Source organism: Euleptes europaea, chromosome 16 (genome assembly GCF_029931775.1).
Source record: "Euleptes europaea isolate rEulEur1 chromosome 16, rEulEur1.hap1, whole genome shotgun sequence".
In the NCBI taxonomy this organism is placed as follows: Eukaryota; Metazoa; Chordata; class Lepidosauria; order Squamata; family Sphaerodactylidae; genus Euleptes; species Euleptes europaea.
Genome location: NC_079327.1, coordinates 28,719,964 through 28,989,494, shown reverse-complemented (window position 1 = coordinate 28,989,494; position 269,531 = coordinate 28,719,964). Strand labels below are relative to the sequence as shown.

The window sequence follows — 269,531 nt, the reverse complement described above, 5'->3', positions numbered from 1 at the left end:
GACATAACTTATTTCTTCTCTTCTTTGTTGTCTTGAATACCAGCATGGAATGCTAAAGGTGGTAGTTAAGCAGAAGAACCACTTTGTGTATTAACCAAGAGACCCAAGCCATTGCGAACCCAGAATAAGGATGAATACTCACAAGCCCAAAAGCACTTTTCAGCCCTTTATAATGCTGGTGTCTGCAGGAGGAAAATAGGATGACAGATCCTCCAGATACACATGTACTAGGTTTCTGAATTTATTGACAACTATGCAGGGAAGGGTAATTTACTATCACAATTCAACCTTCCCGAAATTTGCGAAGCATATGTGATTTCGTTTTAAAAGAAATGTGGCATGATTTATAAAAGGAACAGTACTTAGGAAAAGTACAGTATATAAAATTTATTGTATTCTTAAATATATATTTATTTGAAGATGTGTATACCACTTTCCCAATAATAATCTATCAAAACAGTATACATCAATAAAGAGGCAGGCCACATGCTTAGGGTTGCCAGGTCCCTCTTCACCACCGGTGGGAGGTTTTTGGGGTGGATCCTGAGGAGGGTGGGGTTTGGAGAGGGGAGGGACTTCAATGCCATAGAGTCCAATTGCCAAAGCAGCCATTTTCTCCAGGTGAACTGATCTCTATCGGCTGGATCTCCAGCCACCACCTGGAGATTGGCAACCCTACACATGCTTGAGCTTACAATCTAAAAAGAGCAGAAACACAAGAGAAGGGAAGTAATGGGAAATGCCAGAGTGGTTCTTTCCCCTCCATTTTCAGAGTAACTGCCATTTGGAAGAGGGAGGTAGGAAGCCGTCTCCTTTACCTGCCTCTTCTCTGGATAATGGCTGGAGCCAGATTGTTCTGCCTTTTGCTGTGATGTTCTTCCTGGAAAAGAGAAGGTGAAACCTCCCAGTGGCCAAAGCATTGTGAAACTACTATACTTGAGCAAATAAAACCCAGGGACCCTTCAATAACAAAATATCACAATCCACATAGCCTGGGATGTTTTCGTTTTTTTTTTTTTAAAGTCAGACAGCGTTCAAAAGGACATTCCTATTTCAGTGAAGCTTAAACAACACTATGAATGAAGTTGGATACTTTTCGATTAAGCAGAGTGGCTTTTGACATGGTAAAATATTCTGGTACAGCAAACATAATACAAATATGATTTTTCTGAGGGTGTTTTTTTTTTTTTAACTAACATTTGATTTTTACAGGGCAAAGAAACTATTTTGTGTCAATTCCAGGAAAATCATGTCTGAGCAGCTCAATGGCCAGACTATTAACTTGGAATTATTTTTTGCATGGTTTTGTGACCCCAGCTAACAGCAAATCCCCATCTTTTCTTACTCTCGTTCCCATTAAACACAGGATAATCCTTGGCAAAAATGGTTTACAGTCAAAGTTTTTGTAGGAGCCAAGGAACCAATGGTTTTGAACAGAAAGGTATTTGAACAGAAAAATACTTTCATTCGCTTTCTGTATTCATTTTCTTTTCACACCTCAATTGATGGGCTTTTGGATGGTTTCAGTTCATGGACTCTTTGCAGGGCTGCCTAAAGTCAAGCAATGTCAGTTTTTAGAACATTTTTCTTATTTTATTAAGCCGCCATTTTTCTTCGCATTGAACAACTTCCTCTCCCCCTTTCAAATTCCCATTTATTGAGTTCATTAGCACTGGAATCCATTCATTCAGACGCTGCTGGCAGTTCATCTAATCAATGACATCCCCTGCGCTGCAGGATGAATTGACTGAAAAGACTAGACAGGAATTCTGAGGGTAGTTAGCTAGACAGCCAAACCACCAGTGCTAGAATCTGGCTCTTGCTCAAGTACAAACATCCCTTGGAGATATTGCAGGTTTGGTTCTAGACCAGGGCTTCTTACAATTTTTCCACTTGCGACCCCTTTTCGCCTGAAAAATATTTGTGCGACCCTGCGTATATAGGTATATAAAATAGGTATACAAATCAAGCATTTACTGAAAAAAGGTTCAGAAACCTTTTACTGTTGCCAAATTTTTCGCGACCCCCACATTCAGTGACACAACCCACAGTTTAAGAAGCTTTGTTCTAGACCACCACAATAAAGCAAATATCGCAATAAAGCGAGTCACTTGGATTTTTTTTGTTTCACTTTGCATATCAAAGTTATGTTTATGCTATAGTGTAGCCTATTAAGTGTGCAATAGCATTATGTCTTTAAAAAGGTACTGTAATAATAATGACAAAGTTTGAAATATTGTGTTGCGTACAGGCAGGTCTGAGTCTCTGCTTTCCACACAGCAATGTATCGGTGCTGAAGGAAGCAGAGCCTGACACATATTTTACTCTTGCCGGGAGGGGCCAGCAGCTCCTTAATAAGGACAGAAACAGTATACTCACCATACAGGAACAAGGTCACAGACAGACACAAGCTCCTCGCCCTTAAAGTCTTGGCTGCAGTCCATGGCTTTCTTCCAAGTTCAACACCACGGCAAACCGGACTCCAAATGAAGCTTCTCAAGATAAGAGACAGGCGGCATGCAATAACATTTGCTCCCATGAGGCACTTAACGGTCAGTCTTGTTTATATTGCCTTCGTGACTCTCCAGGTGTTTCAGCTCAACTGTTGGCTTCAGACTCTGATTCCTCCTGCACCACTTACGTCTTTTGTCCAAAAGCCGGGCCAACTTTCTCTTTTGCTGCAATACCATTCTACCTTTTACTCTTCTTCTGTCCACTGGTGGAGGAGACCCTGAAGGTGAAAGGCTTTCTCTTCCCTGTTCCTGTGCTCTTGTTTCAGGCGGCCGGTCTTCTGGTTCAGAGGCCCAGTCTTGCTGTTCCGGTGTTATCTCTTCAGAGGGAGTGAGGGCTTGTTCTGCCGCCTCCTCTTCTTCTGAAGAGTAACTCTCAGGCTGACTCACGACATATTGTGAGAAATACCAAAATTTGACACAAAGACACAAAATGAGCTGTTGGGAAAATAGTGCCTATAGACTTGCTCGAAAATGAAATATCTGCAAGGTGCAATAAAGCAAAGCGCAATAAAAGATGGTATGCCTGTAAAGATGAAGGCCCAACCCCACAGTCTATCACGGGCTGCCCATTCCTGACCTTTTGGCGGTCAGGGACGATGTGGCAGAGGTGCTGCCACGGCACCTCCAAAGCTGTTTCCTGGCTTTATTTTTTAAATGGGTGATTTTGCCCCATTGAGAACAGCCAGGCTGCGCCTGCAAAAAAGCAGGCCCAGCAATGCCATTCTCCCCACCAGCGTTCCAGGCCAAAAGTGGACAGTTAGCTGCCTACTGGCAGCTCCGTCCCCTGGCATGCCCTGGCATGCCCCCTGGCCACCCTGGGCCATCCTGGGATGCCGGCAGAAAACCCACCAGTGTGGCAGCGCCGGGAGACCAGCGGCCGAGCCTCCCCGCCGGCGTTGGGGCTACTCTGCAGGGCGTAAGTGGCTCGGGCACTGGCGCAGGTGGCTCCAACGTCGGCATAGCCCCTTTTGGGCCTCCAAAGGACTTTCATCCTTGGAGGTCAGGAATGGGCTGTAAGCCATGTCAGTCTATGGAAACCATCAGTCTTCTTCAGTGGATGGCGTGTAATCAAGCCTGGGAAGATAATACAGCCATTTCCACCTCATCTCTATAGTCTTCATTGTCTCACCACAACAGACAAAAGATACTTAACACTTCGTAAATTATTTGTCTGGGTGACCAGAGACATTTTGCAGTTTTGATTAATATTTGAAAACAGTGTCATGTCACTTGTAATGTATGAGCCTCATGTGCTAGAAACCTGTAAGATGTGTTGTAAATTCAATCTATCACCATAGTAAAAGGATATAAACCTCACCTTTCAAATAAGAACACAGAAAAGAATATAGTACTCTTCAATGATTTAGATTCCAAATATGGTTCCCCGCTTTCTTTTACATAATAGCCTGGGTGAATTTGCTCCCCAGAATTGTCCAGTGTACACTTTGATGTTGAATATCATCCGATATTACATCCATATTTGACATCAGCTGATATTTTATTTGAATACTTTCTATTTGACAGTTGATGTTTAGCAATATTTGATAGCTGACAAGTAGTGGTATTTCGTATGTAATAGCTGACAGTTTATAAACTTTCATGTTGACTGCATCTCTTGCTTGCTTTGATTGTGGTGAGCAACAAGAGTAAAACACCAAAACGTTCAGTTTGGAGGCAATGTTTTGCATTCTAAATGTGAACTGAAATTTCATTTTTGAATTTTGAAGTGCATAATTGTTTTGTTTCCTGAATATCAAAAAAACTGGGATAAATCTATTGGATTATGAATAGTTTCATATGCTGTTCTAACCATTGGTTCTAAGTCCTGCTGTCTGTGAGCTTATACAGAGGTGGAAGAGGAGGAAAATAGTAATTTCCTTGTAAACTGTGCAATGCAACATTAGTTATTGTGTACAGTCTAAAACTCTGAAAAATATGGGGCTCAATCCACTTGAAGTGTGAACAAAGAACAAGAACTTTAGATTTTATATTTTTATATATGTATTTTATATTTTATTTATGTATTTGGAATATTTTAATTTCACCCTTCCTCCAATAAGCTCAGCAGGGCATACATTGTTCTGTGGTCCTCCATTTTGTTCTCACAATGAGGTATGTGAGGTCTGGGGCCAGCCTGATGATATAGGTGACCTAGGCAGTCCATTAGGGTGCCAGATTTTGCGGGGTGCCCTACTGACCTCCTCCTGTCATCCGGGCTCACCAGATGCCCTCACCTGTGTACCCTGTGGAACAGATAGTGGCACGAAGGAGGAAGAGGGTGCTGCTGCTGTACCTGCCCCTTCGATTCCTTGTCTCAATCTCTTCCTCAGTCCCCCCTTAATACATAAACAATTGTGTACAATCGTAATTATCCATAAAACATTATACTTATATTTATACCACATATATTACATATACTTACAATATTCATTCGCTTTTATAAGCTCATTACTTCCATATTTCTCTCCCCTCTAGGGTTGCCAACCTCCAGGCAGTAACAAAAATAAGGCACTTAGATAGATAGTTTATCAGATTATCTAAACACTTATATTAAACACACAATCAAATCCTATATATAACATATACAATAGTGAAGGTGAAATAATTCAAACAAACATACAAACTCTACAACCCATACTCAACATACACATACAAATAATACATTCATAAACTGCATAAACATGCTGGAAATATCCGGCTAGTAACACCAGCCCCGAAATAACACGCAGGTGCAAAGTTCAATGGAACAAGTCCCAGGTCCGCAACGCGGGTCCCTTCCCAAAAAGGATGGACGCAGATTCTAGATATTCTCCTGCGTTTCGATAATCTTCTTCAGCTGTCCATTATAAGATGCAATGGTACAAAAAATTGTCTCGTATATGAATCAAATTTGTTCAGACCTCCGAGGGTTCCAACTGTTCCTTTCCACAGGAATATAGTGGCATTGGAGTCCCTCCCCTCCCCAAACCCTGCCCTCCTCCTCCGCCCCAAAAACCTCCCGCCGGTGGCAAAGAGGGACCTGACAACCCTAAGCTGTGTGTGTCCCTCGAACCGGGAAAAATACAAGGGACACTGGCAGCAGTGCTCCTGCCCGCTGAGACTGCACAGGCAAGAGAAACCTTCTGCAGCCAGGCAGGTTGGTGTCTCTGTGTCTGTCCCTCCCTCCCTGGGACTGCAGCAGTGGCTCTTGGGGGAGGAGGGGAGGTAAGCAGAGGCCAATTTGCTATTGCAGTTACTAGATAAATGATCTCCCCTAAAGAGATGAAACATCTTAAATGCCACCCCACCCCAGGCAGCAGTTGCGCTCTCTCTTTCTCTCTTCTTTGTGTGTGACCATGCAGGCTCTCTCCCTGCACTTGCTTGCTTTCCTTTTTATGCGCACGTGCAGGCAACACCGCTGGCTGTTGGGAGGGGGAGTTTGTACTCTGTGCCTCTGTCCCCATCCAGTTATCCCTCTGCTCAATGCAAGTTACGTGTGCTCTGGAGCACAAGTACTTTGTTCTTCTCCCATTTCTGGACACGGTCCATCAATCCTCACCATAAAATGTATCTGTCGCATTGTGGGTATTCTGCCCTTTTCAGTTTAAGATGATATATTATTTGTCCCTCCATAGAGTTTAATCAGATCTTCGCTCTTACATAATGGGCTGCAATTCTCCCCATGTAGACGCAACCTATAAAATCTGGGGACATATAACTTAATAATCTTTGATATAATTTCACAATGGTACTCTTTTCAATTAAGTTCGAGCAGCTGCAAAACATGTGGAATAACTAGATTTATCTACATTACTGAAATGATGAAATAACGTGGAGACCTAATATATTTTATTGACCTCCTTTGGAATACTCGAGTAATAGATCCTGTGCCATAACTACATGCTAGTAATTGAATTCTAGCATATCCCTGAAAAGGCTGAATGGGGGAAAAAATATCTGTTCCCCAGTGCCTTTTCTTTTAATAAAACTTAAATCTCCCCCCTCCATTTCTCATTTTAGATAAGGCAAAAATGTTATAAATTATTTCATAGGACATTGGGATTTTATTGTAAAGCCTGGCTGAACCTGAAGTCAGTGAACAATGCACAAAATGTTCAGTAACATTTCTGCATGCTGGAAAATTAGGTTAGAAAATCAGTTGCATAGACACCGAAAGATGTTGCCTTTTAGAAATTTGAGATTCACAGAGCCCGGTCCCAATACAGTCATAAGCCAGTTTCTAAAAATGCATATAAAACCCAAGAGGTTCCCTTCTTACCCCCAACCCCCAGTACACAGCCCAATGGAACAGCAACAACACAATCCAGTGTATATTGTTGAAGACACTTTATAAAAGCGAATCTGCACATAAGGAAAACTCATCTGGGGCATCATCCTTTGCATGCTTATTCAAAAGTAAATCTCACAATTGCCTATGGTAACTGTGGACTTTTGGATGTTTTCTTATATATGCTCCCTGCATGTAAAAAATGTAGCCCCTTCTCCCTGTTATGCTACTTCATTACATGCAGAGAGAAGATTTAAAAAACAACAAAAGAGGAGAATTCTAATTTGCAACTCTCCTATATACTACGAAAAGGTCTAAGTGAGGCTATACCATCTGGGTTTTTTTGCTGGGGTAGGTTGGTCCTAAAGTCTCAAGCTTTCCCCAAAGTTCCCTGGAAAGTTAGTATCTGAGCAGCTCAGCAGTATAAGTGACAGGCATATCTCTTAGGCTACTACATTAAGCTATTGTAGGGACAAATGTGAGAAGAATTGTGATTGCAAAAAAAAAGTTATAGAAACTGTTAATATAAATTTTTCTTATTGTTCTGATTATTAGATTTTTATCTCTGGAACCCAGTGCAGCATAAATAGTGCCTTAGGTACAATGATATTCTCATACATTGCATAGTATACAGGTAGATTCCAGGGTCCCCACCCTGTACCCTGCGAAACAGTCAGATGTGACTCACTGGTTCTGCTGAGTTTCTGTGCAGGCAGTGCCTAATTTGGATCATGACTCCAACTGCACCATTTTTCTGGCAGGAAACTATCAGTGTGTGTTTGTGTGTGTGTGCTATTTTCCCTGCTGGAGAAACCCACAAGTTAGGGTGGCCAACCTCCAGGTAATAGCTGGAGATCTCCTGCTATTACAACTGATCTCCAGCCGACAGAGGTCAGATCGCCTGGAGAAAATGGCCGCTTTGGCAATTGGACTCTATGGCATTGAAGTCCCTCCCCAAACCCAACCCTCCTCAGGCTCTGCCCCAAAAAACAGTGGCAAAGAGGCACCTGGCAACCCTAGGCATTTTGGGACTAAAGGACCTGTTCCTTTTATATGAGTCAGCCTGCTAGTGAAGATCATCTGCAGAGTGTGCCCCTTCCTCAGAGATGAGATGGGTGGCCACAAGCAAGAGGTCTTTTCTACCTCATTTATGGAACTCCTTCCCCTTAGCTGCTGGCCTGATGCCTAGCCTTGGCTGCTTTATAAGCCAAATAAATCCCTTTGAGTGACTGGTTTACATTGCTTTGTTGGTTGCGGTTGGTTATGCCCCTCCCCTCCCCAAACCCTCCGCCCCAAAAGCCTCCCACCAGTGGCCAAGAGGGACCTGGCAACCCTACCGCAAGTGTACATGTGGGTTTCCTCAGTGGCCAAAATAATGCACCCTAGGACCATTGCAGGTTGGCAAAACGGTGCGGAGGGAAGGCTGAAGCTCCTTCTCCATGCACACTATAGTTTAATTCCCTTTATTAATGTTGGCTTAACCTGGCCTTCTAAACTGAGACATGAACAATGAACAGCTGGTAAAAATTACTCTCCACAGTTGTGAACTGAGTTCTTTGCAGAAAGGGCGGGCTCGGCTCTTTTTGCTGTGCCAAGCAGTGACACAGGAAGACGTGTGCCACCCTCACGCCACTGCTGTCCAGCTCTGCCCATTGTGGAGTCAGGTGGTAGCAGCATGAATATTGCAGCGTGTGTCTATGCTCATTAGAGCCAGGCATCAGGGGCATGATTGGGGGACGAAGCATGCACCTCCAACTGTACCACTCCAAGGCAGACATCAGATGGACTTTATAGCCTGTCCCCAACCCATATGGAAGGCAGTAGCTCGTGCAAGCCATACTTGGTTGTTTATATTTGGTAATTAGCAGCGCGTTCCAGGCTGAAGTGCCCCACATATTTTTTTTGAGTTCTTCACGCTGAACCATCATTCCAGAAGTCATTCCAGAAGCCAGCACATACCTGCTTTGCATTTCTTAAGAGCCCCTTTAACGCGACCTTTTTTATTTGCTCCATCTCCGCCTTGAAGCATCCACTCAAGGGAGCATGAAGAATCACAGCCATGGGTTAGATATGCAAAAGATGATTGCTAATGGCTATGCAAACGAAGAAATGAAGGAGCAGGCGAGTGAGGGAGTGGAATTTGTTTGACTTTCTCCTCTTGCATCGGGACTGTGAATAGGCATTTTAAAGGTTGGATTTTAAAAAGGAGCTTTGAGCGAGCATCAAAACCGACCCTGCATAAATGGCCATTGTCTCCTTCCAGGTGGCGCCCCCTGCTGTTTTGGCACACAAAGTGACTGTTTTTTGGGTCACTTGGTGATGAACCAGGCCTACAGCCATGTGCCCTTTAAATGCGCATCCCTGAGTCTGGGGTAAAGGATAATTAAAGCCTGTGTTTACACAAATACAAACTTATAATATCCCAGGTGAAATAATGGGGGAAGACAGGGGGAGACAGGTTTTTAATCTTTCTTGAACGTATAAAATAAAGGATACAAAAGTGAGGAAAAAATAGACAGCTCAAAAGGCAATGCAATATACCTGATTTGGAAAACACACTATGCTAGAAAGAACTAGATAAATGCAAAATCACAATCATTGGGGGAAATAAGCAGTCAGTTGGCAAAAAAACACAATTCCTAGTGCAAATGATTTCTTTAAAGCGAGGTGCATCTTCCCACAGCAAGTCCCTGAGTTTGAACCCTCTGGTGTGTTGTTATAAGCATGCAGGGAAGGAGGAATGGTAGGCCAAGAGAAGGAACAGGGTACAGGATTGAGGTTCCCTCTGAGCAGGGCTCAGAAACAGAAGGAAGCTGGAGAGGACAGGGCAGATTAGAGAAGTAAGGCAGAAAGTTGCTTCCGTTGCCTCATCCTGCAGTATGAGCAGCAAGGGAAAGGTCCAGGTGGAAAAGCCCTATCCGGAAGCAAAAGTGGCAGAGGAGCAATACTTGGGGTAGGACTGAACCTTATACCACGAAACTTTGTTTCATATGTGGAAGAGGTACAGGTAGAGTTGCCAGGTCCCTCTTTGCCACTGGCGGGAGATTTTGGGGGCGGAGCCTGAGGAGGGTGGGTTTGGGGAGGGGAGGGACTTCACTGCCATAGAGTCCAATGGCCAAAGCAGCCATTTTCTCCAGGTGAATTGATCTCTGTTGGCTGGAGATCAGTTGGAATAGCAGGAGATCTTCTGCTATTACCTGGAGGTTGGCAACCCTAGGTAGAGGAATAGTCTGCGCTGGATTCTTCTTGCTGTTGGGGAATTGCGGATCCAATCCTGCTACTGGAGATTATTTGGATCCATCCTGCTTTTGGAGGAATTATTAGGATCTGTGCTGCTATGGGGATATTAGGATTTTTTCTTGTAGAAGATGCAGATAGGAAAAGAGATCTAAGTAGTATGATTGTAAGGCTGGCATACCTAATGCAGGGTATCAGTGGTCCAGGAGGTGAGTTAATATTCCTGACTGTACGTTTGTAGAGGAGATTCTTCTGAGATGTTTGGTTATTGTCCTGCAATCTGTGGTTGTTAATCAGAGGGTCATAGAAAGGAGTCCTGATTAAGGTGGGTCACATTCCCCGGGGGATCCAGGCTGCTTTCCTCATATGCTGGCCTCTTAATTGCATGTATCTTAACCTTAACTCTGTGCCTTCATATCAGACATGGGAGTCTCTGCTGCAGCTCAGATATCAGAAGGTCTGAGAAACCAGGAGGGTCTCAAAAGTGAGTTTCCCAACAAGGGTGATCCTGGGGGTATCGAGACCTTGTGTGCATATGAGGCCTTGCAGGCCACCCACGGACATAGCAGGAGACTCCACTCCCTTTGGGGATTCCACAGGCTTGCAGCAAATAACTAAAGAAAGAGATCTCACCCCAAATGGCCTGAGGAGGACTGAGCGTACAGGATGTAATTATTGTGTACAGTTGAGTGTCATTTCAAGGGGGAAATGCTGAAGGAGGAATTTGCTTACTTAAGCTCCTGAGAGCTTAAAAAATCCTGGAGAGAGATTTTGAAGGACGATTTCCAAATTGTTTCCCCCTCTTATGCTTCTTTGATGGACCCCAGTTTGTCATGCACTTGGGGAACTGAAAGTTTTATCTCACAACCCGAGCCACCCCATGGCCATATTAGGAAAGGCCTGAGACGAAGCAGAGCCAGAGAGAAGCCATTTGTAGTAGCCTGGATGGAAAGAGATATATAATTTTGCTGCTTCATGATGAAACACGTTGGCAGGGGCTCTAGGGCACAGAGACCCAAGAGTTCAGAGTTTAAGTTACCGTGAATAAAACACCAGGCTAGAGTAAACAGAACAAAAATGTGAAGTTGCTACCAAAGAAAAGGAATGGGGAGGGGGGAATAAGAGTCCACTGGACAATGAGATATACGTTTTAACTTGCATACTTATAATACACCTTACCCTTTAATAAAAACCTTAAGCAGATGAATGAGAAAAGAAGCTAGAAGGATTCTACATCAGGCATTTTAATTACTTAACTATTTAGGTTATTTTCCTGACAGCAGCAGCAGAAGCAGAAGAAGAAGAGTTGGTTTTTATATGCTGGCTTTCTCCACCACTTAAGGAAGAATCAAACCTTCCCTTCCCCTCCCCACAACAGACACCCTGTGAGGTAGGTGGGGCTGAGAGAGCTCTAAGAGAGCTGTGACTAGCCCAAGGTCACCCAGCTGGCTTCATGTGTAGGAGTGAGGAAACCAATCCGGTTATCCAGATTATTGTCTGCTGCTCATGTGGAGTGGGGGATTCAAACTCGGTTCTCCAGATTAGAGTCCATCGCTCCAAATCACCACTCTTAACCACTACACTACGCTGGCTTTCCACAAGCCAGATAGATAGATCTTTGAGAGGGTAGATCTGGTTAATAATCAATTAAGCTGTGAAGTTCCAGAAAGGGAGGAAATGTCAATATCCTACCAAGTAAGAAGAAATTTTGCCAGTTTATCCAATGAAAAGTTCCATATGGGAAAGCATCTTTAAAAAAATAATAGGGATAAAAATCCTCTTTGTGAGAAAAGATTTTGCTCATGTCCATATAGGAGGTCCAATGCTGAATAGGAATTGGGAAGGGAAAGCCAGAGAATCTGACAAGAGTGTCCAAAGCAGATATGATACAGCTGTCAAACTGCCAAAGCATGAGCAAATACTCAGAAAACCTCCTTCCTGACCATATGAAATCTTTCTTTTCTACCGTATTTTTTAATGTTACACTTTTGTGTAACCATGAAGCTATGCTATACTATACAAATATTTGTCGTGTCTGTACACACTTGTGCATGTATACATTATTGTTTTAGTAGTCAGAAATCCGTAAAGGGGTATCTTTTGGGGGAAACTGAATGTAAGGAAGAGATGACTGTCACAGAAGATTTAGTTCTAAAATGTATTCTATCAGGTGATAGGCCCCATCAGCACTACTGAGCCAGATGCAGAAGTGGTCTTGGAATAGTTACAGTTTAGGATGACCTGACCAGGGGAAACCCAGAAAGGGCATGTATGTTTTCTCATAATTTTTGGATGACCATATGACAATTTTGCCAAAATATAATTGGAATGACCCTGTCAGCGAATTGGTCAAAATCCAAGATGTGCTGTAGAAGAAGAAGAGTTGTTTTTTATGTGCTGACTTTCTCTACCACTTCCTCTACAAAGGAAGAATCAAACTGGCTTCATGTGTAGGAGTGGGGAAACAAATCCAGTTCACCAGATTAGCGTCCGCCGCTCATGTGGAGGAGTGGGGATTCAAACCCGGTTCTCCGGATCAGAGCCCACCACTCTAAACCACTGCTCTTAACCACTACACCACGCTGGCTCCCCAATTGGTTTAGAAGCATCAGAAACCTGATTGGTTTATAAGAATCAGCAGCTAAGCTGTAAAAATATAAAAATGAGGGGTCTCCAGCAGTGAATCACTGGCCATTTTTGCATGGTAATTAGCAGCGCGTTCCAGGGTGAATTGCCCCGCATATTTTTTTTAATTTTTCACACTGAACCGTCATTCTGGAAGTGACTGAGAAGCCGGCGCGTACCTGCTTCGCTTTACTAAAGAGCCCATTTAGTGCGACCTTTGGTGTTTGCCGCGAAGAATCCCCCTGAAGGAACCATGCAAAATAACAGCGGCGGGTTAGCTATGCACATGCTAATGGCTATGCAAACAGGAACAAAGGAGCAGGCGAGTGGGGGGTGGAATTTCTCCTTTTGCGTCGGGACCGTGAATAGGCATTTTTAAAAAGAGCTTTGAGCGAGCATCAAAACTGACCATGCAAAAATGGCCCCTCAGAGAGGATACAAGCCTCTATCCCTCATTCTCTCTTTCAGTTACGCAATGGGAGTACCAAGTACAGTACCTTGCTGAAGGAAAAAGGGCCTTTCTCCTTGACCATTTTCATGTGCGCTTTGCTGCCCTCTTCTGGTGGACTAGTGAGATTACTGTTTCTTTCCTGCAATTACTGTTTTATGCCAGGTTACTGTTTTAATCTAGGTTAGATTAAATTAAATTGTATTCTCCGGGAATGTATTCTCTGGGAATTTCTCTGTGCTGGGGTGCATTCTGTAAAAATTCTCATATAATTAACGGGAAGTAACATTCTTGTTAAATCTTGTGTGTGTGAAGTGCTGTCAAGTCACTTCTGGCTCGTGGCGACCCTGTGAATTGATGTCCTCCAAAACGTTCTGTCATTAACAGCCTTGCTCAGGTCTTAAAAACTGAAGGCCGTGGCTTCCTTTATAGAGTCAATCCATCTCCTGCTGCCTTCGACTTTTCCTTGCATTATTGTCTTTTCCAGTAAGACTTGTCTTCTCATAATGTGACAAAAGTACGATAGCCTTAGTTTAGTCAATTTAGCTTCTAGGGACTGTCCAGGCTTGATCTAGAACCCATTTATTTTGTCTTTTTGGCAGTCCACGGTATCTGTAAAACTCTCCTCCAACACCACATTTCAAAGGAATCTACTTTCTTCCTGTCAGTCTTATGTACCAATTAAATCCCATAAAATTATATAACCAGGTATCCAAGTTCCTTTTCCCTGGAAGTGCTAATCTGTGTATAAGATTTAAAAGATCCTTCTTGCAACACAGGTTTAGTCTGGAAATCATGCAGATTAACATATTCCTGACATATAGTGGGATCATAGGTGTAAACTTTTTTGGGGGGGCTGAGGAGCTCAAGCCCCCTCCTGGGCAACCAGTGCCAAACTCACATGAAGGACTCAATTAAAATGGCAGCTGAAGTTCAGTCCTTAACCCTGCCTGCCTCCACCCACTTTCAATTAAGCAACAAGGCAGACTGGAAGGCCTCTGTTGGGACCAACATACTTGCTTGGCTCCAATTTACATTTGGGGGGAAAGTGAGTGTCTAGTTTATTTTACTTTTCAGTTATGTTATCATTACCTTTTGTCTTCTTCAAGTCTGTGATTTTCTACATTTGATGAAGGGAATGCTGAACCAGTTCCTTTTTAAACTAATTAATGCCCCCGGCAAGCCTGTCAAGCAATCTTTTAAAAATGTCTACACTGTAAAGTGTTGGTCAAGTAGGTGTGTATTGACAATTGTTCACCACCTAGGCAACTACAGCTAACATGAACTGGTTTCAAGCATATAATAGTATTATTGCACTGTGGCTTACTTTGCATGGTGGTTGGCTAAAAAGCTATACAACACTTTGCCAAATTTTAAATGCTCTTATAAAAAGTTAGAAGCTGCAGGGATTACACTCTGCCTGCACAACCCAGGCAAGCCTGTCCCAGCAGATATTCACACATATTTGCCCAGGACCTAAATATAACATCTAATGTGTACAGTGGCTCGCACGTAGAGACAAAGAGACCTATTATAATAACCAGTGTAAAGAAATAGAAGAGAACAACAAAAAAGGAAGAACAAGAGATCTGTTCCACAAGATCCAAGAAATCAAAGGGAAATTTAAAGCCCGGTTAGGCATGATGAATTATCAGCATGGAAATACATTAACTGAACAGGACAAAATAAAGAAAAGGTGGGAACAATGCACTGAAGAACTATACAGAAGAGATGAAAGTATAACAGATTCTTTCCAAGAAGAAACTTTTGAAGAAGAACCTACAGTTTTAGAAAGTGAAGTGAAAGCTGCACTGAGAGCAATCAGTGACAGTCATGCTAGGAAAAGCTGAGGGCAGCAGGAAAAGAGGAAGACCCAACAAGAGATGGATTGACTCAATAAAGGAAGCCAAAGCCCTCAATTTGCAAGATCTGAGCAAGACTGTCAAAGATAGGACATTTTGGAGGACTTTCATTCATAGAGTCGCCATAAGTCGGAAGTGACTTGACGGCACTTAACACATACACAAACAATGTGTACAGGACAGAATATTCAGTCTGTGTCCAAGATTTTTTAAAATATATATATTTTAGGTAGGTTTGTGTTTGTATTATTTCAAACCTTGGCCCCGTTTAGGATCAGGTTAGAAATCTCTGTCCTCTGATACTATGATTAACATGGCTACCCCTCTCCTATCAGAATCCTGATATTTTTCTTTGAATTGTTTTTAGTCCACCATTCCATTCAATTTGCCATGGATAGATTTGTAATTAGACAGAGGAAAGTCCTTTCTGATACTGAAATTCCTCTTGTACATAAAATCCTTGTTGGCATAACTGTGGGTTTTCTTTGGGGTCATGGCTATGGGCATTGTTCTGAATTGCTTCAAAATGTGCTTGTACTCACTTACAGGATGAGTTTGGAGTGAGAAGAAGAAGATTGCTACTACTCTGAAGTCTGTACATTGCTCAGAAATTGAGTGCACAGCAACTGTTTCGTATTCTTCCCTGGCTTAGAGACTTCAACCATGCATTTATCAAATGAAGGCATCTGTGATGCCATAATTTAGTAAATTTCACTACTAAGTCACCCTTATGAATAAGGCAGAAACAAGACAACTGTAAATGAATGTCCAGGAAAACTTAAAAAATGTTCCCCTGCAGACTTTTCTGTGTTGCCTTTCTTAGTGTCAAATTTGTGACCTTTAGTTTGTCCTATGCACATGATATGTATATTTGCAGATCTTAAAGTGACTATCCTAAAAGTGAATTTCAAAAACGACATGATAGCTGAAATAGCACTATAACCACTGGCCAACTCCTACCTTTTCCTAGGTTTGGCCAAGCCCAGGTGGGTTGTTAGGAGGGTGTCCAGATGCCTGGGTGCCCCTAAATTTCCGGGAAGCCCCTCCCTAATCCACCATGGCCCTGCCTCCATAGATAGTGGCAATGGAGACCCCTTCCTGTGATGTCACTGGCTTCTCCCTATGATGCCATAGCAAAGGCTCTGGCCCAACCCCCCCCCCCAGGGAAATTGGAAAGTCTACGCCCAATGTTTTTATCTAGAGATGGTTGCTGAGCTGGTGCTAGAGTTGGTATCCCAATCACATTGCTAATATTATAATTGAAAGATTCCCCACCACCACCGCTGTGTCCAGACATTTACTGAGCTAAAATGTAGGACATGGAATCCCAAGTGTAATTTCTGTTCCATTTTGTAAAAAGTCAGGCTTCGCAGCATTAGCATGTGGTTTCTAAACCCTACAGCTCCTAGGCATGTGTTTACTGACTATTCCCAGCCTGAATCTAGGCTGGTGATTTGGATTCCCCCAAGTACGGTACCTATCCGTTTTATTTACGAAAATACAAGAGAAGAGGTGAACGCCGTTTATTCCACTCAGTTGTTATACACAGGATGTGAAGGTGCAAGACAGATTGGGGGGGGGGAGGCTGCCTTGTGCTCTAAATTAATTCCCTATTAACTGACCTCATTCTCACTGGGGGTGAGACAGCTGTGGGGTGTAGTGAATAGCAGGTCAAGAATAGGACTGGAGAGACCTGGGCTCAAATTGCCTTCAGCTCTGAAGCTCACTGGATGATCCTTAAGCCAGCCATTCTCTCTCAGCCAAACATTCCTTTACAGGGCTGTTGTGAGGATACGTTCCTTGGAGGAATGGGCAGGGGGAAAGTGTGACTGGCAAATAGTTATATCCCATTTTTTCCCCTTCTGTGCAATTAATTCTACAGCTTTTTAAACGCTTTTCTCTGTTACCTTGTCCCATGGCAAGACAACTAATGAAGTTGTGGTTTTGTGTTTATGAAGTGCCAACATTGCTTGATCAGGCATTGGACTGATATAACTTCTCTGTTTTGAATGGACCCTCCGTCATTCAGCACAGCAGGTACACTTAGTGCACACGTGAAGCTGCCTTATACTGAATTAAACCATCAAAGTCTGTACTGCAGGGGTATCGAACTCATTTGTTACGAGGGCTGGATATGACATAAATGTCACTTTGTCAGGCTGGCCATGTGTATCATAAAAGTTAATGCCAGGTACTGGAGATACAAACCTTATAGAAGAAACAGGCAAAGACAGTTAATGATATTATTATTTTTTACTTTTTAAAAACTTAAAATACAGACATGCTTAACACAATAACACTCTTACAGTATTTTCTTTTATTTATCGATCTTTGATCATTGATACCTCGGGTCTGGGGGTGGGGAAGCTCGCCAGACCAGATCGGGAGTGGAGGGGTGGCTGCCTCGGCTGGCTCACAGGCTGCATGACAGCTCTCAAGGGGCCAAATCCAGCCCCCAGGCTTTATGTTTGACACCCCTTCTGTCAGCGTGGTGTAGTGGTTAAGAGCGGTGGTTTGGAGCAGTGATCTGGAGAACCGGATTTGATTCCCCACTCCTCCACATGAGCGGCGGACGCTAATCTGGTGAACTGGGTTGGTTTCCCCACTCCTACACATGAAGCCAGCTGGGTGACCTTGGTCCAGCCACGCTCTCTCAGCCCCACCTCCCTCACAGGGTGTCTGTTGTGGGGAGGGGAAGGGAAGTTGCTTGTAAGCCGGTTTGAGTTTTCCTTAATTGGCATATAAAGTTGGCATATAAAAACCAACTCTTCTTCTTACTCAGACTAGTAGTGGCTCGCAGGGTCTCAGACAGACCCTTTCATATCACCTACTCCCCGGCCCTTTTAACTGGAGATGTCAGGAACTGAACCTGGGACCTTCTGCATGCCAGGCAGATGTTCTACCACTGAGCCATGGGGTCTAATACTGCCTATGTAGGTGTGCTTGGTTTCACGCTAGCTACTCAACCTTTGCATTTACAACAGAACAGATTTTTTTTTAAAAAAATGTCTCCGGTGTTCTTTCACCCAAAAGGAAGCTGACCCTGTAAAAGGTTATCCTGAAATGTTTCATGGCTTTGGGAAGTAGATGATATGAAATGCTGTTCTCAGCTGGAGGGAAATTTAGAAGAACAACCCCAGTGACCTCCTGTCATGTGGTTAATGCTGCTAAATTCCAAGCTGCGGGGAATTCTAACTGTAACCCAGCACAAACAACGAACAGGATGAGCTACGCTCCGAAACAGCAGATAAGTACGGCACAGCAGGAGCCCCAGTTTGTAGCTTCCTTTATAATAAAGTTTCACTTTGTCCCTAGCACAAGAACAAATCCACACTGTTTGCTTAAACAGTGACCACCCTGCTGAGATTAAAGGTTGCCTTTCGGTTCTGAACTCTGCTGGTTTTTCTGATGATGCATTACTTACATCTCTTGCATTACTTACATCTAAACCATAACCAGCACAAAACATTTTGTAACCAAGGTGCTTATTGGCAATAATTGTAGTATACAATTATAACTTTCAAATAACAATCTGAAAGCACCTACAGCTTACATGCCTAGACAGGAGACGGCCTGGGCACCCTACGCCAGTAGGATGATGGATGAAATATTTGTAGAATGGGGTGGTGGTGTTTGGAAGGACCTTTACTGTGTCCAGAACAAACATAACCTTTTTCTCCTCCAGAACTGAGCTCTGCCGAAAACAATTGGTTCTGCAGGTTTGCAGTACAAGTATAGTTGCCAACTTCCAGGTGTCGGCTGGAGATCTCCTTAAATTACAACTGATTTCCAGACTACAAATATAGGGTTGCCAGGTCCCTCTTCACCACCGGTGGGAGGTTTTGGGGGCGCCACTGCCCCCTTGGTTCCACAAACTCAACTCCTGTGCCCCTTCCCTATCCTGTAAAAAGCATTATTCAAAAGAGGGTGTTGCATGACTCACTAAAGAAGATAATAACAATAAAATTTCAGAACAGTAACCATTAATTGCACATCTATTCAAAATAAAATTAAAACTTTTTAGTTGAAATTTATTCAACAAAACTGATGAACTTGATCCAGTGGTACCAGCTCTTCAAAGTCTGGAAAAAAATTCTGATAGTTTCCACCAAATTTGCCAGCATGGTGCCATAGCTTGATCAATTGTAAATTAGTGAGCAACACAGTTGAAGGGAGGAGCCCCGTGGTGCAGAGTGGTAAGCTGCAGTACTGCAGTCCAAGCTCTGCTCCTGACCTGTGTTCGATCCCGATGGAAGTCGGTTTCAGGTCGCTGGCTCAAGGTTGACTCAGCCTTCCATCCTTCCGAGGTCGGTAAAATGAGTCCCCAGCTTGCTGGGGGTAAAGGGAAGATGACTGGGGAAGGCACTAGCAAACCACCCCATAAACAAAGTCTGCCTAGTAAACGTCGGGATGTGACGTCACCCCATGGAATGACCCAGTGCTTGCACAGGGGACCTTTACCTTTACCGTTGAAGGGGCCCACTTCTAGTGCCCCCTTCTGCCCCCTTGCCTCTTAGTGATCCCCTAGGTAATCCCACTGCTCCCTAGGGGGTGGTACTGCCCACTTTGGGAACCACTGCTCTAACCACTACACAACACTTCTTTCTAGGCCATACCATATCAGATGACAGGAGGAAGCTAACATGACTGAACGTTCCCCCGTACAAAAAAAAGTCTTCCACATGGAAATTTGGGGAGAAGATTCTTAGCTTAACCATCTCTCTGGCATCTAGTTTTCTATGTGCAAGGATTTTTTTTCTTATACAAGAACATTCTCATAAGCATCCCACCTACAGTCTGAAGTGGTACAGCCCCACCAAAGTCTTACTAACTCATCTGCTGTTTTTGTCTCTAAATTAAAAAAAATACATTGGGTGAAACTTGAAACAGCAAGCATCTATTAGTTTTCTTCCATCAGGGACTGAGTTTTGCATTTTTTGCCTGTTGGAAACAAATTGCATTGCTATAAAAAGATCTGTGCTTCTTTTTTTTTAATACGTACATTAATGAGACTGGGGTTAGCTGCTCAGTATTCAGCTAATGGCTCATATGAATGCTCGCCTTGCCTCTGGCTCTAAGATAACTAGTAAATACCTTCCAATGGGGGCACTGATAAATGTTTCATGCTCACACAGTACAGGGAATCTAACACAACAATCACAAGTAAATAAGTTCACAATTCCCCGGAGTGCATAACGCAATGGTATACTTCCAGCAGTTTCTTCATTCTATGTTTTACCTTTCAGGTCTCCGCTCCCAATGAAAATTAAAGTCAGCTGAAAACATCTATACTTTATACTCTGTCTTCTGAGAGCTGAACACCAGGCGTTCCCCGAGGAGTGTTCAATGCCTTTGCAGCGCCTGTCTTAACCCGGTGTGACAGAATCTTAATTTGGTGACGTCCAAAATCTCTTTTAAGTTTTTTTTTATATGCTACGAATGAGTTGTATGTTATATCCATTAGCTGTGAATCAAAGCTAGACAGGACTGCATGGAGCATTGTTCATGTTGAGGCTGACCTGTACTTTTCTCTGAATCAGGGACGACTTCACAAGCAACAGAAGTACCCTCATATTAATCACAGTAGTGCGGTACCAATTGTTTGTGAGGTTCCATTTTTGCTGTGTGGTTACTATTTGGGAGATGTGGAAAGAATGTTTAAAACATCTCCCTGATGCTTATTCTTTTTCCCCACCCCTGTGCCCTTTATAGATATTATTCCTCTTAACTGTTGGGAAGATGGAACGCATTGCCGCTGGCCAGGAAATTAGGCCAACACTCCCTGCTTTGTCATGTTATGGGGGCAAGTTCACTCCCCACCAGTGCCGCATGGCAAGATTTTCACCTCAGTACGGTTCTAGTCACAAGCAAAGATGCCTGAACGTTCCTCTCACAACATGTTAGCCAGCTGTGAAAAAAGAGCTGATTTTTCCCCCCATTTAAACAGTTTGGCTGTTTGGAAACCGTTCAGGGCTGTTCATCTGGTTGCAGCCCAAGGAGCAGATGCCGTTTTGCCGCAAAATGATAAAAACAAATAAACACAAAAGACACAGAGATGGGTAGGAAAAGGCCACAGCTGGATTGATTACAACAAAAAAGGAGTGTTTGGCGCAGGATGGGGTTGGATCCAGGCATCGAGTGACCACCCTGTCATTCGATGGAATAATCCCCAACCCGAGCGTTGGGGAAGCAACCAGAGTGCCGAACCAGTGGTCCACTGGGACATGAATCTCTGAGTGGTTCCTTCGCCACCTGGAAGTGGAGCTACACAGCAGCTGGGCATCCCTGGTAGGCTCCATTCCAAGACCCCTAATGGGGGGGGGTCCCCAAAAGAGGGAAGGAAGGTACACGGACTCATCTTCCTCCAAATTGGATCCGGCCAATGCCAAAACTGCCTAAGCTGTGACAAAAGAAAAGGAACAAAACCATTCAACAGAGGGAGGGCTCGTGGGTCCACCATGCCACCAAACAAGGCCAGTTTGCTGGGCTGTGGGGCCTTAAATAGGCTGGGGAGGCGGGGCGCTGTTGGAGCATTCATGTCATCTGCCCTTAGCTGCCCGGTGCAGAGGCAGGTTGCCCCCCCCCCAGCCTGCTATAGGCTACATCAGGGGGGAAGGGGCAGGCAGTAAACAGCTGCCCGGCTGGGCAGTTGGCAGGGCGGCAACAGCTTGGAGTCCTGCGCCGGCTACAGCTCCATTCCAGGAGCAAAATGGCCACCCCAGGATGCAATGGACAGCGCAGGTAAGCCCCTTGCCATTTGTTTACCATTTGTATATGCAAACAGTTCACTACTGTGCAGTCAGCAGTGTTTCATGCATCATGTGTATTCTAAGCCTTGTGAGAATCCTGCTTTCTCCCTCTTCCACAGACTTGTTGTCACCATGGGCCACTCAGCTGCCAATCATATAAACTAAGGGTCTGCAACATGGTGCCAATGGATGCCATGGTGCCCGCCAACACCTTTTCTGGAGTGGGTGGGGTCAGGTAGGGCTTTTGCCCAGCAAGGCTTCTGATTGACACTTGGAGATTTGATTGGCTGCGCAGATTTTTACATTTATTTTGCTTTGGCGGCAGCTGCCACCACAGCACCAGGATCCACGCTGTGTTACAGAAGTTAAGGTGTGGCAATAATTTTGTGGCTGGCTTCAGAGCCATTTTCTGGCAGCCATATTTTTGCTGTGCCCACCATGCCGTGTCAGAATTCCAAATGTGTCTGCAGCCTCAAAAGGTTTGGGGAGACCCCTGGTATAAACATCCAGCAAATCACTCATTCAGCCAGCCATTACAAACACTGCATTTTAAATGAAATGTTATCATTTGAAGTTTGTGTCATCAATGTTATTTTGTATGGCCTTATGGGAGAAGTAGTTCCCCCTTCTTTCATTTAGTTACCTGACTCAGCCACCCATGTGGCTGGATAGAATCATCTCGCGTATTGCACAGACACAAAAGGACTTGCAAGGCCAGAAAATTAAACTCCACCACTACAGATACTGTGCAGCTGCAAAGTTGTTTGACAGCCTGTCAAGGCAGGTGGCAGACGAGTGGATGTTCAACTCACCGGTGATTGTCAGACACAGTATGTTTACCTATAGAACATATTCTTGACAAACACTGAGAGCCAGCGTGGTGTAGTGGTTAAGAGCAGTGGTTTGGAGTGGTGGACTCTGATCTGGAGAACTGGGTTTGATTCCCCACACTCCTCCACATGATCAGTGGAGGCTAATCTGGTCAACTGGATTTGTTTCCACACTCCTCCACATGAAGCCAGCTGGGTGACCTTGGGCAAGTCACAGTCTCTCAGCCCCACCTGCCTTACAGGGTGTCCGTTGTGGGGAGAGGAAGGGAAGGGGATTGTAAGCCGGTTTGAGTCTCCCTTAAGTGGTAGAGAAAGTCAGCATATAAAAAACCAACTCTTCTACTTTTTCTTCTCAAAAGTTTGTTGCATCCGTAGCTATGCATGGCTAGTTATGCAGGACAAGTTGGGTCACAACATGGCTGCACATCCCATTGGACATAACACAGTGTGGATGGAGGGTACTCATCCTACATCAACAGTGCAATGAGATAGATGTCCATCCGTATTCTGCAAAAATAACTCAATTACACATGACTGGATTGGGATAATGGTAAAAGGAGATATATTCCCTTCTACTGCCAAGATACACTCCTTGCATACATTTCAGAAAGGAGTGAAAAAATAGAACAAAATGGGGGCATTTTGCAGGTGGTGTTGTTTAATTGCATAGTCCTACAGAGAATGCTTAACAATTCTACAGAGTATTTCCTTAATTATAGTAGAGACTTGGATAACCACAGCTCTGTGTGAACATCTTATCCCTTAGAAGCTCCTTGATCCATTGATCTTGAGCAGCATATATCTAGTGTGAGGGAATATAAGGACTGAAACAAATCTTGCCACTGACAATGTAGCCTTGGGATCCCTATCGCTTAGTAGAAAAGGCATTATGTCAGACACAGAGGCATTAGATTTGTATGTTAAAAGGGGGGAGATATAATGTGATTGAAGTTCCTCATAAAACCGGCATTCCAAAAGGGCATGAGCTCGTGAATCGATAGAGCCAGAACAGCAAGGACAGGTCTTGCCTGGATATGGTATATTCAAAATTCTGCCCTGCATAACCATAGAGGGGTTAACATTCAATCTAGCTAAACAGAAGGCTCTAGAAAGACGAGGAGTTGTCAAAATAATATGTATAGGGACAATGTGTTATGTAAATTCTAATTCTACAACACCCCAGTCATGCCATGGCAAGCTTTTGTATTTTAATTATCACCTATTTAAAAAAAACTGTATATGTATTACCTTCCTGTTAAAATCAAAGAGACTTGTAATTGTAACTCCTTAAAGATGAACAGCTATATTGTGCCATAAACCTTTGAGGATTTATTTATTGTGGCTTAAACTTTGGTAGGCAGAACCGACTTCATCGGATGTATTAAGCGAGTCCTCATTTGGCAGCTAGATACACACTGACAGCAAAAAATAGTACAAGCATTGGGGCTCAAAAGGCAATGAAATTCAAGAGGTAACTTTTTTATGCAAGACTCAATTGTATATAAGCTGAGAACAATAAGGTTTCACAGCAGCAGTAATATAGATGCGACAGAACAACTTTCTAAGGCATACTAAGTTAATTTAACACCTATAGTGTGGTGGGAAACTATTGTGTTTATTGAGGTCTAATGAGATAGTATTAAGCTTCCTGATAAATTCTAATTAACCAGTTTCATGCTGGAATCCCCAAGTACTATTGCTGAAGAATGATTTTCATTTTTACGTGTTCATTAAAACGTTTCCCCCTCCTTTCCCAGTGCAGCTAATAAACCAACGTGCCTCACTCATATATAATATATTCAATAAAAATCAATTAAAAATGTATAACCACAAGGAAACAAATGAAAGATGTCTTGTTTCTCCCACCCCCCTCTGTTACCTGACCTATCATCCACAAAATGCAAGCAACTCAATAGCCTTAACAAGAGGTCCCCAGAAATGGAACAGACTTGCAAGCCTTCCAGTGATAACCCCTGGAAGTAAAGTCAATCCAGCAACGGAAAAAACCTGTGACAAAGGAGAGTCTATAGATCTACAAGAGGGCACTGTGTGCAGGAAATAGAGGAATGCACCTGGGACTTGGGTTGCTACAAAGAGAGGCGCTCCCTTTAGGCATGTAGTCCTCAGGTGGTGAAGGGTTGCCAGATTCAATAATGACTAGGACCCCTTTTCCTGCTTCTGTTTTAATTGTGGATGTATTGAATTGTGTATGCTGGCCAATGGCTGTAAATAAAAGTATTATTATAATGACTAGGGTTGCCAACTTCCAGGTACTAGCTGGAGATTTCCTGCTATTACAACTGATCTCCAGCTGATCGAGATCAGTTCATCTGGAGAAAATGGCTGCTTTGGCAATTGGACTCTATGGCATTGAAGTGCCTCCCCTCCCAAAACCCCGCCCTCCTCAGGCTCTGCCCCCGAAACCTCCAGCCGGTGGTGAAGAGGGACCTGGCAACCCTGATAATGACTTTCAGATCATCAGTGGAGGCACGTTCTAGTCACTTCAGATCTTGTCCAAATGGTTTCTGAATGTTGTCATTTTTTTTTTATCTTGGATTGGTGTCCACTCGTTCTTTTGTGTTGAGACAGACCTATTTGTCTTTTGTAAGCAACAGAGAGGCAGATAATTGCATCCATAACATCAAGTGCTATTCTGGAATTTCTTACAGCTCAGGGGAACAAGAAACAAATGTTTTTGTATACAAGCACACAATTATTAGTGACATACTACTAAATAGCTGTGTTACAAATAAAGTATTTCATACTGAGAAGCATAACTAAACCGTATAATCTTATGCATCTGAAGCATTTGAAAATATCCCTGTTTAAATATGTGCTACGAAAATAATTCTGCCCAATTATTATGGGAGAAGGAAGTTTATTTGGAATTAAAACAGGAGCAAGGAGATATTTAATGCTCTTAATATATATACAATTCTAACACTTCTGCTATAGCTTTTCATTAAAACAGGGCCTGGTTATTACCACGACTAATTGAATTACACTCAGTGATAAATGTCTTATTGTACAAGAAATGAAAGAGAGAAATAATCAAGATAAAGGATGTTTCATAACCTAAATATTACCTATACTTCCCGTAAATTGTTTGTTTCTGCCATTGGTTTTTACTTAAATAACTTTTCAGAGGAATATTAACCCTATTAATTAAGGAAATGGAAATTATGACCTCTTTTTTCTCTACAGAAAAGAAATCTATTTTACTTGATGAAGGACAACGTTCTTTTTTCTTTAATCATTTATTGCGGTCAAAAGACCAGTTCAGCACAGACTTTAAAACTCTCCAACATTCAGTTTTCCCCCACATAAAATGTACAAATCCAGTATTATTTGAAATTCACACACTGCATAACTGAAGGACAACGTTGTTCTGCCATAGGAAGTTTGTAAGGTCCACGTTGAGCCTTTGTGTGTCTAGCTGTCACCAAACAAGGGTTCCTACAGCCATTATAGACCAAATTGCAAATATGAGGTCTTTATAGGAGTCGGGAGGCAGCTTCACCCTTCACTCCACAGCCGCTTATCTCCCCCACATACTTTATATTAGTATTTTCAGATCACTCTGCCAGGCACCTAAGACATGATGAAGGACAAAGCAGGCATAAAATCAATTAAACACACACACATACATGCCGATTCATCTTCCTTTCACATAACTCCCATCTCAATAACATTGACATTCTTTACTAGGTTGGTTGTAACATTCTTGAAACTAGTCCTTTAGGGAGCCCTGAAGATTTCTTGAAAATTGTGCTCCAGCAAAGAGGAAGCGTGTATAAAACCGAATTTTTCACTTGCCAGCTACCCAAACGAAGTGCCATATGTATGAGAAGGACTTTGCTTTGTAGCGTGTCAGTGTTATTTCTTTATAGAGTATTTGCTCATAGAATTACAGGATCTCTGCTATGGATGTAACTGCACCATTTCATCAACTTGATAATATTTATTACAGATTGTTTTTTGATTTAGTCTCTTGTCCTACTCATGCACATGAGGAAATGAACTCTAAAACCCAGAATTGGTTTCGTTTAAAAGATTTATATCTAAGCAATCTGCTTTTCCTCAGGCTGTGCTTAAGATTTTCCAATTTTCTAACTTTTGCAAATTAATTGTAACCCAGTGGGAAACTGTACCTCAAAAAGCTTTCTGAGTAGTACAGTGTCTGAAATCTTCTGGACCTTGGAAAACTGCTGACATAGGCTAAAGAAAATTGGATTTGTGATGTCAGCACACCCTTATTATCAGGCACTTGGAACATAAAAGGCCTTTTGAGCTATACCTTTTCCAATCTTAACAGTCCACTCTGCATAGGGTTGCCAGGTTTTTGGGGCAGAGCCTGTGGAGGACGGGGTTTGTGGGGGGGAGGACTTCAATGCCATAGAATCCAATTGCCAAAGCGGCCATTTTTTCCAGGTGAACTGATCGCTATCAGCTGGAGATCAGTTGTAACAGCAGGAGATCTCCAGCCACTAGGGCTGTAAAAAAAAAAAAATTCGGTACAGTTCGGATTCGGCCGAATTTGGCCCTTGTGGGTTCGGTACGTGCCGAAGTCCGAACTCCCCCACTCCGGATCCGTTCAATTCGGCGGGAATTCAAAGTTCGGGAAAAAAATTCGGCCGAATAAAGCCATTAAAAACACAACCGTGCCTTTCCGCGGCTCTGGGGGGGGCATTTTTGGGCTTAGAGGTCCCAAACTTTCAGCAGAGCTTCAAAGGACGTATATTGAAAGACTCCCCAAGTTTTGTAAAGATTGGGTCACGGGGGGCTGAGATATGGGCCCTGAAAGGGGTCCCCCCCACCCTTAATGTGTATCTCTCCGCAGAGCTTGCCGCCCACGCACAAAGCTCCCGGCCTGACAAACAGCTGATGAGAGCAAGGGCGGGGCAGGTGCTAAGAACTTTGCAAAGCAACACAACTGAAAAGCAACACCTTTGCAAACATGCAAAGGGCGGGGCAGGTGTGAAGAATTTTGCAAAACAATACAACTGCAAAGCAACACAAGCACGCAATGCAACACCTTTGCAACAGTGCAAAGCAACACCTGACACCTGGGAGTTTGCATACCATGGAAAGGGACAGAGGCAGCTAGCTATGCATAATGAGCAGGAGGGGGTGGAATTTCTCCTTTTGCATTGGACTTGGGACCAGGCAGATGCATTCTTTAAGTCACCATTTGAAAACCAGTTTTGAGCAAGCATCAAAATAACCTAACTGATCTTATGAATGAGGAAAAACCTTAGGGATTCTCTGAAGCTATGCTGAAAGTTTGGGGGCTGTATCCCCAAAAAAGCGCCCCCTGCAGCCACGGAAATGGAAAGGGGGGAGGGAAAAGGGGTGGAGCCCATATCTCGAGACCCCCTGACCCAATGTTTACAAAACGTGGGGGGTATCTTAAGAAGGCTCATCTGAAGCTCCACTGAAAGTTTGGGGTCTGTACCCCCAAAAATGCACCCCCTGCAGCCATGGAAAGAAAAAAAGGGGGGAGCTAAGGACGGGACCATGTATCGTCAAATCTTGGGTGAGCACCTCCTTCCCTCAGCCAGGGCATTGAAAATGGGTCGAGGATGGGTATTCCAGCATGACAATGACCCAAAACACACGGCCAAGGCAACAAAGGAGTGGCTTAAGAAGAAGCACATTAAGGTTCTGGAGTGGCCTAGCCAGTCTCCAGACCTTAATCTTATCGAAAATCTGTGGAGGGAGCTGAAGGTTCGAGTAGCTACACATCAGCCTCGAAATCTTACTGACTGGGAGAGGATCTGCAAAGAGGAGTGGGACAAAATACCTCCTGAGATGTGTGCAAACCTGGTGGCCACCTACAAGAAACGTCTGGCCTCTGTAATTGCCAACAAGGGTTTTGCCACCAAGTACTAAGTCATCTTTTGCAAAGGGATCAAATACTTATTTCACTCATTATAATGCGCATCAATCTCTGACTTTTGTCTTCTGGGTTTCTGGGGTTTTTCCTGTTGTTATTCTGCCCCTTCAGCTACAACAGACCTACCATTAAAATTATGGACTGGTCATTTCTTCGTCAGAGGGCAAACAGGCAAATTCAGCAGGGGATCAAATACTTTTTTCCCTCACTGTAGCTCAATCATTTCTGAATCTGGTTCATGTTAATAGATATGAGAGCATTTAATACATTGAACTGCTGTTTTTCTTGGCATAGTGACACATGTTAGACAAGTATAGGATTTAAGAGTGAAGCTAAAACAAACATCTGTAACAAGAATAAAATCAATATGGACTTCGTCTTACTAAACATATATTCTGATGCAAATTATTATTTATTCAGACAACACATTAACTCAGGAATTTTACTATTTCACTAGTTTAAGTTGGCCTGACAGTCCCTGTCAGCTATGCCTTCTTGGCAGGTGCGTTGAGGAAGGGCAAAGTCATTTACTTTCTAAGTGTGCCAGAAAAAAGAGGTCACAAAGGCCCCTTCTGCAAGCAAGCTGATGCAGTTTTTTTTAAAAAGAAAAAGAATGATTTCTGTTGTGCAGTTTGATTGAGCTGTTTCCATCTCTAGTCTAAATATGGACCCACTGTGTTGTCTAAGCTGTTGGTTGGTTTTCGCATATTTTTACAAAAAGAAATCATGAGTTTATACAGCGATTCAGTCTTTGCAAATAAGTGATCATTTCCTTAAAAAAAAAATCAAAAAAAAAATCAAAAAGGAAACAAGCATTTGTTTAGGCTTTCTGGAGGGGAAACTGAGAAAGGATATTTATGGATGGGAGGTTTTGCCTTGATTTTGCTGCTCTCTCTATGTGTGTGTAAAGTGCCTTCAAGTTGCAGCCGACTTATGGTGACCCCTTTTGGGGTTTTCATGGCAAGAGACTAACAGAGGTGGTTTGCCAGTGCCTTCCTCTGCACAGCAACCCTTGGTGGTCTCCCATCCAAATACTCACCAGGGCTGACCCTGCTTAGCTTCTGAGATCTGATGAGATCAGGCTAGCCTGGGCCATCCAGGTCAGGGCTTGCTGCTCTCTAGGTGTACATTTTCCCCATCCAAATTCTCAAAACTCTGCATGGGGACTTATTGTTGAGTTTTGAGAATTGAGACGGGGAAAATGTGCCCCTAAAAAGGGACACATCCAAGGCCAAATCTCCCACGCATAAATGGGCAAAGTTATCTCTCCTGCAAGCCCTGTTAATCTGGGCGTTTTATTTCCACCTGATCATCGCAGGTTGGAGGAATATGTAGCGCCACAGCCTGCTTAACTCGCCAATTGCTTCACTATCCGCTTGCTGAAGGGGGAGGGGGGGATAGAAACAGCCTTCCCACGGCAAGTTAACCAGATGCTGGTTCCTGTAGGCTACCTGGGCTGCGTGACCGTGGTCTCGGTATTTTCTTCCCTAGGAGTAACGCTGAAAGCCTTGGACCATCTTTTTAACCAGACGCTGTTTAGGAAAAGCGTCACTAGGGGGAAGCATCCTGCAAGGAATACGTTTTGCTATTTTTTTTTGTTTTTTTGTTCTTGTCCGATTCGCGCAAACTTCTGCAAACTTCCCCATCTTCTCGGGTTGCTCCGGGGGTACGCATTTCCGTCGCACAGACGCTGGGGAGGAGAAAGCAACCTCTCTCCTCCCCCCCCCCTTCCATATTACGGCCGGGGACAGGTTCCGCAGTGTCGCAGCCGCATTAAAACCGGCGCTTTACCGCTGACCCCCCCCCCACTCCCCTCCTTTCGGATCTGGCTTCTGCCGCGGAGGGGCTGCGGCAGGAGGGAGCGGCGGAGGCGCGCTCGGAGGAGCCAGAGGCGCTTCCCGCAGCGCCGCGAGGTCGGAGCCGCGCCGGGGGGCCGGACCGGGGAAGGACCCCAGCCCTCTCCCGAGGAGGAGGAGGAGGAGGAGGAGGAGAGGGCGGGGGCTGGGCGGCCACCGCTAAGCGGGCGGAGGGCCGTCCGTGGGGAGCCCTTGGGCGGCGGGGTCCCGCAGGAGGCTGGACGGGGCGCCCCGACCCGGGCTGATTTCGCCGGGCTGGGCGCAAAGGGCGCGCCTGCTTCCTCGCCCCTCCTCCGCCGGCTCTCTCGCTGCGCCCACCCCCTCCCCTCTCTCGTTTGGGGGAGAAGGGGCGTCGAGCGGGGCTGCTTTGGGCTCTCCGCCGACCAGCCAGGCATCGTGGTCGTCCGCGTTGCAATCGGAGCCGGCGCCGCCGGGGGACTCCCTCCGCCGTCTACCGGGGCCGTGGGGAGGGAGGGAGAGAGGGAGGGAGCGCCCCCTCCCCTCGCCTCCCCACGCCGGGTCTCCCAGTCCCCGCCCTCCGGCTCGGGCTGACGGCCCCCCGCCCCCCGTGGGCGGGCTCGGTTCGCCGCCGGCTGCCATGTGCCGCCGCCGCCGCCGCGGCCCCCCTCGCCGCTCCCCCCCATGCTGCTAGGGGCGTCGTGGCTGTGCTCCTCCAAGGCCGCCGCCGCCGCCGCCGAGAAGCGCGCCGCCGAGGAGAGGCGGCGGCGGCCGGCGGCGGCGGCGGCGGCGGCTGCTGGAGGGGGCGGCGGCGGCGGCGGCGGCGAGGGACCCCCGGCCGCCCCCTCCTCGCCCTCCCCCCCCTCCGCCGCGTCCGGCATGGACGAGTCGTCGCTGCTGGACCTGCTGGAGTGCTCGGTGTGCCTGGAGCGGCTGGACACGACGGCCAAGGCGCTGCCCTGCCAGCACACCTTCTGCCGCCGCTGCCTGGAGCGCATCGTCAGCTCCCGCCGCGAGCTGCGCTGCCCCGAGTGCCGCGTCCTGGTGGGCTGCGCCGTCGACCAGCTGCCCCACAACATCCTCCTCGTCCGCCTGCTCGACGGCATCCGGCAGCGGCCCCGCGCCCCGACGGCGGCAGGGGGGGCGGGCCACGGGGGCCACGGGGGCCACGGCGGGGGCGCCCCTGCCCCAGCAGCAGCAGCAGGAGGAGGAGGGACCCAGGCCCATGCCCATGCCGCCGCCGCCCCCCCGGGCTGCCACCCCGCCGCCTCTCCCAGCGCCGCCGCGGCAGCCGCCTCGGCCGCTGCCAGCCTCCGGGAGCTCGCCGCCGCCAGCCGCAGCGCCCCGCTCAAGGTAAGCGGCCCGGCTATCATCACCCCACACACACCCCGCAAAGGCCCTGGCTCCGCCCCGACCGGCGGGCTGCCTACACACACACACACCTGTCACAACAACGACACACGCCCCTTCAGCGATTACGCCTCTTTCATAGGTACCCTTTGTGGTTTTCTGACTTTTGGGTGCAGGATGCCCGCACACACCCACCCACACACCTGAACCTGTCACAATAACACAGGCGCCCCTTCGGCTGAGCCTCGTTCAGAGGTACCCTTTATTGTTTTCTGACTTTTCTGTGCAGGATGCAGGCTGTGTCATGATGCGCGCACACACCGACACACACACACCAACACCTGTCACAACAGCGACACAGGCGCCCCTTCGGCTATGCCTCGTTCATAGGTACCCTTGATTGTTTTGTGACTTTTGTGTGCAGCATGCAGGCTGTGTCATGATGCGCACACACCGAGACCTGTCACAACAACAACACACTCCCCTTCAGCTATGCCTCTTTCATAGGTACCCTTTGTTGTTTTCTGACTTTTGGGTGCAAGATGCACGCACACACAAACACACACAGAAACCTGTCACAACAACACAGGCACCCCTTCAGCTATGCCCCTTTCATAGGTACCCTTTATTGTTTTCTGACTTTGGCTATTTATGCACGGGAGTTTTTGCCTTGGGTTTGCCGCGCTCTAGATGCGCATTTTCCCCATCTGAATTCTCAAAACTCTGCATGGGGGGCTTATTGTTGAGTTTTGAGAATTGGGATGGGGGGAAAATGTGCATCTAGAGAGCAGATGTGTCACTGGCAACCAAGATCAGACCTTGATGGTCTGATTCAGTATACATGTGTTCATGTATGTGTAATCCATGCCATTGTATTCCCTATTACTATGTATAGGTGTGAGAGCTGGACAATGAAGAAAGCTGATAGGAAAAAAGTAGATTCCTTTGAAATGTGGGGTTGGAGGAGAGTGTTACAGATACCCTGGACCGCCAAAAAAACAAATCAGTGGGTTTTAGATCAAAGTAAGCCTGAACTGAGCCTAGAAGCTAAAATGACTAAATTGAGGCTGTCATACTTTGGACATATTATGAGAAGACAAGAGTCACTGGAAAAGACCATCATGCTAGGAAAAGTTGAGGTCAGCAGGAAAAGAGGAAGACCCAACAAGAGATGGATGGACTCTATAATGGAAGCCACGGCCCTCAATTTGCAGGATCTGAGCAGGGCTGTCCAAAATAGGACATTTTGGAGGACATTGATTCATAGGGTTGCCATGAGTCGGAAATGACTTGACGGCACTTAACACACACAGAGAGAGCGGCAGATCCAAGGCAAAAACCTCCCATGCATAAAGGGCCTTCCTGTGCAGGATGCAGGCTGTGTCCTGATTTTTTTGTCTATTTTAAAAAATTGTGGTGTGCAGTGCTACCAACTTGCTGGCTAGAATAGTACTGTTTGTCTTAGTTGATTGACAACTTCGTTTGATTTCCTGTTGCTTTTTGAAATTCTGGTGGGGGAAAAAGTACTGTGTGTCAGTACAGGTGCATAATGCACTTCCAGCTTACAGGGGATGAAGAGTTATTTTGTGGATCTTAGGGACATGACGTTGTCTTTTTAAAAAAAAAGTTCTTTTGGGTTTATGCTGCTGGATGGAAGGGAAGCATTGGGAAACAAAAGAAAAATCCTATACAAGATTACTTTAAGTCTTGCTGTATAGAAAAGGAAGTGTTCTGTGCAACGTGAAAGCTTGCATACTTTTTTTGTGAGGGTTGACTGGACCTGAGAAAAGTGTTGCTTGACTTATTCTGTTAGTTTGGCATAGGAGTGGGAATTTCAGCAGACTGAGTTGATTGTGACACCGTACTTCATGGCCAAGACCGGCCAAAATCCCTTCTACACAATTAAATGATACATGAGCCTGTCTTGTTGCTGCTTGCTCTACAGATTGCTGTAGCGGTGTACATGACCAACAAACTACAGATGCTTTGTTCATATAAGCTAACTCTTTACCTCTTCAGATAATGTATGCCATGCATTCTGATACTTCTGCTGGAGCTGTGGCAAAAGGTATTACAATCAGGGTTTGCTTCACAGCAGTAGTTTGATTGCATTGTATTTTCTCTTTGCTCTAGCAAGTATGTCATTCAGTGTAGGCGATCTGAGGGGTTTCAATTGTCACATTTACCACCAACTGACCCTTTCAATGATAATAGGTGATCAAGATTTATATAAGTAATTTATGCGTTTGTTTTTTTAAAAAAAAAGTTTTAAAAATATGGCTTGGCTTCCAATGTGAAAATTTCAGAGGAAGCCAATACTCCTTTGCAGAACGTCAAGTTATTCTGTCCAAAATTGTTCTCTCAGAAAGGGAAATTGGCTGCTGGTGGCTTCATGTCACTCTTTGGCTCCTCCTGATAAAACTCAGGATGCCAGAAGTGCTGAATGGTGGCATTGTGTTTAGTTGTTAGACTAAAACAATAATGCCAACTGGTCCACCACTTGCTGATCTCTGCATCGACCTGCTCAGCCCAATTTCTTCAGGCTCTAGTTGGATAGTGTGGAAAGACGCCATGTCTCTTGTATGGGGCTTCATGGTTGTGCAATAGTGGGTATGGATGCACAGAGAACTCCAAAGGATATAGCAGAAAATAAAGGGTGGCAGAGGGATGAGAGCAAATTATGTGAATTTCCGCTGTAGGAATATTTCAGCTTATTGGCTAATAGAGTAAATAATTTGCAGACACTAATTCTATAATGAATATGTAAATTATATCTTTTATCATTCTTTGGTGGTATCATAATACCATGAAGAACCATTTTATTCTTTAATTGAAGCTTAGGGAAAGCTGTGTGTAAAGCTTGACCGATATTATTGGCACTGAAATGCTCTAGCTGATGGAGCATCTTTCCCTGACTTTTAAAGTCACTTCTTTGCAGTCATGATTGATGGCTGCATTTTCCCTTCCTTGCTTGGGCTAATGAGTGAATGAGCACAAATGGTTCCCCGAAACTGTTTGTTTAGCCTTTTGAATGACCTCAGAGCTTTATCTTTTAAATCGATGTAGTGTTACTGATTCCTAGAAGGTTCATTACAGTGAAAGAAATCTGAACTAATCTGTTTTTTAAAAAATCAGCAGGAGAGAGTAACTCTTCTCATAGCTGCTGATACTGCTGGGTTATCATGCTTACCTGAAAACAAAAGGAGCTGCTCTGCCTGAATTGCACAGTATGAGATAACAAGGCAACTTGGTCATTGTGGAGAGCTATATACCGAATTGTATCCCTTGTCTTTATCTTGGGCAGTAGATGTTGTTTAGGCTTATAATTGCCTTGTTGAGAGGCAGAGCTGAAAAATCTCATTATGTATTGGTAGACTTTTTTTGTTTTAGAAAAGATGTGATTTGTAATAGTGCTACTATAATACTTATGGTTTTGCCCCACTTTCCAGATTTTTTTTATTTTTTATTTTTTGCTATTCTATCAATACTTTTTGTATTTACAAGAAATTAACCTGGTAGAGTTTATTTTGTTTTATTTCTATCCCACCCTTTCCTGGCCAGGGCTGGGCTGAGGGTGGCTATGAACAATACAATGCTACATTCATTAAAACACCACCACAAATACGTACAAATATATAATGAATTAGTATCCATAACATGTTAATAATTAAAAATGGTGCCCTAATAGTGATTCCCTCACTTTAGTCTATCTTAAGTAAATTAGAGAGGAAAATACTCTTAACAGGGCGAGATTGGTCTCAGAGATAATGGGGAAACCTAAAAGACAGCCAAGAGGCATGGGGTCTAATTGTGCCCAGCAAAGGAGACCAGCAGATGTAAACAGTCACTGTCCTCAACTGTAGGCCTGGCGGAACATCTCTGTCTTGCAGGCCCTGTGGAACTGAGCTAGGACCCCCCACAAGGCCTGGGTCTCACTCGACAGAGAGTTTCAGCAGGCTGGGGCCAGAGTTGAAAAGGCCCTGGCTGTGGTCAAAGATATTTCTCGGGCTAGGGACCATCAGGAGATTTTTTCCCAGATGAGCGCAATACTCTTTGGGGGGGGGTATAGAGGGAGAGAGGTGGTCCTGCAGTTGTATTGTTGGCTTTACTCTCTTTATTTGCCATATTTTTGAATTCTTCCCAGTCTCAGCTATGTTCAGGAAGTGCAAGTGACAATGGGACATCAGTTACAGAAGGATTTTTATTGGGCCCCAAAACTATTTTTAAGGATGGTTACATTATGATTTTACTGTGTTAGGGTAGCAGGTTATATTAGATTATCCTCATGATGTCTTGAACCTCATGTATCTATGAAAAATAAGGGAATGCCTTCTCACTAAATGGACCAACTTTCTAAATTAGCACACTACACAGGGAAGATCTGTTAGCCATTTGCAGTATTGATGAAAGATACAAGCGAAGGTACAGGCCTTGTATGTTTCGCATTATAGTGCATGTGGGAGGGGGACATCTACTGCTGTTACCCGGTGCACGTATATTATAGGATGTAGTGATCAAGAGGACATTTTTGCCTGCAATACAATTAAGAAAATCCCCATTCCCAGGTGTACAAGTTATAAATACACTAATATGCTGCTGACATTTCATTCAATTTTTTAAAAATGCAAGTATTCACATTCAAATGTTTTTTTCTGTTTTATCCGTAGTCAAATCTTTATTTATGATAACTTTTGATACTTCTCTTATTCCCTCTCCTATAACCAGTATGTTTTAGTTTCAACATTGGTTAAATTCCTTGGAATGTTTAATGGATACATACAGCATTCATCTGCTGAAATACGGTAAAGGGAGCAATAGTAACCCTTGGTCATTTGCGTTTTGTTTTGTTATTTTCATCAGTGGAGGGTCACTGGAAAATGAAAATGGGATTTGAAGGAGATGGGTTGCATGGTAATCTATTAGGCCAGGGGTAGGCAAACCCCCCAGCTCAGAGTTGAAGGCGAATCCCGAAGATGCAGCAGGCCATGCTGCTGGAGTTTGGCCTACCTACTTCAAGCATGTCTGGCCAAGTATAACCCTCATTTCCCTCCTACCTCTAGATGCTCCCCGCTCTAGCCATATAATCCAGTGGATGATATATTTGAAAAGGAGGATGCAAAGTTAATTAACTCGTTTTGCATTCTCCCAACAAAGGAACAAAACAATATAATAATGAGGCTAGGGAACCTTTAGGATAGGGGTCCTCAAACTTTTTAAACAGGGGGCCAGTTCACTGTCCCTCAAACACTGTTGGGGGCTGACTGCCCCCCCTCAAACGGGAAGGCAGCCAGGCACCCAGGCAAAGAAAAGTTAACTTGCGGCAGGAGGACGTGCCGCCCCTCCCCCAGGTGCCTCTCCATGGCCGACACTCCCCCCTTCGCTGGGCTGAGAGACGCCCCCCCACAGCCGCGCGCCCTCCTTTCCCACCTCCTGGAGCGGGAGGCGGGCTGGGCTGGCCCAGACCACCTGAGGGGAAGGGGGAAGGACGCGGGAGGAGGCTGGCGGGAGACGGTCTCTCAGCCCTCCCCTCCCCGGAGGCACCGCCACCCAAGCCCCCCTCACGGGGGCCCCGGCTCTCGCTCGCCCGCTTGCCTCGCTCCTGCTCGGCTTGCAGGCAGACAGGGGTGTTCTTCTTCCAGCCCGGCATGGCTCCTTCAGGGCTGCGGTGGCTGCTGCGGCAAGAGGAGCAGCGGCGGCGAGGGGCACATTGCAGTCCGAGGCGGCGCCTCCTGTCCCCCGAGCCGCGCGTGCAGTTGGGGAAAGGAAGGCGGCGGTGGCTCTTCAGGGCAGCCGCGGCGGGGAAGGTGCAGAGGCGGCGGCGGCTCCCGGGTCGGCGTGGGTGTTGCCGCTCCGCTGCTGCCGCCGACGCTTTATACGGTGATCGGCCGCCTTAATTTGGGGAAGGGACGGGCGCGGCGGCGGCGGCTCCGGAGGGAGGAGGGGGCCGGGTTCAGGACCCTGATGGGCCGGATCTGGCCCGCGGGCCTTAGTTTGAGGACCCCTGCTTTAGGACAACCTTACACAGATTAAGTCAGCACAGGCCCATACACTCCCACCTAAATTAAGGGTACCTACCCTTTCAACTAAAACTGAGCATCAACCCAATTCCAAACACACGGTTGATATAACTCCTTACTTAGTAAAGAAGCCAACTCATTTCCCTCCTACCCTTTTCTTTGCTGGCACACCCAACATCTTCACAGGTAGAACAGTGCATTTTTGTTCTGGGACTTGGGCCAAAAAGGTTGCCAACCGATGGTGATAAATATTAAAGAATGTGATTTTTAATTGTTATTTTCTATTTATTGTCCCTTGTCGAATCAGCCCATTTACTGTTCTTTACAGAAAGTTCAGATACTGTTTTTTCTGAGGTGAAATAATTACTTGATGGTAAAAGGACAGTGTCTTGTAGAGGTGTTTGTTGTTCTTTTGTTGACTACCACATACCTTAGTGTACATTCCTGTGCTCATCCTAGTCTCACTATAAATTTACTTGCTTAAGCGTTGAGTACTGTCTTACAGTTTCAGTGCCCCCCTTATAATATGGGGCTAGCGATCTAGGTTTGTACAAGATTCTTGTGAAGATTGCTGAGCTTTTGTGTATCAAGTCTCTGAACTTTCTTAAATGAAAGCATTTTTTAAAATAAAACAAGTGAATTGTGAGTTTATATGCTGTTAGTTTATATGCTATTTAATTTGCTGTTGCTGCTCCCCAACAGTTTGGCTCATTCTGTTTACTTACTGTGGTCAGGGAGCAGCTATTTCATCAGGCAGCTCTAGCAGTTCTTTATGTAAATATTTCTGGTACTGTATCTATTTTTGTGCTGGTCTTGGACTGCAATAAATAATTCATTCACTCATTCATCAGGAAGTTCAACTGTTCACCAGCACTTTGAGCCTGTTCAGCAGGTTACTTTTCACATATTTCAGACAGTACGATGCCGTTGGCAGCCTTTCGGGCATGTGTGTTCTCGCACAACCCAATGGGATTTGTATTTTCCTCCACACAGGCCTGTCATCTTTGCATGCCACGCCGCAACAGTTTGTTTAACTAAAGAGTGAACAAACTAGCCACTCAGACAGTGATTTATAAATAAGTGGGAACCTGCAAGGACTTGCGGGAGGCATTTCCCCCTCTCCCACTATTTCCTCTTTCCCCTTCCTGAAAGCTCCCATAGTATCTCTCCTTTTCCTGATTTCTTCTGTCCTTCCAGGTGAGGTCTGGAGATCTCCTGAAATCACAACACCTCTCCCAACTACAGAGATCAGAATGATGGGGATTCAAACCTGGGTCTCTCAGACCCTATTCTGAAGCTCCAACTGCTGCACTACAATGGTTTTCATGGGGTGGCTGCTGTTGAACAGTAGCAAGCAACTGTGGGTGTGTAAAGTGCCGTCAAGTCGCAGCCGACTTATGGCGACCCCTGGCACTGGCAAACCACCCCGTCTGCCTAGTAAACGTCGGGTTGTGACGTCACCTCATGGGTCAGGAATGACCCGGTGCTTGCACAGGGGATCTTTACCATATATATATACATAAGAACATAAGAAAGGCCCTGCTGGATCAGACCAAGGCCGATCAAGTCCAACAGTCTGTTCACACAGTGGCCAACCAGGTGCCTCTAGGAAGCCACTAACAAGACGACTGCAGCAGCACCATCCTGCCTGTGTTCCACAGCACCAAAGATAATAGGCATGCTCCACTGAAGGAAAAGAACATGGCCTTTAGTGCTGTTAACCAAATCTTCAACAGCTTGCATTAAAGTTCAGAAGTAGGTTTACTAAGAACATAAGAAAGGCCCTGCTGGATCAGACCATGGCCCATCAAGTCCAGCAGTCTGTTCACACAGTGGCCAACCAGGGGCCTCTAGGAAGCCACAAACAAGACGACTGCAGCAGCACCATCCTGCCTGTGTTCCACAGCACCCAAAATAATAGGCATGCTCCTCTGATACTAGAGAGTATAGGTATGCAGCATGACTAGTATCCATTCTAACTAACAGCCATGAATATCCCTCTCCTCCATGATATCCCTCTCCTCCATGAAGTAGTTGTATGAAGATTGTTGAGAGCATTAGCTATATGTTGAGAGCATTAGCTATATGTTGAGAGCATTAGCTATATGAAGTATATGTGCAAGTATAGACAAATTGAGAGTCACCTGTGTAGTTTAACAACATGAACCAACAGTGACCCTGGGGAGATTGGTTTCCCCCTACTGTACAGGCACCAAAGAAGGGTACAAATAATTAAAACCGTTAAAAGTTAACAACCACAACTACTGTGCAGCCAAAAAGCTGTTCAGCATGATTCAGATGGCGATGAGTTCTAATATGTGATAATGGCTGTTGAAAACAGTATGTTCGCCGGCTGTATAGTCAGTCCGAAGCTCTCAGAAGCCCTAATATATTTTGGTCTGTTTCTTGCTTGTTTTTGTAGTTGTAGGATGTTTTTGCAGTTCCAGGAAGCTGTATAAATAGGAAGATTATCAAGCCTTTAGTGGGTCATCCTAAATGGCTGATGGGCTGCATTTCCCTTGGTGGGTCAGATGTCATGGAGGCCGGCCTTAAGAAGATGAGGTAGTGGCATTTTGAGGATGCTGATATTTAGGAATACGTTATAATACACGATAAACTGAACTTCTTAGGTTGGTGTCTCTGTTCTTGTGGGGCATCTTGGGAACAGCATTCATGCGTACCAACATGCAGTCTTACAGGACAACCTTTTCATTTTTCTGCTTCTCTGGACTTACCAGTTAATTCCTAGAGGAGCTGTGGTTATTGGCTGGCTGCCCAGCTGGTTACACTAGACAGATGTTTTGACTTGTAATGCAAGAGTGCCTCAAGTCTGCGAGTTAGGTGAAGTTTATAGGTAAATCCTGCGGGGATTACCGTACCTCGCACACCCATGTAATGAGTTGATCAAGGTTATCCACAGAAATTACAATACTTAATTACATGTGATGACTCTGTGTCCTTTATTATAGCAAGTGTTTATTTTAGCATTATTCCTGTATGTATAACTGAAGGGAATTGTGGAGTTGTGACCCCAAAAAGGCCTATAGCAGTGCTTTCTTAGTTTGAATGTGGTTTCCACTGGATATTCTGTGCTAGTGCTTGTTCAGTAACTTCTATTTCTTCTCTTATGTGACAATGATCTAATCTATGGTAAAATGTTAAGTTTCAGGCTTAAAAAGAGCTGAAAAAATTTAACGTTTGGAAGGGTCTCTGGCTGTTCTGCCTCCACATGTTTGCCATGGGTGCTGTTAAAAAGCATTCCCTAGGAGTACCATTCTCAGAACTGAATTCCCTTGTATGCACAGCCCAGTTCGGATTAAAGCCCCAACAAGTAGAGAGGAGGAGGCACCTGTAGTGCCTCCTCCTCCTCTCCCCCTGCTTCCCGCTTACTCCTGCTGCTTCTTACCATCACCCCACTGCCTTCCCCCATGCTCCAAACCTTCCTTCCCTGCCGTCTTCTCTCTTCATTGCCGCCGCACCATGCACATCACCACTGGCTGCTCCCTTCCACACTGCCTGTAGTGCCACCTCTGCTTCCTCTCTCCCACCTCAATGCTCACTTCTCCACCACAGACACAGGTAACACTGTTCTGTTTGTTGTGGATTTATCCTCCCTTTCCAATTTTTTAAAAAAATTTTTGTCCAGCTCCTCGGGGGGTATGGCTGGAGTCACCTCTAGCATTCTCTTTTAGTAGGATTGCCCTGGGAAGGGCCTCAGCAAAGAGCAAGGAGGTTTTTTTCCCCCTCAACTCACGGGTCCCTCTCCCACATTTACCAGTCGCCTTTCCTTCTATACCTCTGGTGAGCTCTGGCCCTTCTTCCCTGGCTCTTCCAGATTTCACCTTTTAAAGGGGCTCCTAGGGATGGGACACGTGCAGCCTCACCCAATCCTTCTATCCCAGGCCCCCCCCACTGGGCAGCCAGCTTGGGCTCCCAGTTCTCCTGCCCCTCTCCCCTCCCCGGTTGCCTTAAAGGGCGGCACTCCTGGCCCCTCTAGACAGTTCTGGGCATTAACTGCAAGAAGCTGGAATAGGAGCCCTTTATTTCCATGCTGTATTTTGTCAAGTGTATGGTCACAATTCTTTGAGAGAATTTTTTACTCGGAGGATAAGAACCCCCAAATAATGGCTCTAATTGACCTCCCCCCTTGGCCCAAAGTAACTAGCCAAGACTTCTGGCCCCTGCAAGCCTAAGGGAGCCACTCCCCCCGTTTCCTCTCTTCCCCCCAATTGAGCCTCTCCTGCTCTCTTGACCTGCAGGGGGCTGGGCACCAGCTGTGCTGGACCCTGCCACTCCTCCTCCATCTTTGCTACCTCCTGTTGCTACTCCTTGGGTGCTGGTGGCTGGCTGGCCCTCAGCCTCCTGTACTGGATGCCTGCTTTGCAAAATAAATGAGAAAAAATAAAATGATAGTGGCTAGATCACTGGTTAGGTATGGGGTAAGAGACAGTCTCTTTCAGTCATTATTGATGTAACTGTTGGAGTTTTGCTTCTGTAGTTAGTATGATTATAATATTATAAGTATGATGCCCCTACTTTCCATGTTAGTGAATGTTTGGAAAGCAGAGCTCCTCATCACGTGTACCCCCCTCATGCTACTCATATTGGTTCCCAGATTAGCACCCATCCAAGCATTTTACACTGACAGATCTACTTTGTACCTTTAGACAGTTCTCTGAACCGTTCTAAACTTTCTTCTAAAGTCCATGACATGTAATGATAGAAAGATGCATAGAGCACAAGGTTGCCAAAACTGAGTACATTTAAGTTGTGTTGATTTTAATGGGACAATTAAGCATTTACTTAACTTTCGCCTACTGAAATCAATGGAATGTAAAAGTACTTAATATTCGCTGCTTAACCCCTTTTTCCTCTAGCTGGACATTAACAGAAATCTATGGAGTTTGGGACAGGGTGAAAGAACGCATTCCCCACCTCCAGGTTTGCTGGGTCTTGGTGTCTGGAGTTGGAACCCGAGGGGGGCAGGGGCAGGAGGATGGGGCTGGGCCTCCTCAGGGATGAAGAAACAATAGCAAGCTGGCAACGCCACGGCTTCAAGCCCTGGCAAACCAGAAACGGCAGCCATGTCCCTGTGGCCTGGTGACAGTCTGATAGGGACAAACCAGGGAGGGGGCCAGAGCAAAGTTCTTGTGGTCTCATCTCCAACGATGCCAATGTGCAACACCTTTACTCCATGACCCACCAGCCATGGACTGTTGGACACTCTTCCCTTTGTGCCACTAGTGCCTGCCCACCTCGTCACACTTTATAATGTGCATCCTTTATAATGTGCATCCTTTACAATGTGTATCCTTAACTTTGTTATATCTCAGAGACAGGAAAAGTATGTGATAAGATTATTTATATAATTTATTTATAGTCTGCCTTTCTCACTGAGGCTCAAGGCAGATTACACAGTGTAAAGCAATGCAGTCAACAGTATGAGACAAACAATGTGATAGGAGTAGGAGTATAGAAATCTGAAACAAGGCAAAAAGTGTTAGGCATGTTGTGCTGCACAATGCATAAAATGGTATTACGTAAGCATAAACATTGCAGTGAGCAAACAGATAATATATTACACAGAGTAAATCAACGCAGGCAACAACAACAAAAAGAAAAATGTAGGAAACAGTGGCATGGCTGAGTTTATTGAGTGTTAATTTTGCTGTCAAAATAGTTATAGGGGATATGTTAAAATATAAATAAGGAATTGTGTTTTAATATTAGGACTCCACTTCTGCATCTGAAGGCAATGGAATCACGGAGATCAGCATCCCAGTTTTTTGGTGGCGTTTCCTTCAGATCCTCTGCCCCTTAACATAAAATAGGAATTAGAATGCCTTTGCTTTATTAATGTGATACAGATATTGCCCTAGGCTTTGGGTAGCTTCCCTTGATGAATCTGTGGTACTATTTTTCTCAATTCTCATTGCTGTTTATTTTGTTTGCAGTCTGTTTTTTTTTTTAATTTATGAAGTGAGGTTGGTTCACATCAACATAACCTTTGTAAGTGACAAGAGGAGGTCTAAAAAGAACCCATCACAGAAAATGCAAAGATGTGTTCATTAACCTATGCTGAGGATGTCAAGGATCTGTTCAGGCACGGAACACTCTTATCGCTGCAGTGATTTTCCTGCAGCAGGGGCTTTTTGGTCTGTATGCTGAACAAATGGCAAAATATCTAATTTAAGAAGGAAAATAAAGTTTTTAAAAAATCTCAGAAGGTGTTAATATTTGCTTTCGCCTACTTGTCATCTTTCTCTGGACTTAGGTTACCTCATCACCAGTGTTTGAGCCTAACTAAGGAATTATAATGTTTTCTTCTCAAATGTTTATTCTATAACCCAGAAAAACGCCATTTGGATTGCCAGGAATTGTTCCTCTGCCCACCACATGCTTTTCTGGGAATACAAGCTCACTATTGAGCTTCACTGATCTCTTTGGCTCCAGCCTCCAAGTAGCCCCAGAAAGGAGAATCATAAGGAGGATGCTCCTTCTTTGCGGTCCTTGGATAAGCCTGTCTTCTAATTTGCCTTTTCCTTTTCCTTTCTGTAGCTGGCCTTCTTGGAATGTCTGCCTTGCCTGAATCTTGCTTGAGCTGTTAGTCTAGTTTCTTGCCTTGATCCCATTAGTTTTCTTAATGATTCTGTCTACACCTACTTTTCATGGTCGCTGTTCAGTTTACCTGTGGGTTCTCAATCTGAACACCTTCCAGAGCTAAGATTTCGGGCACTGATTTCCCCCCCCCCCAAGAGGAGGGTATTTAGTATCTAGGGTGTGGAGTTGCACCTTCCTACTCAGTCCTTTATTATTTACTGTAGCACTGGCAGCGTTGGGACTATTTGCCTCCATTTAATTGTTATAGCTAAGAAAATCTTAATTTTAATATTTCTGTATTCTCTACAGTTTTCTTACTTCTCTGGTTTGTAGCCATTGTTTTTCTCTGCCTCAGATCCATGCATCGTGGAGCAGATGGTCTTTTAAAAATGTTTGCAGTATGGGGACAAACTCCCATCTACAGATGGCTAGGACTCCTATCTTTTCTGTTTCTGCTGACAAACATGAAATTAACTCCTGTGTTTATTAGCAAAGGTTCAACAAGATGAACTGTATCCTGCTTACCTTTTACCGGTCCTGACAACCATGATATACAGGGGTCTGCTGCCTAACCAAGGACAGGTTTACCCAGTTACCTAGGATCTTCCTTTGAGAATTTGGCAAAAGATATACCTGGATGTTGCTACTTTGAAACTAGTAATATTGATAGATACCCGTCTCAATAGCAATCACTGTAAACTGTGAAATGTACAACCTGAATATGTTGGATAACCTTAATTTGAATAGCAACTTGTAACTTGAATTTGTTTGACTTCTTTGAATTTTCTCTAAGCCTATGTTTAAGTTGGAACTTTACTTGGTGAATTGACAACCTGTATTTTGTTTGTCTAATTTAAAGAGATTGATTTTAGAAATCCACAATTGTATTTTATGGGGTTTTTTTTTTATAAGAGGTACTACTGTATGTTTCTACCTTCAGAAAGCACCCAGGTTTTTTGTTTCTGAGTAGCATTAACAAGGGGCAAATACTGACCTCTCCAACAGCTGGGTCACATTTGCAGTTACTCTGCATGAGCTACCACAGAAATGGTTTCCGACAGTAGTTGAAGCACATTCAACCAGCGGGGTACTACATTCATAGCCTTCGGGAGAGGCATACCTCTTCCAGAGCTATACGTAGTCACAGTATTCTTCTTTTGTGAGGCATTTTACATAGAGGCAAGGGACACAGCATTTGGCAAAGCAGTGTTTAATACACTGTTTTGTTGAATTCACCTGTTTCCAATCAGTCAGCATCCTGATCTTTTCCCCTCGGTGTGACTGCACAAAGACCACAATGAAGAAGAGCAGGTTACTTACCTGTAACTCATGTTCTTCAAGTGGTTAGTAATAACCAGTTAGAATATCAGATGAGTTGATATAAACTCAAATACATATCTTTCAAGAAAAATAATATGTTCAATTGAGAGTATGCATCAGTGAAAATAGATCAAAGTTGCAATCCTAAAGATATTTCCTGGGTTTAACCCGCTAGAATAACATGAGACTTACTTCTAAGTATACCTGTTTATACTTACTAAAGTACATTGGTATAAATTTGCTCATAGACACCAGTAATTCAGGAGATGCCGTTGTTAAATGGTCCCGTTATGTGTTTCATGTTTCCTGAAATTGTCATGTCTTGAAAATTTATTTTGAAATTACTTTGACCTATAGCTGGGAACATTTGTAGAGTTACTTAACAACTGAGGAGGTCTCTTATTGAACTTGGCAGGACTCAGCACAGATAAAGCAGCCATTTCGGCATTGGTGTTGTAGGAAAGAACAATACAGACTACAGCAAGTCCGGAAGCTCAATTTAAATTGGAACTGAGCTTGCACGGTCAGCTTATAAACTCACATTTGCTTGGTTTTTACATTATCTACCTACAGTTTTTTTTAAAAAAATAATAATTCTTGTTTCTTTTGCTCTTTTCTTGAAATGTACTGTGACTACAGGTCATAAAAGATTCTAGAAGTTAACAAAGAACAAGATTGTATGTAGGCCTTTAATTTTCAGGACAAGCATTTCTTAATTTTTGTTCAAAACAAAACAGAGGTGTACATAAAAACTTTGAAAGTTTATTTTTAAAAATTAGATCTGAAGATGTATTTAAAAAAATTAGATCTGCAGATGTATTATGGATTTTGATTTTTGCTCTGTCAAAAGTTCCTGTGGTGTAAAAATGTGGTCTCTTTGGGGGAAATATACCTGTTTTCTCAGTCTACCTTTTTAGTATGTTGTATGAGTACTAGAAATCATCCTGTTTCCATAAATATTTCCTAATGTTGCACATACGTGTTGTCATGAATTCATAAAAAATATTCCCCTAAATTTCTTCTTTAAGAAAGTTCAAATATATTGAAATAGTAAGCATAATGACACAGCGGTGTAAGTGTGGATTCATAGAATGTGCTACAAAGTAAAGGACATCAAGAGCCCAGTCCTGAAGAGGGGGGGATGGTGGGGTGATGCTGCCAGCCCAGCAAGCCAAAAAAAAAGGGGGGGGAATGCAATTAAGAAAAAAAGCTCGTGGAAACCCATAATGTCCCACATGGCTGCGCTACAATTATGCAGGCATAACACCAGAAGGGCTTAAGAAGGTGCCTTAAAGGCAGCTCCACCCCTGGGAACACCCTGGGAATGCCCCCGTGGACTCCGGCGTGGGGAGGCACATTGGGAAAACGGTGCCATGTAGCAGTGCTGGTGCTCAAATACCACACTGCTGCTGGCGTCTAGGGGGGCCAGTGTAAGTCACCCTATGCCGGCGTCCGTGCCAGTTTGCACGGCGCAAGTGGCATGGACGCTGGCGTAGGGGTCACGCCGGCTCCTATGCACCCCCCCACTTCAGAAATGGGCTGTGTCATGGTGGTAAGTGGACTTGAATAAGATATAACCCCACATTCAGGGCTCTGTACATGCTGCAGTTTCTGCAGGAGTGCAGACAACCCACTGAACATTGCATTGGGCATGGGATTTATCTTCCTGAGAATTTCATTTTTAAAATAAGAATAAGCTTCTGTGCATGGCTGTGAAAATGCATGTAGAATGAAAGAATGTAGGTAATGCCTGCAGCTAGAGGAGCTACTGAATAAGATTTCTGGCAGCCCAGGGCAGGGATTCAGACCCCTTGCAGACCTCTTTGCCCTACCTCATGTCTAGTAAAACAAGAAAAATTACGCAAAATCGATGTAGCTCAGGAATACTTATGTGGGGCTCGCATCACCTCCCACCTCCCAGACAATGTTTCAATCTGAATTGGAGGTTAAATCTCCAGAAGACCTCAGCCAGCAGTTTCATGTAGATGTTAAATAAAATAAAGGCAGAAAATATAACTCTTGAGGAGTACCTTAGCATGATTGCTGGCAGGTTGAGCTATAATCCCCGAGCACCACTTTCTAGAATCTACCGTCCAGATTGGAACAGGACCTGACTCTGAATGCTGACAGTTGTTCCAGTGAAAGGTATAGTGAAGGGTATAGTGAAGACTGTTGACAGATTCAGGAATCAACAGGTTAGTACTTCACCTGATATAGGTCACCAGTCAGAGCAACCATACAGGAACTGACTTTTGTCTGTATCATTGGCTCAAATCTGTGAACTCAATACCAGAATATTAATTCTCTGTAGTTGGTCCTCATGTGACTACTCACTAAAAATCTTCCGTAAGTATTTTGTGTTAACCTAGATCCTTGCACGTTCAGATTCTGTCTTCCTCCAAGGTTCTTGGAGCAGTATACTGGGGGATACTCATTCTGTCGTTTCAACAACCCCATGAGGTAAGTTAAATTGGAATATAAAGATAGATTAGCCACACACTGAGTTTCATAGCTAAATAAGGATATGAACCTCCGTCAAAGCCCAGTATTCTATTTTATATTACTTTGCAACTTTTATTCCCTGCCTGTTTTTTTCATACGGTAACTCTCCTTCAGGATAAGGTAGGTCTCTATTGCTGGTTCCATTCCATCATATCATTTTAGTCTTGGTTTAGGAAACATTTGATTACTGGATCCATCCCAGCTATAAACCACTTTAGTGATCATCCAGTTACCCTTTATGACTATATTAATTGAATTTTAAAATTAATTCTGCAATCTGTTCACACTTACGTGACAGAAAGTTGCAGTGAACTCAACAGTACTTGCTGTTAAGTGTACATGAGTATGGCTGGGTGGCATATCATATTTCTAAATTTGACTTTACCTAATGGCTTGGATCCACCAGTAATTTAGATTTTGAAATTTTATATCCCACTTTTCTCTCCAATCATGGACTCGAAGTGGCTTTTCACATTGTTCCCCTCTCATCCACTTAATCCTCACAACAGTTTTGTGAGATTAGGTTAGATTAGGCTAGGTTAGGTTAGTTTTAGAGATTGTGTGAAGCCCAAGGTCAACTGGCAGGCTTTCATAGTGAGCAAGGGATTCGAACCCAGCGGTCGCTGGCCTTGGTCCGATGTTGTAACCACTATACTGCCACAGATGAAAAAGATTTCTGTCCATGAAGCACAACCTCCTTGCCTCTTCCCTCCTGTTGCAGCCCAAATGCCCCCCAGTGCTGCATCTGGGGGATAGGGGACCCCAGAAACAACATGAGGGGGGAATCAGAGTTTCTGGTTTCTATCTGCAGAAATGTTTTGTTGGATCCAGACCAATGTGTTCTTTCGTTCTTGGATTCAAATTCTGCATTCACAACACTATGAATAGTATGGTTGCATGAGGACCATAGTTACTTATACAATTGATTTAAAATACGTTTTCACTATTATAAAAATCTTAAAAGAGTAATAAACCAAAACAATAAATGTCATAATTCCTCCCTTGTTCAGATGTTCAAAGCACAAAAGGGTTTGGAATAATTTTCATTAAAAAGTTTTCTAAATATTTTTTGACTTACGAATTCTCTGTATGAAGTTTCTTGCCAGGATGAAAAAGTATCTGGTAAGATGCTAGAGAGAACTGTCTTTGATGAAGCAGCTATAGTAAGAAAGGACAGAACAGCTTTCCACATGCCAAGTTCTGATCTGCTTAAGCACCACTTTCATGTTCTGGCTGTAGCAGTGAACTTCTTTTATACAGTTCTGCTGCCAAGCCGTGCACACAGATCAGAATTTGCATAGGCTCTTCTTACAGCTAATTTGTAGGGCCTTTTATCAGGAGGCAATTCTGGTCTATTTCTCATCAGTATATATAGAGCAGTGGTGTTGTACTATTAAACACGGCCGAAAAGAAAATACAGCGAAATCACTACACAGTTGTGGAATTTTTAGGCATGGATGATTTTACAGTAAAATACAACCAAGCGAGTGTGTGTAAGTGGCTTCTCATACATAGCTGTCTTTCCATACTTTAACCAAACAATTTCCAGTCCATGAATAAAATCAAGACTTTGCAGGGTTGTTTAGTCTGGAGTTTGGAGTAGCTAATGTGTTCCAGAAGGTTAACCACTGAAAACTCCCTTGTCTGGACAGCTTCCTCCTCCCCCCCCCCCCACCGCTTTTCCTTTTTCAGATGGGTTGCAACATATACAGATCCCTCCCAGGCAGGTAATACAAATCTTTGGTCCTCTTCCTCATAACATGAAAGAGACTAGTCTTAGACACTGTGAATGCCCAAGCATACATATTTCCTGTCTGTCGGGTTACCTAGAAGCGAATAAAAAAGAATGACTGTTTCACAGTTATGATTCATTTTCACGTCATCAAGATATTATATAGCTACTACTATTTGGAAAGCTCCCTTTGTTCCCCATAAAACGTTAATGTGCAGGGCACAAATATATATTGTTCACACCTTCAGAAAGGTATTAATTTTTAACTATGCATAGAAAATGCAAATATTCTCTTTGCAAATAAAAAGCAAAAATTACATTAGCACTTACATTGCAATCGTAAGCGGGGTCACACTTTTAAAAGTCCATTGAAGTCAGTGGAATTGTAATGGTGTAACGCTGGTTAGGATTGCGATGTTACAAATGCCAAATGCAAGAGAATAATTAACACCAGAGACTCTGAGGACTTAGATGAAAAAAAACAGCTCTGTGATTTTGAGTTAACTGTACTTGTGTGGTTACTTGGCATGTGTACTTTATTTATTTTATTTGGCTATTTATAGTCTGCCTTTCTCTGAGACTAAAGGCAGATGACATAGTGTATTATAGAAATATAGAGTTGGAAGGGACCTCCAGGGTCATCTAGTCCAACTAGGGTTGTAGGGTTGCCAGGTCCCTCTTTGCCACCGGCGGGAGGATTTGGGGGTGGAGCCTGAGGAGGGTGAGGTTTGGGGAGGGGAGGGACTTCAATGCCACAGAGTCCAACTGCCAAAGTGGCCGCCCTCTCCAGGTGAACTGATCTCTATTAGCTGGAGATCAGTTGTAATAGCAGATCTCCAGCTAGTACCTGGAGGCTTGATATTACAAAGCAGAAACCTATGCTGCAAAAGTGAACAGACTATAACCCAATGAGCAGCACGAGGGCTCAATCTTATCAGTCTTCCAGTACAATGTTTATTCAAAATTCAAGTACAAGTACATTTATTGCGGCATTGCACCAATAAAGATTAAGAACATAACAGCAATGTTACCACGGGTACATTGATATTATTTAAAAGTTATGTCATAATAATTTGAAAGAGTATATATAATTAAAATAATTTACAGTTAGGTAAAAAATAAACATTTTGACACATATTAAAAAAAGACACCCCCCCCCCCGCTCTCTTCTTCTTTTTCTGTAATTTCTATGGATTTTATTGTAAAAGACTTTGACAAAGTTTATAGATTGCTGCACAGAATTTGGCGACCTCACTAATTTGGTGGGGATTTTCCTCCGAGAGGAGCTTCCTAACCTGAAATTTATCAGAATATCCTGAAATTTTCTCAGACATGGATAGAGTCAGCTTAGAACGGGCAACCTTGTAGAATGGGCATCTAAGAAATATGTGATCCAGTGTTTCAGCTTCCCCAGAATTGCATGGACAAAATCTCTCTGAGCTTGGGATTCAAAAATCATAAACATACATTCTCAATTCCTAAAATACTTCCTAACACTAAACTAATCTAACTAATTCAGTAATCTATTAAACTATTCCTGTAGGCTATCTGGGCTGTGTGACCGTGGTCTGTCTGTGGTCTATCCTTCAGTGTTACTCCTCTGAAGATGCTTCCACAGCTGCTGGCGAAACGTCAGGAAAGAAAATACCAAGACCACGGTCACACAGCCTACAAGAACCGATGAACTCTGACCGTGAAAGCCTTCGACAATATATTCAACTATTGCTTACTTCCTAAATTTTCCATCTATAATCGCTGACGGTAGCACCCAGCCTCTCGCCAGGGTTAGGGTTCTTCTTTGCTTGTTTGACTCTATAAAACACAAGTATTCTGCCGGTGCTAGGGAGAGTCTATTTCTAACTGGAGCCCAATAGACGGGGGAACTCAAAAGCTCTGATTGTCTCTCTATATCAGAGATCCTTTGTCTAACTACACCTTTAAATGCAAAACACTACAGTTCAAGGGTTAAAAAACCATCCATATCCAGCCTTACGGGCTACATGTCCTCTGGTGACCCATGGTAAAATGTATCCATGTGCATCATTCTGCCAGAACTCTTTGTTCGGTGTAGGTGTGTTTGTTCAGATCCTCAGGTGCAACAAAGGTGAGCGCAGCTTGCTGTAAACTGACAAGGACTGGAAAGTTGAGGCTATTTCTGCAGGTGGCTTTTATATAGCTGGCATTGCTGAGCCTAATCCTGCACAGGCACATATGTTTTCAGCGACATTAAGCCCTTACCTACATGCTGGCAGAATGAATTTTAGAATTAAGTTGTATGCTTGTTTGTTTATTTAATTTGTTTTAAATATTTATATCCCACTTTCCAACAATGTCCAAAGTTATATAACTATAAAACATAGTTAAAAAGACATAAATACATCAGATTAAAACATTGTCAGTGCCAGAGATATTGCATTAGTTACTTTTGCTAAAGGCACATCAAAATAATTCTGCTTTGTGCCTTTTACGGAAGGAAGAGAGCATTGGAGCATTCTGTACCTTGTGTGGTGGGCTAGTCCAAAGTATTGCGAATCGAGAGTTGCATAAGAGGCCTATCAACGGTTGCCAGTGGCAGTCTTTCCATGTTCAGCTGCTGCATTTTTAAACAGCAGTCCTCCTCGAGTCCTTGCACTGTACTTTATTAGCCTCGTTTCTGGGCTTCTGAAGATTTGTCACTGTTGCTTATTTTGCAGCTGCTGATGCATTTTATTCAGTGAACATAACACAGCATAAAAGGGAATATTTATATTTTTAATAAAAGATTCATTTTCTGTTTTTTATGGCATTGCTTTTTGATCTCTTGTGATCTGCCCTCTATGGATCTCATGGATAATTAAATATCAGAACTTGTGGGACCCCGGTGTTATTTAGCTGGAATAGCTGTTTGCTGATGTTACATGTTTCCAAAGTTCCCAGGCTCAGTGGTATAATTTTTCAAACTAAAAATCATGTTCTGCAGTATGCCAATGCATTTTATTGATTTGTCATTAGATTTTCTCAGACTGCTGTGTACTGAACTCAGCACAGAGAGAGTTACATTTTGGAAAGCTTAGTCTGTTCTTCACAACATACTTCATGGTATTTTATTCCCCCACAAGGTGTATTTTTATGCTTTAATTTGCAACAATAAAATAGTTACAATAAATTCTTTTAGTCTTTGAAGTGCCAAAAGACTGTAGCTTTTACTGCAATAGCCTGACTTGACTAGAGATATAAAATTTCCTGAAATTTCAAAGCCACGAGGGAAAAGAACCCTAGAAATTGGGCGAGGGGTGAAATATATATAATTCTTGATGTGCCCTACACTTACTTTGCTGCTTGGAAAACAGAAAATATGTCATGTATAACCTAGCTATCATACATACTTTTTGGTATGTTTATGGAATGTAGAAGTACAACAGTATCAATCAAAGAATGCTTTTCTGGGAGGAAGAACCACTGAATTGACTTCAGTAAAATTTGGAGTAGATCTGCTTAGGATTGCTCCCTGAATGCTTTAGGATGCTATCCTAAAAACAGTTCCTGGGAGTAAGCCCCAATGAATAAAATGGGTCTTACTTCTGAGTAGACCAGCTTAGAATGTCTCCCATAGTTTTCTATGAGAAAAATTGTGAATATACTCAATAATGGAGAGAGTGAGACATGTTTTTGCCATCTGAGAATGGACTGTGACAATCCTATGAGTTTACACATACACACAGCGAGTATTCCAGACATAAGGAGATGTTTGTAAGTTATTTGTTGAAATGCTAATGAAGCAGTTGAAGCTGGCTTGTCATAGAAAGTACCATTCTCTTCCTGTTCATCCAACCTGTGTCTTCTTGGCTTAGAGGATTTTCAATAGAACTGTCATCTTAAAGTGCAAAAGGATTAATAGCTGAGGAAAAGTTCCTTACTCTCTCATTTATGGCAAAATTTCAAGAAAGTAGGATTAAATTGTGATTTCAACTGTGTAGGGACCCCCAGTTTAATAGACTTGCTAGCAGAATTGTGTATTCACTTACAGTGCATTCATAGCAGTCTGCCTCTAGATTGGAGAATTTGAGGATTATTTTAGCAGGGGTGCTTTTTTAATATTACGTTGGCTGTTGCCAAATTTCCCAGACAATTAAGATTAAAAAGTATTAATTTCTTTATGGATCTGTTAGTTACTTTTTCTTATTTTGATCTTAGTGTGATGTTGTTCGGGGCCGAATTGGCCATGTGAGCAATAAGTAAGTAAGTCTATTCATAGCTAATGAAGTAATAAATTCAGTGGCAGCCCCAAAATTTAGACTTCTTCCTTGATTGTCTGCAGAAAATTTAGTTACTGTGCTGCCATCTGTGAAAAATAACTTTTATTACTGCCTGTAGGTTGTCTTTTTATTACACAGACCATCTGGCCTACTAGTGATGTGCATCTTGAATCCCTGAAATGTTTTGGTTCATTGTTCGTTTCCTGTTTTGCCACATAAAACTGAAGTAAGACTCTAGTGAATCCTCCTAGAAATGTGTACCTGCAGATTGTGTCTTAATAGTTGGCAGTTCTGGGAATTGCCAAGAGCAAACAAGGGGTTGTACTTATCTTAACCTTGCAAGGTGCATATTTATGATCGAATTCAGTATCCTGTGTAGTAGAATTTTATTGATATCTAAAATGGAAGTGCAGTAGAAGCATTTTAAAGCACAAAATAAATACTGGGGGAGTTTTCTTAAAGAAGATAAAATATCCTAGAATCCTCATTGGAAACAGCTGCATTCGTCCAGTAGAAAGATCAGCTTGTTTAGTCAATACTGACTTTCTGGAGCCTGTATATGCAGTGAAATTGGTAGCAATTCTAGTTCTGTTCTCTTCTGCCCTAATATCACAAACCTCCTGAGTTAAAATTTATAAATCTCCAGTGTCTGATGTTCAGAATGAGAATCTTCTCTCTGCATTCTTTAAAGCTATGTTTCCTCTGTGCTGTATTTGGAATGCTGAAAAAGCTTTTTTAGAAGTAAAAAAAAAATCATTAAGGAAAAACGATACTTTAATTGCTAAGGTCAACTTGTATTACATTTATTTAAGGAGTCCCAAGGCAATATAAATATGTAATTATAAGTATAAGACAATAGTAACACCAATACCACAGTAAACAATACTAAATAGAAACAGTAAATAGAAACAAAAAAGCATTGAAGTCAAAACCAAAATGCCTGTTTCCACACAGTTACCTATTTTGAGGAACATCCACACGATGCTGTCCTCTGTGTGTCTTGTGTCTCCCCCGTCCCCCCGGTGATCTTTTACAAACCTGATTTTTTTTAATAGTTTGGAAAGATTATAGTCACAGTGCTGTTGGACACCATGTGGACATGAAGATGCACTTTTTGTAGGTCCTGGTCTCATTGGCATAATTTTACTTACCTCAGTCTTCACAGTCACCCCTGTCATCAGGGGGCTTTTTGGGGCTTTAAAAAAAAGAGTAAAAGATCACTTTAGCGCTTCCCAGCTTGTTCTTATCTTTCAGGGTTTTTTAAAAGGAAATTTGTATCCCTTTCCATTGTGGAGCTGTAAAGGAAAAGGTAGTAGTGGCTACACATTTTTCTTATAAATCCACAACAAAAAGGGTTAGAGGCTTTTAAAAAAAATGAAAGCTGGGAATGAGTACATTTTTGCAATAGGTCATTATAATGCTGTAGTGATCTAGTACCAATTTTTAAACCCAAGTCCTCCAGCAGCAAGAGGGGAAATGGCAGCCACAGAAAACTAAGGTAAGGAAAGCGCAGGAGAAACTTTCTGTGGATAATGTTATTATAGAATTTCTAACAATTTCTAGAGCTACCCTTGTCACTTCCAGGTAGCTCTAGGAATTGCCAAGAACGCTATGCTCAGAATTTCCTATAAGTAACCGAGGCCTTATTTTTCTACTTAATTTTTCTCACAGGTCGCTGACCCTCCATCCACAACCCTCCCAAAACATTTTAGTAATAATGAACTTTAGTATTCAACCTTTGTTGAAAGCTTTGCACCCAACAAAATATGGCTCAACATAGAATGTAACCAGGCCCATTTTGTACATCTTGAGTTACCCAGCAGTATTATTTGCTTGAATATAGTAGCTGTTATTTTGTTAATCTTCAGTCTTCAGTGTGGTATGGTTTCCCCACCTAAACCATCACGTGTTCTGGAGAGGCGTGCCCCTCTCCTTCAGTTCTTTTTTTTTTTTGCTGCCATCGCAAGCAGAAGATTTTTTTTTTTTGCTACACTGCTTTTTCCAGTTTGTTCCTTGGGAGTTCTTGCTGAGCATCGTACCTTTTGAGTCTTCCTCAATGCAGATTCGGCTGATCTTCTGCTCTGGGTCTGAGTAGCTTTGGCTGACCTACCCTTGTCCCCCCGCCCCCGTTGTTCTGGAAGATCGGTTTGGGTTGGGCGTGAATAGAGTTGTTGAAGATGCCATCAAAGGCACTGTTTAAAAATGCATAAAGAAACAATCAGTTGTAGTAATTGTTTGGGAATTCCCAACTGATTTAGTTTATTCCAATGCCTTGTGTGGGAGATGTTATCAAAGGCTGCTTTAAGATCCATAAAAGCAGTAAACAATTTCCCCTTAGAATATGATGTATATTTGTCAGCAAGAAAGGAGAGCACATATACATGATGTAACGTAGACGAATCTTTTTAAAGCCAATTTGTTCCGGATCTGGTATTGATAGGTTGTAGTTCCAGCTTCAGAGTTTCAATTGTAGATGGGCTGTGTACAGTTTTCCTGGTATTGGTCTATAGTTGGCCAGAGAGTGAGGCAAACGTTTCTTATATATCAGAACAACAAATGATTCTTGCAATTTTCCAGGAATTTTGCCAGTTGAGTCTATCACAGTAAATAAACGTTGAAAAATTGGAGCCACCACGCACAGTATGTTTTAAAAAGTTCTGAAGGCATCCAATAGGGGCTCGGAGACTCAACAGACCTCAGTCCTTTTGTTAAGGAAAAAAATTCTTCTAGTTCAACTGGCGACCATTTGGAAAACTTATCCAGAGGTAACATAAAGGATGAAAGTGTAGAGGGATCTTTTTTTCATTTAAAAGGGTAGTGAAGTAGTTTTCCCAGAGTTCCATGGAAATATGTGGAATTTTCTCATTACTAAGTAATTTGTTCTTGTATTTATCACTCTCCAAAAGTTTTTACTATCACAATATTGTGAAGCATGCAACAGTTTTTGCCAATTTAAAATGAAAAACGTTTTTTTTCCTTTTACAAACATATTGAGAGTATTGTTTTTTGTAAATTAAGTATTGCAGTAGGAATTCCTGAGCATTTTCTCTTTGTAACGTAGATAAATATGGTATTTTAGCATGCTTTAGCTTGCGGCAAACAGCAATAAAACAGGGAGGGCTACATTTAGATAGCTTGGATTTTGTGGTTGTACAGAAAGGAACCAAAAAAGATATGTTGTTCATAGGACTGAATCACCTTTTTAGGAGGACCCTTTATAATAATTTCTCTTTAATCTCCAAGAATTGGGGACTTCAAAACAGAGTCAATCTTCTGGGCCATAACCAAGGACCATTTCCTGACTCTGTGGGAGGTATTAGAGCTCAGATTAGTATTTCTCATAGAGTTATCCACAGAGGCTGAATTGACATTACCTAGTCTTAATTCTAAAAGCAATCGAGCATGATCACTATCATAAAGTTAACCAAGAGAAAATGTAGAAATCAGGTCTGTAATATTAGAGGATACTAAAATGTAATCAATAATATCGCATCCTCTGTCTGAAATATAAGTGAAATTTCCTTTGCTATCAAAATTTTGGTTCCTGTTAATAACTGTAAGACTAAACTGAACACCAAAATGTATTAAACATTGGCCACCAAAATTAACATGATCATCTTTAGCTTTACATTGGCCAAGTATTACATTGGTAATTGAGGGATTCCAGTGCCAAAAAGAAGATTTTATTAAACATTCAGTGGAGTTGCCTATATGAGCATTCATATCTCCACAGACAGAGTTGCACTTACCTGTAACTGTTGTTCATCAAGGTCTTCTGTACAGACACACATTCCCTCCCTCCTGCCCCACTGTGAGCTCTCTTACTGCTCCCTGGTTTGTTCTCTAGGAGTTTATGGTGGCGACCAGGAACTGAGGGAGAGAGGGGGCGTGCCTCTCCAGAACACGTGATGGTTTAGACGGGAAAACCATCTTGCTCTCTCTGGAGGGAGGGGTGCCCCTTCCATGGCTTAGAGCTAGAAATTCTCCAGTGGCAGGTCTGCACACAGTCCCAGTCCCAGTGTATGTCTGCACAGAAGACCTCGATGAACCAACAGTTACAGGTAATTGCAACTTTGTTCTCTGTCCCATCTCTGGTCCCTGGTTATATGGTTGAGTGAATGGCCAAAGTACACATTTTATACAAACGTGCAAGTGTAGCCCTGTGGGCATTTTGTTTTAAGAACTGGTTTGGGAGAATGTGATTATTGTTGGAGAAGTGGGAGAGTGTATGTGTGTGGGGGTCACTTACCTCTCTGTCCTGACATGCATTTAACAAACTGAGGGGGGGGGGGGAAAGTCCATTTCAGAAGTGATTTGGAGTAGAATTAATAGTAAAGGAACAGAAGGGATAAGTATTTCTCCCCCTCCCCCCATGATATTACTTTAATATAAAAATTAAGGACTATTGAACCATAGCTTAATTTTCTTAAATAATCAGAACTCTGCTGTGATTTTTTTTACTATTATTTATTTTTGTTTGTATCATGAATACATATATCCATTTGTCCTTATGGTGATATGACTATCAACTGACCTGCTGCTTTGTCGTTGACAGGAAGACATCAGGTAAGTCTTTCAGAGCTGGAAGTAAACATGGCTTCTGCTAACACCTTCCTATGTAGAATAGCACAAGCCCAAACAGGAGAGTAGCTACCCTGATCCCAACATGCGTACTCATACACAGCTGAGTTGAATGTGTTTTACTTCTCTTTAAGGGTGTTTAAGAGTGCATCTTTGGCCGGGTTATCAATGTTTCTGTCTCTCTTTGTGAATCTCTCTCATTTGGAGAATTAATTGAGTTCATAAATGACAGTTTCACTACCTTTTTTGTCAAGTAAAAAGTATTTCTGTACAGTGAAAGCAGCCTGGTTGGAGGAGATCAGAGAAAAATGACTGAGATTATTTGCTGGGATGTGAAAACTCCTTGAGGCTTTCACCATTAATACTGGCAATGCTCTCATTTTGGCAGTATGTTCATCCATGGTTTCTGTGCTGAGATAAGAAAGAAAATTCAAGTTTTCTATTTGGCACAATGACAAACACAGAAATTACAGGATGTTGAATGAAGCTTCCTGCTGAGCACAGTATGTTGTATCGTATTTCCAAAGATCTACTTGCAGTATGAATTGAATTGTGCTGTTGGGAGAAGGTATAAAATTAAACATTGGTCTATTTCAATTTTGTACTGTTCTGCTCCTTGGAGCATTAATTCTGCCTACACATTAAACATCTGCAGGAACTTCCATACATGATGGCTTAATGTATACTGCTTCTATTTAGACCCCTTAATTTATACCACTTATATTTTGTAGGTGGAGAAATGTCCCATTTCTAGAAGATAGAAAAGTATTATTTCAGTGAGATTTGGGATGACCGTTAGGGGGGCATGAAATGAGATGTCATAATTCTCGTGTCTCAGTTATGCTCCTTGGATCAGCTTCCTCAAATGGTTCAATCTGCTTCTACCCATGCATGGACATTTTCAGTCTCTGCTCCAACACTGTAGAATGACCTGCCCAAGGAGGTGGAACAGTACCAGCGTTATTGCTCTACAGAAAGCAATGCAAAATGTTCCTAGTTGTTTTTAATTTTAACTGAAAGCACAGTGGATTAATTTGTGCCGTTTCATTTCATGCTGTTTTGGTTAATGATATAGGCATAGCTTTAATAGCATTTTGGTTTTAATTGTTGCTGAATGCCTATTTGGCATATTATCATAAGCAACTTGGACCCTTTGGGGGGAACAGTGTGATAGAAATATTTTAAATAAATAACTAAAATATTTGTGAAAACGGTTATCGAGGGGGGGGGAATCTTAGGGGAAGCACTCTATGATTTGCTTGTGTTTTTTTTTAGGAGAGAACTCAGAGGGTTTTAGGACAGGGCTTGTTTCCTAGGCTAATGGTTATTAAAAAGGTAAAGGTCCCCTGTGCAAGCACCGGGTCATTCCTGACATCACATCCCGACGGTTCCAAGGCAGACTTTGTTTGCGGGGTGGTTTGCCAGTGCCTTCCCCAGTCATCTTCCCTTTACCCCCAGCAAGCTGGGTACTCATTTCACCGACCTCGGAAGGATGGAAGGCTGAGTCAACCTTGAGCCGGCTACCTGAAACCAACTTCCGTCGGTATCGAACTCGGGTCGTGAGCAGAGCTTTTGACTGCAGTACTGCAGCTTAACACTCTGTGCCATGGGTTATTCCCCAGTGTTTATTTCCAAACATGTTTCTAGGGTTCTCTAATTCAATACTGTAGCAATACAATTACTGGATGATTTCTGAAAAGCGAAATCCTAAGAACCAGCTTGAGAAAGCAGAACTTCTGGTCTTGAAGCCCTTATCACAGCTATGTGGGACGAGTTGTGGTTACGTGGTAGTACAGAATCACTCATGCTTTCATAATAGCTTCACGTTACCTCTTGAATTTTTATTTTATTTACTTAATTTATTCCCCACCCTTTCCCAACCAAGTTGGGCTCAGGGTGGCCCATGTTGAGTTACACATGTTGGCAGAATGCGGAGTTACAAATGTTGGGAGAATGGTATTTTTGTCCGGCTAAGATCTCCACATAAAAAACAAGCCTTTCCCTCACAAAGAAGGGTTGCCCTGAAAACCATGATCGATCAGTGATTTAGGGCTTGTCAGGTTGTGTGCTAATTTATAATGTTCCTGTATATATATTTTTTTAACAAAAATTGTGTACTGAAACAAATGTTAAAACTCTATTAAAACATGCTGTGGAGAGCACGGGAAAACTAAAAGTATGTTGAGAATATCCCAGGGTATCTGATGAAGGGAGCTTTGACTCTTGAAAGTGTGTGTGTGTGTGTGTGTGTGTGTGTGTGTGTGTGTGTGTGAGAGAGAGAGAGAGAGAGAGAGAGAGAGAGAGAGAAATGAGGGGGTCTAAACTATGCAAAATTCAGAAGCATTCTAGGTGGGAGGGTCAGAGGTGGATGTGCCTTCCACTGAAAAATGCTGTGGTTTTGACACATTTGTTTTAGGGGGAAATTTCCCTTTTTTTCCTTGTGAAATTCTAAAATTACTATTTTAAGTGTATGTGACATCAAAGAACTTGGAGGACATCACATTTTAAACATGTACTCAACTTTGAGAGGATTTTTAGATTCAGGATAAAAATGTCCCTAATTGATCTTTGTCTTTGCATTTATGGTGCTTATAATTGGTAGTCATTTTTGCTGTGTCCTGGAAGACAATGAGCATCACTGTGAAGTTTTGGAATCTGCATGTTTAAAAAAAGAGCCAGAAAGCTATTTGTAGGAAGGTTTGTTAAGCAATCAACAGCCTTTATAACATCATTCTGAATAGTCTTTTACAATATACCAATGCACAATTAAATTTAATTGTCATGCTTGAACATTACCAAGTAAAAGTCCTAATGAGTCTGGGAAGCATCTGTATAGGTTTTCCACTGTTGATGCATAAGAAGAAATTAGCACTATGTATGCATCTTCCTGTGACCCCCCAGAAAGACAGAAGTCCTGCTTCAGCAACAGAAATACCTTTCAGTGCTGCTGCTGAGCTCAGAAAGACTGTGTTTAATTGCAATTTAATGCCAACAATGAGATTTTTCTAAAATTGACCCTGGCATTGTACAGTCGAAAACTTTATATAGGGCCAGCGCTTGTTCCTTTCCCCCAAATGCAACGTCTTTACTTTATAAATTGTTTTCTTTGTTAATTGTTTTCAACTTCCTTAAGTAGTGAGAAATCTGTGGGCAGTTTATAAGGGTTTTACAGGGGCACATTTGGCCATAATGGATAATAGGACATCTGGTAAGCTGATGGCCTCGTCCCAACCTAAGTTGTACCAGCCCAGTGGCAGAAGGGTTGTGGCAGGCCAGTTCAAGCCCCACACAGAGTGAGGGAGGTGGTTCCCAGCATGTCCAAGCTTTGCATAGACTGAGGGAGGCAGCGCCTGTTCTGCCCAACCACACACAGGGACAGGAGAGGTGGTGCCTAGCCCACCCAAGCCCTGCACAGAGAGAGGCAAGTAGCACCAGGCCTGCCCAAGGTTTGCGAGGCCCAGGGGATACAGTGCCAGGACTGCCAAACCCTTCTCAGATGTGAGAGGAAGAGCCTGACTCATCGAAACTCCATGCAACCCAAGGAAGGTAGCTCTGCCTACTCTAGCTCTGCGTGGCTTAGGGGAGGAGACATTGGCTGATTGGATAGACAGGCTGCTTATCTCTTCCTTCCACCTTCCCTTGCCACCACTGGGGGATGGAGTCAGGGCAGGTGGACTGCCACCCCTTTTTTGTTTGGGGGGGGGTTGGGTCTGGGCTGGGGTGTGGAGCCCTTTTCCAGGGATGTTTTTCTCACCCAATTCACCCCAGGGTTTGGTTTCCTTTGAATTGTAATGATGTCTTTGTAGTATCTGTGTTGTTCAGAAAAATACAACCAGAAGCTGGCAGCAAAATCGCTAGTCCTGTATCAGATTTCAGAATAGACTCCCATATCTCTAGATTCTGTATAACTCCAGATTCAACCTTTAAAAAACTAGTTTCTTTGTCTCTTCCACTAACTGGAATGGCTTTATATTTTGAAGGAGGAGAATAGAGATTTCCAGGATACGTAGGTAAGCATCCCGAGTTATTAAAGAAACTGGATTTTTTTAGTCAATTCCTAGACCGGTGGTTCCCAAACTTTTTGAGTCACGGAGCACTTTTCAGGAGAGAAATTCATCATGGAGCACTAATATTCACCTAGCACCTATATACTAAACTGAATGACAGTAGTATTTTTCTTTCCAGTCTCTTCACGGAGCATTAGGAGACATTTGGCTGAGCACCAAGTGCTCCACGGAGCACAGTTTGGGAACTGCTGTCTTAGACTATCCAGAGATATGTCAGGTAAAACCATAGCATTATTCCTATGTATGCTAATCAAGATTGAAAAACTCACAGCAATAGCTACCAAATACAGTTATAAGGTACAGATCCTGGGGAAATACATTGAGAATGGACAAAAGAAAGTACTTTTTAACTCAGGCTGCTGGTCTTGAAGGACCACAGGTCTGATCCAGCAGGGCACCTCTTAACATTCTTATGAGAAAGCTCTTTTATTTTACTAGTGAATCAGACAGAACTTTTCACTAATGCGACCTCTTTTCTAGAACTGCAGTGACAAAAGAATTCTCACTTAATGAGATTTTCCCTTCTATGTCACACTTAAAGTTACATGATAGTTCTTTGGGCCTGGAATTTATAACACTACTTAAAAATGATTAGATTGATAGTCATCATGATCCACCAAATTCCCTTGTAGGATTTGTTTGTATGTGCCTAAAAGGATGATAAACAAGGTATACTTGCTGCTCCTTGTTCTTCTGCATAACATTCTTGGCTGCTAGCCTAATAGACCTGTGATGTGGAGGTATGGTTCATTCTGTATATAGCAACATTAACATGTATGCGTGAAGGTGTTTCAGTGTGTGATTCTAGGCACACAGGTTTGGAACAGTGTTCCCAAAGATGAAATTTTATGCAACCTACAGCGTGGTGTAGTGGTTAAGAGCGGTGGACTCTGATCTGGAGAACCGGGTTCGATTCCTCCACATGAGAGGTGGAGGCTAACCTGGTGAACTGGATTCGTTTCCCCACTCCTACACATGAAGCCAGCTGGGTGACCTTGGACAAGTCACTCTCTCTCAGCCCAACCTATCTCACAGGATGTCTGTTGTGGTGAAGGGAAGGCGATTGTAAGCCGGTTTGAGTCTCCCTTAAGTGGTAGAGAAAGTCAGCATATAAAAACCAACTCCTCTTCCTCTTCTATTTCAGACCTGGGTGTTTTCACTCAGGTCCGACTTCTCTAGAGGCATTCGGCTTCTCACTTAAAATGAATGAGTCCAGATTGGATGAAGATATGTTGGGGGTGAATTACAGAATTGTAAATGCCAGTATCAAGACTTTAAGGTCATTATAATCGAAATTAAGATAAATAACAGATAAAATAAAGGCTAGAGAATAATTGCTTACATATCTATTTAATTTATAGAAGCAAGTGTTTGTGTACACTGAAAGAATAGATGAAAATGTATTAGAACCACTCTATTGTATATTGGAGGAGGATCTCATAGCAGTTATGATGCATGAAGAGTGTGTGATGTATGTGAAGTTGTTTATGTTTTATTAAAAAAAATTTAAAAAAAAGAATGAATGAGTTCAAAGGAAGAAAATATTCTTTCTATGCCAGCAGAAGAAGCTACTGCTGTTAAAGTGAAATAATTACTTCAGCAGTCTCTAAATCTAAGTGCTTAATAAGTAACTTCCACCGGTTCACTGGTGTGACTTTCTTTAAAACATCAATGGCAAACCTCTTCCAGAGATTTCTGTAAGATTATTTGGGGCAGTTTTTATGTATAGAAGATATTATTGCAGATGCTTGGTTTTCCAGTTCTCAAAACTGTGAATATGTGTCTGCAGAGATAACAAGCCTCTTCTTCACGGCAAAAATATTATAACATAAACATACCAAGTTGAGGGGAAAGACCTTAATCCCATTGTTCCTTTGCAAATCTAAGTACACAGAATCAACCCCTTATCTCTTAAGTGCTAAGTTCCAAGAGGTTCCATGAATACAAGATTTTTTGGAATGGAATATGCTTGCTGAATCTTCATTGATTATTTTGACTATTTTAATACTTTCTCCTTAATCAATAAAACACAGCTCAAGGCATTTCAGCTTAATCCCCTTTTCACATAACATCTGAGTTCTTCTCTTTCACAGTGTTTTCCTGAGTTCTCTTCAGTATGTTTGCATTTATTTCCACCCTTACTATCTGAGGAGATCCATAATACAGTAAAAGTAAGCTCATATATAAAACTAAGTGGTTGCTATTCTGCTTAGCATAAATACTTGAATAAGAGCACGAATAAAATTGGGAATAAGCAGATTTGTCCCTCTGAAATGCAGAACAAATGACACGAATTTGTAACAAATGCAATCATCCTTTACCTGTCTGCAGTGTTTCTGTTAACATACCATAAGAACATAAGAGTGGCTATGCTGGATCAGACCAATGATTCATTTAGTCCAGCATCCTGTTTCCAGCAGTGGCCAATCATATGCCACAGGGAAGCCCATAAGTAGGGCTACAGACAACAACCCTCACCTGTTGACTTCTCCCCAGAATTTGACAATCAAACGCATTCTGCCTCTGAACACAGAGGTCCCATACAACCAATAATGGACCAATCTTCCAGAATCAGCTCAAACTCCTTATAAAACCACCTAAGCTAGAGGCCATCACCACCTCTTTCTGTAGTCAGTTCTACAATTCAGCTGTATTTTGTGTCAAGTAATTATTCCTTTTGTCTGTCCATCAAGATGTACAGGGTGACCCTGAGTGTTAGCTCTATGGGAAAGTCAAGGGGAAAAAATCTCTCAGCCCACTTTCTTCGTGTATAATATCATAGGCTTATATCATATGGTCTCTTAGTTGCTTTTTTCTACACTAAAAAGCTTCAGATGCTTTGACCCAGCCTAACAGGGCTGATGATCAAACCCCATCATCTTTAAGTTGCCCTATTGTATGGTGAGGGAGGGAAGGCAGCATGGTATAGCCCAGTCTTGTCAGATCTTGGAAACTAAGCAGGGTCAGTACTTGGAAGGGAGACCTCCAAGGAAGACTCTGCAGAGGAAGGCAATGGCAAACCACCTCTGCTTGTCACTTGGCTTGAAAGCCCCTTGCTGGGGTCGCCATGAGTCAACTGCGACTTGACCACACTTTACACACACATATGTTATGGTGAAATTGGAGTTCTACTTGCTTTACTGGATGGCCAGGGGCATACTGGTAGCCAACCAATAGAATCAAACACATGAAAGTGCCATATACAGAGACACTATTTTCTTTCACGGTCCTTATTTTGCCAGAAGTTCTCCAGGGCCTTCCGCATTACGTACTACCTTTTAAAATGAAGATTCTGGGGATTGAACCCGGGACCTTCTGCATGCAAAGCAGATGTTCTGCCACTGAGCCATGGCACCTTCTGATGCAGGACAGGTGAAGCCATGGTGGTCTGCAGCTCTGTAATGTTTTCAGGGTAAGGCAACATGCAGATCATGCAGATTGTGATCTGGCTACCCCGGTCTGCTGAGAGATTAGGCATGGGTATGGAATCCAACATGGGATAATGGGGCTGGAGAGATGTAGTGAAAGGGTCAGACAAAACAGCAGATCTCTTCTGCAGTGTTCTGTCAATGTATTGGGGACAAGAATTCTCAAGCAGTCTGTGTGTTTCTTGGGAATTTTCTGGTAAACCAGATTCATAACTAGGTCATCTACGAAGAATTTTGTTTCCTTATAGCTGTGCGCAGGAGGCAAAAGGTTTAGAAGGAGGCTTGAAGTAATTTGTGCGTAGAATAGCTTTACAGTCAGCCTCAGCAATTCTAAAGATTTCCCTGAACAGTAAGCTCAAAGGGGAAATGAATCGTAACTTGGCAAGGGTCACGTAAAGCATTTCACTGTACAACAACTGTTGTCTGAGAACATAGGAGAGGTCTTGAAAGTATTTTAACAAGGCAATAACACATATGTGTGGACTCTTGATGCCCACTGAAATATTGGGCCAGACCTAAAGTAACGATTGTCATGTGTACTTCAATATCTCTTACTCCATTTAAGAAGTGAATGAAGGGCTGCTTCCTAGAGGAATAATTCTGCTCCTTTCTTCCACAAAGAAAAATTAGATAGAAAATGTTTACACATGTACCAGCTTAGTAGAAGGATGTAAATAATTCTGAGTCACCTGAAACTTTCAAGGTGACTTCATGTGATCTCGCCACTTTTTTCTGTCAAGTTGCAGCTGACATATGGTGACCCACATAGGGTTTTCAAGGCAAGAGATGCTCAGAGGTGGTTTGCCATTGACGGCCAGCATAGCAGCCTTTACTTCTTTGGTGGTCTCCTACTTAGCTTCTGAGATCTGCTGAGATTGGGCTAACCTGGGTTGTTCAGGTAGGGGCATGTGCTCCTTTACCATACCCAAAGCGGTAGTTCCTCAGTTTGTCCCTTTTTACTTCTCCAAGGAATATGTACTCTGGCTCTTTGGAAGATAGAATGCACATATCTCCCAATATTGTCTGAAAGATGGTATGCTGCGGTATGGCAGAAAAGCCATAGTAAGGCCACCTGTATCCATTGTTTGCAGGTAGGATATGTAGCCGTAGTCCTGATTCAGTCCTAGACCAGAGACAGCAAGAATGGAAAATTCCAGAGCTTTTAATCATTTGGGCAGGCTCTTAGAAATGATACAATTAGAACTAGAGAAGCAGAATATTGCAAAATAAATTTAACTTGGAATATTGTACAAATTATGACAGGAGAAATCCAGTGCAAAGCAGAAATTGATTTAAGCTCCATGAAAGATATGTTGGACATGTATTTTCCCATTTATTCATATTTGAAGAGTGAATGTGTAGTGGATTAAGTAGACTTCTGCTGTGTTCTGAGATTGGATAGATGCGTGTAAGTGACTTTGAATTTAATTTAGCAAGGAAGTATAATTTACTGTAAAAAAGATAAATGACAGATAATGATCTGAATCCACCTCTTAAAAAATAATTCCCCACAATCCATCCAGAAAAACAAAAGCCAAGGATAAATCAATCTAGTCTTTTGAATAGTGTTTCATTTAACTTGAATTGCACTAATGGGCTTTATCTAAACATCTTCCATGAAAACACCACCTGTTCAATATGACCCTTATTTCCTGCCTTTCCAGTTGCTATCTTTTTATGGGATCAATATTACTTTTGAGTCCATTTTTTCAGGGACAATTTACTCCAGCTGTTATTAACAGTTCACTTGGCTCTTAGATTTTTGAATGCAGTTAGCTGAAACTTTAGGACACTTGCTCCATTTTTTTTCTGGACAAGTAATCTCTCCCCATGAGTAATTATATCAAAAGTGGATGATACAATTACTGGACTTCAGCTATACTGTGTTGTACAAGCTATTACTCTTCTAAAACGATGGAGGTTGGAGACCTGGGAAAAGGTATCCTTTCTGTGTCTGAATACTCTGTCATCAGGAACAAGGTTATATAAAAAAACAAAGTCCTAACTACTAGTGCTTATTTTTGGAATCAAGGAATATCCTTGTATTTGATTACCGAAATTTCCCCTCCCCCAGTTATATTGATATATTTTATATAGGCTATATGCCATCTCTCCAGGTACCTGCTCAAGGTGGTTTGCAATACCATCAAAACAACAGAAATTATCAATAATAAAAACAAGCCAGGGGCATAAAAACAGGGTTCCCCATGATGTTCTGATGGGTAAACTGTGAACTGGACCCTAGGATAGTTAGGTGGATAGGAAACTGATTGGAGAGCTGCACTCAAAGAGTAGTTGTTAATGGCATTTCATCTGAATGGAGAGAGGCATCCAATGAGGTGCCATAGGGCTTGGTTCTGGGCCCTGTACCTTTCTATATTTTTGTAAATGATCTGGACGAGGGTGTGGAAGGACTACTCATTAAATTTGCAGATGACACAAAACTGGGAAGAGCAGTGAACACACCAGAAGATAGTGATAGAATTCAACGAGATCTGAACACACTGGAAAAGTGGGCGGATGTGAACAAGATGCAATTCAACAAGGATAAGTGCTGACTTTTACGTCTGGGTAAGAAAAATGAGGGACACTCATACTGGATGGGTAGCAGTGTGAGTGAACAAGATCTTGAGGTACAGGTGGACCGTAAGTTAAATATGACCAGTCAGTGTGATGCAGCGACAAAAACAAAACAAAAAACTAATGCAGTCTTGGAGTGCATTAACAGAGGCATAACATCCAAATCACAAGATGTCATAGTTCCACTGCATTGGTCAGGCCACACTTGGAGTATTGTGTGCAGTTCTGGAGGCCTCACTTCAAAAAGGATGTGGACAGAAACAAACGAGTACAGAGGAGAGCGAAGAGGATGATCGGGGCCTGGAGATCAGACCCTATGAGGAAAGGCTGAGGGAGTTGGGAATGTTTAGTCTGGAGAAGAGGAGGTTGAGAGGGGTCATGATTGTTCTCTTTAAGTATTTGAAGGGCTGTCACTTAGAGGAGGGCAGGGAGCTGTTCCTGTTGGCAGCATAGGATAGGACTTGCAATAATGGATTTAAATTGCGGGCAGAAAGGTACCAGCTGGATATTAGGAAAACATTTTTTACAGTAAGAGTTGTTCAACAGTGGAATCAGTTACCTAGGGAAGTGCTGAGCTCCCCCTCACTGGCCGTCTTTAAGCAGAGGTTGGACAAACACTTGTTATGGATGCTCTAGACTGATCCTGCATTAAGCAGGGGTTGGACTAGATGGCCTGTATGGCCCCTTCCAACTCTATGATTCTATGAAAAACAGAATAAAACAATAATGGAGCAGCCATTACACATGGTAAGATGGCTGCTGGTGCATTCTGTGTGTGTGTTTTTTTTTTTTTAAAGGCCGGGAACAAAATTGCATAGGAATTCAAAAAGTTTCAAATGAAAAAATTTGATTTGTAGATGTCGAATTCCACCTACAAATTTGATATTAGATAATTTACTTCCACAATTTAAAAAAAATATATTTTCCAACTATGGTTGGAAAAATGCCTTGGAATTGTGTGTGTGTAAAGTGCCGTCAAGTTGCAGCCGACTTATGGCGACCCCTTTTAGGGTTTTCATGGCAAGAGACTAACAGAGGTGGTTTGCCAGTGCCTTCCTCTGGACAGCAACCCTGGTATTCCTTGGTGGTCTCCCATCCAAATACTAACCAGGGCTGACCCTGCTTAGCTTCTGAGATCTGAAGAGATCAGGCTAGCCTGGGCCATCCAGGTCAGGGCAGGGTTTCTACTTTAGGTAGATGAAAACTAGCTCTATTCAGGGCCACTATGCGCTCCAAAGACATTCTATAGGCACTTAAAACAAGTCGTGCGATCACAGAGGAAAAGTATATTCCACGCTCACATCAAAGTAGTGCAGAAACTGGCAATCATCATAAGAGTTCGACATCTTGAGGGACTGTGGCTCAGTGGTAGAGCATCTGCTTGGCTTTGGAATTACACTGTTATTATACCATGGTGCTTGCAGTAGTCTCCTGTCCAAAGGACTGATCAGGTCACATTCACTCATCTTCAGAATTGATGAAGCATCGATGAAGTCATTCATTGGGCTTCTGCATGTTTTCTGACAACTTCTCACAAACTCCTTCAGTCATTTTGCTGCTTAGAGCAAGAGAGGACCTTTCCATTGGTCTGCCTGTAATGACCCCCTGCCCTTCCCTTGGTACACAGTTCTTCTTTAGAAGAGGGAGGCAGTTACTGTGAGACATCATTATTATGTTGGATTAATGTTTTATGATGGCTTCCATTTATTGTAAGCCACAGTAGATATTTCTACAAATTTCCTAAATAAATGATGAACAAGATATAACTTTATTATGAAGGCCCTTTTGAGGAGGAAATCAAAAGTCTGTGAACTGTTTGCACAAATGTGTTATTTGCTCAGGATTCTGTCCCAAGTTACATTGCACCAACAACAGCTCAAAAACAAAACACTCTTACCAGGTGTGGAAAAGGGGTAGAGGGCATGGGACAGGGAGTCAGGTGTGCATTTGGACTGGATGAGGGTGAAAGAGGAGGTGAGCCAGGGATCTGGCAGTAATAAGATGAAAAGATGGGAGCATTGAAAGTGGGAAAAGAAGTGAGTATATTCAAGTGCTGGTTCCTTTTGGGCACAGAGGTGACATTTGGTGAGCAGTTCAAATTGCAAAGATCAAAATGGATGGACAACTAGTCCATGATATAATATGACAACTTAGCCAAGTCTGGAGGCGTACTCAAATATGAACATGGATCCTTTGGTTAGATAATGGAAATGCTAGTAGTCATAGAACGAAATCTGAGTCCAATGCACCTTGAAGACCACCAGAATTTTCCAGAGTATAAGCTTTTGTGAGTCAAAGCTCACTTCGTCAGATAATAATAGAATGAAGTTACCTGATCCCTTATATACAGGTCAGAAGGTAGGAGAGTGTTGCAAAGGAGGGCAGGTTGTTGTCAGGATGCAGAAGTACAATGCAAAATGAAATCAGCTGGTGCATATGTTGCTGAAGATCTTTGATTAATTATCTGAACGTTAGGTAGAAGGCGATGTTTTCCACACAAGGCTAATTAGGTGTGGTCCTCCTTCTGCTGTTTGCTATTTGTTTTTGTGGTGGCTACAGTCCTGTTTACTTAGATGCAAAACCATAGAGGGAAGCTGGTCCTGGCACCAAGATAAGAGTAAACCTTGAACACAATGGAAGCAGCTTCTCAATTGCAGAACCACAATGCAATCTCATTACTTTCCAACCATGCTGCCTGTGTTATTCAGCTTGTAATGTAATATTGTAGGGACTTGTCATAGTTCGTCCATTTCTTGTTAAAATGGCTTAGTATTAGAATGTACAGAATTGTGACTGCTATTAGAATCAGAATCAGATTTATTAATACGGTAAAGCCATTAAAATATTCATATCAATTACAAAGTAGGATTAAAAGATACAATATCTAAAAGTATGGGGACTGCTATTAAATAAAATGCTTTAATTTTAAAGTTACCTGTGTATTTTGGAAAATCTGACTCCAAACAGGTGTAATGAATGCCTATTAAAAACCTCTTGGCACCATTTTCTTTTTACTTGTCCTCTGAACCTTTTCCAGCCTTTTCATCATTATTTCTTTGACTCATATGAAACATTGCATCCATTCCAAACTACAGTATTTGAAAAGGTCTGTTGATTTCAGATGAAATTAACATATACGTAATGACCACAATGCACCAAAGACTAAAGTATCCATTGTAATTGTAGGGTTCAAGCAAAGCACACAATTCTGCGTTGGATTATGGCCAAAGTGTATAACATTACATTGTGTGTCTGCTGGCAAGTTGAGTATTATAGTTGAGAGACTAGTGATCTCAGATACAGTTACAGCTCTGAAAAGCGAGTAGCTTCTCTATTGTGAATTTTAATATTTTATGTGTGGAGTCATTTGTTGAAAATTAAACATGTTTTAACTTATTCCCAAAAGATAGCAGAGGGTGATAGTTTTCCAGTTCCTATCTTAATTTCTTTTCTACATCCTTGGAATCCTGTTCTGTGCGGAGGCCAAGATTTTTATGGGTTTTGGCAAGCAGTTCATACCTTGTTCCCATTGGACATATATATAAGTACATCTGAATATGGATTACATTTACATGAAATAAGCATGAAGTAAAGAAGAATCTCTGAAAAAGATATTGCTGGTGCCAAGATGTTCCTTGATATGGAAGGAAAGATGATATTGTTATTTCTCTCTCTCCTATAATGACAGGAATCATTAATTGATTTAAGTCAGCATATTTGACCTCATAATTTTTGAGACCTATTTACCTTGTGGTTTCTAACAGTTCATTTCTGAGGTATCATTAGCATGGAATTAGGAGATAGAATTGTTTGTGGCTTGTACAGGGTTATTCAATTACTTTAAACCACAAACAAGTTGTTGGATATAAAATAGACAACCAAGATTCGATTTAATAGAAAGATTAAATGAAATAATCCTTATATCTGAATTTTCTGTAGCCTGTCAGGCTGCTTTCCTTAGAAGTATTTAAAAGGTTTTGCACAGTTCAGCATCTGTGTAGTGTTGCTGCACCCAGTTAGATTATGCATTAAGATGTTAACTTTTTTGTTTTTGTTTTTGCTCTTCAGCTGCAAACCAAAGCATATGTATTTGGAAGTAAATCTTCAAATCAATGGAATTACTTTCAAGTAAACATGGTTAGCATCTGGCTGTTAGAATTACAGTGCCCACTATTAAATATTTCTACTCTAAGAACAGTGCTCAGATGGTATTTTCTCTGAGGTGAAAGATATTTAATCACAGCCTCTGTATAACTTCATTTCGATATAAACCTAGTTTTCACTGAGATTGCAAATCTCTACCTAGCAAGTATAGACTTCTTGATTTTGTGAGATCAGTTTATCTTGTTGTTTCATTCAGCACATTTTGGAATTAAATTGGAATTTTTTAAAAAGGGCCATTAGAGTCAGGGAAGAAATTCAGCCCCATCCACAAGGGTACCCTTCTGCTTTCATGCCATGCTACCAATAGGGAAAAGCTTACAAGTAAAGTCGAGGTGGAAACACAACTGGCCACATGGGGTAGCTTTTGCTACTTCCAACAAGGACACCCTGGGGCAGGGGTCCCCAATCTGACACAGGGTGGTGGGCACAACAACAAAATGGCTACCACAGGAGGTGGTGCTAACCACAAAATATCATGGATTGATCTTATCCATAACTCTAATAGTAACTCTTCAACATTTCAGGCATAAACTGTACTTAACAGCCTTTTAATCTACACACCAAGTCAGATCTCCAGTAGCCAATCAGAAGCCCGGCTTGACAAAAGCCCCACTGATCCCACCCACTTTCTCAAAGTATTTGGTGGGTGCCAGGAAAGGTGTCAACAGGCACCATGACGTCCCCTGGTGTCATGATAGGGTCCCCTGATCTGGAGGAAAGCAATCTATTCTCTCTTCTGAGAGATGCAGGGAATGGGTTTCTGAGGTTTCCCCACAGTAAACTTCAGGACAGTATTCCATGCTTCCAAATTACCCAAATGGTGGGAAGTTCCCAAGGGCAGTGCTTTTTGGACTGATTTCCCTCACAGAAGAGAGTAGGGTGCCAGCCTCCAGATGGGGCCTGCGAATCTCCCAGAATCACCACTGGTCTCCATACTACAGAGATCATTTCCCCTGGAGAAAATGATTGTGTTGGAGGGTGCTTTATATGGCACTATACCCCGCTGAGGTCTCTGCCCTCCCCAAGCGCCACCCCCAAACCTCCAGGAATTTTCCAACCAAGAGTTGGCAACTATAGAAGAGACCATTGGTACTTATAATATTTTTGAATTATTGCTGTATTTACAAATGTATAAGTAAAACACAGGTGGAGGCACTCATCTACAGGGCAGCAGATCTACTACTATGCACCAGATCCTCTTCAGTGGTTATGTCTATGTGAGCAGTGGGCACACAGTCCCCATGACGTACCTGATATTGCGGTTGGCATTTTGTGTGAATTGGGCAACGTGTGGATTTACCATGTGCATTCAGAATCCATACATATGAGGTGCACATGGAAAATCCACACGTTGCCCAATTTGCACAAAATGGTGATCACCTGCATCAGGTGGATCATGGGGACCATGTACTCCCAGTATGCGTGGTTGATGGGCTGGAAGTGCACGTGGAAGAGATCCGAGAGAGAGGGAAAGCTCGCATTTGCAAGATATTTCAGTCAAATCACAATTGTCTGTCTCTCTGTGTGGCCAGATTAATCCCCCCACAGTATACACAACTGTCCCTTCCTTCAGCTGTGAGAGGTAATCCCTTCCCCAAGCTTTGATAGGTATTTGAATAGAGCTGTTGAGGAACCTTGCCTTAAAACGCTATCTCTCATTGATGAAACATCCACAGTTGTTAAGGTATATTAACATTTTTGTCATACTTCCTCATTCCAGTCCCCTTAGCCGAAGCCATAATGCTTAGTATCACATTGCATTATTCCTTCAGAAGTTTTTAGAGTGTTGTGAATTACTTTCGTGAACACATCAAGGAGGCTTTCTGTACAACTCTCCCTTCAGTATTTAAGAAGCTCAGATCTGATATCACATTTCATGACAGAAAGCCATTATTGAATTTCCTCTTAATATGTTTCACTCACTAAACTTGCTTGAACGTTCTCAAAAATTATACTAGAAGACATGCTTCTTCTGTACATAGGGACCTTGCATATGTTTATTATCCATTATATCCTACTCTTTTCCCAAGGAGATCAAGGTGGCATATGTTGTTTTGCTCATGTGGAATGGGTTTTCTGAATGAAACCTCATGCAGGTATTCTGTGTACAATGCTGGTGTGAAGAAGACGATTGCTTCTGCAAGTGGAAGTCTACTTTTGCATTCAAACTAGGTTCTCTGGGCAATGGGCCATTTCAACGTTATTTGATTTTTGAAGGGCTTGAAATCTGAGCCTAAATTGATCTCTTAAGTCAAGGCCAAGTGAACTATAAGCACACTAGCAGAGTCTGGCAAGGAGGAGGAGGAGAAGAAGGAAGAGGAGGAGAATCAAACTGGCTTACAATCAGCTTCTCTTCCTCTCCCCACAACAGACACCTTGTGAGGTAGGTGAGGCTGAGAGAGCTCTAAGAGAACTATGACTAGCCCATGGTCACCCAGCTGGTTTCATGTGTAGGAGTAGGGAAACCAACCTGGTTCACCAGCTTAGAGTCTGCCTCTCATGTGAAGGAGTGGGGAATCAAATGTGGTTCTCCAGATTAGAGCCCACTGCTCTTAATCACTACACCGCTACACCGCTCTTAACCTCTAACTTGTTTTCAAGTAACCAAACCCCAAAACTATTGTCATATCAAAACAATAACATTTTCTGGCTTCTGTTTCTGAAGAAACCTGTCTTTAAAATAAATGTTCTAATACTTTTTCATATTTAATTTAGTGCTGCATACTACAGAGAACGTCTTGAGGCAGATGGAATCCAGGCAAGAAAAAAACTATTTGGACACCATATGGTTTTAACAGAAGGATCAAGGATGCTCCTTCGTTCTGAGTTTTAAACCAAATGGTGTTGAAGGCTTAGGCTAAATACACAAAGCTAATTATCTTATCTTTTCTTAATTTACATTATAATTCTTGTCACTTGAACTATCTGCAAATCTATAAAGAGCTGGAGAAAAAGCATGTTTCCATTGCCACTAGTTACGGCGCTTGTGTGATCAAAAGTAAATAATGTATGTGGCATGTTCTAAAAGTAATATCACAATCTCTCTCTCTCTCTCTCCACATATAGTGTACAACACCAATGTTGGCTCATTAGCCAGTGGCTGCATTCATGTGTGTGGTTTGTCATTATGGGAATAAGCCTTGGACTTTTGACTCTCACTCTTGTCTTCCTCTCATTGTGTGTAGTTCAGAAATTAAAGAGTTCCTCTTACCCAACAAAACCACTTACTCATTTTGCCTGACTAAACCACCAACTAGAGTATGCTGAGCTTGCTTGAGAGGCATGTGTATGTGGGAAGGAGGAAAGGAGAATGCACACGTTCAAAGTACATCCAAGGCCAATTCCTGTGACAGCATCCAGGGTTACATCTAAATGCAGCCTGTACTTTCAGCCACTGTGGTGACCCACATTAAAGTTTATTTTTCCTCTTTTCTTAAAATCTCTTCTGCATTTTACATTATTAGTCTGAGCCTATACAGTTTCATACTGTTCAGGGGATGGTGAAAATCTCAACCAGAAAAATGTCGCAGAAAATTATTTTATATGCCTGTCCTTAAGAGGTGTATCAGTGTACATGTACTGTCTGAACCATCTGTACATTCTTTCCCCTGATGGGGAGAAAACGTGCAAAATCAAAATATTTAAAAAGTATTCATGTTTTCTTTTAGCATACCATTTGATATTTTAATGCAAAATAAGGTTTGACATAAAGGTTATGCCTTGGGAGGGGGCAGTGGAGACAACATCACGTCCCCCAGCTTTTCAGCCCTCTCCCCAAGGTCAAGACCATTGTCCACCAGGCCCAGTAGGGTGACTGATGCACCTTATAAAAAGCTGCATGCCAGCCAGCTGATCAATGGCAGCTGGCCCTTTAAGACTCAGGCACCCACCGACAGCTGACCCTTTGACAGCTAGCTTTCTGACAATCAGCTGTTGGGAGGCTCTGCCCTGGGGGTGGGAAAGGAAGATAATGAGGCAGAAGTTCCTCAGGAGGCGCTATTGGTTGGGCCACAGCCCCATAAGGCTTCTGGGTAGAGGGAGGCCTTTGGGCATGCCCCAGGCCTGGCAAGGGCCTTCAAAAGGTCAAGGGAGGCCGGTCAAGGAGGACAGATCAGCTCTAGCTTCCAGCTCAGAAGGAAGTATAGCTAGGGAAGAGGCTTAGGGTGGTACCCAACCGCCATTCCTCTCTGTCTGAGGCTATAGGAAGTCGTGCTTGCCAAATTAAGCCCTGGTGCATGACAGCTGGGGCTGGGATTCCCACATGCCTATATTTATTTATTTTTTAAATATTAAAATCTGCTGTCAAGTCAGTCATACATAGTATTGAGCTTGGGGTTCTTAGAACAAACTTGTAATTTTGAAATTAATGATCTGATGCCTACTGCCAACCACTTAGCTAAAGTATGTAACCCAGTAGCTTCCTATTCAGAATTTGAATTTGAAGTCCAGCATTTTTAAAAATAGCTCAACAGAACTTCCCAAATATGTTTTCAGATATAGCCAATGCTACAGTTCTTATGTTGTAGAAAAACCATTTATTAATATTGTTAAACTGAAGAGAAAAACAATAATTTCCCCTTAAAACATAATGGGTGATCTTGTGGTATGTGCATGCACATTCTCTGATAGCAAGATACCTCTCTCAAACATTAGCGGTGCAATTGGGGGGGGGGGTGCACAGGGAACCAACTAGGCACTAAACTGTTGGATCTTTGAGCCATGCCATTGTACCTTCAAGATGTGCCCACAGAGCACCCCAGCAGTGTTGTGCCCCAGATGGGTGCCTGCAGGGCATCATCACAGAGCAGCGCCTGCGCAAGCCACCGCACTAGTAGGGAAAAGGGCAGATGCAAGGGTGTGGCGAGAGTTAGTTGGCGCCTTAAACTGACCTAGCCCAGGAATGCCTCCCCAAACCGGGGGACAATTACGCCATCAAAAACCATGGCATAGCCCATAAGTGGCCATATATTGGAAAAGGCTAAGCACGCTGCCCCCCACAGGTGCAGCCGTGTCCCAAAACTGTGACAGATCACAGGATGCTGCATGCAGCTGCAACCAGTCACCAACACCCAATCACAGCCCCCAGCACTGCTTAAACCCCAGCGAGGATGCCTCATAGTTCAGTTGGTAGAGTGCATGGCGTTGGCCAGGGCACCTGTCCCTCCCTAGGTGGTTTGGGATGTGTGGCAGCTGCCCCACTGCGCCCTGCAGATTAGCTGGCCAAGCAATTATGGGACCCGTTGTGCGCAGGTTTGGGGCCCTATGCAGCAGCGCATGGAGCAGTTGCAGCTGCAAAGCACTTCTACACAGGATCAGTAAGTGTTATTTGGATGGTTACAGCATGTGCATCGGGAGGGTCAGGGTAGAACTGCACGCCCTGCTGGAGCGCCACAGGCATGGCTGTGGCTGACACAGTGTCTGTGCTGTTTACTGTCAACTGTACATGTTTCTGTTTAGCATCTGTGCCGGACTTGATGGGCCTTGGTCTGTTTGCCCACCCCTTTTCTCCCCCACATGTGTGGATCAAACCCAGAGCCCTGACCATGCTACCCCAGTGCCTTTCCACTGAGCCATGCCTGTCTGCACAATGGCTTCTGCCTGTCCCTGGGTGGTTGGTGGTGATGTCAGGTCTGCAATGCAGTGCGTAGTGCTTTATAGTTAAATTGTGGAACTCCCTGCTCCAGGATGTGGTGATGGCTGCCAGCTTGGAGGGCTTTAAGAGGGGAGTGTAGGGAAAATCCCTCTCATGGAGGAGAGGGGTATTCATGGCTATTAGTTAGAATTGATATTAGTCATGCTGCATACCTATTCTCTCTAGTATCAGAGGAGCATGCCTATTATTTTGGTTGCGGTGGAACACAGGCCGGATGGTGCTGCTGCAGTTGTCTTGTTTGTGGGCTTCTTAGAGGCACCTGGTTGGCCACTGTGTGAACAGACTGCTGGACTTGATGGGCCTTGGCCTGATCCAGCAGGGCCTTTCTTGTGTTCTTATGGTATGCTTCCTTTCTGTTTGCCTTCTTGGCCCAGTGGTTAGGGTTCTGGTCTTGAGTGTGGGGGCTGTGGGTTCAAGTTTTTACTTTCTGTGCTTTCTGTTTTTACTTTTTCATGTGAAGAGAGTGTGAGATTTGGAGCAGGGATGGTTGAGTGTGGGCAGCACTATTGGTGCTCGTCCGACCCATGTTGAGTAAGGGGTGGGTGTTCTGTCTGCTGCAGGGGTGCCCTTCCCTTATAGGCTGCAGGGGTGTTCGGGACAGATGTCTCTGTTGGTGTTGCACTGTTGCTGGGTCTTTCCTCCTCCACTGTCTCTACATGGGGGTGGGGAGTGGCATCGAGGGGCAGTGGCCAGATCGGTGAGCGGTGATTGCCTGTATGTGCCACTCACAGGACACCATTGGCTGCCATTTTCTGAGTAGTGGGTCTTGCCAAGGTTGCTACGGACTCCAGCGTGCTTGCTATGTCGTCAGTGCCTAGTGGAGGGGTGCATAGTGTTATTTCCTCCTGTGGAACGTGCCTAAGGAATGGACCAGTGGCAATGCTTTTGTGTCGCCAGCCAGCCACCTCTGCCCTGGTGGCCCTCAGGATTGCTCTGCCCATCTGTTAATAAATTGCTGCTTATGTAGAAGCCTCAGAGTGTTCATTGTGGCTGTTGGTTCTGCAAACCACTACAGGTTGGTCTGTTCACGGGAGCATTTTGTTTGAGACCTCTCTTACCAAATGCTCTTGGCAAGAAGCCAGTAATTGCTGCTATACATTCACTGTTGTAACAGCAGCTGTTTTTTGTTTCCAGAGGAGCAGGAAAAACCATCTGACAACAGAAAGAGGGAGACAATCGCTCAGCAAGAATATGAGACTGCCTTGTGCTGCCAGACCATTGGTCCGTCTTGTCTGGTAATACTTGATTGAGTGAAACTGATCTTCAAGGTCCCTGAGCCTGGGGAGGACAGGCTATAAATTGAAATAACAACCTCAACAACAACAACAATAATAATGCAAAGGTCTCATCCCAGTGCTGTTTCTTGAGATCCATTTTTAAAAATTATTATTATTATTTCAAACTGGAGATGCCACGGATTGACTCTAGGACATTCCACATTTATCATTGAATCATAGAATCATAGAGTTGGAAGGGACCACCAGGGTCATCAAGTCCAACCCCCTGCACAATGCAGGAAATTCACAACTACCTCCCCCCTCCACACCCCTAGTGATCAGAAGATGGCCAAGATGCCCTCCCTCTCATCATCTGCCTAAGGTCACTGAATCAGCATTGCTGACAGATGGCCATCTAACCTCTTCTTAAAAACCTCCAGGGAAGTAGAGCTTACCACCTCCCGAGGAAGCCTGTTCCACTGAGGAACCGCTCTAACTGTTAGAAAATTCTTCCTAATGTCTAGACGGAAACTCTTTTGATTTAATTTCAACCCGTTGGTTCTGGTCCGACCTTCTTGGGCAACAAAAAACAACTCGGCAGCATCCTCAATGTGACAGCCCCTCAAATACTTGAACATGGTTATCATATCCCCTCTCAGTCTTCTCCTCTTCAGGCTAAACATACCCAACTCCTTCAACCTTTCCTCATAGGACTTGGTCTCCAGACCCCTCACCATCTTTGTTGCCCTCCTCTGGACACGTTCCAGCTTGTCTACATCTTTTTTAAATTGTGGTGCCCCAAACTGAACACAGTACTCTAGTTGAGGTCTAACCAGAGCAGAGTAAAGCGATACCATCACTTCGCGTGATCTGGACACTATACTTCTGTTGATGCAGCCCAAGACTGCATTTGCCTTTTTAGCTACCGCATCACACTGCTGACTCATGTTCAGTGTTTGGTCTACTAAGACCCCAAGATCCTTTTCACACACACTACTGCTCAGACAAGTCTCCCCCATCCTATAATACATTTGATTTTTCCTACCTAAATCCAGAACTTTACATTTGTCTTTGTTGAAGTGCATTTTATTAGTTCTAGCCCACTTCTCCAGCCTGTCAAGATCATCCTGCATCTTGGCTCTGTCTTCTACCGTATTTGCTACCCCTCCCAATTTAGTATCACCTGCAAATTTAATAAGCATCCCCTCTATTCCTTCATCCAAATCATTTATAAAGATGTTGAACAACACAGGGCCCAGCACAGATCCCTGAGGAACTCCACTAGTCACTTCTCTCCAAGTGGGTGAGGAACCATTAACTAGCACTCTTTGGGTATGATCTGTCAACCAGTTGCAGATCCACCTAACAATAATAGGATCTAAACCACATTTTTCCAATTTGCCAACTAGAATACTATGTGGAACCTTATCAAAAGCCTTACTGAAATCTAGATAAACTATGTCTACAGCATTCCCCTGATCCATTTAAAATGTATGCTTTTGTGTTAAACTGTGTCTTCTTGGGGAGGGGCCGTGGCTCAGTGGCAGAGCGCCTGCTTGGCATGCAGATAGTCCCAGGTTCAATCCCCAGTATTTCCAGTTAAAGGGACTAGGCAAGTAGGTGATGTGAAAACCCCCTGCTTGAGACCCTGGAGAGCCACTGTCAGTCTGAGTAGACAATACTGACTTTGATGGACCAAGGGTCTGATTCAATATAAGGCAGCTTCATGTGTTCATGTGTTCCTTTCTTCCTACAAGAAAAGCAGTAGTGTGAGTGGGAAGCAGCAATGATAGCTCTCTTCTTGTATGGAGCTGTCACTGGGAGAAACTGGGAAGAGGCTTCCAGTCCCTGAGTCCCTCTGTTTGCCTGAGAATTGAGAACTGTGTTTGGGAACGTCTATATGTATGTTGCCTTATTAAGAAGTGAATTTGTGATTCAGACCCAAAAGGTATAAAATGCCTAAGAGACATTTTTATAATTAAGGAATATGCCCTGTATACAAACCTTTCCTGGGTTGCAAGGCTGGCAGGAATCCCATTAGTGTTGTTCTTGAGCCAGATCCCTAGGCACCTCAAGTCTGGGTTTGAACTCTGTGCCTGAGGGCCATTTCTATCAATTATGCATGATTATGCAGGTCTTTTCTACAAGGACTTCACTGAGCTCATTAATATGAAAGTATAATAGCATACCTTTAGTGGTACTTTATTATTAAGATCTTGATTAATGTTTCCTTCTAAAGCACATTTCTGAGTTATCACTTTTCCTCTCTGTTTAAAGAAAAAAACACTGGCATTCATTGTTACTGTGAGAAATATGTTAGCTTATTTCTCTGTGACCACGTTTACTGTGGTTACGCCAGTTCTGACTAAGAAATTCCATTGCATGTGGCACAGAAAAGGTCAAACTCATTTGAGATATAAAAGTTGTGTTTAACTGGGCAATGCAGAAATGAGATTCATTACTTGTAATTAATCCTCAAGGTTCCTGAATGTCAGCTTACAGAGGCAGCAGTAGATGCGGTTCGTGGAAGGTAATTAATATTTGTTATTGCTCTCTTTTGGAAAGATTGCAGATGAAAAGACTATTCAGCGCCTGTTTATGACCAAGGCAATTTATTTTTGTGATGGTATTCCATATAAAAGCCTAGAAGGACATTTTCAGATAACGCTGCCAGTACTGTAGAAACAATTATCATCATTCTTACACTTGTTTTCTGATAATTAGTACACACTCTTTTAAATTGAATACAAATTTATAAATTGAATATATGCATCTTTATTCAGCTAAAAAAAATAAGAAATTCACTTTAGTATTCTGTTATTTTGAGAGTATTCAACATTATTTAGTCAGCCTATTTATGTTCTGATTTTCTTTTCTAAATGATAAGTAAGGTAAAGGTCCCCTGTGCCAGCACCGGGTCGTTCCTGACCCATGGGGTGACGTCACATCCCGACGTTTACTAGGCAGACTTTGTTTACGGGGTGGTTTGCCAGTGCCTTCCCCATTCATCTTTCCTTTACCCCCAACAAGCTGGGGACTCAGTTTACCGACCTCGGAAGGATGGAAGGCTGAGTCAACCTTGAGCCGGCTACCTGAAACCATCTTCCGTTGGGATCAAAGTTATAGATTTGGGATATTTCCTGGATTATTATCCTCATTAGATACATAATACTTGTTGTTGTTTTTTCTTCTGATGCTCAGATTAACTAGGAAATAGAGAGTTGTAGTATTGTTTCCCTTGCATAAATACGTTTTTGGATTTGTGATGCACAAAAGAGTTGCAAGTAGAGCTCCGTTTGCGGAAGGGAGCTTTCCCATCTCCTTCTCACGTGACCCCTGTGCTTTCCTCTAAAGATGCCCGTGTGAGTCTGGGGATCTTCAGAACGCCATGGGAAATGACTCAGGGACTTCAGCTGAAGAAATCTACCAAAGTACCTTCTGCTTGTGCAGAAGCCATCTGGATTATGCCCATTAAAAATGTGCCTGAAAATTTGAAACCTCAACAACATCATAGTCTGCTTTGATAGGGACGTTCATGGTATCCTTATGGATTCTTATGGACAGCATCCTAATGGATACCCTAAAAGGTTAACATTAGAAAACCACACTTCTAAATGATAATGGTACCATTCTGTTGTTTACTTCTTTTATTTGCTTTGTAGATTGATTTTTTAAAATTGTTAATTGTAGTTTATATTTACATTGAATAGTTTAAAAGGGTAGCAGCCAGGCAGCCCAATCCTAAGGGGGGGGGGATAGTTTTACAGCGTCCGGGAGTGGCGCAGCCGTGCCGTAGCCACTGAGGCTTCCCGGCCGCAAAACAAAAATTAAAATAAAGAAAAAGAAAACTTACCTGAAAACCCGCCATTGAACTCAATGAGGCTACGCCACCCCAAGGAATGGCGCAGACACGCAGCTGTGCAAAGGGGCGTTCCTAGGGCAGAAAAGGTTAGGAAGGTCAGCCCACAGAAACACCCCAGGTATGCCTCCTAGGATGCTGGCACAGGGACTTGCACTGCTGGACGGCACCCCGCACCATTGCATTGCATCCCAGCATCAGCGTGGATGCCACCCATGACATCGTAAGTGCCCTTATCCCATGTCAAATGGGCACTTATGCCGCCACAGGGTCACCCCATCTCCAAAGGAGCTTTGGGGCCCCCTCCTTTAGGATTGCAGCCCTAATAGCCCAGACTAGCCCAATCTTGTTAGAGCATGGAAGGTAAGCAGGGTCAGTACTTGGATGGGAGACCACCAAGGAAGACGGGAGAGGAAGGCAATGGCACACCAGTTCTGCTCATCTCATCCCTTGAAAACCTAATGAGGTAGATTTTCATGGGGTCACCATGAGTTAGTTGCAACTCGACGGCATATTTTACCTTAGTTTAAAAGAGCAAACTAAAAAAAGAAAAAAATGCAGTTTCTGGTTAAAACCCCGATAGTAGACTGGGTCAGAAACAAATCAGAACTGAACAAATAGGTCAGGTCCGCAGCTTTGTGGTGTGGAGTTTGAGATAGTCAATGTCAAAAAAAAGTCTGACATTTGTTGTTTTTACAGACCTCAGTTCAGGTTGCCTGAAGGCAGGAATTAAAGATTGACTCTGAGCTTTATAGCTAGTTGTGATAGATAAGCTTATGCCTCTTTATCTAAGGAGTGACAGCCAAGTGATCTCCCCCAATAGTTAAAAAAAATCTGTTCATAGAACAAAACCACTACATTCTTTTGACAAACGGTCTATGGTATATGGTTATATGAAGTTTCCTTCATTCCTGTTGCCTTTTCACCTGCCAGGTTTAAACCTGAAGCCTCCCTGACAGTCTGACTTGACTAATTCCCCATAAGAGAAAAGGAAAACTGTTTATGTGTTAAGAATTCATATCAGCCTCTCGTGTGCCATATTCAGTCATATGCTGAAGAAGGATTGTTCAGTTCCTCTGCTTTCTAGGCTGGGTCAGAATATATTTATATACATTTCATAAGGCTGGGGGGCTGGGGAACTGTCATAGCAACTTTAATTTCTTGTGGTGGTGGACAGTGTTGTCAAATCGCAGCCGACTTATGGCAACCCCATAGGGTTTTCAAGGCAAGAGACAATCAGGGTTTGCCGTTGCCTGCCTCCACATAGCAACCCTGGACTTCCTTGGTGGTCTCCCATCCAAGTACTAACCAGAGTCAACCCTGCTTAGCTTCCAAGATCTGGGCCTTAATTCCCCATAACCAGCTACAAAATCTTATCCCTCCACAATATTGCTTGTGCAAATAAGACAATTCCTATTAATCATATTTTATACTGTGTAAATAAATGGAAAACAGTTCCTTAAACATAAAGGAATTGCCCTCAGTGCTTGTCAACCTTGACCTTAAATGATTTTAAACTGTTAAACTATGATTATTTTGTAACTTGGGTCAGTTTGCCCTTTCAAATTCTTAAATTTTTCTTCTATTAGCGAACACAGGCTCAAATATGTACAGTTTTTGGGTGAAGAAAATCTGTGAACGTGAAGGAATTTGGGACGATCTATAACATCTTTACATCTACAGTTCTGTTTGTACCCCCAAACACACTTGCTGTATTGTGTTTGAGCTTATTATAAACAGTACTTCCAGAGAAGAATGAGGTCTGTGAGTCAGTAATACAGAGAATTGGGGAATACAGCATCAGCCTGTTTTGGCTGGGATTGTGCCTCCCTGAAGGAGCTTGGAGATGCTATTCAGTCCATAATTACAGAATGAAACACTCAAGCTACTCAAGCTCTTTCAGGGACGTGGTGTAACCCCATCCGAAACATTCTGTATCTGTATTCCCCAGTTGTCAGTATTATTGACTAACAGCCCTCACTCTTTTCTGGACTGAAGTTCATTTGATTGCCTTTCATCCAGTCCACTACTGACTATAGACACTTGTGCACAATGTCATCTGACTCAGCTGAAAAGGAGAAATAGAGTTGTTTGTTATTGGCATACTGATAATGTTTCACACCAAATCTTTGGATGGCCTTTCCAAGCATTTTTATATAGATATTAAAGATAATGGAACACCAGCACAGATGCTACTGAGCCAAGCAACTGTCCTTTGTTTTCACCTTCTGGTATTGTTTAACCTGATAGAAGCAAAACCATGGTTGATGAACTGTAGGTGGTGATTGGCTGGCAAACCAGAACTTTTTTAAAAAATAGTTGAAGCGGGTTGTAAATCGTGGTTTGTGCTAATTATGGCTTTGTGAAATAGCTGAATTGGAACCTTGTCTACAGCTATTGATCCACTCCAGAGGCCATCAACAGCCTATAAGGAAAGCCAAAATATGCAGGAAGGGTGTATATTATCAGTTTATCCTCGATGAGATTGTGTTATGATTTCTCATGCAAAGCCAGTTCCTCTGCTGTATATTTTTCTTAACAGATACAAGTCATTTTGAACCATCAAGTATAAGTATAAGGGCTGCAGTCCTTTGCATACTTGGAGGCCCCATTGTATGATTCAATGGAATATACTTAGAATTAAATGGGTATAACAATCTTTTAATAAGTATGCAGTGGAATGGGCTGCAAAATACTCAGAGGATTGTGTTGATGTTCCTAAATACCATCATCCTCTCTTTGAAGTAGAACAGAATCGTTTTCAGTCCATGTATCTAATGGAGTAGTTTTTCATCTTCAAACAATTAAAAATATATGCCTTCAGGAGATATTAATTTTATGGGGCTTTAAGAAAGAAAAGAGATTGAAAATGTCAAGGAATTATTTCTGTCTTTGAATATACCTAAATGGATGAATGACTAGCACAGCAGTTTTGTTTTTTTCTGGCTGCTGGAATTTCAAAGAAATTGAGGGGAAGAAAGGGCGACAATTAGAACAGAATGGTTTGACCTGTATTCCAAGCTTAACTTAAAATATGAGAAATGCTTCCTAAACTGCCCAAACCACCTGTGGATTACAGGTAGTGGTGACAGTTCAGCTGTCATTCATGGAAATGGAAGGAAGGCAGAAAGGTGGCTGTTTACTTTAAGCATCTTTAGAAGAGAGAGAGAGGATTTCCATGACAACACATAGCTCAGAATGAGCAAACCTAGCAGCCAGCTGTAATGAAAATCCCCCATTCCTGGAATTCTTGGCAAGCTTCTTGACTGGATTTTTCAGCTCAAATAGTAAAAAAATTCTGTTATATGTGAAGCAAAAAGTGCCATGGAAGGCATTACAGATTTAATGAGACTCATGGATCCAATGTGATCTGTACACAGTTGCAAGAGACTGACATTACAGCTAAATACAGATGTCACAGAGAGCTGATTTCCATGGTTTGGTATTTGGGAATACGCTATGGGCTCATCTTTGCCCTCCTCCCTTCATATGTGTAGATCCCCTCCAACTCTTGTTTATCTCAACCATACTTTTCAGTTACCTTTGAACTGGAGAGATTTCGGTTAGACCTCGCTACAGATGTTTTCAATATATGAGTTACAAGCCCAATTCAAACCACTGTTTCAGATCATGGTTTGGAATCAATGAGTTCCGATCACAGTTTGCCTGATTTGGACCTAGTGGCAGATTATGGTTATAGCAGACTGGAAAAGGAAAAGCGAATCTGAGAGAGGGAGGAATAAAGGAGAGGAAAGACCCATGTTTGTTTACCTCTAGCATCTGTATACCCTGGTTAGGAAATCAACTTTCCATGGTGTTGAACTTCTATGTTAGATTTTCAGAGCTTGCTGATAGTTTATGATGTGTTGTAACATACCAAGTCATTCAGGGGGCCAGCTAATTGCCCCTTGTCCTAGAAATCACTTTTCTACCACCTTATCGACAAATCTACCATCAGAATATTGGCAACAAGTTAAAGCATACTGATCTCATAACACGTAGATATGAACAGAATACAGTGGCTTTCAAAACCCGTTTTAACGTTCATGACTGTACATTTCTAGTTAAGGACAGAAAAAATTATAACTCTGTTTTCCCACTGACCTTGTGTATGAACATGGATCAAAAGGTTGTTCTACAAACAACGAACTTCCACATGAAGTATCTTTTGCAAGGCTATACCGTTTCAGATGAGGACTAAATGTTTGAACATTTTCTCACAAATATAATCCCTATATACTCAAAACTAACAAGCCAGAGAGAAGGCTAGATCAGAAGCTTCTCCTTAACACGCTAGTTTTATATGTGTGAGCTGTATTTTATGTGATTCCCCCCCCCATATGTCTGCAGTCTGAAAATGGCATATCCAAGCATGAGATAAAGAAGAGTTGGTTTTTATACCCCGCTTTTCTCTACCGAAAGGAGTCTCAAAGCGGCTTACAATCACCTCTCTTCCCCCCGCCCCAACCGGCACCTTGTGAGCTGGTGGGGCTGAGAGAGTTCTGAGAGAAGTGGGCCATAAGCAATAAAATGGATTTCAATAGGAAGAAGTGTAAAGTACTTCACCTAGGCCAGGTGTCTCAAAACTGCGGCTCCAGAGCCGCATGCGGCTCTTTGGCTAGTTGAGTGCGGCTCTCTGAACTTGGTTTGGAGCCCCTGCTCTTGCGCCCGTTTGCGCCGGCAGCCGGGCTGCGGAGCCGGCGCGCCTGAGAGAGAGAGAGAGCGGGCGAGCGGGTGCGCTGTCTCTTCCCTCCCCGCCATGGAGAATGGCCGGGTCCCCCTTTCCTTTGCCCTCAATGGTTGGGAGGCTAAAGCCTCCCCTCCCCTCTAGCCGTGCGATTGCTGGGCTGGTGGCTTGGCAGTTCCTGCCCCCCCGCCTATCAGCTGTTGGGCGGGGCAGGCTTCCTTTGGTAGACCTGGCCTCCGGCTGAGTCCCACTGGGAGGACATGTCTACCCACTGGCTTTCTTGGCGGTAGACCTGGACTCCGAGGATGGGGGAAAAGTCCCCCTTCAGAGGCCAGGTCTACCAGTTGGCTTCTATGGGCCTCCAGAGGCCAGGTCTACTGCCAAGAAAACCAATGGGTAGACCTGGCCTCCCAATGGGACTCAGCCGGAGGCCAGGTCTACCAATAGGCTTTTATGGCGGTAGACCAGGCCTCCAGACGAGGACTCCGGACGGGGAGGGGGAAATGGCAGGGACTTACAATTTAATTTTTATCAATAAATAAGATCACTATTAAGTATGATATCAAGTTTTATTCAGTGTACCTATAGTTTAATTAAGACTTAAAACTTTAATTACAGTTTATTAAGTTAATAAACAGTGTACCTACCTATATAGTTTAAGAAATTTGGCTCTCAAAAGAAATCTCAATCATCGTACTGTTGATATTTGGCTCTTTTGACTAATGAGTTTGCCGACCCTTGACCTAGGCAGAAACAACATAAGGCACAGGTACAGGATGGGAGATAGTTGGCTTGACAACAGTACATGTGAAAGAGATCTGGGAGTCTTAGTGGACCACAAACTGAACATGAGTCAACAGTGTGATATGGCGGCTAAGAAGGCCAGTGCAATTCTGGGCTGCATCAATAGGAGAATTGTGTCTAGATCAAGGGAAGTAATACTACCACTGTATTCTGCATTGGTCAGACCTCACTTGGAATACTGTGTCCAGTTTTGGGCTCCACAATTTAAGAAGGATGTTGACAAGTTGGAGCATGTCCAGAGGAGGGCGACCAGAATGATCAGAGGTCTGGAATCCATGCCTTATGCAGAGAGCTGTTTAAATATTTGAAGGGATGTCATGTTGATGAGGGGACTAGCTTGTTCTCTGTTGCTCCAGAGACTAGGACACGGAATAATGGATTTAAACTAATAGAAAAGCGATTCCACCTAAACATTAGGAAGAACTTTCTGAGGGTGAGGGCTGTTCGACGGTGGAGTGTGCTGCCTCAGAGGGTGATGGAGTCCCTGTCTTTGGAGGTCTTTAAGCAGAGGCTAGATGGCCATCTGTCGGGAGTGCTTTGATTGTGGGATCTGGCATGGCGGGGGGAGGGTTGGGGTCACTGGGGATGTAGGGGGAGGTAGTTGTTAATTTCCTGCATTGTGCAGGGGGTTGGACTAGATGACCCTGGTGGTACCTTCCAACTCTATGATTCTATGAGAACTGTGACTAGCCCATGGTCTCCCAGCAGGCTGCATGTGGAGGAGTGGGGAATCTAATCTGGTTCTTCAAATTAAAGTCAAACACGGTTCTCCAGATTAGAGTCCACCGCTCTTAATCACTACACCACTCTGGCTCTCATCATGATCAGCAGGCATGTGTAAGCTTTTTGGGCCAACTATTCATAATCCGTCACAATGTGTACCTGGGAAGGTACTGTGTAGGCAAATGGAAGGGGGAAGGCAAGGAGTGTATTTGGATAGGTGCACTGACAGCAAACAGAGTCCTGGTGGATATAGTGTGATTTGTGCCATATTTGTGGTAGGACAACAGACATGAGAACATTAGTATGGTTGTCTCCACTTTTAAAGGTAGTGGAGCTAACAACTCCTACCCTCCTGTTGTTAGAGGCACCACAGTTAATCTCCTAGTAAAATGCACTATTTGCCATGTTGCCGCTAGGATGATGTTTATTTTCATGGCCTATAAGGATATCTTGACCAGGAAGGAGAAGGAAAGGAATTGAGAAAACGTTATAATATGTTTTAGTCATTCAGTTGTCAGGTACTCTGTCAATTTTCACCTACTTCCCTTCTTTTTCTTCCATTTAGTATAAATTTGTCTAGCTTAGTAGAATTTCTTTGAAAGTTGCCCTCTTTCTTTGAAATGTAACTTCCATTAATAAGCTAGGTTGGAGACCTGACATTGTTAGATTTTTCTAGTGTTCAGATAAGAATAAGATCCTAGAGACCTGAGTACTACCTTTATAATATTATCTGAATACTCTTCAAACATGGGAACATTTGTCATGTAAATTATTTTGCAATGTCAAAAGGAAATCAGAATATAGTAGTTCCATGTTTTTAACCCAACCTCACAAAAGAGGTAGAAACAGGTATTGTCCAACAAGTCTACAGTGGACTCCAAAGTGAAGTGTGTTCTGCAGGGAATAACCACCAAGATGATAAAGAAAATGTACTTCTTCAGTGAGCAACAGGCAGAGGTTGGGTTAGTGCGTTTGCGCTTGTATATTTTGATGTTATAACTTTGATATGTTTGATCTTTATACTGTTATTATGTATTATGCTTAGGTTTTGTTAATATAGATTTGTAAGTTTCCATAGCCTGGTGTTGTTTTGTTTGATTTTGGCTACATTTTATGCAGTACAAGATTGTAGCAAATAACATTGTCTGAAACCTCAGAGCGCATTCATGAGCCTCCAGGGTGAAAGCCCTTAGGAGGCCAGGAAGGTGCTACGCTGGCATCCCGAACGCCGGTGGGAAGGCCTGGACGCTGGTTATGGGGCTCCTCCATGGCAGCGCCGGCCTGGGACACGACAGAGCCTTCTGCCTGCATCCGAACGCAGGCCTTGAACACCTTTGGTTTCTCTTTAGAAGATAAGGAAAGAATTTTAACTAATGTACTTTGTTCAACGTACGTCCGAACGCTGTCAAAGGCTGCGGCGGCGGCCCGGGAGGCTTCTTGGGGTGTTACGCTGTCCCGGGAGGCATTCCTGGGGCGTTCCGGCGCTGGGCTGGGGGCGGGGCCTCCAAAGCCCTTTCAGCCCAGGAATGCCCCTTTTTATTTTTGGCGATATAGGTGGCGTATCTCCCGTGGAACCCTATGAAAGCTGCATAGATTTTTTTTGCCGGGAGGAGGTTTTGGCAGGGCTGAAACCTCCTTTGGAGGCAGCGTAGCTGCATTGCCTCCTAAGCCTGGTGCAGGCATTCTTCTCAGGAATGCACTGTAAGTCTGTCATTTTAACATCTTCTTTCAGTGCCTTAACTCTTGTTTCAGTTTGGGACACATTTCCCTGAAGATGAGATTTTCGTACTTATATTAATTCTCATTTTTAAGACAATTATGTAATCTCCTTTTCTTGTATATAGGTTGGTGTCCTGAAATATCCTTAGTCTGAATTTGTTTCAGAGTAAGAAATGCTGTGATGTCTGTCAGCTATTTCCTATCAGTTTTTAAAGTGTATAGAACGTACAGTGTGGTTCTTGTTTGACAGATGGGTAAACCTGCCCCAGCTATAGAATATGTGATGACTTTTTTTTTGTTAAAGCAGCTCATTATTAACTAAAGAAAATATTAATTGATTGTAATTTTATGAAACACCTGTTATTTCTGATCTCATGACCATAACTATCTATGCCAATAAAGGTTGTATGTATGTATGTATGTAACGAAAGAAGATAAGACAAAAGTTACAAAGGCAATTCCATATTCACTTTATTTTATTTATTTTATTCAATTTGTACCTCATCCTTCCCCAACCCAAATCAGGCTCAGGGCAGTTTCCAACATTATACATCAGATAGAAGTTCAAACATAGGTTAAAACACAAAATTAAAATAACACACAGAATTAAAAGAAGGCCATCTAATTTCTTACCTAAATATTTCCTAAAGGTGAGGAGTAAAATAAGCCAGTAGCAGTTGTGGCAGAAGGCCAATGATCTAGTCTAGTTGGAAATCCTAAGGGAGTGGAGATGGGGGAATAGAAAACCAAGGGAGGCCAACTGCTCTATTAATAGTCGTTGCCTCAACCATATGCCTGGTGGAATATCTCTGTCTTACAGGCCCTATGGAACTCAGCTAGGTCCTGCAGGGCCTGGATCTAATTAGACAGAGAGCCACCAGGCTAGGGTCAGAGACGAGAAAGCCTGGCTCTGGTTGAGGACAACCAGTCCAGGGGGCAGGGAACACCAACAAGTTATTTCCTGAAGAGCACAAAGCTCTCTGAGGGATATATCGGGAGGGGTGGTCCCACAGATACAAAGGTCCCAAGGCTCTAAAGGTAAGCACCAAAACCTTAAACTTGATCCGGTGTTCAATGTGGACCCAGTGCATCTGGCCGAGCACAGGTTGAATATGTCCTCTCCAAGGGGCCCCCGTCAGGACCTGCACCACCGCATTCTGGACTAGTTGAAGAGTTTAGATGGCCATCTGTCAGCAATGCTGATCCTGTGACCTTAGGCAGATGATGAGAGGGAGGGTATCTTGGCCATCTTCTGGTCACTAGGGGTGTGGAGGGGGGAGGTAGTTGTGAATTTCTTGCATTGTGCAGGGGGTTGGACTTGATGGCCCTGGTGGTCCCTTCCAACTCTATGATTCTAAGCTTCTGGGGCAACATCAAGGGTAGCTCTGCGTACAGTAAGTTACAGTAGTCCAATCTAGATGTGACCGTTGCATGGATCACTGTGGCCAGGTCAGGATGGGACTGGTAGAGGATCAGCTGTCGGGCTTGACGGAGATGAAATAATGTTGTCTTAGCCGTATTTGCAACTTGGCCTCCAAAGAAAGGGAGGCATCCAAGATCATACCCAGACTGTTGATGGTAGGAGCTGGTACCAGCTGTGCCCAGTCAAGAGTGGGGAGCTGGATCCCCTGATGTGAGCCATCCCGTCCCAGCCACAGAGCCTCCGTCATCAATGGGCTCAACTCCAGGCGGCTCTGCTTCAACCATCCCACCACAGCCTCCAAGCACCTGGCCAGATATCCTGGGATGGCATCCAGCTGGCCAGCCATCCATCAACAGACATAGCAGGTTGTCATCTGCATATTGATGACAGCCCAGCCTGAAACTCCTGACTAGTTGGGTGAGGGAGCGCATATAGATGTTAAACAGCATTGGGGAGAGGGGTGCGGGACCCCACACACAAAGGGGGCCATGACGAGATCCTCTCACCCTGCACAACCCTCTGTTCCTGACCCTGGAGGAATGAGATCAGTTAGACTGTCCTGCATACTCTGATGTCGGCAAGGCGGTGGGTCAACAGATGGTAGATATGGTCTCTGCAGGAAGATGTTAGTTGTAGTCCTCGTAGGAGGGAGAGTGGAACGAGCAAGCAACAAGAAGCCCAAGGGACAAGGTGCCTGATGACTGAAAAGCGTGGTCAGTTTTCTGTCCAAATAAAACCAATAATCCAATAACTGTAAAGTAGGCAAAACACTGACTGCAACGAAACAGAACAATGTTGTTACATTGATAAAAACAACCCCTTCAAGGTACATTCATCATTTTCAGTTAATACTTCACCCAATCAGGAAAGGACTGTCCCCAAAGGAAGGTGAAGACCAGCATTGCACAGATGTTCTCTTCCATACTGTTTCTCCATCATTGTTAATTGAGGAAAGTGAAGGAAGGAATGTGGACTATAGAATTTCCTGTGTATAACTTATGAGACCCTGCAACCCAGTTTTTGAGAGGAGAAGAATGCATAAGCCCAAGGCCTTCTTCTAATCAACAGAATACCTGGGGACAAGTATTGTCTGGTTATTCCTGTCAGTGCCTAATTACAAAACGCATAGTGCATAAAAACCGATATACCATATTAATCATCAGAGATACTTCAAATTAATACAGTAGACCTTTGCCATTTGCAGAGATCTTTTTCCATAATCACGCAGACCAGAACAATTGGGTTGAAATTAAAAGAGTTTTCGGCTAAACATTAAAAAGAACTTTCTAACATTTAGAGCAGTTCCTTAGTGGAACAGGCTTCCTCGGGAGGTGGTGGGCTCTCCTTTTTGGAGGTTTTTAAGCAGAGGCTAGATAGCCATCTGACAGCAGTGCTGATTCTATGAACTTAGGCAGATCAGGAGAGGGAGGGCAGGAAGGGTTGCATCAGTGCTTGGCTCTTGTGGCCCTTTCTTACATGTCCAGGCCAATAGTCACTTTGGGGTCAAGAAGCAATGTTCCTCTAGGCCAGATTGCCCAGGGATCCTGGAGGTTTTTTGCCATCTTCTGGGCATGGAGCAGGGGTCACTGGGTGTGTGTGTGGGGGGGTAGTTGTGAATTTTCTGCATTGTGCAAGGGGTTGGACTAGGTGACCCTGGTGATTTTTCCTAGGACCCTGGAGGTCACCTCACATGATTGGACTGCAAATAAGAAAATCATAAGTCACAAATACATGAATGGCAAAGTTGTTACTACCAAAAGTGGGGAAAGGTGTATTTTCATTGTTTAGTCAGTTTATTATGATTTTTTCGGCAGATTTTCTATGATTGATGTTTGCTATGAAGTAAAAGATAATGGTTGTTGAGAAAGCGTTACGATTACTTATGTGGAAGTACATTATGACAATAAAGCACTGAGCTTAAACATTATCTACTTTTTAGTGTCCTGGTTCTAGATGTGTTTAGATGTAGCTGAAAGATGTTGTAGTGAACCTTGGGGTGGTATGAGAGAAAAATATGTCCTTAAGAATTTAGGCAGTCACTGTTGTTATATTTAAGACTGTGCCTGCAGTTATTTTTGTTCTTCTGCTTTGATGACCATTAAACCAAATGTTATGTGTGAAAATAAAAATTTAATTTGCCACAACTCCAGCTGTATAAAATAAAGTCTTTAGAGAAAAGCTCATTTATTCATTTTAATATTTGATGAGGGAATTGGCTTGAACAAAAGCAAATGGATTTGCCAGTTAAATCAAGTCTGATATCAGTTCTGCTAAGTAAACTAAAAGAACAGTGAAATAAATAGTCAATGTGCACCATTAATTTTTTTTAAAAAAATACCTCTTAATTCATATTTGAAAGGGACACATCTACACTGTAATACATAACGGGATTTTTATGGTGGTGATGAAACCTCTGGCCATTAACGTTCTACACCAACCTCATGTATTTACGTATTGAAAAAGGTCTCAGTCACTAGTAACTTTTGTCAAATAAGATTGTTCTGTAACTTTTCAGATTTTTCCTAGGGCAAAAATAAGAAGCGTTAACATTTCAAACTGTTCTTTCAATTTTGGCTTGGTTCAGACATAATGCCAAATCATTGTTTGGCACTATATGAATTGGCTTTAAACTTGCTCAGGCAGTCCCACCTCCCCCATCTTTTCCCCATCAATGCCACAAGCCAATTAATTACTTCGTCTATTTTGGGAAACTATACATGGTTGTGGCCCTGAAAATCAAGACTGCAAATTGTTAGCAATCCTGGGGCATGCATGGAAAGCAATGGAATAATAATAAGAAGAGTTGGTTTTTATATGCCAACTTTCCCTACCACTTAAGGAAGAATCAAACCAGCTCACAATCACCTTCCCTTCCCCTCCCCACAACAGACACTCTGTGAGGTAGGTGAGGCTTAGAGTGTGTGACTAGCCCAAGGTCACCCAGCTGACTTCATGTGTAGGAATGGGGAAACAAATCCAGTTCACCAGATTAGCGTCCACCACTCGTGTAGGAGTGGGAATCAAACCTGGTTCACCAGATTAGAGTCTACCACTCCAAACCACCGCTATTAACACCATGCTGGCTCTGAATAGTTTGTGTTTAATGAAAAACTGTGGTCTGCAACAAGCCAGGAGGTAATTCATTAGCTCATGTTTTATGGGGGAGGAGGGCTTGTGTGAGTGGGCCTGAAGACTGTCCATGGATTATTCATGTGGCTCCAAACTATGTTTTGGACCAAAACTTTGTGTTAGCCTATGAGTTTTACTGATACCATGGACTGCCAAGAAGAAAAATCAGTGGGTTCTAGATCAAATCAAGCCTGAACTGTCCCTAGAAGCTAAAATGACTAAACTGAGGCTGTTGTACTTTGGTCACATTATGAGAAGACAAGAGTCACTAGAAAAGACAGTAATGCTAGGAAAAGTCGAAGGCAGCAGGAAAAGAAGAAGACCCAACATGAGATGGTTTGACTCTATGAAGAAAGCCATATCCCTCAGTTTGGAAGACCTGAGCAAAACTGTTTAACGATAGGATGTTTTGGAGGATATTGATTCATTGGGTCACCATGAGTCGGAAGTGACTTAACGACACTTAACACACACAACATGATCATTTTGAACAAAGAACAATGTTCTGTAAGCCTATGTAATGAACTGAATTCGTTTGTTCACAGGGACCTTCTGCTGTGAGAGAATTGCCAAGTAGTACCTCTGTACCATTCATAGCAGATGGGAGGGAGCAGTTTTTTGGCCTAACCAAGCATTTGGACTCTGTGCCAAGATATAATTGTGCTGATTTGTGTGCAGAACCCAAAACCTGTGTTTGGTATGCAGACTGTAATGGCATGAAGGTTTTTTTTGTCGGAGTCAGGAAACTAGAAGGCATATTGCAAACAATACATTATTTAAGAAAAAAATAGTATAGGTTGTTGAGGATTTAAAATAATGCTTGAACCATCACGTCACTCCTTATATCCAAACTCCTGTGCATTCTTAGCCATCTGTCTTCTTATTTTACTCACAATTACCATTGTGAATGGGTGTTTTTACTCACATCTTTTAGCTAAAAATGAACAATTTAATATAAAAATTAATACAATTTAATATAAAATTTAACTTTCCTATTCTGTGTTTTAATTTTTTTTTTTTAAATGGGCCCACTCCCACCTCATACATAATAACCTCTTGGGGCTGTTAGTCCTAATTTCATGAAAACCAACATTAAAGAAACACTAGGTTCACAGTCGTAAGACCTCTTCAAATAACCAATAATCAATTTTTATTGGCAAAAAAAATTCTAAGTATAAGCATGAATTGAAAACAAAATTGAAAATCTCTGATCAACCACAAATCAGATTGTACTTACCCACTCTCTGTAATCTGCCTTGAGTGTGTCTGAGAAATGTGGCCTATAAATAACGTCAATAAAAATAAAAATGATCATGTCCTTTAAAAAAAATTAAAGGTGTTTATTTGGAGTGGGGAGACTTGGAAGACAAGGTTTGTTCTCTTGTTGTTATAGTATTGTTTAAAGATGAAATGAAAAAGATCCAAATAACTAGAATTAGTCTGGGGTACTTTTAAGTGTTTTTTTATTCACATCGTCCAAATTGACAGATCTTGGTGCAGATGGTTAGAATTAACGTGGTAGCCCTCTTTTGATTCTTAATAAGGATATTTTGACAGAAGGCTGAATTGAATGTTACAAGGGTGGCCATGATTGCATTAAATTTGCATTTTCTCTTGCACAATCTGCTAGACAGACCGAGCAATCCTGAGGGCTGCCGGCTGTGCTGTGGCTGGTAACTATGGTGGCGCTCGTCGGCTCCCTCAGGGGTTTCGTTAGTGATTGGCCAGCAGGAAAAAAAAGAAGAAAAAGAGCGTGTTGCTGGGTTTTTGGAGGCCGCAACAGCTTTAGCGTCCCTGCAACTGTGCCGTAGCATTCCATCCAGCTGTTGCAACGGCTGGACTGTGACAAACAGAGCAGGCAGAACCAATCAGGGCCAGCAGGAGTGATGGGGGGAGGCTAGCCCTTTGCATATCACAGCCAAGGGGTGGGAATGGGTGGGGCCAAGGATTGAGGCTCCGTGATTGTGGCATACCACCCCTTAAAGGGACTGGGCCCTACCATCAGTCCCTGGGGAGTTGGCAAGGGCCCCAGCAATCCCCCTCCCACAGCGACCCCAAGCAGGCCCTCGGCCAAAGCGATGCAAAGGCTGCCATCACCTTGAAAGGCCAAAACAAAATTACTCCTAGTTGTGCTGAAATAGTTCAATGCAAATTACAACAATAGGCTCAATATTAAGCAAACAGTATCAAGTGTATTCAAAGTGCAAAGCAACAATACGCAAACCAGGACTGTACACATCAACAATGGTGCTGAACAACAAAAGTGTTGTATATACAGTATTTACAACAAATAGTCACCTCCATGGGCTGCACAATGTGTGCCTTTTGTGGGCCTATGTTGGCGCCCAAGAGTGGCGGAGCAGTGCTCGGGGCCTGCGCCAGCATAATTGGCCGTTATGCCAATATATCTCAGAGATAACACCACTGTAAAGGACAGTCGGCTCCCTGAGCTCTTTCACCCCCCAGCCCAGGATTGTGCTGTTAAAGAAACAAAGTCATTCATCCCACTGCAGTATACAGTAAAACAAAAACAGCTCCAAAGCGAAGAAATCCAATAAATGGTCAGAAAATTTTGGTTATCACCATATTAAAAACAAACCTCTTAGTCCAAATTTGCATGGAGCAATAAGTCTTTCCCTCTTCCATTTTCTGAGCCTGATTGGCCATTTGGGACTGATGTCACACATTTATATGGAAATTGTGTTCCTGATTGTGACACGCAAAATTTATGCAGCCGGGGTTTATTGCATATGCAGGGATATAAATAAATGCACTCTGTGTGATAACATTAAAGCAGAGCAAAACATTTCTAGCCAAATGTTAATTAAAATATATGGCTTGTGACCAGATTACTTCCAGAATAAAAAATGTTGGTGATTATTATTGTTTATAATTTTCAACTGCAAAATAGGATGCTTCTAAATGCTTGTTTCTGAGATGACATCTCAAACAAAGGTTTGGTGACTGACTAGCCCAGCTGGTAACTGTGACCTATCCAAAATAGCTAATGTCTGACTATTAATCTTAATATAAACTCTTTTGAGCACACCCAGGCTCCAAATTTAGCTTAATTTAGGTTCCATGTTTCCTTGTGTACTCTCTTGGTCTGTCTCGAATTCCAGTTAATGTATTAGCCTTACATTTTCAGGATTTCAGCACTTAAACCACAAGCCATATCTTAACACATGATTCTACACAGCATTGAATCTTTTACAACCAACTATAACTTCTTATGGATATTGTAAAGGATTTTTTTTAAAAAAATAAGAATGCATAATCTCTTATTACTTTGTCACAATACAAGCCAGTGGTTGGCCTGTTTGCAGGTCTGTTACTCAGATGTTCGTCATAGTGTTCTTCAATAAATAAACTCTGTGGACTCTGAAGTCAGATGTTAATAGAGTTGCCAACCTCCAGGAAGGACCTGGAATTCTCCTGGAATTCTAAATAATGTCCAGAGCCAGTGTGATGTAGTGGCTAAGAGTGGCAGACTGTAATCTGGAGAACCAGGTTTGTTTCCCCACTCTTCCACATGAAACCTGCTGGGTGACCTTGGGCTAGTCACAGTTCTCTCAGAACTCTCAGCCCCACCTACCTCACAAGGTGCCTGTTGTGGGGGAGGGGGAAGGCAAGGCAATTATAAGTCACTTTGAGACTCATGGTAGAGAAAAAGTGGGGTATAAAACCAGTTCTTCAGACTACAGAAATCATGGAGAAAATGGCAGTTTTGGAGGATAGATTTTATGGCATCCCATCCTTGCTGAGCTCCCTCCCCAAACTCTACCCTCCCCAGGCTCCACCCCAAAATCTCCAGGAATTTCCTGACGCAGAGTAGACAACTCTAGGTGTTAAAGCAGTGGTTCCCAAAGTGGGCAGTACCACTCCCGGGGGGGGGTGGAATTACCTAGGGGGGCACTAAGAGGCAAGGGAGCAGCAGGGGGCTCTAGAAGTAGGCCCCTTCAACTGTGTTGTTGGATAGGATAGGGGGCGCTGTGGTTGAGTTTGTGGAACCAAGGGGGCAGTGCCCCAAAAAGTTTGGGAACCACTGTGTTAAAGGAACAGAAGCCTATGACGGTCAGGCTCAGCTTCTGGGATCATGGGCCTTAAAAGCTGGTGTCAGTGATGCATGGAGATAACAGGGTCAATTCACATAACCTGAAAGACAAACCTTTAATGGGTGAAATTTTGGGGAGGGGGAACTCTGTGGTGCTTAAAGATGTTCATGCTTGCTTGCTTGGTTGTACAAATTGTGTTTTCACTCATTCAGTATGTATTAGGTAGCGGTTCCTTGTCATTTGCCTGAGAGGTTACAATACTAATCATTATTGCTGCTCTCAGGAATTTGGGGGTAAATTTTCTCTTGCTTCCAGTATTTTTTAATTAGTACAGTGTTTTAATTCCTGTCAGAAGTTGATAAGTTAATTTAAAATTACTGTATATAGCGAAATGATTAAAAGGTCAGTTAGAATATTTTGGATTTACTCCATTACAGTATAAGTGAGGAGGAAAGCTTTTTACTTAGCAGAAGGGAATCCTTAGATCCAACCCTCTGCCTTTCAGCCCCAGATAAAATTGCTTCTGTATGCCAAGTTATTGAAGTATCTTCCTTCAAATGCATTAAGAAATGGGGTATCGAATTGGATTGACAGCGAAAACATGGTGCATGCAACAGATTGCATTTTGACAGTTTCTTGAACAAAGCTAACCAACCCTTTTAATAGCTGAGTCTCTAAGGAAACTTGGCAAATTGTGGATTGCCATTCAAAATTATTTTTAGTTCTGATGTAAACCATTATTTCTTTAAACCACTTTATATTCTTCATTATTTTACAAATCAGGCGTAGGAGTATAAATATATTGAGGACTATTATGTCTGTTTCTAGACGCAGTAAATAGCTAACAGTGAATGTAGAAGCCCATATAATCAGTCCACACAATATGATGAAAAAGAAATGGCATAAATAGAAACAAAATCTCTGTGGTCGCTTATCTGAAAAAAATAATAGTTTTCATATCACTAGGTAAATGAAAGAACAATATTAAAAATGAAAAATGTAATATGTTTAATCGGAAAAAGTTAAACGCTTTAATGAACAAATTAAATTAATTAACATTAATGAAAAAAGTTTTAATTACCATTAATTAGCATTAATTCAAGTTCATTAAAGTAAAAACTCCATGGAACCTTACTGGGTAAACTTAGACCAATCACGTGTTCTCAATCTAACCTACCTCACAGGGTTGTTATGAGGATAAAGTGGAGGAGAAGAAAACAATGTAAGCCATTTTGAGACCCTGTTGGAGAGAAGGGTGGAGTATAAATGTAGTAAATAAATAAATGAATAAAATATACCAGTAAGGTGAACATTTGCACTTATGTTTATGATGTATGCATCATCTTATAATCATCATTGCTGTTGACCTTCAAATCTATATTTGTGTCTACATTTATAAGTCATTAATTGCTTCCTACAAACTGCAAAAGAGAAGCGCATCCATGGATATTTGTATGAACATTACCAAAATTTATGTATTTGTGTAGACATTTTTGCCTTGTTTTTCTCCCCAAGCAGCTTTCAAAAATACCAACATTCAATTTAAATGACAAACAGAAAAAAAATAGTAAGTACCAAGGCATTCAAATGGGTGTCCTGGTGCTTCCATTTGTTTGTGTGCATGCATAACCATGCTCACTAAGGGAACGTTTAGTTGTCCATGTCAGTACAGAGATTAGCTAAATTTAAGTTATTTCTGATAGAAAGTTACAGAATAGTTGTATACGCAACACATTCTGTACCCAAAATCAAAATAATTAGTGCTGTATATCAAAGTTTACCAAAGTCACAGCACTTATGGCTGTAACACAATGACAATAATCAAGCAGTATCAGTGTTTATATACATATGTTTAACAGAATGTGTGCACACATTCTATTAAATGTATGTACATAAACACTGATACTGTTTGATTATTGAATATCAATATTATTGAATATGTGACACATTTGGCATATGCATATAAAGGCGCACACCAGGGGTCCCAAAACTTTTTGAGCCTGCAGACACTTTTGGAATTCTGACGCAGGGTTCTGGCCTATTTAAATGTTGGGTTCCTGCTATGGTGGTTCTGGTCTGATGAACGTATTTAGACTGTCCCCTGCGATGAAACACTTTTAAAGTCAAGCACAGAGCAAAACAAAATGCCTCCTCCATTCTCAAAAAACGGTAGGAATTTATAAGGCCTGTACCTGTTTGCATGAGATGTGGCTAGATCTTTATCCCATCTGCAGTGCAGCAAAAGTAAGGCATTGGTGAAAGGGAACGAGCTTTTAAATATTAATTTACAAAAAAGGAGGAACTAATATTTTTGTTTAATCATATCCCCCCAATACTAGATCTGTTAACATCTTACAGCGAATTCATGTATGACCTGCCTATTACGTATATCTGCTTGTAAGAAACAGCCAACACACGTTCACTTTACAAATGAAACCTGGATAAAAGTGTGGTTTCAGTCACTTGTTCAGCTGTATATGGGTTAAAATGAGAATTACTTAATTCTGTGTAGAGAGAAAAAACAAGTCTACACTGTACATGGTTCGTATATGCATTCACTGCAACCTGGGCTATTGTGAACGTTGAAAGAGAGGTCAGTTTTGTTTTTAAATGTAGGAGATGGCAACAGAGTCCTCATCTTCCCCTCAGCTTGGCCATTGTATTCTGCTACTCTTTCTCTGTTGCCCAATTGCACAGTTATGATTGCTAGAGGACTCAGACTTCCCGGTGAGTATTATTTTCATGATATTGAGGTGCTGACCAGTTTATAGGACCAAACAGAGCATCCAGCAGAAGCGTTATCGTTCAGACAAGCAGTTGGCTGTTCAGCTGTACATTCTTTAACATCCTCAATATTTTCTCTGGACAACATCATTGATCTTCTTGTGAATGCCTTTTCTTCCCAAGCTCTAACCTCAATCCTGGACCCCTTTATGTGTTCCTTTTTCCATAATACAAGTGGCATAGGAGAATGCAGAGCCGCATTGTGTCCTGCTTTCAGATCCATTGAAATAGATCAGCTAGGGCAGCCTGTGTATTTCTTGCATAACAGGCAGAGATTACACATTCACTTCATTTTTTGGACTGGCCTAGATAGGGCTTAACTTGCTGTATTCAAGGAAATTAGAGGATTTCCCCCCCAGTCTCCTATAAAACGAATTTCTTAATTAGTCGGTCTTGGCGTGCTGATGCTTGAACATATGCAAATCAGCTGGGACTCAAGAGAAGTTTCTGGTGGAAACATTTTTCAGATAATTTTTCATCAAGTATTCCTTTGTGTATTGACTGAGATATGATATACTAACGAAGAAAAATGCTAAGAAAGTGAAGTTTTACCATTTCCACTTTAGCTTCAAGGTTCATCTGCGTGGCTTCTATGCAGTCCCACATTGGGGACTGCGCAGGCGCAGGCCAGCCACGGATAAGATTTGTCAGCTTCTAGCAAAATCGAAAGTGAGAGTGTTCCCCCTCCCCTCGGGGCATGTAGCCTTCCCCCCTAACAGTCACATGACCCAGGGGGAGGGAGCACTCTCCCCTCCAGTTCTCTTTCTGCCGCCACGGAGAGAGAACGTGTCTTTAGCTTCTCTTCATTATGGAGTCTATGAAGGCTCCTCTCTTCAAGAAATAATTAAGTCCGATTGTCACAGAAAAATTGCCTTCCTCATGTAAGAGCTGTTGAAGGGCATTGAAGACTCGGACTGATCACTTTTACATGGAGTCCTCGGGGTGGTTACCTCCACCTTGAGGAAAGTTTCCTGTTCGGAATCTCGGCAAGACATCTGAGGTACGTCTGGGTGAGACAAATCCTCCCTTCGGACCTCTAAGCGGTGAAAACCCTCATTAAACCAGTGCCCCCATCACTTGGAAACCGGAGCCGCCTCGGCGCCGACCCGCGCCGGCACACCTCTGTACCGATCGGCATCTAACTCACCTTGGCAGCTCCCATCGTCGTCAATGTCTCTTGGCACAGAGCGACGACATCTACAGAGCTTGAGGATACGTCTCATGATTCCCTGGTTAACCCCTCTGCCAGTTCAGAGCAGGTCCCAGGATGCCCTGGTTAGCCCCTCTGCTCCTGTTCAGAGTGGGTCCCAGGATGAGCAACAGCTCCGCACTCAATTCCTTTTGCAGCCGCATAATGGTGTTGCTATTCTGACTCCGGACAAGCGGCGCCTACGGCCTCTCGGAGCCCACAGCCTCTCGGCGCCCACGGCCTCTCAGAGCCTACGACCTCTTGGCGCCCACGGTCTCTCGGCGACCCTCTAGGCGCTCACGGCCTCTTGGAGCCTATGGCCTCTCGGCGACCCTCTCAGTGCCTCGGCGACCCTCTCGGCACCTCGGCGTCCATGGCCTCTTGGCGCCTACGCTCTCAGAGCCTACGTTCTCGGCGTCGACATTCTCACCAATCCAGTTCATCACTTATCGACCTTTTACTCTGGGTCCAGGCGGCGTAGAGGGACTCATCGTAGCAGCTCGTCCTCTACACGATCTCGCAATCGTCAGTCGGCCGCCTTGCTGCTTCTGACATAGGCACAGCGATGACTCTCGGCGCCGAGAGCCTTCTCGGAACCGTACATTGCTGAGGCAAAGACTCCCCCTGGAGACTCTTCTAACCAAGGTCTCCTTCTACATTAAAGGATATGGTCCATTCCGAGTCCGACAGATGTCTTGGAGGTGAATTTTAGACGAAAAGGCAACGGAGGCAGCGTAAGCTCTTGTGGAGTGCGCCTTGATCAAGTCTGGGCAATCCACGTGTGCTCTCTCATAAGACAGTCTAATGGCTGAGGTAATCCACCTGGACAGGGTCTGCTGGGAGGCTCAGTGACCCTTACGGTGGTCGCTACAGCAATAACATATTAATGTTTTCCCTGAAAACAAGGTTCTTTGTAATAAGAAGGGAGGGCCTTCTGTACATTTAAAAGTATAGAGCCCTCTCTGCATCGGAAGAATTGGTCAGCAATATCACGGGTAAGACGATACCTTGTGTAGAAAGAAAGCTCAGGTTTCAACACCACTTAATCAGCATGAAACTTAGTAAACGGTGAGGAACGACAAAGAGCCGTTAAATCTGTGACACGACTGGCCGAGGTGATTGTGACCAGATAGGCAGTCTCATAGGATAGCAAAGAGAGGCCCCGTTGGCCAAAGGCTCAAACGGTGTTTCATGAGTTGGGACATGAAGGGAAAGCTCCACTGAGGAACAGGTGGAGATACTCGGGGATAGAGGTTAATATGTCCCCGTAAAAAAACTTCTGTGAGTCTGAGTGAGTCTGTGAGTGTGAAAAAAACACAGAAAAGAGAGTCCAACTCAGCGTGAAGGGCCAAACAGTAGTCGAGGGATTGAACAGTCCAGCATCGTTAAACGTACGAGTGGCAGGACCTTGGATATTTAACATATGAGCAATATATCCTGCTGGGCAGAAGTGAAAATGGAGGTGGAAGGTATCTTGGTACCTGTATAGGCAGGATGGTTGAGACTGGCTGCCAAAGTATCTTGGCTATAAGCTGGCACAGTGGGGCGATGCCCAAGGACTTAGCGGTTATCCTTCTTGAGACAATCAAGAAAGGCATTGTTTAATCGCTACTAAAACCAATCACTGTAGGGATACCTTTACATATTTTGAGCAAAATTAATATGTTCATTTTATCACTCCCCTGTAGCTGTATTTTATCTTATATGTTTTAGTTCCATTCAGAGACGTCTATTTAATGTAATTTATTTTAGTAAGACTTTTCCCTGACCCTTGTATATGTTGCTAAGGCAATAATTGTGGCCTTGCATCCCCATGTATTGATATTAGATGCTTGGAATTTGCTGCAGTAGAATGAATGATGCCATTGTGAACCTTTCTGTATTCCATATAACAGTCTGATGATAGATATTTTAAGCATGTACATTTGTGTAATATGATACCTATGGTATAAAATTGACCAGACCTTCCCAGAAGACATTTTAGTTGGCACACACATAGGATTGTCAGGTTGCTTGGAGTGGGGATCGCACTCACGATTACATCACACTAGCATTTTGTGGGGTCGAGTGTTAAAGCATCCCATCGCAATGCAGTACTTCCGCGCGGAATCATCGCCCCAGCTCGCCCCAAAAAACCTCCTGCTGGAGGAGAGGGGGGAGCTGGCAACCCTATGCACACAAATGTAGAATGCTTCTGTACTGTTTACTAGTAAATAGACTACAGAATAACGTCAGAAAGTGTTGATATATTTTGTGAGTAACAATAGCCTCAGAATCAGAGAAGAGCTGTTTTAAGGGGAAGTCCTTGCAAATTCTAACTATCATAACATAGAAACTTCATGACAAAAATCAGTTAAGTGTGTATTCTAACAGATGCTTTTTTCTTGGCACTGATAAATCCAGACAGTGATAAATTCTAAAGCAATGTGTCCTTTTTAAATATCTGTTGTTTTCTCTTTTAATTAAAAAATGCAGTCATTTAAAAAGATACATAATAATAGAGTTCATAGAAAAATTCCCAAAAGACAAACGTCTCAATACATGAAAATTAAATAAGACTGTGAAGCCGTTGTTATCCTATCTCCGAGTCTTAAATCACTTAAAAAAATTAAAATAAAATAAAATAAATAACATCCAAGTTACATCTGCCATTTGGACTAAGAGACTACTCTGTGGCAACGAATTTTCATTGCAGCCGTACAAACGTTTGCTACCTGAGAGGTGATTGAGGAATTATCTCCTTGTAGGAGCTTTTCTATCTTTTCTCTTTCCCTGTCGGGTCCCATTCTCAGTATGAGGGGCTCAATAAACTTAGAATGGGGTATAGTGTAAAAGTTACAGTTCAGGAGAACATGTTCAGTGGTTTCTAAATCCCCGGATTTGCAGTGGCATAGTCTCTCTGCCCTGGGTATCTTCTTGAATTTCCCCTCTAACATAGCAGAGGGTAAGGCTGCACACCTAGCCAAGGTAAAAGCCCTCGTATATTTATTTATCTCAAAGTAATGGAGATAGGCTGCTGGTGCAAGGATAAATTTGGAGTGGGGGGAGCCATAAATAGGGGCACTCTTGCTAGATCTACTTGTCGCTCGATATCTTTAACCCTTTGGTTTGTAGCTGACTTAGCTTGATCCCACCCTAACTGAAGTAGTGCTGGGGGGGGGGGTAAAACCCAGGTTATTTAGTTTGTCTTCAACGGCTATTATCCTCTTTTAATCAGTATGATTAGTTTTGAGCTGGGTCCCCAATTTTTTTAAGCCTATGGGCAGCTTTGGAATTTGGACAGGGGGAGGTGAGTGCCATTCCACAGGAGGTGGATCAAACCCAAAATGGCTGCCACAGAAAGTAGAGCCAAACTCAACAGGTCTCTCCTTACTTTGCAAAAGAATTGCAGAAAGAGAATAAAAAGAAGTGAAGAAAAACCTGAGTGAAGGAAGGAGAAAGAGAAGGGATAATAAAAAGAGGGAAATCCTGAAGGAGGGGTGGAACCACAAGCCTGGATGCTTACGAGTCCTCCTGATCCACCAGTGACTGCTGCCGTTATTGCAGCTATGGAACCTGTTTAATTTGAAGGCAGCCAATAGCAACCCCTGCCTTACAAAGGCTATGCCCACTTTCAGAAAATCTTGGTGGTGCTGGGGGAGGTACTGGCAGGTGCCATCTTGGGAAAGCCTGGCTTTTAAAATTATTACTTGCAACTGAGCCTCGCCCTGATCTGGATGGCCCAGGCTAGCCTGATCTCATCAGATCTCAGAAGCTAAGCAGGGTCAGGCCTGCTTAGTAATTGGATGGGACGCTACCGAAGAATGCCAGGGTTGCTATGCAGAGGAAAGCAATGGCAAACCTCCTCTGTTAGTCTGTTCCCTTGAAAACCCTACGGGGTTGAAATTGGCTGCGACTTGACAGCACTTCACACACACATAGTACTTTCAGATGAGAGTGCTGGTTGGCCTACTACTGTTCTTGGGAATGGTTTCCATACTTTATACTGCTGAACTTTACTTAGAAATGTCAGGCTGTCAGTGCAATCCTAAACAGTTATACTGAATGGACTTTAAAGGGTGTAATTCTGCTAAGGATTGCAGTCAGTATGTCCTGAGGTTTTTTGTCTTTTAACCCTACCATTTACATTTTTTTCTAGCCAACGTGTGCATGTGTGCATGTGGCACCTGAGGATATACTTTGTACATTTAATGAAGTGGGTTTTTGTCAATGAAAGCTTATGCTGCAATAGATTTTTAAGGTGTCACAAGACTTCTGTTTGGTTTTGCTACAGCAGACTAATACAGCTACTACTCTGGAGTTAACCTCTGGAATTTTAAAATGTCGGCAAATACGTAATAGAATACTATGGTTATTATTTCACAAGAGTAAAAAAAAAGTTGAACATACAGGATGTTATATTCACTGAGGAGTTTTTGTCTTCTACTGAGCATATGCCTATTAATCTGTCAGTTGGTCTAGGAATGTTATTTAGATATTTTCACATGACACATTACCCAGGTGTGTTATGTGTATGTAAAACCCGTATTTGCAAAAAATGTAGAATCTGTTTTAGAATGCACTCCTTTCTGTCCTGACTTAATAATACAGGCATTTTAGTGCCAGAAAATATTATATTAATATAATTATATTAATTTTAATATTAATTATAATAATATTAATATTTCTTAACTCCTTGATATGAAGAAAATTAATATTGGAAAAACTGCCAGAATAATAGAATGCCATAACATTGTTATTCTACTCAGTTAATTGAATTGAATATAATCTCGCTCATGCTACTGTGAAAGCAATAATAATTCTTTGTCCTTTCCTCTAATAAGTACATTTGCACTGTGATCTGAGTCTCAAAGGGAACAGCATGTGGTTATAAAATACAACAGTTTTGCTGTACCGAGAGATAGGAGTCAGGAGGCTAGATTCAGAGGGTAGCCATGTTGGTCTGCGGTAGAAGAGCTAGATTCAAATTGAGTACCACCTGAGAAACCAACAAGATGTTTGGAGCGTAAGTTTACAAGAATCAAATCTCCTGTTAGGTTCTGCTGGGGTCAGGTCTGAGTCCAGGACTGTTTCACCCTTCAACTCCAGGGTTGCATTTAATCAATCAATCAGACTTTATTTGTAGTCATAGACCATCAAATATCCCAAAAAACTGTAATAGGGTTGCAGTTAGTTGGGCAAGTGCCCCAGGATAGAGCCTCAGAATAGAGCAAGAGGAGGGGTTTCTCTTCACCCAGTTTCCCCACTCTGCTCTTCCATTTACCTAGTCCCACCTGCCTTGGGATGGGTCTGGGTCTTCCTCCCTGGAAGAGGAACTTCTTATAGGTTTCTTAGGCAGCTTTTGGTTGGTCACAGTAGCTAACAGGATGCTGGACTTTTGGGCTGATTCAGCAGGGCTCTGTTTATAGTTCAATTGTCTTAAACTCATGAATTCTTGCTTATGGACCGAGCTGTAAATACTACGCATTCAAAATTATTCCTTTTTTTTTGGTTCACAAGAACTATCATGCTGATGAGATACAATACAGGACTGCTATCGAAGCGCCCCGTGGCGCAGAGTGGTAAGCTGCAGTACTGCAGTCCAAGCTCTGCTCACGACCTGAGTTCGATCCCAATGGAAGTTGGTTTCAGGTAGCCAGTTCAAGGTTGACTCAGCCTTCCATCCTTCTGAGGTCGGTAAAATAAGTACCCAGCTTGCTGGGGGTAAAAGGAAGATGACTGGGGAAGGCACTGGCAAAGCACCCTGCAAAACAAAGTCTGCCTAGGAAATGTTGGGATGTGACATCACCCCATGGGTCAGGAATGACCCTATGCTTGCACAGGGGACCTTTACCTTTTACCTTATGGAAGATTAATGGAATTATTCAATCAATTATATAAACACTGGTAATAATCCACAGAGCCCCTTTCTTTGGTACTGTGTGTGTGTGTATATATATCCCGTCAGATGCACCAAATTGCAAACTGCAGTTTTGAGTTTAAAAAACAGATTGTGAACACATAACACTGCTTTGGATAACAGCCATTATTTTTTATTAACAGTAATAAAAATAGATCAGTGAGCAAGGTTTCTATAACAGCCCCCTGGGTTGTTTGTGATTTGAGCTGTGATGTAGCTTTTTAACTCTTCTGAACAACTGAAAAGTGATCATAATTAAACTCTGCAGATGGACCCTCTGCGTTGGTGTGAACGAACATTGATCAGTAATTCAGGACAGGAGGTAAAACGTGGATGTTCTAGATATTGTGGAGCAGTTTTTGAAAAGAATGTATGACAGAGCCTGGCTGGATGCCAAATTCCTCTCGCAGCTCATCTTTTTTAGAAATGTGCAGTGGTCTCTATAATGAGCACAAATGATGGTGGATGGCTGGTTTAATTCTCAGCAATTGCACAGTGATTGTAATAAGTTCCTCATTCATTACTGAATCAGGGGAATAACAGCCACTGAATTACTTCTACCGTTTGCAACATTTTCAGATTTCCCAGTCACTGCTGAAGAGATTGCATACATCTTTTAAGTTGAGGAAATTCAGATGTTTCAAGATGAGTGCCTTGAGGCAGCAGAAGGAGGATCAGATTATTTTTTCCCCTACCATGGAAATTATGCAAAATATGCATGACATCAGTAACTGCTTTATTTATGAGGGGCTTCCAAACATTACATATTCATGTCTTCAGTAGACTATCAGGGTATATTGCAATCAGTGTACATGCTGTATGCTATTTTACAAGACATTAGAGGTGAAATAGTTTAGAGTGAAATCTGAGGCCATTTATGCTTTGGAGGATTTGCCACTCTGCAGATGTAGTTTTCTGATCCAAATCTTCAAAACCCTATGCATGGGGGCTTATTGCCCTGAAGAAATTCCAGGAGTAGCAGAAGTAAATGTTATCAGTGAAGAAATCACCACAAAAATGCAGACCATCAGAGTCCCATCTCCCCTGCAATTGCTACTCGATTAATTGGCTGCCAAGGGGCGCCGATGGCCAGCCGGTTCCAAGCTACAGCGGTGGTTACCCAGCACCCTTCCTTGGCTCCTGGGCACCAGATTTAAGCAATTACCAAGATCAGAATATGGATGCCCCTGCAAGTCAGGTGAAGTTGAATCTAGATTGTTACCGAGGACACATACCAAATAATTGTTACTTTTGTTTATGTGGTATATCTATGGATGTGATCTTAGATATTGTTTTGGAAATCCCTCATAAGTACTTTTGAAGTTTATTGTACTTTGCCTTGAACATTTTCTTTGGCAGAAAGTTGACTAATAAATGTTACTTTAAAAATAAAACAGATGTACAAGAACTCCTTGGTATGTTATCGACACCCACTCATAAATCCTGACAATAGAGAACCAGCATGCAAAAATCTACACTAAAACCATTAAAGCCTGGAATACATCTGGTGCAAAGAGTGACATACTAACACACCTTGATTGATGGATAGTATATAGAATGTGGCCCCTACCAGGGGAAGGGGAGTATTAAAGGCACCCTCCATGGTGTCACAAGCGCACTTCCAGGCAAACAAGTCCATGAAAAGATCCTAAGTTGGTAAAGGTTCCTGCAGTTTCCTTCACTCAGGCTCTACATTAGCCTTCCTGGGCTCCCTTGCTAGTGCTGTACTCTTACCTCCTTTCTCTACTACTCTCATTCCCACCTTCTCTCATTTTCTTCCTGGTCTGGAGAGCCAGCGTGGTGTAGTTGTTAAGAGCGGTGGTTTGGAGTGGCGGACTCTGATCTGGAGAACCGTGTTTGATTCCCCACTCCACATGAGTGGTGGACGCTAATGTGGTGAACTGGATTTGTTTCCCCACTCCTACACATGAAGCCAGCTGGGTGACCTTGGACTAGTCACACTCTCTCAGTCCCACCTACCTCACAGGGTGTCTGTTGTGGGGAAGGGAAGGTGATTGTAAGCCAGTTTGATTCTGCCTTAAGTGGTAGAGAAAGTCGGCATATAAAAACCAACTCCTCCTCCTCCTCCTCCTCCTCCTCCTCCTCCTCTTCTTCTTCTTCTTCTTCTTCTTCTTCTTCTTCTTCTTCTTCTTCTCCCCCTCATTGTCTCCTCCCACTTAGCTTTTATACCTGGTACTGCTCTGCTTTTATAGCCTGGTACAGAGCCCCGTGGCGCAGAGTGGTAAGCTGCAGTACTGCAGTCCAAGCTCTGCTCATGACCTGAGTTCGATCCCGACGGAAGTTGGTTTCAGGTAGCTGGCTCAAGGTTGACTCAGCCTTCCATCCTTCCGAGTTACCCAGCTTGCTGGGGGTAAAGGGAAGACGACTGGGGAAGGCACTGGCAAACCACCCCATAAACAAAGTCTGCCTGGTAAACGTCGGGATGTGATGTCACCCCGTGAGTCAGGAATGACCCGGTGCTTGCACAGGGGGACCTTTACTGCTCTGGGGTGCAGCTCTGTTCTTCCCAGGCTGCTTTCTCAAGACCCATTAAGGTCCTCTCGTGTCCCCATATTGACCCCCTCCAGTATGGGCCTGAAGCCCGAGCAGAGGCACCTCCCATGGAGTCAACCACATCCTTCTTCTCGGGTACTGCCACTGGCGTCAGCTGCCTTTCAGCCATACCTGCTGACCAGCAGGCTACTGGCAAGGTTGTAGCTGAAGGCTTCCCCTGACTTCTCTGGCATTTGCGGGGGGCTCCAGGTAAGGCTGGTCGTTTGGGGCTGCCCCCATGGGGCTGCCACATAGAGTTGAATTGCAATGAAAGCTGCTAAATTAAAGCATGTTAAATTAGTACTTATTTTGTAGATGTTACTATTTTCTATTACTTTTTGAACCGATATGTTAATTGAATATTTTAAAATTCAATATTACATATAATGTATGGTTTTTCCTTGCAGGAAAAACATTTATTCTATCAAGAATGAAAAAGCTTTCTTAGACCCAGTCTGTGTCAGTTACACATCACGAGTTTCATGTCCAATTGATGACATGATTCTCAGACCAGGATTAAAGAGATATTTTCCCTAGACAACAGTAGTTCACTGCAGTTCCATTTTCCATGCCCCATTTATTCTTGCCTGAAACATAAGCCTCCATTCTGTACAAGTCCTTGCCTGAATCTATACTTGAGAAGCCCAGTGGTATACATATACATAAATATTTATGATCATGAAAATATTTTATGTTCTATCACTTTGGTAGGCATTAGATGAATATGGCCTTGGAGCAAAATTCATAGCTCAGATTAAAGTGATTTAGTCAAGTCCTCGAGTCCATCTAATGATCGATGTGGATGTCTTGCAATCCTTCATGCTAAACAGAGGAAAAGACAAGGATGTCTCTTTGCTTTCTGGTCTTCTTTTAAAAATTGTTACTTAAAGGAGTGTAGTCCCGAGGTATTTAGGATCTAGTTAGGAGGGGGGGAAACACATGGTCTTCCTATATGCTGAAGGTTTGTTGATGCTGCTAGTAAATACTGAATGTCAGGTCTGACAGTAATACTGACAATTCTAGCAGATAATGCATAATAAAAGCAAACATACCAAATCAGAAATTGGTTTTCAATCTATAATTTACATTGTGTGTGTGTAAAGTGCAGTCAAGTCGCAGCCAACTTATGGCGACCCCTTATGGGGTTTTCAAGGCAAGAGACTAACAGAGGTGGTTTGCCAGTGCCTTCCTCTGTATAACAACCCTGGACTTCCTTGGTGGTCTCCCATCCAAATACTAACCAGGGCTGACCCTGCTTAGCTTCTGAGATCTGACAAGATCAGGCTAGCCTGGGCCATCCAGGTACAACTCTTTAAAAAGATACAGATTGTTTTGCATGACTCAGGAAATAAAGATGAATCCAAATTTCATGCCAATCCAGTACATTTGGATAAAAGCAGAAGGATGCAGATTACCGCCATTGCTCGTTCCTTGTTCACGTAAAATGATTTAGTGGGTTAAAGTGGGCTCTGAAACATGAGGCTCACAGAAGCCTTAGATAGGGTTCCTCTTAGATGCTTTCTCTCTGGCTTTGGACAGAGGTCCTTTGGATTGGTCTCCCTGATGGATGTTGACAGGTTTGTGGGAATTGTGAAGGTCATTTACTACAAGTTAGATCCGTGCTGAACTTGCTTGATCAAATCATGTTTGAGGAAGTTGAGTTTGCCAGTTGCTCAGATTATTAACAGTTCTCTGAAAGAGGGCTACTTTTAAAGGAAACAATTATTAGACCATTGTTGCAAAACCCCTCTATGGTAGTTAATAGGGTTGCCAGGTCCCTCTTCACCACCGGCGGGAGGTTTATGGGGTGGAGCCTGAGGAGGGTGGGGTTTGGGGAGCGGAGGGACTTCAATGCCATAGAGTCCAATTGCCAAAGCAGCCTTTTTTCCAGGGGAACTGATCTCTATTGGCTAGAGATCAGTTGTAATAGCAGGAGATCTCCTGCTGCCACCTGGAGGTTGGCAACCCTACTAGTTAATGATCCAGCGAGATATAGGCCAGACTGTAAACTGCTTTTTATGGGTACGGTGATAGAACAGTTTATGCCACAGCATCTCCAGGTTTTCTTTCTTCCCCTCCCTTTTTTTTTGGGTCAGACAGCCAAACTAAACATATTTAATTATTTTCATCTCTCCTCATAAGCCAATCCTCAAATCATTTAATTATTTGGGAAAGTCTTTACAAAATAAGCCAAATCCACCTCTTTAACTAGCTCTGGCGGTTGTATTTTTCCATCCCTCAAAGTTCCTGTCATGTTTATCGTGTAGTTCATTCTGTGATATATTTATACTTGGGAGATTCAAAAATCTTAAAGGCTTTTGGCCACCACCACCAAAAACATTTCTCCCTGTCAAATGTTCATAGGCATATTTTTAAAGATAATGGATTTAGCCACATGGTCCTAAAAAGAGCTCCCCAGCTGATTTTTTTTCTTTATGCAGTCTTCCTTTGTAACCAGGCTGGCGATGGGAATGCTGTGCTCAGCTTTGCATTTGCCATGACTAGGAATTGCCTCTTTTCGTAGGAGGCTCTGTCCTCCCCACTTCCAAGTTTTGTCCTATGGGGTTCCCTGAATATGTAAGGATGGGGAAAGCATCTCTAGGTTTTCTGTGATGACAGATCTGTTGTTGCCACTCTTTTAGACCGGTTTTCAGTATTTACAGTAATCTAGCCTCAAGGTTACAGTAGCGTTGACCAGCATAACTAGATGAGCCGTATCCCGAAGGATAGCATGATCTGCGGTATCTAATGCTGCCTACAAATCTAGCAACATGAATAGTGTAGCATTGCCTGCCTTGGTCTATATAAGCAGGTTGCTTAACAGAGCAACTGGGGTTGTCTCTGTTCCAAAATCAGGCCTGGAGCCAGAATGAAAAGGGTCAAGAACATGCCTTTGCTCAGAAACTTCAGTTGGTGCAGAATGCAGATTCCAGGGGCTGACGGGAGCTATCAGATTCAGCCATATTACTGAGATCTTGAAACATCAACATTGGCTGCTGTTTTGTTTCTGACTTCAGTTCGAAGTGCTGGTTTTAATCTTTCAAACTCTTAATGGCCCGGGACCTACATATTTGCTGGACTGTTTTTCCTCATTACAACAGTGGCTGTTTACAGTCCTAGTGTTGAAGGAAGTTGGATTGGTTTCAGTTCATGCTTGGGCTTTCTCAGCGGCTGTCCCAATCCACTTGAATGGGCTGCCTAGAGAAGTATGGTATAGGTCATCTCTGGCAATCTGTAGAAGGCTGGGTTATTTAAAATACATGTATTTATGTCATTTATTTATGTCCTTCCTTTCTCCCCATATGGGGACCTAAAGCGGCTCACATCATTATCCTCTCCTCCATTTGTCCTCACAACAACCTTGTGAGGTTGGTTAGGCTGAGAATGTGATTGGCCCAAGGTCACCCAATGAGCTTCCATGGCAAGAGTGGGGATTCGACCCTGGATCTTCCATGTACTGGACTGACACTCTTAACAAGTACACCATACTGGCTCTCATTTATACCCTGCCGTTCTCTCTAAAGTAATTGGTTACAAAAAACTCACCCGTACTGTAAGGTGAAGTTAGCAAAAACAACCAGTAGCCAGGCTCAATATTTGTTACAAAAATGCAAATGCAATCTATTAACCACAAAAAGTACAATACAAAAAATGACAACAAATGGTGTATCACAATGCAATAACCACACAAGCAACAATAAACAACAATATATATAAACATACAAGACAGAGAAACAGTACTCTATATTAGTTAGTAGAACTCAGCATACAACACATGGTTGTGAGTGGAATAGACCATAAAAAGTCCTTTAACAGTGGATATCTGTCAAATCTCACTATTGCCGTTTTCTTGGTGTGGACGGTCACTCCGCATATGAAGACTTGTCAGACAGAAATGAGCAACAAAGGAACGCTCTTGGAGTAATATGGCTTGCATCACTCCCCTCTTATCCATTTTATCCTCACAACAACCCTGTGGAGTAGGCTACGTTGAGAGTATGTAACTGGCCCAAGGTAACCCAACAGGATTCCATGGCAGAGTGGGGATTCATATGTGGGTCTCTCATGTCCTAGTCTGACACTCTGACATCTCCACCACACTGGCTCTGCCGTGGAAATTGTCCTGATCTTGTCCTAAGAGTTTTAGTCCATTGTTGCTGGTTTTAATGTTAATGGTATTATTGGTGTGCCCAGAAACTGCTTTGAGTGTATAGCAGAAATGTGATATATAAATATTTTAAATAAATACAGCATTTTAAGCATTTTTAATTCCGACACTGCTGATAAACGTTAGGTGGTTGGGAAGAAGAAGAAGACAGACCGTTGTGTGTGTGTGTGGGGGGGGGGTCAGAAACAGCTGTAAGACATACAGAACCACACAGGAAAAACACAGCTGCAAAGACTGATGTTCTTGGCGAGTTTTGAAAATACCTTTATCAAGGGGAATTATATATATATGAAGCCTTCATAAACCAGTTCATATAGCTGCATCTTACAGTAATCTTAGGCATTCAGAGAAAGATGTATGATATTTTTGCATCATGTGGAAGAATGAAACATCCACTTTCTTCAGTAGTACCAAACCGGGACGGGCTGATATTACTGTTTGAATAGTACAAACTGTAATATTTTATTGGTGCTGGGACCACTGTGCCTACTTGTGTGTCCTCTTGGCAATAGAGTATAACATTTCATCAGATGCTTGTCCACTTTTATTTGGAAAATTATCAAAGGTATTTGGAAAGGTATCCATTAAATACATTATGTCTGGATTAACTCCAAGAAGTTGCAAACGTCTCAGGTTTGTAGCTAAAGGTCTGTATAGCTCAAATGACACATTTAGTTAAACTGATGCCTCTCTGTATTAAGAACTATGGGAACAGTGGAACAGCAGATGTCAGGTGACATTATATTGGCGGATTTATTATGTGTAGTTATTTGAAGACAATTGTACAAAGTCCAGTAATAAATAGCTTGCTTAATATAAGCAGGTTTTCACAAATACATACTTGATTCTCAGAATGATTTTGCTGCTCACAGAATTAATGAAGAACCCCCAATTTCCTCATGGGAATTGAACTGGAGCCCCCAGTTTCCTAATTGGAACAGAAAAGGTTATCTTAGAAATAAAAGCTTGGTATACTAGAAGAGTTGGTTTTTCTATGCCGACTTTCTCTACCACTTAAGGAAGAATCAAACCGGCTTACAGTCACCTTCCCTTCCCCTCCCCACAACAGACACCCTGTGAGGTAGGTGGGGCTGAGAGAACTCACAGAGAGCTCTGACTAGCCCAAGTTAATCTAGCTGACTTCATGTTTAGGAGTGGGGAAACCAACCTGGTTCACCAGATTAGTGTTCATCGCTCATGTGGAAGAGTGGGGATTCAAACCCCGGTTCTCCAGGTTAGAGTCCACCGCTCTAAATCACCACTCTTAATCACTACACCATGTTTGGTCTTTCTAAAATAAAACAGGAGTTAAGTGTTGCTATAAAGGCTTAACAAAATTTATTCCAGCACAAGCTTTCCTGAGTCAGAAGTGTATTGGGGTCCTCAAATATCAGAGTATTCTGGTATCCAGTGGGATCCAGAAATCTCCATGGGCAGACCGTTTTTATTTGCCCCCCTCCCCGCACAACAGGTCTTCCTCCCTACCACAACAACAGCACCTGGGCTTTTGTCTTGTGCCAGAGGTGTGCACCTATGACAAAAGCTTTGTTTTAAAGATCTTTACCTGGTGAAAGACAAAGGAGTTAAGCTTGAATGACCTCAGCTCTAAAGAAAACTGTTTAAAATCCTATTTTTAAACTTTTTGTTGCATTTATTTTTATTGCCATTTTATTTATTATATTATAGTTAAGAGACTTCTTGTCCAGACATGAACAGCCATTCTTAAATTAACAGATGTCAGAAAGATCTATTGAGTAATCTTATCTATCTACCTGATAATGGAAGTTTTCCATTCCCAATATATTATCTAACCTTAATAGAATCAGCGGCACATGAATAAAAATGACAGATGTATACCTTTTAACATAAAAATATAGAATTACTATTAAAATTTTGATTACAGATTTTAACTTTGCAGAAATAAAGCTTTAAATGAAAAAAGAGTGATAAATGTTATCAGTGGTGAATTGAAATGGCACAGATAATAACCCATGTAGCAAGAAATGGCACATTAAAAAATCACCTTTGGAAATGTGTACATCAGCAGATATTGCATGGCTTACCTTCATCTTGCAAGGAACTTCAACTCATTGATTTTTGTGTTGCTTCGCTGAAGTCTCTTTTCGGCATGCTTGCCGAAGTTTTACCCAGAGCCCATCAATTATAAATGTGCATGAAGCCCTTGAACTTGATTTGTATGGGTATTGCTGTGAATATACAAAAGAGTAAGATATTAATGGGAGCTGGTTGAAGAAGGCCTATAACAGCTAAGACCTTCTTGGACACTGTGTTGATTTATGCTGCGGTGTTTTGGAGCAGGATCTTATAATGGAACTTCATAGATGCATTTGATTGAATGACCACAACCTTTGAACTGTTTATGTGCAGATTCAAAGTAATTAGAGTTTACCCAAAGTTGCATTGAATGTTCAGAGGTAGTGAGTGGAAAAAGTTCATGTGAACAATGCCAAATCCCACTAAATTTATCATAGAACACGTGAAATTATTTTATGGAGCTGACCAATCCTTAGACGCAAAGTATCAATATATGTGTGCCAGCACAGAAGACCGCTCAGTGAACAACAATTACAGGTAAGCGCAACTACGTTCTTATTTAAGGTATGTGTATTTAATATTGTTTGGTGTTTTACAGATGTCCTTCCAGAATTTTCAGCTTCATGAGTTTGACTTCACTTGGAGTAGTTTTATCATTGCATACTGCATTTCCATAAGGACCTGAAGGCAGAATTTTGTTTTAATAAAGGCAATGCAGTAAAATAGCTATGTGAATTACGTGACAGTGATGTATTTATTAAAGGAGTTGCTATGGTAATAAAAGCAAGACCTTAGCCCATTCTGGTTTTACTTATGTGAGTAGTCCTGGACAGCTTGTATTGGTAAGGTCAGGTCTGGTTCCAGCATCAGAGTGTATTATGTGAATAACGTGTAGTATGTTCTCTGTTTCCTTTACGATTGCTGCAGCAATATTTTTAGTCTCCATGTGGGTTCCCCCTCCCCCTTAGTGTATTGTACTGATTGCACCATTTCTGAAATTAATAAAACAATTTCTGGCTTTAAACATAAAGCGCAATCCAGTAACCAGCTGCTGCTCCCAGTACGCATTGTTTCAAGTCCTTTGCAACAGGTGGTTTCAGAATGCAGTCAGATTCCTCTTATCACATAATTGCAGCTAGATTAAAGCAGGGCGCATAAGTAATTCATCACTGTACCATGAAAGAATCTGAGCATAGAGGAGGGACTTACGCACAGCCTCTCACAATCAATAGCACTATCCATTCTGGTCACGGGAAACATGTCTTGTCTGATATGGTCTGGCAAGAGCTACTCAGCAAGGAAGCAAGCAGCAATGTTTCTCCTTTTTTTTTCACAGCTTGCTGCTAAAGTGCAATTGACCCCGTAGGAGAGAGCAAAAATAAAACATTAATGGACTGTGCTTGGCCTTAATCATTTATGCATCTGAAAAAGTCAAAACGATTTCTCTCTCCTTTTAAAAAATAATACACAGAGGCATTCGTCATACAAGTTTTTCCCCCCTTCCCCTTAGTCAGGTAAAATGCCTTAGTATAAAAACATATACACTGTGTGTATAGCATGGTGCATATATATTTTTTGTGGGGGTGGGGAGGATGACAGTTTGCCCTTAGCCTTTAGAGTTACACTTGAACATTGGCTGGGGAAAGATTGGGCTCCTGCTTCAGTGTATTTTTTTAAAAGCATGAGCTGCCGTAGCTCAGTGGTAGAGCATCTGCTTGGCATGCAAGAAGATCCCATGTTCAATCCCCGGCATCTCCAGTGAAAGGAACTAGGCAAGTAGGTGATGTGAAAGACCCCTGCCTGAGACCCCGGAGAGCCGCTGCTTGTCTGAGTAGACAATACTGACTTTGATGGACCAAGGGTCTGATTCAGTATAAGGCAGGTTCATGTGTTCAAAACAAACACTCCCGTCTTACCTGGCGTACTCTGGTATTATTCCTGGACACGAAAAATATCACAAGAAGCATCCCACAGACAGAGACCTATGGGAGCAGTCCTAAGTGAGTCTACTCAGAAGTAAGTCCCATGTTATTCAAAGGGGTTTACTCCCAGGAAAGTGTCATTAGGATTGCAGCTTGTGTCAGGAATATTTCAGGGTAATAACAGCTGATCTGGATGACTGTCACAGCTGTCTAAAGTGGGCGTTATTTCATATATGGTCACACTAGTTACAATGTGCCACTCATTTCAGTGTGCCATCAGAATAATTCTGTTAAATCTTTTCACATGGTTCAGTGGAATGTTTACTAGAATATTGTATCATTAAGAACATTAAAAGGAATCTGAGCCCAAGAATTGCAGTTGGCGTCAGTACTGTAAGACTGTAGGGGAAGATTTGTCTGTCCCCCTCTACTGTTATTGTCTGCCAACCTCTGAAGACAGTTTTGTTAGTTGTTTCCCTTTCTTCCTGTTTGTATTTTTAATCATTTTAGATATGTCTACGTTTTTTTTTTTTAAGTATGGTTTTACGTGTTTTCAACTTTGGGCCACCTTGAGAGTCTAAATTGGGTGGAAAGGTGGCGACACAGGGTGTCTGTTGTGGGGAGGGGAAGAGAAGATGATTGTAAGCCGGTTTGATTCTTCCTTAAGTCGGCATATAACAACCAACTTTTCTTTTTCTTAGCCAGGTGGGGCCTTTTCTGGACAGAAAAGATCTGGCCACTGTGGTACATGTCCTGGTTATGTCCAGATTAGATTATTGCATGTAGATTACTACATGAGGCTGCCCTTGAACAGTGTTCAGAAACTTTAGTTAGTACAGAACACTGCAGTCAAGTTGTTGGCTGGAGTGGGTCATAGGGACCATATCTCTCCAGTCATTGCCCACCTACACTGGCTTCCAGTTTGTTTCCAGGCACAATTCAAGGTGCTGGTCTTGACTGTCAAAACCCTATATAGTTTGGGACCAAAATGTCTGAAGGACTGCCTAATCCCTTATGAACTTGCCTGACCATTATGGTCATCTTTGGAGATACTACTTCAAGTGCGAGTGGCAGCCCAGGAGATGGTCTTCTCAGTCATGGCACCAAAGCTTTGGAACTCTCTCCCCAATGAGATTCAGAAATCCCCTAGTATAGCCATATTCTTCTAGTGGGTGAAGACTTTTGTTTTGTTTGGCATTCCCTAAATGATCCCTCTTTCCTAACAAAGTTTTTTATGCTTTATATGTATTTAACTGTTTAGTATGCATTTTAACTCTGTTTTTAACTCTTCTTAAAGTGGCTTTAAAGATGTATGATTTTTATGTTTTTATTATGATGGTTTTATAATGTATGTTTTTATTATAATGGTTTTATAATGTAATTTTATCATGTATCTTTTAATTTGTTAGCCACCTTGGCATCCTTTGTCAGGATAGAAAGACGAGATATAAATTTTGTAGATAAATAAAATAAATACATGCATTGTTTCTCGCTTGCGAATCACATGCCTCTGCCCCTACTTACGGTGTCATCCTAAGCAATGCACTTAACTGGACTTAGGGTTGCCAGCTCTGGGTTGGGAAATATCTGGAGATTTTGGGGGCGGAGCCTGAGGGCAGGGTTTGGGGAGGGGAGGGACTTCAATGCTGTAGAGTCCAATTGCCAAAGCAGCCATTTTCTCCAGGTGAACTGATCCCTATTGGAAGGAGATCAGTTATAAGAGCAGAAGATCTCCAGTACCTAGAGTTTGGCTACCCTAACTGGACTCAATCCACTTAGGATGTCACTGAGCTGTACAGCTCCATACCACAATGTAGTAAGCTAGCTAGTTTATGCTGCTTATTTACAAATGTTTCACATTATCTGTGATTTACACTGTTTGTGTCTCAGGAGAAATCAGAGAAGGTCTTCTAGAATTTTAGAGGCCTAAATAGTTTTTTTTTGTTTATTTATAAGGCAGAGTTGTTTTTCCAACCCTGATGTTGGTTTGAATCCAAAAAAGCCAAGCCAAGCTAATATTTCTTCAGTGAAAAAGAAAAGAAAAACACTACAGTATTTATGTTCCAAAATAAAATGTACAGAGCCAACATTTATGTAAACCTACACATTTTCATGTGTAGTAAATTTGGCCTAGTGTAACTCCATGGACTTGGAACAATATTGTGTGGTTGTTAATCATGACAATCTTATGGTGGGGAATTAGGGAGACTGAGGTAGAATGGAGCCCACACCTGCTTACACAGAAGATTTTGGCTGTATAAATAAGCACGCCAGCTGGTTCCTAATCAGCTGTGATCACCTCACTTGTAATGTAGATTGTTCATGAGCTTCAAAATAAAATTTTGGACTAGCCGAGTTTCATTTTATGCTTTACTATGGAAACACGCATGAGAGATGGGCAACACTGGTGTTGTGCAAATGCTCCTTTATTAAGATAAGGGGGAGGAGGATACCTTTACTCGAGTGACATACGAGTGAGCATCAGGGCATGTATAAGCAGATTTGTTTATAATATGATGTTAATGTAAGCTATCTATGTCACCGCTGTAGTTGCTAATCCACAAAAAGTATGTATTGTGCTGTGTGTGTGTAAAGTGCCGTCAAGTCGCAGCCGACTTATGGTGACCCCTTTTTGGGGGTTTTCATGGCAAGAGACTAACAGAGGTGGTTTGCCAGTGCCTTCCTCTGCACAGCAACCCTGGTATTCCTTGGTGGTCTCCCATCCAAATATTAACCAGGGCTGACCCTGCTTAGCTTCTGAGATCTGCTGAGATTAGGCTAGCCTGGGCCATCCAGGTCAGGGCTGTATTGTACTAGGCTTCCAGAATTAATTTCACGTTATTTTCATGGGTCTGGAACATTGCGTTAAAGGTTCTCTTGAAATATGGATACATCCATAAATGTACAAATGTATATATTGTTAACATTTAATCATCATTTACTTTCCTCAAAGAATCTAGAAAATTGTAGGTTGGTGATAATATTGGGAATTCTTTATTAGAGGTTCCCCTTCAAAATACCATCCCCAGGATCCTCATAACAGTTTGTCTGCAGAGTAAAAGAAGTATATTTATGTTGACTCAGGTTGTGACTGAGGTTGGTTCCACATGGCGGTGGCAAAGATAGCAAGGGAGAGTTGCACACAGCCCATTCCTGAGCCTTCGGCGACCGGGGATGGGGTGGCCAAGGCACTGCTGTGGCGCCTCCAAATCCTTTCCCCAGCCGTTCCCCGGCCACCGAAAGGCTTTAAAAAGCCTTTTGAAGGTTTTTAATTTTTTAAAATGGGGCATTTTGCATACCTGGGGCGAAAGGGATCAGAAAGCTGCCTACTGGCAGCTCCACCCCCTGGCACGTCTTAGGAATGTCCCCGGGACACTGGGGTAGGGCTTTGTACCAGTGGGACGCCAGCGGAAGGCCCAGCTCGTATCCCTGGGTGGCACTGCTGTGGCAGTGATGGGAGAACGGCGTCCAGGTTCCCCTACTAGCATCCGTGCCACCCTGGATGGCATATGTGGCACCGGCACTGGCGCAGGGGGCACAAATTCTGGCACAGCCCCTTACTGGGCTCTTAAGGACGTTCGTCCTTTCGGGTCAGGAATGGGCTGACAGTGTAGTCCAATTTTGTCAGATCTAGGAAGCTAAGCAGGGTCCGTACTTGGATGGGAGACCACCAAGGAAGACTCTGTGGAGGAAGGCAAAGGCAAAAGCCGCCCTGAGCCCGGCTTTTGCTGGGGAGGGCGGGGTATAAGCTTAATAAAATAAATAAAAATAAATAAAACATCTCTGCTCCTCACTTGCCTTGAACGCCCATTACTGGGGTCAACGTAAGTTAGTAGCAGCTTGACGGCATTTAAGTAGGTATGTGGCAGCAAACCATGTGGGAGCAAGTGTGAACAATATCCACACACCCTATTCCTTTGCCACTTGCTGCTGCCCCTTCTCCTCCATCACAGCTGTGCAAAAGCACAGTGGCAACAGAGATTATGCCCCCCCCCCAAAGCTTGGCAACCCACCCTTTCCCCTCTCTTTCTTAATTGAGCCATGGTATAAAGCTATTGCACACCTCAGCTTGGGAAATAAGAAGCCCTTCAGAGTGGGAGGAAATGTAGAACTTAGCTCTGCCATTTCAATGCCATAGTTTAGCTTCTCGCCCTCCCTTCTTTGGCTGTGAGTGGAGTGACCCCATGGGTGCTCCTGCTATAGTCGTTCCACAGTTTTCCCCTTTGAACCAGCTCAAAGGATGAGGTTTTCCTTTGATCTGACTTAAAGGGGAAAGTACTGGGAGATCAAGGACATCATGTGGTTGCTCCCATTTAAATTGGATGCTTCCTTCTACGTGGGGGAAAATTTGCTGTGTGAAGGCAGCCAAAGGCCATATATCATTATTATAGTGTTATTATTAGGTGTTAATGCTGCCCAAGTGCAGGGAGGGGGGATTAGGAATCATGGCAGTGGGAAGAAGAATATTAGAGAAATCTTTTCTGATCCAACTCTGTTCCTCTAGGATAAGCCCTGGGGAACCTGAACAGATGAGTTTCCCCATCGCCTTCTGTTTGTTTTTCCTTTGATTATCTTTCATGTGAAGTCAGCATTCTGAGAACTCTGAGCATCCTCAGTCCTTGAGAGGCTTTGGATGGAGCAGGGATTCATTTTTAATGTAATGTAATGTATTTTTCTGAATCAGGTGCCCACCAAATATACAGAAAACCTTGACTCCAGGTGTGCCCTGTTCACTTTTTCATAATAGGAATTTGACCGTGATGTTTCTGATTCTGATGTTTCCATTTGAGGGAACAAGCTAGGAATCAGCCGTGAACACATGAAGCAGTCTTACACTGAACGAGACCATTGGTCTACCAATGTCAGTATTGTCTACTCAGACTGGCAGTGGCCAGGGTTTCAGACAGACATGTTTCACATCACCTAGTAACTGATCTTTTTAACTGGAAATGCTGGGGGCTGAACCTCGGAGGCAACTTCTGCATGCAAAGAAGATGCTGTACCTGAGCCACAGCCCCTCCAAGAAGGGATAAAGGGAATAAACAACTTGGAAATTTTCTAACACACACACCCATATTTCCCCATCCAGGGAATTATACCTTCTTAGGAACTTGAATAAGCCCATCTCTGTGCTCCCCCTACCCGCAATAGTTGACTCTCAACAGCATCTGCTTCCTGGAACATGCTCTGTTCTTATCGGAACTTTGTCTTGGGGATGGGTCTTTTTGGTTGATCTACAAGTCTCATTTTTCTTCAAGCCCGGGGATACTTCCAAGCATCTGGAAATCCCTATTTGGGCAGAAAACCTTCATGGTTTGAAACTGGGAATAAAAAGGCGAAATACTATGAATATATTTATTGTGATCCATAATTTGAACATATTTTTAGTCTGTTTGAAAGTATATTTTGTATTGTACCGTTTCATTGGCTAGGGTATATAGGTCTAACTTATGTTTTTAAATTCTTAAAATTGTGGCTAATTTCTCACCATTAATCGGAGATACATCAGTGATATCGTTTCAGGAGTTCAAGCATGTCTTCTTTAAGACAGAGTTCTAAGAATGCATTTGCATTTTTCTATATTATGTCTTAGGGAAAATAGGATTTAAATAAATAAGCAGTAGTTGGTTGTTCATCGGAACAGGGGGATGATTATTGGTTGGCGGCAGAGAATATACCAGGTTTGCCACCTTGGGCATTGCACCGCAGGGTAGGGTCCAATCAGTCAAACCATAGCAGGGGCCCCAGAGCAGTGTGGAATACGGAAGGGGAGGCTAACAGGCCTACACTACCTCCTGCTTTTGGGGATGACGAAGACCTTCCAGATATACACCTGCCTAGAAGGATTAGGGAGGCAATATTAGATGGTTTCTATGTTAACCTTTTCACCTTAATTAAACCCGAGGTAGAAGAAGGTAGGCGACCAAAATCAGGGTCTAGGGAAAAACGTAAAGATAAAGATAAATCAGGTCAGGGAGAGAGAACCTTTGACAGGTAGATGATGGGGTACACAATTTTTATGGGGGTGGTGTCATCGGCCTACCCCGCAAGGGGTTGGCACTTGGCAAACCACTTGGCAAATGTTTTGCGGGCTCTGGCTCTGGCTGGTGACACTGCTGCCATTGAGTACGATGAAGCATTTAGAAAAAGGGCATCTAACCCTAACGCCATTGGGCGTGAGACATTGGCACTTGGGGGAATGGTTTTTAGACATTGGAACATATCATTCTGTCAACCTGCCATTTTTATAGAAGATGGGGTCCACCTTTCAGAATGGGGAATGGGCTTATGGCTACACAGTATAAGGTACAGCCTGGGATAGTGGCTACAGCTGGAGATTGGCAACTCTGTGTATAGCCTGTGGATTTATAACCTTCACTGAGATCAAGCTCTTTCCTCCCAGGCAATATCTGTTGCTAAAAATTTCAAAGCAGTTATAGTGCCATCTTAAATTTAGCACCTTCTAAGCCTACAGAGTTCAATAGACTTAGAAGGGTGTATTTCTCCTTAGGAAGGTGCTGTTAATCACCTTGAGGTAAAAAGCTTAAATAACACATTTTACACTGAGCCCAGAGAGGACTTGGTTGGCTGTTTGCTACTATTTTGTTGTATGTCTCTGTTTTAGGGGAAAAAAAGTATTTTAAGTGTTACTATTTTTTTTCCCTGGGATATTTTGTTTTAGGTTGTGTTTCATTGGTGTGTTTCCATAAAGATTATCCAAGATTGAATAGGTTTGAGAAGATCTCTTAATTGTTGAGAATACATTTTAGATGACAAGCACATGGTAATCTCGCCTCTCTCTCTCGCTCTATCTCTGTCTTAGTGTGTGTTTCAAATAATAAAGGGATACTACATTCCTCTGAGGGAAAGGCTAAATGAGAGCTTGAAATACTGCCAGAAGAAAGGTTAGGCTTCCCTAATAGTAGGACTCATTTGTATGCACATAATTGCCAAAATCCAGAGTGAGCTCATTCACTTTGATTCACTTTTCTGTTCTCGTGTATCTGACTGGCAACATGGCAAAAGAGCAGAATGTCACAGCTGATTAGAAAGAACAAATATTCCAGGCAGCAGTCTAAATTATCTTTTAGTAGGGGCAACGCTTGCTCTGGCTTCTCTCCAGGGCTGTGAAGATGATTCAGTGGGCTCTAATTGAAACAAATATGTGGGAAAGGGAAATACGCTTTCTGGATTAATGGTGCACAGAGTTATATCCTTAACCTGGTTTCCTTTGGGCTTTCATTTTAAGTACATACACACAGCAGATGATGATTCCGCAAAGCCATTTCCCTCATTCTCTCATGAATTAAAAGACACAAGCAGCCACAGAGGTATTCGGCAGAAGAGGATGATTAAGATAACGTTTATCTAAGATAGTTCATTGCCTATATTGCGTTTTAAAGTAGTCATTACAAGGTAATTTCTTAACATGTATATTATATTCGTCGGGTGGAGAGAGCTTCAGCAGAAGCCTTCACATGCATCTCTGTGGAGGCCTCTCATACTTGTGAGTTGTTCATGTTTAAAGCTAGATGCCAATGCGGTTTCCACATATAAAATAGTGTTACTGCAGGAATACAGTTGCCAGCTCTGGGTTGGGAAATACTTGGAGATTTGGGGGGTGGAGCATGGGGAGGGCAGGGTTTAGGGAGGGAGGGACCTCAGCCGGATATAATGCCCTAGAAACCATCCTCCAAAGCAGCCATTTTCCTCCGAGGAACTGATCTTGGTCACCTGGAGGTCAATTGTTATAGCAGGATATTGCCACGTGTCACCTGGAGTTTGGCAACCCTATGCAGAAATGATCTCAGTAACTTAGGCAAAAGGGAATCTTAAACTATGCTTAAGCAAAAGGGAGTCAGAAACTATACTTAAGCAAATAAGAAATGGAAAATAATGAATATGGATTCAATCAATAAGTAATCTCACTACATTTCATGAAATTTTTCTCTATAATATTTTATAGGGGCAACCCAGCTGATAGTCGAATAAACTCCTAGGGCCACACTACACATAGCTGCAGGTATCTGAATGTTTTTAACTGATAGCAACCAGCTGAGTTTCAGAACTGGGTGGGATGGAAGGGGAAGGAGTATTGTTTAACCTGACTGTTTTTCAGCTCAAAATTATCCCTGTAGCAGCTCTTTGTCCCTCGAGGGAAAAGTTATAGGCAACCTGTAATATTTATGGATCCACAGATAGAACAACAGAATGAGGAATGACTTAAAATAACTAATATATAACAACAACTAAAACAATTTATACACCAGTCTCTAAGCCTCGTTGTAGAATAAATTAAGATGACGTGATCCACAAATTGATTGAGAAAGGGCTAGTTAAAAATGCATAAGAAATAAAATTATCTGTTCATTAGCACTGAAAAAGTATAAGGAAATGTCTCTACATCAGGGTTGCCTGCACCTCGTCACCATCTCCTGTTTCCCATCACCACTTGGGGCAGCAGAGAAAAATCTGTAAAAATGGCCATTGGGCCAACAATATGATGACACTTTTAGGGATGCCCAGAAGGGATTTTAGTCCTCTTTTGGAATTACTGGGAAATCTGTGGTTTTACCACAGAGTTTCTGGGGACTCCTAGCAAGGTGTAGTGTCCCTTCCAAATTTTCCCTGGAAGTAAAATCATGCTGCCAGCAATGGCCACCCACCATGTCTCCCCTTCAGTCCCACTGGTTGCCAGGCTGTGCCTGACAACCTACATTGTACATTTTATCACTATTCCACCATCTTTTGCACCCTTCCATGGGGTGAAATCTAGGAGTGTGCAAAAAAATTAAAAAAAATAAACTTTGGATTTGAGTCTAATGGACCTGGTTTTTTTCCAGTAAACCTGGATATTCCTGAACCTCCATATCGGGAATATCCAGATTCCTGAAAAAAAATGGATCTATTAGACACAAATCTGAATTTTACCGCCCTCCCCATTTCCCTTTTCCCTCACTTACCTTCACTCCATGGCTGCAGCAGTAGCGGGCGCAGAGCTGCCTCTGAACCCCATATGCAGCAGCAGGGGAGTTCTGCGCCAGCCATATAGCAGGTAGGTAAAGGGAGAGGGGAGGGGGAATCGTCTTTTTAAAGAAATGGCAGTGGAGCTGAAGTGGCCCAAATCGTGCCGAAAAATTCGGCATGATTCAGGGATCCAATTTTCAGCTGCCATTTTTTGGGGAGGAAAAAAACTGGTGTGTTTTTTTTCGGTTCGGCTTTTCCAAACGCACAGCTCTAGTGAAATCAGCTGGAGGCAATTTTGAACAGAAACAGACCCAGAAGGGAGAAGATTATTCTGCCCCCTACTGTTCCTTCGTGGAAACTTTTCTCTCTCAAAGTTTTCTTTCAGTTCAAAACGAATACATTGCCATTGGAGAAAAGATATAAGGGACTGGATGAAGCATGCTGTTTGGCCCTATTAAAGTTTATTAAACAAAAAATCAACAGGGTTTCCTCAATGCAAGAAGAAGCTTATAGGACAAAATTCCACAGTCTGTAACGAGGTTGTTTGAGGACGGCATCTGTGCTCATTATTTGTCTTTTAGTATTTGCTAAACTTGAGGATTCGTTTCTGATTCCCTTTTGCCCAAATAATTAATAAGAGCATTAATTGAGGGAAGCAAACTTGTAATTATGGTTAGAATTTGACTTTGGATGTGAGTATTTCTTGTAACTTCACAAAGTTACATTCTTTCTAAGGTTCTAAGATGCATTCTTTCTTGACAGGTTCTAAGAGCCTGTCAGTCATTGTACCAGCAAATAAATATTTATTATTAATATTTTAATATGAATTGTGGTGGGAAAGCTTGGGAGCCCTCCATGTAATCCATAAGCCCACCCCTGAAGATAAAAGAGGTCAAATCTCACCCTCTGTGCCTTCTAAAATAGGACGTTAAAGGGGCTAACACGAAAAATAAGGGGTGTTACAAGGGAGGCAGAATTCAAGCACTGATATAAATAATACAAAAAAGGATGAGTGCCATGCTTGCTTCGGCAGCACAGTTTGCAACCCGTAATGTTCCACTTGTGTTGCAGGCTGATCCAGACTATTGCACTAATGTGGCAGCATGGGTTGACGTTGCCACCCTTGTCAGGCATGACGCCACACACGAGCCATGACAGAATGAGGCTAGGAATGACTCGGTTGTATGCAGTCAGATGGAGTTTAGCTAAACTACTGTAACCCCACATGCCTGAGGTAAAATAGTGGGGTTGTAACCAGCACGCACCACAGTCCATTTGGCTCGCTTTGTACAAATACCGATGTGGTTGCATCAGCACATGTCTTGCTGTCCTCTGTTGCAGCTGTGCATATCTATAATACGAAGTTGTTTGTGTCCTACACATGACGTTTGGGAATTAATGTTCTCTCTGTAAATGTGGGATTACAGAATCTACTTCTATTTTCCCAGCTATCTGATTTACTTCTTTAAATACGTTCTTTCTAAAGGTGTGTTTTTATATGCGTTTCCTTGACCCTCTCTTCATCAAAGGCACATACACTGAATGACATTTGGACCAGCTGGGAATTAAGATGAATAGTAGTCGAGATATCAAGATTAAAGAAGGATGCCAACAAGCTGGCAAGAATGCAAAGGAGAAGTACAGAGCTGATAAAAGGATCTTGTGTGCCAAACCTGGAAGTGCAAACGGATGAAACGAAGCTTGTTTAGTCCGGGGGGTGGGGTGGGGGGAGATGAAGGGAAGGCTATAAAGACATTTTTCAAATACTTCAAGGGCTCTGAAATAGACATCTGGGTAACCTCTATCAAGAGAACAAGAAGCAATGGTGTTAAAGCATAGAGGGACAGATTGAGGTCGAGTTGCCCATAGTAGCTGTGGGACCCACTTTTAAAATACAGTTTGGATACGCTTCAGGTATGGGATGTCCTGCCTCAAGTGAAGGTGTTGTGATAAATTCCAGCCATGCATGATTTGTGCCTGTGTTACGTACCAATTCCATATGAAGCTGTTTGTTGAAAACATTCCCCCCGCCCCCCCGCAGTGTAGCAGTCTAGGGAAAAGTGGGAGGAATATTAACTGGGTCATGTCAGAAGAAATTTCATTCTGTTCTGATTTTTTTTCCTTTTGCATAATCTAGGAAAATGCATTAAAAAGGAGTAGTAATGCTGATGGAATGCAGAAGAGCATCCTCTTGGTGCTAATGAAGCATCCACAATTTAATCAATGCCTGCATCGTTTTTTGTTCAATTCTTTTTTCCATCTGCTAAGTCTGTGCTACAAAAAGCAACTAACTCTGCTTTCTCCATATTTTTGTTCCATTAATTATAGGGTTTCACATAAACAATAGCTTTGAAAAGATCTACAAAATGCAGCTGCTTAGGAAAGTCCCTGCAATCAAATTATCATCTCATTCTGTTCCTGTTATTGTACTTATGCCTGTTCGGTATCACATTTGTGATAGAGGGAACTATTTTGAATTTTTTATTTGTTTATGTCATTTATACTCTGCCTTTCTCACTTGGATTCAAGGCGAATTATCACAATGTCTTTGTAGCTGTGTATGAAAGATCTCAGAGCCAGCATGGTGTAGTGGTTAAGGTGTCGGGCTAGGATCTAGGAAACCCAGATTCAAATCCCCACTCACACCATGGAAGCTTGCTGGGTAACCTTGGGCCAGTCACATACACTCAGCCTCAACCCTGGCAAGTATCTGTATGGGAGACCTCCAAGGAATACCAGGGACGTGACACGGAGGCAGGCAATGGCAAACCACCTCTGAAAGTCTCTTGCCTTTAAAACCTTACAGGGTCACCATAAATTGGCTGTAACTTGACAGCACTTTACACACAGAGACACAAACGTATTTGACCCTTGAAGAAGGAAGAATAAAAGCCCTGGTGGCTGGTTAATGGTTTGAAGCTCTCGTATTCTTTTTGTACAACAAACTTGTTTGCAGACATATGCCAAATTTTGGCTGGGCAAATACAATGTGTTGTAAAATTTGATTATTAATTTATATCCTCTGTATGGAAAAGTAAAAGTAAGTTAATACAAGTCTCTTTCCTTTCCCCCTTAGATTCTCCTTGATTCATAAATCTTGAGCAGCATAATTTTAAATCTATTGTTTAAGGTATGTAAGGACAGAGATAAATTTTGCCACTGCCCATGTAACCTTAGGATTGCTGTCAGTTAATAAATAGGGCATTAGCTCAGACACAGAGTTACTAGACCAATCTGCTAGAAGAGGAATAATATGTCTTGATCTTAGATTCTCATAACAATGACATTCCAGGAGCACGTGTGCTAGGGAATCAATAGAACCTGAAGAACATGGGCAGGTCCTTTCCGAATATGGAAGCTTCATGTATCTACCTTGCATAACCATTGAAGGGTTAGCGTTCAGACTAGCAAGAGAGAAAGCTCTTAAGAAATGAAGGTTTGTAGAAGTAAGTTAAAGCTCATTGTTTGCCTAAGCTTTTAAAGGAAGCTTGGCAACTATATTTGGAGCCTGTTGTTTATTTGAAAGTTTATAACCTACTTTTTAATTCAAGACAAGTTATGAAATTAGATAACTATATCAAAACAAAAGAAACTCACTAAAATGTCCAAGAAAAATACAGTCTAAATTAGCAGCAATGTTTTAACAGCAGGAATAGGGTTGCCGACCTCCAGCTGGGGCCTGGAGGTCTCCCAGAATTATGAGCAGTCCCTAGATGGCAGAGATCCATTCCCCTGGAGAAAATAGCTGTTTTGAGGGTGGACCCTATGGCAATTTACCCTGCTGATGTCTTTCACCAGGCTCCACTGTCAAATCTCCAGGAATTTCTGAACTTGGAATTGGCAGCCCTAAGCAGGAAGAATAATACAAACCAAAGTTCATCATCCATTTCTCTTGTATATCCTTTGAACAATACAATCAGAACTTTATAAAAGCAAGTTTTAAATAAAAAGTCTGTATTGTTAGTACACAGTCTACAAGGTCAGGTCTTACAGGTATCTGATTCCATAGGACCACAACTCAAAACACCCAGACCCAGATTCTAGAAGTAAGAAACATTGGTTAATAACTTCTGGATCAAGACTAGCTGAACTGGGATGGGTCTGGAAAAGCTTTCAGAATTACTTATATAAATAGAAAAAAATCAGTATCACACAAAAGCTGGATCTCCAGTATTCAGTTGAAAACCACTATGGGCTATTGTTGGCATCTGTCTCTATGCTGAAATCCTTTTCAGTGGAATATGGAGTGAAAACCCAGTGCAATCTTATACTGGAAGTAACTGTGATGACTGCATTAAGACTGAACCTCCTGGGTTCCATTTGACCAATTATAGTTCCTTGGGTTGAGTCATGTGTTCCCAGCAACCATTCAGCGCTTCGGGGTAGTTCTCTGTGGTGACCTAGAAAAGTAGGTGATTTACAGTCCAGTCCTAGTTTCTCCAGTCTCAGCCCATTGAATTCAGTAGGCTCAGACTGGAGTGGCTCTACATAGTATTGCACTGTGAATATGGCAGCAGCAATATGAGCTCCTGCTTTCTAAAAAGGGGAAGCTTTTGAGGTGGAGAGACCCTGTTCCTGTTCATTTGCAATTGAGAAGACTTTGTTTATATTCGCTGGATGTGGCAAGAAGGGATTTCCCTGTGTCCTCTACAAAGGACTCACAGATTTCCACAGCCTCTTTTGAGAATTGTTGGTTTAGTCCAGCATTTCTCAACCAGGGTTGCCTGGAACCCTAGGGTTCCGCGAGAAATCGCTAAGGGTTCCGCAAGAAATAGAGATGAATAGGCTAATCATATTTAAATCATATGTAATCATATGTAGGGGTTCCCTAAAGGTAAAAATCATATGTAGGGGTTCCCTGAGATAGGAATATTATTTCAAAGGTTCCACAAGGATAAAAAGGTTGAGAAACGCTAGATTGATTAGATTTATCAATTAACAGCCCCCTCTGTTAATTAGGAAGATTTTTTAAAAAGTGGAACTGTGTGAGTATTTTAATAAAAGGATTTACAAAAATTATGGCTGGCAGGTGTCTTTTTTAGAAGAAGTACTTTTCCAACTCCACCAAACTAGAGGAAATGGGGCTTACTATTGACTGTGCAGGTGATATCTGAAAACAAAGAGTATGACTTGTTAATCCATATGCAAATGTTTGCAGGTTAATAGATTAATGATTGAATCTGTTTAAACCTATACAGTTGATCTTAATTTTTAACTGCTGCTAATTTTCTCCCCTTTCATCTATCCATTTTTATCCTGCCCTTCCTCCCAGCACTTCAGAATAATATAGGTGGCTCCTTAACCCCGTCGATTTTGTCCTCACCACAACCATGAGAAGCGGGGTTGTAAGAAGCCATCTTAGGATTTTGTTTTTGATTGGGTTTTTATTGTTATAAGTTTTAATATTGCTGGTATAAATTTCAAATGATGTAACCCACCCTGAGCCAGCTTTGGCTGGGGAGGGTGGGCTAGAAATCGCAAAAATAAATAAATAAATAACACCTCCTTTGGTCCCTTTGAGGAAAAAGGCAGGTTAGAAGCTTTTCAAAATAAATAAATCACATAACTCTGCTACTTTGGGTAGAAGGATTAGTTTTTCTGTATATAAGATATATCCCTCATTCCTTTTATTATAATGAGTACATTAGGTTTAACTGGGATTAAGCCCCATTAACTCAAGTGGAACTTCCGAGCATATTCTTTGATTTAGCCGAAATCGTTACTTTCTGGAATAAACATTTCTTATATTCAGCAGCTATTCATAGCTATTCATTTAACTGATGAAAAATGATATAATTCAGAAAAGAATATATGGCAGCTTGGAAAGCCATCTATAAGAAACAAAAAGTTTTCATGTTGGCTCTTGCATGATTTTTCAAACTTGCCTAACTAAAGGTGGTCCTAGAAATGAAGCACAGGTAGCTTAATATAAATGTTAAAAATCAACCCTTAGTGTCTTCAAGAGTTAAAAAAATGTACGTGATCATCCAGAGAAATCTTAGGACCATGAAAGTCTTGTAAATCGCTGAATAAAAATGAGGCAGTCTTAAACACAGTATAGCAAACAATGTATACTAATTAAATGCTTTAATATAGTTTCCCACAATTCAAAACACCTAAATTCTTTTAACATAATCAAGGAAGGAGATCATTCTGCAACTTCTAATTTAGCTGTTTGGTGGTAATGAATGAATTTTCATTGTGCATATGGCACATCCTAAACATTATGACCCTCAATAGCAAACTGGAGATTGATTTGCTGCTTTATTAGAGACTTAAGTCAATGCAAATATGCCTTTTGATTGATGAACTATATTAGAGTTTGTGATTCTCCTTTGCACCTTTTAGCATGACTTGATTTCAAATATAGCACTTACTTCAGATGGACTATGACAAACTGATGAATGATGCAAGCCATAGAATAAATCATAGCTCCTAGCTTCATGAACTTTGCTAACACATGCAGTTGTCTAGCTCCTCTATTTTCCACACTCGTTTGAATTTCCTTCCTTTCAATATTTGTGCTTCAAAGTTTCACATCTTGTTATGAGTTATGGGTTCTGGAATGTTTGATTTAGTGGCTAGAAGTTATTAGAAACACCTGTTTTTAGCCTTGGGTAGCTTCACATTTCTTTCAAGACTGGTGAGGGTAGGTCATTGTTCATTCATAGAAATTTGAATTATAATGGCCACTGGGTCCTTGAAACTTTGCAAATATAGGAAAGGTAAAGGAACTACTTTAAGTAGTCCAATAGGCCAGGCATTTCATATTAGTGTAGGCTGAGAAATAATCTTAAAATTCCTACCTCTACTATGGCTTTCTTTGCAAAACTGGATTCAAGTTTCTGTCCTTGCCCATATTAGTTCTAGAATGGAATACCACAAACAACTGAGATGCAAGAGGTATTTTCAAGTACCATACATGCAATGCTACTTAACCAACATTATAGCCTTCAACTTTTTCAGTCCTGACAGGACCCAGTTTTAATCCTAATTTTCAACAGGCTTCTACCTTTACTTTTTTAAAAAATGTTTGCTGTCCTTGTGTTTTTCCTGATCTTCTGTGCTCTCTCTTACTCCCCATTAGTCTTCTATTTCTCCCACTCTCACATTGGTTTCTCCTTCCCCTTTTATTCTCCCCTGAGTCTCCTGCTTTTAAACAAACTTAAAACAACAATGAAAAGAATATGGTGGTTGTGGCCCTTGTGTGATCCATCTTATTTCTTCTCACACTCACCAAGCTGAAGACTTGTATTTGAGGGTAAACTTGGAGTTGCTGTTAGTTCACTATGAATAGCTGCCACATTCACAGTGCAGTACTATGTAGATCCACTCCAGTCTGTGAATATGACACCCCTGGTCCAAACAGTTATCAATTGAATAGACTTGAGTGGGATTCTGAGTAGATTGTCCAGGATTGCTCTCTATGGGGCTTAACGCACGGCCAATTTGTCTCGCTTTTGTGCCTTAATAGTAGCGAATCTCCGTGGTCCACATGCACGACCGTCCAAGTGCTGCGCATCGGACCCACCTTAGTTGCGAATTAAGGCAAAAAAAAACCAGGTTAAGCAATCCCTGTTTTCTAGCGATCTTTTCAGTGCTAAACCGCTACTTTTTTAAAATTTCGCTACATTACTGGAACGCCGGCGTGCGTGTAATCACATGACTAGCCCGCTACTAACCTCCTTTTGTTCAAGGACACGCCCCTTACTGGTCTCCCTCACATAGGCGTAAACTTGGGGGGGGCTCAAGCCCTCGAGCCCCCCCCCCCGAACTTGCAAGGGGGGACTGAGCCCCCACCCCAAGGCAAATGGCAGCTGAAGCACAGTCCTGTCCTACCTTCCTTTTGTATAGGCTGACCCGTTTTTTGTCACATTTCCTGGCCGTCCCGTCTTTTTAATTAAAATGCCCATTTTGTCCTGTTTTGAATAAGCCTAGCCAGTTTTGTTGCCTCGCCTTCACAACACAGCTTTATTTACACTCGGAAGGAAAAGGCACAACTTTCCAGCTTTGGGTGGAAGCAAAACGTGGTCCGTCAATCTGATCAACGCGTTCCCATCCGCTGTGCTGTTGCGAGCCTCTGAAGCGGCACGCTGAAAAATGTACAAGGCTTTCCTTCCCCTCTCCTCTGGGCTGGCCACCTCGGGATCATCGCAGCTAGTTTCCGGGTGTGGGTGGAAGCAAAGAGGTGAAGTCGGGATGCACTAAAATGAATGACAGGCTAGCCGATTAGAAACAATGGGAGAGGATGCATAGCCTATTGAAGGAGCCTGGATTGCCAACTGCCTTGCATGAGCTCCATTGAAATACATTACAGCACAAACAGAGTTGCAAAGAAAATGTGGAATGGATTTTCCAGTAAGATCTCTAAACCCAGAGCTCTGGGACTGGAATGACAGCCCATGGGACTAGCACAATCCATCCTGTCATCCACACCAGCTTCTACTAGTGAGTTCGTTTGCAATGCCTGTAAACTTCTGAGGTATGCTAGCTTCACCAGATTGCCGGTTTTCTAACATCTCAGCAAAAAAATACCCACATCTTTTTTTCAGTAGCACCAACGCACCTCCCTCACTCTAGTATGCATTCCACTGCCCCACTCCAAAAAGCCATTTTATGCCTGAGAAGATCAATGCTTAACAGGTCGAGACGATGGTATATCGGAACGCTGGTGTTCCAAGAAAAAAAGGGGGAGAATCGCCCTTTGATTGGATAACCCCTCACCAATCCTTGGGCGATGTCACTCCCCTGCTATCCCGCACTGCGAACTATCCCACATTATATGGTGGTTCAAACACACGGGGAGCCTCCAGCAGCTACTTGTTTCTGACTTAATGTGGGATAGGCTGGCGTCATGCGTTTGATTATCCAGACTTAAATATTGTGGGATTAAAATATTGTGGGATAACAGAGGAGCGAACCAGGAACATTCTGCCCATGCGTTAATGCCCTATGTGACGTGGAATAGACAAGTGCTTATCACTGGAGAATGGCCAACCACTTCTATATCAGCCACTCCAAAATAATGAGGAATTTATTGAGTGTCCATTATTTTCTGAACAAGAAGGCTTAACTGAGTGGCCATTGTGTGTTCTCTCATCAGAATGACTCTGTAACAACCGGTATCATTTTTGCCCTTGGGTCAGATAATGATTTATCCTCATGTGCTGATTTTACACTTTCAAATATCACAGTGGATTATGCCGTTTTCCCATTGTCATGCTAATCATAGCTCGATGTGTGGAAGAAACTTAAAAAATGCTTTCCAATGTTATCCCTAAATTCTTATTTACATTTTGTTTTATTTGATTCTTATGGATTCATTTTAAAATGGTCATGCAATTTTTTACATGTTTCAGTTTTATTTATAGGACTCTCTCTCTCTCTCTCTCTCTCTCTCTCTCTCTCTCTCTCTCTCTCTCTCACACACACACACACACACACACACAAATATTTATAATCTACTCTTCCACACAGAAGGTCAGATTAGAAGAACAATCACATTAAAAAAACCACAATCTTGACTATTAACTAATTTCAATAAAAACATTCCCATACAATTATGCAGTATACAAGAATTGTAACTTAAATAGCACTCATAACAAAATCACCCATCTAACCATTATTAGTAGTGTCTAAACCAGGGGTGTTGAACTCAATGATTACTAGGGCCAGTTATGATATAAATGTCACTGGGTCGGGCTAGGCCATGCCTCACTGGTCCAGATTGAGAAAGGGGTGTAGCTGCCTCGACTGGCTCGCAGGCTGGATAAGAGCTCTCAAGGGGCCGGATCTGGCCCTCGGACCTTATGTTTGACACCCCTGGTCTAAACAGTTATCAACAGAAGGCTCACTAAAACAGCTAAGACTTGTACACCGTTCTAAAGGCCAAGAGAGTCAAACTTTGTCACAAATGCTGTTCCATAATTGTGGGGCAGCCACAGAGAATACCCTGGCTCTTACTGACACTAACCGTGCATTCCTGAGGGGGGCGAATCTCCTTAGGAGGCGGCATGACCTCACCGCCAGCGTAAGTGTGTCTTATCACGGGACAAGACGCACCTACACTGGCGGCAAGGGCAGTTCCGTTGGCTCCTGAGTAGGCCACGGCAGAGACTTGCAGCACTGGCATGGGGGGGAGGCGTTCCCGGGGCGTTCCTATGCCCTTTTGGCCCTGGCCACCAGCGTCCAGGATGGTGTTGCTGCACCTGCTTTTTAGCAGGCGCAGCCTTGCTGTTTTCAATGGGGCTTTCAGTCCTGTTGAAAACCAAAAAAGCCTTTTAAAGCCTTTTTTCGTCCTGGCGGCATGCAGGAAATGGCTTAGGAGGAGGCGAGGCTGCTCCTCTTCCCCACCGTCCCTGCACACCAGCATCTCAGGAATGCACAGTAACTCCATGATCCTATGAGTGAGGATGGAAAAAAATAAATTGTTGGAAAGACCTACGTGTGTGCACAGGTGAGACAGTCAGAATGCATATGGAGAATATCTTGACCAAAAACAAAAGTCGATATCAAAATTTCCATGCAGTACTAGCCTTTCCTATTGTGCAAACCTTTCCATGTGCAGTGATACCATGATGTGAGGCTGGCTTTCAAGCAAAAAAGTTCCCTGCATGCATTCTGGAAATGGTACAATCCTATGAGAGACATATACCATAATTGAAACAGCAGGTTTTACAGCAGGTTTTAATCATCCTGTGCATGTGACACAATAACCTGCATTTATCCTGCCCTTTTGAATTATTCACAGACATTGGTCTTGTGACCAATTTCACACTATCGGTACTGTAGCTTTCCTTGGGAATGCCACATCTGTGTAAGCCCATGGAAACAGAGCCCTCCATGCATTGCCAGAAATATCTGGGGAAGCCAGAGATGGTTCAGTGGTAACTGTGAGATTCCATCTCAAACACAGGGCAATCTTTGCACTCTGCGTGCTAGCTGGCATGAAAGAGGGACTAGAAAAAACTGTTAAATAAGAGAGTGTCAGTTATGAGAATGCATAGTTCCATGATGGATTTAACTGGATGGTTTAGATTTTCCACATTCTCTATTCTTGCTGTAATCTTTTCAGCCAAAAATTCTGGGGAGAGCCTTATATTTAAAGGGCACTGCATCTCATGAGGCAGGTCACCTGGGTTTGAATGTCTTTTATGTGAACAGGACTAGAAATTAATGTTCCTGCCATGAGCACGAGGTGTATGATAACCTAACCTGTGACAATTCCAGCAATGTAATAAATGGTGCTTCACTCTTATTTACTGATATTTCGCTCAGATATGAATAGAATCCAACCAAAGAAATGTTAAATTAGCTCCATCATGCCCTTCTCTGTCAGCAGGCAGTGAATTATTAACAATAAATAACCACTGAATGGAAGAGACTTGCAGAGCATTTTTTCTATGTCTCTGTTAATAGAAATGAAGGAATTCTGTTTAAGCTGCCTGTCTCAAATTCTGGGAGGCTGTTAAAGGAAAGCAGCTCTTGAGCAGGTGGTAAAGGAAGTCTGCAAAATAGTCAACTGGGTTTAACTTTGTTTTGTCTTATCCTCACTTCAGTCCTGTTTGATAAAGAATGACTTGTGGAATCAGACCAACGTAGTCCAGAATTTTGTTTTCTGGCACAGTGCCGAATTGGGGAGTGTCTTGGAGTCGGCTACTACTGTAGCCCCCCACCCCACCCCTGGCCGTTCTTGGCAGGTAATAACTACCCCATGAGCCTTAAACAATGATGACCTTAGCATACAATTAAACACGCGGAAACAGTACCTGGAATGGAAATGGCCACAATTTTATTGGTTACAGCATCAGGCATTGGTGTTGCATAGGGGCTGGATCCAAGGCATCGGCCTGACCCACCTGCCGACCGATGCATCCTACTCCCAGCCCGCCTGCTGGGAGTAGCCTGAGATGGCAGTGTATGGGACCCACTTGGATGGAAGCCTGCTGTGTGGGTCCCCTGCCACTTGGCGGGAGGCCACCACTCGGACAGCCCCTGACTAGGCATGTCCCCATTCCAGGCCTCCCCCCAAACCCCTTGTTGGGGTCCCCAGAATGGGGAAAAGAGGGGAGCCAGCTGTACTCTGACCATAACCTGCTGGGATCTGCTGGTCTCTGTCCCGACAGATTGTCAATGTAAAGATTGGTCTTGCATGGGAAACATTGTGGTGTGCATGCCAATGCCACTTGTGAGCAATTCAGATAATTATATCAAGTTCTTCAATGAGATGATCAGTAATGGTGGCAGAAAGCTTGCCTCAAAGACAGCTTTGCTTATATCTAGCAATGCAAAGCCTCATGGGTGCATGAGATGATTTATAGGGTACCCTGTCAGTTCATATAGGGCAGTAGAAAGGGCGTAACAGAGGGTGTCCTGCATGAGCAGTGTCCTCGCTCTATACCACGGCACAGAATTCTCTGCAACATGCAGAGATTCAACAGCAGACGTTTCAGGAATTCATAAGCAGTGTGAAAAACACTCTCTGAAGGTAGAAAATTTAAGAGTCACCAATGAATACAAAACAATCTGAAATGTTATACATTATGTAAGACAAAAATTTAAGAAAAAATAAACTGTTGTTGTGAAGGAAAAGTAGTTAGGAGGCAGGGGAACAATAGACAAATGGACTACAGGAAAGCTAAGCACAGTTGATGGAATCTAGTTATACTTTTATCCCACCGTTCCTCCCAGGATGGTGTACCTGATTCTCTCTTCCCCATTGTATCCTCACAGCAACCTGTGAGGTAGGTTAGGCTGAACAAGAATGACTGGACCAAGGTCATGGGCAGAGCAAATCTAAGGAGGGGACAGATGAGGTGTGCTCTGGGACGGCGCAGCTGTGCTGCTTCATGAGCTGCTTGCTGCCAGGTGCAGCAAACCGAAAATACAATTTAAAAAAATATATATGTGAAACTGTTCCATAGGGTTTCATGGGGCTGTGCCACAAATTGGGCAGGCGCAAGTTGGTGCCTGCAAAAGGGGGTGTTCCCAGGGCTAAAGGGAACACCCCCTTTGGCCCGTGGTGGTTGTGCCAGTGCCCGAGCAAGGCACTGCTGAGCCGCTCTCCTTCGCTGCACAAATGGCCCTGCGCCATTGTAGGTGCCGCTTTAGATGGCATAAGTGTCATCTGTGCCAGCAGAGGGATCACGCCGCCTCCAGAGGCATTTCGCCCCCACCTTCAGATTGCTCTATCAGTGAACTTGGTGGCAGAGTAGGGAGTGTGTGGTGTATAATTCAGGAGGGGGGGAAATCAAGATTTTTCCCAACATAGCCTGCAGATCATCTTTAATTTTTGCTATTTAGATCTTGAGGGTTTTATTCTAGAACATGTAGAACACATAATTATTAATATATGCTAAATTATTTCCTTGCTTATTACATAAAGTAAGGGTGGTATGAAGAGAAAAAAGAAACAGTTTTCAGATAGTTATTAACATAAATCAGGAATTCAAATCTATGTAGTTCCCAAGTGACCCAATTAAAATATTATTGAGCTTTACCTTTATGGTGCTCCTTCAGAAGTTGTGAGGAGGCTCTTCGCAGCTTCTACTTTGACAGCAGAAAATAGAACATTTGCAGTCTTAACTAAAGCAGAATTTCTGGGCTTTTTTGGGCAAAGATGCCTGTGTGTTTCATTCTTCATAAAATAGTGTTTTATTTGTGAAATTAGTTGCAGAAAACTTTGTCTGAATAAGAAGACGGGGGTGGGGGTGGGACAAGAGAGCACGATATAGCACAGTATTGGTTACCAAACCAAATGTCAGGCATTGATGGAATGACCTGGCACAGAAGCCTGTGTCATTTTTGGCTTTATAAGTGGTGTCATTCTGTGGTTGCTAGCCCAAGTCTGGCGACCGGTACAAGACTCACTGGCTAGGAGCCCCTCCTCTGGAGATATTCTAACATTGCCAGTGATACTGTGACACCATTTCCAGTGCATCCTTCATGTGATGTCACTGAGTAGGAGTGACGCTCTAGCATTCGCCCAAAACTCTGTGGTTAAACCTGTGATTTTGGGTGAATGCTAGAGCGCCACCCCTACACAGTGACACCATTTCCAGATTGGAAATCAAGGAGCCAAATATAAATCTAAGAGTCATTTCAGCTATAGGGAGCAACATTAGATCAATCAATGGATATCTTTTGACCCTTATTCTGTAATTTTATTATTACTGATGTATACCCTCCCCAAGAAGAGCCCCATGGTAAGCTGCAGTACTGCAGTCAAAAGCTCTGCTCACGACCTGAGTTCGATCCCGACGGAAGTCGGCTTCAGGTATCCGGCTCAAGGTTGACTCAGCCTTCCGTCCTTCCAAGGTCGGTAAAATGAGTACCCGGCTTGTTGGGGGTAAAGGGAAGATGACTGGGGAAGGCCCTGGCAAAGCACCCCGGATGTGATGTCACCCCATGGGTCAGGAATGACCCGGTGCTTGCACAAGGGACTACCTTTACCTTTATACCCTCCCCAAAGGTTCCATTGATTTAATTAGAGTACTATCAGGGTTTGACAGAACCCTAAGCTAATATACTCCATAAGCGCCTTAAGAGTTTTCTATCTGGGCAAGCATTTTGTAGGCAGTTAAAAGGGTCATCTTTGTAAGTGAAAACCTCTGTCTGAGATCCTGAAAAACCACTGCCAGGGTAGACAATATTGACTTTAGTAGGCCAGCTGTGTGACTCAGTATAAGGCAGTTTTATGTTGTTGTTTTTCTCATTCTGATTGTGGACCTTTAATCAGACTCAAAACAATTAAGTAAGCAAGGGATATGCTTTTACTGCATATTTGTAACAAAGCAGTGACTTGTAAAACACCAAAAAAAAAATTCACTTTCTAAATATTTACACGTTGTTATATAGTTAAGTATGTGCTTTGCTATATTACTTTATCCCTGTGAGAATTTGATACGTGCTTATTTTCGGTTGGACCACACCTTGCGTCCAGCTGTTGTGCATGATCTCCGAAAATAAAAGTGATGCTGTATATTTCCTGTCAGGTTTTATAAATCAAAACATGCTAAATCTTTCCCCTGATATTATTCATACACAGTTTTGTAATAAAACTTCTTAAAAAAACACTTCAGGGTTTAAACAAAGCTGTAAATAAATGGGAACAATAATTTCACAAGTGACAAGTAACACATAAAGCTACTTACAAACTCATGAAATCTATGGTGTGCTTTTAGTTTATATCACTGCTGGAATTACTAGTAGTATTTAGTGTGATACATTGCAAAATTGATTAATTGATTAATTCTCTCTCTCAGGGGCCATTGATGTTAATCAATGTGTGTATGTGGCTGCATAATGCAGTGTGTATGCAGGACTGGGTGCCCTGGTCTGGCAACCCCCCAGGAGACTTTTGGGGGGGGGGGTGGAGATTCACTGGAATGGCATCCCGCAACATCACAATGTGATTTCTGGCTGTGTAACCAGTAGTGTTGCCATGTCGCCGGATGTTCTGGTGTTTGCTCTAAACTCTGTGCAGGGTTCCCCAACATTGTACCCTTGGGCATGATGGTGCCCCCCCAAAAAACACCCTTCCTGGTGCCCACCAAATGTTTTGAGAAAGTGGGCAGGGCCAGGTGGGGCTTTTACCCAGCAAGGCTTCTGATTGGCCACTGGAGATTTGATGGGCTGTGTAGATTTTTAAAAATCTTCCGCAGCAGCTGCCACCACAGCACGAGAAAAAGAAGAAGAAGACTTGGTTTTTATATGCTGACTTTCTCTACCACTTAAGGCAGAATCAAACTGGCTTATAATCGCATTCCCTTCCCCTCCCCACAACAGACACCCTGTGAGGTAGGTGGAGGTGAGAGAGCGTGACTAGCCCACAGCCACTCAGCTGGCTTCGTGTGTAGGAGTGGGGAAACAAATCCAGTTCACCAGATTAGCCTCCGCCGCTCATGTGGAGGAGCAGGGAATCAAACCCAGTTCTCCAGATCAGACTCCACCGCTCCAAACCACTACACTATGCTGGCTTAAAGAATCTTTCACTGTGTGACTAAAGGTAAGCTGCATCAGCCATTTTCTGGCAAGTTTGGGCTCACCTGGCAGTCGTTTTGTGGCTGTTGCCCACCATGCCGCGTCAGAATCCCAAAGATGACCGCAGACTCAAAAAAGTTGGGGACCCCTGCTGTAAAAACCTAGCGTATTAGGTGAATTCTAGAGCAGCTGGCAATGCAGTGGCGTCACTTTAAGTTACAAGCCAGCAGTTCCGGCCCCTGCATTTATCTTCTGACACTTGCTGGAAGGGAGGGTGGGCAACAGAGGGTGGAACTGTGCCTGGACCGCCCATCCCCACAGGGAAAATGGCAATCCTAGTGCACACACACAGAAACATCTCAAACGAAGGGTAGTGCAGAGGCATAGCAGTATGTTCAGATAAGATTGCGATACATCGTGATCTTGCGGATCACGAATTAGACACACACACAAGATTCAAGACACATCGCTTTCTTTCAGTAAACATAGAGGTTTACTATATCAAAAAGAATATAAATTAATAACTCATGTCTACAATTCGTTCCCTAAACTCTTGCCAGCACGTGGCTAATAGGCTCTAAGGCTTAAAACACAGTAAAGGATGTACCGGTAGTTAACATTCTCTACTAGAGGAAGAAGAAGTGAAAAGAAGTCAGTCTCTTAACCAAAACTGCAGTTCGACTGAAGCTTCTAGGATCACGCCAAAACATCACATGGCCAATAGCTCTTGATCTGACCAATTGAAACTTGCCAAGTGGCTAGCACCATCCCCTGAGTCAATGTAAACAAAAACCCTTTTTGTGATCCTGGAGAGACAAAACTCGTAGACTAATTTCCAACAAGTTCTGACCTAGATGGCCCAGGCTAGCCTGATCTTGTCAGATCTCAGAAGCTAAGCAGGGTCAGCCCTGGTTAGTATTTGGATGGGAGACCACCAAGGAAGACCAGGGTTGCTGTGCAGAGGAAGGCACTGGCAAACCACCTCTGTTAGTCTCTTGCCATGAAAACCCCAAAAGGGGTCGACATAAGTCGGCTGCGACTTGACGGCAATTTACACACACACACAATTTCCAACAAAGTAGTACTCCTAAAACAGCAGTGTGAACAGTAACTTCTGAATTTACTGCTGGAGTAATGACTGTTTGAAGAGATAGCTGTGCAAATGCTAATAATAATAATAATAATAATAATACAATGTGTGTTCTCTCCTGCTATACTTTGCAGCTTCTAACAACTCAGGGTCTGTTTGGTGTGAAGAAAAGCTAGTGATGGTGCAGTCTGCCCTCTTCACCTTGTATGATGCTGTGTAAAGACTAATTATGCTGTCGAGGAGTCTGACATTTTACCATGATTGCTACAAAGTGGATTCTCAACACATAAGCTGCAATTCTCAGAAGCAGGATAAAAGTATGTCAGGACAATCTCAGCCAAGAATGGGTAAAAGGAATGTCAAAACATGAAATTAAGGCAGAATGAAAGAAATTGTTTTGTTAGATTTGTTGAGATCTCTCTGTGTGTTCTGCAACTATGGCAGTTTGGTTTTGGGCAAAGAGTGGAAGAATCTTAGCCATCGCATAAACAAAAAGCAAAAACGGAGCTCCTGCTTAAAGTCTTTGAAGATAGGCTTGAAACTATTTTAGCAGTTCTTGGTTCAATCTGGGGGAAAAACCCTAGAGACTAGGAAGTCAGATCTATCCAGTAATTTGTGGGAGAGAGCTCCATAAATTCTTACCCCTGGGGTACATAACATATGACCCATGCACCACATGCAGCCCGGTGGATCCCTTTTGTGTGGCCTGGGCGCATTAGGACACAGACTCCAAGCTCAGCATTGGCATTCTGAACCTTTCCATAGACCCTCTTGTGTCCCAGCAGGAGTGTGGCAAAAGGTTTCCTGGGCTTCCCTCCTTTACCAGGCCTTTTGCCATGTCCCAGCAGAGCTCTCTACACAATGATATTAGATGAAGAATTATTGTTGAAGACAAATACAGCTAATTGAATGACCAAGATGATCCAAAGGGGCACCTTGTTGTGATAGAAAAATTCCTCCACCTGTAGAAGACCGTCTTTGAATCCAGACTATATAAATCTAAAAACTACACACAAACGAAAGTCATGCACATTACTTTTTTTATTATTATTACTCTTTAACAAGACCAGAACTGTACAAATTCTGTATTATTAAAATCTTCTGGTACTCAATGTTTAGGTATGGTGAACAGAGTATTGCCATAAAATAGCAGTCAAAGCCATGGAAAGCTGTCTTTGTAAAATTGGATTAAATTTACAGGTACAGCCAGAGTTAGGAAGGGATGAATAATCAGTTTTACCAATCCCCCTACTCGCTGATATCTGTTGACAGAGAGCCCAACAGAGAAAGATGGGAGATCACTGGCTATGTGCAGAAGTTCTGAAGTACAAGGAGAAACTTATCTCTTAATGCTAGTGTGGCTGCATTGCTGGTTAAGGGTTGGTAATGTGAAGACGGAAGGCGAAGCAGAATGTTAATTGCTGTAGTGAAACCAGATTGCAGCTGGTTCTCTTTATCACCCTAGGATTGGCAGCAACATCCGCGATTGCAATTTTAAGGCATCGTGGTATGGTTGGAGGAGATAAGAAAGGAATAGCAGTGGTTTGGCATGTGTTTGGTTGAAAGGGAGAAATAAATGAAATAAACAAGCATAAATGAACTACTGGAGTGGAAGGGTGAAGTTGTGAGTGTGTGTGTTATAGTTTCTGCCTAAATCAGGGGTGGGGAATGTCAGGCCCGGGGCCCGTTTAAGGCCCACGAAGTCATTTGGTCTGGCCTTTCATGGGTCCTGGCAGATCTCTAGATCAGAAGGATCTAAGACTGGCAATCCACCCCCCTCCCATGGACAGGAATAACCTCTATTCAAGGCAGATGTGAGTTTGTTTGGCTGAGAAAAGGAACCTTTCCCCCCCCTTGCAGAAGAGTCATTAGCTATGGAGCTGCTAGGACCGCCCAAGAAACTGTGTTAACTCTTTCCCACCTGGGCCATGGAGAAACATATTCCCTCTGTACTACAAGAGGGCTGGGAGCAGAAGTGGCGACAGTAAAGGAGTTAAAGGGGGCAGGGCCAGAATGCGCGCGTGGGGGGGGGGAGTTTTTAGCCAGTGTGTCCTCATTTCACCTCTGAAGGTGGAGGTAGCAGGAGCCGGCTGTAGAATCCGGCCACGACCATGCGGAGCAGGAGCAACTCCGGCGTGTGGCTGAACAGCTACACCCGGCTGGTGCAACAGACCATCCTGTGCCACCAGGTGGGTGAGTGCTCCATCGGTTGGATGCCTGCCTCCTTGCCCGCGCTGGGGGGGGGTCATCTGGGGCAGCTGCCTGCTTGGGACTTGGTCGGCTAATTTTTAAGTTGATAATTTTGTATGATGTTATAAATATCCAAATAGCCCTTGGCAGAAAAAAGGTTCCCCACCCCTGGCCTAAATGAAGATTTGGTTATGAAGCTCCTAGACTTAGGAAGTCTGGGGGCATTTTGTTATGGCTGTAGTTTACCATCACAAAGAAGATATATATTGCCAAAAGAATGGGAGGTTTTCTTTGGCCAATTAGAACAAACCTTGCTGGATCAAACCAGTGGTGCATCTAGTCCAACATTCTGTGTCATACAGTGGCCGACCAGTTACCTCAGAAGTCCAACAACTAGGACTTAGAGGCCAAGGCCTTTCCTTGATCTTATGTCCTAGTACTAATATTCAGTGGTTTGCTGACTATGAATGTGGTGGTTTCAGTTTTCCAAAGATACATATTTCTTACTTCTGTTAGACATTAATGGTTTCTACAGCGTCTGAGTTGAGGCTAGCATTTCTGTCACTGTTAGCTATCTTGTTTTCCATTATTTTCTCCACAGCATTATTTCCTTGGTGGACAGTTGACATTTTCTAACACTATTTTATCTGCTCAACCTCAGGGACTCAATAGAGCTAGAAGTGAGACTTACGCATTGTATAGGGCATGTATTTTCTTTCTTATATTATAAAGCTGAATTATGCTGAATTATCCAACCTTTACAATATTTTACTCTGGCATGTCAATGTAATTGTTTTGTTTGCAGACTTATCCATATCTATACACCGTGCCACCCCCTCCCTTTGCGGGGCCGCCCGCCCACCCCCGGCCCCTGAGCCATCTCCCAGATTGGTGCCACCGCCCGGATTGGCTGCGGCAGCCGGTAAGTGGGTGCCAGCCCCCGTTCCCCCCGCTCCTCCCCTCACCCCGCGGGTCCGCAAACCCGGATCCCCCCCGGATCCGCTGCTTGCCATGTGCAGATGGATGTTCAAATTTTTCTTTAAAAATAATATACACAGGCAGGTTGATCCTGTGCAGTTCTCTCTTATGAACTCTAATTTTGTGTGTGTGTGTTGCCGTCAAATCACAGCTGACTTATGGCGACCCCGTAGTTTTTTCAAAGCAAGAGACATTCAGAGGTTGTTTGCCATTGCTTGCCTCCGCATCACAACCCTGGTATTCCTTGGTGGTCTCCCATCCAAATACTAACCAGGGCTGACCCTGCTTAGCTTCTGAGATCTGACGAGATCAGGCTAGCCTGGGGTTATCCAGGTCAGGTCCATGAACTCTATAGCAGGCTGATACTAGTGTAATTGTGTAGAACTCTGGGGGATCATGTGAAACATATTTCTTAGTGAACACATATATTATATTCTTACTTTTGGAGTATCATACCCATAGGGAAGATCTGAACATTATTCCTTTTTGAGGCAGGATGAAACACAGCTTTATTGTAAGGGGGCATCTCGGTTACTTATATTTTTATAATCAGCAATAAATTATGCTGGCTCACCAGTTCTCTGTTTTAAATTCTTTAGTCACATGTCTATAATTGTTCATTTCCCACCATTGTCAGCATGGTATCAGATGCAGCTTCCCTGGTGTTTCAACTGGATTCCTTTGCTATGTGCAAGATTTATGATGGTTTAATGAAGTTAGTTCTGGCATGACTTTCCCACTGGGAGAATATTTGAGCAGACAGGTTCACATATTTCCAGAGAACTCCATCAGAAGTTAAAGGGAGATGCAGTGAGATATAAAATGAAAAACAAAGCCAGACATAAGCTAAACAGTAGATGTCTTGCATTCTTTGCCAAGTGTTCACGTGCTTGGAATCTGGGAGAGGGCAAGCTATACTAAAGCAAATACTTTATAAATGTGCATACATGCATTCTGAGGGCCTTTGACACATATAAGCTCACCCCCATATGATATATTATACTTAATATCATGTCAGAACATTGGAATGTATACCATTTAATTGTTAGTTTTATATTAAAACCTGGATCTGCTGTCATAAATGATTTGCATTAACTTCTTGCAACCGAAGTTGGAACTAATATGGGACCTTGTATTAATACACCTTATACTTTTAATTGGATTTTATGGCATCAGAACCCCGTTTCTCCTTTCTTGGGTGATGGGATGAACTTGCACACTTTTGGGTGAAATCAGTTGGACTGGGGAGGGGGGACCTGGACCTTTTTATTATATCTTTAGAAAAAAATATTTTCAAACTTCGTTCCTTGGAAGTTTGTCAGTGTTTCCTCAAGATCAGTAATGGTGAAGAAACATCCCAAAAAGATAACTTGCCCCCAAACTACTAAGGTTCCCTTGCAGTGCTGAGCTGAATTTTTTTTAATTGTGTTCAGTGGGTTACTCTCAGTTCAGAGGGAAAGTGGTGATATCCAACAGGCAGTATAGCATCTTAAATGGGGGAACTCTAAAACATGACCCAAAACAGCAATTCTCAAACCTTAGCAATCTGAGGACCCGTTTTGATTATAAAAAAAATCCACAGTATCTCACACAATCCCTAAGCATCATCTCCTCCCTTTGCATGATGAGCAGACCCTTCCAAGTGTGCATGGCAATCTGAAAATGTCTCTTGGAGACTTTCATCCTCTTGTATCCTCAAAAACAAAAAGTAAGACTGTTATCATATATACTTCAAAAGCAAGTTTAAGAAAATTGTTTCTATTGTTTGAACTGGCCTACAGAATAAGATCTCAGTTGGGAGCTGATTATATATAGGGCTACAAATCAAGAAGCTCTGACTCATGCTCTAAAATAGCTGATCTTTTGGTTGGTAGCAGGGTGGCCAGCCTCCAGATGGGTCCTGGCTTTCTTCCAGAATGACAACTGATGTCCAGAATACAAAGATAAGTTTGCCTGAAGAAAATGGCAGCTTCAGAGGGTAGACACTATTGTAGCACACCCTTTCTCATTTCCCTCCATTCCCCAAACTGTGCCCTCTCCAGGTTCTACCCCCAAATATCCAAGAATTTCCCAACCTAGAGTTGGCAACGCTAGTTTGAAGGCATTTTGCACCAGAGACAGTAAAAAAACATCCATATTGGTTAATATCAGGATAGAACTTACAGAGCTTAGGATCACCAGGTCTCTCTTCGCCACCGGCAGGAGGTTTTTGGGGCGGAGCCTGAGGAGGGTGGAGTTTGGGGAGGGGAGGGACTTCAATGCCATAGAGTCCAATTGCCAAAGCGGCCATTTTCTCCAGGTGAACTGTTCTCTATCGGCTGGAGATCAGTTGTAATAGCAGGAGGTCTCCAGCTAGTCCCTGGTGGTTGGCAACCCTAACAGAGCTGCTGATAAAGACAGAAATGTTCAAGTAATTTTCAGGCAGTCCCTCCAAGAGATTATAATACTTGCAAGTAGAACTTCCTTTTGAGCAACAATTACAGGTAAATAACCTCTCTATTTTATCATCACAATTTCAACCTGACCTTTGTCCAAATCTATATATATAAAAAAAGAATAAGCTGTGGCATTCTTTCTCATACTCTGACTAGACTGCCTTTCTGTTACTGCTTTTGGGAACGCAGGCGTTGAAACAGGAGTCCTGTGCTAGAAGGAATGCTACTTAGAGCCCTGCCCAGTTTCTGTCACACCGGAATGTGCACAGTGAATTTGCTGAACATTGCAGCCTTTGAGACAGAAGCTTCACAATACATCTTATCTTTTCTCAGTTGCTTAGATACTATAATTCTGTGGGGGGTTTTAACGGGGAGAAAACCCAGGTGCAATGAAGTCTTCTATTTTCATGATTTTGTGTGCATGAGCTAACCTGTTTTTGGAATGTGTGTGTATGTGTGTGCGAGAGAGAGAAGCGACTGTCTTTGGAGAATTCTTCTGTGACCATTTAATCGCTTTCCAAGAATAAAAAAATCTGGCTGTTTAAAAATTAAAAATGAAATTGGGATTTTACTCCCTTGAAGCAATCGAGCATGGAACTGTCTCCAATAATAATACAGTTCTTCCCAGGAAGAAATACAAAAGTATCACAGCTGGCTGTCAAATCATAGTCCTTTCCATGTCCTCTACAATGATTGACTGAGTTAGCTAGGAAGCAAATTGTTGGGAGAGGGGGAAAAAAGAACTTGTGCTAGTTCCTGCTATGATTGTTTTTATTCTAATAAAAGTATGATAAACTCCTGCAGGATGACACAAAAATGTTTTAAGCAGCATGGGACTATAAAATAAGATTACATGTTTAATGGTTATAATTCTCAGATGATATACAGAGCATGTAAACCAACAAATCCAGATAAAACAATAAAAAAGAGGATATGTGAGTCGGAGGTAAAGCTGATTCAACTTGCACAGGGCCATGGGGTGTAGTCCCCCTGAAGTAGCAAGCTTACAGTTCGGATGTTCTGGATTCCTCATTGATCCTGCATGCCTAGGTAATTGAAGTAGCCAGCAGTGGGGTTTTTTCCAACTTAGCTTGGTTCACAAGCTGCAGCCTTTTCTGGAAAAGGCTGGCTTAGGACAATAGTCATACTTGCCTTGGTACTGTTGTGCCTAAGTAATCATACCTGCATCACAGGTATGACATACAGGCAAGCATGCATGCAAAAGCTGTTAGCTGGCAGAAGCCGCTTCTCAGTGCCCCCCCCCCCCTTAGCACCAAGCACGTAAGCACACACATAATCCAAAGGCTGGAATCTTTCCTCTCACATAAGGGAACGCTCCAACAGCCTCCCTCCCACGTATTCCTCCTTTTTGATACTTTCGCTTCACCCTGCAAGGGAACACTCTGGACTGCTCAATAAGATAGGCTCCATTCATTTATGTAGCAAGGCTCACGCAAGCGCTGTAGAAACTAATGACATTGGGTTGACAAGCTAAAATCGGATGTTAAGAAAATGTATCATTGTTGTATTGGAATGTCAAACGTCTATAAAACCTCTTGCATTTGCCCTGCCTCGGGGTGACAGGATCGCGGAGCTGTTTGTCTGGATCCTGGCTCGCCCGGTTATGACTCCTTGGCCAATAAAGCAAGCCGTAAGTTCAAACTAACCTCCTTGCCCTCATTTGCTCTCATTGGACTATATGAGAATGGGGGGAGCACTTCATTGGCGCAGTACCGTCCAGGTTGGACTTCTGCTAAGCACTGTAAGTGGGGCTGCCTTTGACGGCAACTGGTAAGCTTCAATTGGTTCAAAACTGAATGACCAGGGTGCTTATAGGGACTGGCCCCATTGACCACATTATTCCCAACTTGTGCCTGCTGCAGTAGCTTCCAGTGTGCTTCTGGGCCCAATATGAAGTGAATATGAAGTAAGGATGTTTACCTTTACTGGGGCCACTCTTTACTGGATCTCACTCTGAGATTGGCCAAGAAAGCCTTGTTGGGAAACCCCTTGTTGTGACCTCCAATCAGAAGCGCCCCCCCCCAATTGAATTCTGGACAGTGTCTTCTCTAGAGTCTTCTGGCATCAGCTGAAAATGCTTCTATTTCTGAAGTTGGGGTGCCAGATCATATCCAGCAATCTCAGGAAACAGAAAGGGGGTGCGGCCTGGTGCACCAGTGTGATACCAGCACACTGACATCCCTTCCAGTAAAACCCAGAAGTAACATGAACATAGAATTTCTGAAAATCCTCGAGTGACCAGTGACATAACTTCCAGGTTTTACCAAAAAAGATGTCAGCTTTGGCCTTCAAAACGGTGGTGATAAGCTCTGTTACCCCTCTTTAGGCCTTCAGCAGGGCTTTTTTAGAAACAGCTGAGCTGCAGATCAGCTGTTAAAGTGGAGAGGGATTCTCACTGGGTTGGTGCATTTGTGTGCTGATGCATTGAAGGGGGAGGGGCATGGGAGGGGCTGTGCCAGCAGCAAAGGGCATAGGCATGGGGCATGTGGACATGCCTACTTCTTACTCACTGTTGCTTCTACATCATGGGCATTACCTGTGTGAAACCAGCCCTGGACAACTTGGCAACCTGAAAGCCATCCAGTGAGTTTACAGCCGAGCTGGGGATCTGAGGATAAAATTCCAGTTCAGAGCATTTGTTCTGGTCCGTTACACTACTGTAGCTAGCATTTCTTTGCCCTCTTTGACTTTTGTATACTTTTGATATTTTGAATGAGCATGATATTCACCAAGTCATAGGCTTGTCCCAGGTCTCACACTGAATACATAGCCAAATTGTGTACCTGTTGGTGATGTCCTCAGAGACATATTCTCTTGTGATATAAGCCAGGCACTGGTTCCAGATTTCCCCTCATAAATAACTATTGCATTAAGTTTGTGCTTCTGTAGAAAAAAGGGGGCGCAATGATCATAATGCATTTCACCCACTGGCTGAATTATGGCTAAATAATTAACTCAGGGAACTATTAGCAACGATTCCGGTTATATGGATTCCATTACCAAATGCACTCATGAAAACGAATCAAATGTTTTCATGAGAACCAGAATAAAAATGATTTTTTTAAAAAGAGAGAAAGAGTTTGCACTATGCCACTGTGGTTGCTTTGTAATTGGGCGTTTTCATTTTTATTGATTTTCTTCCAAGAGAAGGGAATTGCTGCTTTTGATCTTTGTGGTCAATTTATAAGCATTTATTTCCATCTTGCTCCTATCCTTTGAAATTGCATGTCGGTTTAGTAGATTTGTGAGTTTTCTTTACCATATTTGGATTACCCTTTGGGAGGAATAAGATTTCACGGACGTGTTTGGTGTGTTTGCTGATGACATTGTTTTTGTTTCTTGCTATTCTCCCAAGAAGTAGAACAGTCACATAAGAGCAGCTGCTTTCAAATCAGTTTGCTGTCAGAGGAGGAAAGGGTACAAGAATGTTGCAAAGGGTTTGAAAAACTGGCCTGTTTTACATATTACTTGGCGGCAGCAGTCAGCATAAATGGTGCTCGCCCCAGGACACAATCAGTGTAGGCTTCATAGTCATATAAGCACAGTAAAGTTGCTTCTCTTTTCTGGCTTTGGCTTCTAGCATCCTAGACAGCTGGTCCCGAACTGGAGGTTTGAATTCAGACCAAACCTCAGCATGAGTAGGCTTCCATGTATGGCATGGATAAGAATGGGCTTCCTGAACTTCTACAGAGATCTATATTTTCCAAAAATGCTGAAGGTATGGGGGAAACATCTCTTGAAGTATTGAAATATCTGCAGTATCCCTAAACACATTTTACTGCTTTTAAGAACACACAGTGCATGACTTACAAACTGTACTGGCCTGTATCCTGTGACTCCACCAAGCAAAGCTTGAAGCCTTCCTCTAGATTAAGGAGCCTTCCTCCAGTTTAAGTGGGTCTTCTTCCACTGCTTGGCATGTTTGCTCAGACTTTGCTCAGGAGTGCGCTGCCAAGGAACTTATAAGCAAGAATCTTCAAATCAAGGCCAAGTTTCTGCAAAATTCTGTATGCTCCAGATGGATGTCAAGAACAATTATTTCGATGGTTCCTTGTAACAGCTGAGGCAGAGGGTCATTTGTCCAGGTTAGTCCACTTATAAAATATATGTATGATTAGTCTATGGTCTTGAATTTTTAAGGAGGAAGCTTCTACATTGTTTTGTGGTTCTTGGTTAAACTTCTCTGCTGGTTAAGAAATGGAAGAGAGGTCCTCTGATGCCAGAAATGGCTATGCTGAGGATTGTGTGATTTCCATGCTATGGGGGCAGAGCTGTAGTAAGGGGAAGAGTTGGGTAAGATTTAGTGGGAAAGTTGGTGGGATCCGACTCATCAGACGCTTAAAACAGACAAAATACTTCTCTCATGCGGAATTACAGCTACATTTGAGCTACATTTGAGATGCTGTGAACACCCAAAAGGCTTCTTACAAATGGAGATTATTTTGATGTACATAGAGGATCTTGATAGGCTATGTTGTAAATCACAATCATGTTGAAAATAAGAGAGAATCTAAACCTAACAGAAAAGATGTTAGGATTAGTAATGTTCCCCCCCCCCCCCAGCATCGCTCCAACTTCTGATAATACCATTGTCAGAGATGAATTCTTTCTGCTGTAGGTTTTCTTATGTAACAAAACTTCAAGACTAACTTTGCTTTATTTATTTTTAAGTAGTAGTGTTCTACTTCCTCTGGACATCATTAAACTTGTTTTTTTAAATTCTGTTAGAACCATATTTTATAGTCAGCATACCTCAAGTTTAGTTGAAATGAACTCTATGCTGAATAATGCACTTTCAGTCCACTTTCAATGCACTTTGCAGATGGATTTTACTGTGTGAAATGGCAAAATCCACTTACAAACGATTGTTAAAGTGCATTGAAAGTGGATTATTCAGGATGTGTGAAAGCGCCCTATGTCTTTGCAAACACTCTGGCTGTGATCCAGGCAATCACACAGAAAGCTCCACACATAAAAGGGGTCTGCTTCTGTAACCTGCCTCCTCCCCCCAGCAGTTTTTGAAACTACTTTATAAACTGCATTGGGAAGCTTGGAGGGATTGCTTCAACTATGGCTTTTGTTGAAGCAGGGTGCTTTTGATGTGGTGTGTGTGTGGGGTGTGTGCTCATAAGCCTTTGCACATGTCCAAAGATGCTCACTTCATTGTGAAACTGAGGCCTAATCCAGTAATTTATAATCTGATACATCCAGATTATAATTAGCTTTTGAAATCATTTCTTTGAACAACTGTGATATTCTATAAATTGTACTAATAGCAAAGGTTTGGAAGTGTGGGTTACTCTGGATCTGAACTCTAGCACATTATTCTAGATCTGCTCATATTTCATGTCCTTCCATATTTTGGGTCATATTGAGGGTTCAGCAAGACCAGACACTGGAAATTTGTATTCAGCTCTCCCATTTGTTTAAATTTCCATTAATAGTAGCTGCAGATTGAAGAACCACTCCCAGTAGGGTTGCCAAGCGCATGCCTGAAATGCCTGTGATAATTTGAAGGGTGAGGCATGAGGACAAAAGATGTTGTGATCTTGTAAACGTCACTTCTGGAATCACTTCCTGGAAAACTAGTGAGATCAGCAAAATCCTAGAACGTCAGTGGTGTCACTTCTAGGTTTTAGCCAGAAGTGATGCTCACATGTACACAATGCCTTTTTTTCTCCCCGTTTTCCCCAGACGCTCATGCGAGCATTGGCAGAGATTAAGACACAGCAGCAGGAAATCGCCCACCATAGTGGGTTAGTTGATAAGTGTAACTTTCAAGTGCTTGCTCTTTACTACCAAAGCATAATACCTGACACTAAATATCCCCCACTAGGACTTCTCCTTTCCAAATCTGTACCGCTGTATTTTCCTGGCATAGGAGATTTGGAGGGGGGTACCTTTTCTTACCATTTGAAACCGAAAAGAAAGGTAGAGATGCTGAAAGGGGGGGGGGGAACTAGTGAAATGTGGAAATCATTCTGGCAGTATATTGTCGAAGGCTTTCACGGTCAGAGATCATTGGTTCTTGTAGGTTAACCGGGCTGTGTAACCGTGGTCTTGGTATTTTCTTTCCTGACGTTTCGCCAGCAGCTGTGGCAGGCATCTTCAGAGGAGTAACACTGAAGGACAGTGTCTCTCAGTGTCAAGAGTAATATATAGTCAGAAAGGGGTTGGGTTTGAGCTGAATCATTGTCCTGCAAAAAGTATCAAAGGTAATGTGCTAGCCATTGTCCTGTAAGTATCAAGATAATGTGCTAATGAGGGTGTGATATGTTAATATGGAACCATTGTATCCCTAAAATGTGTGAAATCCAAAGCTAATATGCATGGCTATTTTGGACTGTAGTCTTTGTTAGTCTGGAGGTTTTCAGGACAGGAAGCCAAGCCTTATTCATTCTTAAACTCTCTTCTTTTCTGTTAAAGTTGTGCTGATGTTTATGAATTTCAATGGCAGTGTTCCTTAATCCTTGGTTAAGGCCATGCTAATGGGAAAGTCACTAAAAATAGATGGCAACACCTATCTCCAGTCCATGGAACCAACTTTTCTCTCTGGCCTGTAAGCTACCTAAGGGAAAACCTGCATGGCTTCAGCAAGGGAAGTTCTGCCTCACCAACCTTTTGGAGTTCTTTGAGAAAGTGAACAAGCATGTAGAGAACGGTGACCAAGCAGATATTATATACTTGGATTTTCAAAAGGCTTTTGACAAGGTACCTCACCAAAGATTCCTGAATAAATTTAGCAGTCATGGGATAAGAGGATAGATTCTCTTATGGATTAAAATTGGTTAAATAACAGGAAGCAAAGAGGAGGCAAATATGGAGAGTTCTCACAATGAAGGAAAGTAAGCCCTAGGGTCCCACAAGGATCTGTATTGGGGCCCATACTATTTAATTTGTTCATAAATGATCTAGAACTAGGGGTGATAGTGTAATGGCCAGTTCTTGCTCTGAGGAGGAGGGCATCTTTAAAGTGTGTTATTCCCATTGCTTGCTTGGGGAGGCAGGAACAACCTGTCTCCTCAACTTCTTGTCTCCTCTCAGGAAATCGCCCCCTCATTTCAGTTCTGTTCTTGCCTCGCAAGGGGAGAGCTACGTTTTGGCAGTCTGCTGCTGCCACTAGCCTATTTTCTGCTTTTAAAAGCTACCTTTCATACTTCGTTCCTACCCAGCCCATCTCCTTTTCCCACTCTTCTCTCCTTCTATGCCCACCTTTCCCTTCTTTGCGTCTGTGCCCTTTATTTTCGCTGCAGCTAGTGCCGTTCCCGCCAAAACAAAATGGTGGATTGGAGCAACACAGCGGCCAAGGAGAGCAATGATTTTTTACTCCCCAGATGATCTGTAGGGAAGCGGGAGGTGGGGGAGACTTACCAACAGCCTCACACCTGGGGCAAATAACTAACACGGAAACAGCCTGCTTTGATCCTATTTTACTTGACTGTAGCCTTGCATAAAATCACTCAATTTTATTAGAATGGTTGGGGAATGGGAGAGGTGTTAAATGACAGATCTCTGGTGGCTTTATTTATTTATTTGCATTATTTATAGTCCGCCTTTCTCACTTGGACTCAAGGCAGAATGTGAATAGTTTCAGTCACAGGTGCTACATCAGCACTTTGTGACTGACTCCAATGTTCAGACAGTGAGCCATGCAAACCAGGATGTCAACTTCAGAGCTCGTTAGCATCATAATCAAAAAGTATATGGGAATTGATTGCAAGCCTTGTATTTATTATTGTTCTTGTTCTGCAGAGAAGTGGCATGATTGAATGGCTACTTGAACTTAGATATCCTGAAAACATTAGCAGGCATTAAACTCGGTCTACTGTGTAGCTTTGACCCAAATGTTGTATGTAATAAACTTTCCTTTTCCTTAAAGAGAGCCAGTGAACTGACATGAAAGGCTCATTTGCATTGTAGATGCTTGCCTCTTCTTGACGCTTTCCCAGCTAGCTCTCTAAGTATCACTGCTTTTCATGATCAGAGGAAATATAATGATGATTGGGTTTGTTCTAAGCGAAGTAACAAAGAAGGAAAGCAGCTCTTCGTGAGAGTCTTTATCTGTAAAGAGCACTCCTCCTTTAAAGCAGAAGACAATTTGAAATGTGAGAGTACTTGACCTCTTTCAGGATTCAAAGCTTTTTGGAGGCACAGGTCACTGTTGTAACAAGCTGTCTCCTTGACCCACTCAACACTTATCAAAAGCTGAGCTGATTAAAGACCCCTCTGGCAGTAGGCAGGCGAATGTGTACGAGAATGTGCCAATCTGTACTGTCAGCAGGATTTAGGCTTTCAAGAGACTCCTAATCGTCTTTATGAAGAGTGTGCGTGCCAGTGAATTGCAGTTAATGAGTCACTACATGCCGTGGATTTGGGTAAAAGAATAAAAACCATGAGGTGCTGGAAGTGCCATTTGAGGGTGAGGGAAGGGGAGAATTAGCTTGTCTACAATATGAGAGTGATTCGCCGTTGTATTGTAGCTCCTGTGATTTGAATGTGATTGACATTCATTCAGTTTTGCCCTTACGTATTTAACATTTGAATTGCTATTACTCAGATTATTTTTTATAGAATCACATATGTAGCTGCTAAAACCATAAAGTATATGTGCAATAAATGACTAATAAAACCGGTGGGTTGCTCTTTTTTATTACAATAAATCTACAAGGGGTTTTTTTTTTAGAGGAGGACATTTTCTTTAAATGAAGAACAACTTGCGGACCAATTGTAAACACATTTACTCGGGTGAAAGTCCTAGATTATACACTGAGACCAGTTTGATGGACAATGTACTTAAGACTACAGTCACCTTGATGGAAAGGAGGTCTGTCAGTTGCAGCTAGTAGCAAGTACTAAATAGGATCTCTGTTGTTCAGCGACTGCTTTTTGTTGATTGTGAAGCGGTGAAGCTCGCCATCTGGTTTGTAAGCTATACAACAGGTAGCCTAAAGCAGCTCAGCTGTGAGCAGTGGTAGTGAAATGAAAGTTCAAGCAAAGCTGTGAGGCCTGATCTAAAGGTTTCCACTCAGAACGTCATGAATGGCAGGCATGTGCTCGGCAAGTGTGCTTTTCTGAACAGCACAGGGTAGCTTACAATAAATAAACCTTAAAAACAAAATATGGTAAAACACAGAATACTGCCAATAAATCAGCAGTAAAAAAAAGCAGAAACAAATTACTACTATAAACAAGCAACGGCTAAACAGATTATCCCACTGTCGTGCCAAATCAAAAGGAGAGCATCAAATTAGCTGTAGCCAGCCTTGTGTTTATTTAGAAAATTTGTGAAGCCACTTCTCCAGAGAGTTTCAATGAGGTGGCTGTCCAAGTAAAACATTATCAAATCTTAAAATAGCATAAAATCATTACAAGTAAAAACAAACAAACATTAAAACCCCAACCAGTAAAAGAAAAGAAACCCTGGCCATTTAATACCCAGCTATTTAAAAAAAAATATGAATAAAGAAAATCAGTTGTTTTTTTCTCAGAAAAAGGAGCTACGAGGGAGCTGCTTTACAAGGTTTTCTGAAATCTGGGATAACTCCTCCAGCAGGTTATTCCCAAGAGTTGGAACCACAATCGAAAATGCCTGAGATTGCACTGTGGAGATGCATAGTACTTGGAAGGAAGGGATGACCACCAGAGATGTCTGTGAGGGAATGCAACTGATTCATGCAGGAGTGGGGGGTCTTAGGGGAAGCAGGGAAGGCAAGATTGTCAATGAGCTTCCCCAACCTGGGGTCACCAATCCAGAGCTGGGTTCCTGTTTATGTGGTAAGAGATGATAAATAAAGTTTTCTCTCAGGCCTAGATGGGGTGAAGCTAGGGTTGCCAACCTCCAAACTCCTGCTATTACAACTGATCTCCAGGCGACAGAGATCACTTCCCCTGGAGAAAATGGCCACTTTGGTCTTGATGGCATTATACCCCACTTGAAGTAATTCTTCTCCCCATACCTCATCCTCCACAGGTTCTACCCCCCCAAAAAAATTTCCATGTATTTCCCAACATGGAGCCATCTCTAGGTGAGGCCTTTCTAAGCCTTCTTTTCTCCCACCTCAGTAGGGTTACAGAGTTTTATTGCAGAGCTCCTCTAAGGGTATATATATTCCTGCAATACTGAGTTAATATTTACAACTGAATTGTACTTCACAGTGAAATAAGTAGCTGTCACAAATCCAGATACAAAAAGCAACCCCCCTTAGTGTTTTGTAATACAATAAAAGGATAGTTGGCTCAGTCGATGCATGAATACTTGCATTAGTATCACAGAAAATGTGAATGGTTCAGAACATTAAGAGTGCTCTGCTTAATCAAAGCTCTAGTGCTAGGGTTGCCAACCTCCAGGTACTAGCTGGAGATCTGCTATTGCAACTGATCTCGAGCCGATAGAGATCAGTTCACCTGGAGAAAATGGCCGCTTTGGCCATTGGACTCTAAGGCATTGAAGTCCCTCCCCTCCCCAAACCCCGCCCTCCTCAGGCTCCGCCCAAAAAACCTCCCACAGGTGACGAAGAAGGACCTGGCAGCCCTACACCTCAGCTCTTTGCACTGGGGAAAATCATACCTGCTTCTGAGGATCCAGCACCTGACTGGCCATTGTTGTAAACAGAATACTACACTAGATAGGGTTGCCAGGTCCCTCTGCACCACTGGCGGGAGGTTTTTGGGCAGATCTGAGGAGGGTGGGGTTTGGGGAGGGGAGGGACTTCAATGCCCTTTTCACCACCAGTGGGAGGTTTGGGGGCAAAGCCTGAGGAGGGTGTGGTTTGGGGAGGAGAGGGACTTCAATGCCATAGAGTCCAATTGCCAAAGCGGCCATTTTCTCCAGGTGAACTGATCTATATTGGCTGGAGATCAGTTGTAATAGCAGGAGATCTCCAGCTAGTACCTGGAGGTTGGCAACCCTAGCACTAGAGCTTTGATTAAGCAGAGCACTCCTAATGTTCTGAACCATTCACATTTTCTGTGATACTAATGCAAGTATTCATGCATCGACTGAGCCAACAATCCTTTTATTGTATTACAAAACACTAAGGGGGGTTGCTTTTTGTATCTGGATTTGTGACAGCTACTTATTTCACTGTGAAATACAATTCAGTTGTAAATATTAACTCAGTATTGCAGGAATATATATACCCTTAGAGGAGCTCTGCAATAAAACTCTGTAGTAAATAAAAGTTTTTGGCTTCACAAAAAGAAAACAACCTAATCACCAGGGCTATCAGAAATTCTGGCAACTTCAGTAAGGGCTCTTTCTGCTAATCTGATCTCAAGGAAGTCATTAATGCTGCTTTATAAAATGCCCAAAGGGTACTTTAGGAAGGTGCCTCGTGAATTTCTGGGCAAGAATACAAGGGCACATACTGGTGCAAAGCTAGATTTGTTTCATGGTCATGAGCTGTGAAGGTAATAAAAAAGTCACCTCCTGGGAGCCATGATAATTTATTACAAAGCACAAGATAAAACATTCTAATAAAATCACAGGGCACCTATGGTGTGCCAAATTGCCGATTTTGAACGCTTTACTTATCAGCCTGACTGACTTGAACTCTGTAATGCTTCATAATTTTGCTTACAGCCTTTTTTATGATGTTGAGCTAGCTAACAGTTTGTGTGATTAAGCTTGTGCATCTGTGAGGTAGTCAGATATCTTATTCTTCTCTGTTTTTACACTGGCCGATATGCATTTTGGATAGGGTCTAGGGTGGAACATTGCGCCAGCAGATATGGTGTCAGAATGAGTTTACAGCAGTTAATACGACAGTGGATGGTGAAGACTTATAGTGCTGGGTGGATGGGCAGAACAGACGGGGTGCATGTGCCAGACACACAGTGCTAGTATAGCACAAGCCAGTATCTAACCTAAACTGCACATTACAGGTAGTTCTGTGAATCCCTCCCCTTTTTTAATACAGAGTAGCTGCAGAAGATTAAGATTGAGGGAAGGACCAGCAAGGAAGGGCTAGTTAAACTTTGTAGGCAAACTGTCGAACCGTTGCTAGAAAGGTTTCCTGGAATATCTAACAAAATTAGACTTGAATATCTTCTGTCAGATAAGAACCACCAAATGGCACGACTGGTTGCCTGGTTTTGCACCCAGGTCTGTAATCACAGAAAATTTGAGAAGGGCCTTTAATCCTGAAGAGTGGCAGAGATTTTAGTTCCTGAAATGACTTAATCTCTAGTATTTGCTCAGGAGAATCTCGAAGTGTTAAATTGCTGACAGATACGCGTAGTTTTAGCTGGTATCTATTAGGACTGTCCTGTGTTTATCAAGATCATTTGTATATAAATTTTATTCTTTTTGTAATTAATGTTTCCTTTACATACCCACTGGGCATGGACTGTAATAATAAAGAACTGAAACTTAACAGATCAGCTATTTGTACAAAGATTTATAAATAACAAATTAATAAAGTTTGAAATAATGTCAACGGCATTAGAAAACCATGGCTATGGCTGGAGTTCTATACCTGATTACACTCCACCTCTCCCATATCCTGACTAGAAGACTTGCCTTTTTACAGGATCAGTCTGTTTCATGTGTTCATATACCAGGTCCTGGAGAAGGTGGGCAAGACTCTGCCCTCGACACACTGGCCAGGTGCCTGGATGCCGTGACTGGATGGTTGAAGAAAAGCCTGCTGAAGTTGAATCCATCAAAGATGGAAGTCCTCTGGCTTGGTGGGCTCTGGGATGGGATGCTAACTCTTGATGGTGTGCAATTTACACCTGAACCTGCATTCAAAAGTCTGGGTGTGATAGTACCCTTTGTGATAGTACCCTGGGTGTAAAGTACCCTTTGGGCATTTTATAAAGCAGCATTAATGACTTCCTTGAGATCAGATTAGCAGAAAGAGCCCTTACTGAAGTTGCCAGAATTTCTGATAGCCCTGGTGATTAGGTTGTTTTCTTTTTGTGAAGCCAAAAACTTTTATTTACTACAGAGTTTTATTGCAGAGCTCCTCTAAGGGTATATATATTCCTGCAATACTGGATGCCTCCTTAACAATGGAGGCTTAGGTCACAGCCGTGGCCAAGGTGGCCTTTTTCCATCTCCGCTGGGCCAGGCAATTGGTGCCTTATCTCTCCTGCCCTGTTCTAGCCACAGTGATCCATGCAACAGTCATCTCTAGGCTGGATTACTGTAACTCGCTCTACGTATGGTTCTACATATGGCTGCCCTTGAGACTGATTCAGAAGCTCCAGCTGGTACAAAATGCTGTGGTGAGGCTTCTTATGGGGACCCCACTGCGAGAACATGTTCAGCCAGTGCTTTGTCAATTGCACTGGCTCCAGCTGGAATACCAGATCAGGTTCAAGGTGCTGGTTTTGACCTTTAAAGCCTTACATGGTCTGGGTCCTTCGTACCTTTGGGATCATCTCTCCTAGTAGACTCCCTCAAGGAGCATTGCACTCGACTAATAACTGAAAACAGAGACGAGTCGCAGGAAATATTTGAAATCATCAGCTCCAGAGACTTCCCTTACTATGAGGCAATCTGGTCATCCACACTCGCTATGGTTTGGATCCTAACTATGTTTTCCACTGATGGCAGGTACCTTTGCCAGTGAAAGATGAGAGCAATTTTTGCTAATTCTCCCCACCACTGGAGATGCCCACTTCAGGCCCCATGCTGCTGGGGGAGGGGGTTCTGCCAACCCCTGGGGGAGATGGCTGAAAGGTTCCCTTCCCAGACCATGTGCCCGTTATTTCTCCTCTGATGATGTGACTTAACCTTTGATCACCATACATATCCCTACTAGACAGACCAGAAGAAAGATGACTATTGCCTGAGAAAATTATGTTCTTCCTCTGACTCAGGCAGCCCTTTCCTGAAGAGGAGGCCGAAGCTCCTTTGGAGCCAGCATGATCCCACGCCAACATAGGTGCCACCTTATCATGGAATAACACCGGCATCTGGGCACTGCTGGTGTCTGGCACCAGTGCAGCCATGCCGGCAGGGCTTTTCCAAAAGGGAAAGCCTGTGCCAGTGGGGGGGCATTCCCAGGGGTGGAGCTGCCTTTAGGTGGTGGCACAGCCTCGCTGTTTTCAATGAGGTCTCCCCCCTCCCTTTTCTTTATTATTTTTTTTAAGGGATTTTTGGCTCCATGGCAGCCTGGAAGCCTCCGCTGCTCCCAGCCAACATGGATCTACTCACCCCTTCAGGATTGTTCTCGAAAACATTTAGCCATTACATAAGTAGTTTCACTTACAAAGAGAGAACTTATATGGCAGTTCCTTTGGAATGAAAAAAATCTAAAATGTTCTGTTTTATTTTTGCCCTGCAGCATATTATGATTCATAAAGTCCCAAAACTATAATTTTGCCATGAAACAATGTAGAAAGGGCAAAACTGTGTAAAAATACACCAGAAAGTAAAGGCGGTTTTCTTTTTATTTTGCTTTAAAGCTAATCCTTGCCAGATAATGGAAATGAAATAGAACCCCTGAAAGTGCAAAATTTGGCAGAATAGTGTAATGTGATGAATTTTAAATGGATGGTTTTATGTATATTGAATGAATTAATATTTCACTCTGAATGCAAAACACAAAACAACTCTAATTTTGCTACTTAAGCATCTCCATATCCAGATTTATTACTGTTGTTTGATGCAGATTTTATGGAGCCCTAAGGGAGCTAGTGTTAGTACTGTAGAATATCTGTTCTTATGAATCTGGCAGGGTACACCTATAGTATTTTTACACGTTAGAAAGCCAGCCAAACATCAACCTAGATTCTTGCCAAACATAAAGACACTTTGAGAGGATTTGAGGCTTTCTGAAATTGCTTCTGCCTTGATAAACACCGAGAGGATTCTCAGGGCGAAAACGCACGGTCGCTTTAGCCTTCTTTATTCCCTGTTTCAGCCAGGATTCAGCCAGGATCGAACGCACATTCGGCAAAATGCATGTGTTCGATCCTGGCTGAATCCTGGCTGAAACAGGGAATAAAGGAGGCTAAAGCGACCGTGCGTTTTCGCCCTCAGTCAGTTACTCCAGAAACATGTGAAACGGACGCCTGAGGCTGCCTCACCTTCAGCACAGGCTTTTCCAGGGGGTGCTAAAAGATTATTCCTATACTGATATCTTGTACAGCATGACCTAACAAGCCACGTGCAGCCATTTACTGAGGGTTGTCAGGTGCTCGACAAACTGCTGTGTTCTTGCAGTTCTCCTGGTGGGCTGCCTACACATTCAACATGGTGGGTCACAGGTTGTGCTTGCTTGCTACGGATGATCCTTATCAGCTTTACAGCCCCCTTTTTATACATCTGAACTAGTCAGCTGGAATCGTGCAGCAGAGCTCTCCAGAATGCATGCCAGAACCTCTCCAATTAATTCTTTTGATAGCAACCAGCTGTCAAACCCATGTTCTTTAGCCATCCCATACTTTTCTTGGAACTGCTATTGTGAAAAGATTGTTGGTTGGAGCTTCAGCTGTCTCCCAGTGGAGAATGCAGAGCCAAATGCTACACGCTCTCACTGTGCAAATATGCAAGCCCACTGAAGATAATGCAGTTTTTGGAAAGCCGGAAATCCATTTGGGCTCCACAGTATGCATAATGTTTATAGCATATATTAAATAGTAAAGAAGCTGTAAAGTTAAAGATGGGAGATAACAACATGCTGTCGTGATTCAATGAAGAAAGTGGCATTGCATTCATCTGTGAGGGGCATGTTAGAATTGAGCCAGAGTGCCTTTGGACATATGTATCTTTCAGTTGTATCTGAATTAGCCTAATTTGCACATCATTAAATGAGCATCGTGGATGCCAAGCTACAGTTGGTGGATATAAATCATTCTAGAATGTTTTTGTACTGAAATTCAGTTTTTGCAGTGTGAAATACATAAATTAGTTATTGGAAATTTCAGTCCTTAAAATATTTTTAATTCTTTGTTTCCTATCTTCTTTCCAATTCTTTGTTTCCAATCTTCAGAGTTATTTCTTCAACCAGAAGATCCCAAAACTTTCTTTTTAATTTTGTTTTAAATGGACATTTCCAGTGTTAGAAAAGCCTTGAAGTCTGCATTGGAAATAACTTTCATTTAGCCCACGTGACCATCTCCTCTTTAATCAGAAGCCTTATTTTTTGCATGAATTCTGTAAGGAATGATATTTGGAAATGCATAGTTCAAAAAGTAATCAAAGTCAAGAAGAAAAAAGCATATTTTGTTAAATGTAGCTGTATATCATTTGCAGTACATTCCTGAAGGGGGGGTCGAATGCTCGTAGGAGCCGGCGTGACTCTACACTGGCATCCGTGCCACTTGCACCATGCAAACTGACACAGACGACATCATTGGGGCACTTACGCTGACCCCCTCTGGACTGCGGTGGCAGCATGGCCCTCGGATGCCAGCACGGCCTCCCACTAGCATTCTCCCAATGCCAGTCCCCGTGCTGGCGTCCCGAGAGGCGTTCCTGGGGTGAGGGCGGAGCTGCCTTTAGGCAGCTTCCAAACCCCTTTTGCCCTGGGAATGCCTTCTGGGATGGCAGCGGTCCTGCACCAACTTTTTTAGGTGGCACAGGCCCGTTTCCCCCTATGTTAGAACAGTGCATTCCTGGGGAGGGGGTGTGCAAACTGCAGTGGCTGGGACGGCAAAGCTGAGAAGCCTCCTCAGGGGCTTCCCAGCCACTGCGGAGGGGGGGAAAGCCTCTTTTCCAAAATAAAAACAGGAAAAAGGCTCCCCTCCATTGGTCACGCCAGCTCCTAAGAGCATTGAGCCCCCCCCTTCAGGAATGCACTGTAAAATGCATTTCTGGGAAATATTTATATCCCATCTTATAGACACAATGTAGCTAACAAAGCAGCAACAAGTTGCAAACACATAAAAACAATATAACTATCAACAAGATAAAAACAACACAGAGAATAAAATCATAGCCAGTCTAGATAAGTCAAAACTATTTACCTTCCATCAAATGCTCTTTCAACTAGAACCATTTTGCACACCTTCCTGAATGCAGAAAGTGAAGGGGCCCTCTGTACCCATTCTGGTATGCCATTCCAAAGAACTGGACTACCACAGAAAAAGCATATGACCTAATTGTTACCGGATGGTTCATGAGCCAAATAGCACCTTGTAAAGGTAAAGGTCCCCTTGCAAGCACTGAATCATTCCTGACCCATGGGGTGACGTCACATCCTGATGTTTTCTAGGCAGACTTTGTTTACGGGGTGGTTTGCCAGTGCCTTCCCCAGTCATCTTCCCTTTACCCCCAGCAAGCTGGGTCCTCATTTTACCGACTTCGGAAGGATGGAAGGCTGAGTCAACCTTGAGCTGGCTACCTGAAACCAACTTCCGTTGGGATCGAACTCAGGTCATGAGCAGAGCTTGGACTGCAGTACTGCAGCTTACCACTCTGCGCCACGGGGCTCTTTTCATAGCATCTTAAGGACTAATAAATGTATTGTGGTACAATGTAATGTGATACAAGGTTAGAGGTGACTTTGCGTGAAAAGGTCACATGGGTATAGAGGGGGAAAGGTTTTACAAATTGGGGAGAGGAAGTTTAGAAAGCAGATCACAGAAAGAAGTTTTCCAGTCCATGTCTATTAATAAATATGTGGTAGTCTAGACACCACTGCTCCAGAGTGGCCTTGAGGAAACGGATCTAATAGCCCTGAAAAGGGTTTGTAAAGGGAAGCCTTACTTGTTCAGAAATATAAAACAACCATTAGGCCTTTACATTGTATGCTTCTTATTTATATCCTTGCTTTAAACGGCAACCCAAGAATCATGTTGGCCAAATCACAGGCTTTCCCCATTGTTTTTAATGGAACCGTGCCATAGTATGTTTTGGCACAAGATCCCCCCTCCCAATTAGTGTAATTCAAGAGTATTATACAGTAATTGAACTTACAGTCTTGCCTCTGAAATGCAAGAATTTCTGGCACAAATAGTTTTCTTGAATTCGCATGGAAAGCATTTACCCGTGTAGGCTGTCATCACTTTTAAAAGAACATTAATATGTAACATTAGCATGGTGATGCTGTGTGGCCTGTTAGGTGCACTACTGCCTTGCTACTGCTGTATGTAAATAGCCTAAAAAGGGTAATCATGTTCTAAATGTGTAAGAGCATTGCACATGGATTTATACACTTAATTTGGGTCTTCCTTGGCTCAGTGGCTCAGGTGATGACCTGGACATTTTTTCAGATGAATGTGAAGTTGTGAAAGTGTGAGCTTGTTGTGACTAAAGATGTATTTATTTATTGAAACATTTATATCCTGACTTTCCTTGTGGTTCAAAGTGGCTTACAATGCTCAAGTACCTGCCTGTTCAGTGAGCAATTTGGATGTGTCTGAAGGAATTTGGATGTGTTCATTTCATGTTTGTTACATTCTCACACATACTGAAAAGCATGATGTTAGGTTATCAATCTCTATCCAAATTGCTTGCCAATGGTCATCATTTTTAAATTTAAAATTGATGGTATTACACTTATACGCTATTTCTACCATTAGGTATCATGCTACAACAACACGAATTGGCTCAATTTAAAAGGAAATACTTTCCTTTTAAAAGGATATACTTTCCCAATATGAGAAAACAGAGGGAGCAGTACTATTAGTTCACCAATAATACTGATTTTTTTTTTTGCAGCAGACACATAGTTAAAATTCTGTTTGAATGAGACTTACTATTTAAGTGTCTGTTTGCCTTCAGTGTCTCCTACTTATAATCAATCATTTCCATCTCTCTTTACTGGTGTCCACATGAGTATAGCTCTAATTTTTTTCAGTTTCAGCAGAATCCAACCAGGAGCTCATTTTGCATCTGACAATAGGAATCATGCAAGCTAAATTCACCTGGTAACCTTGTTTATGTCAAAGTTCAAACATATCAAGTTGTGACCCTTTCTATAATCTGTGTATGTTGTGAGTAATCCAGGAGAGTAATATGGGACTTCTTGCATCTCAGGAAGGGTATAGTGGGCAGGTGTTGTGTTTCTTTCATTTTGTTTCATTCCTAGACTTTGTAGTTCTTATCTGCCCATATACCCCATCTTCCTGCCCTCCTCCCAGGTTCTTTAGACAAGGACTCGTTCTGCATGCCAGTCTTTATGTTGTATTTCATATAGAGATATTATAATCAGTTGATTTGGGAAGGTTATATGAGCAACATGCCTTTGAGAATCCAAAAGAACTTATCCTTTCGAACTGTAGTTTCCGAAAAAGAGCAGTTTAACCGATTATAGCATTCGCAGTCTGAATTTTTCAGAATTAATAAGAAAAAACAAACCATTGTCAGTTTCTATGTGAACTCAAGCCTTTTATAGAAGAACAGTGCTGTGGCTAATTTATGACATAAAATGCCCTTGGGCCATGAATCATTGTTTTCAGTCAACCCCTTCTTATTGGAGAAAATTAAAAACATGCTTATGTTTGCAACTAAACTAAAATATCCCTCTGGGAGACAAGCTCTCCCAAAATTTGGCCTTTTGTTCTTACTATCCTTCTTCACTGGCTAGAAGGGGTTTTTTGGTTCGACTTCTTGTATACCAATACACAGAGACTGTTCATTGGTATGGTTGCCTGGCTTATAGGAATTGTTCTTATGGGAAAGTTTAACATGAAAACCAGCGTGGCACAGGGTGGACTCTAATCTGATGAACCAGGTTGTTTACCCAACTACACATGAAGCCTGCTGGGTGACCTTGGGCTTGTCACAGTTCTGTCTGAACTCTCTCAGCCCCACCTACCAATATGCCAACTTTCTCTACCACTTATTTTTTATATGCCGACTTTCTCTACCACTTAAGGGAGACTCAAACCGGCTTACAATTGCCTTCCCCTCCCCACAACAGACACCCTGTGAGGTGAGTGAGGCTAAGAGAGCATGACCTGCCCAAGGTCATCCAGCTGGCTTCGTGTGTAGGAGCAGGAGAAACAAATCCAGTTCACCAGATTAGTCTCCACCGCTCATGTGGAGGAGTGGGGAATCAAACCCGCTTCTCCAGATCAGACTCCACTGCTCCAAACCACCTCTCTTAACCACTACACCACGCTGGCTCTTAGGATAAGTTCTCCCCCCCTCCACTATTGTACCAAATTCCTCAATAAACTCTATATTACTTTAAAATCAGTTCTCTGTCATCCTTTTCCTACTGAAAACTTGCTGCTCACCACCACTTATTTAGTTAAAAGATCCCAGTTTGCTACATAACAATCAATTAAAACCAAAGGTAAAATTCATATGTAAAAACAGAAACTGGCAACATAAGTATAGGGCAGGGGTCGGCAAACTCATCAGTCAAAAGAGCCAAATATCAACAGTACAACGATTGAGATTTCTTTTGAGAGCCAAATTTCTTAAACGTAAACTATATAGGTAGGTACACTGTTTATTAACTTAATAAACTTTAATTAAAGTTTTAAGTCTTAATTAAACTAAAAGGTACACTGAATAAAACTTGATATCATACTTAATACTGATCTTATTTATTGATAAAAATTAAATTGTAAGTCCCTGCCATTTCCCCCTCCCTGTCCGGAGTCCTTGTCTGGAGGCCTGGTCTACTGCCATAAAAGCCTATTGGTAGACCTGGCCTCCGGCTGAGTCCCATTGGGAGGCCAGGTCTATCCATTGGCTTTCTTGGCAGTAGACGTGGCCTCCGGAGGTCCATAGAAGCCAATTGGTAGACCTGGCCTCTGAAGGGGGACTTTTTCCCCTCCTCAGAGTCAAAAGCTGATAGGCGGGCAGGGGGGGGCAGGAACCGCCGAGCCACCCGCCCAGCAATCGTGTGGCTAGAGGGGAGGGGAGGCTTTAGCCTCCCAACCATTGAGGGCAAGGGAAAGGGGGACCTGGCCATTCTCCACTGTGGGGGAAGGGGGAGAGACAGCGCGCCTGCTCGCCTGCTCTCTCGCACTCACTCTCTCTCTCTCTCTCTCTCTCAGGCGCGCCGGCTCCGCAGCCTGGCTGCCGGCGCGAGCGGGCACGAGAGCAGGGGCTCCGAACCAAGTTCGGAGAGCCGCACTCAATGGGCCAAAGAGCCGCATGTGGCTCGGGAGCCACAGTTTGCAGACCCCTGGTATAGGGCATTGAAGACAAGTCACTGAGGGAATGTCAGACAAATCAAAAAAGCTTTCACCTGCTGGTGGAAGGCCATGATACAGGGAGACAGACAAATCTCCCCTAGGGAGGGAGTTTCCATAATTTTGGCACCAACTGCCTACTTGCAATCTTTCCCTGTAATGTACGGATTCATAATCTGAATATGCACGTTAGAGTGTGCACAGGAGATATGTGCTAAAGATTTCTCATCAAAACATGTGACACATGTTCCCTGAAGGCAGAAAGGTTATAAACCACTAGTCTATACCAAAAAAAACCCCGACTATGTTGAAATTGCATAATACGGAGTTAGTCAGATTTTAGCATCTTTTCCCATTCCTATTAACTGCATAATTAAAGAAATAAAATTTTATTTGGCTGTTTCTTGTTGGTTGGTGTAAGATTCTGAAAACTTTTTAAACTCATGGTCATTTCCCTCATGGTGCAGAGTTCTGGGTCATGCAAAAGCTTCCACTACAGCGAAACTTGATTCAGTAAAAGACGGGGCCTTCACTGGGCTTATTTCCACTTGTTATGTTGACACTCTTATCTATACCAAACTGTTCCACTGAATTATTTCTTGACCTTTCCCCTTAACACTGTCAAACAAACTTGCCAGTTGTCCTGTTGAGTGTGGGCACGTATGCGAATCTGTCAAGTGAGAACCACTTTAACTGCTGAGACTCAATTTCTTCCATCCTTTGGTACTCCGAGTGGCTTCCCACCCCCCTCACAGAAGTAACAGAGCAGTTATCTCATGATTGCGCCTTTTAGCTGCAGTTGAACGGCTTTAAATTATTGCCCCAGGCACGGAAAGGTGACACGTCACGGTGTGAATGCTGCAATTCATCCGGTTTATCTACCATGCTGCTTCTCCCACCCCCACACTCCTGCCAGTTGAAATTATTTTAATATAATTAATCCTGTTCCTTCTGGATACAGTAGATGCAATTTTCAAGAAACTGTTATGCATGACAGAAGCCGTAAGCTGATGCATCGTCCCACCTGCCTGCATGAAGCATCCCTCAGAATGCGGAGGAGCTCCTCTAGAGTTCTGTCGCACGTCTCACACACAGTGAGATATTGCTGTGATGCTTTCAGAGCAATAAGCCGTGAAATTTGCATTATGTGTTTTAATTGTTATTAATGTTTTCTACTGGCATTCTGTGTTTCATTGGCATACGACTGTCCCTTGGGTTTCTTCCTCCCCACGCACACACATATTGGTTGTCCTGAACTGTATAACCTGGGCTAGTCTGATCTTGTCAGATCTTGGAAGCTAAGCAGGCAGACAATGGCAAACCACCTCTGAACATCTCTTGCCTTGAAAACCCTATGGGGTCTCCATAAGTTGTCTGTGATTTGATGGCAAAAGAAAAAAAAACATGACATGTTGGTCAGTTACAGTGAGGGAAAAAAGTATTTTATCCCCTGCTGAATATGCCCATTTGCCCTCTGACAAAGAAATGACCAGTCCATAATTTTAATGGTAGGTCTATTGTAGCTGTGAGAGACAGAATAACAACAGGAAAAACCCCAGAAACCCAGAAGACAAAAGTCAAAGATTGATGTGCATTACAATGAGTGAAATAATTTGATCCCTTTGCAAAAGATGACTTAGTACTTGGTGGCAAAACCCTTGTTGTCAATTACGGAGGTCAGACATTTCTTGTAGGTGGCCACCAGGTTTGCACACATCTCAGGAGGTATTTTGTCCCACTCCTCTTTGCAGATCCTCTCCCAGTCAGTAAGATTTCGAGGCTGATGTGTAGCTACTCGAACCTCCAGCTCCCTCCACAGATTTTCGATGGGATTAAGGTCTGGAGACTGGCTAGGCCACTCCAGAACCTTAATGTGCTTCTTCTTGAGCCACTCCTTTGTTGCCTTGGCCGTGTGTTTTGGGTTATTGTCATGCTGGAATACCCATCCTCGACCCATTTTCAATGTCCTGGCTGAGGGAAGGTGGTGCTCACACAAGATTTGAGGATACATGGTCCCGTCCATCGTCCTTTCGATGCGGTGAAGGTGTCCTGTCCCCTTAGCAGAAAAACACCCCAAAGCATAATATGTCCCCCTCCATGTTGGACGGTGGGGATGGTGTTCTTGGGGTCGTAGGCAGCATTCCTCCTCCTCCAAACACGGTGAGTTGAGTTGATGCCAAAGAGCTCGATTTTGGTCTCATCTGACCACAACATTTTCACCCAGTTCTCCTCTGGGTCATTCAGATGTGCATTGGCAAACTGCAGACGGGCCTGTACATGTGCTGTCTTGAGCAAGGGGACCGTGCGGGCTCTGCAAGATCTCAGTCCTTCATGGCGTAGTGTGTTACCAACTGTTTTCATGGTGACTATGGTCCCAGCTGCCCTGAGATCATTGACAAGTTCCCCCATCCCCGTGTAATTCTGGGCTGCTTCATCACCGTTCCCATGATCATTGCAACTCCACAAGATGAGATCTTGCATGGAGCCCCAGACCGAGGGAGATTGACAGTTAGGGTTAGGGTTGTCACCTTCTCACCAAGCTGCTTGGCAATAGTCTTGTAGCCCAGTCCAGCCTTGTGCAGGTCTACAATCTTGTCCCTGACATCCTTGGACAGCTCTTTGGTCTTGGTCATGGTGGCTAGTTTGGAATCTGATGGATGGATTGCTTCTGTCGACAGCAGAACCCTAACCCTAACCCTGCTGGTTGATAGGGGATCAAATACTTATTTCACTCATTATAATGCATATCAATCTCTGACTTATGTCTTCTGGGTTTCTGGGGGTTTTCCTGTTGTTATTCTGTCTCTCACAGCTACAATAAACCTACCATTAAAATTATGGACTGGTCATTTCTTCGTCAGAGGGCAAACGGGCAAATTCAGCAGGGATCAAATACTTTCCCCCCTCAATGTAGCTTCTCAGTCCTTCTTGGCTTCACCTGTTGGAGAGCCAGTGTGGTGTAGTGGTTAAGAGTGGTGGTTTGGAGCAGTAATGTCTGGTGTGGAGAAGCGGGTTTGATTCCCCACTCCTCCACATGAGCGGCAGAGGCTAATTTGGTGAACTGGGTTGGTTTCCCAACTCCCACACATGAAGCCAGCTGGGTGACTTTGGGCTAGTCACAGCTCTGTTAGAGCTCTCTCAGCTTCACCTACCTCACAGGGTGTCTGTTGTGGGGAGGGGAAGAGAAGGTTATTGTAAACCAGTTTGATTCTTAAGTGTTAGAGAAAGTCAGCATATAAAAACCAACTCTTCTTCCTTGTCATTTCCTCATGTCCCTTGCAGTCCTTGGGTCACATGCAGCATGGCAGGGTATGAGCTGTCAAGAGCCACAAAATATGAAGAAGTATCTGAAGAAGTGAGCCGTGGCTCACGAAAGCTCGTACCCTGCCAGAAATTTTGTTAAGCTTTAGAGCAGTAGGTTTGTTAGCAACCCTCCTTTTTGTTCTTTGGCCTGAGATGAAAAATCTGCTGCAGTGATATTGTATTAATTGTGTTGTATCATTGAAACTCTGCTACTGATTGACTGAGTTCGTTCATGACATTCCAGCTGTATACAGACAAGGTTTTTTTTTTGCAGTCCACCCTCTGTTGAAGAAAGGAAACCTGTCAACCAAACTGGGATTAAAATCTCACACAAGCTCTAGAGATAGGAGAAGCTTCGTGGGGCTAAGGACTGGGGAAAGGACCCAGGTCAAGGGGAAACTAACTGCCCTCAGGCTGAGAAGCGAATAGCAATTTGATGGAAGGGTAAGTTCAGAACTAAGAACAGAAAAGAGCAGGACAGTCAGGGGTTAATGAGAATGGGGAACTGAAGAAACTACACAGCATTTAAGGGCAGGTGGTGAGGAAGGAAAGAGTTCTTAGGGGGCTGCCCAAAAGACATGATGGCTTAAAAGGAGCTCAACAAGGGTAGGCCAGGAATCCCCGACTTTTTTGAGCATATAGGAACCTTTGGAATTCTGACAGAGGGTTGTGGGCTCAATCACAGAATGGCTGCCACTGGAGGTGGAGCCAACCACAAATTGTCCAGGAGTGAGGTTATACATAACTCTGATAGGAACTCTTCAACAGTTTGGGCCGAAAATCTTATTAACAGGACACCTTTTAAAATGAATATCCTGCTTAAAGACATTTTCTTGCTCACACATTTTCAGGATATCTTTTTTAAAAATGTTGCTGGTGTGAGATGCTTGAGTTCTTCAGAGTTCACTTCCACCTTGGGCATTTCCAGAATTAAAATCTCAAGAGTGTTTAGATCAGTCCATTTTGTCTGTAGCTGACATGCATGTGCATGCACACTAAGGCAAGCACCAGCCATTTCACATTGTGGAAATTTTCAGCTCATTTTGGCACTCCAGCCTTGAATAACAGGAAAGCACACCACAGCAAGCCTCTTGATATGCATGGTTGCCATTTTGTCTGACCCGGGCAACATGTTTTCCCCCCAACTTAAGTACATGCCTTGGTGGTGGTGGAGAATGCGATCCGACTTCTGGTGACCCTATAGGGTTTTCAACACAAGAGATGAATAGAGGTGGGTTTCCCGTTGCCTGCCTCTCCCATTCAAGGACTAACCAGGGCCGACCCACCTTGGCTTCTGAGATCATAGACATCGAGTCGAAAAAAGATGAGGCAAACCTTTACACAGTACAAGGAATAGGAGAAATCGAAAAGGAAGAAGCAGGAGGCCAGGCAGCTGTGTGCCAGTGTGCCAAGGGAGCATAGGATTGCTAGCTAGATAGTGGGAGCTAAATTTCCAATATTGATTTCAACTAACTGGCCAATTCGTCAGCTGTAGGCTTCTAGTTACCATTTAATTGCCTCGTGATTGTTGTTTGTCAGTTTGCCAGCAGGTACTTTCTTAAGTGCTGCTGTTTGATTTGGCTGAAAACATAAATGTGGAATGATTGAGTTGCTAGCATATCATTAGGATTTTGGTAAAGACCCTATTCACAGTATTAATGCTTCAGGCTCTCTTGTCGGCAATGATTGATTATAATAGAAAATAAACCTGCAGAATTCAGCATTGTACAGAAAACACTGAACTACATTGAGAGCAAAAGTGTTCCCCCCTCTTTTTGCTGTTGTCTTGACAGGCTTTAAATCCATAGTAAATGGACAATTTTATTTTATTTCTTGCTAATATGGGGAAATCAATGTGACTAATCCATTTTCTAATGCATTTTTGAAGAGGAGTTGCTTTATTGTAAAGCTACATTTTCTAGGCAGGTTTATATCAGGGCAGTGCAAGAAACTCCTGAGGAGAACTCAAGTAGGGCAGAGAATGATGTAATTATATAGTGTCAAGAAAAGTATACGGGTTTATGGTCACAATATCTAGGGAAACATGAGAAATTGTTCCGTTTTTCCATTTCTTAAGGCCATTACACACGATATCCAGGGCGGGGGGGGCATACCAGTGAGTGTACACTCAGCAGGAAGGCGACTAATCTCACACTGACACAAATACCCATCGGTGTTCACAGTCGCCTTTTGTTGCATTCCCCTTTTATGTGTTATCTACATCTAAAAATGTAATGTTATGATGTGGCCCTCAGTTGCAAGTAAAGATTTTCTTTCTCTCTAGTATGCCAGTCATACCCTTCCCTCATTGATTGTGCCGTGAATATTTCCCCTGTTGTTCCAACACTGAAATGGGAATAGGAACAGTATTTGTCCAGCGGTTACAGTATAAAAGGAGTGTGGCATGAATATGAAGGAGGGGATTATTAATCAATAACCTGATTATTGTCTTATGTCCTTTCTTTAGTTAACATTATCTAACTAGTAAAGATGGATACTAGTCATGTATACCTATTCTGTCCAGGATCAGACAAGCACGCCTATTATATTAGGTGCTGTGGAACACAGGCAGGATGGTGCTGCTGCAGTCGTCTTGTTTGTCGGCTTCCTAGAGGCACCTGGTTGGCCACTGTGTGAACAGACTGCTGGACTTGCTGGACCTAGTTCTGATCCTGCATGGCCTTTCTTATATTCTTATGTTCTTATTTACATGCTCTCCTTGTATGTGTTATTGCAGGGGTGTCGAACTCATTTGTTATGAGGGCCAGATATGACATAAATGTTACTTGGTCGGGCTGGGCCATGCCTCGCGAGTCCAGATCGGGAACCGTGGGGAGGGGACTGCCTTGTCTGGCAAGCTCGCAGTGGGCATATAAAAACCAGCTCTTCTTCTTTTGACGGGACTTACAAAACATAAGAGATTGTATGTGATTAAAAACAATTAATATACCTTAAGAATCAGCCAACAAATGATGTCTTGAAGTCAGCCCCCCTCTTAAGTACAAACGTAAAATTCTTGTGTAAATAAGTAGAAGGCTTGGCAGTAGGTGGAGAAATGAGAGAAGGCGTACTACAACTGGGGTGCCACAATTTTTGTGATTGTTCAGATCAGAAGTAACTAATTGTTTCTTGAGTTATTTAAGGGCAGTCAGCAGAAAATGTGTTCAGCTACTCAGTCAGGGTCATGAGATTTCTTCAGGGTTTCCCTTTATGCTTTCAAGCATAGGGTTTGTAGCCATAATTTTTTTTGTTAATGAAAGCTGGGATTTTCAGAAAACTGAATTCTTCATCCAGAATAATATTTTCATAGTTCTGTGCTGTTCCACACAATCTTTGTTGGGTCTCTCCTCTCTTCTCTGGTCTCTCCTCTCTTCTCCTTCTCTTCTCTGGGATTTTCAGAAAACTGAATTCTTCATCCAGAATAATATTTTCATAGTTCTGTGCTGTTCCACACAATCTTTGTTGGGTCTCTCCTCTCTTCTCTGGTCTCTCCTCTCTTCTCCTTCTCTTCTCTGGGATTTTCAGAAAACTGAATTCTTCATCCAGAATAATATTTTCATAGTTCTGTGCTGTTCCACACAATCTTTGTTGGGTCTCTCCTCTCTTCTCTGGTCCAGATCTTCTTTCTGAAATGAAGCAATGGATGATTGCTGATATTTAAATTTCTGTCCGTTGGTGCTTTATTGTATGGATCTTTATGCAGTTTATTGTTGACTTTAAAAAATCTTTTTTTAGTTGGCTCATGAGTCATTTTTGTAAGAGTCAGGCTATAAAATATAGATAAATAAATTATTTAAATGCTACATAATATCTATCTTTCTTGTTGCAGAATTCCTCTCAGCTTCCATATGCAAAGGCTCTGTATGCTTATGAGGGGAAAGAGCCAGGTGATCTTAAGTTTAACAAAGGAGACCTTATTATATTGCGACGAAAAGTGGATGAGAATTGGTATCACGGGGAACTGAACGGAAATCATGGCTTTTTCCCAGCAAGCTACATCCAGTGTATCAAGCCACTTCCACCAGTTCCACCTCAAGGCAAAGCACTTTATGACTTTGAAATAAAGGACAAAGATCAAGACAAGGACTGTCTAACCTTCACTAAGGTAAAGTGAAATACCACCTCTTGACCCAATTAATGCCCGTGTAGTTTAAAATGTGTTTGTTGCTCTGCAACCAGACAGTCAATTCCTGATCATGTTTTCATTTTTTTTTAAATTCAGCAGCACGTTTCGCTGTCTTGATGTGTTTGTGGGGGAGGGAAGTGATGTCTTCACAAAGAAATAAAAGTTGACACGTCTACCTATAGTCTCACCACATTTTTAAGCTTGGTCTACACATTCCATAGAGCTGGTGAGACTATAGGTAGACTTTTTGGTGGAGGATCATATTTTCAATGTCCCTCTATGTAAACAAACTCTCTGGAAATAGAAAATTAGCATAGATGTGAGCTTACTAGTCTCAAACCTCCTTCCATGATGTTCTAATATTTAAAATGCAGAACATTTAATGCAGGAGAACAAAATTCATAACTAGTATTAACCTCTCCATGGAAACTTCATTCTAAAGTGATACAGTCCATGATCCACCTCAGGATGTTGTATATAAGTCAGGTCTCATACATGCTTGAACTCTCAAAACCGTTCATGGACACAGCAAAACGATCATAAAATTCAACGATGAGAAGCAATATAAAGTCCAGCCTACGCAGCGTCGACCACAGAAGTAGCACACTGGGAACAATGCTTACAGTAAACACAAAACTCCTTCCAAATTCTTGTTCAGTTTCTCCAGTGTCAGTAAAAACTCAAAGGTGCTTAATGTTGGAGGCAGTCAGAGCCACCCAAAAGTCTGCTGTTACTGTCCATTGGACAGTGATCTGAAACTACTCAGGAACTATCGTTATGAAACACTGAAACTGTTGGTTTGCTCTCAGTTGTTTGTACCTGCGCGAGAACAACAAATTCTGCCATCCGATGTTAGAGTGAATTTTCGCACATGCTTTGCTGGAAGAATACCTTCAGGAAACTACTTTTTGGGTATCATTTTCCAGTGATGACATGATTCTTGAAAACAATGAAGAATTTACATTTTTCAGCGTATGGTTAAATAGTGATCTATACATATGATGATGTGTTCATAGAATACATCAGGGATCTGTGAATATTAATATGTGTGATTAAAAGAATGTCAACATTCAGCATTCCTAAGAGATGCAACCACAGAAGCTGAACAGAATCTAGAGACTGCAGCTCCCAGTCATTTGCGCAAAATCTTTATCTCCTCTGCAATTTACCTAATAGGAGTAACTTTTCTTGGTGTAAATGACTGCTGACATACTGCTGCTGCTTACAGTGCATTAAAGGTGATCATCTCCTGAGTATATATGGCATAATTTTCAAACACAGTGTTTTTCCCCCTCTCAAGTAAGGTTTTTAGTTGCTTTCCTCATCCATCTTTGATCATGTTACCCTCCTCTTCATGCTTCCACTCTCCTTTACCAGAGGCTGCTTTGTTTTGCCTCAGGGATAGTGATTGCCTCTCCATCGCATTTTTTATTCTTTGGCTTCCTTCCTTCTGTACACCCTGTCACCTAGTAACTGGGTCTTTGTCTCTTGTCTGTTGTTTTCTCTGACAGCAGATAATCTATTTCTCATCTAGGGACTTCACTCTGTATTTATTTCATGAGGTTTTTCTATGCTAATTGTAGCTGTCACCTTGCTGTTGAAGCTTCCTGTTCAGATGGGTTTCGGATCCCACTCACTGCTGAAGTCACTCCGCTCAGCACCTCATGAATGACATGAGCTATCTACTGCCATAGATATGATTTGTCAGTCAGAGAAAATTTCTAGACAGAAAATTTTCATGTCAGTGTGACTGAGAAAGAGAGGGAGAACCTGTTTGCCTTCTGGAGACCCTGAGCTGGATTTCAATCTCATTCCCATTAATGACATTCCACTGAAGTCAGTAGGGGGTTACAAGTGTCAAATCCAGCATTAATGAGAACTGAATGAGGAGGCTGCTGTGCCTTTTCTTTAAATGACCGTCTGATTTGCTTACACAAGACATTTAGAAGAGGCGCCATTAATGAATACCGTACAAAGGATTTTCCCCCTGTTGGATTGAAAATTTTACCAGGGGAACTTCTGCAAAAAGCCTAATGCACTTTCTGTTTGTTTTATAATGGGATTCAGGTTAACCTTTAAAAAATCCAAAAATTCAGAAACTTTTTCCTAGCCATCATATTTCTGATCAGAATCTTTCTGATCAGAAACTGCATTCATGTTTCCATTTGGTATGTTTCCATATGGCCTCTACAGGCTACTTCTAGTAATCAAACTATCTCCCCATGAGTTCAGAGATCCACAAGGCTGAATTGAATTCCCAGTTCCCAGGTCCAGTATTTCAGTGTCTTGGAATAAGACCCTGTGTCCTGTTTGGGTCAGTCCATGTTCAGCCACTGCAGATTTCTCAGGTTGGCCAAGTCTGCGGTATCTTTCATGTTCTTTTATCCTTGTTTGTATGCTGCGTTGTGTGGTCCCAATGTAAACTTGTCCACAACTGCAAGGTATACGATATACTCCTGCAGAGATGAGGGGGTCTCTTTTGCCTTTTCTCTTTTGCTGATCGTAGCATCTGTTGTATTTTCTTGGTGGGTTTAAACACTGGTTGTAGGTTATGTTTTTTCAAACAGGATGGAGAAATACTGGACAATTGTACCAACTATTTTGTCAGATTGCACAGAGAAGCCATTGAAATTCATAAACATCAGTACAACTTTAACAGAAAAGAAGAGAGTTTAAGAATTAATAAGGCTTGGTTTCCTGTCCTGAAAAACTCCAGACTAATGAAGACTACAGTCCACAAAAGCCATGCAGATTAGCTTTGGATTCCACATGTTACCGGTAACAGATCACTTCAGGATACAATGGTTCCACATTAACATACCACACCCTCATTAGCACATTATCTTGATACTTACAGGACATTGATTAGCACATTACCTTTGATATTTTTGCAGGAAAATGACTCAACTCAAACCCAGCCCCTTCTGACTATATATATTGCTCTTCCAACACACGTTGACACTGAGAGACACTGTCCTTCAGTGTTACTCCTCTGAAGATGCCGGCCACAGCTGCTGGCAAAACATGAGGAAAGAAAATACCAAGACTACGGTCACACAGCCCGGATAACCTACAAGAACCAATGAACTCTGACCGTGAAAGCCTTCGACAATACTTCAATTGATTTTCCCCCCTTTTGCTGGCTTTGTCTGTTGGTGGCTTGTGACACTGGCAGTTTAAAAAAAAATCACATTTTATTATCTGTTTTTTTGTTTTTTGATTTTATGGTATGGTTGTTCACCACCCTGAGGGCTCTTTCTGGAGAGAAATGCAGGACTAAAATAAACTAAAGAAAGAAAGAATTTTTTTACATTTATGCAGTTGACCAAGAGAGAAAATTGAGCTTGCTAGCCATTCTTGGTGGCAATGCAAACTCTGCAGACATGTGACCAAGACTAAAGCCTTCCATTCTCTACACAGATGATCACAAAATTAACTGAATACAGGAAAGGCAAGATGTTGCCAGCTCTAATGCTGTTTCTTCAATTAGCATATTTGAATTTGTTCACCATTACTACAATACATGTGGGGGCCCTGCAACAAAATGTTGTGGGGTTGTTTTTAATTTGCTGCTCATGTACTCCTGAAACGCTGCCCTACATGGAAGCTGCAGTATAAGGCAAGATGATGGAGTATGGAAGGAGTATCCCCGTTTGTAGAATTGCGGGGTTTAAACAAAAAGCGTTGCTGTTGCCAAAGTAGGGAGATCAAGGTGGTTCTTCAAATCCTGAAATTTAGTTGTGTGGGGAAACTGTCCTAGGGCCTAGATGCATTGAGGTAGGGAAGAAACAAACTCCACTCCTGCCCTCCAGTGCCACTACCATAGGGCAGCTTAGAAAGAAAGAAAGAAAGAAAGAAAGAAAGAAAGAAAGAAAGAAAGAAAGAAAGAGGGTTGGTTTTTATATGCTGACTTTCTCCACCACTTAAGGAAGAATCAAACCAGCTTACAATCACCTTCCCTTCCCCTCCCCATAACAGACACCCTGTGAGGTAGGTGAAGCTGAGAGAGCTCTAAGAGAGCTGTGACTAGTCCAAGGTCACCCAGCTGGCTTCAGGTGTAGGAGTGGGGAAACCAATCCAATTTTCCAGATTAGCATCCGCCGCTCATGTGGAGGTGTGGGGATCCAACCTGGTTCTCCAGATTAGAGTCCACCGCTCCAAACCACTGCTCTTAACCATTACACCACGCTGGCGCTTAGGAGGCTGAGTTTAAGAAGCCGCATTAACTAATCAGTTTTCCTACGGTATAGGGAGACTGTCCTATAGAGCTATATTTGGAGGACAGATGAGAAGCAAACTCTGTTTCTGCCCTCAGCCCATCCCTAAATAACAGTTTCCATATGGGGTTGCATTGTAAAGATTTAGTTTATTAAAATGCACAGTGATGCTAAAAACAGCATGATGACTAACAATGGAGTCCTAAGCAGAGTTACACCCCTTTAGGCCCATTTTAGGCCCATTGAAGTCAGTGAGCTTATAATAGTGTGACCCTGTTTAGGATTGCATTGTAAGAATCTCACATTCAGCTCCCTTGGGATATTTTACTTTCGGGCTGAGGATATAGGGCAGGCGAGCCCCGTGGCGCAGAGTGGTAAGCTGCAATGCTGCAGTCAAAGCTCTGCTCACGACCTGAGTTCGATCCCGACGGAAGTTGGTTTCAGGTAGCCAGCTCAAGGTTGACTCAGCCTTCCATCCTTCCGAGGTCGGTGAAATGAGTACCCAGCTTGCTGGGGGTAAAGGGAAGAAGACTGGGGAAGGCACTGGCAAACCACCCCATAACCAAAGTCTGCCCAGGAAACATCGGGATGTGACGTCACCCCATGGGTCAGGAATGACCCAGTGCTTGCACAGTTTACCTTTACCTTTTTACTTCAGTCTACCCAGTTCCCCCTCCCCCGCCGCCAATAGAAAAACTAATACGTTCTGAACGTTGGCGGTCCCCCTGGTTTGCAGCACATCCTTTTTGTGCCTGCCCCTGGTGTTGCTTTTGTTATCTGAACACATGAAGCTGACTTATACTGAATCAGACCCATGGTCTACCAAAGTCAGTATTGTCTACTCAGATCAGCAGCGGCTCTCCAGGGTCTCAGGCAGGGGTCTTTCACATCACCTACTCGCTTAGTCCCTTTAACTGGAGATGCCGGGGATTGAACCTGGGACCCTCTGCATGCCAAGCAGATGCTCTAACACTGAGCCACAGCCCCTCCCCTCTGCATATAGGGCCCAGGAGTTTGCTATTAGATATAGTATTACACCTTTGTCCATGAATTCTCTAGCAGAGAGCACTGGTGTCTTTAGGGGGATCTTTGTAAAACTATATATGTTTAAATATTTACAAGCTGAGGGGAACAAATGTGAAGCAGTACTCAGCACAGTTGCGCAATCCAAAGCAACCTTAATACAACCACAAAAATCCAACAAACTGAGAATCTTGCAACCAATTTGCTCCTAACAATCATCGCCTTGGCCAGTGCCAACAAATGCAGAAAGAACCACATATTCCATGTTTTGGGCTCTTCAGTAATTATTAGTGCTTCCTCCAATTTAGGTTATATGTCTTCTTCATTTAAGATTAGGTTTTTGTTTTGTTTTTAAATTGTGAGGTTACAGAGGAAACTGCTGAGCTCCCTAACTTTATAATGGTCAGCCTGGCTATGCTACTGTAAGCCATTGTAATATTATTTTTTTACTTTATTGTTCTGTGTTTCTGTCCTTTTCTTTCTCCCTTAGAAGCTCTTTGATAAATCTTGAGCAGCATAATTCTAAATCTATTGTTTAAGTGATATAAGGACTGAGATAAATTTTGCCACTACTGATGTAAACCTTAGGATCGCTGTCGCTTAATAAATAGGGTATTAGCTCAGACACAGAGTTACTAGTCCGATCTATTAGAAGAGGAATAAAATATCTTGATCTTAGATCTTCATAAAAATGACATTCCAGGAGCACATGTGCTAGAGGGTCACTAGAACCAGAAGAACACAGGCAGGTCCTTTCTGAATATCGTAGGGTTCATGTATCTACCTTGCATAACCATAGAAGGGTTAGCATTCTGTCTAGCAAGAGAAAAAACTCTTAAGAAATGAGGAGTTGTCAAGAAATATGTATATACAAATCGCAGCCACTATGGCCCAAATATAATATCTTGAATATCTTAAACAATTGTATAATCAATTTAACCAAAATGAATGTGATACCAACAGACTCAAAGATGGTGTATCTATTATTATATATTCATTCTGTGTACACAATCATAACTATTCTGAACCATGCAAGGTTAATACAATCCATAATGCAACAAATGTACCATTCCCACAAATAAGTATAATACTGAATCAAGTTCAAATTTGAGAATCCAACTCTTACACTTCCATCAATAGAAGACCTCTGTAATGCCATATAGTCCTTAATTATTAAAAAACCGTAGGCGAAAAAAATAGGCGATACAGGTATCCAGTAATTAATTCCTGTTTCCACCGCTTCTTTTTCAGTCGCCTGTTTCGCCAATGGCGAAACACACAATAGACACACAATCTTTGAGCTTGTTGGTATCACGTTTATTTTGGTTAAACTGATTGTTTAAGATATTCAAGATATTATATTTGGGCCATAGTGGCTGCAATTTTTGTATACCTTTACTTGTGCAGCACAAGTATTTTTTGTGACAAGAAATATGTATAAGCAGTCAAGCAATGTTGGGGAGGAATTCCAAAAACCTAAGATGGTTCTGTGTTTCTAGGTTCTCAATCTCGGTCCAGAGCAGCCTTTAACAATCAAAGGAGAACAAAACTTAACATGAGCCCTTAATATGAGGTCTGTTGTAAAAACAAACCAGAGTAAGAACCATGCAAAAACAGGCCAAGACATTACCCGCATTACAAAAGTAGAATTTTTCCATTGGCAATAAATATGCATAATCAGAATGCTGGTTGGATCTTTAGCAATTTATTCTTTTTCCCCCTCCTTTTTTAAATGGTAGTTTGTTATTACCAGATGGCAACTAATGATGATAGTGACAGCTGAAGAGCATGTGCTATGATTCTGCCCTGCCATGAAATCTTTCTTTTACTCGTTTTGAAGACGCTGCCTCCGTAAAATGTCATGAATGATTCGCACAGCATGCCCTTTTTTGTGTTAGTAAAACTTGCCTTAGAGACGTTTGATTTCATGTACTTTTTCCAAGAAAGGAGTTTACATTTTATTATTTTAAAAATAAATTAATCTTTCTTAAAATGATCGATCTTCAGCATAGTTTCTGACAGTTCTAAAATGGAATTGCGCGTCTTAATGCCACTGAAGAAGCTGTCACACAATGACTAATTCTTATCCGTTTTGGTTACAATAAACAAAAGAAAAGGCATTAAAATGTCCCTGCAATACAATAGGATGGTGGTGCTTTCAAAATAGCACTTGTCAGGTTTTGCTACATTGTATGGAAATCAGTTTACTGGGTTGCAGTAGTAAATATTGCACAAAATGTCATTCTGCTGTATATGTAGATTAGCTGGATCAGATTGAAGATCATGTATTCAGCATCCTCTTTCCAACAGCAGCCAGCCAGCTGCCGCTTACTAAATGCTCCCAATCAGGGCCCAGCAGGAGCCATCTACTACTGTTACCCCTCCCCAGCCACAGATATTCAGTGTTATAATTCTTCTGAACATGGAGGTTCCGTTTTGGAGAGGTCCAAGGAGTTCAGGAATGATTCATCGTTGCTTGTGTGCTGTTCTGGCCCAAACAAGGGGAAGAGAGCAACGTCTTAGATGTTGTCTAGGTGGGTAGATCTCGCTATCAAGAGGTGTTATGAGTTAGCAGGTCTTCCTTGCCTGCTGGCTCTGAAGGCCCATTCAACTAGGGCACAGGCACGTTGGACCTCATTTGCCATTTTGTTGCTCATTCTCCTAAGTCTAAAGAGATCCTCTTGGAGGTCTGTATAGTCTTCCTAGATTTTCACCATCCTGAATAAACTTGGGGAGAGGTTGAATAAAATTCCGGAAGATCGCAAAGGTCCTTGTCCTTTACTGTGATGAGCAAAACAAGAATGGCAATGCAATCCTGAATAGAGTAGCCATTCTAGATCCATTGGAGCCAACAGGTTTAGAAGGGTCGAACTCTGTTTAGGATTACACTGTAAATCATGCAGAAGAGTAAACACTGCCCAATAGATTTATGCAAAGTAAGGGGAGACCATAGAGTTCAACTTGTGTCAGTGCAGAATTTGCTAGGAGGCCATTAAAACCCCTGCTTTAATATGAAATATTTCACAGTGGCAACTTTGGATTGCCAGGGTGCTCAGTTTTATTTTTTAATTACACATAGCCATGAGAACTGTATCAGTAGTTTCTTCGTTATCAGTGTAGGGAGCAGACATACAAGTGTTTCGCACATCTGCTGTTTGCACATATAATATGACATCCAAATCTGCTCTAATTCAAAACAGGATATGGTCCAATATATAGAATTTCTCAATATGACGCTCAAAAGCACATTATGACACTGGCAAACAGCTGTGCTTTTCTACTGCTAATTGTGCATCCTGTGTGCTCATGAGTGTGCTCATCTCCCTGTCCCCCTCCCCATATATGCCAATTCCTCAGCTGCAATGAGTACGGAAAGGGGCAGATGCAACTTAGTCATAGGACTTTTGAACATTTCTCATTGAAATGTGTCTTCCTGCATCACAGTGGTTCATCGTCACAGTGCCATCTTCTGAAAGACTGGAAGAACTAAACAAATCAACAAGGAAGTATTGGGAATAATTTTCTAACAGTTAGAGTTCCCTCTTCTAATCCCATGGGTACCTTCTGCGGTACCAAGCTCCGTACTATTCAAGGGCACACTTATAATTCTGTATTATGAAATCTAGGATCAGTCTTTGCCTGTGTATTAAGACCACAAGTGGAAAACGTGGTTGATTGCCCTTGTAAAGAAAACTTACCATATAAGCCTTGTACCTCTGCCTGGTGGCAGAGGAGGCAGCAGCAAGGAGGAAGTGGCTGTGGTGGGGAAATTGAATTTCAAACATAATTTATACAAACAGAGATGAATTTCCTTTATGTCACTTCAGCTGTAGTTGTTAGCCTATTATTCAGTTCCTGGATCAGTGAGTTGAATATTTGGAGGAATTCATTAACCTCTTTATTTCTTCGCATGCATGCTAGAATTGACCTATTCCTTATGCAGCTGCTGAGACACAGTGACAGTGTTTCGTAACATAGGAGGCATTTTTTACCAAGTTAAAAGAACCTGCAAGCATGCATGGTGCTCTTCCTATTTTGCAAGTGGATTAACACCACTAGACTGTGTGTTGTCTTCCCATTACATTAGTAATTGGGAAAGGGGGTTGAAATATCCAACAAGCCGTGTTTTCTTCATTTGAAAGATGTAGTCACTACCTGGAATATGGACTTCACTGGAGTGGGAGGTTTATGGGTTGCTTATAAAGAAATCAGCACATTTTTCCAAGGACTGAGGAAGTCTGTATTTGGTAAAGTGTGGTGTAGTGGTTACAAGCAGTGGTTTGGAGCGGTGGACTCTGATCTGGAGAACTGGGTTTGATTCCCCGCTCCTCCACTTGAGCAGCAGAGGCTAATCTGGTGACCTGGATTTGTTTCCCCACTCCTACACACGAAGCCAGCTGGGTCACCTTGGGCAAGTTACAGCTCTCATAGAGCTCTCTCAGCCCCACCTACCTCACAGGGTGCCTGTTGTGGGGAGGGGAAGGGGATTGTAAGCCGGTCTGAGTCTCCCTTAAGTGGCAGAGAAAGTCGGCATATAAAAACCAACTCTTCTTCTTCTAATTGTTAACTTTGTCATTTTAGGATGAAATATTGACGGTCATCAGGAGAGTAGATGATAACTGGGCAGAAGGAATGCTGGGAGATAAGATTGGGATATTCCCTATTCTGTATGTGGAGGTAAGCTTTTTGCATGGTGCTTGTTGATTTAGACAATGCAAAGGTTTGCCTTCCAAAACAGTTTGCACAATCTTATCATCTCTTAGGGAAAACTCTTTTGGAAGGGAAAAAATTGCAATGCATAGAATTGTCAAAGTGCTCTGATATGAAGCATCCAATGGGGAAAAAAATGTCTCATTCAATCTAATTTAAATCAGTGTGGCCGATATGCTGTTGAAAACTGTCAAGGACTTTTCACTCTAGTGTATATGGCTTAATTTCAGTTGATGCATGCAGAATATGAGAGAAAACCATCACAACCCAAACTTCTACCTGAAATTTGCTTTGCAGCCGCCATAGAATAAGAATATATTTTGCCTAGAAATTGTACTTCCCCTTCTTGTTGTGTTCCATTTCCACGCCCCCAGTGACCATGCCCAGAAGATGGCCAAGATGCCCTCCCTCTCATGATCTGCTTAAGGTCATAGAATCAGCATTGCTGACAGATGGCCATCTAGCCTCAGATTAAAAACCTCCAGGGAAGGAGACTGTATCACCTCCCGAGGAAGCCTGTTCCACTGAGGAACCGCTCTAATCACTCTACCAAACAGCAGCCCGCTGGACCCTTCTGTTTGGAATTCAGGTCCAGGTCCCTGCCCAGGCAACTGAGGCTCTGGCAGCGCTGCTGGAACCAGTGGTGTGGGAAGAGGCAACAAGCATGGCTTAGGAACATCATCCCCTCCCAGACCAGCTCGTCTTCCAGCCGAATACTGTGATGCTGCCAGCACCACTGGGTTTGGTTTCCTCTTGAGCATGTCTGGCCAAATATCATCCTTGCCACTAGCACCCATTTTGTTTGCCAGTATACTAATGTCTTCACAGGCAGGCTTTTCTTTTCTTTTTTGGCACTTTGGCCACTACTCTGACATATTCAGGAGGGGGGCCATGTTGGCCTACGGTAGAAGAGCTAGGTTTGAGTTCTGTAGCACCTTAGAACATAAGAAAAGGCCATGCTGGATCAGACCAAGGCCCATCAAGTCCAGCAGTCAGTTCACACAGTGGCCAACCAGGTGCCTCTAGGAAGCCCACAAACAAGACACCTGCAGCAGCATCCTGCCTGTGTTCCACAGCCCCTAATATATTCGGCATGCTCCTCTGATACTAGAGAGAACAGGTATGCATCATGACTAGTATCCATTTTAACTAGTAGCCATGAATACCCCTCTCCACCATGAACATGTCCACTCCCCTCTTAAAGCCTTCCAAGTTGGCAGCCATCACCACATCCTGGGGCAGGGAGTTCCACAAATTAACTATGTGTTGTCTGAAGAAATACTTCCTGAGAGACCAACAAGATTTTCGGGGTATAAGCTTTCAAGAGTCAAAGCTCTCTTTGTCAGATGGAAGTAGGAATGGCAATCCATGAGCCCTTATATCCCTATCAGAAGGTGGGAGGGATGTTGCAAAGGATGCCAAGGTGCAGTGCAAAATGTAATCAGCTTGATTAGAACAGGTGCAAATGCTTAGAAACAGAAAATTAGCATCTGTTGTGAGCTAGGCATCTTTTGTCTCTGTTCAGCCCTGGGGTGGTCCATTATTCTGAATTGAGTTCTGTGTATAAACTCAATTTCAGTAATACCCTGATATGTTTATAAAAAAGACATAAAAAGAGCAAAAGATACCCCTAACATGAACAGTTTACTATGAAAAACAACAAGTGCTTTGTATGTTTCAAACAAAGATGTTCATTGGGATGTAGACTGTATATTATGATTCTCATAAAATGAATGGAAAAGTTATCTGCAACAGATATGAGAATGAGGTGATGGGTGTGTGCTGTTGATACATGGGAGCTGCCCACCACAGGCCATTCAAACCAGGTAATTTTGACAGCTATAATTACCACTGTAGCCCAGAGCCCTGATCATGAAAATGCCACAGCTTGTCCAAAAGAACACCTGGTAATGGTGACTTTAACCAAGGATATTCAATATAGAGTTGGATTAGGTGACCTTTGAGATTTCTGGCAACTCTAGATGGTTATTGTTCAGCATAGAACAAATATTTCCGTTTAAAGCCTCATTCCGTTTAAAGTTTCATTTTTATAGCATTTCCACCAAAGGCTAGATGTTATGTTTAAGGATTTTTTAAAAAAACATTAATTAAAAACCTCATAGAATCATAGAGTTGGAAGGGATCACCAGGGCCATCAAGTCCAGCCCCCTGCCCAATGTAGGAAATTCACATCTACCTCTCCTCCACACACCCAGTGACCACTGCCCCATGTCCAGAAGATGGCAAAAAAAAAAAAACCTTCCAGGATCTCTGGCCAATCAGGCCTGGATGAAAATTGCTTCCTGACCCCAAAGTGGCAATCAGCATTACCCTGGGCATGTAAGAAGGAGCCACGAGAGCTGAGCATTATCGCAACCCTTTCTTCCTTCCCTCTCATGATCTGCCTATGTTCACAGAATCAGCATTGCTGTCAGACGGCCATCTAGCCTCTGCTTAAAAACCTCCAAGGAGAGCCCACCGCCCACCGCCAGCAGTCAGCCCTTGGCTAACAGGCCCTCCTCACTCAGCAACAAAATAGACAACGGACCCAATCAGAAACCCCTCTCCAGCAGGCTACCCGCTCACCCACTCACCCTCACATACAGTCTTTCTCACACAGCAACCTCAGTTAATGCTCCCCAGCAGCAGTTTTAGGAAAGGCAAAACTAACAGTCACCTCGCCAGCAGCTTTGTCCTCAGCTGCGTCTCGCAGCCCAGCTGACTTATTTCACACTGATTTGTATAGCTGTTTTTTTTTAAAGTATGTTTGAGTGTAGAGTGATTTGATCTGTCAGCTGTCCCATGGACCTGTTGTAGGACAGATGGGGTGGATTCTGATGCTTTTCAAGGGATAATCTTATTCATCAGCATATGACCTTCTTGCCAATCGCTACAATGGCTCAGGATCTACTCCTTTTGCCAGTCTAGCTTTGACTCTTATCACTTTTGCGAATTTCAGTAATGTTTCAGCCCAAAGCAGAACACAAAGTATTTCCCCGTTATTGCCTTCTCTGGTTAATCTTTACAGCAGCCACACAGTGTTCCCCAGGAAACCTTTTCCCTAACATGTCAGCACATGGGAGTCTGAGACATTCACTCCCCCAGAGCTGCTCCCAGGGTCTCTAGGAGGGCCTTTGCTTAACAAATTCTGGTACTCAAGAGGCTGGGCTTTTGCATTCCAAACTTCAAACCAGTAGTTACCATAATATGGAAATAACTTTTGCAATTATTATTATTTTTTTGCCATCAAGTCACAGTTGACTTATGGTGACTCTGTATGGTTTTCAAGGCAAGAGATGGTGAGAGGTAGTTTATTATTGCCTGCCTCCATGTCATGAGCCTGGTATTCTTTGGAGGTCCCCTATCCAAATACTAGCCATGGTTAGGGCTGAGAGTGTGTGACTGGCCAAGGTCACCCAAGAGGCTTTCATGGCACGAAAGGATCTGAACCTGGTTTCCCAAGTCCTAGTCCAAAACCTTAACCACTTCACCACACAGGCTGTCTTTGCATTTATACCTAGTGTAGATGGCCCAGGCTAGCCTGATCTCATCAGATCTCAGAAGCTAGGCAGGGTCAGCCCTGGTTAATATTTGGATGGGAGACCACCAAGGAATACCAGGGTTGCTGTGCAGAGGAAGGCACTGGCAAACCACCTCTGTTAGTCTCCTGCCATGAAAACCCCAAAAGGGGTCGCCATAAGTTGGCTGCGTCTTGACGGCACTTTACACACACACAAGTATGGCATCCAGATTCTAGTTATTCTCTTCCACTGTCAGTATATGAGCACATGCATAAGGGCAGCCATGCTCGATCAGATCCGTGATTAATCCTGCACTGTTTCACACTGTGGCCAGTCGGATGCACCTGGAAGTTCTCTCTCTATACTTTCACAACTTGTGCATAATTCAGTTAACCCATATGATGTCCCCCAATTGTCTTTCCTCTGAACTTAACCCCCCACCCCAACTCCTTAGCTTTTTCTAGTAGGGAAGGTATTCCAACTCCTTGATCTTTTTGGTTGCCCTTTACTGAACTTTTTTATATTCAGGGCTGCAATACCCTTTTTGAGTTAAAACAACCATAACTGTTCTACAGTATTCCAAATGAAGAAGAAGAAGAAGAAGAGTTGGTTTTTATATGCCAACTTTCTCTACCCTTTTTGAGTTAAAACAGCCATAACTGTTCCACAGCATTCCAAATATAGAACAAGAAGAAGAAGAAGAGTTGGTTTTGATATGCCAACTTTCTCTACCACTTAAGGGAGATTCAAACCGGCTTACAATCACCTTCCCTTCCCCTCCCCAAAACAGACACCCTGTGAGGCAGGTGGGGCTGAGAGAGCTCTAACAGAGGTGTAACTTGCCCAAGGTCACCCAGCCGGCTTCGTGTGTAGGAGTGCGGAATCATATCAGGTTCTCCAGATCAGACTCCACCACTCCAAACCACCTCTCTTAACCACTACAGCACACTGGCTCTCTATGTGCACTATGGGGCATTGCAATACTGTCCATTTTGTGTTCAATTCCTTCCCTAAAAATCCGTACAACAGAATTTGCCTTTTTACCAGTGTTACATGCTAAGTCAGCATTTCATGAAGCTACCCACTATTACCTCAAGATCTCTTTTCACATCAGTCATCTCCAGTTCAGACCCATCAGTGTATAGTTAAATTTGCAAAAAAAAATTGTCTCAGTGTGTGTTGCTTTACACTATCTCATATTAAACTTTGATGGCCACATTCGTGCCCACTCAGCCATTTGGAAAGATGCTTTTGCAGCTCTTCGCAATTCATTTGGGGAATCACCATCATGAATAATTTGGTGTCATATACAAATCCAGTCACAGTGCTGCTCACCATCAATTCCAGATCATTTAAGAACAAATTAAATAGCACAACACTGTTCCAATACTGTTCCCTGTGAAACCCCACTGCTTTCATCCCTCCACTGTGAAAGTTATCCCTCTAGTCCCTGCTCTCTGATTTCTGTTGTTTAACCAGCTTCTATTGCCCAGGAGCACCTATCCTGATATCGCCAATCTTGAGCTCTAGTTTACAACATTCAGGATTTTATGGAGAGACCTCCTCACCCCATTACACACAAATTATTCATAAGTCACCTTTAAGAGAAACATATGATTTCTTAGGTAAATTGCTTATGTTGAACACATGAAGCTGCCTTATACTGAATCAGACCCTCAAAGGGTCCATCAAAAGTCAGTATTGTCTACTGGTCCATCAAATCAGGTCCATCAAAGTCAGTATTGTCTACTCAGACTGGCAGCGGCTCTCTGGGGTCTCAGGCATCACCTACTCGCCTAGTCCCTTTAACTGGAGATGCCGGAGATTGAACCTGGGACCTTCTGTATGCCAAGCAGACAGTACCTACCTACTCCCCACTTGTGTATTAACACAAGCTCCTGACGTACTCTGGATTCCTGCTCAGTGGTTCCCACTCCAATGCAAGTAACGTATATTTCTTGATGGGCCTTCCTCTTGGAACCTTCAGGAATTTCTTTGGCAGCTGCGCTGGCATTTGCTGTATATATCCGTGTAACTTAGACTCTGTGCATGGGCTGAAGGACCCCAATAGCCAGATTGTATAGAGCAGGGGGGTCGAACTCATTTGTTATGAGGGCCAGATATGACATGAATGTCACTTAGTTGGGCCGGGCCATGCCTCGCCAGCTCAGATCAAGAGTGGGGATGGCTGCCTCGGCTGGCTAGCCCACAGCGGACTGACTAGCACAGATCAGGACTGGGGAGGGGGGTGCCTTAGCTGGCTTGCGGGCCAGATAAGAGCCCTCAAGGGGCTGGATCCGGGCCCCCGGGCCTTATGTTTGACACCCCTGATATAGAGGATTGTGATGAGTGAGTACAACTGATAAGAGAAGCAAGTAAAATTGCTAGTGAAAAGAACAGCTTCATTTTAGCAAGGCAGCCAATTAGAAAAACGACTTGAGCATACTAATAGTCCTGTTACAGGATCAGATTACCCATATAAGTAAGAGAAGGAACCAGCTTTTAATTAAAAGCATGTCATAGTGTACGTGATTATTAATAAGAGTTCTGTGGGAAAACATGACTGAGCAGATGAACGCAAAGAACAAATGTACACAGCAACACCTATTACTGCAGTTGAAATATAATCCTACAACATTTAACCCAGTCGTACTTTCTTCCTAAAGGGGAAATGTACTTGCCAGTCAGAGGGCTGGAAAGAACTTGTGCTTGCCTTTTGCCAACTGAAAGAGATAATGAACCACAGTGACAAGTTATGAATCTCCCAACTCCCCACTCACTGAATTAATGTGAAATATTGGCCTTTATCAATTTTAATTTACACCATAGAGTTCCTTTCAAGTTATATAATGTTTAATAAAACATTGTCACATCTTAGGATGGCCTTCCACCTGTACAATACTTCTTATGCATCATTGCAGTGTTTCCTTACTTCTGGAAACATTTAGCTTTTGGACATCAGCTGCCTACCAAAGGAGTCAAGATGTTTGGGGAAGGCTTAGATATCCTTATGCACTTCGGGTGACTTAGAGCGCAGTCCTAAGGAGGGGAGCCAAATGCATTCAGGAAGTGGAATGACCTTTATGCTGGTGTTAGCTTCAAGATAAACCGGTGTAAGGGCCAGTTACGCTGGTGCAGGCCCCCAGTGCCGCTTCGTGAGTCTCGGGTGCCGATGCAGCCCTGCAGCAGCTCTATGTCGGCAGAGCGGTCCAGGCAGAAGAAATCCAGGCAGGTGCTGCCTAACAGCTGCAGTATACTGATGTGTACCTGGTATCACCAAGCACCCCACCTTCTCTGCCGTTGCAGTGCCACCTAAGCATTCAGCACTGGTGGATGAGTCACACCCCTACCAGAGGGAGGAGAGGCAGAAGGGGGCACCATCCCAGGGAAGCCTGACCAGGGCCTGCGGTGAGAGGGGTGTGTGTTCAATGTGGCCAAAGGAATTTGGGCCCCTTTGGGCCAGTGTCCTCATCGGTTCGCCCCTTTACCTACCCCCTGTCCCCATGGATGATTCCCCTGTCTGTGTGGCCTCCTCATGATGCCTGCTGTCCATCAGGGGAACAGGAGTTCTTTGGCTTCCCACAGAACTTCGCCCCACCTCCACATTCCCTTGTGTGTGGATGGCATAGACGCACCAACATCTGGCAGTGGTGATGGCCATCACCAGCCTAACTGGACAGAGGCTGAGAAGGCACTGCTGTATAGGTTGGTGGTGGTGCCTGCAAGCGTTGGCCACAGCCACAGAAACCTAGCTACGGCCTCTTTTTCCTGCTGGCCATGGCCTAACCAAACCCTTTAGGGAGCAGATTAGTGTTGCCACAGTTATGCCGCAGCCAGCTGCCACAGTGCATGTGGCCCTCAGGATTGCTCTGGTAATTACTTTGGCATAGATCCCCTGGATTATTTATGAGGGTGGAAGGATATCTGCTCATGTAGCACAACTTGCTCACCTCCCCAATCCTGCTGCTGCTTGAAATGATGCCTCCCCCACGAAATCTGTTCCCAAGAGCAGTAATTGGGGGGGGGGGGTTTAGGCTGTCACAGGGGGGAGGGTAAGAAAGCGGGTGCTCCATGAGCACATATCTTTCTACCCACAGAAATACTCCAGGAGATCTAAGTTTTTATGTGTCTTCTGTCTCGTGTTTAGGTTTTAATATATATTCAGAGAGAGAGAAGTTCTTGCCAATGTCCGTGTATAGTTTAAGATTCCTGATGCTTTTCTTCTCAGATTATCTCATGGCTTCTCAGTGTATTCCTAGATAACCGTTCCATGCTTCAAAACTGCAAAACTGAACAGCTGTTATCTAATAGGCCTGTCTTTAGCCTCAACACTTCAGGCCAATTATGAATTTGTCAGCACTGCTTTTGGTTTGTGCTTGCAATACCAAAAACGCATTGAATCCATAATGTACCAAGGTAAGATGATGTTCCTCAGAAATAAGCCTTTCCCTGTGCCATATTCCCTAACAGAATGATTGACAGAAAACAAACAAAACAAACTAGCTTGCTAGCTGTCTTATTATTACCTACAGTAGTAGGTAGCCAGTATTTGCTAAAGCCCCACGAATATAAATGTCTTAGCTGACATGAGCTATAATTTCAAAACAGGGATTTAGTAACTGTTGTTGAAACAGTGACTGCTTATGGAAGCTTAATGGCTGGTGATGTTCTCTTCTTGTAATGTTAGATACAGGCAGTTTATCTGATTAAATGATACACTACGGGCTTCTCGTAGCTGTTATGTTCATATTCGGCCAATGCGTCAGGACTAAATGAATTATTGTACAGCAATCTTGAGAGGAATAGGCAGTCAAAACCATTCAGAGAACTGAAGGTAGAAAGTCAACTATCCATCGTAACTCATTTTGTCGCTGATTAATGTTGTGCTGATTGTAAGGCCTTTTTCCTTCTGTAACAGTGTACTTAAAAAAAAAGAACAATCAATTTGTGGGCTTTATTTCATTGTATTAGAGAAGAGGGAAAGCGGGATATTTTCAGCACTTTTCCTTGCCTGTACTGGGAGTGTTTGTCCTAGCAAAAGTATCCAGGGGGAAAGGAAAAGCATGTTACCATCTGGTATGTTATAGAAGATGACTGAAGGAATTTTCCTGTTAGGGGAAATGGGAGATGAGGGAAAGTAAAGGCTTGTAAGCATTGTTTTTCTGCAGGGCCCAATTTTCTTCAAGGCACATGTCGTCACTACTCAGACACATGTTGGTACTTGTGTACTTTGGAGCCACCAATCACTAACTAATAAGAGGTCGCTATCGTCTGGTGTTCTAATACCTGCATACTGGCAGCAGCTTTTGATACCGTGTGCAGTATTAAGTGAGCAGGATGTATAAGAGCTTTACGCTTTCTGTTTTTATACTTTGCCTCCAGCAGTGACCTAACTAGATAAATCCAAGTCTTCTAACACGTAGCCTTCCTCTCTTATAAGCCAGCTAGGAACTCACACTTCAGCAGCTCAGAGGAGAGGAATGGATTAGCAGAAAATCAGACAACAGGTGGTATAATCTCCTCTTGGCCATGTGGTAGCTGATCAGCCATACAGTTCCAACTAGTGATGTTATCTGCCCAACCAGTGTGATGTCAGAAATAACTCTTTTGCGTGTCTTTCCATGAGAAATTGTGCATGCTTTTCTCGTAACAGAGCCAGAGGTTCAGTTCAAATCCAAACTCACACACACACACACATACACAGGTTTTCGGCTGGGAGGGTTCCCCTCACTGAACACGTTGACTTAGTCTTTGGCTCTGATAACAATGTTGATGATTGTTCCAGAACCAGGGTAGTAGGTCAGTTAAATAAGTCATAGTTGATTAATTGTATGCGTCTTCAATCAATTGATTAGTTATGGAATACTAGGCACAGTTGCACTTTTATAAATCTGTTGAAGCCAGTGGATCAACCCAAGACCCATTCTTCAGCAACGGAGAATATGGTTTAAAGTGAAAACTTTCTCACTGCCTGATTCAATAGGGCAGTGAGAAACAGCAAGTGGGATTTCAGGCGGTATGTACACACCCGATTATCACTTGTGCATTTGTCAGCTTCTAGTTCTCTCCCTGCCTCTTACCCTGTTTGCTCTCCTGTTTTGCGTAGATGTCCACTAGTAAATATTGGCAAGGCAACCCAGTGTACAAGTTCTGAGAGCTGCTGCTAGCTCCCAGTGCAGGATGGACAGAGGATAACAGCAGGAAGGTTAGAATGTGAGTTTAGGGTCTGGGGAAAGCTGAGAATACTAGTAGTCTTGCCAGTGGGGAAGGGATGGAAGGAACCCCTCCTGGTCAAAAGGATCTGCATCTTATTCTGGAACCATGAATTCCAGCAGGGCTAGAAAGTCTTGATTGAGTACTGCTGGAGAACATTCCTGAGATATAGCTGGTTCTGTGAATCCTTGGAGTCTGAGGATGAAGGCAGGCCTTTGAGTTTCAAGAAGGACTCTTCTCTTGCGGGGTGATTAATGCTTCCTCTTTCATTTTAAGATCCTGACAGATGAGTCGGTTTTGCAGAGCCAAAGTGTCTCTTATTTGCCAAGCCATTTCTAAGTTGCTAGGTGCAGCCAGTTCCTCCCAAATGCTCTGAGAGTGTGTCTTAATTTAATACTTGTCCTTCCTTATTTCACTATAACATAAACCACTGAGCAGCACACTCAAAGCAACTAATGCAGCTCTTACATTCTTCCTGTAGGAGAGTCTGGTGTTTAAAATAGACGTTCTGACAGAATAGCCCCATAAATCAAAATACTGAGACATATATTATAGAGGCTTTAATGCAGCTAGATTGTGCTGCCTGTCAGCAACCCACAACTGAGGAAGAACCAGGATATCTTTCTGTGTTAGGAGGTGAAAGGATTAAACACTCTGTTCAGAGATTTCACTCCCCACAATGTCTTCACACTGTCATATTTGAAATCAAAGATGCCTTTTGAATAATGTAGCATACCAAAAGCATGTAGCATACCAAATAAAGGTTATGAACCTGGATGACTGGAATTTTTGGCTCAGATACAATACAACTGTAACGTTTCCTGTCTAATACTGTAGTCGCAAATTCCCAGTTCACTACCCAGGGATTAATGTTCACTGCTGCATGCATGCATCATTTATTTTCATTTTGCAAGCGCATGATGACATGCCATCCCAAGCACGCACTCTTCATTAAAACGCAGCATTCCTTTGGCCTTCAGATAGCGTAAAAATAACACTGCTAGTAGATTATAAAGATCTCTGTTAAAGATCACACTGATGCTAAATAAGGAGGGGGGAGAGGAGATAATATCTGTGTCAGAATCTCTGCAAATGTTCATAGCTGCCTTAGGCGCCGTCGGCACAGGGGACATGTGTGTTAGACTAGAACAAACACCTGAATAGTTATTATTTATAAATGTGTCTCCCTTTATACAACATGGGCACATTTAGCAGGCTTTTACAGACGCAGTTAAATGTGCGTCACAGCTGCAGAGAGTCCATCAGGGAGGTTCTGTAGCTCACTGGTGGATAGGGTTGCCAATCTCCAGGTACCAGCTGGAGATCTCCTGCTGTTACAGCTGATCTTCAGCCAGCAGAGGTCTGTTCACCTGGAGAAAATGGCCGCTTTGGCCTTTGGACTCTATGGCATTGAAGCCCCTCCCCAAACCCCACCCTTCTCAGGCTCCACCTCGCAAAATCTCTCACCTGTGGTGAAGAGGGACCTGGCAACCCTACTGATGGAGCATCTTCTTTGAATGCAGAAAATCCCTGGTTCACCCCCACAGCATCTCCAGTTAAAAAGAAAAGGTGGTAGATTGTGTGAAAGGCCTGTACCTGAGACCTCAGGGAGGCACTGCCAGTCACAGTGGAAAATATGAACCTTGATAGACCAGTGGTCTAGCTCAATATAAGGCACTTTCATGTGTCTAAACTTTTATGGTCTGAACTAGCAATGCATCTGCTTGTGTTACTGGATGACCACAGCCTAACATAAATTTAAGCACAATTAAGTTCACCCATTACGTTTAACCCCTTGCTGAACTCTGGCCTTGTACTTGCGTGAACTGGCCATGGCTCAGTGGTAGAGCCTCTGCTTGGCATGCAGAAGGTCCCAGGTTCAATCCCCGGCATCTCCAGTTAAAGGGTCTAGGCAGGTAGGTGATGTGAAAGGCCCCTGCCTGAGACCCTGGAGAGTGGTATGAATAGACAATACTGACTTCGATGGACCAAGGGTCTGATTCAGTATAAGGCAGCTTCATGTGTTCAATACAGTCAAGCAGTCCCAGGCAGGAAGCACACAAAACCACTTTCCTCCATCCAAGGGGCCAAAGCGATACCCTGAAGTGCTGGCAGAACTGCTGAGCCTCAGCTTGCTCTGTGATTATCTAGCCAAGTACAACGTTTCTCTCCCCCCCACCCTTCCTTTGTTTCTGGTTCAACAATCAGGTGGACATTGTGGGGATGGTGTTAGCACTCATGCCAAAAAAGGCAGCCTAACCATAGTGGTAGAAAGTGCCATCCAATTGCAACCAACTTATAGCAACCCCATAAAGTTTTCCAGGCAAGAGATGATCAGAGGTGGTTTGCCAGTGCAGGCCTCTGCCTAGCAGCCCTGCCTTCATTGCTGGTCTCTCATCCAAGTATGAACAAGGGCTGACCCTACTTAGCTTCTGATATCTGATGAGATCAGGCTAGCCTGGGATCAAGGTCAGGGCAGCCTACCCCTAGTGTATATGAAGTGTCTTAGTTATGAATAGTTTTATATTCATAGGGGAAATCTGCTCTGAAGTATACAAGGAGGGTGTGGAAGTCTGTCTTCCAGGGTGGATGAACTAGAAAAATGTGTGCTGGTCTCTACCCTGTCATAAATTAGCAAATCCATAACAATGGACAGTTGCCACAATCGGTGTTGTGTAACACTTCATTTTTCATGACACTCTTTGCGGTTAGTAATATCTCCATTGGAGCCTCCTTTGTCCAAACAGCTTGTAAAGGAGGGGAAGATTGTTTTTTTTACGTCCACATTTTTTTAAGTCCAGAATTACACATTAGAATAAAACAGATGTAGTATTCTCCTAGGGATAGTATGAAATGGATAAATGTGACAGATAACACAGTGAAATATGGTAACCAAGAGATCTAGTTAATCAGTCTTCTGGCAGTGGAAGTAAACTGAGGGTACTCTTGCCAGTGCAGGGATCTGTGTGCCGCTGCTTTCCCCATTAATTTGATGGAGGGAGCAGAGCCATGCTTGCCAAGGAATGTGTATGTGGGTCTGTTTCCTTAATTGAAATAGAGGATGAGCATTTACTGAAATGAAATGTTGCTGTTGGAAGAGCGCTGTGCCATCATTGCGTCAATTGATAACAGAAGAATTTAGTCAAAACAGTAGACCCACATCATTCACAGATTTGCGACTCATCACTTATTCATGATCCTCAGCTAGTCTTGAGCACATGGGCCCCTCCTCCTCTGTGTATTCAGACAGCACCAGGAGAGGAAGAGCAGGTGTGAGCATACTTGCTCTACCCCCTGTGTGTGTGTAAAGTGTCGTCAAGTCGCAGCCGACTTATGGCAACCCCTTTTGGGGGTTTTCATGGCAAGAGACTAACAGAGGTGGTTTGCCAGTGCCTTCCTCTGCACAGCAACCCTGGTATTCCTTGGTGGTCTCCCATCCAAATACTAACCTGGGCTGACCCTGCTTAGCTTCTGAGATCTGACGAGATCAGGCTAGCCTGGGCCATCCAGGTCAGGGCTACCCCCTACCTCCACATAATCTTCACACTCGGCCCCACCTACCTCACAGGGTGTCTGTTGTGGGGAGGGGAAGGGAAGGTGATTGTAAGCCGGTTTGATTCTTCCTTGAGTGGTAGAGAAAGTTGGTATATAAAAACCAACTCCTCCTCTTCTTCTTCTTTTTCTTCTTCTTCCTTCTTCTTCTTCTTCTTGAAGCATTCCTTGCAGCACTCACAAAGGATAGCAGACACGTTAATATCATCAACAATAAAGGTCTATTCAGAGAAGTCCAGCTAGCCTTTGCATACCCAATGCACCCTCCAGCTCATCCTGCATGCTCAGGTGATGTAATCAGCCATCTCCTGCTCTGACTCACACCTTCCATTCTGAGAACCTCCTCTGCCATCTTTTACTCATTTGAGAATCTATACCTAGTTGTTGCCAGCCATTAATCAACTCACTACAGCCATTCTGCTACATCCTTACATTACATCACTGCCCAGCACACTTATTGTTCACGCTATCTGGAAGCAATTTGGACTTTTGTCTCTGGCAATGTGTGGTTGCCTCAGGATACATTTCTGGGTATAAATATACCCCCAAATGGCATCCATTTTTGGTGTGTGTATGTGTGTGTCATGGACCTGCACACACACCCCACTGGCTTGTGGGCCGCTATCTTTCTCCACACAGCACTGCTATCATTGGGACGTTGCATTTCCTCTGGACAGGAAAATATCACCCTCAAATCCCTCACATCCTTGTGTCCACCCCTTCTTCTCTTTTATTTCTTAGGCTCTTGCGTGTTTCTGGTGTGTGATTTTTGCTGTGTGTGTGTGTGTGTGTGTAATCCAAAAGTATTTCAATAAATACTTAAAATTGATATGGCGCTTCTTGTTGAGGTGCTTTCTGCTGGTGTGCTCATCCTCGTAAAAGTTGGTGTAAAAGATCCTGCATCCCAAACCTCTTACTCAGCTACGTCTCCTCAAGCGAATTCCCCCAACTAAATGGAGACTATCTAATTGGGATAACAGGACGTTTTGGAGAACATTAATTCATAGGGGTGCCATGAGTCAGAAGCAACTTGACAGCACTAAACACACACAGCATGGAGGGTGAGGGCTGTGGCAAGGGCGGGGACTTTTCTAGGCCATTTTGGTCTCCATTATTCACCAATTTCACCGTTCATGGTGATCCTAGAAACAGATCCTCTACAAATGACACGGGTCTACTGAGAGAAGGAAAAATAGGGCTACACCAAACAACATGCTAGCAAACCAAAAAGGGAAAAAAAGATGACAGGTAACAGCTTTATTGTAATGTAAAGCCCTTACGCATTCCTTTGTATAAGCTTCATCAGGGGGATCTATAAAAACATATTTTTACAGTAAATGCAACTAGTAGAAGAACCACACCATGAAAATATTACGAACTATTGAAATCAATATTAATTAAAAAGACAGGATAAAATAAGCTCAAGACACATATTAATCAGCATATAGAATAAGATAAATAATCTATACATTAGACATGAAGCAAGACAATACAAATACATAAATATATAAAACAAATACTGAGTTCCTTTGTGCTGAGCCTTTATGATGCGGTCTACTGTGTATATTCAATAAAAAGCATTTGGCATACAAATCGTAGCATTTCATATATGCAGAAAGTATGCTTTTACACTAAACTTTTCATAAATAAGAACATAGTTCATATCAGAGCTCAATATATCTAATTTTAAACAATGCCCCCAGAGTATGAATAAAAAATATGCAGTGTGTGGTTGACTCCGCCAGGGAAACAGAGGAGTAGAGTGGGGGGCCCCTCTGGGAAGGGGAAACTAAGAAAGAGATGAAAAAAGATGCATAGACAGGTAGGTAGGTAAGGGGGTTGGGTGACTGGGAGGAATAGAAGTGTGGAAATTAGACCCCCTTCACAAGTCCCTGTAATTAGGGGAGAGGCTGTGGCTCAGTGGCAGAACATCTACTTGGCATGCAGAAGGTCCCAGGTTCAATCTCCAGCATCTCCAGTTAAAGGGATCAGGCAAGGAGGTGATGTGAAAGACCCCTGCCTGAGAACCTGGAGAGCTGCTGCCGGTCTGAGTAGACAATACTGACTTTGATGGACCAAGAGTTTGATTCAGTGTAAGGCAGCTTCATGTGTTCTCACAGTTGTACAATAATAACCTCAAACATGTGCCCTGACAATATTAAAGAATCCAAATAATATGTTTAATAAACAAAATGAGCTAAGCCCATATCATCCCCCAATATGGTGCTCGTCTCTCTAATTTAAAATCTTGCCCATGCTTGGAAAGATAACTGTAACTGTGAGCACTGTGTGCTGTTTGTTAAAGTACACAGTTGGACTCCAACGCAGTCTCTAACATCTAGCTTCGCTAAGACTTTTAACCTTCCATCAGTACTTTTAACATAAAAGTCTTCTCACAAAGACTTATTCTTTCCTAATTAATTTCCCTGTAGGAGAAAGCTTGGCCCCCGTAGATCAAAACAAAGGCTAGGATTCAAAGTGTTATTTCGGCTTCCGCTAGCCCGGTGGAATTTTGACTTTTATGGAGAGCTGACCCCTCATCCTTTATCAGTTTCAAAAGCAGTTTGATATGTAACATGGGAGCCTGCTGTTCAGAACAGTAAGTCTCTCGCCTCCTGGACTCTCAGAGCTAGTTTCACAGTTCTTTGAATCCTGCCCAACATTTTTTGATGTGTTATTTATTTTGGATTTTTGTTAATAGCTTCCTGGTCTTCTGCCTTACCGATATGAACCTTGCTCTGTTCATGTGGTAAGGGAACAGGATCCCAAAAAAGGCCCAGTTCAGGTTAGTTTTTCTTCCCTGGTTATATCAGCAGAGCATTTGGCACTGCTAAGTAATTAAAGTAGTGTAAAAATGAGTACTTTGCATACATAAGCAAATGCAGATGAGCAAAGGCAAGTAATGTTTATGAGGTTTTCCAAGTGATGAAAAGTTCCAGGGTCAGCATTACAGTTTGGTTTCCTGTAGATAAAAGATAACATGAAATTTAAGCTCTTCATAATATTTCTTTATTTACAAATACGCAAACTCTATTGGAAGCAAATGAATACTTCTAGAGCAGATAGCAGATCTGTCAACCACACATCAGATTCCCATCTCAGTACTCTTGAGCCTCATGGTGCTTCATTTTCAGTCTACTTGTGGCTGTTATGGCCATTTTCTTCCCAAATCCAAACCACAAAAACTGGCTCTGAAACATTTCTCTGCCCCTTCCCTATAGGCTAAAACAGAGATGTAAACGGTGTGGAAATTAAATATGCTCTGTAGGGCTGTCAAAAAAAAAAATTCGGTACAGTTCGGATTCAGCCGAATTTGGCCCTTGTGGGTTCGGTACGTGCCGAAGTCCGAACTCCCCCACTTCGGATCCGTTCAATTCGGCGGGAATTCAAAGTTCGGGAAAAAAATTCGGCCGAATAAAGCCATTAAAAACACGATCGCGCCTTTCCGCGGCTCTGGGGGGGCATTTTTGGGCTTAGAGGTCCCAAACTTTCAGCGGAGCTTCAAAGGACGTATATTGAAAGACTCCCCAAGTTTTGTAAAGATTGGGTCAGGGAGGGCTGAGATATGGGCCCTGAAAGGGGTCCCCCCCACCCTGAATGTGCATCTCTCAGCAGAGCTTGCCGCCCACGCACAAAGCTCCCAGCCCCGACAAACAGCTGATGAGAGCAAGGGCAGGGCAGGTGCTAAGAACTTTGCAAAGCAACATAACTGAAAAGCAACACCTTTGCAAACATGCAAAGGGCGGGGCAGGTGTGAAGAATTTTGCAAAACAATACAACTGCAAAGCAACACAAGCACACAATGCAACACCTTTGCAACAGTGCAAAGCAACACCTGACACCTGGGAGTTTGCATACCATGGAAAGGGACAGAGGCAGCTAGCTATGCATAATGAGCAGGAGGGGGTGGAATTTCTCCTTTTGCATTGGACTTGGGACCAGGCAGATGCATTCTTTAAGTCACCATTTGAAAACCAGTTTTGAGCAAGCATCAAAATAACCTAACTGATCTTATGAATGAGGAAAAACCTGAAGAATAAAAATGAAGCCCCCCCTCAAACCAGGGAGAGAGAGACTGGAGGGGGAACACACACCCCAGGCAGAACCGGCAAAAGCCCCCTTTGGCTTCCCCCCCCCACCCACAGAAACTGCTCCCTCCCCACACACACACACAGACTCTGCTTTCCCCCACACACACACACAGAAAAGAAAAATTATAGATTAAAGCCCCCAAAGGGGTCTTACTGTGGCTGTCTTCTGTTCCAGCAGGAGGGGCTGGGAGGCTGGGTAATCCAATATGATTCCATTTGTATCCAATATAAGATCCATATGTATGCATCTCTCGAGGGTGATCCATTCATCCCAATAGGGAAAAGGGGAAAGCCCATATCTCAGGGGGCCCTGACCCAATGTTTACAAAACTTGGGTGGTCTCTTAAAAAGCCTTGTCTGAAGCTCCGCTGAAAGTTTGGGGTCGGCACACCCAAAAATGCGCCCCCTGCAGCCACGGAAAGAGAAAAGGGGGGGAGCCGATATTTCAGCCCCCACGGAACCCATCTTTACAAAACTTGGGTGGTCTCTTAAGAGGGAATGTCTGAAGCTATGATAAAGGTTTGGGGGCTGCACTCCCAAAAAAGCGCCCCCTACAGCCACGAAAATGGAAAAGGGGGAGAGGAAAAAGGGGTGGAGCCCATATCTCGGGACCCCCTGGCCCAATGTTTACAAAACTTGGGGGTATCTTAAGAAGCCTTGTCTGATGCTCCGCTGAAAGTTTGGGGTCGGCACACCCAAAAATGCGCCCTCTGCAGCCATGGAAAGAAAAAGGGGTGGAGCCCATATCTCGGGACCCCCTGACCCAATGTTTACAAAACTTGGGGGGTATCTTAAGAAGCCTTGTCTGATGCTCCACTGAAAGTTTGGGGTCGGCACACCCAAAAATGCGCCCTCTGCAGCCACGGAAAGGAGCAAATGTGCACAAGCATCCCCTCACACACACATGAGGATTTCCCTCTCTCTCTCTCTCTCCCTGGCCGGGCCGCACATCAGCTGATTCCTCCAGTACTCAATCCTGACTGATTGGCCAGAAGAAGACCCAGCTTGGCCACCGATTGGCCGGGGGAGGAGAATGCTGCTTACTGAAGGTTATGCTGCTTACTGACGGCCCCGAATTGGCCGAATTTATTCGCGAACTCCCGAACTCGCTGAATTCGGCCCCCCCGGTTGCCCGCCAGTTTTGAGTTTGGTTCCTCCCGAACTAAAAACCCATGAATCAAGGGAAATTCGGCTGATTTTCAGTTCGGGCCGAACCGAATTGACAGCCCTAATGCTCTGTTTACTTTACTTTCAAACCTAAACTTATTTTACTGCTTTAAAAACATAAAATTCATAATTTGTAGCTTAACATGCAAACTTGTACTAATGGCATTTTTATGGAATTTAAAAGCCCTTAACAATGCAGTCTTAAGCAGAGTTAACCCTACTAAGTCCATTGAAACCAATGGGCTTAGATGCTTGGGATTGCATCGTAAAGTTTTCTACAAGATAAATTGCAAATATGATTGCATCAAAAACTCTGAACTCATTAATAATTCACACATACTGTGTATACTGATTACTCTTTGGAATAGACGTTTCATACTGGCTTCTCTTGTTAACACACACATCCTTCCTTCTGTTGTGTATATGACACAAAGACACTTTCCTGGGAGTAAGCCCCATTGAATAAAACAGAAGTGAGTAAAACTTGTTAGCACTGTTTCCTAATTTGGGCCCAATGGATTTACACTTCTATGCATCTGACAATGAACTCTGACTCATGAAACCTTACACTTTTGTTAGTCTTTAAGGTGCCACTTGGTTCCTGGTTTATCTTAAGAACGTTGTATCATTAAAAACATAGTATATTAATTGTTGACAACCATAGTCACATTTAAACAATGAACATACTTGGAAATACGTTGTATTTGTTTATATACGTAGGAATTGCCATTATCTAATGCTGAAATCTGTTGTATATTTTTTAAAAATCATGCTATACACTGCGAGTGAATAAAACCTTGTCTTAAAAAGCATTTCTTTCATTCCAAAAAAGGAGTTTTTTCAATGCTCCCCAAAAAATTCCCAATTTTTCCATCAGAAAAATGGGGGGTAGTCTTTGAAAAATAAGGGGGCAGTTTATTTCTGAATATTTACATTTCTTTCCATCCCATCTCTTGGTGGAAGCTGCTACCTACTCAAATTCAGATGTGTTTTATGCTCTAAGGCCAGAGAAAGATTCCCAGCTGGAAAGAGAGCATCTCTTGTCATTTGCTCCCATAGATAAATCATGAGCAGATTGTCATAGTTTATTAGGAAATTAACAGAGTATCTCCCCGAATGTATAGCATTCGTTTCCTGTTACTTGATTATATGATCTTCTAATGAATAAAAATGGAATAAAAAATCTAATCAGTGGGAAAAATAAAACCAGAGGTAAGGAGCACCAGCTGTGTGTTGCCGTCAAGTATAATATATTGGTTAGAGGAAGAGTTGGTTTTTATACGCTGCTTTTCTCTACCTTTAAGGAGTCTCAAAGCGGCTTACAGTCGCCTTCCTTTCTCTCCCCCACAACAGGCACCTTGTGAGGTAAGTGGGGCTGAGAGAGTTCTGAGAGAACTGTGACCAGCCCAAGTTCACCCAACAGGCTGCATGAGAAGGAGTTGGGGAAACCAACCCAGTTCACCAGATTAGAGTCTGCCGCTCATGTGGAGGAGTGAGGAATCAAATCCGGTTCTCCAGATTAGAGTCCTCTGCTCTTAATCACTATGCCACGCTGGCTCTCATGTTGAACTTAGACCCTTCTTAGCCTTCAGTCAGCCTAGAAAGGTGTAATGCTGCTTAGGACTCATCCTACCTTTTATCATTGTTGTAAGGATAAAGCTAGAAAATCCCAGGTACGCTGCCCTGAGGTTCTTAGAAGGAGTGTACAACACCTGTAATAAATAAATACAACATTAGTTGTTACATTTAGGAACTCAGCCATGGTCATACAGATTACTATATACTTCAGGAGATGGAACATTGTAGAGACCTTTTTCATTCTAACTGCAAAGTATCAACGTTATCCTTTTATATAGATAGTGGGGGGTTATGGTAACATAAAAAAAGATTATTATTCATTGTTTCTATATATTGTACTGTTGGGTGTGGAGGCACCTAAATAGTTGGATACAGTGATGACTTTCTCGAAATCTTCTATTTAATTAGTTATTATTCTTCCCATTCCCACTCTTAATAGGTCTTAAAGGAACATGATATTTTGGTTTGTGCCTATATTTGATGTAATACAACCATCCCTTACATTTCCACCATTTACAGCTGTTACTACGGAGATGTGAAAAGCAATGCAAAAAATACAAATTTTGTTTTCTTGAATATCTTGCATAATACAAAAATACAAATTTTGTTTTCTCGAATATCTTGCATAATAATCAAGTTGCCGTTGACCTTTAGTCACCAAACACAGTGGAATGTACGCAGCTTAATGACTTGAGAAGTCAACCCCAGAGAAAGAACAAAAATGAATTGAGATTTCAAACAGGAAGTGACCCCCCCCCCAGGCAATCGAAAAGTCACACTTGGACATTGCAGACTTTAAGTGCATAAATAAATAAATACAGCAAAAGCTTTGTTATCTGGCAGTCAGTGGGAATGAGGGACTGCCGGATAATCAGATGTTAATGGTACTTAATATTGATAGTTGATGAACCTATGTCAGACTCGCACTTCACTTGGCTCTGGCTCTCTCTTTCAGGGCATCCAATTATGTCTCATTTCTAGGTTACTGTCAACACAACACATTTTCTTTTCAGTTCTTGTTGATGGTGTATTGCTAGCCATCTTGTTTGAGGCTGCACAGAGAGGGGAGGGGGTTGACGAGCCTGTGAATCCTCTTCCTGTCTTCCCTCTTCAAGCTGAAAACATCGAGGAGGGTGGGGCTTTCTTGCCAGACAGGGCATGTTTGCAGCTCATCTCAGGCCAATGCCAGTCTTATGCTCTGTGGTGTCCAGAAGGGCATCAGTTTTTCAGCTACCCTTTCTACAAGCTGGCATGCTGGAAAAAAGGCCTGCCTCCTCACTTGACTTTTCCAGTAGCTTTGGCACCAAGTGAGGGAGCAGATTGGCATCTGGGCACACTGGGCCTTCCTCTCCTTTAGAGTGCAGATGCTGGGGCACTGTCTTGCCCAGTGAGCTGCACTTGTGGTTTGTGTTGGGCTGGCTTTAGGGCCACCAGGTCCCCCCTCTCCGGCGAGGGTTTTTGGGGTGGAGCTGGGACAGGGATCACATGCGCACAGCCACGCTGATGCAGTCGCATCACTTCCGGCTACACCCGGAAGTGCCACATTGCAACAACGAGCCTTTTACAACTCAAACTGGGAGTTTGAGCAGTAAAAGGCCCATTGTGATGCGGCGCTTCCGGGTGTAAACCGGAAGTGATGCGATTGCATTGGTGCGGCCACGCACGCAAGCAATCCCCGCTTTCAAGGGGATCCCTAGCTGGTTTGGGTGGTGTCCATCCAGTCCCACCGTGCTCCACCAGTGCTGGGTTTGCTGCCACCTTCACTGCAGACAGCAGGGCTTACAAAAGGCCTGGCTCATGACTCTGACCAGGAGCTTCAGCATAGAGGAAGAAAGCAAATCAGTGGCAAGAGGTGCTACGGCAACGGGTCTTCCATGGTCCTTGCCACAGCGACTGATAGATATGGGGACAGGCTTTTCATCCCCAGATATATTTCTAGCTGTATCAAGTGCCAATTAATTCAATTGTCCAGATAACAAAATGGTGAATAACACAGCTTTTACTATACAGGTAGAGTACCCCTTATCCGGACATCCCATATCCAGACTGATCCGAAAGCCGGACCCTTCGAGTCGGCATGCAGGCGGATCCGTGCTGCCTGCTTTCAGTGTTTCCTCTCAACTTAAAAAAAATAAAATACAGTGTACACTACATCATAGGTGGAGACTGAAAGCCTGCCGTTGTTAATTTGTTTGTTGTTGCTCTTGTTTAACAGCTGATGCAGGTGAGATAGTTACACCTTTGTTTTCTGATGGTTCAGTGAACACAAAATTATTTAAAATATCGTTTAAAATTACATTCAGGCTATGTGTATAAAGTGTATATAAAACATAAATGAATTTGGGTCCCATCCCCAAGATATTTCATTATGTATATGCAAAAATTCCAAAATATTCCAAAATACAGAAAGATCCGAAATACGGACACTTCTGGTCCCAAGCAGTCCAGATAAGGGATACTCAACCTGTACTACCTTTTGGCGCAAAATTGAATTCCTGGTTGTTTCATAGTTAATTTCTACATTTGTTTTTTGTTTTCAGAGCAGTATCTAATGGGAGAGTCTTTGATTGATCCATATTTCTGATGTTCAGTGTTTCAAGGACACTGTTCACTCATCATTGAACCATTTGAGTAGGTCTTTTTAAAAATTTACTAACATTTATTTATTTACAGCATTTTATACTGCTTTTCTCTGAAACCTGACTCAAGGCAAAGATAAATAAAATTACATATACATAATTAAAAATTTGGTGGTAGTGTTAAAAACCCTTGTGAGTAATCTCCCCTTGCACAACATGTGGAATCTCAACAAAGTGGAAGCCTTTTTAATAACTTCAGGAAGGCCGTTCTATAAAACAAGCAGACACTGACTGTGGGCCAAACTGCATGATACATTTGTTTGGCTAAGACTTGGGTTAAAGTTCCCCTGACCCAGGATCAGAGGATCCTGGATCTCTCCAGGATCAGAGGAGCATGCCTATTATCTTGGGTGCTGTGGAACACAGGCAGGATGGTGCTGCTGCATTCGTCTTGTTGGGGAGCTTCCTAGAGGCACCTGGTTGGCCACTGTGTGAGCAGACTGCTGGACTTGATGGGCCTTGGTCTGATCCAGCAGGGCTTTTCTTATGTTCTTATGACCAAATTTGCTTTCTCTGCAGCCACATGGCAGTTGTGGGGGATGTACCCAAGTGCCACAGGGTCTAGTTCAAATTTGCCCTATTATGGAGCTGTATGTGCATGAATGAATTAATTTATTTTTACGGCCTTAGCCAGAACACATCAATCGAAGTTACAAACCTATAAGTAAGTAAAATAATCTCTTTGTAATAGGAAATGTATTCCAATGGCATGGCCTGACATGTTCAGAAATTACCTAGAAAACCACAGATACCCTTTACCCAAGGCACCCCCCATACCCGCATTTGGAAGCCAGCAGCATAGAGAGGCAACAATGGAAAATCAGTTGTGTGGGTCCATAAAGCACTAGAAAGATATGAAGCTTTCAGCACATTTGTACTTGAACATAGGCTGGAATGTGAGAGGTGTGTTTTGTGTGACTTTTTGCAGACTTGGTACGGCTCTTGGTATGGGAGCCAGCATGGTGTAGTGGTTAAGAGCGGTGGTTTGGAGCGGTGGACTTCTGATCTGGAGAACTGGGTTTGATTCCCCCACTCCTCCACATGAGCGGTGGAGGCTAATCTGGTGAACTGGATTTGTTTCCTCACTCCTACGCATGAAGCCAGCTGGGTGACCTTGGGCTAGTCACACTCTCTCACCTACCTCAAAGGGTGTCTGTTGTGGGGAGAGGAAGGGAAGGTGATTGTAAGCCGGTTTTATCCTTTCTTAAGTGGTAGAGAAAGTAGGCGTATAAAAACCAACTCTTGTTTTTCTTCTTCTTTGAGATTCTGTACCAGATCATCTGCATCCAGCCTTCTGAGAATGAAAACTCCATATTACCAGCTGTTCTCCCTCTTATATATTTAGTTAGTCCTTTAAAACATTTAATGCTGCCTTTCCATACAAATAGGGTCGCCAAAGTTGCAAACATGAAAACACTGAAACATTTGAGCATTGAAAAGTATTTAAAATAATATATCAAATAATTCAATAAAACATATTATCACATAAACACACAAACCCAAACCCAGAGAGGAGTTATTGGGGGTATGCCAAACAATCCGCACAGATATGTAAAGGAGCCAATGGCATCTACTTGTGAATGAAAGTTATGTTAGACTCATCCTATATATGTATCTGCAAAAAAATCACACAAAATACAGCCACTCTGCACCAAATATTTTTAAATATTTTTGAGTGGTGCTCTGATTTTTGCTTCAATTGTTTATTGTTCTGTTAACCATTCAGTGTTAAAAAGATAACTTTCTGTTCTTTTCAGAGCTTGCATTAGTGAATATCCAATACGTGGTGTAAAACTGCAGAATTTTAACTGTAGCACTCCCCAGAAGCTTTTCATTTCTATTGTCATTTTCATGGCTGCATTAAAGGTCTCCCAAGAATGAACAAATAATACATGGAACATGACTCCTTTGAGGGTCCCCGAATTCTCTGTGGGATTTCATACTCTTCACAGAGTTATCAAGGAACCAGTTTCATTCATTAATTTTGTGCAGCTGTCCGCTGAAATAACATGCTGGAGTTATTCTACATATCCAAATTATAACACAAAAAATATTTTTATTCAGTCTTGGTATACTTCAACTCTCTTCTTCGAGTCTGTGAAATATTCAGTGCTAGGAAGATGGGCCTAGCAACCCTCATAGACTATGTTGCTGAAGATGCAATAGCGGTCATCTGAGCATAGAATGTGAACTCCAGGAAGATGTAACAGCTCTGTAATGCCCACTTCTTCCCTTCTTCTTTTTATATTTTTTTCTCCCATTTAGCTCAACGAATCAGCTAAACAGCTTATAGAGACGAACAAGACCAATCTAGCTGCTGCATCTGGCAATGATGTCTCTTTGCCTGCTGACATTAACCTGGCAGTAAATACAAGCCAGTGCTGTATCTTGAACAGTGCCGGAGCAGTCAGTGCCATTCAGAGGCATATCGATGGCAAGAAGAACACCAAGAAGCGCCACTCATTTACCGCTCTCAGTATGACCCACAAATCCTCCCAGGCCTTGAATAACAGGCATTCCATGGAGATTAGTGCCCCTGTCTTGATAAGTTCGAGCGACCCCCGTGCTGCTGCCAGAATTGGAGATGTGGCTCATCTCTCATCCAGTGCTCCGGTCCAGGTAAACTGTGGATAAATTAAAAATAAGGAACAAACCACTTAAAATTAACTTTGAGGCTTTGGCAGACAACTAAACTGGATGGTGAGATTCTGGCTCAGATTCCTAAGAGGTCATGTTTGCGATCTTACATCCAGTGGAGCCAAACTGCGGCAAAATTCTGTTGGTGGGTGCCTTAGAAGGAAGTATGGTGCACCGCTGGTCTTGATGTGGAGAAACTTGGGAGAGAGGACTTGCATGGTACCTTGCAGGCATTGGCCATTTATGCTTGGTAATTAGCATCGCGTTCCAGGCTGAAGTGCCCCACATATTTTTTTGATTTCTTCACACTGAACCATCATTCCAGCCATCACGGTGAAGCTGGCGCATACCTGCTTCGCATTTCTTAAGAGCCCCTTTAACACAACCTTTTGTATTTGCTCCGCACCCTCATCGAAGCATTTACGGAAGGAACCATGAAAAATCACAGCCGCAGCTTAGCTATGCAAACAACCATTGCTAATGGCTATGCAAACAAAGGAACAAAGGAGCAGACGACTGGGGGGTGGAATTTGTTTGACTTTTCTCCTCTTGCATCAGGACCGTGAATAGTCATTATAAAGGGCAGATTTAAGAAAGCAGCTTTGAGCGAGCATCAAAATCGACCCTGCATAAATGGCCATGGTGTCTCTGTTCTGTAGTAGGTCTGTTATTCTGCTGTAACCTTGAATGTTATTTCAGTTTGATATCAGTTCTGTAGAAAGATTTGATGTGGTTTCTCTCATGAGCCACTATTTTCAGGACTTATGATGCTGTAATGTTGGCATGTTATACAAGAAGCCCTGCGCCCTTTATAATATTGCAAATATCAGAAGATCTTTTTGCACACACAGCCATTGAGACAACTAGTTTTTGAATGGCAGGCTGGGGAATCCAGCATAGTGGGTTGTTTGTTAGCTAGTTTGTTTATTTACTTATTTATTTCATTTATAGTCCACCTTTACTGCAAAGACTCAAGGTTGATTACAAATATTAAAAACAAGCAATACAAATCCAGAACAGTTCTAAAGGACATTAGGTCGACAACACTATTTCCTTTATAAAAATGCCCTTCTAAACAATTCTGTTTTGCACATTCTGTAGAATAATCGCTGTGTGGAAGCCTTCCTTCTAGTTGGAGGTATTATGTTGAGATCCATGGCTGGGAGAGAGTATCACAATAAGCAAAATGTTTTCATGAATATTAGTCTATATGGCTTGTAGTCCTTCACTGAAGAAGCGAACCCCAAGCAAAGAACAAATTAGTTTCTCTGAGATCCTTTCAAAGACGTTGTTGAACACTGATGTAAGCAGTTCTCATCTGTAGGCTAAAATTTGGCACTCGACCATTAATCTTACATATATGGGCAGGAAAATGGAAAAGACTTTTACAGGCTCTAGAAACTTTTATAATGAGAATTGGGAAATGTATGATGAAAGGTAATGTTTCTACCAGGCTACAAATGTGGTGTTAGCTAACATGGATATCTGCCAGGAAGAATAGAATCCTTTAATCTTTGCCCTCCATTCCTTCATATGGGAGTATTTCCTGCCCTGCCCATCACACATGGCTGTTTTCAAAAAGCAGCTGGAGAACACTGAGGTATTCATAGTGCTCTAATAGCACTATGGACTTGTGCTATATTTATGCCTATGATTGGTTCAAAATTGTTTGGTTGTGAATCCTGCTCATGGAGATGTCCACACTGGCCACAATCCAGTGAGCCCTGCTAGGCATGTAAAAGGGGTAATCCATGCTCAGATTGGCTTTTCAACAGCAGTATATACATACTAGAGCCAGCATGGTGTAGTTGTTAAGGTGTCGGACTAGGACTTGGGAAACCCACGTTCAAATCCCCACTGGTACCGTGGAAGCTTGCTGAGTAACCTTGGGCCAGTCACACACTCTCAGCCCTTACCCTGGCTAGTATTTGGATAGGAGACCTCCAAGGATTACCAGGGTTGCGACACAGAGGCAGGCAATGGTAAACCACCTCCAAACATCTCTTGCCTTGAAAATCCTAAGGGGTCGCCATAAATCAACTTACGGCAAAAAAAAAAAATCCACATAAGGCATGGCAACTACTTTTATTGCTCCCTTGAGTTTAAAATTGCTGTTCAAAACTGTTGTTTGAGACAAAACATTAAACTTTTTATTTATTTATTTATTTATTTATTTATTTATTTATTTATTTATTTATTTATTTTATATCCTGCCCTCCCCAGCCAAAGGCCGGGCTCAGAGCGGCTCACATAAAACTCCAGTATACATTAAAATAGAGTAAAACATTTTAAAAACAGCAATTAAAACAGTCCTATAAAATCCTAAATAGCACATGAATGAATGAAGCTGCCTTATACTGAATCAGACCCTTGGTCCATCAAAGTCAGTATTGTCTACTCATATATATATAGGCCTGAACCTGTGAAGCTGCCGAAACTGTTGAAAAATTCACTTGTTTTCTGTTTGCTTGCATTTGTTGAAGGATCAGGGTACAAGAACACTCTTAGAAAATAATATAGTCTTAGAAGATAAACACTTGACAAGAAGGAACTAGCAGTGTTGCAGCTGCATCACCACAGTATAAAGTCTCATTCAAGGGATGCATTTAGAGATACTGCTGTGATAGCTGTTGGACTGCAAGATTTACTTTGTCATTTTCGTAGATGGTGCAATCTCAGGAGTTTCCTGATAGTGAATTGTAAGTGTATGGATCTCTTACACTACCCTGAAAACATCTGAAAATAAGGGGGGGTCTTAAAAACCTTTTCACTCTTTGAAGTAATAAAGCATCATATTTCAACCTCAACATTCAGGAAAATGATAGTATACAAACATAGCTTCTAGTGGAGTATGGCAACAGCAATAGTGTGTGTTTATAAAAAATAAGCACTCTTCTCCCTTTCAAGAGAATTTGCATCTGGCATGGTTGATGCCTGCACGTCACATGTCATCCATTAAACATTAAAAAATGGCCTTCTAAAATGCATTTGTCTGTCATAACGGGTGTTCTAACAGGCCAGTTAAATTGATTTGTATTGAGAAAGTACTAAGGCTGCTTGCCAATCATAAAACTGAACCAAAGTGAGGTTAGCTGCTAGGTTAGCAATGGAGCTGTGAGCAAGTGAGCAGCCCAGCACGGATGTGGAAGTCCCTCTTGACTCACTAATCTTGCTGAGGCCTCAGGTGGCTCATCCTCCCTCCATTTGCACCCCTTATGAATTATTCTTCCTTGCTATTTAGAAAGGTCACAGGTCAGCCTGCTTCAAATCCCCAGGTCTTTCTGACCAAAGATGCATCTCATAAATAATGAAGGATGGTCTTCTGCAGCCCACCATATAATCTGAGCAGCAAAGAAAGGATGCAAGAGCACTGTGTATTGTGTGTTTTGCACAAATTCGGGCTTTGAATAGGGAGCCAATTTGCTCACAAAATACTTGATTCTCAATGGAAGGGTACATATTTTGAAAACAGCTACAAACAGCCTTTATGCAGTGTCATAGAGCAAACAGCAACACAAAACAAGCCAAGCTTTTCTAAATTATTTTCTAGTATAAAGGGAGCTGGGGCTGGGAGTCCCAACGCCTAGACAACAGAAAGCAAATCAAAGCAAATTTCTCTTAACATGGCAAATTACAGTATGACATTGGGAGACTAGAGATAAGAAGTGTATTGTTTGTATTTAAAACAGAAAGGCACCGAAGATAAAAGTTTTGCTTTATGCTGGGCATAGCATAGTGGGAGAGACACTACTGAAATCCCTTCTTGTTGTTAAATTTGGACAGAACCTGTTTTATTGTGTTTTGACGCCAAAGAAATGGTGCTTTTATGGGTAAGGTTAATCACATTCACTTGTTTCGTGTGCGTTCATCAATTATTTTTGCATCTTATTAAGCCCACTTTTTTAACCCACAGCTTTATTTAACTTTCAGACAAAACCAGCTTGATCATAACCACATTTATTGGAAAGTAGGGTGGATTCATATGTACCAGCATGGTGTAGTGGTTAAGAGTGGTGGTTTGGAGCGTTGGAGTCTGATCTGGAGAACCGGGTTTGATTCCCCTCTCCTCCACATGAGTGGCGGAGGCTAATCTGGTGAACTGGATTTGTTTCCCCACTCATACACACGAAGCCAGCTGGGTGACCTTGGGCAAGTCATGCTCTCTCAGCCTCACCCACCTCATAGTTGTTGGGGAGGGGAAGGGAAGGTGATTGTAAGCCAGTTTGAGTCTCCCTTAAGTGGTAGAGAAAGTCGGCATATAAAAACCAGCTCTTCTTCTACCTAAAACATGCCAAAACTGAGCTACTGATTTCTTACCACCACTTTCCTGGAAATATTCAGTACTGTTCTCATACATTGTAAAGCTTCTCCACTCCATTCAACCAATTTGTGCCCAGCTATAAATTCATGTTGAAACTATAATGGTCAAGTGTGCTGCTCAGAACACATCCTATGAACCAAGCTAATTGGGTGAAAGAAAGAAATCACATTCTCTAAATTTTCTGTATTCTATTTCCTCACCCTCCTTTCTCATTATAGAAAAACAAGTGGGAACCCACAGGGTATTGAGGGGAAGAGAAACCCAATCCCCCACCTTCCTTCTCTGGCTCCACCTTCATTCATGTACACCTGCTGGCCACTGTGCCACACCAACTCCGGCTTCTCTCCACCTGCCGCCTCCCTCCCGTCCACCCACTAACTTGTGATTCTTCTCCCCCAACTGCCTGGCTGTTTGTTTGGGCTTCTCTCTACCCATCAGCACATGTCCCACCCACTTTGGCTTCCCTCTCCATTCCTGCCCCCTTGCCTCTGCAGCCCCAGGGGCATGGTGAGGTAGGTGAAAAAGCAGACAGGGCATGGAAGGGAAAGCCAGAGAAAGACCATTGCGGGAGGCAGCTCTTGTCACCTGCTCCTGGTTTCCTTCAACACCACGATCTTGCACGGCATTTGGATTGTTGGGGCAACTCAAAATGCTGTCTGAACTTTAGCATTTTTCTGACATTTGTATATACACAGATGTCACTATTAATGTTTGGAGAAGTTACTGCCAAATTTATTTTTGCAAGACTGGTTTTTCTGCAAAACAAGTGGTTCCTCCAAGTTTGACAAACCCTAAATTATATCTACGGCAGAACCCATTGGGTAGATTTTTTTATCCATATGGGGTCCAGCTCTTGGTTATTAAATATAAAGACTGGTCAGTCCACCCAAGCAAACAGCTGCAGCTTCTAGTGTTACAGCAACATATTCTTTAGCTACCCAAATCACAAGAATTATTCCAAGTAGCCATGACTATATATCACTGAATATTCCAGGACACAAATATATTCTGCTTATGTATGCATCCACAAGGATAGTTGCATAGACAGTTTTTTTGAATGTTTGAATCAGCCCTAGAATTGTACTGGTGTTAGTTGCTTAAATTGATAACTTGAAACAGAAATGGGGATATGAATGTATTGATTTATCATATAGACATAGAGACTCAAGCAAGTTGGATTAGAGCAGTGGTGTACCTTGTGCTAGCTGCAGATGCCATAGAAGCAGCCCACAGAACCATAATGAATACCATTGCGTGGATCTTTAAGTAGCAACTTCTTATTTGGAACTGTAGCACATAAAAATAGGAAGTGTCCAGAAGTCAGACAGTTACAGTGCCATGAAAAGTCAGCTTAATGAGTAGAACTTCTCCATCAATTCTTCACCAATCTTTGTAGCCACATGAACTAGGGAGTACAAACGCATATTTTTAGCATTCCACAGTGTGGAACTGTGCCATCTCACTAAGCTTAGACCATCTGGTTTAGATAGTAAATGAGGAAATGTACTTCCAAGTTGGCAAAATCTGCATTTGTAACTCATTTTAAGATTACAGTCATATGCACATTTACTTCAAACGACACCACACTGAATTCTGCGGTATTTAGTAAACATGCACAGGATGTAAGTCATTTGCTTATCTCACATGGGAGTTAGTAGTAGTCATTTCATAGTGTTGATACATACACTACATGCTAAATATTCTTAGCTGGCTAGGGTAAGCTACTTGTCATGTGGAGAGAAACTGAAAGACTCTTTGGTATGAGTCCTGCAGTCCAGATCCCTCCTACTTTCCAGGTTCATGGAGCATTTGTTCCTTGATAGCCCTGAGCGATGACCACTGTCATTTATGCATGGGTACTTTGCCTCGCATTCTCCACTGGACTGTTTCAGGGCTTCGTGGGAGTTATGCATGATTTTCTCGACCTTCAGATGTCACTTCACTCCCACCTCATGCTTTCCCCGGGATTTCAGGATGCTGTCTTGCCTCAAATTTAAAGTCTGCTCTGAGCCCAAATCACAGCAATTCAATGCCATTTCTGTTCATATCTTTTACTTCAAGTTTCTCTCCCCACATTTTCGCTTGTCCCTCCCTCATCTAACCCCTCCCCAAGAAGCCATTTTGGTGAGTTTCAGTAGCGAGTGTTTTAAGTTCTTGGGGAATGGAGCCGGTTGCCCCCCCTTGCCTCATACATGTCATCTCTGGTTAATTTCAGCAACGAGAGGTGTTTTTTTGGGGGGGTTACCAGGGCCGGTTTATTGAGAGGGCTCTTGGAGTGAACTACAGCGAGTTCTTTTTAGTTTGCCAGTGCAAGACCCCTGCTTTGAGATAGCCAGAAACAAATTGGGGGGGGGTCCTTCTCTGCTATGGCTATAAAATGGCCACATGGTTCAAATCAAATGAAAGAATCCCGCTGTAGGACTGGTGGGGGGTGGTGACCCAGGGCTCCCTGCACCCCATTGTTGTTGGGTTTTTTTAATTTTCTAGTGCAATTTTAGCAACAACAACAAAAGGTAAATATAAATGAGCAGCCGAGGGAAAAACCCTGTGTTCCCTCCCTCCCCCCATTCATGCAATTTACCACTGTGTTGCCTGAATGGGGGGTGAGGGAATGCAGGGTCTTCCCCTCAGCTGCTTGTTTATATTTACCATTTTAGCACTTTTTGCTAAAAAATCCCCCCTTCCTCTTGGTCGATTTCACAGTGCTTTCAGACATCCGGGAGCGAACTGAGCTGGGCTGATTCTACCCCCCCCCCCGGTCAGTTTCACAGCAGGAGTTTTCTTATGATCCCTGCAGCAATGAGATACCCAGAAATAAATTGCTTGGGGAGGGAGCGTTTTTCGGACCCTTTTCTGCTTTGGCTATAAAATGGCCACTCGGTTCAGTTAAAATGAAAGAATCCAACTGCAGGGCTGGCGATGTATTTTTAAAAATATATTACAGCCAATTACAAAGCAGCATTTGAAAAGGGAGGGACTCAGAAGCTTCACATTTTTGCTGGGGATGCATAACTGATCAAAAGTTACTCCCGGAATTTCTTTGGGGCAAAAAGCCCTCATGCATAGAGTTTTGAGAATTCTCATCAGAAAACTGTTTATCTTCAGAGCGGCAAACCCAATGCAAACTTCCCATGCAGGAACGGCCTATGTCTCTCTGTCCCAGTATTAAAACAAAAGGCTCACTCTCTAATCGCTCACACTGTGTAGGCTAAGAGAGGGTTAACAGTGGCGCAGATGGCTTATTCGTTTATAGGCAAGGTAAATCTATAGCAAGAGATTGATGTTCATCACCTTCTGCAGTAGACAAGGAGTTAGTGGGGGCCCATCTGCAGCTGTAATTATGTTTATCTGTGTATATAGGGTTGGGCCTTTTTAATATATTACACCATTAAAAGAAAAGCATTCTGGAGCCATTGGATATTTTACCTCCCACTTTGGTAATTAACATTTGATGAGACCACTTGATCTTGGTTGTAGCTCTTTCTTGCCATTACTTGGTAGCACTACTGTGAATTAAGTGCTTCCACATTATTTCTAAGAACATTAAGTCCGGGAGTGATGACATGACCCATTGTTTTATGGAGTCAGTGGATTTGACAGAATGAGTAGCATGAATCTCAAGGACCATTAGCCTATTTTCTAGCTCAGATATTTCCACAGGGTGGCATATTAACCTATATGTATCTGCATATATCTCTGCACATTTCTCTCTTCTTAGTGAGATCTGAAAATATATATTTAAAATAAGATATAAATAAATACACATCCCATACATTAAAAACACATTCCCATTTATTATTGAATGTGGCAAGTTGTGTTTAAAGTCAGAATAACATACTGTTTTTCATAACTGCTTATCTAATAGAGGCAATACCAATTTTTCTTTCAATAATTTTAGATTGTGTGTTGATATTTTTATCACTTTCATCATGGCTACTATGTTTCATCAAAAAGATTTCCAGAATCTGCAAGCAGACCAAAAAAAAGTTATTTAACATGTGTTTTATAGCAATTCCTCCTGAGCAATAAGAAAACAGAGGCCTGGTTTGGAAATGCATGCTGCTACTGCTGTTTGACATTTATTATTAATGTATAAAGTATCCGGCTGATCTTAAACTCAAAGGAACTTGCAACAGATCCCTTTCCGTATCGTCCAGTGAAATTCCATGTGCAGCACCCAGGGTGGTTCCTAACTGGGGAGGGAGAACAAATGGTAGAGTCCTCCATTGTTGCAGAAAATAGTGGGACAGAGGGTCAGAATGCTCCCCACCCCCTCCACAGCTAAAAACTCTGAAAGACCACCAAAGCTAGGGGGTGCTCTTGCGTAATTATCGCATGCCACTGGATAATATCTCTGATAGCTTATTTCTTGCTCAGTCAAAACAAGTTGCTGCTGTAGTCTCCTTGGAATCTTCCCACCCACCATTTCATTAACTATTCCTCCCACTATTCCTCCCCTTTGAATCCTTCTTCATAACTTTGGGGGTGGAGGATGGTTGAGTGTACTCAGCCCTCCTTAGTTCCAATAATGATTGGGGGGCCTACAGGACAACTCCTGTCTCCTTACTGCTTTGGCTAAGACTGGAGGAAAGTAAGGGGACAGCCAGTTAAAGATACCTTTCAGTAGATATTCGTTTTCGTTCCCCTATCCCAATAAAGAAAGGAGAGCAGCAGAAGATCTGGTGAAGCAATTTGGCCAATGGAGGGAGGAAAGACAGTGTGGGAATTGGATAAGAAAGGGACGATAAATGGAAATTCTCCAGGATTTTGGTTGGAAAAGGAGGAAGAAAGGAGCTGTGAAAGCAGGAGGTAAAAGGAGGGCAGAAGCAAAATGTGTTTATTTTCTAGATTTTTGGAGGTTTTCTTTTCTACAAGTTGTTTCTTTTCTAAACAAATAACATAAGGCATGCTGGCAAGCAAGAAGTTGGTTCATATATCAGCAAAATGTAATTTCCTATAACGTATTAAGTCTTATGAAGCACAGTTCCCTATTGTGAACAATGTTCTTGCTTGTTTGTTTTTTGGGATGACTAAAATGTTGCCTGAAATGAACAGAATGTGCGTACATGTTTTGCATTTATCAGAGCTTACCACATAAAAGGCCGATTTGCATTGAGATTCTAAACATGCATGAGTGGTTTTTGGAAAATAACAAGATTAAGTAAAGTATGTATTGGATTCTGTGAACGACAAACACAGTCCTCCCCCCTTTGGATAGACGTCTGTGACCCCTGAAATTCTCATATTGGGTTTGGAAGAGCCTTGTAGACAAAATGCTATGGGATTCATGGAGCTGCACTAAGGGAGACAAACCATTGGGCCCCCTTATCCATCACTGGCATGTTCAAGGGGCTCCAGTGGTGGAACAAGAAGGTGGAAGGGATTTTGCCTGAATCTAAGTGTGAAAGTAGCTCCAGTTTCTCACTAGTGCTGACTTTGGTGTAGTGGTTAAGAGCGGTGGTTTGGAGCTGTGAATTCTGATCTGGAGAACCGGGTTTGATTCCCCATTCCTCCACATGAGTGGCAGAGGCTAATCTGGTGAACCAGGTTGGTTTCCCCACTCCTACACATGAAGCCAGCTGGGTAACCTTGGGCTAGTCACAGCTCTCTCAGCCCCACCTTGGGCAAGTCATGCTCTCTCAGCCCCACCTACCTCACAGGGTGTCTGTTGTGAGGAGGGGAAGGGAAGGTGATTGTAAGCTGATTTGATTCTTCCTTAGGTGGTAGAGAAAGTTGGCATATAAAAACCAACTCTTCTTCTTTGTCGTCTTCATCTTCTTCTTCGGAGACCTGAAGCAATGTCTTTGGCCACTTTCTTGCCAGCACTCTTGTCTGGCCCATTTGGGTTTTCTTTCACCTCTGCTTGATCCCTCCTCTTCACTGCAGCCTCCAGTGCCTTGTGTGCAGCATTCACCCAACCCCCTAATCAGCTTTTTGGGGGGAAGCAAATGTAGCTCTTGGGGAAGGTGGGAAAGATCTGGGAGCATCTTTCACTCGTAGTTCATATGATCAGACTCTGTATGAGCAATATGCAACAAAGAAAGCATTGGATTTAAGCATGGGTGCCCCACATTCAAATCCATGCTCAGCCTAGGAAAACCATTGTCACGCATCTTAACTTACAGGGTCTTTGTGAGATGAAAGTATCATAAATTTCAATTCACCATGAATATACTGGTGGTTAGATGGGAAAGAAATATAAATAAATAACAAATGTATTAGGAGCACTGTAGCTACAGGTCAGGGCCCCATGCATTCAATGACTTTCTGCTCAGAAGTGCATTGATACTTGGGCAAGAGAATTCCTAACTTAGGAGCATCAGCGTTTTCCTTCTCATAGGCCCTATCCAGCCACTTAACCAATAGGGAGTCTTCACATTGTGGAAGATCAAGCATGCGTGTGCCCCTTTCTTCCACTTAAAGCAAGGGATATGGGTCTTCCATATATACATGAAAGCATGTAGGTAAAGGTCTTGTCTGGTTTCTGTTTTGAAAATGCTTCATGAACTGGGAATGGAAAGCAATATTAACTTCAATAAAAACTATATTATGATAATTATTAAGGTAATAATACAGCCATTCCTTCTAACCACTCATTTTTGTACTCTTTATAGGATTCAACATTAGCTGGATCTGCAACCATGGCCGGACCCAGAGCAAGCACCATTAGTGGAGATCAAGCCACACCACCAAAGGTCCAGCTACCTCTAAATATGTAAGCTTCAGTTTTTGCCCTGAATACAGGATTAAGAATCAACAAATCATTTTTGCTGTTTCATTTGCAGTATGAAAGTCTTTTATGAGAACACTCCACGCGTACTTATCACTGTCTTAGACATGACCCAGCCTTTTGGCAAAATTGAAAAATGAACAGTGAAAGGCCAGGTCACCTTCTTTACCTAGTCCATTTTTAGCTTCCAAGATATTTATTATGGCGGTATGAATCATTTTATGGCAGGCTGAGTGCCTATCAGCAATAGAAAATCTGCTCCAGTAAATTAAATCGCTTATGAAATAATGTTCTCATACAATTGAACACCTGAGTCTGTCATTGTTAGGAAGAATGGTTTCTAGGATAAAAAACCATTGAGTTATATATTCTAGTATAAATACATGAAGACATAAAATTAACATGCTATGTGCAAGAGAGTGTAGGTTGAATAAATATTACTTGAAAGAACAGAAGGTTAACTAGATCAGGAATAAAACTTAGCAAAATCATTGTGCAAACTTCCCATTGGACGTACTTTACATTTGTATGTAGTTCGATCAACCTTATTCTCTTAAACAGACACTTGTTTCCAGGATACAATATCCCCCCTAGACACGCTCTGTATTTAATAATCTGTTTTGTCCAAACAAGAGATTCAAGGAATTATCCATGACAATTCAGTTTGCTTTTCTTTAGAAAGAAGGAATGTTATGTATTGTCAATAACGTGTTTTAATTTTTTTAAAGAGCATTGCATACAAATACATTCTATCATATAGTGGTATTACATTACATTATAATAAAATGTATATGCTGTTGATCCTCTATGATTAGGCCTATCATTATGAGTTCAACTGTGATTCTATCATAGTGGCATGGGGGTGAAGAGTGCTCTTGTCTCTTGAAGCCAAACAAATGCAGTGTGTTCTAAGCTTGTTACCTGGGGGTCAGATTTAGAAGAGAATTTTTCTGTCAGAAGCTCACAGGCAAATGAGGTACCTTGGGGAAGTGGAGCTGTGGAAATTTGTTCCTCAATTTATTCATTCATAATTTGTTTATCACAACATTTTATCACATTTTTGCCCTCCTGCAAATGGGGCCAACATACATTAGTACTCAATAACACAATACAAAATTTAAAGTACAGTTGCCAGCTCTTGGTTGAGAAATTCCTGGAGATTTTGGGTATGGAGCCTGGAGTGGGCAGGGTTTGGGGAGGAGAGGGCCATCAGTGGGGTATTCTGCCATAGAGTCCACCTTCCAAAGCAGCCCTTTTATCCAGGGGAACTGATCTCTGTTTCCTACAGACGTAATTCCAGGAGGTCTCCAGCCACCACCTGGAGATTGGCAACCCTAGTTTGAAAATATGAACTAACAGGATCTGAGATCCCAGAGAGCTACTGCCAGTCGAATACTGATCTCGATAGACCAATGGTTTGTCTCAGTATGAGATAGTTTCATGTGTTCCAAAAATAGCAATTTTTTAAAACCGTCAGTAGCCTCCAACATTACATTTAATCAAGTTATGGAATATTTTATATACACAGAAAAAAGGAAAAATAACCACCTTCCTGCTCTTAGTGCCTGGAAGCCACGCTTCACTTCAAAGCAATTGTATCTCTAACTTATAATAGACCCACAGAGATGACATTAACTGTAGTACCATGAATTCAGTGTTATAAATCCAGTCACCGTTCAGTCCCTCAGGCCAAAGTTAAAGCAGGAAATTCGGGCAGGCAACTTATAGCACTGAATATCATAGATTAAAACTGTGTCCATTATCTAGATCCCCATCCATAAAACTGCAAAATGTCGTCTTATTGCAGCTTTGAAGGTGATTTTTCCCTTTTTTGTAATGTTATCTGTGCTGCAAAAATGTATCCTAGTGCGTAATAAAAAGTAGCCCTGTCCAGAGGTTTCATAGCTGGATAATGCTATTAATGTCAGTTCTTGGCCAAAAGCACACGCCAGGAACAATAGAAACATTTTTTCCTTGTTAACTAGGTCATTTTTGAACAAGAATAGCTTTTACATGTTTTGACAACAGGTTGTCAAGCACAACTCTCTTCTACCTTCGTGCAAGTTAAGTGTGAAGTCAGTCCACATAAATCAGATTTTGCTAGCACCAAAACAGTTAAATTGTCATCTTTGCAAAAATCAGCTATGCAGAAAGGATTTCCTATAGCAAGTTTGGTTCAAAGTCTGAAAGATTTTGAAACTTTGAAATAAAGCATCCTGTGTAGCAAATCTTTACTTGGGATAAATCAGCCAGCCACATTCTATACAGAGCCAAAACCAGTTGCTAAATATTATTTTTAAAAGTTACCGCAACCCCTGATTAGTGCAATATGGCACTGGGCTTAGGTGTCTGGTTGCAATAATAGTCCTTTGAATTGGGTCACGACACTTGTTGAACTTCTCCAATCTCTCCCAACCACTGTTCTTCTCAAAAAAGACAGTTGAGTGGATCCTGCAGAGGAAGTCCACAAATAGAAAAGGGATGCAGTTTTCACTGATCCCTTCCTCCTTCTGCAGACTACCCAATGGGCCCTTCATGTTGTTCTTCGGGGTCTCCTGCTTCTCAGGAACAACATTTCAAGAAGCATTTTGTGCTGCAGCAGAAGGGTGGGAAGTCCCATTCCTTGATGGAAACCCCTTCAGTCCGCAAAGTTTTATTGTGGGATCCCAGCCAGGGACTTTCCCCTGTACCATAGCTACTGCTACGTCTCCAGATAGGCTGACTTCCAGCACCAGAGAAAGAGATCAGTGTGTCCCTTTCCCTTGATGAGGGGAAACATGAACCACACTTAAGGCCACTGAGAAGCAGAGAAGAGAATCAGGCTGTCGACCTGTTATGTTTATGCTGTACAGCATGGCTTGCTGTAGGGTCAGAAAACATGGCCCTTCTATTGCAACCAACAATAAATGCTAAGAAGACCCTCTGTTTATGATCTCAGACAGCACTGTCTAGTACTTTCAATTGTGTCCCTGCAGGATCACGATGCAGACAAACCAGAAATCTCCCATAACTGTACCGGAGTAAGCATATGGTAATAGTACTACCAAATCAATGTTCCTCTGCTTGTTTGCAGAAGGTGCTCCAGAATATTCGCATATGCGTGGCCAACAAAGAATGCCAGACTGCTTTCTTGAGTCTATTATAACATACAAATTATTTTACCAAGACTTTATACTTCAAGCACATGGTAAATAGAGCCAAAGTATGCCTAGAGGAGTCGTTACTGAATATAAGTGTTCTTATAATTACTGCTGTTTGTTTCCTGCCTGTAAAACAGTTAAAAAAAACAACCTGGTATTGTAAAGAAATAGAAAATCAACAGGATTTATTCTTCAATTATTGTTCCTAGCGAGCAGAGGTTAAAAAAAAAAAGTAACTCAACATTGTTATTGGCTGACATAGTCACTGTGGGCTTAGTACTCAGTATTCCTTTTCTTTTTCATCTTTCCTTTTTTCTTTTAGTGTATTTTGTGAGACTGATCTTCTCCCATCACATTGTATGTTACTTCTGTTGCAAGATGAATTTGTGCAGAATTTAGCACAAAACCCTGCAGTTCTCATTGTTCTCTCTCTGTGTGTGTGTGTGTGTGTGTGTGTTAAGTGCCGTCAAGTCGCTTCCGACTCATGGCGACCCTATGAATGAAAGTCCTCCAAAATGTCCTATCTTTGACAGCCCTGCTCAGATCCTTCAAATTGAAGGCCGTGGCTTCCTTTATTGAGTCAATCCATCTCTTGTTGGGTCTTCCTCTTTTCCTGCTGCCCTCAACTTTTCCTAGCATGACTGTCTTTTCCATTGTTCTTTATTCTTGTAATTAATTCCTCAGATTACCTCTGCGTTGTTTGTTTGTTTGTTTTTAAAAAGTGTGCAGCATATCTGGATTGACTTCTTTTTTTAATGTTTCCATTGTTGCTTTTCATTTCAATGCCCCCCCACCAGGAAAAAGTTACCTATGACCGTGACTGACTTTCTGAAATCAATGTAAACAAGTAGTTGACTAATAATTAAACTCCCATTGCTTTCAATGGAATTTAGAAGTCACTGTTCACAGTTAGCTGGATTGGGGCCATTCATTGTTTCTCTGCTTCATCTCATCTTAATATTCTTGGCCATTCCTTTCAGTTTTTAGCTAGGTGCTCTCTAGCCTTCATAAAAGGTAAAGGACCCCTGTGCAAGCACTGGGTCATTTCTGACCCATGGGGTGACGTCACAGCCCAATATTTACTAGGCAGACTTTGTTTACGGGGTGGTTTGCTGTTGCCTTCCCCAATCATCTTCCCTTTACCCCCAGCAAGCTTGCCTTGCCTTCCCAGCAAGTCATCTTCCCTTTACCCCCAAAATGGGTCCTCATTTTACCAACCTCGGAAGGATGGACGGTTGAGTCAACCTTGAGCCAGCTACCTGAAACCAACTTCCGCTGGGATTGAACTCAGGACTGCAGTACTGCAGCTTACCACTCTGCACCATAGGGCTCTTGCCTTCATACTAGAGAAAAATACATTTCCAGTTAAATAGGCCTTTCTGGTCTGTTAAGTTAAAATGAAGCTCTGTGTGTGTTTCCTATCACAACTGATGCCATTTCTTTCCTTCAGCTACCTGGCATTATATGCCTATAAGCCTCAGAAGACAGATGAGCTGGAGCTTTGCAAGGGTGAAATGTACCGCGTCACTGAGAAATGTCAGGACGGCTGGTTCAAAGGGACATCCTTGAGAAACGGCAACTCTGGAGTCTTTCCGGGCAATTATGTAACTCCTGTTTCCAGGTGAGAGATCTTGGGACAGTTACAAAAATGAATCAATACCCTTGCTTTTTAAATTGCACGTTTCCCCCCAGTTTTTTCACAGCTATATGGGCCATCAGTGGTGTGATGGAAAGAGCCATCAGGTCACAGCTGACTTATGGCAACCTTGTAGGGGTTTTCAAGGTGAGAGACGAAGAGAGGTGGTTTGCCATTGCCTGCTTCTGCATAGCAACCCTGGACTTCCTTGGTGGTCATCCATCCAAGTACTAGCCAGGCCTGACCCCAACTAGCTTCCAAGATCTGACAAGATCAAATAGTGTTTTTATATTATAATATAGGGTAGGGTTTGTGGGGGGGGGGGGAAGGTTGACTTATTAAGATTTCATACATTTTTAAAAAAATCAAATAACAACAGTGATGGCTCACATCATCCACTCATCCTTCTTCTGTGAAAGCCCACCAAATAGAGAAAAAGTAAAAAGGAGGGGAAGGCAGTAGACTATATACACTTCAGTGATAAGCAGAGTTACACCCTTCTAGTCCCAATCAGGGGACTTAGAAGGGTGGAACTTTGCTTAGGATTTCACTGTAAAACAAGCAGTCTATTATAGCAAGAGGAAAGGATCAGCATTTTTTTTACTGTATTTACTACCCTTCCCAATTTAGTATCATCTGCCAGTTTAATAAGCATCCCCTCTATTCCTTCCCCTGAACTGGATGGCCCAGGCTAGCCTGATCTCGTCAGATCTCAGAAGCTAAGCAGGGTCAGCCCTGGTTAGTATTTGGATGGGAGACCACCAAGGAATACCAGGGTTGCTGTACAGAGGAAGGCACTGGCAAACCACCTCTGTTAGTCTCTTGCCATGAAAACCCCAAAAGGGGTCGCCATAAGTCTACTGCGACTTGAAGGCATTTTACACACACATTATTCCTTCATACAAATCATTTATACAGATGTTGAACAACACAGGGTCCATGACAGATCCCTGAGGCACTCCACTAGTCACTCCTCTCCAAGTGGATGAGGAACCATTTACAAGCACTCTTTGGGTGCGATCTGTCAACCGGTTCAGATCCACCTAACAGTAATAGGAACCAAATCACATTTTGCCAACTTGTCAACAAGAATATTACATGGAACCTTATCAAAAGCCTTACTGAAATCAAGATAAACTATGTCCACAGTATTTCCCTGATCCAGCAAGGTAGTAACTTTCTAAAAAAAAAAAAAAGGAAATAAGGTTAGTCTGACATGACTTGTTCTTGAGGAACCCGTGCTGGCTCTTAGTGATCATAGCCATCCTTTCTCAGTGCTCTAGGACTGACTGTTTGATGATGTGTTCTAAAACTTTTCCAAGTATAGATGTCAAGCTGATGGGCCCCAGGCAAACAGACCCTCCCTAATCAGCAACAATCACCTTCCACAGTCTGCTGCAATCAGGACTCCAGCAGCTCTCTGTCCTGCTCCTTCTCAAAGCACAGCTGACTGTATGCCTATATTATTTGCCTTTAACCTTTCATTTTCTTTCTTTCTTTCAAGAGTCCCTTCAGGAGCTGGTCAGCCTAGGAACCTAGTAGGAGGGTCTCCCACAGCAAAAGGCTCTCTGGGAGCTGTTCACCCGGGAGGTCCAGCTCTTACAAATTCTGCTACCATTATCAGACCTGCCGTCCCAATAACAACCCCTCCCACTCAACCCCAGCTGCCAACAGCCTCCCCACAGATGAATAACTGCTCAAGGTATTCTTCCCAACCAACGGTCATCCAGGCTCGTGGTTCTGCACAAATGGGTATGTATAGTCCTTGGTGTGTCCGTTCCTTTGGTCCTTATCCGGTATCTCAGAGGCACAACCTTTTGTCTCTTTAGGTTTCCACTCTGCTTAAAACTCAGCATACAATAAGGATAGGTTTTATTTAGGGTAGTATTTATTGATTGCTGGGAACTGCCTTTTGATCATCGGGTTGTCCTGTTCCCACAATCGAAATCAATTACAGCACTCACAAATATTTACACAAGTTCATTTTGGCGCATAAACCACCCTGCATACAAAGAAGGTTAAACCTCCGAAGTCCGTTAGGCAAACAAAGCATGGCTTAACATTTTAAAACATTTTATTAGCATTTGAAAGGTGGAAGGAATTTAATTCACAGGCTAAACACAGGTGATAAATAAAGAGGTCTGAAATGCTACTACCTTGTAAACAATATGTAAACATGCAAACAGTAGTCTGGCTTTCTTCTTGAAAGCGTTCATGATTCATAGTAAGTAAAAGTTAATTAATTTTGTTTTCCTTTAGCAATTCAGCACCTTCAGAAATATTTTTTGATGGCCACTGGATTCCTTCCCAATTGTGCAATGTTGTCCTGAGTAATTTTTTTGTGTCGTCCAGTCACAGCTGATTTATAGCGACCCCGTAGGGTTTTCAAGGCAAGAGACTTTCGGAGGTGGTTTACCATTGCCTGCCTACGCTTCATGACTCTGGTGTTCCTTGGAGGTTGCCCATCCAAATACTCGCCAGGGCTGACCCTGTTTAGCTTCTAACAAGGTCAGGCTAGACTGGGGCTATCCAGGTCATGGCCCTGAGGAAAATGTGTTTTTAGTAATAAAGTTCTGCATTTTCAAGCTAAAAATCAGAAGAAAGAGATTCATAGTCTTCTTAGAAAATTGGGGATGAGGAGCTTTGGGAGATTTTTAAAATTACTCCTTGTATTGTAAGGGGTATTTGCATGAAGGAAGAGTTTTATGACAGAGGAACTTTATGCCACATACCAGCTGCAGAACCAACAATAAGACCACACAATCTGTATATAAGAGTAAAGGCAGTGCATAGCATTCTAACTTAAGGTCCTGAAGATCTTGCTGAGATAATCTTGATATAATATGTTGTTTCAATTCTTTGATGATCTGTTACTGTGTAGTCATTAAAAAACTATTTTGTTATTGGTGGTGCTGTGATTACAATCTTTCAAAATGATATGTAAGACTTTTCTCTGAATAAGAAACTACATCATGAGAAAATTACATACTTAATAAGCTGTGGGCCTCTGTGGCGTCATGGAAATTGGGAAGAATTTGGAAATCTCCCCACCCTCTGTAATCACCTCCTTCCAGAATTCTTTAAGCTCAACAAGTTAATTGCTTTAAGTGCTTTTTTCTTTATTTCTTTTTCCTCCCTCGCTTTGGCGAGGGTGTCTTTTGAAGTCTTATTTTTCTGCATACCTAGGAAATCCCCCAAGTATGAAGAAACTCCTACCATAGTATGCTTTGGCTGCTTTCGTTATCATAACAGGGTCTGCTACTTCACAATCGCCTTCTGTGCATTTTGCCCGCGTTTTCAAATTCATGATAAAACAGGTCCCTGAAAACGTGGCCAAAACACGTGGAAACACGGGCGGAGAGCGAGGCAACCTCTGACGGTCGGAAACGGCATGCATAATCAAAACCAAGACCCAAAGTTGCTGGAGGGGTGACCGTGAGGGAAACAGCCTTGCTCAAAGGGCAATTGTGGAGAACAGAGCAGGAAGGATTTTGCAACTAAAACCCTAATTCAAGAATGTCCTGAATCAAGGCTCTGCAAAGGCCTGTGTGACTGCACAGATGACCACAAAGAAATAAAAAACCTGCTTTTCATGCTGAAATTAATTTCACCCTGTTCCTAAAACCTCTGAGTTAAATATCTTGGCTGCAGACTGCAAAATGAGTTAATACTTTCAAGCTCTCTTTTAAAGAATACTTTTGTTCTATGTTTGCAACTTTTCCTCTGCTATTATAATATGCAACAATCCATGTTCTGCAGTGTTTGTATTTCAGATTATGTATAATCAAAGAGTTTGAACACAAACCCAACATTGATAGTTGATAAAGTTTATTGTTTGTGGCTAAAGGCCATCACAATCTACCATACAAAACATTAAAATAACATTAATATAAGATTAAAATAACTTTAAAACAGTCTGGCCACCAAGAAGGTAGTAATTAAATATGTTAAACTCCCTGATTAAAAACAGCTTTCGCTCAGATTTTCTTGGCTGCTAAAGCAAAGAGTGACACTTTGTAGGAAACATCAGGGTTGGCATCTGATAGGGGAAAGAGCAGCTTCTCTAGATACGAAAAAAGATTTAAGCCCTTTAAAAACGCTCTGAGAAATTTAGATCTGGGCTCTGTGTGGAGAGGACAGAATAAGGTGTAATGAATTAGGTCCTCTGGAACTGCTCCACAAATACATAGACGAGAGGCCCATGGTGTTCGGGAGTAACGTCCAGCTATCAAAGCCGTTGGCATGGTTTGAAACCGGAGGGAGGTCAACAAACCCAACGTTAAGACCTTTCAAATGCCATCAATTTCAGTGGAACTTTTCAAAATATTCAGCTGAATCGTGCATCTTGCTAGTTACAATGCTGACAGGAGTCAGCTTATCGTCTTCTTATTGCAGTCTTTCTCACTTCTTTCCAGTTGTGCACCCTTCCGTCCAAGCACAAGACCGGCCCACAGCAACGGTCTCACCACTGAGAACCCAGAACTCTCCATCCCGTCTCCCGGCCACTGTGGTCAGGCCACACTCCATGGTGTCTCCACAGCACATCCACCACTCCCCAGTGCACGTCATCCCAGGGGCACAGTGTGCCAGACCCATGATTCCCCTGACTTCAGCAGCAGCAGCAATTACGCCTCCCAACGTCACTGCCGTCAGTCTGAATGGAGATGCAGGAGGCGGGCCCATCAGCAGCTTGGCAACCTGCAGCCCGACCAACACAGCCTGCAAAGCAGAGGAGAGGAAGAATGAAAAGGTAATGGGCTTGGCTGGTATAATGATGCAGTGGAGTGGAATTTATGTTCTTCCTTGAAAATCATAAATACGGGGGCCAGTAAATGGTCAGGTAGTATCTATTGCTGCACAGTTGTTGAAGGAAACAAGTGTAGACCTGTAATTTGAATTGGAGAGCATTTTTAGCCCAGCCTAAGAACATAAAGTAAGCATAATAAATTTTTGAAAGGTTCTCAGTATAATCTATCCTTTTGTCCTTGGTCACCCTCTTCAAAATGTTACCTTTGCGGTGAGTCTGTTTACTTATATTTGGAGAGGGAGAGAAAGAGAGTTATCTTTTTTCTTATTGTTATATCTTTTCCCTGTTAATCTTCAAAACCACTGCAGGTTTAATAAGCTTCCTAGGTCTGTGTTTTGTAGCCTGTTGTCATACTTTGCAATTCTGTGCGTAGAGAACGAATAAGCCCTCCAGAAACATCTTGATTTATTCTTCATAGATGGGTGAAAAAGAAAAAAATCAGAGGTCCTTTCAAGATTTCCAAGTCATGTGAATTAATAAAAAGGGGTCTCAAAAGCTGAGGATCTGTGGCCTAAAGCTGTTCACACCCTTGTTTTATTGATTTACTTTTGGGATGACTGCTCGGTTGAGTATCCATCTGCACATGAGAAATCAGTTCAGGCTTCCTTCTGTTCGTGTTTCTGTCTTCCAGCGCTGGATGTGCTCTTTATCTAAACCTTTACGAGTTTGAAACGGCACCAAATGTCATCAGAGAAGTGTCATGGTTTTCAGCACCGTATGGCCAAGTCTTACTGAGTTACATAGAAGATGTTATGTGTGGTTCAGGCCTTAAGAGCTTGCAGCCAGAGGCACAATAAAGCACTGAGCTGTAAATGGCGGAGTATGTTTAACAGTATTGTAAACGTCTCCATTTCTTTCGGAAAATTGCATTGCTATGCTTGAGGGAAACAGAGAGAGGGCGAACTGGATTAAATATGATTCGTTGCCATATGTGATTGATACACTGTAGGCTCAGGCTTTTAGTATTCAGTCCTGGGAGCAATCTTTCAATGTCAATGCATTAAACTTGTTGTTAATGAAAACGAGTGCCAAGCTGCTTTAAACATGCTCAGCCTGTTAGGTCCTTAACAAATGCAGTGTTTTGCTTTCGCATAGAGTTTACACTTTGCTAACCACCCCCATACATCAGTGCCGAACCCCCCCCCCCAAACCTTGCAGAGCCCACTGATTGTACTCTGCCTAGAAGCAAACTACGAAGATATCTGAGCAGCCTAAGAGAAGAATGTCTGGGTTTTTCCTCTTGGCTTGCTGATTTTTATGCACACGCATATACACATCTGCTTTCAGGTTACATGTTATAATTACAAAAGTTTGGATTTTATTCAGCAGGAACGGAGCTATGCTCCACAAATGGCAACTTTCCTGATCTCCCTCCCCTCCCCCCATGCATTCTCTGAAATTGTGCCCAGTGTACCTCCAGGAACATTAAAGAGGTCAAAGTGGAGCAGGAGGAATTGGCATGGATTCCCCTCCCCTTCGTTCATGAGTGGAAGTGCCGTCTTGGAGCTGAACAGAGATATACAGGATAATGCTGCTGCAGTTGTCTTGTTTGTGGTTTTTCCTAGAGATGCCTGGTTGGCCACTGTGTGAACAGACTGCTGGACTTGATGGGGCTTGGTCTGATCCAGCAGGGCCTTTCTTATATTCTTATACAATGCCATCCTAAGTAGGTGTGCTCAGAATGCTACTGAAGTCTACACAATGGGGCTTACTCCCAGGAAAGTGTTCTTAGGATTGCAGTGACAGGATCCAAGCGGTAAAGAGGTTACCGAAAACCAGCAGCCCACTCAGTGGACGATGATTAGCAAAGGCTCTTGAGCATATACTCTTGAGCACAAAATGCACACACAACCCCTGCTGTCTAATTTGTCTGTAAAATTAAACCACAGTTCATAAGTTGAGTGGCACATTTTCTGTCCATTCTAATGAGTTGTATTAGTAGTAGCTTCTGAGTTTGGTGGTTTTCCACAAAATGATCCAGTTTTTTTTAGCCAGTAATTTCATCACCTATACCCAGAACAAACAGTGACTCTAGAAGCCACAGGATAATTTATTGTTAATGCACTGTTTCCAGTTTAAACTACATTTTTAGTCCCCACACCCCTGAAATCTGGCCTGCATTTAGGTAGATAGTTTCCAGAGTGTGCCATACCCTTCTGGACGTCATACAAAAGCCATTCGCTCATGTACATATGAGCAGGGTGTTGCCAACTGCAGGGCTTTACATCAGCTCTGCATACACAGTTAATCAGTTTTTATTTCTCTGCTCTCACAGAGCTGCACTGAGCCAAGCTCTTCGCCTATAATGTAGCTCAGCATCAGTGGCACAGTTTTTAGCTTAGAAATTACCGTACATTCATTTCTTTCTTGTGCTAACCAATTAATTGTGTATGTCAACGATTATCTGTAACTACAGTCAAAGGACACCTAAAACCAATGCTCTTCCTGTACTCCTTCCTAGTCTTTGTAGTGAATTTTTCCCATACTCTTTGAAGGAACAGAAGGAGATTTATCCAAACCATATACATTATTTGTTAAAGATTTCCTCTAAAACTAGGTTAACTGTTGCCTGATACGATAATTACATAATAGCCTACGGTTCTATATATATCAGCCAATTACTCCTATGACAATTTTGCTGGTAAATAATTTAGCTAATGTTTTCCACCTCAGATAATACTACTTATTTAGATGAACTAATGTAGTTCCAGTAACTTAATCTGATAAAGCAAATCACAGTGGGTGGTTTTTAGTGCAATCCTACACTAGTCTAAGCCCACTTATTTAATTGCATTTAGATGGGAATAACTCTGTAGGATTGCACTGTCAAGCACCTAATTATTCTTTCTGAAAAATCGACTCATTTGGATTTTGATGAGAATTTTGATTAAACTTTTCCGAAACGTTGGGCACAGTAACTTCTACAATGATAGATAAGTTGTTTCTGGGAGAAATTTGTTCAGTTTATCATTAGCTTTAGTGTGCCTTTTATTCTGACAGCTGGATTATCCCCAAACTATTTGCAAGCCAACTATCCAAAACTATAATTTATTCTAAGTGAGCAGTAAAATTTGTTCAAAGTGTTTCACATAGGGCAGGATTGCCATATGGGCTTATGGAATGCAATTGATTACTATGTGCCCTTTGGTTTCTCTTGGCCAAGGCCAAATTTGGACTTAGTCACTTATCATATGCAAGCTTTTCTGCTCCTTAACCTGACTTGAATTTGTGTGTGATCTCTCTTGTTATTTACTACTATCAGCAATTGTAGAGTCCAGCTCTGGAGTCCCACAAAGTGTTCTGAAGGTATACAACCTAGTTCTGTTTATTTATATTCCACCTTTTCTCGTGGCTGAAGGTGGCTTACAAGTCGCAATTAAAACATTACTATTTAAAACCAATTGAATAAAGCCCCAGATACGCCCCCCCCCAAAAGGATGCCTGCAGTTTATACTGCATTAAAAGCTCTGGCAAATAAAATGGCCTTACATACCTTCTGAATATTTCTAAAGACAGTACATCCCTTGTCTCCTCACAAAGGGGGAGCTGCAGTGGAAAAGGTATGGGCTCTGGTTGATGCCAGACAGGCCATCTTAAATAGGAGAACAGTCATTAGGTGGCAGCTGGAGTAATGTAGTTGGCACACAGGAACGTACTGGAAGAGGTGGTCCTCTAGATAGGTGGGTCTTAGGCTGTGAAGGACTTCAAAGATCTAAAAAGAAACTTGCATTGTATTTTGAAACAAGCTGGCAGCCAATGTAACTGTTTTAAGATTGGTAAAATATGTTCCCATCAGCTAGTTCTTGACAGTAATTGGCTGGCAGCAATCTGAACCAGCTGCAGCATCCAGGTAGTCTCCAAGGGCAGCCCAATGTGGAGTGTAGTAATCCAACCACAAGTTTACAAAAACATGAATCAGTGTGGCCAGATTGGCTGAGGAGAGAGAGTTTGTGAACCAAATGCAGCTGAAAGAAAACACTCTTGACTATTATTCCAAACTACTTTTCAGACACTAAGCCTGAAATGAAGCCACTCTGATCTTATAACCTTACTAAAAGAGAGACTTCTAAGAACTTTTATGCAGGGACATTTCCCCGCAGACACCTCCTTGATTGCTTTGGGGCTTTTTTAAAATTATGCATGCCTTTTCCCCTGTCAGAGATCGCCTCACTCTCCCCTCGCGTTTTGCCCGGGTTTTCTAGATGCTCTTTTAGCCAGAATCTGGAAAATGCGGGCAAAACGTGCGGGGAGAGCGAGGCGACCTCTGTTAAGTGGAAAAGGCATGCATAATCCAAAGGAAGCCCCAAAGCAGTCGGGGAAGAGACCGCAGGGAAACGTCCCTGCATAAAACCTAACCTGTGTTAGCCATTCTGAGCTTCTCAATGAAATAATAATTAGTCTTGTATACTGAGATGCTGTTGCCTGGCACTGGAACAAAGGGGTCCTTAGCAGAGGATTGCCTGGACAACATGTGGAACAAAGGTGTAGGATCCATGTCTGTTTGCCCAGAGGAATGGTGCAACTGAGGAGACTCTCACCATGCTGTGTCTGTGCTATATGTCAGCATTTCTCAGTCTTCAACGATCTGAGAAAAAACCACCCAATGATTAATAAATAACCCCCGGGCACTACATGCTACACACCAGACAACCCCCTTTTCAAAGTACACACAGCAAAACCCACATTTATTTATTTAGCACATTTTTATCCTGCCTTTCCTCCAAGAAGCTCAGGGCAGATACATCATCCTCCCAGCCACCATTTTATCCTCACAGCAACCCTGGTTAGGCCAAGAGAGAGTGACAGGCACAAGTTCAGCCAGAGAGCTTCATGGCACAGTGGGAACTTGAACCTGCGTCTCCCAGATCCTAGTCCTGTGAAAGCTTCCATCCTCTGACAACCTCACGGTACGTGTTTCAATTTTTCAGATGATAGTACGGTTACCAGGGCCCCAGTGGCCCCATATCAAAATAATAAATAAATGCTGTGTGTTAGAGCCTCTTAGGAGGGGTACAAACTTTTATGAGGAGGCAGCACACAGTTGCCGATCACTTAGTAAGGGGAATAGGCTGAGACAGCCGTACCTACCTCAGCCACCATTACATTAATCACAATTTTCACAGTCCAGACAGCACACACTCTATTCTGCCCTGTCCAAACAGACCACAGCTCTGTGAGAGACTCAGCTACAGTTACATGCTTCATGTTTTAGATTCAGCAGAACTGAGGAATTGTCTCCGAAGTCAATATTCTTGAAAATTCAACAAATTAGTTGAACATTATACTTTAAAAAAAAAACCTGCATTCATATAAATGTTGATGAAAAATTTGATGCATGTCTCGCACACTTCTCTTTTTAGAAAAATGTGGGTTGTTTTCCGCCTGTTGCACCGTAGAATATTATTTTAGACAGAACTTTAAAGTGGTGACTTAATTTGCCTTGAATCAGACTGCTGATTTAGTCATCGAGGAGTCATAAGCTGTGCGTAAACAAAATTATCTGAAAGACATGGTTGACTAGGTTTTAATATCGGTGTCAGGGCCGGTATTAGAAGTTGACGGGGTGGGGCTGCTATCAGGGGATTCACTGACACCACCACCCCCAAGAGGCCAACCCTGTATTTTGTAAGGAGGGGCAGCGGAATTCAAGTATCCGGCACTCTGCTGCTTCCTCTTCCACAGGAAAGTTGAAGGTGGCAGCACTGGGGGGGGGGTCCCTGTGATGGTGCAGGGACCTCCACAGCAATGCCTTACTTTCCGGTGGGGGGCATGCCAAGAGAAGAAGAAGAGGAGTTGGTTTTTATATGCTGACTTTCTCTACCACTTAAGGAAGAATCAGACAGGCTTACAATCACCTTCCCCTCCCCACAACAGACACCCTGTGAAGTAGGTGGGGCTGAGAGAGCTGTAAGAGAGCTGTGACTAGCCCAAGGTCATCCAGCTGGCTTCATGTGTAGGAGCGGCGAAACCAACCTGGTTCACCAGAGTAGCCTCCGCCGCTCATGTGGAGGAGCGGGGAATCAAACCCGGTTGTGCAGATCAGAGTCTACCGCTCCAAACCATTGTTCTTAACCACTTCACCACGCTGGCGCCACGCTGACAGTGAAGTTCAGCCACTCTGTTACTTCCTCATGGCACCTTCTGCATTAAATGGAAATGGGGCAGGACTTGTCTGTGCCACCTCTCCTGCCGTCGCTGTTGAAAGAGCACGCAGATGGCTTGGTGGCTGGCTGGGTAGGCAAGTGAACCAGCCGCTTGATCTGGCTCACTAGGTAGGCAACTGGTCAGCCTGGAGGTGCAATCAGGTGTTTACTCAGAATAAAGCCCATTTTGTTCCGTGGGGCTGTCTCCCAAGTAAGTGTGTACAGCAGTGGTTCCCAAACATTTTGGGCCACCGCCCCCTTGGTTTCCACAAACTCAACCCCAGCACCCCCTACCCTATCCTATAATCGGCATTATTCCAAATAGGGGTTTGCATGACTCACTAAAGAAGTTAACAATAAAATTTCAAAACAGTAACAATTAATTGCACATCTATTCAAAATAAAATTTAAACTTTTTAGTTGAAATTTATTCAACAAAACGGATGAACTTGATCCAGTGGTACCAGCTCTTCAAAGTCTGGGGGGGAAATTCTGATAGTTTCCACCAAATTTGCCAGCATGGTGCCATAGCTTGATCTATTGTAAATTAGTGAACAACACAGTTGAAGGGGCCCACCTCTAGCGCCCCCTGCTGCCCCCTTGCTTCTTAGTGCCCCCCTAGGTAATCCCACCGCCACCCCCCCCAAGGGGTGGTACTGCCCACTTTGGGAACTACTGGTATACAGGAAGGCACTGAGAGCAAAGGGGAAAGGTGCGGGATGGGGGAGTGAGCAGGGGCCGAATGCCTCCTCCAGAAGTTAATCCCGGGGGGGGGGCTGCTGTGCTGTGGGGCTAAGAGCTTTGCTGACATGAAGAGGACACTGCAGGGAACAAGAAACTGTGAGTCTACAACATCAGTGATAGTAGTGAGGGGGGAGGAATCAAGCATTTAGTATACTTGGCATTCTTTTGTGCTGGAATTTCATTTGTTTGAGTGCATATTAAAATGCTTGCCTTGTTGGAATATATAAATGTAAGGTCACAATAAGGATTTAAATCCAGAAGATTATAAAACAAACACAACAAAACAGCACACAGCTGCACATATTGGTTCTTCTCATTCCTAATTTGTTCTAACTATAGCATGTACCACTGCCAAGTTTTGCACTGCAGTGATAAAACCTAAAGTATAAGCCATGTGCTGCTGAAGTTCGGTTTCCTTTCAATACGCTATGCGATCTGGGGTGCATCCAATGTGCATGACCTTCCTACTCCAGAATCATCAGTGCAATTCTAAATAAAGTTATGCCTTTCTAAGTTTATTGCAATCAGTGGGCTCAGAAGGGTGTAACTCTGTTTAGGGTTACACCGCTTGGCTCTGAAATTAAGTGATTTATTAGGCTTGTCTGGAAGATCCTCTTTTACTGTTGTAATTACAGTTTCTTTGGTTCCCGTGAAACATGAGACAAAAGGAAGTTTGGGTGATGTTCTTTTCCTGGAGCAGTGTCTGCTGAAATGATTGCGGAATATATTGTTGCTAGGCTTAATGGGTCTAGGTTTTCTAAACTGAAGCTATACTTTAAAAAAAACTACCGGTAGATAAGACCTCTCCCATGGAGCTACTAACAATCCTATTGGTTACAGTCCTATTGGTTATAACAGTGATGGCGAACCTTTTAGAGACCGAGTGCCCAAACTGCAACCGAAAACCCACTTATTTATCGCCGAGTGCCAATGCGGCAATTTAACCTGAATACCACCCCCAGAGGGGGCCCAGAGGGAGAGGCTAGGGTTGCCAAGTTCCTCTTCGCTATGAGTGGGAGGTTTTTGGGGTGGCGCCTGAGGAGGGCGGGATTTGGGGAAGGACTTCAGTGCCATAGAGTCCAATTGCCAAAGCGGCAATTTTTTCCAGGGGAACTGATCTCTATTGGTTGGAGATCACCTGGGGCGGGGCAGAGCCAGAAAGGCCAGCGGCTTGGAGGAACCGCGTGTGCCGGCAGAGAGGGCTACGCGTGCCGGAAGTGGCACGCGTGCCATAGGTTCGCCAACACGGGGTTATAAGATATATTGCCATCAGTTAGTATGTCAAATGGTTCTTGGACAGCAGGACAAATGCAGTTGCCTCAGCCGATTTGGGAAGCGGCCCCTGGGAAAAGACCTTGTGTTACACATGGTCTTGCTGGGTGGCCTTCGGTAGCCACCATCTTATAGCCCAATCAGCAGTCCAGCTAGGGGCAGCCTGGGATATTAAGCAGCCCTGGAGTAAGTGGAGACAAGTGGGCCCTGCAGTGCTGGCTGGCCCAACAAGGGCTACTTGGCTTGGACCCAAACCCCACAATAGGACAGTGGCGGATAGCCTCACCAGATTCATTGGCGGATAGCCTCACCAGATTTCACTTGACTCAGCTTGCTCCTGGCCACCAATGGCTTTCCAGGTTAGCATCCCCCAATGGAACTTTCCTGGTAAGTTAAAGGGCCGGTCTCAACCTGAGTCCAAATCATCTTATAGTGTGCAGAGGGGATACAGGGGAAAGTAAGGCACCCCCCACAAGTCCAGTCGCCATCACCACACAACTGGGCCATAGTTTTCCTAGGTAGAGGCTACCAGGGAGGGGTGGGGGAAAGCTTAAGACAGAAGGGCAGATAAAGATAGGTTGCCTGTTGGGTGGCAAGGATATAAGGTTGCCAACTCCAGGTTAGGACATTTCTGGAGATTTTGGGTGGAGAGCCTGGAGATGTTGAGGTTTGAGGAGGGGAGGGGCCTCAGAAGGGTATAATGCCATAGTTTGCACCCTCCAAAGCAGCCATTTCCTCCAGGGGATCTAGGGTTGCCAACCTTCACACTGGGGCTAGAGATCACCCGCAATGACAACTGATCTTCAGATGACAGAGATCAGTTCCCTTGGAGAAAATGGCTGCTTTGGAGAGTGGACTCTATGTCATTATATCCTGCTGAGGTTACGTCTCTCCCCAAATCTCACCCTCCAAAGGTTCCCCCCACCAAAACAAAATCTCTAGGAATTTTCCTACTTGGAGGTGGCAACCCTAGAAGGAGAGAAGCAGGAAAAGGAGAGATGCTGTGGGGGCTTTCAAAAAAGGGAAACAGGAAATAGTGGGGGAAATGTGATGCCTCCTGCAAGTCCTTGCCTGTTCCCCCTTGTATGTTATAATTCTTAAAATGGGAATTGCTACCCTTATTTCTGCTTTGCCTTGTGTGTGTTGTAAACTTTCTTTGTCTCGCTTGTTTCACAATCATGGATATTTCGGATCGTAAAATGCTTATACAGAGCAGTAAAGTCTTCCCCGCCATTTTCCTTTCCATCTTCAAAACTCAGAACATAAGGACAAAATGCTGGTAAATTAACTCATGAATATTTCTCGGGCTGGCAATTAACCCAGCCAAACGTATGAATCCCAGCTGTCAAAATATAGTATGCTTCTGTAATAAACCAGATTTGCCCTTTTCTGTCTCAACTTCTGTTCTTTTGTAATATGACATTGTACAAAAAAATTACTTTTCTTAAACACATTTGATGTTTAGAAGTGCTTTAAATGTTGAAAAGCTATGTCCCTCTTTGTTATTTTTGCCAAATTCTCCCCTAAAAGCACATTTCCTCGAATATTATCAGTAGCTTCCTCCAAAGTGACCATCAAGTATCGTTCAGAGTGGTTCTGTGGAATTCAAGAAGTGAAGCTTAGCAAATGTGAAATGAAAATATTTTGAGTTGGAGTTACTCTTAAAGAGCCATTTCTCGGCATTACAAGATTCCTACAGTAAAAGCCCTTCTGAACTAGAATTTGCATGAATCTTGAATGTAGTCTGTCACATGTGACAATTATGCACATGTGCATTTTGTGGCATGTACAAATGGGCCACAATCTGCCATAAATTGCTTCCTCATGCTAGGGCCTTGCTGCAAGGCAGAAATCATGGAAGGCAGAAGGAGACAAACACTGACACATTAATATGCTGATATGAAGGCCTACCACCCTTCCCATAAAAGGATCTTGAGAGAAGAGGGCAAACATACCAGCGTCTGGGAGCCGCCAGCTGCAGCCAGTTCAGAAGAAGTAGAGTTGGATTTCCCCTCCCCACAACAGACACCCTGTGAGGTAGATGGGGCTGAGAGAGCTCTAGGGGAGCTGTGACTAGCGCAAGGTCACCCAGCTGGCTTCATGTGTAGGAGAGGGTAAACCAACCCGGTTCACCAGATTAGCGGCCACCACTCATGTGGAGGAGTGGGGAATCCAACCCGGTTCTCCAGATCAGAGTCCATCCTGCTCCAAACCACAGCTCTTAACCACTATACTACACTGCAGCCATGCCAGCAGGGCTTTTCCAGAAGGGAAAGCCTGCACTGGTGTTGGGCGGGGGCGTTCCCTAGTGGTGGAGCTGCCTTTGGGCAGCTTCCTAGCCCCGTTCGCCCTGGGAATGTCCCCTTGAGCTGCGGCAGAGCTGGGCCATCTTTTTTTGTGGTGCAGCCTCGCTTTGTTCAATGGGGCATTTCCCCCCTTTTTAGTGTTTTTATTTTTTAAACCTCTCTTTTTTGTCTCTGCGGCAGCCAGGAAGCCTCTGAGGAGGTTTCACAGCTCCGCCATTCCTGGTCGCTGCAGATCTACCCCCACCCCTTTTCAGGATTTTGCTCTAAGTGGTTTTATTTGTTTAGCTTCCAAAAATTAAACCCCCCTTTGTTGAAAGCCAGGAAATTGAACTGAGTGCATACATGTAAAGTTAAATATTACCATGCTGCAAGCTGCATTTCATCATTGAATCTTTTATTAGCCTTCCAGAATATTCAGTGCATTAGCTAACTTTTCCTTTCAACAAGTGTGGGTGTGGAAATCTCAACGGTCAATAAATTGTTTCTTCTATATATGTGAAAACTTGAGAGCCAAACTGGTCAGTAACGTCACCAATTTAGTGTTCATTTCATTTCTGTTAGGTAGAAAATCTTATTTATCCATGCAATGTTGCATGTTTGCCCACGTTTCAGATACATCTGTTTCTCTTTCCTTTAGTGTTTCAAAAAATGTTTTCAGGTCATCTGTTTCATTAGATTGTCCACAACTTTCAGCTAACCTTTTACATCTTAAAATTTCTTCAGCGTTTATACATTATTCAGTATTTCAAAACTGAATAATGTTTCACAAAGACTTCCTAATTAATGGAGTAATTGATTACAAGGCTGTGCGTACTCTTCTGAAAGCAACTCCTGTGGCCTGTTTGAAAACCAAATGGAGAATGAAAGCATTCCACTGGGATATCAACTTGAAAGACTGGAACTTTTATCACTCTAAAACAATTTATATCATCTTTCCATTAAAAAAAAATCTCAACATCTTCAGAACTTTTGTAATGCCTTTTTAATGCAATTGTCCTGATAACTCAGAAAGTGTGAGTGCTTGCTGCACCATTTTCCTGGAGTGACTTCACCATTTTGTCATCCCCCCTCCCATCATTCTACTTAAGTACATGTTTCTTGTGAGCATAGCTTTATGCGGACTATATGCAATACAAGGATTAGTTGGAAATTGCTCTGCCCAGCTACAGCAGCAGTGCTGGAAGAAACATGAGACCAGAGCCAGGTGCTTTCTGTACCTTATGCACCCACCCTTTTCCACCCACCATCTGTGTCCCCCGCACACACACACAGAAATGTTATTTCCCAGAGAGAAATCACCTCCAGGTTGCTGTTCACCCTCGTAGCAGAAAAGGATACTCACCCTTTTTACCCTGCTGTGACTTACAGCCCATCCTTGAGCTTTTTGGCACCCGGGGATGGCATAGCCGAGGTGCCACCACGACGCCTCCAAAGCCGTTTAAGGCCTCTTAATGGCTTAAAAAAGCCTTTAAATTTTTTATTTTGGGGAAATGGAGAATTTGGCCCCATTAAAAACAGCGAGGCTGCACCACCAAAAAGCTGGCACAGCAATGCTGTTTCAGAGGGGGACGTTCCCGGCCCAAAAGGGGTCAGGAAGCTGCCTACTGGCCGCTCCACCTCCCAGGAACACCCCAGGAATGCCCCCCGGGATGCTGGCGCAGGGTTTGCACCGGTGGGACGCCAGCAGGAAGCCAAGCCGGCATCCCTGAGCCGTGCTGCCACAGCAAGAGACGTGAGCGCCCCAACACCAGCGTCCCTGCCTCTCGTGGTGGCGCAAGTGGCCCGAGCGCCGGCACAAGCAGCCCGGATGCCTGCGCGGGCACTTGCACGCCTCCTGAGCTCTTTCCAGCCAAGAGCTCAGGAATGGGCTGTTAGAGTTAAAGTTATTGGGGTTTACAGTATAGCCCTGACAGTATTTTCCTGAGAGTAATCCCACTGAATAGACCTGAGTAGGATGTGAGTGGGGCTGCTTAAAATTGCTCTCTGAATACAGGCTGAGTATCCCTTATCCGGACTGCTTGGGACCAGAAGTGGTCTGCATTTTAGATCGTTCTATATACTGGAATATTTTGGAATTTTTGCATATACATAATGAGATATCTTGGGGATGGGACCCAAATTCATTTTGTGTTTTATATGCACTTTATACACACAGCCTGGATGTAATTTTAAACAATATTTTTAATAATTTTGTGTACATTGAACCATCAGAAAGCAAAGGTGTAACTATCTCACTAGAACACCTGTTATCAGCTGTTAAACAAGAGCAACTACAAACTAACGACAGACTTTCAGTCTCCACCCACGATGCAGTGTACACTGTATTTTATTTTATTTTAGGTGAGAGGAAACATTGAAAGCAGGCATTACAGATTTGCCTGCATGCCGGCTCGAAAGGTCTGGTTTTTGGATCAGTCTGAATATAGGATGTCCGGATAAGGGATACTCTACCTGTAGCGGCTTCAGGGAAGTGATTTCTGTTGGAGAAACAGCAGTGGGGAGGAGAGAAGAAAACGAGCAGCACAACCCGGTCCCAATCCCATTCCCCACAGATGCTTTTTTTTTTAGTGGTAAAGAGAATGCCAGGAAATCCAACATGTGGCCGTTTAGCCCTCCAAGGCATCAGAGTAAGCCCAGAAGTATACAGGTTAAGCACAGTGACAATCAGGAGCTCATTGACCGGCTCCTCCTCAGATGAGATATACAAAAACATCTGTCAGCAATGCCCTTCTGCTGTCTACAAAAATGTCTACCAAAGAATGTGCACAGAAGACCAGAGGGACACTAGTCTGACACAAAGCAGCATTGTGTGTGTAAAGAGCCGTCAAGTCACAGCCAAGTTATGGTGACCCCCAACAAGGGACTTCCTTTTTTAAAATGTGTATTTACTAACATGTTACATCCATCCTTCTGTTACAACATCCATATATCAAAGCAAGTAGAAAAAACATCTTTATAATAATGTGCAAATCTCTGAACTAAAGCAGAAGTGACACTGATAATGCCCAAGGCTGCATTGATTCCTTTGGCTTGATACTATTCCAGTATTTTCTAAATAGGAGCCATCTTTATGCAAATAGTTTCTGTGCGGTAAATATCTTCTCTTTGCCTAAATGGCAAGGGACTTTCAGGGCAAGTGAGAAGCAGAGATGTTTTGCCATTGACTTCCTCTGCAGAGTTTTTCTGTGTAGTCTTCCATCCAAGTGCCAACCCTACTTAGCTTCTGAAATCTGACGAGATCGGGCTATACCATGCTGCCTTCCCTAAGTTTGACATTAGAAGGCAACATTTCTGACAACAGAATACTCTATTGCGGACCTAAAAGTCACCGTTCTTCAACAAAGGAACTTCAAAAGATTCCAGTGCAAAATTGTGGAACTTAACAATAGTTTTAATTGTATTAGGGTTTAAATACTTGTGAAAATGGGAGGGGTAAGCAGCCTGATTAGCCCAGTTTGACCCAAGGCCTTGGGAACTAAGCAGGGTCAGCCACGGTCAGTACTTGGATGGGAGAGCGCCAAGGAAGATGGGGGTCACTGCATGGAGGAAGGCAATGGTAAGCCACCTCTGAATGTCTCTTGCCAGGAATGCCCAATGGAAGGGGTTGCCATGAGTCAGCTGCAACTCATCAGTACGTTCTTCTTCTTCTTAAACAGCAATGACACCCGGCACATGAGTCAAATTGCCTAACATAGCTAGGCAGACTTCAAAACCCCAGTTACAGTCGGTGTGAATGATCACTGTGCTTGTCTTGTGTACTTATGACTTTTTGCATAGAAATATCATACATTATGCCTCTTACATTTCATTCCTACTGTTCACAATTGCTTCCTTGGTATGTGTAAATGCATCTGTGGGCTGCCTTGTTCATGGGATCAGGTGGTCTTTTGTCCATGAAAGCTTATGCTATAGTAACGGTGCAGTCCTAAAAACATGTTCCTGAAAGTCAGCCCCACTGAATAGACTTCAGTAGCTTTCTGAGTAGGCCTGTGTAGGGTTGTGCTGTAAATCTGCTGGTCTATAGGGCTTATGGTTGCCAGCGGCAGGCTGGGAAATACCTAGAGATTTTGAGGGTGGAGCCTGAGGAGGGTGGGGTTTAGGGAGGGGAGGGTCTTCAGTGGTGTATAACGCCATAGAGTCCGCCTTCCAAAGCGGCCATTTTCTCCAGGTGAACTGATCTCTGTCGCCAACCTCCAGATGGTGGCTGGAGATCTCCCACTATTACAACTGATCTCTGTCTCCTGGAGATCAGTTGTAATAGTGGGAGATCTCCAGCCACCATCTGGAGGTTGGTAATCATAACATGGCTGCTGCAAGGCTTCTTTTTCTTTTTGCTACATCATACTAACATGGTTTGTTAAATGGATTTTTTTCTTTTTCTTTTTTCCCAACAGAGACCCTTTTCTTTCTTTTTCCCCAACAGAGATTCTTTGTATTGCTTACTGATCTGGTTCTCCTAGCAGATATGATTTGCAGATGATGATCACTTCTTTATTGAGATTACAGCATTAAAAAAGAACACTTTCCTGTACTGTTTTACAAAAAGTATATTGACATAAGCATACCTTTTTACTTGGGCTTGGTATCATTCCAAATCTAAAAATCTACCTTTTGGGGAGGGGCTGTGGCTCAGTTGTAGAGCGTCTGCTCGGTATGCAGAAGGTCCCAGGTTCAATCCCCGGCATCTCCAGTTAAAGGGACAAGGCAAGCAGGTGATGCGAAAGACCTCTGCCTGAGACCCTGGAGAGCCGCTGCTGGTCTGAGTAGACAATATTGACTTTGATGGACCGAGGGTCTGATTCAGTAGAAGGCAGCTTTATGTGTTCATACATGTACCTTTGAAGTTGAAGGGTATGTAAATTGGGTGGTATTCAGTTAAAATCTACCATCAAATTTCACTCTGCTTTTTATTTTATTTTTTCCCCTTTCATTTATATGCAGAAAGAAAAGAAAAGTGGACTTTTGAAACTTCTTGCAGGAGCTTCAACGAAAAAGAAATCCCGTTCTCCTCCGTCCATATCCCCAACTCATGACCCCCTGTCGGTGATGGAGGGAATGCTGCAGGGAGCGATAGGACCTGAACTGTCTTCTCTGTCCAGCCATGGAAGGGCAGGCTCGTGCCCCATCGAAAGTGAAATGCAAGGAGCAATGGAGATGGAACCGCTGCACAGAAAAACAGGCTCCTTGGATTTGAATTTTTCTGTCCCCTCTCCCATAAGGCAGCCAGCTCCTTCGATGGCAGCCATCCACCCGGAGCCTAAGCCATTATCTCGAGAAAGGTACCCAAACATACAGGATTCTACCTCTTTCTTGCATAACTATTTGCATTTGCATGTATTTTTAGTTAATAGTAACATAAAAGGTAAAGGTCCCCTGTGCAAGCACCGGGACATTCCTGACCCATGGGGTGATGTCACATCCCGACGTTTTCTAGGCAGACTTTTGTTTGCAGGGTGGTTTGCCAGTGCCTTCCCCAGTCATCTTCCCTTTACCCCCAGCAAGCTGGGTACTCATTTCACCGACCTCGGAAGGATGGAAGGCTGAGTCAACCTTGAGCCGGCGACCTGAAACCAACTTCCGTTGGGATCGAACTCAGGTCATGAGCAGAGCTTGGACTGCAGTATTGCATCTTACCACTCTGCGCCACGGGGCTCCTTAATGCTAGCATACGAGGGTGGAAAAACATCTTTTTCATTGGAAGATTCATAGTAATTAGAAGTTCGTGTGGAGGAGTGCCCCCCCAACCAGCGAGCACCGCTTCCTTTGGCCCTCTGAGACACCGAGGCACACAGCAACTGTCCTGAGTCTCCACTCAGTGTCACACCTGTCTTGTAGAGTGCCCTACCCTTGGAAGAGTTTTCCTCTCTCACTTCTTCAGTATGCTGCCACCAACTGTTCGTTTTAGGAATTACCTACTGAGAGAACCAGCGTGGTGTAGTGGATAAGAGCGGTGGTTTGGAGCGGTGGACTCTGAGCTGGAGAACTGGGTTTGATCCCCCACTCCGCCACATGAGCGGAGGCTAATCTGGTGAACTAGATTTGTTTCCCCACTCCTACACATGAAGCCAGCTGGGTGGCCTTGGGGTAGTCACAGCTTAGAGCTCTCTCGGCCCCACCTTCCTCACAGGGTGTCTGTTGTGGGGAGCGGATGGGAAGGTGATTGTAAGCTGGTTGGATTCTTCCTTAAGTGGTAGAGAAAGTTGGCATATAAAAACCAACTCTTCTACTCCTAGCTTCCCTTCCCGCATTGCTATTCTACCGTCTGTCTCCAGCTTCCCAGAGACTGGTTAGCGTGGGGACAGTTCGCCCCATTTGAGCACTCCCAGGGAAACAGCAATTAAGTAACTGACCACCTCCCTTCCCCTAGCACCCATTTTAAATAGTATGTTCAAACAGTGGAGGTCTGTATGGTATGGAAAACAACTACCAGCATTGAAAATAATACAGAATTCGAAAGTAAAAAAGTCCACACACATACTCTCTGCATAGCAATGGATTGAGCGAGAATGGATTGAGCAAGAACGGAGCAAACACGTGGTTCCCCTGTCCCTCACTTTATAAGTGCCCTATAACTGATCTTGTTCAAAGGCAGGCTCTTGAAGCTTATAAGTTACAATTTCGTAAAAGCTTCCTATTACCTTGGAGTCCTTATTTGGTCATCCAGTCCTTTTTTCTGCTTCATATGGGAACGGCAGTCATCACAATGGCGCATTGGTGTGAGAACATCCTCCAGATGTAATCAGCCGGAACAGGCCCGCCAAAATGAATTCCTCTCGCTCAGCGCCAAGGGATTTTATCACTTCTGATCCTTCCCTCTTTGTGAGTCAAAGAATCCTTTCCTTAAATCTCCAGGAAGATACAATCTAGCCCCTTTCCCCTAGATGTCAGTTTCCAGCTGACCATCATATTGACTCCAGCAAGGATGGCCATTAAGCATTGCCAAAGCTTTGATGGTTGGTACTTCAGTGATACTTGAAAGCCAATGACTTCCCCTTTCTGCCTGAGTTTTGCTAGAGGAAAGAAAAACTTTTACAGTGATATATGAGGGTTGTGTCAAGCGCAAACCCCAAAGTAAAAAGGTATTGCTCCACAGGTCGGTTCACAACTGCTCAGTTTTCCTGATTCTCTCTGTCTAATCATGACAGCCAAGATTTTGTGTGAGACTCCTCCTAGATCCAAAATTCTGTCTCATTCCTTGCACTAGTTTCCAACAAAGCATTTCAACTACAGTCAGCTCCATGAGCATTAGCACAGTCCCAAACCCATGTCCAGTCCAAATCTTGAACATCATGTTTAGAAACAAAGAGGCCAGGATTCAAATATGTCAGGAAACCACTCCTTGCCCTAATCTCTGTGGTACAGTGACTTTCTCAATTTACTCAACAGTGAGATAAATGAACTCTGTACCAGTCCATTCTTCCTATAGTCTACAATTGAGCTCTGATACTAAAGCAGGTGATGGCTCTGACACAAATTAAATACTGTCTGCTCCCTGAAATTTCCTGTGTAGTCGTGATTCCATATTTTGCAAGCGTTCTTCTTCCTCTGCCTTTGGCAGACAAGACACCCAGGAATAGTCACGTTCTTGGTCAGCCTCTTTAGGCTTGATTATAACCCTTCGGGGAACCAGAGCTAAGCTTTTTGGATCTGGAAGCTGAGAGACCATTAAAAAAAAAAACCTACATCGAGTTTAAAGTAGCCAATCACTTTCCTGTCTGAGATGAATATGAATTACCATCAGGCAGGCAAGCTTTACAGAGCTGATTCTTTTTTTTATGAATTTGTAAGACTCCTCTATATGGCTATTCCCCAAAAAGGCCAGTAGTAACATCCCCCAAATTGAATGCAAAAGTCTTGTCCTATCATAGTGATGTCATAGCACTAGCCAAAAGCAGGAAAGTGATGCTCATTACTAATTTCCTTTTTTTGTACAATGCCCAACTATACAGTCGTGCCTTAGGAATAAATGTTAACCAAAAGCAGAGCTCTAAATTATAGACTGTTACATAAAGTCAAAGGCCTATCTATATGTTCGATGTCTGATGTTATTACAATGAACTGCAAGTGAATTTATACAGATGGAACCATTAAAACATTACAGATAGTTCTAATTGCACTGTGCAGCAGTTAAGAATTTGATTCTGAGTTTTAGGCATTTTGATTTCCAAAGTCTTAAGTGGGAGAATAACCTCTAATTGAAATAACCTTAATTATACTCAGCAGGCAAGATTTTCTAATTGATTTATGAATTAACTTCCATATCACTGGTGTATCCACATTTTTAACTGATCATGTGGCTCTTTATGCCTAAATGAGGAATATTAATTACCTTAGCACACTAGGAAGGATTATGCCATCACTAAAATCATCTGAGCGGCTACATTAAACACTTGCCTAGAAGTTCATTCCAAATCTATTTGAGCTCATTAAAGCACCAAATTGCTCAGAAGTATAGTTTTTAAAAAAAAAAAAAAAGATGTATTTAATATTACATTTCACATCTGGCAAAGCAGGAATTTTTACATCTCTGAACTCTGAATTGTACTATATTTCATCTGCGAAGTAGAACAAATTATTTTGATCCATACGTATCTGGGTAGGAGGGGGGAGGTAGATTTAATTGATACATAAAATCAAAAGTTGATGCATGGTTTATTCAGTAGTTGTGTTTTATGTGCCTACATAACGGGTCTCCACACAATAGACACATACATCAGACAGTCATAGCCTATTGCAACCACCCATGATGCTTCCACCCCATATCCCTTGACATTTTACTCATGTAGGAGGCAAACAGTACTGAAGATGGGCCTTTTGAAGTGGGTTGTATGAAATTATAAATGGAATGAGTTCATGGAATTGCTACTTCCCCCTTTCCACTTCAGCTCTCGAGCTCAAACTAAACATGAGTGCCAATAGTTACGGCCCCCATGCCAAATTCTTCCCTTCATTCTCCATAATTAATGGTAAACTTTAACCCTGTCCTGTTGTCCTTGCGCTGCACACCAGCCAGGCAGCATAAAGAAATTACTTCTGGACATAGATAAGTTTAATTACACATTACAGGGAGAAAAATACAATAATAATAATAATGAAAATGGCAACCCCATGTTGTATTTTCCCCCTGTAATGTATAATTAAAAAGCCCTCTGGCAGTATGGGGGGAGGAGTGATGGTGGGTGCAAAGGGATGGGGAGAAACGAATTGGCTGCTGGGGAGGCTTCATTGCCAATGGGAATGCTTGTGCATTTGCAGTGGCTATGAATCCACAAAAAGGCATCTTCCTCGTGTGGAAAAAGCCAGGTTCACACATTATACAGCAAATTGGAGCTGTGAGAATCTGGATGCTTACACGCTTTTTGTGGATTCATAGCGACTGCAAATGCACAAGCATTCCCATTGGTAATGGAGCCTCCCCAGCAGCCAACTCACAATTTTTTCCTCCCTATCTCTTTGTACCCTTCATCACCCCCGTGCTACTAGAGGGATTTTTGCCAGCTTTTTTTAAAGCCACTAGTCATTGTACTACTATAGTGTTATAGCGATTATTATTTATTTTTTGCCATCAAGTCACATCTGAATTATGGTGACCCCTGGTGGGGTTTTCAAGGCAAGAGACGTTCAGAGGTGGTTTGCCATTGCCTGCCTCCACGTCACAACCCTGATATTTCTTGGAGGTCTCTCATCCAAATATTAGCCAAGGCCGACCCTGCTTAGCATCTGAGATCTAACAAGATCAGGCTAGCTTGGGGCTATCCAGGTCAGGGCTTATAGCAAACACTAGGGTAGGGGTAGATGGTGGGAATAAGGGGATAGGGTGGGGAAATGGCACCCAGGTACGGACAATGAGTTTCTGAAATCCACTTCTTTCTGTTCTCATGTTTTACAAACCTGCTTTGACTCAGATCTTTTCTGAAACCTCAGAGCAAAGCAGGTTGGGGAAACATGACATGAACTCTACAGGGATCAGAGAATACAACAAAAAGAACACAGATGTAGGACAATGTTGTATGGATGCTACAAAAAAAAAGCTCCAGTTTGAGAGCTGGGACAGAGCAAATCTTCATGTGAAAGCAACCTTGGAAATTAAAAAAAAAACAACCAGAAACTTCAGACAATTCCAATGCATTAAACTGTATATAGTTTTTTTCACATTCATAGGAGGAATTAACTTCAATCTCCAAGTTTTTTTATATATTCAAAATATGAATCTGAGATTGAAATAAATTGGAAAAAAGTAATTAACTCATGATAAGTGCAGGAGCGCTTTATCTCATTTTCATCCTCAAGTCGTGCAGATAGTATGAGGTTTACATGTCAAATGCAGGGTAGGAAAGGGTCACAATCCCCATAAATAACAACATTGCACGGCCTAAAACGACCAATTAAAAATATCTAGTTAAATAGGTGTGGTGAAGTATCCTGAAATTACTTGGTGATGTCAGTTGGGTGTTCTTATCTTCTGACTGAAGAGATTTTTCATCATTATGGAGTACTAACTTGTACTCATTAAATACAACAGATAGTAGAAACACTGAGTCAGCTTCACAGAAAGTATACTGGCACTAGGAAGAAATCACACATATACTCTGGGACTAGAGAGTCACTGGAAAAGACAGTCATGCTAGGAAAAGTTGAGGGCAGCAGGAAAAGAGGAAGACCCAACAAGAGATGGATTGACTCAATAAAGGAATCCACAGCCTTCAATTTGCAAGATCTGAGCAAGGCTGTCAAAGATAGGACATTTTGGAGGACTTTCATTCATAAGGTCGTCATGAGTCAGAAGCGACTTGACGGCACTTAACACACACACACACACAGAGCGGTTAGCCTAGTGAAGATATGGGCTTGGGTTCTGTGACATCATTTGCCTTGCTCTTTTCTCTGGCTTCTGTGGCCTTCACAACCTCTGCTGCTAGCACTTCCACATGTGCAAGATCGATGTTTTTCAAGGGTCATTTAAGCAGGGGAAGTTTGTGTTTGGTTTGCTGCACAATTTTCTGATCCAAATTCTCAAACATCATATGCATGAGGACTTCCCCCCCTCCCCGAAGAAATTCCAGGAGTACCTTGTGATTAATTATGCATCCCCAGTGAATCATGCAACTTCTCAGTCCCTCCCCCTGAAAATGTAGCCTTGTTGCAGTTGACTTGGAGGGAGTGGATCAGCTCTTAAAGGGACTGCTCCCTGCCTGTGTGTGTGCTTTTGCAAACCTGGGTATTCCTCCCCTCGTTTCTTCAATAGCTCCCTACCTGGGTCGCCATAAGTCGGCTGCTACTTCACGGCACTTTACACACACACACACACAAGTTTTCCTTGAAGGTGCAGTAAGTTAAAGTTCATCATTATCTTAGATCTCCAGGTTGCACCTCCTCTCCATTGACCGCTACTTTATGGGTGAGATGGAGTCCCTAGGGAAAAGCTTTGTCCATCATGACTTGTATACATCCAAACAGCTGGCCAAAAATGGAAGAGACCCCCTCCCCCATGTCCATAGTTTTTATAACCTCTCCTTTTCTCCCCCCCCCCCCTTGGGATGACCTTCCTGTCTTACTGGGCTTTCGATATTTTATATAAGATAGAACATATGAGAGCCAGCATGGTGTTAAGAGAGGTGGACTCTAATCTGTTAAGAGTGGTGGACTCTAATCTGGAGATCCGGGTTCAATTCCCCACTCCTCCACATGAGCGGTGGACGCTAATCTGATGAACCGGGTTGGTTTCCCCACTCCTCCACATGAAGCCAGCTGGGTGACCTTGGGCTAGTCTCTCTGAGCTCTCTCAGCCCCACCTACCTCACAGGGTGTCTGTTGTGGGGAGCGGAAGGGAAGGCGATTGTAAGCCAGTTTGACTCTTCCTTAAGTGGTAGAGAAAGTCGGCGTATAAAAACCAACTCTCTTTCTTCTTCTGATCAGTTAAAATGATCAGATTTTCTGTTAGTGCTTTTTCGGTAGCTTGAGAACTTGAACCAAACTCGGATTCTGTGCCTTGTTTCCTCCTGGAAGTGTCCGTTTCCACTGCAAAGGTAGCCCTCCTCTTCAGAGCACACAACTCCAGCCTTAGGGACTTCTGTGGGCGAAAGACCAACTCAAGCTGATAAGGACCACCTCCGCAATGGTAGAAGAGAGGCGTAAGCAGAAACAAGGCTTAGAATCTAAGCGAGAATATTTTTGTTTTGAGTCACGAGAGCTTGAATACTCTTTTGTCAACATAATGTGGCCCAACACACTACACCTGTTTTGTACATTTCATTACACACATCAGTATACAGCGGGGAAGATTTGAAATGTGATACAGTTTAAGTTGGAAAAGTGCTCTAATCTAATAACATAATTAGTCAGCATCGAGGCAGCACGTCTAAAATAATGCAGACATTCATTTGCATAATGGCTGAAATTGGCACTGCTTCCTAAAGTAAGTGTAGCAAATCCACCCGTGACAGCGTGATAGACTTTCTCTGCAGCTCACATTTCAACCCCTTATTATTTGCTCTCATACACACAGAAGAAATGACAGCTAGATTTAATGACTAACTGGAAAGGTGACCAATTGATTCTGGATGGCTTGCGAGCACAAATACATAATCTAGATGGCTATGTTATCTTGTCAAGATAAGACAATTTTCCTCAGGTAGTTTAGAGCACTGCTCAGAACTGCAAACGTGTTTATAAGCAAGGTGGTGTTCAACAATGTTGTAGCCAGTGAACATCTGCTTTAAGCAGGTGTTTATTTAGCGCTATTTATACCTGACTGTTCCATCCAGTGGAATCCATAGAGCAATTTACAGTAAATGTATATCATCACAGAAAATAAAGCAATCTTAAAAAAAACAAAAACGAAATACTCTGGAAAAGGTATTTTTCCTATATATATCCCATCCTTTATACTTTAGATGGTGGAAGAACGCAGAGGAGGTCCTCTGAAGTAGCTAGGAAAGATCATGTGGAAGGAGGTGGTCCTTGATATACGTGCCCAGATCAGAGGGGCTGTGGCTCAGTGGTAGAGCATCTGCTTTATTGCAGAAGGTCCCAGGTTCAATCCCCAGCATCTCCACTTAAAGGTACTCGGCAAGGAGGTGATGTGAAAGACCCCTGCCTGAGACCCTGGAGAGCCGCTGCTGGACTGAGTAGACAATACTGACTTTGATGGACTGAGGGTCTGATTCAGTATAAGGCAGCTTCATGTGTGAGAAACTGCTGGGTGATCCTCTGAGATTTGTAAAATCATAAATAAAAAAGCCATTGTCTGTCAAGGATAGTGTAATTTTTGCGCAGTTTAAATAAAAGCTAAGAAAGAATGCTGTGTTTTGCTTGCAAGGGAGACTTGTCATATAATTTCATATGGCTGCTGTTTCCAGAAGTCACCATTATGGATCTCTGACCACACCAAAGTTACCATCATGGTACAGCATTGTGTATAACCCTCTTTGCAGTCATCTTCAATAAGACCTTTCCCTTTTGTCTTTCAAGGTATCGTGTCGTGGTTCCGTACCCGCCTCAAAGTGAAGCTGAGATTGAACTGAAAGAAGGTGACATTGTGTTTGTCCATAAGAAAAGAGATGACGGCTGGTACAAGGGGACATTACAACGAAACGGCAGGTCGGGCCTTTTCCCGGGAAGCTTTGTGGAGAGCTTTTGAGGGCCTGCGCTCTGCACTCTCTGGACTTGAGAGACCTTTTAGAGGAAATTCCATAGCACAAAAAGCAACAGCAAGGAGACACTTTTTCTAATATCTACTGCCATAATAACTGTAATTATTGTTCCCAGAGACCCACCCACCCACCTTCAGCTCTTTGATATTCATCCCCAGAGACGGGGGGGGGGGGAATCTCTTGTTGGGCTGTCCATACTGCAGTATGTCGGAGCAGTGCCTTCTATTTGGAATCAAAGGCCGAGAGAACACGCGTTTGGGTTGCATCTAAAACTCAAACCCAGCCATCGCTATACTTTGTGTAAATTATAGAGAAAATATGTTTTTAAAAAAATTAAGCAACTTGTTATATCGAAGTAATTTATTTGTCCGAGCTGCAGTGTTCTTATTACTGGCCTATGCAAGAGGGGTTGAGTCACGGGACAGAGGCAAACAGAATTCTGGAATTAACTCATTTTCCCAGGTGGGAATGAGGAACTGTACAGAGGAAAGAGAACCCAACTACATTCACACACTGCCCAGCTAGACAGAATTAAAAGTCCAAAACGTTGTTATCATGCCTTTCTAGATACATCAAAAACATTGTCATAATCTTTTCATACAACCATAAACACAGGAAGCTGCCTTATACCGAATCAGACCCTCGGTCCATCAAAGTCAGTATTGTCTACTCAGACCAGCAGGGTCTCAGGCAGAGGTTTTTCACATCACCTCCTTGCCTAGTCCCTTTAACTGGAGACGCCAGGGATTGAACCTGGGACCTTCTGCATGCCAAGCAGAGGCTCTACCACTGAGCCACAGCCCCTCCCCATCTGGATGTATAGTGCCCATAGCAACACTAGAGGGGGCAGCTCTCAGGCTGGAGGTGCGTCGGGCAAGTGTCTCTGCCCACTTGCCTAAGGTTCTGCTTTAATTGTGTAGATGTGCATTTTCCCCCACTGGTTCCTAACATGTTCTGACAGTTGATCTCGTAGATGGCAAAGGGTCAAATCAGCCAGCATGGTATAGTGGTTAAAAGGGCCAGGCTCTGATCTGGAGAACTGGGTTTGATTCACCGCTGCTCCACATGCAGCTTGCTGGGTGACCTTGGGCTACTCACAGTTCTCTCAGAACTCTCTCAGCCCCACCTACCTCACAAGATGTCTGTTGTGGGGAGAGGAAGGGAAGGTGATTGTAAGCCGCTTTGAGACTCCTTAAAGGTAGAGAAAAGCGGGGTATAAAAACCAACTCTTCATCATCTTGTCACAATCTAAAAACTGCCATGTGTCCAGTGGCTCCATGCAGATAAGGGAATCTCTACTTTGCACATATTCGGCACTACTAATTTTAAAAACAGATCAAATGATTTAATATACCACAGATAACAGTTATTACCTTTATCAAGTGTGCAAAAGTGCTTGCCGTTGCTATATGGATTACAAGATTGGTGTTATATCTTGGACAATATGCAGACGTCCACAAGCTGAAGAAAATGTACTACTCATGCTTATGGATGTACAAGACTTCACACAAGCGATACACCTGCAACTGGCTTCTGCATGATGAAGGAATGCTTCCTCACAGAAGCTAGTTGCATAAAGAAAATATCTGATGCGTATATGAAGGAGATTCCCTGAAGTCTGGTCAACAGTAGTTGTGGCCCCAAATCAATCCCCCCAAAAAAGCAACAGCTTCCAAATAGGGAAAATGATTCAGAGGGATCCAAAGAAGTGTGAGCAGAAAGAACATAGCAGCTCACTGTTCCCTAACCTCTTGCACAAGAGCAAAAGAACCATGTGCAAGAATTCATCCAGTTGCTGAAATAGCAGTTTTCATGATTCTGCTCATACAACATCATCTTTGACTTTAGTTTTGCTTTTTTTGTCCAACATGACATGTCAAACACCCATAAGCAAAAGACATTTTTAGACACAGAAGACATATTTGAAATGAGTACATTATCTTTTACTTAATTAACTCTTATGCTTACATATTACTTTACCATACTAAAAGATACTACTATACGTATTTTGTATCAGTTACTGTAGCTAATGTCAGAGTCCTGAAGATGAAAGCTTTTTACTTTCTTGCTACCTGCAACCAGATAGGGGAGGAAAGCCCTAAATGCAGTGGCGTCTCCCTCACACTCAAGCATATTGTGTTGGATGCCTCTTCAAAGCACAGTTCTGTCTAGACAACGATAATTATTGGAGATTTGGGGGCTTTTCCAGGAGGATTCATTTTAATCGACTTCCACATGGCAATAAAAAGAACACTGCAGGTTTCTGCAAGCACAGAACATTGGAATTTTTCTCTCTCTGCCTGTCTTAATGATGTGATGATTGTGATTTGTTACTGTAAAAAATGTATAGTTCTGAATACTGTTTGGTTTTTGAACCCCCAGATCAAACTACATGATAAAAATAGTTCAGGCAATAGAATTTTCCTGCAACCATTAACTTAAAGGTGCAATAAATAGGAAACAAGAAAATAAACCTGTAATACCAGCTGGCAACATCCGTTAACATTTTTACTAAGAGGTGAAATAATACATTTCTAGCCATATGTGTGCTCTTTCAGGCGGCGTATATTACAGATATAACTTAAAGCATTTCTCGTTTAATTGAACTACGTGACTTTCGTGCAGCATTCTTATCACTTGTCAGCCGATACCACCTCACCTTCAAAATGTGAGATCATTACTTGGGGCCCGTGTTAGTTTTTCATGACGCCAAATGAGGGGCCTGATCCTAAGAGCTGCTGAAACAGCAAGCAGGTCCTTGGGCAGCCCCAATGCGTTTTGGCGCCAGCGAAGCAAAATAAACGCAGCAAAGTATGACACCAGCACTGAGATCAGATCCTTGTGAAAATACTTAAGGTTGGGCCGCATGCTGTCAGGAAGTCCTCAGTAGCAGAAATGCTCCGCACCTGAAAAGCCGCAAAGGATACCTTTGATTATTTTGCTAAAATAAAACAAAACATTGATGCAAGAATGCAGCACAGGCTGGCTCATGCTTCAGTGTCAGGGTAGCATCTCCAGCTGCGTGTGTAAAAAGTATTAGTAACGTTTAATGGTTCTTCAGCTGCCGTTTGAGCCCTGCAAACTTTGCCCTCAAAATGAGCAATTAGCACAGCACATGATTCCACTGACGGGAGAATTTAGTACCAATCTGCCCATCCTGTCTTCTGCTAAAGAAGGAAACGGTCAGAGTTTGATCCTGCTGGGAGCCTTCTGCAAGGCCAGAGTTAGCCATATCTTCCCTTGCCCTGGAAGCAAGGGCAGCAGAGTCCAGGCAGAAACCAATATTACTTCTTCCAGTATTAATCTTTGTATCGTTCCAGCATTTGAAAAAGTCTTACTGTTTTCAGTGGAAGAGATTTAACCCCATTCCTTTCCTACAAAACACCAATATATATCCTTTCCCGTCCTTTCATTTAAAAAAAAAAAAGCAAGGGAAGTTAAGGAGGGGGGATTTAGAGTTGATACCGCATCCCTAGTGGCTTTCTCCCCACATAATTGTAACTGTATTTTCCTGTGTGTTTTGAATCATATCAGTATGGGAATTTATGTCGAAGAGGAGAAATAGCAGGCATAGCAAGTGTTAAGTATCCACTCCCTTCCCACCACTTAGGGTTGCCATCCCCCAGGTACTAGCTGGAGATCTCCCGCTATTACAACTGATATCTGGCCGATAGAGTTCAGTTCACCTGGAGAAAATGGTCGCTTTGGCCATTGGACTCTATGGCACTGAAGTCCCTCCCCAAACCCTGCCCTCCTCAGGCTCCACCCCAAAAACCTCCCACCAGTGGGGAAGAGGGATCAGGCAACCCTACCACCACTGCTTCATTCTAAAGTCCTCCTACTTGAAGTGAGTTTGCTTTTTGGAATGATGTTCTGGAGAACACTTATGTATGTTAGCATGTATTGTGCACTTTGACTGCAATATGCTCATACAAGCAGGAAATTAGCAGAAAAGTTACTCTGAGTGTGAGTCTTCTCCTGTGAAGACGTGACTTTCCTTCTGAGAACCTTCTTCTGAGAAAACCCCCCATCTTCTGGAGAAGGGTTGGGGCAAGCAGAGGAAGCTAAACTGATACTGTGCTTTGCTTTTTAGCATCTGGTTGTTTGGACCAAATCAAAGAGATGGTATTCAGATGGTGAGTAAACACAGATTTTAAAGCACATTTTTATACCACACATCATACCATTTTTAAAGGCCCAGACAACTTCAATTTTATATATATATATATATTGTAGACGACCATCTGTAGTGGACCAATAGTGGAAAATGTTTGTCGTAGAGGGAAATAACCACTGCTCTGTCCCTTGCATTGCTTAAAAGGAGTTTACACAAAGGTAATCCGATTAAAAGGGAGTACACTACCAATCCAGAGAACCAAGTAACTCATTTCATCTGCTTAAAGGAGCAGCAGGCTTGCTTTTCCATGGCTAGAGCTACTACGAGCCCACGCTGTATGAGAAACCACTTTTTGAAACTAAGGAAAGTCTCAGAAGCAATTTATGATGTGGTATGGGGGGGGGTGTCTGCTATTTAAAGTGGGGGGAACCACAAATCCTATTAGGCACACCAGCCCTTGCACTCATCTAAAATAGCTCTTTATTTGATAAACTAGAGGCCAGCTCTTATCTAGAATTGGTTTCTTTGCTGTGCCGAGAATATATAACAGTAAAGATGCTTAGTTCCTGTACATTGTGCTCAGCTAGCAGCTAAAGCTACATTCATCCCCCTGGAGGGGGGGATGATCAACCTTTGGCAGGACATTATACCGAGTCTTCAAGAAAAGCCGCAGCATATCTCTGGGTGCATGTGTTAATCTAGGAACTCCACTAGGACTAAACATCACACAATTGCCGGTTTGCAAAGAACCAATCAGTTATCTTCCATTTGATACACAAAAGCATTTCTTTTGAACATTTGGTGCTCCAAAAACACTTGTTTCTAGCCCACGGTTTTCATTCATCATGGTAGGCTGGAGCAGCTTCCCCGGGGCAGACTGTTTTCATGCAAGCAGCACAAATAGGGGATGCAAAGACAAGACAAGGACTCCAGAAAATGACCTCTGTGATGCCTATGGAGCGTATGGAAAATAATTCCTATCGTTACCATTGATAAACAGCATTCAAGGGTCAGAAAGCATGGGGGGAGGAGTGTGTGTGCCTGTGTGTGTGCATTTCTGAAAGCCGCAAACAAACTGACCTGGCAGCCTTGTTTTGTATAATGCCAGGTATATTGTACCGGAGAAAGTTTCTGCTACCTGAACAAACTCTTAATACCCCCAAGGAAGGTTTTTTTTTATTATACATGGGTGTTAACCTCTAATTTAGAAAATGTCAGCAATTATGATGAGTTCAAATGAACCGCCATGACTGTTTCTCATCCTTTAAATAAAATATCCATTCATGTAACCTGTGTGAAGAGTGCTTCTTTTACTGGGAAAGGGAGTCACACGTATAGGGGAAAGGATATTTTTTTAAAAAGAAGGTATGTAGCACAAGCCCTGACCTGGTTGGCCCAGGCTAGCCTGATCTTGTCAGATCTCAGAAGCGAAGCAGGGTCAGCCCTGGTGAGTATTTGGATGGGAGACCACCAAGGAAGTCCAGGGTTGCTGTGCAGAGGAAGGCACTGGCAAACCACCTCTGTTAGTCTCTTGCCATGAAAACCCCAAAAGGGGTCGCCATAAGTTGGTGCGACTTGACAGCACTTTACAAACGCACACACATGTAGCACAAAGAAGCAAATTACGACACACCAAAAGCTAACTGCAATTAATTTCCTAGCAAAGGGTTGTGTTCTAAATCCTTGCAACATTTTTTAAAAAACTGTTTCTTTATTCAGTTATGTAGATAAGGTCAACACATGCTGTGGCCATGTGCAGTATTATAAAAATGCAATACAGCCCTAAAAGTGTTTTGCTTTCCTTTTTGCCTGCCCCCATCATAAGCAACAATATTTTTGCACCATAATCGGATAACTAGTTCTATGTACGATGTGGATATTTGGATAACTTTAATCCTATGTAAGATGGGGGGGAAGCAGTATTTGTGTTTTGGACTGCCACCCCTCCCCTCTGTGGCACACATGGACAAACAAAAGTTACTCTTGCTGGGGTGGCAGAGGTCGTTTATACATGGGAAGTTTACCTGGGGTTCGATGCTCACTTGACCAACACTTTTCTCTAAAGAATTCAAAAATTGCTATGCACCAGCAAAAGTCACTAAACTCAAATCTGGAAGCGTCTCCCTTGAGAACGCTGCTTTGTAACTGGAGCATGTGGATGTGCGCTTGCTCTAACTACTGAGACCACGATCTGTGCGCTTTGTTTTCTTTGAGGTATCTTGTTATAGCTCTTTGATTTTGTCTCGATAAGGGGGACCTAGGGGAAGTGTTTCTGCTGCACCCCAATGTTGTTAAGGGAGTCGGGGTGTGGGGGTGCAGTGACAGTATCATTGAACTTGTGGGGTCCTCCTCTATCACGCCATGATTGTCGTGCGTGATTTAAATGCCCCAAATGAGAATGCAGTGCTTCGGAAGACATCCTCTTTAAAAATGGGACATAGGGTTGGCTTTAGCCAGTTATATTGAACTATAAGAATGATTCTAGCAAACATCTTGGCAGTGTGCTCCAGGTTAATAGGGGAATCTACAGCAGGCAGCCACACAGGACTACGCCGCTTTCTTGCTCCAAAAGTGAGCAATATGCTGACTTGGTAGTAGCATACCTTCCAGATAACTGATTCCATAAAAGATCTTGGCTTTCTTTTGCTAGAACATTCCAGTTTTGTTTTTAAGAATCTATGCTATGTCTATTCCTAAATTATCCTGGAAAATAAATCCAGCATTTGTGGTATTTTCATAGTTTCAACAGCACTTCCTGACCTCAGTAGCTCTTTAGAACAGAGCAAAACTGGCAGGTATAATGTTAGGCTAGAACGTGCCAAGGGAAATGTATGAGCTGTACAAGCAAGAGAGCCAATGTTTCATACAGTTTGGAGAAAAGCCTTGTCCTCACATTGTAGACTTTCATCTGTCCTAAAAATAACTTGCAGGGTGTATATACAGATGGATTTGCAGTTTCTTAGTAAACAGTCTGCTACTTATTTTTATAATGCGCTGAAAATATTCTTCAATGAAGTACGGAGCAGTAATTACAGCAGGTTACTGAAGCATGGCTAAAGAGGGTCAAGGGTCAGCTAGAGGCATCCATACAGCTGCCTCCTTTAGGTCCACATTAATAGTATTCAAAACAGGCCTCCCCATATGGGCTCCCTTGGGCAAGTGATTGTCTCCCAAGCTGGCATGTTTTGCAAGTAGACACTGTGCCACTTTCTTTTCCCTTCCTTACCTCTGCTCCACAATCTCAGTAACCTTGGATGGGGGGGGGCTGTTAACTCCCTTTCTCTACTGACTTCCCTTTCTGAGGAGTACTTACCATAGGGTTGCCGGGTCCCTCTTCGCCACCGATGGGAGGTTTTTGGGGCGGAGCCTGAGGAGGGTGGGGTTTGGGGAGGGAAGGGAAGGGACTTCAATGCCATAGAGTCCAATTGCCAAAGCGGCCATTTTCTCCAGGGGAACTGATCTCTATCGCCTGGAGATCAGTTGTAATAGAAGGAGATCGCCAGCTAGTACCTGGAGGTTGGCAACCCTAACTTACCAAGATTACAAGATGGACAAGGCAATTTTCCCATGGGGGGAGACTGTTTTTAGAGACAGTCTTTTGGCCACAGTCTTGGCCTCTTCTGCATCAGGTGGGGACACAAGACCAGGACAACAGTCAGGTGCCTTCACTTTTTTAGAAGGATTGAAATTCGGTACACAGTTTTGACTGCTTGATGCCTGTGCCTTTCATTGCAAGACATGCTGGCTTGGGAGGCAAGCCCTCGCCCAAGGCTACTCACCTGAAACTTTTTGCTGAAATATCTATGGTCTGATATTCCAGTATTCAGCGCAACGGAATCATTCTTTAGATTCTGAACACATGTGTGTGTGTGCAAGTCTGAAACAAAAGAAGCATCAGGCTTCTGTTCTATTTAAACTAAACTCATTTATTGGTGAAATACAATAATGATAGGAAAGGACAAACAGGGTCCCCTATCCTAATCTATGGCCTAAAATGCACGGTCACTTGCCCCGGTTTCTGCCCAGTCTCCTCCCCGTCCCAGCCAGGATTAAATGAACCCGGGCAGGGGGAGAATCTGTGTGCATTACCTTTGTTGATCCGTGGCGAAACTGCGTGCTGATCCATCTGTCAAAACAGAAAATGCGGGAGACACGTACTTCCTGGCCGTTCAGCAATGCCCCCTCCCCCTGGTGATTGGTCGACTCAATGAGGTTGTGAGGGGAGGGATTTGGAGGCGGGTGGGACGTCGTGACACCGGAAGACTTGGCTCGTGTTAATCTGAGACGAGCCAGGGGTAATGGTTCGGGTCCTCAATTGCAAAACTGGGTTCGTTTTGGGTCGACACAGCACTCAGCCAGCAGCAAATGAGGTGCCGTTTGTTTGCGAGGATTTGATCCTGGGTGAAACAGGGAATAAACAGGGAGGAGACTGGGCAGAAATCGGAGTAAGTGACCGTGTGTTTTAGACCTATCTTGCTAGCTCTCTAGATATAAAAAGGTAACCTGCCTTCCATTCCATT

The 269,531-nt window shown here is 42.9% G+C and overlaps 1 protein-coding gene across 1 annotated transcript; it reads left to right on the top strand.

Annotated features, from left to right (window-relative positions):
* The first annotated feature begins 30,925 nt into the window (after positions 1-30,925).
* Positions 30,926-260,893, top strand: SH3RF3 (SH3 domain containing ring finger 3). The gene is made up of 10 exons (XM_056861863.1): positions 30,926-31,594; positions 180,499-180,774; positions 190,617-190,712; positions 215,772-216,125; positions 227,079-227,179; positions 231,785-231,955; positions 233,475-233,722; positions 236,386-236,720; positions 252,184-252,521; positions 260,713-260,893. The coding sequence occupies exons 1-10, from the start codon at positions 30,926-30,928 to the stop codon at positions 260,879-260,881; spliced, it is 2,757 nt and encodes a 918-aa protein (XP_056717841.1). The 3' UTR covers positions 260,882-260,893.
* Positions 260,894-269,531: the final 8,638 nt, after the last annotated feature.

Excerpts from the sequence above, each read along its gene's own strand:
- SH3RF3 (XM_056861863.1), top strand. The coding sequence starts at position 30,926 with ATGCTGCTAGGGGCGTCGTGGCTGTGCTCCTCCAAGGCCGCCGCCGCC. Across the intron at positions 227,180-231,784 it reads GTCCAGCTACCTCTAAATAT|CTACCTGGCATTATATGCCT; the intron begins GTAAGCTTCAGT and ends TCTTTCCTTCAG. Across the intron at positions 231,956-233,474 it reads TATGTAACTCCTGTTTCCAG|AGTCCCTTCAGGAGCTGGTC; the intron begins GTGAGAGATCTT and ends CTTTCTTTCAAG.